This window comes from Scomber japonicus, chromosome 12 (genome assembly GCF_027409825.1).
Source record: "Scomber japonicus isolate fScoJap1 chromosome 12, fScoJap1.pri, whole genome shotgun sequence".
NCBI classification, from domain to species: domain Eukaryota; kingdom Metazoa; phylum Chordata; class Actinopteri; order Scombriformes; family Scombridae; genus Scomber; species Scomber japonicus.
Window position 1 is genome coordinate 12,821,060 of NC_070589.1, and position 212,096 is coordinate 13,033,155.

The following is a 212,096-nucleotide window of genomic DNA, read 5'->3' on the forward strand; positions in this document are numbered from 1 at the left end:
CAATTCACCCACAGAGGCGGAGGCGGTGGAGGTTTCCGGTGTGTGTCAGAGGGAACCTGTCACTGTTGCCACTGTGTTTGTGAGAGGAGGCCATCAATCATGGAGCACAGCGAAGGGGCGCACCCATCCCAGATCATGTTTACCAATCTCTGCTTTACAAGGTTTGGGAAAATTGGGCATCTTAAGTGACTGGGGAGGGGCAGGGAGTGGGCATAACAAACCTTTGGACAAAAATGGAGGGAGGGAACCAACACCAGTAAACAGTTCAAATTTCCTCAAGAATGGCGGTCATCTGTTGAAGCTGCTTCATCCAAACCCATTCCAGGTTCTCCATCACATATAGTACTGATAGAGGCAACCTGTCAGCACTTCACAGCTCCTCTTATCTGAAGAGCACAGCCTGGCCTGAAGAGTTCTCCAAAGCCTTTAAAACCAGGACCTTTGGGAGCGGCCAACAATAAGCCTTCTTTAGTACGGTGAAAGTGACAGCATGGTCCTCTCTCCCCCTCCTCCCAGCTATTAAACCTCTTCCTGGATAAACAAGGGGAAGGCCCTTTATGAAGATGGAGAGGGTCACAAAGAGAGGAGCCATTGAGCCCCTGAGGGGCCCGTCTTTGTTTTTGTGTTTCAGAGGGTCTTCTCAAAGGATGCTCTGATAGGGGGGAGCTCTATTTTGTCTTTTAGTCCTCCTTACTGCCAGTCTTCCCTCAGCTGTGCCAAAACAGAGATGTAAACTTAATCGACTGCATCATTTGCACAAAGTGAGGAGTTCTAATGACTTCTGGAGTGACAGAGAGATGAGTATAATGACTTGCATTTCTATGCTGAAAGCCAGTTTATATATGTACATATATATATATATATATATACATATATTCATGAGTGCAGAAAAATGTTAATGTTAATCTGTTTTTCAAAGACACTTAGAAACATATTGGTTAGTGCTTTATCTTCCATTATCTGATCCCTTAAATTCCGTGAATATTAAAATAGAATAAATGGTCATGGTAAGTCTGGTAAGTCTGTTTAGCTCTGGAGGTGCCGCTGTTTGATGCTGTCAAAGGGAGGCCCTGTCTTCTGGTGATGGACTGCCTGGTCTGTTGATGGGTTGCCAGATATAGGGCAACATGCTGTTGGAGCTGCGTTGTCTCAGGAGTGTGAATGAGGGGCACCTGTGACCTCTGGTCACGCTTTGCTTGTGACCTGCTGTGTGAGCACCACGCTCAGGACACACGCTGGGACCGTCAGCTCATCAACTGTCCACTAAATAGACGATATGACTGCACTCACAGATGAGACACTGTGCAAACACACACTTAATGTACAAAAATAAGAGCAAGGGTTCAAATCATTTTTAATCTGATTCACTGTCTGCTTTGTAAAAAAGTGGGATAATGGGAGCAGTTCTCTTCAAGTATCAGTTTTTGCAGGGAAGACACTTCAAGAAGTTTCTCTAAACTGTGATTACAGTAATCATTGAGTAATACCAGTGTCTAACTCAGTCAAGCCGTAATTTAGCGCTTTCAGTTGGTTCACAATCATGCCTTATCTATTTCAACATGATTTCCCATCTGGCAGGATGGGAAACCCACCTGCACGTGTCAACAGACCTGCTCTGCCCTCCTGACTGGGCTGGCAGCACGCCTTTTGGGCCCAACATGACCTCTCAGGTTCCTTACCTCATTGAGGAGGTGTTTATTTCTAGTGAGAAAACATTTCCCTGTCGCTGAGGGAGAGATGAGGGGGTCTATGCTTAAATAGCTGCTGTGCAAGAGTTATTGGAACAAGTCTGCCATGAATCAAAGTGTAATATTTTAAAGGTAGGACAGGTTCAACTTCTAAATAAATGGACACCAATATCCAATATCTGATGGATGAAACTTATGAGGCAGTAACATGACAAAAGTGTAGTAAACATCATAGAAACATTTTATTAATCTAAAAAACAGTGCTTTTCAAGAGCTTTTAAAGGAATTTGTTACCCACATGAGCCTAACAAATTGTGCCATATCAAAAACAGAGAAAATCACAGCAAGCATCAGGTCCATAGACAGCTCCCAAAGTCCATATAACAAAAACACAAATGTGTGTAAACATCGGTCTCTCAAAAACATTTACAAAATGTACAAAAATATATATATCACTGTGTGATAGTCCTTTTTTTCACCTAAAATCAGTTAAGCTGAGTTCCTACCACGGTCTCCACACAGAATCTGAGGTGGCTGGGGGTGCAACAGGTGACATGTGATGGCTGTTTTGTGCACTCATAGGTGCAAGAGCTGCACTGGGAACAAGAAAGGCATACTGTCCATCTGGCGTTGGCACGACCTGGAAGCCACCATACAGCTTCATCGCTTCTGGGACGGCTTGCAACGGTGAGCCACTTTTGCAAGGCATCTGTGGGGCTGACGCAGCTGGAATCTGTGTCCCAGTTTGTCCGAGTCCCAGTGGGCCTGGATGAGGTGTGTAGAAGTTCACAGCATTGATCTGGGTCACGCATGCCGCCAGGTGGCTGAGGAGTCGAGTCCTCACCTCTGTGTTCACACCTTCACATGTAGACAGGAAACGGGTGACCTCTCCAACGCACTCACTATAGCCGGCTCGGTATTTACTCAGGACGGATGGGTCTATGTTCACAGCAGCTGTAGGAAATACAAATACATAAATCATAAATAAACTGATCAGATAGATAGATAGATACATAGATAGATAGATGGTATACATCCTGAAAAAGAATATTACAAGAAATGGATATGAAGAATATATGAAATATTATGAAATATTTATTAATACTGCTGTTTTAAAAATGTATTTTGCCAGATAAGTCTTGTGAAATTTCAGTGAAAACGTTAGCTGTGGGTAGTACTAGGCAATAAAACAATAAATCTTGTAAGACCGTGGGAACATATTTACCATCTAAAGTTAAATATCAACATGATGAATCCAGAAATAGTGTTCACATACCGGTCATCTGGAGTCGTTGCAGGTTCCTGAGGTGCTTCACAGTCATCTCAAGGATGTCCGCCTTCTCAAGTTTAGAGTGTCTGGAGCTCTAAACATGACACAAGTGGCGATTCGTTTTAGATTTTTTCGGTATTTCCCCTCGACATATAACATACATAATCTAACTGGACTAGTATTAAAAAGTGACTAGGTATCAGTGCATCTTACGTCTGTCTTGAGAGCATCCAGGATGAGGGTCTTCAGCTGGCCCAGACTCTCATTGATCCGCGCACGTCTCCGCTTTTCCATGATTGGTTTAGAAGACTTAAAATGAAAAAAAAAAAAGTTTTACTCTATGTTCAACATAATAAATAAAGAATAAAGAGTTGCTAAACAATATAAGAAAAAAATAAAGGCTCAAATACCTTTCTGCTCTCTGTCTGAGTCCGGGGTTTTTCGGGTGTGGAGTCGCTACTTGCCGGGGTGGCAGCCACAGCAGATGGAGATGTTCTTTCTAAAGTTCCGGCTGGCATCTTCAGATTTACAATTTCCAAGAGTGAAAAAGTAAAAAAAAAAAAAAAAAAAAAAATACTAATAAATAGCAGGAATGCTGCAGAACATTAAACAAAGAGTCCAGTCTTCTCCTGGCAGAACCACAGGAGTAGTTTGCTGATGACAAATGTCTGAAGTGACTTCTGTCTTCGCGCCAAGGTGATATCCAGTCCGCTCCTGTTTGCAGCTCCGCGTGCAGGTTTTATTTATAGAGCCCGAGACTGCACGCGAGCGGCTCGTGTGTGAGTTCCCTAGGTTCCATCACTCTGCCCAATGGGCGCGCTGGACACGGCGCACGGGAGGCGGTGGGCTCGTGCTACAAGGCGCTCCCATTGGCTACCTGTCAGGATGCAGAGAGTCTGTTTCACAAAGAGGAGTGAGGACAGAGTGGAAGTATGAGCAGAGCTGGTTCTCCTCAGGTGTCTGTTCAGTATCACAGCAAATTATTGATTGATCACTGCAGTCAAGGGAGAGCATGGATTAGGTTGTCGGAATATTTAATCGTGTCAAATGTAGCTAATAAACGGAATATTTTGTTCTAATTTGATTTCTTTATTTTGGAAAGGTTCGTTATTTTGTCTACATTTTTATTTACACCTCTATCAGTAGCTGCCAGACCTGTAATTAAAAGCAGATAAAACCATTAATCATGGTGGTTAAACCATGTCCAGAATTAACTGTTTATGTCGGTTACTGTCTTAGCATCACAAATAAAATACATTAGAGAACTCTTTTTGTTTGTTTGTTTTATTATTTCAGATTGAATTGTTTGGATATTTTTGGCTCTTGGTCAGAAGATTTAAGTAATCACTTTGGGCCCTAATACCTTGTGATGCAGGCATGTGTCATTATTTTATTGGGGTATTTTAATAAGGTTTGAATACTTGTTGATCCTTTTAACATTGTCATTGCAATAATGTGCAATAATGAATAGCTTATAATTACTATTTTATCCCAAGTTGTAGTCAGTAGTGCAAACATTACATTCATTCATTTTACAGCATTTGAAGCAGATGCTTCACAGATTAGTCTACATGGGTGTAAAGGAGGCAAGACAGACCACACATTGTATTTCTCAAAAACGAAGCATCACAAAAAAGAGGGATTTTTTTGTTTGTTTGTTTTTGTTTTTTTGTTGTTTAAAAAAAACTTTTTTTCTTTTTTCAAAAACAGATGTAGATGTCAACGTCTTTTATTGGTTTTCACTTCCACAAAAGCTGACATGATTTTGAGTTCCACAGTGATAAAGTTAGGGTCTGTCTAAAAGTTAAAACTGATGGGTTTGGAGGTTAATTAACACTCACATATTTTTTTTATTTCTACACCCACAAAGTTCAGTTCAATTCAAAACTGTGCTCCATTGTCTGCAACATGTTGATTTTTTTCTCCACATCATGTTGAAATACAATATTATTCAAGTTGTTTAGATACATTTTTTCAGTGTTTATCGGTTAGCACAGAGTGCCTCTCTTATAGTGTGTCTCTCCCTTTTCTGCACAAACAAACGCACACACACACTTTTTCAAGGGGTCGATGAGTGCTTCAGAGTTTCGGCGCAGACCTCATCTTCTGACACACTCCAGGCCTGATGTCCAGTGAAGAAGAAAATCTCTGACACATTCAGTTGTCCACTCACTGCTATGAACTCTGACATCTGCTGTCTGTTATCAGAGAACTGAGAACAGCAAACAAAGCTGAAGAGTTACTTCAAACCCTGTGAAGATCGACTATAATAACATGGGATTAGTGTCATCTACAAAATGTTTCAGGTGACTGCTATCAATTTGTTTTTTTGTCATTTATCTACCAATGACTAAACTGAGTCATTGTCTTTTGTAAAAATACATGTATTTTCATAATAAGAATTTAAGATAATTGAGCAATTAACTCTAAACAAAGACACATTTACAGAGTAAATTCTGCAGACAAGAGTTCAGCATATGGATCCTGAATATATTTTATCTAATAATTAGTTTTGTCTTCAGGAAGTTATGGCAGCATTTTATTTGTCTTCTTTTTTTTTTAAAAAGAGACATATTGTATATAAGTTGCTTTTTATTGTTATATCACTCCAAATATTATCCAAAATGTACATAAGATTGAAATACAGAATCAGCCACATGTGAGTCGAAGGTGCTACAGAACAACATAATATTGTTTAATGATGGAAAGTGTAGAAAACCCTGTATAAATATAGTACAGCGTAACAAAAGCACAGAAGTAATTTATTTAATTTTTCATGCAGATTTATCTTTTCTTACTGCTTGTGTTTGCTTGACTACAATCACAGTTGCACAGAATATTTATAATGGTTGGTGTGGTTGTTTTGTCGGGGATTCATCAGGATTCAACACTAAAACAATATTTTAATGACAATAAATTTCTTAAGATAGAATGAAACAGAATAAATCCTCTGAGTCTATTCATTTTCTCTAACGCTGGATCTTTTTGGCCCTGATTTAATACATAACAAAGCTTATGTCAAATATCTTCATGAGTTTGTTTTGTTCATTTAATTTAAATAGTATTTTCTCTTCAGGCTCTCTAATGTAAAAACAATCTTATTTAGCTGTAAGGCTAGTTTAATTGTTTCTCATATAAAGTATGAAATGCACTTAAGCTCTAAAGCAATTCTGATTATGATTATTAATAGTCATAGCAGTAGTGTGACAATTAAATGCCATACAAGAAAATATTAAAATGTTCTCAAAAATACAAGAAACCTCTTCTTATCCCATAATAATCATGCTTAACATTATTGAATTGAACCATTAAAATCCCAGCATTAGAGCATATTATGCAGCGTGTAACACAGCTTCATTGATATATGTAAACCAGACCTCTCTGTCTGGTTTATCTTCAGACTCCTCTGTCCTCCCCGATAGACTTCAAACACTCTCTGTAAAGCTCCTAAACCCTCAGAGGTGAAATGACCCCAAAAGTCAGGTCAGTGTTTGTATCCTCTCTGTTTAATCAAGACAACTTGAAGCACCACTGGCTTCTTGACCCAAGTCTATATTAAGTTAAGTCAAATTAAATCAAGTCAAAATGAGTTTGACCAGTTATGTAACTAATTGTAGCATCAGTCAGAGTGACAAGTGAGATATTTTTCTCAGTGTGATCTTAGAGGGGTTTCATGTTGTGATATGATGACTCAGTGTGTTATTTTCATTGGTAATAACCAATCAAGACATTCCTATACATGTCTAGAGTCAGGACAAGACAAAAAAGAGGCTTTTTAAGTTGTATCAAGTCAAGATTTTAGCCTGTAAGAAGGGCTAGATTTTTGTTTGTTCAGATTAAGCACATATTAAAATGTGCCTCTTAATTGCTCTAAAATGAAAAACCCTTGCTGTAACCCACTAATGCACTTAACTCACATACAGACAACACCTCAGACTGTGCGACCGCTCGCCTGGGATCACATTAAGCGCTCAGTTAATCTTTTCACTGGATGATTTAACAAGATGCTTCTTTAAGATAACCTGAGGTCCCTCTCACAGCAGATGAGGGGGCCATGCAACAATAAATTACATCCTATCAGTTCTGTTTTCAGGGATCCTGCTGCTCCCCTACAAACAACCCTTTATTGTGCGGGCGGTGATCTAGACATGAGGTTTACAGCACAATCCTGATCTGTATCAGTGTGGGAACCCTGGGATGGGAGGCACCAGCTGAGGAAGGGTTAGAACGCTATCAAGGTCCAACATGTGACTGTTAACGACAAGTTGAGGGGAAATGAGGACAGGAGGACATAAATTGTTGTGGATGAAAAGGACTTCTGCTCATGTCATGGAGATACATGACAGATTGCAAGGCAGAATTGACAAAAAAAACTGTAAGGAAGTCAGGATCAGTCTCTTTGCAGTGAGAACAGCCATTTGCCAGTCGCCACTCTTTTCCATCTACACCTGGTCTGAAAGCTGCAGCCCTTGCTTTCTCCTCCAGTCACCACCAATGCGGGCAGTGAAATGGCCATCCTCATCATCAAATACTGCGAAGGTTCCCTTTCAACTGCTGGTATGAAAACATCTCAGGCCAGGAAGGGTGGGCACAGACAGAGGGGATCACTTAAACATCTCATCCAGCGCTCTGCTCACTCTCCATTCCCCCCCCCCCCCCCCCCCCCACACACCCCTTCTCCCTTTGAATTCCCCCCTTAAAGAGGGAAGGGGGGCCCTCCCATAGCAACTCCCAGCCCCTGTCTCTGCCCGCCTTTTGTCCCCCTCCCCAACAGCAGTTTCTGCTCCAGAAGCCTTAGACAAGGCCTCCATTAATTGCAGGCCTGTGTGGAATACACGTGGGACAATGGGCCCAACAGAGTGTCCGGCCCCCAGACAAGGCTGGAAACAAGTGGTACAGGAATCCAGCAGAATAGAATCGTCCTGGCTGATGTCACTGAATACATTTACCTACCTCAGAGCGCATTCACTCCACGCTTTGTTTTATTTGGACAAAAAAAAGAAGGGGTAGGGGGAGGTAGCAGTATCAATGGAGAAGAGGAGCTGGAGGGGGGGCTCAAGGATGGGAAATAACTGGTTGTCATGGTGACACGCTGAATCAAAAATATGGTCGAATTTAGTGGAGGCAGAGATGTAAAAAGGGTAGAGGGCATTAGATTAAACCCCGCGTGAGATAAGAGAAGGCTGAAAACAGAGGTTTAGTTTTTTTGGTTTATTCAGCCCTGTTTATACGGCAATAAAGAGTGGATAAAGAAGCGGGAGATTAGGAGACTCATCTAGGCTCATGTTTGTCAACAACAACCTGAGCAGTTTCAAGTCAGCTTATTCCAAGTCAGTACACCAGCCTCGGAGGGGATGCTTAGCTATGGCAAGTGAGGCTGCGGAGGAAAAGGGGGACCATAGCAACTGGTATTTCTCCGTTCCTAGCAGCATAACAACCTGCCATCTGTCACCTAACGTGGGCTCTTTCTTAAAAAGCCAGCATTTAGATCTTCAACTTGGAGGCAAAGGCAATGAGACTGAAGTCTTATTGAACTCTGGGTCTCCGTCTTTGAAAAGGGAGCCCAGTCATCGCCTTATCCCTCATCAAATTGAAAAACGCTTTTAAAGATTCTAAGAGAGGCCTCACATTTAATTTTTAAAACCCAGACATGAAAGTGTTCTTAAAGCACATTCAGCAGTGGAAACTCTTTAAAGGACTAGTTAGCATGTAGATTATATGCATTTCAGTGCATTGTCAAAGTATCTAAGTGTATTTACATGTTAATATGTTCAGGGATACTATCGTCTTGAAAAGGTGTTGGGGGAGGTTGGTTAACTGTGTATTTTCTCTCTTTGCACCATGGGAATGTGATTTTCTTTGTGCCATCAAGGTTCAAACACATTCCTGTAAAGCCATGGATATTATGAGCATTGATTCCCTGCAGCAAAACAACCTATGAACCTGTTGATCCTGGCTTTAAATGCAGGCTGCTGTCCACAAATATACTGTATAAAGTTAAGGTTTGAAGTTAGATCTGTTTCTGTCTGATGAATAAAGATCATAGAATTGGTTCTTTTATATCAATGTCAAGCCTAAAGAGTCCTGCTGATGCAGCTCCATGTGGTGCTTATCCTTATTCAAGCTTAGTCCATATCCACAAGTGTGTTTACGTTGGGATTTATGAATGTGAAGATGGCCCATTCTTGCCACTCAAGATGACTCACAAGACCAGCGTTTTGGCCACTTACGCAGTGAAAGCAGCCTGGGGGATGCCCTTTCAGCACTCGAGGACCTCTGGCTGAGTCCCCTTCACATGGGAGATCAGCCTCACTTGGGAAAATGTCCCTGCTCTTTACGGGGAGCTGTCCAGAGGGATGGCGTGCTCCTTGTCCCAGGGCCTCCCTTCTTCACCTGCCGGCTTAGTGCTCATCACTTATGCACATAATCCCTGGTAAGTGCATGTGATCCACCAGCCCGGGCCCGAGCCCCTGGCCCCGAGCCTCCCCTGCTCACATGCTTGCTGGGTGGCTCTTGGGTGGCCATGGCAACTCTCATCTTCTCATGACAGTTAGACTTCAGTCATGGCTCTAAGTCCCTCTTCAGTCTCTGTGCGTCTTTTTCTGTCCCCTGCTTTCTGTCTCCTAAAGCCCTCCTCTGTTTGTGTATTGCTCTATCTATGGCTCTCTGTGTCTCTTTTCTCCCAGTGTGGCTGTTCCCATGCTTTAGCCCAGCTGAGCCTGAGAAAGCGGCTATAACTCAGCAACAGCGTGGCACCTTCAGGAGCCGCAAAAGTACATCAGTGCTATTCTTATAGCAAATTTAAAGACTGGATTCACCCTCACTGTAGATAGCAGACCAAATGAAGGCCTGGCCTCATTTTATTGTGAGTCTGATCTGTAAACTGAGATTGTAAGATACACTTGTGAACTTCTTTTCAGTGTGGGCTCTGCAGGCCTCTGAGAGCAGATCATCTTACCCCAATGCAACCCCGCAGCCTCAACCATTAGTTTGTTTAAAGTGCTGGATATCGCACGGGCCCTTGGGGAGAGCGAGAGAGGCAGCCCAGCAATGTTGTGTGGCCCCACACTAACAAGTGTCACAGTGATCCGAGCTGGTCCTCCCCCTGTGTGAACGCCATGTGAGAGGCGGCTCCATCCATGCCCCTGCCACCTCCGCACAAGGCCCTCCATTGACTTCTAACCTGTTGAGGGACCATGGGAGACAAAGAGCCGTGGGGCGGGGCCCGTCCCTCCGACAAGCCTGTGAACAAACGTTAACACGGCTGCAACTGTCCACCCCCTGAATCACTGAATTTATTGACCAACCACAGAGCCCATTCAGGCCTGGAGGCGCTGATAAAGGAAAGGGACAGGGATGCCATGAAGGCCCAGGGAAGGAACCCATGCTTAGAGGACAGGAGGGAGGAGAAGGTCTTTGTGACCGTCTGGTGGGTCACAGACCTTTTACCAGACGTGGGTGCCTTTGTGTCATCTGTAAAACGAAGCGAACCGTAAGTGAGCATCAGGTTGGCCTTGTGTCCTGACTATTAATCAAGACGAGGGCCATATGAACATCCAGCAACCTTTAGAGAAGCTGCAGCAGATTGGCGTCTGCCTGCAAACTACAGATATGTTAAAGCATGTGTGTTTATCTATAGTTAAAGTGTAAATGTTACCTTAAAAAACTACCTGAAATAACAACTCTGCTGCAGAACAGTGTGCTACAATGGCCACCACTCACAACATATTCTGAGTGGGGCTGATTGCTCTGTGGGAACCATTGTCAGTAAAGAAACAGTAAACAAAGACTGTGTGCATAGTCCCAAATCTTGAAAGTACACAATTCAGACAAAAAACGTATGGGCAAAAGAGAAAGGAGATGAAGTCCAAAATGTTTGAAATAGCACACGTCTGAGCACAAGCTTGAGAAAATCTTTTTCACCGAGTAGCTAGCTGTGAGGAAGAAAGGCTGTGTGTTTTAGCTTCTTTATGTCTTCCCACCAGTCTCCATCTGTTGCTCTACCGATACAAAAGGAATACAGCAGAGTGTACACAAAAACCCATATTGCTTTGTGGAGAGGCAACACTATCCACGAAACTACATCGCAAACACGGATGGAAAGCAAGACATCCTGGCTCTGTACACATCAGTGTTTACCGAAAAGATGATCCGTGCAAGTTGGAGACACACATGAATTCATGATGCCTCCTCATCCTCATCATGAATATTCCCAAAAAGGCTCTTCCCTGATCTGTGGGAGATTCTTTTCTTTTTGGTACAACTGAGGACCCCCTATCCCTCATTCACAGTCCCCCCTAAATCCACCCATTCACTGCCTATAGGCCCTGATCTCCACATGAAATGATACCCCTCTTTCTCCTCCACTCTCGCGCCTTTAAGCGCCCATATGCCAGGCAGCGAGGAGGCTGGGAAAGCCCATAATTGATCAGTAAGTCTTGGCTGAAAAAGTGTGACCAAGGTCAGCCCCCCACGAAGCACGCAAGAGTGGCTTGATATACAGATTTATTAGGAAATGTAATGGGAGTTGTGCAGAGCAAACAACAGAGATATTGGTTGACACTCACTGAAACATTTTTATCGCTTTGAAGAAATAACAAAATAAAAAGAAACACTGTTTTACAACTTTCAAGAACACATTCCCTTTAAAAACAGCTGCTCTTTTTTTTATTGTAATAAAGGGGAAATTTTGGTGACTAATTTACATATTTTCACATTTATTTCATTTTGAAACTAGAAAAATATACATAAAACAGCTGTAAACAAAGTTACATAAAATATTATATATAAAAATCATACATTAAAATCAACTATTATAAAATTATCACAGCAGCAAGTGTCTCAGTAATTTCGATTATTGTAAATGCTTCAATCGATTAATTCAAACATGATCAGTTATGTACAGTACCTTAGTGATTTTAACTGATGCAATTAGTCTTTCTGGTTAATTCCTTGCAATAAATTGAATAAAAGAACATTTTTCAATCCATCTGAGAGAAACTGAAATTATAATTGGAGCCTCTTATTCGTTAACCTCTGTGTTGGTCTCTCACACACACACAGGCACACACACACACACACAGGCACACACACACACACACACACACACACACACACACACACACAGTCACACACACACACACAGGGGGGACTGATGATACTTTTTTTTTTTTTTTTTAAAGGGCCACAGAAATGTCTGTGTCTCTCTTCCACAGGAAGAATCAGATAGCAAATCATTTTCTGTCTTAAAAATACAACAGTACCAGTCAGTCACATTCATAAACTTGCAAACAGACTCTCTTTGAATTCACCATCCATTGTTGTTCTTTAAACTTTTACATTTTAGCAGCAGCTAATGTTAGTGAAAGACTGTGCTTTTACTTTCATCCAGTGCTTTTAGACCCCAACAGAGCAAAACAGCAGATACATATATTGACTGAATACTGTAGCTGTATAATGTATCTGACCTTTTGTTCAGTCGTTCAGTCAGCACCTCAGTGGGTCAATCATTTAAAATATTAAGTCATATATTAAAAATTATTCCAATTTAACTATGCCAATTCCATCAACAGTGTGGTTACTAAGACATCCAGTCATCTTATCAGAGGCCTCTCGCTCAAGTATCAGCAGGTTGTTGTGGCAGTACAGGTGAAATCCAGGCGTAGAGTATTTGTCCATTTTGATGAAGTGAATGAAATGTAAGAGAACTTCATGTCTGAGCAGGTCACAGTGTTAGTTAGTTGTTCTAGTTCGAGGCCTCGCCATCCGTCATCTCTGTGAGCACACATGTTTGTTGGGGGTTTAAGGTTTAGTCTGTGCAGTTTGGTTGATGGTTATGCTGGTGTCAAAGTGGGGCAGAAATGGGGGACTGAGTAGCGCTGGCATAGGTGACAGTGGAGGGTCTGGGGGGCCAGTCAGTATCGTCCTGCAGCTCCAGGGCCAGAAGCTTGTAGAGGACCCTTGGGGGCTTGTTTTTCCTACAGAACAACCGGGACAGGCAGGCCGAGGCCCAGCGGTCATTGGCCATCTGAGAAAGTACACGTTCAGTGTGAATGTAGGACACAGAAAAAGTTAGTTAATGACATTATATCAGACGTTTTCACACTATCTGCTAAACACGTGGGTCTTCAGGAGCAGATTGTCTGTAATTATGTGACTAAAACATCTGTTGAAGAGGACAAATTTAAAATCCTAATTATGTGGTTATTTGAAAGTGATTGTTTAAAATTAAACCGATTATTGCATAAATATTCGTCCAATTTTTGCAACATTGATTTTACATTTTTAAGCATTACAAGTGTCTTAAGACAAATGTGCAGTAACTTGCAGGTTTGCAAGACTGTTTATGGCTTCATGAGATCAGCCAGAATTGGTTTAACACACTTTCAACTCTAACAATCTAACAAATGTAGTCAAATGAAAGATGACCTGTTGAGTAAAGTTTAAGATTAAGTAGCTTATAGTAACACATATTAGTCATTTATAATGTATACATTTACAGCATGTAAACCGTCATCAGAGGAAAATACTAAGCAAGGAAGCAAGAGAATGAAAAAGCATCTCTATCTAGACAGTGGCATCAGACAAAAATAAAAAAAGTGAGTGAAGTGAAAAGCTTGCCAACCTGAAGTGTGTCAGCCGGGGGGGACTTGGTGAGCTGATTTACCCCCCGATTGTCTCTGAAAACTAGCTTCCACAAGATGATGTCAAGGATCAAAATCTACGAGAGATTTCAGTGGTAACTTGAGAATCAGCTGATCATGACTACGGAGTTACAGCCACAGAAATGCACCAAAAACACAGAAATAATCATTTGAAAAAAGATTTTTTTGATTTCATTCATTAGGAGGTGATTCATTGCAAGTCGGTAGAAACAATCAATGCATGCAAATCAAAGCTTTATAAAATGAAAAAGATCAGAAAAATCTGTTAAAATTTGCTAAAAGAGAGCAGAGAGCTTGTAGGGTGTGATGTCTCTAAAGCGTACCTCCAACATGAAAGACACGGCCGCATTCATTATGATAATGATGACCAGTGTAATGCGCCAGTCATGAGGAACACACACAATCTGAGGGGAGGCAGAGCAACAGGATGCACACTGAATAAACCACACACACGGTTTCCATCGTTTCATGCAACATCTCGACTGCTTCTCTCGAACAGCATCTTTTCTTCATTTTTTCTGATGTTACTTTTGTTCACGTCTAAAGTTAGCATGTTAAGCACTGCAATACTTCAGAACAACAACAACCTGTGCAAAAACATCCAAAAAAAACTAGTTTTACCTCCAGGAAGCTGTCAATGGCAGGAATAGGGTTCAGCACGATGAGGAAGAGGAAAATATACAGAGCGATGGCCGACAGCATGAACGGCCCTTATGACACAAAAACACTGAAAGTTAGTGGAAACAGAACAAAGCGGTTGTTTTCAACTTGCAAACACATCACACACATACACAGGTATGGTAAGAGTAAAGTATGGTAAGTGTTGCCTCAATAAATAAATGTAAAAAAAAAAAAAATGTATATGTTCACTTTTCTAAGATCTGACTAAAAAATATGTCTTCTAAATTTGAATATGTAAAATGTTTTTTTTGTTTTTTTTAACACAGCAGTTCAAAATGTGCTGATCTCTTTCCACACACATCACGTCAATCACTCAGTGCTTTAGCATTACAAAATAAGTCCTACAGTTTTTGTAGCTTGGTTGTCTGAAGGGTTTTCCCTTTGAGAAGACGATGGCCACGGCTAAGTACTGGAAGGAGGAGACGTAGAAGAGGGTGGTGTTTTCGTAGTTCTTGATGTTTTTGTGGTCGTGAGGTGACGTTACATTGGGCCTGTGAGGGGGGACGGAGCTGGAAACATTACAGGCACTGTGGGAGAAGAGAGGAAAGTAGATAAAGAGAGGAAATAGACATTTCTATTTTAATACATGAGCAATGCAGAGAAAATAAGTCAAAGGTAAATGAAAAGTATAAAATGTGAGTATTAATTGTCACATTTTCCAGACTTTTTTCTGATTTGAGTTTTTCTACTGTATGTTCTATAAAAAGTGTATGAATAACATTTGACTGGCTGGCTGGTTGATCCCCATTTCAAAGTTATGTTGTGTCAAGAAGAAGAAAATCAAATTAAAATCAAATTAAAATTAAAATGTAGAGATTTTGTTCAAAATTGTTGGATTCATCTAACCAGCCAGCATATTGTACAGCCAATCAGCACACAGTTGCCATGTGCACCTGGCTGATCCATTATTTTACTAAAATATTCTCAGTTTTAAAAATAGCACAGAGAAGTCTGCAAAAGCCAGAACTGAGGAACAGGGAAAGAAAAAAGACTGTATATGACTACAGCATTTACAACTTGTATTGACACATTAGTGATAATATAATATCAGTGTTTTAATGATTTAGCAGGTGTTCATTTCTTCTCTTCATCTCATTTTTTTTGTGTGGTAATAGTAGATGTTACTCACTCTGAGAGGGGCGTCCATATCTCATACCAGCTCTGCTGTCGTACTAAGAGGAAAGCCAGGACCTGGAAGACCATGCAGGTGAGAATCTGGGTCAAAACCGAGCAGAGCAGCGGACCAGAGATCAGACTGGACGGGGGACGTTGGTTCACCAGCTCCTTCCACGCCGGGTTCAGACTCACTAAAAGACACAAACACACACAAACCAGGCAGTGAGTTGATCTCCAAACAAGCTACAATATGTCAGTTCTGGCTTTAACTTCAAGCACAGATTAAAAGCTTTGCAGTGCTTGTCTCCATGATACTCACTTGTAAAGGCAATGATAAGAATGATGACAATGTCAATAAAGAGGAACTGGAAGTCTCCCAAGTTGCTGAGAATCTACAGAAGAGATTAATGAGAAATTCAACATGTATTCACGACAGTCACACAACACCAGGCGACTCAATTTTGATCTAAAATAGACAGATAACTCATTCATTTCTGCACTATGTATATGTCATATAATTATTTCTAACTGATAGCCTTCACTCACACTTTTCCCAGGAAAAAAAACAATGGTCATCTGACATGTCACTTTGTGGTGGCTGCCTTTGTTTCACTGAATGGAAAACTCCTAAATCTTTTTAAAAATCTACTTGCTTCTCACGTCTACGCTGCTCATTAACCCTCCATACGTCATGTGGGAACCATATCAGCAACGACAATAACAGGATGAGCTCATTTTGCTTTGGCTGCTGACTGTCATCACACATAAAAGATGTAAACATCTAATTCTAACACTTCAAATCCCATTTTATACATATCCGTAGCCACTCCAATAATATTAAGTGTACAAGCAAGAAAGAGCAGTGTGTTTACTGAGTAGAGCAGGGTGACACTGAGGTACTGGATGATGCTGTAGAGAGCCATGAACTTGAACACGCAGAATGATGTAATGAGGGCAGCTCGACCCTCCCTGTGGAAGGTAAAAAACAATCAGGAACAAACCAGAGCGTGCTGCAATTTAACTTCTGTGATCACAATGTAAATATGGAATATGGAAACAATATTTCACTCTTTGAAACTCCGAAAAATCAGTTTGTTCACTCAGCTGGTACCAAATTTGAAAAGGATGAACTGAGAACGCATATTTAATTCCAGAAAAATTTGTCAAAATTTGTTTTCAGTCAAAATTTCGAGTGAGTTAGGGTTAGGGTTAGGGTTAGGGTTAGTGCATCAAACTGTGAATCCTGCACTGTGTATCTTTACACCTCTACTGGTTACAAATGGAACTACTGTGGCGAATCAGGCAAATAATCATTAAAAACAAGTTGAGTATTTATGGATTAATACACATGTCTTGATTTTCCTCTCTGGAGCACACTTTTGAAAACTATTCCAAAAGTCCCACAACCACCACGGATCTCATGTTAGATAGAGTTTAAGTATCACACTGAGCGGCTACCTGATGAGATTTGGGACACAGGAGATGTTTGAGGTGGAGGAGGTGAAGGGAGAAGCGACAGAGGCCTCCAGCTCAGACAGAGAGATCCCACTGTGAGCTCTCTTTAGAGCCTGAGAGAGAGAGAGAGAGAGAGAGAGAGAGAGAGAGAGAGAGAGAGAGAGAGAGAGAGAGAGAGAGAGAGAGAGAGAGAGAGAGAGAGAGAGAGGTTCATTACTATAAAGCTTTAACAGTATTATTACTCATAACAGATTTATTCTAGGATTTCAGTACATTTTCCACCCAAACAGACATAATTGCCACACACAGACACACAGGTATCTATTTGTGGTATGACTTGTTTCCACTTGACACAGAATGGGCTGATCTCTCTCGCTAAAATCTAGCACATATCACATTAATCTCCTTTGTCAATACTTACTCCACAGTCATTAGCACCATCACCACACATCCCAACAATGTAACTGGAAGGTAAACAAATTGGGTGAATTAAACAAATGTTGCAGATGTTATGAAATCATTGTGAAATGAATCAAAGCTCATCAAGTAAACTAAAACTTAAGTCAACAACTAGATGGAATGCTCACTCTATGCTCTGCAGGACTTCCACCAGCTGTGTCTTCTGGTCGGGAGCCATGCGAGCAAACACGGTGCCTCGAAGTGCGAGCTGCAGTGCCCCCATGTGGAGAGATAAAGGATTACAGGAACATCCAGCCAACATGAAGCCATACAGAAATCATCTTAAGCTTCACCTGTTTATCTTTTTACCTTCTGGACTAGTTGAGGGAAGTGCTCGGTGATAACGGTAAAGGCTCGGCCAGTCACAGCAAAGTGATAGCCTTGGTCTGGCTGAGGCAGCTGATCGTCATACACCCCTTCCTCCAGACTGATCTCCACAGTCTGAACATGACAGGACAGACATACAAGTAAAAACAATAAACAGATTTTACTACAAACGCTAAACTTTAAAGTTTCAGACACCTTCCTGTGAACTGTTTCTTTTAACACTGCAGTTTTTCTTCCTTCAGACATTTGAAAACATTTCAAACTGAACTTGAGTGTCAGAAACAACTGTGAAACGCATGAACACGCAGGGGTTCTGTGCAACAAAATGCAGAGCAATTTAGAAGGAGTGATAACACTCTAAAACAGCAACAGGCAGGAAACAGACCCAAATACAAGGTCTGATAAGACAGATGATGACATCATATGAGTATCTGCAGATGTTCAGAGAGCAGAACTGAAAGAAATTGAACCACTGCTTTCACCACAGTGTACCAGATACACAGTGTCTGTACTTAGGGGGGTCAATTATGGGAAAGAGCATAGACTACATTTCCAAAGCCAACAAAGTCTCTATCCCTGATTGATGGTGGGTTACAAAAGGTCGGTCCAATGAAGACACAACCTGTGATTTCCTGTCTTACCTGAATGTCCTTGACGTCCTGCTCAGGGTTTTCAGTGTAATGCCACGTGATGTGAGCAGGGCTGAAATCCTTTGGCGGCACAGCATCTGCTATAATGACTTTTTCATGTGGACGGACCATCCCGCAGTCTCGAGCCACTGATATCGCCGTCAGCATGTTGTCACCTAACAAAAACATAAATAAATCAAGACAGAGTGAAGAGGAAGGAAGAAAGCACTGCGTCTACACAATAAAACATGATTTTAGTCATTACTAGTAAGTGAGTGAATTCACTAAACTGGGTTACCTGTAACCATTAAAGTGCGAATGTTAGCTTGTCGCAAGTCACTTAAAACCCCAGCAGTCTCTTCTTTTATTTTGTTCTGCATGATGATCAAGCCGAGGAACTCCACGTTGGTCTCTATCAGGTCCCTGAAAGACACAGATCACAACCTACATCTCAGCGGTTCACCACCATTTGCTCATCACAAATACTCAAATATGTTTCAAGTCACTTGAGTTCAGAGGGTGAAAGACAACAACAAGCACAATTTCTGCCTATAAGATAGATAGATAGATAGATATATACTTTATTGTCCCTGAAGGGAAATTTGTCTTGGGCTCTAAGTGCTGAGACCACTGCCGCCATAGACATCATAAATGTGTAATGCTCATTGGAGTTGAAGAGTTGTAATTCACTTTTTTTGACATCCTGCCTTCCTGCTAATCTGCCTGGTCCTCTTTAGTAAATGATTTCCTACATTTATCAGACAAACATCCAGAGACCGACATGAATTTGTTGATTTTAATCCAGTGATCATGTGGGCTAGCAAAAGTAGTTGAGTGATCACAGTCACCCCTCTTAACCCAAATTGGACCCAGTGTTTCAACTACACTAGCTTCAGATCTCTGTATTTTTTATTCTATCTATTTCAAAAAGCAGATCATTCACTGAAGCATGCGGAATGCTAGAAGATAATTGTTATATTTGAGGATGATGATGGAGAAGAATAGAGATGGTCAGAAGGACTTATTTTGCCTCTATAGGAAGCATATGACATGACAAGGTGTTGTATTGTACAATGAAGTCAGGGGTGGCAGAGAAGTATGTAAGAGTGTTGCAGCATATGTATGAGGGCAGAGTGACCGTGAGGTGCTGTTGGAGTGATGGATGGGTTCAAGGTGAACGTGGGACTACATAAAGCATTGGTGACAGGTTGACAGATGAGATGAGGCAGGAGTCTCTGTGGACTATGATGTTCGTGGCTGACACTGTGATCTGTAGTGAGAGTAGGGAGCAGGTTGAGGAGAGCCTGGAGAGGTGGAGGTATGCACTGGAGAGAAGAGGGATGAAAGTCAGTAGGATGGAAAGATGGAAAATGTGTGTGAATGGGAGTGAGGGCAGAGGAATGATGAGGATGTAAGGAATAGAAGTTGTGAAGGTGGTTGACTTTAAAATGCTTATTAGATATATATTAGAGTGACAGCTCAGTTTAGACGGTTTGGCGGCAAAGTGAGAGAGGCTAGATTGAGATGGTTTGGATGTGTGGGGGAGGAGAGATTCTGGTTATGTTGGGAGAAGGATGCTGAAGATGGAGCTGCTGGGTAAGAGGGAAAGAGGAAAGCAAAAAAGGAGGTGTATGGATATGGTGAGGTAAGACATGCAGGTGGTTATATGACGGAGGAAGTTGCAGAAGACAGGAGGCCCTGCTGTGGCGACCCCTAATGGGAGCAGCTGAAAGAGGAGGTTTTTTTTTTTTGGGGGGGAGATCCTTCTAAACCCGAACTTTTGGCCTTTTCAGGATATCTCAGGTCTCTTTTGAGTGTGCTGCACTATATAAAGTATACTGTAGCTGTATTGCATTATGACATAGAAAATACTGTCGGTGGAAAAATGTAGGCTATGAGTTTAATGTCTCTTTTTTTGATGGATTTCACCCTGTTGTATGTTGTTGTTACAAAACAGCGAGTCTAGCAACTAGCTTACAGGTTCATTCTGAGGGCCTGACACCAAAACATGATATTTGCTCATGATTTACAAAGCTGGAACATTTTCTACTCTCTCACTGTGTTGTAGCAGAACTGCAAATATTTGAACTTTATGTCATATGATCTATGTTTGTCCTGTTATCAGCAGAACTAAGTCCTCCAGACTTTAAAATGGGAAACACAAGTTACATGAGCAATTACATTCTTTTAAAGATTCACCACATTCCAGTACAAGATGTTTTTATTCTCACGCATACTGACATGACGTGTAATAGTGCAACAGTACAACAGTTTTATCTGTGGAGGGAGGCGTACCTGCTAAGGCTCTGGACTTTGTGCCAAGAGAGTTTGGACTCCAGTTGTCGATGTGCCAGGGCAATAACCCTGAATCCCTGCCTGGTGTAGGTCTCCAGGGTTTCTGTAAAACTCTGCGGGACTGACGGGAATCAAACACAACAGAGGTCAGCTGTTAGGTTAGCCGGTCTGGCCTTTATTAGCTGAATGCATCCTTTATTTTATAGGCGAGGAGGAGAGGCAGGAAATATCCTTCCCAACCTTTTACATGCAGGTAAAGAGAGTCAGACCTGTGTGCTGTTTGCAGAGGCTGGCCACAATCTCTGGTGCTCCTTTCAGGTAGGCATCCATGTGTTTTTCCCCCAGCTTCCTGACCACTACACTCATTCTCTGCAGTGCTGAGGAGAACGGGAACTGGCGCACGATCCCAATCTCACAGGACTGGGGAGCAAAAGTCAATTCAACTTTCAAATCAGTTTTTCTTTCACATTTTGACCTGAAGAATTATGTTTTTTCAGAAGAGAAATGCAAAAGAAAAAAAGAGACAACTTACAGATAACTCAGACAGCTCCTGCACAAAGAAGAAGGATTAAAAAAATTAAGATGTAATTCATTTTTGAAAATATACAAATCCACAAGCACAATCAAATACACTGATCAGTAAATAGTGACATGGAGAGCCTCTGTACCAGATTCTGAGTTAGAGGATTGTTCTGATTGGCTTCAGGGTTGACTTGCTTCGGAGGTCGCACTACAGTTGGCATTATGGGATTGTGGAGTGCAGTCTCTTCTTCTGTGGGCTCCTCCAGGATCTGAATAAAAATCAAAAAGATATATTGTAACATCTTAAAAATATATTGAGTTTATTTGCTTTAGTACACTGTGTCTGGTGCAACAGAAACTGAGCTTCAGTCCCAGAGGCATTTTCTGCCTTTTAAGAGTCTCCACGATACCACACTTTGACCATATTAGCCAAGGGGAGCTTGCTCTGCCAAGGCGACAAAGCATGGTGCTGCATAATTCATGTACAGACTGGTATCCATGCTGGCTTAAGGTGCCTGTGTCTAATCATGTTGGGTGTAGACAGTGATCACAGTTCCTTACCCAGCCGGTGGCGCTGAACATCTTGAGGTCTAAAGGATCTCCGGAGAGTTCGCCCTCTATCTTGGTCAGTGAGTGGCAGGCGGCCATGCATGCCACAAATGCAGTGTTCACCAGACTCTCTTTAGCTGCCTCATCCTCCGGAGGACAAAAACTATAATGAAAAGGGAGGAATGAACTCAACAAGTGGACTGTCTGAGTATGAGAGGAGCAAATTGCCAACAATAACTATGATGCTGCTTTAAATATATGGTTGGATAAGTGCCTATGTGGTTACTAATGAAATCATGTGGAAATGCCACAAAGATATCATTTTCCAGACAAACAAGAATCCATTTTCCAAAGAGAGACAAGAATCAAAACATCCACTGAGAATATATGATGACAGCACCTCCAGACAACATGACAGTTCTTTTATATTCCTTTACAGAAACGAACCCCTTGGAAATTTAAACCTTGGTGAATATTAATATATTTTTCTCTCCAGTTCTTGCAGTTTTTTTTGTGTAGTTGTTATGGCTCATCACTGCGACACATCACTTTTATTAAAAGACTATTAGATGTCCTGAAAAAAATAAAAGGTCCATGTGGCTAAAAATTTGCTTTTCATAAAAATGATCTGAAATACAGATGTTTAGGGAGTGCCTACCTGCCATTTTCTGCTCTCTGAATACCCCATAGATCCAAACCATCCTCTGTGAGAGTACCAGTCTGAAGGAAAAATACAGACCATTAACAATGCACATGAAGATATATCAACTCTGGTCATATTAATTACACCACAGAGCAGGAAAGTAACTCTAATAGCCCAAAACTATTAAAAGGAGGGAAATTCTCCTATTTTTAACCCATAAAGCTAAAAGGATTTAATGAACTTGTTAGACATATTTTATTAATCTCTACCAGGAAACAGAGAGGGTAAATAAAATAAATCAACTGTGTCAGCAATGTAAAGACAAGTTAAGACACATTCAGGCTGTAAAGACTTTGGACAGGTGTTTGGATTCAGATCCCACACAACCAATCATCTGAACACCTAAACTTTGATTTAGGGCTGAGACTAATGATTCATTTAATTACAAATTAATCTTCAGATTACATTCTCGGTTAACCATTGGCTCTACAAAATGTCATAAAATAATGAAAGAATGCCTATCACACGTTTCCAGCAGTGTTGGCTGGACTACGTTATATTTAACAGGGTGGGTAGAAATTTCTCTTGCACATTGTGATCATTTTGGCTACTTTTTGTACCATTTGGAAACTTAGTCTACATTACAATAAATCAGCCCCTCCTGTGATTCGCATAAACTGACACTGACAGTGCACTGAGTTCATGAGGTTGATGCTGCGTTCATGTCATATCAGAGTAATTACAAGCATTGGACTGTGAAAGCTCAGATTGCCTGAAAACCAAACATGTCAGTTCAGAATCTTTTTTTCTTTTTTCCAATTATTATAAAACACGTGTGTCAGCTGCTCATATGAGTTTACTGCGACATTATCTAAATTTCAGGATTTATCAATTTTGAGTTTGCTTTGTTTTAACATGTTAGCATGTTAGCATTTGCTAATTAGCACTTAACACAAAGTCCAGTTGAGGCTGATGGGAATAGTTTTAAAGGCATAGTATTGGCGCTGAGCACAAGTAGATCAGTAAACATCATCTGCTGTGGAACATGAATGTCTATCCATCCAATAGTTGTTGACATATTTCAGTCCGGACCAAAATAATCGACCAACCAACCAACCAACCAACCAACCAACCAACTGACATTGTGGCTAAAGCATTACTTAAATTATTAACTGATAGAAATGGTTACAACTTAATTTTTGATGTTTTTATGTCAGCTAAACATTTCAGCTTTATTTTGATTACTCTTATTGCTGTAACAAAATCCAACTTAACTCCTTGCTCACTAAACATGATATAATGAAAAGAACATTTAATGCTTTGGGCAGCTTCCTCTGATATTTCAGTCATGCATAACTTGAACTGTGTCATTGCTGGAACTATAGATTAGGATATTGTCCAAGTAAACCAGTACTATAGCTTCTACATATTTTGAACACATGGGGAGAGATCCACAGAACTGCTTTATTTAATGGTTTTGACTGTGGTAAAAACCATGAAATTAAGTCAAACAAGAGCTTGTTCTAGATCTGGAAGTGGGTTTGGATGCTTCATAACTAATTTTCACGCAGTCTGAGTCAGGATTTTATTTAGTCCAAGTCAAGCATAGTTCTGTCAAATGATGCTTGAAGAATACACACCCTGAAATTCCACTTTATAAATTGTATTTCTTAAATTCCTAAGTAGCAAAAACACATTTTATGAACTCACAGCTGTGGATTACAATACCTTGTCAAAGCAAACCATGTTAAGTTGACCACACATGTTGATCCTCTGAGGACTGATGCAAAAGATGCCGACTCGCTTCAGACGCCGCTGCGCATACACAATACCAGCTGTCATGGCTGCGGGTAAGGCTGGGGGCACGGTGATGGTGATGATGTCCAGAGATTCAATGATGATGGTTTGAGCTGGAACCTGGACGGGATTGAGAAGAATAAATTAGACACTAAATATCTGAGAGAAACAGCCAAAAGAAATCCTTCTAAAACTAGATTTAAAAAATGGTTATCTTGCTTTGAGAAATGATACCTTGTTCATGATGCTGAGGACGATGGTGTAAATAAATCCAATCCCTGCCACCCCAACCAGACACAGCAGGAACAGATAAGCATCACGGTACAGTTTGAAGTCTGTGGGTTTGGGGTAGAGGATGGAGCGCACAAGCTGGCCTTTCTCTGTACTAAAGCCTGTGGGAACATGTAAATATTGAATGTTTCACTTTTAAGAAATCACATTTGATTATTTAGAATTTTGTAGGGGAGCTAAACCCTGTAGTGCCTTAAAAACCTATAAACCAATAAAGTGAATTAACTTTACTGAGTTTTAGAGTACATGACAAATGCACTCATGAAGTTATTTCCTGCCACCATTTCATTTTTGGGGCCAAAAGAATTTCAGTTTTATTCATATTTAGATGTAGGAAGTTTTTTGCCATCCAATAATCTAGGTCTGTAAATGCATTTATAAGGATGTCAATTGGGCTAAAGTTACTGGGAGAAAGAGAGATATAGAGTTGTGTGTTGTCTGCATAAGAATGATAGGATAGGTTATGATTCATAATAATATTACAAAATGGGATCATGTATGGATTAAAAAGTAGTGGGCCAAGGATTGACCCTTGTGGGACTCCAGAGGGAATTTGGAACTGTTGAGATTGAAAACTGTGAATGGACACAAAGAAACTCCTGGAGCTCATTTTGAAGTCATTTATATAGGACTGCAATTAATAGTTAGATTAATTGTAGTTCCAACTGCTGATTATTTTTTTACTTTAATAAGTTCATTGGTTGGTTATGTAAAATAATCAGAAAATAATGATAAATAACAAATTGAACATTGATTCTGCCCCAGCTCAAATCAAATGTAATGCCTTAACTCATACAATTCCAGACATTTTAAGGCATTTTTAGACCTTGAATATCAAAAAACTAAATTTAAGATATTTTAAGACTATTTAAGGATCTGCGGGGACCCTGGTCATGGAGCCTGTGAAACTTATGGAGTAGGTGAATATGTGGAGCCCAGTGGGTAACAAGTACTTTCAGTAACAACACAACCAGGTGTCATTCTCACTCCCTCACCTGTTCTGACCACAACAGCCTTCACTAGTTCACCAGCGTAGAATCGGGTCTGAATAACGTGTGTACCACAGAACAGGGTGTGTCTCTTGTGCTCCTCCATATTGTAGGTCATGGCTCCCTCCTCACCTGAACTGGGCAGACTGGTCTTAGTAACTGGCACGCTCTCCCCTGAACATAAAGGAAGAATAAACAGTTATCCAACGAGACTGGGTCAAAACCTAGTATATGGCTGGAGCCTGTATGAAACCCTGGAGGGCTTTGACTGAAGCAGTGACTTCTGAGGATGGGACGACATAGTATGATCATTCTGCATTTGGAACAGCTTCACCTATCTGACTTTACTGTGACAAATTAATCTCAACTCAACACTCCATTAACATGCTATAATAAAAATCCAAACTGTTCTTTCGATTGAAGACAGTTAAGCATGAAAATTCATTATTGATCTTGGCAGTAGAAAAAAAGTTGAACGCAAAGTTTTCTTAACATTTGTCTGTCAGAGAAATCAAACGGCTTGCTGTAAAGTTTAAGGTGGAAATACAACCTGTCAACATGCTCTCGTTGACAATGCAGGTTCCGCGGAGGAGCACGGCGTCGCAGGGCATGATCATCCCATTTCCTGGAATAACAATGACATCACCAGGCACAAGCTCGGTCGACATGGCCTGTTCAACATCTGTTTTCAAGACCAAGAAAGAGGACGCTGACAACAATATCATACAAACCATCTCTGCAGCAATCAATAATCCAATTCATCTCATACTGACTGAAATATAGAGGGACAGTTTAATAATATGACAGACGGTGGACTGCCTTCTGAAGCTCTAAGCAAAAACAATATACAAATGCAACCAGGTCAATAATCTCTATTTTTCTATAAATGAATTATTTATTGACTATTTTATATGACAATGATTATTTATTATGTTTATTTTTTAAGGGTTTTTGCTGTTGAACTGAGTTTGGTTGTATTGTTTTATCAGTGCAATGACAATAAAGTATCTATTCTATTCTAATACTACTACACATATGTCATAACTTAATAATATAAAATACAGTCTGCTGCATTATGATCAAAAGTGAAAACATGCCTTTATCTCCTCTGCACACTGAAACACGAACCACACTGTGTGTTGCCACCATGTCATGTAGCATCACATATTGCTGGAATGTAAAAACACAAAAAGTGAGAAAAATACATAGTTTTTTGCATCTCCTCTTGACTCTCCTCACTTCACTTTTTTTTTCTGAGATCACAAATGACTCACCTTTTTAATCGTATACAGTGAGGTAGCTATTGAAATGACAGACATGAAAACTATGGCTGTAGCATAATAGTAGTAGTCCTCCACACTCCACAAGATCACACTAAAGAGCTGGAAGATGTAGAAAGGATTCAACACCTGATGGAGGAAGAGAAAGAAACATAGTGTTAAATGCTTAAAAAGAGAGCAATGATGATATTATTGACATGCTAAGAGAAATGGTGTCAAAACTGATATCGCAAGAAGAGTTCGACACTCACCTCCTTTATGAGGAGCTTGAATAAAGATGGCACTCTTACTGCAATCTCATTCTCCCCAAAAAACAACCTCCTGTTGGAAATTAATTTGAAGCATTTTTTTTTTTTTTTTTTTTTACATTTTGGCCAAACAGGCATCACGAGACTCAACACCTTACTGCAGCTTGTATGACCTGCCCCCCCCCCCTCCCCCTCCTCTGTCATTAATTTGAAAAGCTTAGTTTCATAAATAAGTGAGTGAAATAAGGAAACAATAGCATGTGCACACCTGTAGTCCTCCAGTGTTTTAGAAAGTCCTGCGCTGTGGTCAGAGTGGATGGTAGCACAGCTCCCCTTCACATCCTCCAAGCCTCTAGAAAGGTCACACACATTTATTTCTACTCTGAGCAACAGACAGATGCAAACTGTACCACACATTCTGGTCACATTAACAGAAATGATACAAATGATCAATAGACTTTTGAATAACAGACAGTTAATAGCACAGCGTTTCCTTACTTATACAGTTCAAAGTTGTGAATCACATCATTCCAGTAGTATATAGTGCTGTGGTGGCTGAAGTAGTTGATCTATAGGAGAGGAGAGGAGAGGAGAGGAGAGGAGAGGAGAGGAGTAAATCAGGTGCTGACTGAATACAGCATGATTCAAAATAAGCCCATCACTGATCTAGACTTTAAACTTAAATTGCATGGCTTAACTCAGATCAGAAAATTCATCAGGACTTGAGATGAGGATAAAAACCAGATTGCCACTAACATACCTCAACAGGCTGTGTATATGCTAATTTCCCGTGCTCTTCATCTACAGCACTGACACTGTGGTCTCCATCTCCATTTGGTAACTGAGTCGTGGACTGCAGATCCAAAGTGTCAAAGGGTGCCTTCCCTGGAGCAGACATCATGTGTACTTTGGCCCGAAACCACTGCTTGAACTCATCCTGTGAGAACAACATAAAGATTTTTTTTTTTTTTTTTTCCCTTGGACTGAATTTATCATTTATTATGTAATATTACTGTGTGTGTGTGTGCCAAAGAATGTAACAAGTATCAGGATGATTTGTGTGCAGCAGTTTGGTTCACTTCTTAAGACTGAACTTGTAATTCTTAGAAGGAGGCAAAAGAGTCATGTATGTGTACACAAAGAAGGTGAGTCAAATCTTAAACATGTTGATTTGCTAGCAGCGTGGCTCTATGGGTGTCAGTGTGTTGGTCAATCCACCATTTAAGATTAAGATTGAAATATCTCAACAGGGATGGATTAAGATGAAATTTTGAACAGGCATTCATTGTCCCCAGATGATAAACCCTGCTGACTTTGATGATCCCCCTGACTTTTCCTCTAACGCCACCAGCAGGTTCACATTTTTTATTTTTAATCATTGGCCCCTCAGGATGAATTCTTACAATTGCGATGATTTCCTGATATGTCATCTGGCGTCACATGTCTCATTTGCAAACATGTAAATAAAATGTTCTTGTATTGAAACAGTGTATTTAACAAATATCAAACATGGAAAAACAAGTGTGAGAAGGAAAGCAAGGTCAGAGCTGTTTCTCTACCGTTGTCCTGAGCAGAAGTGTGTGTGCGTCTCTAAGCGATGTGTGTGTACAGGTGCCTTTGACGCCCCACTCGGGCAGCCAGTACAGCAGCAGCAGCAGGAGACCACAGGAGCAAACAGAGCCGATACCCACCAGGATCATCTTCCACATGCAGGGCCGGTACCCCCATACCTCCTGCATAGAAACACACACGTGAACAGACTGGAGGATGAGACAAACACACAGCTGACTGAAGAAAAAAAAAAACATAATGTAACTGTGTGATCAGCACCATTCCAGTAAGTCTAAACATGAATGCTACTTTTTAAATTTGATTATCTACTATTCCAAAAACAGAACAACTGAACAATTGCAATGCAGTTTTTAACAATGGAAACTGGGAGATTGGTGATTGACTAAAGAGAGAAAAAAAAAAAAGATGATGATGATGATGATGATAAATTCTCCAGCAGAAGGGTATCACTAAAATGAGAAGTGATATGTACCATCTCATCCTCCAGGCCCTGGTTGATGATCTTCACCTCTCTGGTCGTCATACTGTCTGACGTGCAATAACTATAAAGAAAAGAAAAAAAAAGACAGAACACATGATGCACTATGTTTCCAACAGGTGTTTTACTCATGGAAATGTTCTCATCACTGAAAAACAACTCTGTCTGGTCCGTGAAGGTGTCGCAACTTCAATCTCGGTCAAGGGATTGACAGGATTTAGTTTTATTGCTTCTGAAACCAAAACTGTCCAAACAATAAAAAAGGCAGTTTGTTATTCATTTACTTTTCTATCATGCAAGTCAATATTCATGAGAAGTGGAAGGTAGTAGGGAGGTAATTTCATAATATAAAAAGCACCTACTGAGTATCACAGTGACAATCCTTACCTTAAGGTGACCTACTTTGTAAATATTGAGCTGCCTATAAGGAAGAAAGATCTCTGTGGCATGTAAGAACGTGTCTGAAGTGGAGCACCTACCCGCCTCATGGAAGCCACATAAACAGAGAGAATTCAAAGCCTCAGATGACTACCTTTCACTTATGTTATTTCTCATCTTTCTCCATATTGTTGACTCATGTACTTCCAAGAACATTCACTGAAGGGGAAAGTGAAATATAAAAAAATGCCAGTGTATCAGTCTATCATTTGATCACTGCTAATATTAATGCAGTCTAGATCAGTTTTTGTCAGGACAGGTTCAAAACGCCCCATATTTCAAATAAAGCTCCACAAATACAAGTGAATCAGCCTCTTTCACTTGATTGCAGTTGTATTAAAAAAGCTGGTTATTTGATCTTAAGTCATATTCACTCCCTAAAACCACTACTTTCACTCCTGAACATATTAAAAAACATCTGATCTGCAAAATCTCAACCTGAGCCTCTAACACACACATAACTAACACACACATAATGAACACACACATAACCCCAGTTCAACTTAGTGACAACTCTACAACTTTATTGACGACTTTGATTGTTGCACAACATCTAACAATAAATGTGACCATTGTGTTTTGGTGTTAAGCAATGACCCAGTGCAGTGTCGACTGTAATGTGTAAGAACCTTTGCACCATGCACACAAGATCATGTCCAATAACAGTCACACCCACACTAATGTTTGACTGACAGTCTGATCTCACCTCTCAATAAGTACCACCGTGTATGAGACAATGCTGCAGAATCTGGAAAGTAAAGCACTCTACATTTTAAGAAGTGTTTAACCACCTCTGAGTCTCATGTTCTGTTTTACAATTGAATCAGTTAAAAGAGAAAAAACACAACTTTAACAGCACCAAAGTGAAAACAAATGGATCTGAATTCACCCCAATTTACAATGACACACCTAAAATATAATGATTTTATAGTCTGATGAGACCAACTTTGACACTTTTGTCCATTATACTATGTTTAGTTTAGGTTTAACACCTCTAGCCACACCATCCATTGAACCCAGGTGGATGCAGCATGGAGCTGAAGGGATGCTTGTTTGAAGCCGGACTTGATAAAGGCTGGTGATGTTAGAGAGTAACATGAATACAAGATACAGAGGAAAGAGGAAAATGTGCTGCGGTCTGCAGGAAAATTATAACTTGGGATAAGATTTATTTTTCCAACAAAGATCTCAAACATAAAGCCAAAGCTACAAAGGAATGACTACCACACATCAATGTTTAAATCTTGGAGTGTCCAAAATGTGAGTCCAGACTGGACTTCAGAAATGTTATTTAAGCAGAGTGGCCACGCAGCTTAACAGAAGTTTACACAGACGTTTTGAAGAAGAAAAGTAAATTTACAGAAAATTGCAAAGCAGACACAGATCCTATATCCACACACGCTCCAGGCTATTCAAGCTGGGAAATGTGCTTCTAACTAAATATTGAATTAAAAGATGTGAATACTATAATTTTATGCTTGTGTATTAATTTAAACTTTAATATCATTATTAGCAATGATATTATCCAAGTCATTTCTGTCAGTATTACTTTCATAATAATTCAAAATTGAAAAATAATAAAACTAAACCTTGAAGGTGGTATACACTTACTTAAAACACTGAATCATACATTCAGTTACAAACAGTGGTGGAAGATGTACTCTGATCCTCTCCTAAAGTAAAAGTAGTAATCCATTCCAGTACAAGTCCTGCCTGAAAGCTCCTACTTAAGTAAAAGCACACATTATATAATCAGCCTAATGCAATTATAGATGACATCAATAGATTATTAATATTGAAGCATCAGTGTCTAAGTAGCGTGTTACTGTTGTAGCTGCTGGAGGAGCTACTTCTTCATATACAGTTAGTAGGTTTAGTCCTGTGGTTCCCAACCTAGGGATCAGGCCCCTCCAAAGGGTCACCACATATATCTGAGAGGTGGTGACATGATTAATGGGAGAGGAAAGAAGAAAAAACTAAGTTCGGATACACAAATCTGTTTTAGTTTTTTAACTTTTCTCTCATATTGGATCATTTGAACATTTACTGAAATGAAACCACGTGAGAAGTTTGGAGGGAAAAAAAACTATTTGGTGGAGCTGTTAACAACTGATAGACATCTGAAATATACTGCTTTTTGTAAGATGTCAAAAGTCAAAACGGTTGGAAACCTGGAAACCACTGGTTCCATCTTTAATAATGTATTTTAAAAACGTGTTATATTATCAGTTGTGTCAAATCCTCATCTGAGAAGTAACTAAAGCTGTCAAATAAATGTAATGGAGTAGAAAATACATGTGAGGAACAGGTACGTCGAAATTGTACAGTAGTAGTACAGTACAGTGCTAGAGTTAATGTACTGTGTTACTTTCCACCACTGGTTATACACATTTCCTTACTTTTAAGAACCCCTCAAACTTGCGCTAAGTACACGTGAGTAAAGTCGAAAAACTGTTGTAACTTTTACCAACATGATATCATCGACTCACAAGTTCCTGTAGAAGTGAGGTGGAGGGTCTTTACTTAACCTGCCCGTCAAACCACCACCACCACCACCACCACCAACACCGTGTAAACTTTCACAAACTTAGCTTACCGATTTCACTTCTCCTCTTCTTGATCAACACGTCAGTCGTTTCATCGTTGTCTGAGTAAATGGTAGAAAGTGTTGAGCGGTCACAGCCTGCTTGCTGCCCTCTGCAGCCTGCTGAACAGCGACGATCTAACAGCATGTGTCTGCAGAAACGCGCCGACACAACACAGATCCACGCTGCGCTGCTGCTGCTGCTGCTGCAGGACCGTCCCAAACCGGTCCATTCAGAAGGAAGTGGGGGAAAACAGGATGTGAGGTCACTGGAGGACACTAGGCTGACTCTGGGCTGAATTTCTACAACTTGGAACAAATCGGGGGGAACTGAAGCGACATGTGCAGGCAGCGGCGAGGACTGAAGAGGAGGGGGAGGAGGAGGGGGGAGAAGGAAGAGGAGGAGGAGGAGGCCCTTCAGTGTTGCTCTGTCCAGATGTTGCAGAAAATGTCACGTTTAATCTGAAACTCTGGTGGTGTTATTTCAGGTCAGTTACAGAGAAGAAATAGTTTTGCTTGGAATAAACTTTTGGATCTTTAATGACTGATAATAAAACACAACAAGACATCCGGTTTGATTTTAAAACATTTTATCTTTACATCAAAGATGTATTGTGTGATTCAATCTCAACCAACCTTTCATTATTACAAAAATGCATGAAGCCAAGTATTATTTTCATACACTTATGAAATGAATGGGTTAAAGTACAAAAGAAATACAAGCTAGAATTACAGGATGGACAACTCATAGAAATAATCAACACATTTTCACAACCTGTACATTCAAACTCTTAAAAACTGAAGAGCTCTACATGTTTTCAGGTTAAAAAAAAAAAAAATCTCCATATATGACAGCTTTTCAAGTTAGAGACAAGTTAGCCTTTATTTTTCACTTCTTTAACACCATCCTTAGACTTGCCAGCTCCTTTTCCTGAAAGAAAAGAAAGTTGTATTAATGACTCAAAAATCAGCATCAAACATAAGCAGTTAAAAGCAATGGGAAGAAAGTAAAGTCTACCATCTAGCCATCTGATGACAATATTTAAGACATTACCCCATAAAGCTCTGATTTAAAAATGGAGGTCATTTTAAAATAGATGTTAAAGATTTGCTGACATGTGAAAACATTTTGCCTGGAACATAAATGTGCATCTGAAAAGGTCAAATTGCAATGCATCTCCTCCTCCATTGTAAAGATTTTTCATTTAAGAAGTTTAACTGCTGGACACAACTCTAAAGTCTGAATTTGCTCTGAACTAGTTATGATGTCACTAATCCTGCTTGAAGGACCAGAGGAACAAACTGAAAGCACAATATTTACATATAATCACCTTATAACCAGTGTTACTTTAAATTTGTATTCTGATAGTTACTAGTTACCTGTTAAAAAAATGTAGTCAGTAACGTAATCCAAGTACCACAATATTGAAGTAATGTAACTTGATAACTTTCCATTACTTTAGGATTATTGCAATACCAAATATATAATAAGGGGACATTCTGCACAAAATTGGCCACTTTCCATAAAATTCAAAACATCTAATTGACAAAGACCAGCGCAAATTCCCACGCGCAGTTCGGGTGGAGTGGAGGTATTAATGTGTTCAGAGAGTTGGTGTTAACTAAGGGTGAAATCTTCAGTCAGACTCTGGGCTACTTAAAATAATTTCAGCTACTTAAAAATAAAAATGTCCTGACAGCTGTGATGGAGCTCAGGGTTCATCTATAAATTCTGCTTTATTATAAACAATCCCACCTTTAAACCTGAGTCTGTGTGTAACAGCTGATCTAATGTTCAACAGAACATTAATAGCCATTAGATCCTGATGATCTGGTGTTAATCAAGTTACCACTGCTGTGCCACATGCGTAAATGCACACAGCCCTTTTCTCAGTTTGGAGACTCACTTATTGTTTTGGCTGCTGTGTGATGCTGCAGCCAGCTGTGACATACATCTGTGTGTTGCTCTCAGCTGCAGATTAGCACAGATTAGGTAGAAATCATACGGAGCAGATAGTGGGTGCAAATACTGCGCAATTCACGGTGCTGTAACATTCTTTGACTCATTCAAGTATTGAAAGTGTTGGGTGACTAGTGAACTACTGTCAGGTCAACATGTTACACACACACACTCATATCAGACTAAGTACGCAGTAACGTGTGCTACTACAAGCTGTCATCAAGCTGTTATAAACTTAAGCTCTCTTTTAACTACGAGTCTTTGGGAGTGACACAGTGTGTAACAAACATCCCTGCCAACTTTTAAGTTTAATGTGTGTGTGAAGTGTGTGAAGTGTGTGTACGTGCACCCGCTGCATGCATAATGCAGTAACATCCTCTATTCAGACCATCATGGATCACAGAGATCATTTCCTTCTCGCTTTTGCTCTGCTCACGTTTGGGACTTTTACAGTGCATGGTAGTATAAAGTTCTTTATTGTAAAATGTGTTTTAAAATTGTAATCCTATTAAATAATCCCCATTTTTACAAAACGTACCTGTAATCAGATTAGGTCTTTCTTTCCTGTAACTGTAGTAGAATACAGTTACCTTGTTATTGTATCCGTTACATGTATTCTGTTACTCCCTAAGCCTGCTTATAACACTCATGGCTAAACATGTGTAGACCATAAAGAGTGGAAACAGGGAAGGTTACATAATCTACTTCAATGTAAAATATTGTTCATTATTTTTGTTACAGCTTGTTTAATCTGTACAAAGTACAATATTGCTTTAATATGATTGGTGCTGCTTTGAATTTACTCTGAAATCAAACTGTCATCTTTGTCAACGTGTTCTGAATTTAAAAACACTACAATGAGCCTTTAATATGCCAACAGTCTGTTACCTCCTTTTTTGCCTTTTTTGCCTTTTCCACCTTTGCCTCCACCTGCAGGCTGCTCTGCAGGCTGTCCACCAGGACGCCCTGCTGAGCCTTCGCTGGCTACTGGGTGGCCTGGTTCACGTTCCTTGTGTCTGGCGTAAGCCACCTTTACTTTGCTTCCGTCTATCTCACAGTCCTCCATGGCTTCTTTGGTGGCTTTACAGTTGTCTTCACTCTCAAACTCCACAAAACCAAATCTGAGGGAAATTAGACTTTTAGAATAAGCGAAAAACAATGATTAACATTTCTATAACAAATGATGACAATTAAAAGAAAACGTTATGCACCCTTTTGAAACTCCTGTCTCTTTATCTACAGCGACTCTTGCGCTGAGAGCTCCATCAAAGGCACTTTTAAGAGTCTCTGCCGTTGTCTCCTTAGCGATGCCCATCACAATCAGTGTCTTTAACAGGACTGAGGAAGAAAAAAACACTAATGTATTATCCCCATTTTCATTGCTCTTCATTACTCAAACAGACTTTAGGAATGCTTCATATTGATCATTTGCTATCAGTTAACATATTAGCCTAATCAAGCTGCCTGCAAAACAACAGGTGACACCTTCATGGATAATACAACACGATCAATCCCATATACCTTTTGTTGCCTGCTTCTTTTCTTTGGCCTCACAGAACTGTATTTTGACCGCCCTTTTTTTGATCTTAACGCTTTGGGATGACTGCAGGGCTTTTTCAGCGTCGTCCACGGTTGTAAACTCAACAAAGGCGAATCTGCAGGGAGTTAAAACGTGACATGTTTCATCAAAATATTGAAATATTTCTGTAAAAAGACAGAGTAGGCCAGTGTACGTACCCTCTGGATTTGCCCTCCTTTTGAGGTATAGTGATAGTGACAGCTGCCTGAAAGACTTTCTTGAGGCCTTTTTCATTCACGGTAGGGGACAGGTTGCTCACAAATAGTGTGTTGTTTGGAGGAGCTGCAGCTGTGAGAAAAAAAAACAAGAAAATCTTTCAAATGTTCAACTTTCCAAGCTCAGATTCAATTTAGGCAGATTGAATTGGCTGATTGGTTGATCCAGCATCAGGCTACAGCTCTACGTCAGCTACAGACAGTAAACCAAGGCACCTTTTGTGTTGTTGTCTTCATCAGCAGCTTTGTCGACTTTAGACGTATCTGCTTTTCCTACATGCTCCACAATCAAAACCCGGTCTTGGATCTTGGCCCCTTGTTTGCGCTCTCTCACTTGATTAGCAATGGTTTTATTTTGAAACTCCAAAAAGGCAATACTGTCAAAGAATAAAGACATCTTATTAAGCTATTTTCATATAATCTTCACATCACTAAATATAACCAATGCATGTTTTACTGCACATATGGCAACATAATTGAGTTTCACTGCAGATTTAAAAAACCCCTCACCCTTTGGTTGGTCCCTCGGTCCCACCAGGAAACCTGACAGCGATCGCTGTTGGGAAAACTTTAAGGATGTCTTTCTCTGTTGCAGTGTACGGGACGTTCTTCAGAAACACACATTTAGCATTTTTGATCGCTGCAAACAAGACAAGTCTTCAAGTCAGATGAAAATGTCTTTAAAAATCTCTCCCTGACGTCATCGCATAATAAATTCTATTAAAGCAGGCGATGATGAAAAGGCGTATTTGTATCTAAAACTCAATGATGAAAGCCCTCTTGTAGTTTTAATACAGGAACACAATTACCGTACCCGTTTCTAAAATAGCAGGAAACAAAGGATTTATTCTATTAATAAAAAAAAAAATGTTTTAACCTTTTTTACTTTTTTTCTCCTTTTCCTTTTTCACCTTCACCACGTCCTCGCTTTTAACCTTTGCTTTGGCGATCCTCATCGGCTTATCAAGAATCATCTCTCCATCCAATGTCAAGGCTTTAGTCAAGTCCATCTCTGAGGCCAAATCCACAAAGGCATGTTTTCTACAACAGCAAAACTTTGATTTAGTATCCTAAGTAGCAACAGTTTTAAATCTACCATCTACTACTACAGGTTGCCTGCAAGACATGAATGAATGAAAAAATGAATGAAAAAAAGTTATGTTAAAAAAACAACAGCACTGACTTACTTGGAGCGGGCTAATTTGATGTCTTGAAACAGGAGACTTTGTTTGTTGAAGTAATTTGCTAATGAAATTTTGATTTCTTCCATCTTTTTGGAGTGGTTCAGATTGCCAACAAAAAGACAAAAACCTACAATGAAAATAAAACAAATGTGTCAGGATACCTTTCTAGAAGAAATAAAAACAAACACTTTAACAGAAGAATTCGGTCTTATTTTGAATTTGTACCGTCATTGATGAGTTTAGTTTTCTTTGAGGGGGACGTCTCTGCTGTGGATTCTGCTTTCCGTTTCCCTTTTACTGCTGTAGACACACAGAGACAGCAACATGACTGAAGTGAAGTGATTAATATAATATAATACTACAATCATCATTATGATCATCAATCAATCTTTCTCCATCACAAGATAGATGTGAAGAACTTCTATCATCCATTATCCATTTCTGTCAAGTCTGTTTTGCTAGATGTTACTAAATTCTACACACTGCACCTTTAATAGTTTCCAGAGGTTGAATTAATTTAAATAAATGTAAAGGCTTTGAGTTTCGGGTGTGTTGCTGCAGTTCCACAGTCAGATGAATTCAACACATTTTAGGTATACTGTGTGCCATGTAGGTCTGTACTGATTTTGCACACAAATTCAGCCGTTTATGTCCATGAGAAGGCAAATTTATAAAGAAAGAAAGAGAGAACAAAAGACAGAAAGAAAAAAAATACTAGTAAAAAACAACTGACTTTTAGACGCATCTTTGTTCATCTGAGATTCTGGAGAAGAAGCTTCATTACTGACACAGCTCAGTTTTTCACTCAGAAATTGTGTTGTGTTCATATTTGCAGTACATAGTTTATCTTCCACGTCCAACAGTTTAAATAATATTACATGATTTAAAAGCAGAGTAAATATGTGACTGTTGGAGACTATTGTAACCCTAAATGCAACTTTTTTTGTTGGCCTCTGCTGAAGTCTACAAAGAGTGATTGTTTCATGTTGAATAGATAGGATTTTTGAGTGATATCACCATAAAACTGAACAATGAGTGGCTCTTTTTGGTTCCCACACCAAATATAATATTACATCTGAAACTTGAATGACAAAGAACATGTCATGTCATTAGAAACCCATTAAGAGTCATGATTTAAAGACAGTGTTGTCATTCTGCCTAAACAGATATTTCGGTGTAAGGCTGACATCATCAAGTGTTCACATTTGAAGGCTAAAGAGGGAAAGTTGAGGGAAATATAAATGAGGTTTAGAATTACACATAGTAGGGGTTTTTTTAACTTTATAATACCAGAAAAACCTCATTTCTGTATTATCAAGTTTCTCAAAGTAAGAATTCACTCCTAAGTTGCCAAAAATTCCCACATTGACGCATTTTCGGTCGGATATGGGGCTTTTTTCCTATTTTTATTCAAAAGCGTGGTCTTTCAATTTGAAAGCATGATTTATTGATTTCACGTTCAGATTTTGTCATTCTTTCCCTCAAACCCTGCTGCCGCACTAAAATAGCTCCTTGCACACAGATTTGCTCTGCTTCTGCTCAGACTGTATGCTTGCACTCAGATATATTGCTGCTTGCACAGATTTATTGCTCTAGCTTCAGCTGTTCTCCTCATTCAGGCTGCTTCTGCTCTCAGATTTGTTGTGCAATAACCCTGAATAACCTTATCAAAATCTCCTAACCAGTCAAATGACAGATGTAGTATTGACCAATGTAATGATCCCTGCCTCCTTGCAGGTACATTCGCTTTACCTCCTAGAGCATCCCATATAGGTGGCTACTCTTTAACCAGGTTCATTCACTCCTGCCCTCCAGGGTTTTTCCTTTCTTTACGACTTTTGGAATAAAAGAATAGTTCATGTATATACCAGCTTCTGTCACTTTTTAATTGAATTGGTTAAATCATACTTAGTTGGAAAAGTACCAACAGCAATAATAACCAGCTAACACAGTAAGACTTCAATGAGATACTACATTTTTAAAACACAATTGATGAGGCTGTGTATTGTGAAGATATTTTGAAGTGTGCTTATGAACCGCCCGTATGGAACGTTCTAGGATGAAAGCGTGGCCCACAAGGAAGCAAGGATTTTGACAAAGTTGTTGCAAAAAAAATCTGAGAGCAGAGCAGAAATCTGAGAGCTGAAGCAGCAATTTATCTGTGTGCCAGCATGCAGTTTGAGCAGAAGCATCAAATCTAAGCACAAGCAGGGGCTACTTAAATGCAAGGCAGAGTTTGAAGGCAAGAATGACAAAATCTTAACGTGAAATCAATAAACCAAGCTCTAAAATTGAAAGACCATACTCTTGAATAAAGATAGGAAAAAAGCCCCATTGTCAGATTTTTAGGAAAATGAGTAAAAACATTTTATTGACATTCTTAACTTAGAAAAAAACTTTTATATATTATCTATTCTATATTCAATATCTTGAATCTCCAGACGAGTCTTAACCTGCTGGGAGTCACCAGGAGATGGCGTTACGACTAAAATATTCCATGAGAGGAGAGACCTTTTCACAACACTTTATGGCAATAAGCTTATTGAAGAACATTTTATTGTCAGAGGGAACATGCAACAGTAAGTATTCTGTCAGAACCGACAATATCTGCAATCATAAATCAAACTTTTGATTGCATTTATATTTGTGATAAAAAATAATATGAATGCTGAGGTTCTTCAGTGAGAGCAGACTGAAATTTATGGATACAATCATGTTATCCTAGCTGGATGTCAGCCGCATAATCAAGGATATCTCAAATGTATTACAACAGGAGGAATATTTTTATATGGTCTTTTATATCTTTATCTTTTTTTATAATAGTGTAGGCTGTAATGTTTTAGAGCTCTGTTAATATTCTTATGGTTCATTTCCCAAGACTTGGCAGAAATTACTAGTTTTGACTCATGTAGGGAACATAAGTTAAGACACACTGTAGTGCAATTATAAGTGGTTGGATGACGCTGATTGCAGTTGAGTCAAATTACTTTATAGCCTCTTTTTCCATCAAGTGACTTTTAACAGTCTGCACTCTCTGCTAAATGTGAAAATCCTTTGACAATCTCAGCATAAATAACCTTGGGCGGTACCTTGGTTATTTATCTATACAAATAAAACCGCTGCTATTTTACACCTCTTGGTTTAATATTACAACTGAGCGACATCCCACAGTCTAACAGTCAGTGTAGAACTCTGATGTTTTTGTCCTATGTTAAAATTTCAGCATGAAGTAAATCTGAGAGGCTTCATGAATACAGCCTACAGCTTCTAAATCTATGTAAATGGATGGACTGTACTGTAGCACCTTTATAGTCTTTACAACCACTCAAAGCTCATTCACCCAGTCATACACTGATGCAGGGGCCAACCTGCACATCAGGGGGGAATTTAACCATTCATTCATACACCGTTGGCACAGCAACGGGAGCAATTTGGGGTTAAGAGTCTTGCCCAACGACACATCGATATGTAGACTGGAGGAGCCAGGAATCGAACCGCCCATCTTCCAATTGGAGGATGACCGCTCTACCTCCTGAGCCACTGCCGCCCCTTATGTTACACTTAAAGGATATATTAACAATTTTTCAAGCATGTCTTAAATCATTGAATCTATTTAATCATTCTAACTATTAAAAGATCACATTCAAATGTGTTTTAAATGGAAGTGATGCTGTGTGTCCACAGTCATTTAGTGCACAAACGCATTTAAAAGTTCAGGCTTCAGCAGATACATTTACAGTCTTTTTAGCATCAAATTCCCTCTTTGTGTTTCCTCTGTTGAGCTGTGGTGACTTTGGCACTAAAAAGACTGTAACGTTGAAAGATATCTACCTGACTTGACTCGTGGACAACAGAAGCTTCATATTACTTTCAGATACATTTTTAAATACATTTTTGCACAGTAGGAGGGCTGTCGATTTTGGCCCCATCACTTACATTGTAAGGGCATTATAAAGGGATCTTCTAATGGTCAGTATGAACAGGGGGAATGATTATGTCAAAAAAAACTATTTCAATGTTAATGCAGGCCTCTGAGTGTTGAATTAAGACAGACTTGAGCAATGTCAACCTGTCCTTTAACTTTTCCCTTTAACCTCTGAATTAGAAGCAGCTGGAACCAAAACGGTAGTCAATTTCAGTTATTTTGTTTGCTAGATATGACTTACTGCTATATCTTGTATTTATTTAACATTGAGTCATATGTTTTGGTTTTATATGACTAACACAGTGGAAGAAAACATCCTGCATGGTATGCAATAATAACTTAATAATAACTTGTACACTTCCTTACCATCAGTCATCTGCTCACTGGTATTTGTTCTCCTTTCATCACCCTGTTGTTCCTCATTCTTCTCCTCCCATGCCACAGTTACTGTAGTTGTGCTTCCTTTCACCTCGATGACCATGTCCTTCTGGGAATCTAAAGAGGCAGCTTTATAAGTGACACAGTTCAGACTTTCACTCAGTTATAACATGTGATGATGGTGATTTGCAGTACCTTCGTTATCTCCTGCTTCCTCCATCTCCACATCTTTGCTCTCTGTCCCAACTATTTCTTTGGCGGAAGAAACAGTAAAGGTATTGTCATGTTCTGCCTGAACTGTCATGTTGATTGTGCATTTCTATTTATTTAAAAGACAATGACTTACTAGTGGTGGTGGTGTCCTCTTCTTCTCCAACCTCACTGATGACAACTTTGCTTTGTCTTTTTCTACGCTTTGTAGCCTGAAACACATATTCAAAACATTATGACTCTGTACAACAGCATGCTATTAGGAATAAAGTTGTAACTACCACTTGTTCAGTTTAATTTAAATTAGCTAATCATTTGGTGGAAAAGCTTTAACAGTGTGAAGGTTAGCATTTGTCAGTGTTGAATGACTTCAACTAGGTAGTAGTTGAAGTCATCAGTTATCAAACTCTTCTGTCCTGCTTAAGTTAAATGCAAAATGACGACTAAATAATCATTACACAACACGCTGTACAGTCGTAATGAAGCACTTTAAACGGTGCTTGTAGGTATTAGAGGTAACTAACTGATAGCTAACAAGAGTAACACAACAATAGTTTTAAACAATCTAATCGGTGCACGTTGAAACCTGCTCTATGTTAATGTAATGTAACACAAGTCTTACGTCTGTCTTTGACATATTTACGATTACAGAAGCACAAAACCACAGGCTTGGTGTCTAGCTACGGCTGGTAACACGTGTGATCAGCTAAAAACATCCACATGCTATTTTTTTTGCCACGCAATGCGCATGTGTCAACTCTACTACGGGTGCCGACATGAAAAAAAAACATTCAGCTACGTTAATGCGATTCAACAACATCTACTTTCGGATTGTCCGTCCTTCACTGTTTGGAGCACATATAGGGTAAATGATTGGATTGTACTATTAAATATTTAGACCGCGAAAATGTATGTGTTATTTTATTATTATTATTTCTTAGCTTAAATGTTGCATTGTGATAACTAACGTGTGCCTTCTAATAGCCTGTTAGCTTAACTTTTGAGTTGGTGAACGCTTAGTTAATGTTACTTCATCTGTAACCAATATTTCAGTCTCCACCAAGACTCAAGTGCAGAGGAACTGACTGAACACATTAGTCTGTAATTCAGGGTCAAATGTCTGAACCTCGTTGTATTTTTCCACAGTGTGTAGTTTGGACTTAATAATAATTATTCGTGTATCATTTTGGATTCAAAACAGGTTGGACTGGAATTGGTTTTCGACGAAAATAAAGTCCGAAGGTCGAGCAAAAGCTCCAGCCGGTACACACATTAGGCAATATACGCTCACACAAACCATTCAGGCTGTAAACAAGACCAATATGAGAAGACCTACATGGTCTAGAGTACCAACCCACATACCTGGACAAACGTGTCTGCAATGGGGAGTCAGAGGAACGGATTCAGAAAGGAGACCTTCATCCTGTCAGTGGACGTCGGTACAACATCTATCAAGTGTCACGTTTATGACAAGGAGGCAAAAATCAGAGGATCATGCATCACCAAGGTATTTGTCTGTTTCTGTCTGCCGTTCTCATTTGGTATTATTCACACATTCCCACTTACAACAGTCCCTTTTGGGAAAAACCTTAAACTCTCCAGGCCTTTAAAACTTATTCTGTGAAGGAAAAATCATTCTTTTGTTGAACTGTCCACCACTCTGCATACACCATGTGCCAAAGAAAAGTGTTATTGCTTTACATCAAGGGGTCACAAGCAATAACATATTATTAATCACTGCTCTGCTGTCTGATTGGATGCCAGATTTAAATCTGTGTAATATCAATATAGAGTCAGGTATATTATTCTGACAACACCAAAATTCCTCTTGCATAATGTTACTATCATTTTTTTTACTACTATTGTTTTGATTGATTGTGTTCTTATTGGTGCTCTTTCTATATTTGCTATCCACTTGCTGCTGTAATATGGTAAATGTCCCCATCTTGGGACCAATAAAAGATAATCTTATCTTATTTTATCTTATCTTGATCTCATTGAAATCATATTTACTGATATTCCCATTGGATTATTATTAATGATTTAGCAATTATTGCAATTGATTTTGTTTCAACTACAGTCTTCATGTATGTGTTTGTGTTTGTGTTGATGCTTGGTTTAGGTTGTTCCCCTGTATCCAGAGGTAGGACAGGTGGAGATGGACCCAGATGCATTATGGAAAGGGTTTATTACCGTGGTCAAGGGAGCTGTTCAAGGTACACGCCAGCTATGTCACAACAAGTGGATATGATTAACTTTACACGTTGTAGTAGGCACGCCCTGTGTCAAATGCTCATCTAATGGAATACAATGTGTCAATGTAATTTTATTTTTTTTATCTCCACTGTGCTCCTTGTTTCAGTGAGAGCAAAGTCACTCATCAAACACTTATCATACACTGAGATGTCAGTTTGGACACTCCGTATTCAGTTTTTACACAGACTTTGTTTCAGAGGTGGTGATTGAGCGCTTTGCTCATTTTAGGGCATCGGATGCTGTGTTATTATTATTATTATTATAATGTACTGACGGGTGAACAGTTTTGATGTTTTGTCCTTAATACACTAGAAACACCTTTTGTGTATCCTGTCATAAAAACTATTAATTGCATGAACATTTGGGCAGGACTGTTGATTATATCCCCACTAGAAGCACAACACAGGACATTCATTTATATCGGGTAGTCTCCTCTTGTTTCTAAACATTTTAATGTGTGTGTGCTTTTTCTGCTTTACTTGTGATATAGATACAGGAGTACAAATGCAACAAATAGAGGCTCTTGGTATATCTACTCAGCGAGGCACCTTCACAACATGGGACAAGTAATGAAATGACCTTTACTTAGCTTTACTTACTACTAAATGATCTTTTATTTTCTTTCTTTCCTTTCTGGTCTGGTTCCATCCTTGCTTCATTTAGCTTCCTCTCTTTCCCTTTGACAGGAAAACTGGGGAGCCTTTCCATAACTTCATCAGCTGGCAGGACCAAAGAGCTGCTGACCTGGTGAAGTCCTGGAACACGTCATGCACCATGAAAGTGAGTTAATAATGGAACTTATAAAGTACGTTAAATCATCCCTGAACAGGACTCACTTCAAACATTAAGTGTTCGTTTGTTTGTTTGTTTGTTTGTTTGTTTGTTTTGGCGACAACCGTAGGCAATCCATGGTGTGATGAAGGTGCTTTACTTCCTGACCAGGCAGAAACGGTCCCTTGCAGCGAGCCTTATTGTCTTCTCCACCCAACATGTAACCTTTCGCCTCGTCTGGGCTCTTACACACTACAAGCAGGTGTGTGTGTGTGTGTGTGTGTGTGTGTGTGTGTGCGCGCGCAAAGGCTTGACGTTTAAACTAGTGACCTAGAACAGCAGTGATGCACTTTGACCTACCTGGTAAACACAACTGTTACTGAACTACTGTTTGATGCCAAAACAGCATTTTTAAAGGGAAAAAATAAAACAAAGTGAAACAATGAAAACAGAAATAGTGAGCACTGAAAAGCAAAAAAGTAAAAGTAAAGTTGTCTAATTAACCTTTTACTAGGGCTGCAACTCATTATTAATTATTTTCATTCTCAATCACTTCTCTGCCTTATAAAATGTCAGAAAATCAATGCTCGTCACAATGTTCTAAAGCTCGTATTCAAACCAAAACAGAGAAATACAGAATCACACATGTCAATAGATTACATTTTTTCTTGTCCAGGTGTGTGTGTTTAAGCATTAAATATAATCTAAAACAGGATAAAAAAAGCACATTCTTATATCAGACTGAGGCTGTGTTATCACCTGCCCCATAACCAGCGCAGCCCTCACTCTTTCACCTCGGCATCATCGTATTTGTTTTTCCTCTCAGGTTTGTAAAGCAGTAGCTGAAGGCAATTGCTGCTTTGGAACAATAGACACTTGGCTCCTGTTCAAACTCACAAAAGGTGTGTTTTCTTTTTTCCGTATGTTAAGCTCATGTGATTACCAGCTTCCTAGTATGTGCACAGTCCCTTTTGAAAGCAGTCCAGTCATATATAATATGTCCATTGGATTGCATTTCAAACAGTCAAACAAAATGTTCTTTGTGTCTCCAATCCCATTGCACAACAGATGAAATTGACATTCCTCAGGAATGTTTTAGCTAATTCCTGTGAGAGGGGATTTGAAAAAAAGACGAGGAACTCCGACAAGTTTTGTAGCCCTCCGCAAAAGGGATTTTGAAACATCTGTTTGTTATCTAATCTTTTACAGGACAGGTCTTTGCCACAGACTACTCCAATGCCAGTGCAACAGGGATTTTTGACTCTTATCAGGTCTGGTGTGTCATGTTTATTCTGTGTCTATTAGTTTTATTCTGTGGGTGTTTTTCATTTCATGTCTCTGTGTTATTACTTTGTTCACAGATGTGTTGGAGTGGGTTTCTCTGCTCTCTTGTGTCTCTGCCTCTCTCTATTTTCCCCAAAGTAGAAAATACAGGGTGAGTCATCCTTTTCCTTCAAAGTTACACTTTCAACATTGCCCAGCCTAGCCACAGTCTTTTCATCTGCAATAGGGCTGTCACAATATTAAATTATCGTGGCCAGAATAATTCATAATAACGATATTATCGTGATTTCTACAGAAAATTTAAAAAAAAAAAAGCTAAATTCATCTCTAGCTTTATTTATTTTATGTTTTGCTTTTCTGGCAAATGAATTACACTCAAATTTGACTGTAAAAAAAAAAGCACAAATACACTTCATGGATGTTTAAAAGGCAACTTATCAACAAAATGCTAACACAGTGTGTGTGTGGGGGTGTTTGTGTGGGTGGGGCGTTGGGGGAGGACAGAAGGCATGGAAATGATTTCAAGTGGCACTGGAATATTCACACAGAATTATCAGGTGTATCATTAACCTGATATCAACATTTCAATTTTTAAATATCACGGTTATCCTCAATACCTGTATACTGTGACACTCCTAGTCTACAATAAGTGGATTTCTCTCAGTATTCAACAGTTTTTTGATAACACTACAGGCATTATTAGTGGGGTAATTTACCAGATACACTGGTGGTCCCGTTAGCGCCTGTACTAAGCCATTCGGCTGATGGCTCTAACTCCATTATTTTGCAACCAAATGAAAAAAAAAGGCTGAGGCGCTGATTAGATAGACCTCATGACGCTAGGTCGAAAATTACACCGAACCACCGCTTCAAACCTATAATGTGAAGAAAAAAATCTTCTGTTGAATTGTTCATAACTCTACATTAACCCTGTCTCATAGAAAGTAGTTATTGCTTCTGCTGTCTGATCGGACAGTTCAGATTTAATGTCATATAAAGAAAATGTCCAATCATGACTATTATTAATCATCTTTGTAAGTATTAGAAATTGGTTTTGATTAAACCTTTCAATCCTGTCAACACCTCTACACTATTTTAATATCACTGCACCTCAGCATGGATCTTGGTGTGATTCACTATCCTGGGCTGCAGTTGGCCTGTAGAGGACTAATGGAGAGTGTGAGATGATTGTCATTGTCTCTGATGTCTCTTGTTTCTCCTTCATGATCCACCAGTCATGAGTTTGGTTCCACAGACTCGTCTATCTTTGGAGTATCCATTCCCATCATGTCAGTGGTGAGTTGTCAAGGCTTCACTCGCTCTGTTATTTGTGTGATCATGAAAGAAAGGTTTATTTGACCCTCTGACTCTGTTCATGGCAGCGTGTCAAAGCTATTATGTTGTAAAAAGGAACGTTATTTATTTAATCAGCAGCAGGAAACAACTGGTTGCTGCTTAATGTTCGGTTCCAGTTTATTTGGAAATGATAAAATAAATTACTCCCCACATGTGAAATTGTACCTATCAATTATCAATTACCAGTTGTTCCAGTTGAGGTAACAGTTAAACACAGACATGACAGGATTTGATGTTTTTAGAACATATTAATAACTCCCTCTGTCCTCCTGTTGTAGATGGCGGACCAGCAGGCAGCCATGTTTGGAGAGTGCTGCTTTGATGTAGGTGATGTCAAGATCACCATGGGAACAGGTACCTTCATGAACATCAACACCGGCAACAAACCACACACTTCTGTAGCAGGTAAGGTAACGTAAAAGCACATTAAGATGATTATTATCCTAACTTCTGCATACTGGCCAATTACATGCCTGTGTTTCCTCACTGCAGGTTTGTATCCTGTGGTGGGCTGGAAGATCGGCTCAGAGGTGGTGTATCTGGCTGAGGGCAATGCAGCAGATACTGGCACCGCTATCAAATGGGCGCAGAAGCTGGGTGAGTGACGAGGTGTTTACAGCAGCTCTGGTGGTGACTTCCTTCCATTGTTTGTATTTTGCAGGAAGCCTTGTGTCTAGCAGTTGTTTCTGTGGTTAGTTAAAACAACATTAAATCAATCCTGGTTGGTTATGTAATGGGAATTCTTATTATTCATCTTCTCTGATAAAATGAGTAACTAGGTCATATGATTAGGGGTGTGTGTGTGTGTGTGTCATAATCTACGTGACCATGACACCATTTATGTTACATGAACTGTGTGTGTCATAACCTGCTGATTGAGTGAAAATCTACTGATTAGCCATTTTCCAGTGTTGAGGGTTATTTAAAGGTGCAGTATGTAGAATTTAGTGGCATCTAGCAGAAGAGATGTGGTTGAAGTGGAATATAATATTCAAGTATGTTCTAATTGGTGTATAATCGTATAATCAACTGAAAATAAGAATTGTTGTGTTTTGGTTACCTTAGAATGAGTTCTTCATAGGGAGTGGGTCCTCTTCCATTGAGCCCACCATGTTGCACTGGCATGTTTCTACAGTAGCCCAGAATGGACAAACCGAACACTGACTCTAGAGAGGGCCTTTCACATTTTTCATGAGTTTCACGGCCACTATATGTTTTCCTTCACACTTGGAAGGAGAAGGGGAAGAAGGGGGAAGGTATTCAGATGATTGCACAGTCTGCAACCTCACCACTAGATGCCACTAAATCCTATACACACTGGTCCTTTTTAAAGCTGCATTAATCAGTATTTCTAATCTTAAAAAGTGTTTGTTTTTAAAAAATGTGTAATGAAAGGGATCACTCGTAGCGACAAAACCTACATAGGCCTATCACTCACATTTGCAGCCCCCCTCAGCTCCTCTGAGGTTTTTAGCCTCTTTTAGCTGATTGTTTTGGTTTTCTAGCTGCAGCAGGCACCTGTTCTCAGCAAAAAGCTCTGACAAACCCATTGTACGCCACCTGCATAAGTGGACCAAACATCACACAGTTAGTGACCAGCTGGTGAATATAGTGGAACATCTACCAGCCAGATATTTTTCAGACATTAGTGAAATCAAAAATAGGATTAGAAAGAGAGTGAATGTTGGCCACAGGTCAGGAAAACACCGCCAAATGAATGCTAATGTTGCTCAGTGTTCGCAGCTGCTGGAAATGTAAATGATTGTTTTTTAACATGTTCAGAATAATGACTTTATAAGCTAACTATATATCAGTGTCAGTGCTTTCAGCTTGTTGAGCTGCCCTTCAGGTGGCCAAAAATCAATGAATGCATTGAAAACCTTTTGTTATACTGAAGTGTGTGTGTGTGTGTGTGTGTGTGTGTGTGTGTGTGTGTGTGTGTGTGTGTGTGTGTGTGTGTGTGTGTGTGTGTGTGTGTGTGTGTGTGTGTCTGCAGAGCTCTTCTCTGATGTGCAGGACACCAGTGATATGGCTTACAGTGTCAGTGACTCAGACGGAGTGTGTTTCGTCCCTTCTTTCAGTGGCCTGCAGGTACATGTGAACATAATGCATGTGAGCATATCTGTGTCGAATGAAACCTGCTCTTTTTTTTATGTACAGTTTGCATTTGGCACAGTGCACCCCAGTGTATTTACTGAAAGCTAAACAAAAGTACTGAATTTATCACGTTGGTGGATATTGATTGATTGCATCCATTGATCTTTAGCTTTTTTATGCTTTTATTTCCATTTTTGTCCTTCTGTAACATGGGTGATGTGGTCTCTATCTTTTCTCTGCTTCCATTGTGAACTGGCCTTTGTAAGTGTGTGTCTTAAATGTTTGTTTGTTTGTTTTTTATTTTTATACAAAGATATTATTATTCAATATATTTTTTGTTCTTAGAGCTAGTTTAGTAATGAAGAACCGTGTAACTACAGCTCTGTTTTTCATTTTCAGTCAGTTGACATATTGTTCTCTGTATATCCTAAGGCTCCTCTAAACGACCCTAAAGCTTGTGCTTCCTTTATGGGCCTCAAACCCTCCACCTCCAAATGCCATCTGGTCCGTGCAATTCTGGAGTCCATCGCTTTCAGGTGAATCATTTTATTATTTTATTATTATTGTATTTATTATGAAGTTTCATTAAACTTCTTGTATGCTTCCTCGTTCATGCTAAATGACATTCTCTCCTTGTGCTTCTTATTCTTTGCAGAAACAAGCAGCTATATGAGACGATGCTAAGAGAAACTCACATTCCTATCACCAAGATCAGGTACAGTTAGTTTCATGTGCTGTGCTGGTCAAGCAGTTGCTGATTATAATAGTGTGGGTTTGTTCTGCAGGCAAAAATAATCAGTGTGTAAGCATTTAACTCACATCAAATTGGCAGAGGCCTCTCTTTGATATTCCAGCTTACAGGCCAATATCTGAATGCAGGATTGGATTTTAGCCAGCAAACAGAGTGTAACAGACTGGACTTGTGTGCACAGTGCTGCCTCTACTAATGCAGTTCGGCTTTTATTGGCTATAAATTATGGGTGTATGTTTCTCTGATACTGTTACAGTAAAGTAAGTTCCAGTATAATAGAGTGCTCCCTCTGATTTTCTTTCTCAGGGTGGATGGTGGGGTATCCTCGAATGACTTCATCATGCAGCTGACTGCAGACCTGTTTGGGAGGAAGGTAGCCAGACCCCAGCACAATGAAATGTCATGTCTGGGGGCTGGTTTTGTCGCTGGACTTGGAGTGGGTAAGCTGAGACACACACTCATACAAACATGTCAACCTAAAGAACATTTACTGTTTGCATTTTTTTAAATGACTATTATTTTAGATCATGATAATGGATAAAAGACAGGAATCAAGGGAGAAAGAAATGCAGCAAAATTGGATGGCCGGATGCAAATCAGGAGTGTTGGTTTCATGATCAATGTCTTAACCCATAAGCCATGTCTGAGCTCCTGCTGTATGCATTTTAGATCCTGATCCATATCTGACATATGAGAAGCATTGATAGCGCAGCTTCCAAATATTGGTGGTTGGACTGGAAAATGAATTTATACCGACTACACTTACAGAATATCAATGAGGCAGGTAGGATGGTCCTCAGAGTGACAGTTCTTTGAGGTTTGCTGCAGCAAACAGCCAAGTGTGTAAAACTGAGAGAGGCTGCTCAGCACAAACTCTGTAATGTGCAGATGAGATGAGGATCTGTCAAGCAGTCAGAAAAACATTTCAGTGTCACTTTTTACTTTTCATATCACTTCATTTTTCTCTAAAATCATTGCTGCACTCAGTCATGGCACTGAGTTTCATATTAAAGGTTGATGAAAAAAGCTAAATGAAATGCTGCTGCTTGTTATTGTTCCATTTAATTATTCACATAATGTAATTAGATTGTTGTACATTAGCCAATCCTTAATCAAATCAAACACAGGAGATGGAATTGTGCATGTATTCTAACAGGCCAGAAGCATGTGTTGCTGATAACTGAATAATAATGTGAATCACTGGTTAGAGAGGCATTAGTTATTAATGAAACAGGAGCTAGTAATGTTGGGTGATAAGTAGAGCTACACGTTTTTGAAAAAATATCTAATTGTGACTGATATTGCAATCGCAATATGAGTCACGATATTAGATTGAATGATCATTTATACACCATTATTCTCATTCTCATTGAAAAACATTGATTCTGGTACAATTTTCTGGGGATCAGTTCATCTGATGTTTTCTTATGTATTTGTGTGCCCGGACATCTCTACAGCACAACAATACATTATTTAAAATGTTATTTTGATGTATGTCACCTTTTTAAAACATATTGCAGATCATTTAAAACCTTTTAAAAAAAAAAAAGGTTTACAAAATGCTTTACAAACAATTTAGTTACGCATCAAAAATAATTTCACTGCAAACAGGAAATAAACAAAGATAAAAGACAATGCATAAATGATGTAAATGTAATGAACAATAATAAAAGCATAGGTCTGAAAGAACTCATTCATTGAAAACCAACCTATAAAAATTAGTTTTTAAGAGAGTTTCAAAAGAGGACACTGAGGTAGCTTGTCCAATTTCCAATGGAAGTGCATCCCACAATTGTGGAGCCCTTACAGCAAAAGCTCTACAACCCTCTGTCTCAAGCCTTGGTCTGGGGGCCGAGAGCAATAGCTGGTCAGCAGATTTGGAAGTGGGAGCAAGGTCTTAAGGGGTGAGTAGGTCAGTGATGTAAGACTGTGATTTAAAAACAAGCAGTATAAGCAGTAAGTTTTAATCAATCAATTCTGAACACCACAAGTAACCAGTGCAATGAGGCAAGAATAAATTATTATTATAATATAAATATTTACGGGTTCTAGAAAGGACTCTAGCAGTAGGCCATATTGCAATTTCGATAAAATATCGATTCATTGTTCAGCCCTAGTGATAAGTCTAAAACGTGCTCCAACTGTGTCAGCCTTTCAACCATCGATTAGCAGTGGATTTGTGGGCGTGAGTGGAAGGCTGTCCCTCAAATCATTGACCTTCCAGATCATCATACCACAGCAGTGAAAGACTAGAATAGACTAGAGCATACTGACACCTGACAGCTGCAGCCACTCAACTTTCATTGTTGGTCCCTGACTCAGAAATGTATGGGGAAAATATGAGGCAATGTACACAGATGACTTAAACAACATAAAGTGTCTTAGCTCCTTGGGGTATTTTCTTTATTTGTTCCTTAAATTCCCTAAACTCCCTTAAAGTTTCCTAATATTCTGCATTTATAGGACATCCTGTATGATACACAGGTCATTAAAAAATGGTTTAAGGTAATTGTGTTAATATTCCTCTTCTTCCTTTTGTTTTCTGCCGTCACTGCAGGCTTCTGGAAAACCAGAGAAGAGCTGAAGAAGCTGCAGACCACTGACGACTTGTTCAACCCTCAAGTAGGACACACGGAAGGTTTTGGTAACCCAAGTCGGGAGTACACCCCCATCCTCCAGAGCTGGGAGAGAGCTCTGAGACGCTCCATGAATTGGTACAACAAGCCCTGACACCAGACGCAAGCACCGAAGACGAGGACATAACTTTTGAGTACATGTGAAAGCAGGTGGTCCATTTATTAAAACACAATGACGGTTTTTCAGACATGGTGACCATCAGTTGTGTTTCTGATTTTATTGTTTTTAAATTTTTGTGAATCAAAACTCAATCCTGGTCCAGTTGCTAAAAAAAATGAGATGCAAAGCTTTTGGTGACGGTAACTCGGTATGCTGCGTAACCTTTACCAGTAGCCAATGAAGGGTTTCAAGGGGAAGTGACAGCCATTTTGTTCCTACTGATAAATGAAGCACAGCTGAAGGTCATACACACTGACATCATGATACTGCACTGATAACTATGGTTGAAAGTTAGGTTTGGGAAAAGGTCCAGCGAGGGTCGGATCCAGGCCATCAGCTTCCTTCACTACGTTCCCAGGCCTTGAGGCGTGAGTGGTGATCACAAACAGAAGTTACTACCTTTTAGTTGATTCTTGCTCAGTGTTGCAGCCTCATCAGAGGTGCATTTCATTGATTTACATACCTCAAGTCATATGTGCCTCCTCATATCACTGTATTTTATCCAGATGGAAAAATATTTGTACATTTTTCCCACATGGGGGCGCTAATGACTGGCTTTAAAGCTTTCATTTATGAACTCGCCATGGAAACCGCATGTCACATGTTTATAAGGAGCCACAGATTCAAATCATTTATATTAGATAGATCCTCTGTAGGGGGAACATAGACAGGACATGACCCTTCTGTTCATGATGCCTTGAGATTCACCGAGCCACATTTAGGAAACAGAATTTCAGGATATTTTTATTTGCCAATGTCTTTTTTTTATGTGTCTGTTTCTGCTTGACTTAACGTAGTATTTTACATGTGTTTTAAATATTTGAATCCTCCAGAGACAAACCCAAGTCATACATATGTTGCCTTTTGGAAATGTAGAGCGGTTTCATTTTAGCAATCACGAATTCTAAGTTGGATGTGCCGGTTATTCTTATCACAAAAATCCTCAAACTTTTCTAAATTACAACTCTATGTGTAGTGCTAGTATATACTCATAAAATGACCATAGTTCATATTATGATCACCTCGGATTGAATCGATCTGAACAAACTGAACTGTATATCGCTGTAATATCCTGCAAATGAACATGGAAAAAAGCCACAAACAAAAGCAGGTTGGTTCGTCAATATTAAGACAGTTGACTGGAATTTGCTTTAAATGGATTGTCTGCTCTGATATGTGTTGGGTTTTATTGTTCAGCACATGATTGCTCCTCAGACTTCTATCAGGTATGATTAATGAATTTACGCACAAAAATGTTCTGTGCGTAAAAAAAAAAAAAACCTGAAAATTTAAAAAAAATCTAAATATTTAACTATCTAAATATCTAACAGAAGTTTTTATATTTGGCTAGAAATGTTGGAAAAGTTAGTGTACTGACCCTTGTAATTGAATTGTCATTACTTCTATTAAGTTTTGGGGTTTTGGGGGGTTTTTTTGGCCACGTCACTCTGTTGTCACCTCTTTTTCTTGATGCCCCAACTTTTAATATTTGCATATTAGAAGTATATAGAGAAACACATTCATTCTAATTTTCTTTCGCCAATTTTTTCTTAAATTGGATGGAAACTGGATTGACTTTATCATGCAGTGTGCACAGCCTCTCCACATTAAACACTATCGCCAGTGCCGAATCTGACCTATGAGGAGGAATAATGTATGCGGTCCTGTCTCATTATGATTCAGTAAATATAAACTAACCGCAACTACTTTTCTCAAGTACTGTATTTAAGTACAATTTTAAGGTATTTGTACTTTATTTGAATATTTCCATTTTGTGCTCCTCTACAATTATTTACCAGCTTTAGTTACTTTTAAGATGAAGATTTGGCACAATTGATAATATAACAAGCTTTTAAAATACATTATTAAAGATTAAACCAGATTTGAGATTAAAGCAGCTCCACCAAATAGTGATTTTTCCCTCTAAAGTGTTCCACATGGTTTTGTTTCAATATTTATATCCAATATTTCAGCAAAAATCAAAGATTAGAGAAAAGATTGGGAATCACTGAAGTAAAGTAACTAACTGTATACAGAGTAGTGTAAACTAGCTCCACCTCCAGCAGCTACAACAGTAACATGCTGCTCACACACTGATGCTTCAGTATCAATACTCTAATAACATATATCAGTCAGAGGGACCAAATCACTACTTTTACTGCAATACTGCATACTATATCAAGCTGATAATACTTCTGTTATTTTACTTAAGCAGAATTATTCGTGCAGGAAAAAAAAAAAAAAGGTTTTCTTGTGGTGTATCGAACTGAAACAGCTAATAAAGACATGAGAGCTGTGCTGTGTTCACGGTGCCCTCTGACAACAGTTATAATCACAGTAATGCCTGTAATAGAAATGGTATTACTACTAGAATATTTCACCAGGTATAGTGTACAACAATGTATTCTGGCACATCTCTACTTCTTACATAATGCTTAAATGTGACGACTAGCAAAATACAATCATCACTTATGATACACATTGATGGTGATATTGTTTAAATAATATGACTGGAACAGAAACTAATTGTACATGTTTTGTTCAGATGAAGGGATTCCCACTGGATCCTAGTATTTAAATGTTTTTCTTTTCTTTGAATGTATCACATGGTCAGTCTTGTCCATCCCTATGAATCTCATTCTTTATCCATTTGCTGAGTAATGTCCCCCCCTTTTCAATATTGTAATATTGTTCTTCATATATATGATGATGGTTTGTTGTAGAAAGTGACACTGTGCATAGTGCTGACATTAATGACATTCCTGGTCATCAAATGTGAAATTTTCTAACACTTGTACTTCATTCAGTTCTTGAATGGCTAATATTGACATCCCAAGCTGCTGGGAAATAACTGTACACCTGTGTAATCATTTTTTAGTAGATTACATAATAATTTCAAGAGCTGTTTATGGTGTAAAAGGTATTAAAAATATGAATTGCCAGCAGTTGCTTGTGGTGTTTAGTGTGTCTGGTGTGTACAGTATTGCAGGTGTCTTAATGTGTGAACAGATGCTGTCTAAGGGGGTTTTACCTCCACCAGGACTCCTGCCTGGGGAATAATCAGAAACACAGCCTGTTAGATGAGTGTTGGGATTGCTTCCCATTGATGAGACCAACCTCGCTGTGAGGGTTGCTATGGTATCTTGCTGATGGAATGACTGAGAACAAATGGGGTGTGTATTCCTGCTCATGGTGCTGGTATGGTGAAGGGGGTGCTAATTGAGTGCACAGAAAGGGGGTTTTCCTAAACAATGGGAGAATTGTGTGCTGGCTCACTCAGAGGAAGAAGAGATGTGAGTTTTGTGTATGTCGCAGATCATAGCTTTTCTGCATCGAGTCGCCCCCTCCCACCCCAAAATGCTTCCTCAAACGCAGGCAGTTTTTTTGCCAGTGGGCTTGGCTTGCAGTGGGATGCCTTCACAGAGAAAAATGTGCTAGAGTGAGTGAGACAGACAGGACTAGCCTATGAATCAGTGCTGCCGGCTCTCACACTAATCAGTAAAATGGTTCTGTGTGTGTGTGTATTTGTGTGTGTGAGTATTGTGCTCGGTGCCGCATTGTATGAGTTGTGGACCCTGCCTTGCAACAAATTCAATCTGACAGCACGAACTGGATGCACTGTGACCACCACTCCAGTACTTCCTCCCCCCATATGAGCTGAACCCTGCATCAAGGGTCATTATATAACTCCCTCTTCTGTTCTCTCTCTCTCTCTCTCTCTCTCTCTCTCTCTCTCTCTCTCTCTCTCTCTCTCTCTCTCTCTCTCTCTCTCTCTCTCTCTCTCTCTCTCTCTGTGACACACTGGGATTGTTTGGTGGTGTGTCAGGGGGTTGGAAGTTAAGCTTTCCTCTGTTTTTTGTTGCTGTCAGTGCCTCAGTCTCTAACCCCCTGCTGCCGAAGGCGCCAAACTCCTCTGTCAGTTCAATATATGTCAGTCATTGGCATGCATCACATACAAGTATAAGCATTGTATGTGGATTTATAGCTGAATTGAATATAAGACTATGCTGGGAATAGATGACATCCTTGCCCCCACTCCACAGATACATGTTGTCTCTTAACTTTCAACACATCTGTTTACAATAATGTTCTCTGTGTACTTCCCCCACTATTGCTATTTGCCCCCACCCCCATCTCTCTCACGCACACAAGCACACACATTCTAGTTTCAATAGTGCTCAATTGCCATAGCAACACGGATTGGCAAATGCCCCAAATATCTATGCTCAAAACCAGTCAGTCACAAATAGCATCCGCGTTGGCTTCAAATATGCTGATCACTGCCATTTATGTATCTACTACTTGTGTATAGGTGTGCGAGTGCGCACTACATCAGAGCCTGATAAAGCAGTGCCTACATTCCTGTCGAAATACACCCCGGCCTATAGGATTGGTTATTGGTTAGGTGACTCAAGAAGACGACTTATGTGCAGAGGAGCTGTAGTGAGGCAAAAAAAAAAAAAAAAAAAAAAAAAACCTTATATAGACCCATAGCCTTCACTATAGAGTGCCGCAAGCATCCTTTACTGAAGGACTCCGCAGGCTGCAGACACTTCATATATGATACAGATATAAAGGTGGGTCAACCATTGTAATATAATTCGTAATAAGAAAAATAGTGTGTACTAAATTTATAATTTTTGCGCGTAACGGTGCGTCTCAGTGCGTCTCTCCGTCATTAGCCAATGTACATCCATCTGGTCGCACTGCATCAGCTGCCACGACGGGGCTTGTGTGTACGTCACTGATTTTTTTTTTCTTCCCTTTCCTCACCTTCCCCTTCTCGTTTTTTTTTGTTCCACCAGAGCATCTCTCCTTCTGCTCTCTCCCTCTTTCTACACCGCCCACTCCTTCCCAACCATTGATCCGACCACTCACCGCCGCCTCGCCGGCTTCTTCGCCTCATTACATCGCCTGCTGCGCTTTTCTGCATTTTTTTAAAAGGGAAGAAGAACACGCACATTTTGGATCAAAAAGAGAAAGAAAGAAAAAATCACCATGGCGAGCACCGAGGATAAACCGGCCAACAAGGAGAACACGTCCAGCTGGAAGGACTCCTTCTACAACCCGAGGACCGGGGAGGTGTTAGGTCGCACCGCCAGCAGCTGGGGTAAGGGTCCCCGTTATACAGCAGTCAATTCGTAGATGTGATTTGACATTCACGGGGCTTACGCTTAATCTGGTGCCCTCTGCTTTCCATTATCAAAGCGTTAATATATGCGTGCCTCCTGATGATACAGCCTGCAGTGTATTTCTGTTTATGGGGTGGATTAAAATGACAGCCATGTATATTTTGGATTAGTTTGAGGAACCATCATAGGCCTATATGAAGGTGTAAAGGAGAAGCCTGTACCAAGAGGGACTCACCAAGATGAATGATGCTTCAAAAAGGCGTGCATCAGCCTCTCTGCTGCATAGCAGAAATAACCAACCAAGTGATGATCAATGACAACAGCATATATATGTATATATATATATATATATATATATATATATATATATATATATATATATATATATATATATGTAGATATACATGTATTTTATTATTAATCTTCATTATCTGCATTTATAAGATTGTCAAGAAATTCCATTCACAGTGCAGACCCCAGCTGATAAAGCAGCCCATTACCTAATCACATCAGAGGAGGGTGTCACAGCATTCTTGGGCTGAATCTATAGCTGATCAGGCCATACATTTTATGTAATGATTTCCCACTTATTTCCAGAGTGAGGTAGTAACACACCACCCTCCCTCCAGCAGCCAGCTCCTATAGGCTAGCGCGGGCTGTCAGGGCTGCCTGGGCCCCTGTGCTGCTGTGCAGTGGGATGCTCCATTGCAGTTGCATGGCCGCCCACATTAGCATGCCTGTCAAGGTCAAATGGGATTCCCTCTCTCCTCTTTCTCTCTCTTTCACGCACTAGGCAGGTGCATTGTGGGATACTGTTGGGGAGGAATGAGAAAAGGAGGGGGGAGTGTACAGGGGGAAGCTGAGGGGTCCATCCTTATGTTTTTTTGTCAACTTAGAGGGCATCTGCACTGTGCAGGCTGGATGGTGGTGAACCATTTTGAGTCAGATGTTTCCATTACTGTGCCCCCTCCCCCCATTAGATAAATGAAGCAGCAGATGCTATGAGCACTGCAGCGTCATCCCTAAATCTTGTGTGATTTTAAAACTGAGGGTCTCACTCCCCAATGAAAAATAGCCTCAAGTTTATTAGCAGTATGCACCACTACCCCCCACCCTCCACCCAGATCCAAAATGGTTTCTCTCAAAGGAATAGTACACCCAAATAACAATTTTCTTCAGGCTGTAGATGAGATGAGGAGGGATGTAGGAAATCAGAGGGTGTTTGTCCAAGCTCGAGCGAGGTCAAAGCTCATACATTATATATGACTCCTCTCTGTCTCCTTCATTCATTATGTCTCCTTTCTTTTTTCTGTTTCAGCCCTCATCCTGCTGTTCTACTTTGTCTTCTACTGTTTCTTGGCTGGCATGTTTGCCCTGACCATGTGGGTGATGCTGCTCACTCTGGATGACAATGTGCCGAAGTACAGAGACCGTGTTCCCACTCCAGGTTAGTGTCTTTTCAACATCCAGTGCTTTGAAAGGCTTTCAGCTAACTGGCAGCATTAGTCATACTCCACCAATGAGATGCTGTCATTATAATGTGCTACCATTTAGTTGCTTTTTGTATCGATCTGTATGTAAGTCTTTTCCTGTGTGATGTCAGCAGTGGAGCTTGTTTGTTGGATCATGGATGTCTTCTGCCCCCCTGTAATGTGATACAAACCCTGATGATGACTGTGTATCACTTTTCTGTTGTTATGATTGTTTACACTGCTGCTTTTACTACTTCACTCTATGTTTGCTTTGTGTTGCAGGGCTGGTGATCCGTCCAAATTCATTGGACATCACGTTCAACAGATCTGACCCGCTCAAGTACTCGCATTATGTCAAACACCTGGAATCTTTCCTGCAAAGTAAGTGCACTTTGCCCTGATGCACTGATGAATTTGTATTAAAAGGGATTGAAAGCCAGACGTCATAAATTAAATTCCACTCCTCTCCAACCCGGATCTTTCACTCTTCCACTGAGTGAAGCCCTACACCTGTATATATTTCTGCTCATTATCCTTCTCTCTTTCTTTTCCTAGAATATAACGATACGGAGCAGGAGAAGAACGAGGACTGCGCTCCAGGAGACTATTTCATGCAGGACAGCAGCGAGGAACAGATGAAGAAAAGTTGTCGCTTCAAGAGGAGCCTCCTGAGTTTCTGCTCCGGCCTCTATGACGTCAACTTCGGATACGCTGAGGGAAAACCTTGTGTGCTCCTGAAATTGAACAGGGTAAAGCCTGCTCTCACTCTCTTGGGTTTCCTTGGTGCATTTCTCTAGAACCTCAAAATGAAGCTTTACAAATTCACAATTTCATCCTTTCATCCCTCTCTTTCTCTCTGTCTCTCAACCTTTTCTTCCTACCCAGCCAGCTTCTAATCTACCTACATTTGCTGACAGAAAATAAATGATTAATTTTCTAATTCTGGTTCCACACTTGCAGCCTCCTTTCTTCATCTGTTTTTCTTAATAGTCTCAACCTAGGGGTTGAGCATAGCTCAGTGGGTAGAGGCCACAGTCCTCGCTGCAGGCGACCCCAGTTCAAATCCTGCACCAAGCGGTCCTATCCTGCATGTCATTCCCCCCTCTCTGCCTCCTGTTTCCTGTCTCTCTCTACTAATCTATGCAAAAAATATATTTAAAAAAAAAAAATAGTCTCAACCTCTCATGTTTTCCTCATCTTCCAGATCATTGGCCTGAAGCCCCGTGGAGATCCCTATATCAACTGCACAGTAAAAGTAAAAAACACATTTCTAATCTATACATGTGCTACTTGTTTGTATGTGTATTTTTTTAATTTTTATTTCTCTCATAAAAAAGCACTGATGACCATAACAGTCTGAATTCTTTCTTTTTGTTGATCTTGCTTTCATTTCTTCCTTCCTTTTTTTTTGTTTGTTTTGTGTCTGATTTCTTTCTGCATGCTGTCACTGATGGCTTTAGGGTAAGACGATACATAAATAATCAGGATTAGGCCAGTAAGGGTGTTAACATATTTTATTATGTAATAAGTCATTATGCAGATGCCTCTAAACCCATCCTAGCACCATTTTCAAAGTTTTTTTTAATCTAATCGGCCACAAATGTCCTTATGCAGATTAAAGCAAAACACGTCATGTTTTCCACTTCATTAAAATTTCCTCGCTAACAACAGAGGGTCATTGCTTTTCCTTTTTTCACGTCCTGTCTCATGTGATCTGAAAAACATATGTTCTTTGTTGTAGTTCAACTAAATGAAATGTATTTTATATAATATCAAATTCGCATAGATGAAAAGATCTTGTTCTTTACAGAGAGAGAGCAGCCCAGTCCAGATGCAGTATTTCCCCAGTGAGGGGCGTTTTGATAAGATGTATTTCCCCTACTACGGCAAAAGAGTCCATGTAAGTATTTATCTCCAGTCGGATTGTATCTGCTAACACCCTCATGTTGATGTATTATTGACGTACACTGTCACCCCTCTGATGCAGGAGAATTACGTTCAACCCCTGGTGGCTGTGAAGCTGCTTCTCGAAAAGGAGGACTACGACAAGGAGCTCCCAGTGGAGTGCAGGGTAGAGGGCTCTGACCTTCGCAACAACGACGAAAGGGATAAGTTCCTGGGTCGCGTCACCTTCAGGATCAAGGTGGTCGAGTAAAAGAGTAAATGGGGGAAAAAAGCGGCTGGAACAAGATGCAGAGGCTGCCCACATTCCCTAAGGATTTATATTTAACATTTTTAAAAAAGGAAAGAAGTGTCAAATCTGTCACAAAGACAGCATTTGGGATGTGGCCAAACAGTTTAATGCAGATTAGTTTGGCTTCCAGTAGGACAGCCAGATAGATGTTGAATGTTGCTTTTGATGATCATTTTTGACCTTTCTTTCCTTCAACGTTCCTTGCTGACCTCCTCAAAGATCCCAAGAGACCGAGACACAGGCTCTGCTCCTGATCTGCAGCGGAGTGCACCAGCTAGGCAAGAAAAAGGAGGTCTGAACTTGTACACTGGTGTTACACAGTATTAGGTGACCCATTAGACTTTGTTACCTGCAGGGTTAGGGTGAGTTAGGGTGGAAGGAGTAGCTACTCAGATCCTTTACTTAAGTAAAAGTAGCCTATCAATGCCATAATGTAAAAACATTATAAGTAAAAAAAATTAAATCATACTAAGTAAAAGTATAGAAGTATTACCAGCTAAATTTACTTAAAGGAAAAGTACTACATTTGCTGAAAATTGGGCTGTGACTGATATCAAAATGCTGCTTATGCATTGACTCATCAATATTAATGATGTACTTTGTTCATTTTATTTAATATATCAGATACTTTTGCTTAAGTAAAGGATCTGAGTACTTCTCCATCACTGCAGGTCAGAGAATCTAATGGGTCTCCAAACACGGTGTAACACTGGTCTTAGGAACGTCCGACTTTGTGATTTGAATTTACAGCGTGTGCACCCAGCTTGACTGACCACGAAGCTGCGCCTGTTCTTATGATGCGCGTCCATTTGATGATTGTTGCCAAATAACACACTTAATATCCAAAGCGCACCCTAACTTCTCCCATCAAACATGCTATGGAAGATGAGGATAATGCCAACCAAGAGAAAGGGAGCATATATTTTAATGATAGAGAAATTAAAACTTGTGTAACAGTACCAACACAAGCAAACAAAAAGTGCCAGCAAGGCAATCAATCACTAGTGTAATCAATAAGGAATGCAATGGTAGCTGAAGAGGTCAGGAAAGATCTGTTATTTATTCTGTAAACAAGATGCACTGCCATCGTTGTTTTTATTTTCTGGTTGTATATTCATTATTTTTCACATTGTTATTACTATGGAAACTTATCTCCAGACTCTATCCTCCAGCCGACTTGTTTAGATACATTATGTCATCCTGACTGGGACCAAATAATCAAGGATGTTACAAGTTATCTTAAGTTACAGTGCAGGATATTAATAAGGAAGTGCAGCGCAAACTACAATCTCCACAGCGTTGTTAGCATCACCCAGTCACATTACACGACAGAAGATGACAAAACTGTCCAGGTGTGTGGAGCGAACTGCCATAAATCAGTGTTTACATATGCTCCATACCAGGCGTCAACACACACAGGGCTCAAGTCTAACTGGTGCACAAGTCATGACCTTAAGTTGGTCCTAACTATTATTTCTAAGTCGGACGTGTCATACCCAGGCTACGCTCAACTGGTGCACTCTGCTCCTGATCCATCCATCCATCCATCCATCCATCTATCCATCCATCCATCCATCCATTCACCTGTTGCACTGATAATTCTTCACTCAATTGATTTGTTTTGTTTTAGTATTGATGTGATTAGGTGATTTATAGCCATTGCAAGCAAGCTATTTGGAGCTGTTGTGTTATTGCTGAGACAACTTTTTAATGTTTTCTTTTTTTATTAGACCTTCCTGCTGTCAGGAAGAGAGTGTTGTTCTCATCTCTTCAAACAATATGAACGACTGTATTATTGCCGGTGCTGAGAGGATTTTTATCTTGCTGTATTGTACAATTGAGAAAGTAGAAATCATTTCCACCACATCTCCAGAGTATTCACATATCACAGAGAATTCATAGGAACGTATGTTGATAATCAAGTATAGCCACTGTATCCCTGTATATGAAATGCCAATTACAAAGTCCCTTTCTACATATAAATACATTGTGATCCTTACCATATTTAGGGAATTATAGATAGATTTTTGTGTTGTGGTCCGCGTCACCACAACCAAGTCTTGTGCTGTCTGTCCGTCTGTCTGCATGTCTGTCTGTCTGCCTGTCTGTCTTCCTGTTTACTCACCTCTCCACTGCAATAGCCAACAAAGTGGGTGAACCCTCCAGGACTAGGTTTAGTTGTCTTGCTCCACCTTGCGAGGTGCTGCGTATTGATGGTGGCTGAGGCGACACACACACACACACACAAACACACACACACACACACATAAGATACAGTGTTATATTGCTTGGAAGGCGGAGAGGCGCTGGAAAAGCATTGCAAAAATAAAAAGTTCACTGTAACTATGTACTGTATATCTTAACGTGAAACTGTATATCTATCTGGGTCTCAAAGATTGTTTGTTAGTTTTCTCTCTTCTTCAGCCTGTTGATCTGATTGTCTGCCAATCTATTACTCTTCAATGTATATATATACACTATTTACCATATTTACTTAATTCACACTGTATTTTTGTCACAAAACACAATGTCTGTGCACTGTAAAGAAATAATTTAAGCAAAGATTTACAGGAAATTATCTTATTCAAAGCTATGTTTACACAGTCTTAAAAGGAACCTGCATTTAAAAGAACAACTTGTAACATCTCTTCAGGGTGCCTTAAGACCTGATGAAATAAATTGTGGAATAAAAGTGATTTTGAAGAAAATAACTGTCTTTTTTTCTTTTTTAAATAATTATCTTTGGAGCACTTTAGTAGCTTAGTGGTAAAGGCACATGCCACATAATCCCTTGCCGGTTTGATTCGCTCCCAGTTTCCTATTGGCCTCTATATCACATACTGTCTATTAAAGGCAAAATAACCTAAATTCTTAATCTAATCTTTTATTTTCTTAATCATTTACTTAAATAGAAATACCAAAACATTTGGCATATAAGTACAAACACGTTTTTAATATAAAATCTGTTAAGTAACTGGTAACTCTATAGCTGTCAGATAAATATTGTGGAGTAAAAAGTACAATGTTTTCTTCTGAGTGGTATTATAGAAATACAGATGGGTGACAAACTAGAGGATAAACCAACATAAAGTGTCTTAGTAAGGTGTTGGGTCATCATGTGCTGCCAGAACAGCTTCAATGCTCCTTTTCATTGATCCTAATGTCTCTGAACTCTACTGGTGGGATAAACATCATTCTTCTAAAAGATATTCACTCATTTGGTGCTTTAATGATAGTGCTGAAGAGTGCTGTGTAAAATGTTGTCCCATAGGTGTTCAACTGGGATGAGATCTGGTGACTATGAAGGCCACAGCATATGATTCACATCATTTTCACACTCATCAAATCATTCAGTGACCCTTTGGATAGAGACTTTGTCATCCTGAAAAAGACCACTCTCATCAGGATATAAATGTTTCATCATAGGATAAAGGTGACCACTCAGATCAACTTTGTATTGATTTGCAGTGTCTCTAAGGGGACATAACAGAGCCACCAGATGCTCGCACTGTAGGGGTCAAGCATTCAGATCTGTACTGGTTTTTCCTTTCATTTGTCACCTACCTGTTTAAAAGTAGCATCCAATGGAAACACTCAACTGAAAAAGAAATGCTCAAAATTGAGTAAATGTATTTATTACTTTCCACTGCTGCTCTGTTATATTTTTTGCCTAGTTTGCTGTATCTGTTTCTAAAGAAAGTCACATGCACATCCAGACACCAGTTTTAATTTGAGCCCACTGAAGAATCTTTAAATATATAAATAAATGTGAAATTAAATTATGTAACACATGCAAATTTAAATTGAAAGCGTGTATGTGCTTTATAATGATGGCAGTAGAAATAAATCAGAAAAGTTGCCTGATATTACTGAGGTTGAGTTTTGGTACAGTAATCCTTCACCTTCAATCAGCCACAGACAGCACTATCAATCTCAGTCTCACCGTCACTGTAGCACTACTCTGCTGCCACCTGGGGGAGCCAGAAACACCATGGCTGCAGGCTGTGCAGCATGAAAGACTGAGGGTTAGAGAGGCATTTTACATTTATCATTTCTGCATCTTGTGCTACTCTTACCTTCATAATCAACTGAATGGATCCCAGTATACTTGATTGTAAGTCTTGTTGTATTTTTTTTTATGTTTTTTGAAATACTAGATAGCCTAATTAATGTTTGAATAGTTGCACTTGTACCCATACTGACTGTAAAAGTCAAAAAATATCAAGTCAATATTAAAAAGAGTCAGATCACACCTGCCTGCTATAATTTCACAGCACCTCTATCTATCTGTCCAGCTTTCAATATGCCTTGAAGCAGCAGCAGCAGTAGCAGCTCTGTCCTTCACTGTCAACAGCAGTCTGTACCAAAGTCCTGCTCTATGTGAGATAATCTCTTGGGGTTTAACCGGAGCAACAATCTACCTTAGTGCCTCCTGAACACTTACTGTCCTTGAGTTGGACTGCACTGGAAACAAGTGGCGTTGTGGTGTTGGAGGCAAAAGAAAATATCTAACGGATAATTTCATCAGTCCAGTTTTCCCTCTAGAATGAGATTATATATTATACTAATTTATTTATCACCCACAAAAATGAAACAACAAAATGTGCTGTAATACAATTTCTCAGACCCGTATTGTAGCGGCTGTCTTCTGCTCATGCTTGTCATTTGGCAGTTGCATTGAGTTGCTTCAGAACTGAGGAGATTTTAAGCTGATTTAAGCAAAGAAGGCACAAAGATAACACTGGTTATCGCCTTATCAGCTAAGAGTTGAACTTGCCAATTTGTGGTGGCCTGGAGCACGGCTTGGATGTGCTCAGTATCCTAAAATGGACTAATGCTGTTGATATTTTTAGGCTTTACTCCAGGGTCCTCAGTTCTTTCTCTCTGGTTATATATAGCCCAGAGAACATGCGTAACATGGCGCTATTTGGGATGTTCTCTGACGTTGGTTGACGATGGTAGGTGTGTTCTCAGTGTGCTTTAAAGGGTTTGGGGTTAGGGTTAGAGATCATAGAAAGACAACAGAAGTTTTAAAAGACATATATTTTACATTATTCAAATAATTACAGATTCAAGCAAATTCCTGCTTTACAGCTGACATTTTCTATATTAGCATGTGTAGCAATTCCTCTCATATATATATTTACAAGTAAATATAATATTACCTTTATTTATATTTTATATATTTATATCTTTAGCATTACCAGTGAAAACTCAACGTTGCTCAAGATCTGAACATTTCAAAACTTTAAGCAAATAATTACCCTGAGACAAGAATAACAAGATTTAGTTTTTTACTAACCCAAGTTTCTACTCAGCTTAATTTTTTTTCAGGATCTGGCTAGTTTGAGTTATTCGCTCTCATCTCAAACTAAAAGCCCTGAGTTATCAAGCCTGTTCTCCCAAGAAAATCGACCCTTGTGGATCGCTCTGGAGTGCAGGTACAAACGACCTATGTGGTCATTTAATTTGGAGGACTTGTTGGACCTATCGCAGTGTTTCGGGGCTGTGGCAGTGCAACCTGCACATTCCTGGTACAGGAATTTATTGCCCAACTCCTCTAAAATTTCTTCCTCCATACACAGCAAAATTCTGCACTCCTTCTCTCCCATCATCCCAGGGCAAACTGAGTCCAAATCACACTAAGTTGAGCCTCATAGCACCAACAAAAGAGGGACTCAGCAAAGAGGTCTTCAGTATTCTCCATTTTCCTTAAACTAAATCCTTAATTTTAAATTACTTACATCTCCCCCTCTGTGCATAGTTATATATATATTATATACATTACATACAATTGCTTTTTATAGTTTTTATAAAACTAAAATTCTGGGTGAAAGGAAAACCACCTGGATGTAAATAAATACAGTGACCAGCCTCAATAATGAAGTTTAGGATCACAGCACATAATATTAAACACTACAACTATCTCTGCCACATCTGGTTAAAAAGCACTTTTCATCATAGAAACAGTGTGACCTTATGATGGCATCAATATAGGGAATGAGAGGGTCAGGGTGCTATAAAATTCTGTAATCAATACACAAACCACTGGAAAATACTGGAACGGAACAGATTTAAGGTCTCCAAGACCTTGAATCTGAGTTCAAATTTCTACAGATGTGTTTCCGCACCAATTTAAGTTTAATGCTGAACTGCACCATTTCAGCAAGAAATTATACTGTAAAGAAAAAAAATATTTCTCAGCTCAGATTTAAACAGTTTCTTCATAAACTAATATTTCTGGCATGAAAGCCTTCGACTTACTCCTCTAACACTAGTATTCTTAGGAGGGTTGTATAAATGACTCAGAGCAATCATTCCTGATCAATATGGCTGCAAATCTACATGATTAGATATACATATAAGCAAGAGAAGCTGTGAAACAGAGAGATAATGTTCAAAAAACATCATTACATCATCCATGTTTTGTTGAACTTTGCCTCCAGAGCCGCAGATCTCTAAACCTTGAGCATCCTTACAAGAGAGATATGGTACATCTTTCTCAATCTGTCACCAACAAAGATGCTCACCTCTTTTGTAAAACATGATCCATCTTTTACAACAATGTTAGTGTGCATCTGACTGAGAAAACAAATTATTGAGTGTTATGACTGGTGAAATCAACATTTGGCTGCTCACAGCAATGTACACGTGCCAGACTTCTTTTCGTCATCAGGATCTCCTCCTCCCTCTTTCCTGTTGGGATCATTGAGCTCTTCAAACAGTCCAGTGTCCATCATCTCCTGTTGCCATGGAATGGACACAGCACCGGTGCTAAACTCCTTGAAGAATTTATCATCCTTGGCGTCAAACTCAATGCCCTTGATCTCGGAGAACTCTGCAATGTCGCCCGTGTCCCTGGCATAGACAACGTTGGGCTTGGGTACCCATGGAGGGTCCACCAACCCAGCCTCCAGACGGGGGAAATTGATGGTCTTGAACCACTCATGCTTCCTTGGATCCTCCATGTTGTTCCTAATATGGAGGAAAGAAAAATATTTCTCCATCAGAGCTTCAAAAGAGAGGTTTGGGGTTAGTGCTGCCAGACATCCTGCACCAGGTTACCTGTTTACCAATATAAAACACTGAATCACACTCTACGTTGCTGTTAGATTTCAGGGGCTAATTTCAAATATTAATAAAAACATTTTTAAAAAATTAGAAAAATAATTAAAATAAAATCTCAGAGCATGTTGCAGAACTTTCAAAGCATTACGAACAGAAAAGAAGAACCTCTTACTTCATGCCCAGGCGCTCTTCTATTTTCTTCTTGAGGAACTGCTGGACGATGTCCTTGGTGGCAGCATCAAAGAACTTGTGATCCCACTTGGGTTCCTCATTTTGAATGCGGCGCTGTACCTCCTCCTTCTCCACCTTCTCCTTCTTGCTCTCAGGGCCTTTGAAAGGCGTATATCCAGCTACCATCTCATAGATACTGCAGCCCAGGGCCCACCAGTCCACTGATGTCCTGTATGGAGTTTTGGTCAGGAGCTCTGGGGCCATGTATGCTCCAGTACCAGCCTGGCAGAGGGAAAGAGGGGAAGGGGGGATGATTGAGAGGAGCAAAACAGGTGAATATGAGGCATCTTTAAATGTTACTCTCTAGGAAGCTTGACGTGTTTTTTGTCTTAAACATTGAGTTATCTCTTGTATTCAGGTGCTGTGGATGAAAATGATGCCTCTACTGTTTAAATTATAAGCTGATGTATTAGCACAGTGGCATGAACAGGGAAAACAGGGCTGCTCAAAAGAAGCACAGAACATAAAGATTGTGATGGACTGGTAGAGAGCAATGTTCAAACTTATAACCCTAATGATCTCCATTGACAAGTTATTAACAGGTCAGTTGCATGCATTACTCAAAGCCTTAATTTGGTCTTCATTCTCTTTAACTTTCACCTCTCTCTCTTGCTCCTCTGTCCCCTCCCTCGCCATATATCCCCTCCTCCCTCTCCCTGTATGACCTCCCCAGCAGCCTCAGACCAAGAGCTTAATCTTAATTCTAAGCCTACTACCTGTCAAGAGTCATGTGCTTCTACTGACAGAGTTCTCCGGAGTTCCTCTCTTATATAAAGGCTGGCCATTTCTGGAGGCTGTAGCCACCAGCAGAAACACTATATTTAATATGTAAAATCTGTAAACGAAAAGAAAGTTCACATGAGCTCAAAGAATTCCTATTAATCTTTTGCATTGGTAAAGGCATCAGACACTGCAAGTGCTTTACAACTTTTGTTGCAATATAAATCATAAAATAGTTGTACTTTTTTGTATGACAGGTTCTGATCAATAGATGCACCTGATGTTTTCACATGTTCTTTAAGAACTACTAAAGATGTGCATGGATAGACCAGTTTGACTGATGTTAGAAACCCACTGACCAAACAAATTCCTGCATTAATATGAACCTTTCACTGTGTTTTATTTGTAACTATGGTCCAGGCATCTGACATGTGTCTGTTGGTCATCAGTATAACTTGACAGAACCTGCACACTGTGGTTTATCAAGGAGCACAACTTTTCCACACGCGACCATTCAGAAAACAGAATTATCACCTACAGTGCCAGTCAAAGGTTTGAACACACTGTGACACTGATCTTAGTTAATGCAAAGAATCAATCTCTTAACATTTTTCATTGAAGGTAAAGTCACCTTGTTTGCAAACTAACATGTCTAAACATATTAAATGTTTTTACCTGGATCTGTCAATCTAATCAGGGACAGACTTGTGTAATGCCTGCTAAGAGGATTAGGAGACCAAAGCCAGCCTTGCCTGTAGGAGGTTAGCAGTCACTTTGGCTGACTGAGGAGCATCAGAGCACTGGATAATGAGCTTACTAAACTTTCATAGAGCCAAAAGCTTACTCTTTGCTTCTGCTAGTAAGTCTAAAGAAACCCTGTTGGAAAATTCTTCAGGTCATGAATAGGTTAGCATGGGTAGGACCATACTACAGGTTTTATTAGACTAAAATCGAATAAAACAATGTGTTCACTGGGAAATTCTCATATTATTATCAGTAATTTTATGTGTTTGTGCTTGTGGTTAGGGTTAGGGTTAGGGTTAGTATTCTGCAGAATACATATATTTGTCAGGACCTAACACATTTTTAGAGCTCAGTGCTTGATCTGACAGGCCATCATGACGTTCTCGTACACTGAACCTTTTCTTTTGCATATTGTCAAGTGAGCCTCAACAAGATGCAATAATCACACGAGTGCAACTAATCAGATGTAAGAACAAGCTGAACTTATTCATGAAATGGTATCTGAGTTACTCTTCCTTCAGGCAAGATGAAGAGTTATAGTCTTTGTACAGCATTGTGGGATCAAAGTGCACCACACCTAAGGCATTTCTGTTAAGGTAAAGAGTACAGAAATAACTAAATCTCTGCTACCAAGTTGCTGAGGGAAACCTTCTTATGCTTATTACGTATTACGTGCACTGGACCTCCAAGGTGTCTGAGAGAGCCCCAACACAAAATAGTGGCCTATAAATGGCTGGGCTGTAATCTGACTCCTAAAGGATTAAATGAGTTATATAATGGATTCAGAGACTCTCATTGCACAGATCTTTAAGCAATCCAGTAATCCCTGTCCGGATTTAAAAGTTACAACCCCACCTAGATTGACAGTCCAAGAATTTGAGTGCAGTTTTTAGCTACAGCCTTATTTTCAGATAAGTCAATATGGACGAGGTGGAGATGAGACACCACCCTGCAACCAGTGTTCATCTACATGGTTGTGGACTTGAAGTTATTCCAACTACGTAGGTAAAGACGTTACGTAAAGTATGTCACTCTTAAGATCAACTATATAATTCCAGACAAGAGGATTCCTTACCTGCTGTTTGGCGTATGAACATCGAAGGCTTTGTATGATAGATGCAATTGCCCTTTAGGGTTGACATCTAAATTATGATTCCTAGCATCATTGCTGAAATCATCCAGCTAATGTCCTCTCACGTTAATAGCACCATAATGGCTTTGAGTGGGCAATTTGTTATACTTTTTGGAAGTTTTTATCATGTTTCAAAAGTGAACAGATCAGCATAACAGACAATCAACCTGTGATTAGATCTACTCACCATCTGGGTGACAGTCTTCCCTGGAACAATCTCTATGGCCAGACCCAAATCTGAAAGTCGGCACTGGCCTTGGCTGTCCAGCAACACATTCTCTGGCTTCATGTCACGGTATACGATATCCATTTCATGCAGATGCAGAATGCCAGTGGTGATTTGTGCTGTGTAGTGGATAATGCGCTTCATCTCAATGCCCTGGTCTGCACCCTTGCCATCATAGCCAATGTTGTAAATGTGGTACTTGAGGTCTCCTCCATTCATCAGGGTCATAACAAGGCACAGGTGGGTCTTGGTGTCATAAGCGTAAGCCAAGTTGACCAGAAACAGGCTGTTAACTTTCTCCAAGATTTTTTTCTCCAGCAGGGCCATCTTCTCACCACCTTTCTTCTTCAGTCGCTTTTTACACAGCTTCTTGCAGGCATACATCTGGCCTGTGTTCTTCACCTGAACAGCGCATACCTGGAAATAGACAAATTATTTGTTCAAAAAAGAGGATCACCACAGTGTGGATTTTATTTATTTACCAATATTGCACCATGTATTTTTCAAGTAAATAACATTTACCACAGAAACATTGTCTACCATGTTTTGAATGGAAATATCATAGAGTAGACCAAGAGCACTGATATCATGCCAACAGTTATATAATAATTTGACTACTGAAATGATCACAAATAATCCTTCTTCTAAACTAGCAGAGGGAGATCAGTTTGCATTGTCTCAGTTTATAAGCATAAAAAAGTATCCGATTAAATGGGTTCAAGAAGTCAACCTAACTTTACTTTTGTCCACTGTATCGCTCACATCTTTATCTCAACTGTTACTATTGTTTAGTGGCCCTATAGACAGTGGGTCAGCTTTGTCCACTGCTAAATGACAGGAACACATTTATTAGAACATGACTGTCCAGTAACAAAGCTATTTTCTCAAGTATTGTATTATATTTAAAATTCACAGCAGGCTTCAGGCCTGCTCCTAGTAGTAACCCTAAAATTACATTATACTGTTTAAAACATGACTGTAATACCTTTTTTAATTTTTTTATTTCTACACTCCTTACATTTACCTCATTAAGTTGCTGTAGTTTTTGTTGTAAGCTCAAGCCTGTTGCTAAGCACTCTTTGAATCAGTAAAGGTGTTCCTCAAGGATCGATACTGGGTCCTGTGTTATTTACAATGGATATCAGTAGTGTTGTTTTTAAATTTTAAATTTAGATTACACTAATTCATATGCATCTGATCATATCAGACAAAGCCATGATAAGGCAAAAATGTGCATTTTCTTCACACATCTCATAATAAAGCATTTCACTGGCAAGAGATAAATATCTTGCCATGTTCTATCCCTGTAATTTGCAAATACTGGTAGAGAAATTTGGTAATGTTCAAATTCGTAAATGCCTAGAAATGTATTTATAGTTTGTCTTCTAAAACAGAACCTTAAAACTAAGTCATCTCACACAGTCATGTTGCATTCAGTTCTTGACTTGTTATTTTAAAATATATTCTACTGTCACACTCAGGTCTGTACTGAAAAAGATATTTTGACTTAAATGAGGGTTTCCATCAATCAATATTTAAAGCATCACTTTTTTCTTCTGTCAATGCAAGATCACTGCATTTAGTCTTTGTATTTGTCATTATCTGAAAGATGTGGCACAATTTTTGTGAACTTAAAGGTATGCCTGTATGCCTTTTAACTTCATGGTCACCTTGAGACAAGGTAAATCCTCACGATGATCTCCTGTCCTAGAATATCCCCTCTTATGCTTCAAACAAACTTTTGTAACACTTCACTATAATATATCACCATTACAATTCAAAAAAAATGCTGAATATATCTTACAATTGTGGAAATCATTTTACAAAATGGTGGTAATACACATTTCTGTAATTGATATCATCAACATATTCAGGAAGTTTGAGCAGATCTCTGCAACTCAAAGCGGAGTCAAAATGCACATTGTTTTACCATAACACATATCAAAACACTTTTACTATAACATAAGTAGATGCATTTGCATGCTTACCTCTCCGAAGCCTCCCTTTCCCAGAGTTCTGAACTCATAGAAGTACTTATCACTGATGGGCTGCTTCTCATACTCTTTCCACTGGAGAAATTTATCAAAGAATGGGCTGGCCTGGTAATCTGAGAAGGGTTTGGCTTTCAGAAATTCTCTCACACCTTCCTGGACTTTGCCTTTCATCACCTCATCAAAAGTGGCATCTGTCACAGCCTTGCATTTGTCAGAAGGCTCCCCAGTAAGAAAGGTCAGGAAGTTCTTGGAATCAGCTTTGCAATACTTGTTGATGATATTCGTGCGTGCCTTGTCTTTTGGTGCACCTTCAGCAAGATCCCAATCATAAAGCTCATCCAAGAAATCGGCAGCAAGCTTAAACTCACTATTATTTGCCAGGAAATCTCTGAAAAACTTTTTGCCAACAGGCTGCCTTTCACAAAGTGATGTAAAGTCCTTGTCAATGGACGCTCGTACTGAAGCACATTGCTCAGGCTTGGGAAGAGACAAGCTGCGACGGCGCTTTTTCATTTCCTTGTCATCACCACCCTGGGCTTTTAGGTAGGCCGTGTTGGCCACCAGGTTATCCAATCCCCCCATGTCACACATCTTGGCGGTTGTATGTGGTCTGTCCCCCCTAAGTGACTGGGTTCTTCAGTGGCTCCCCAGGGATACCCTCTCACAACTGGTGCAGCGTCTTTCAGAATGCGTGTCTCTGTGAAAGTGCAATTCGCTCCAGAGCCACGAACAAATGAGCTCCTTCACCCAGCCTACCTGCAAACCAAAGACACACTGACACACCCAGTAATTACTCATTTAGAATTAAATACCAGGGAGGGATTTGGACTTAAGGATCTTTGTGTGGTCTATTCAAGGATGCTGTGCACCGAAAGGGAATCGTAAGCGGGCTCTGTACTAAGAGGCTTTGTTGCCCTCTATATTTGTTCATGGTATTCAGTAGTCACTAACAGTGGTCCAATGGCTTCTGTTGACTATGCATTTAATGGCAAAAGACAGTAAAAGACTTAGATAAGAACAGAAAATCTCCCACAAAAAGCTGGAAAGATCTTCTTTTTTTTTTAAACTGTCAGAGTATGGGGAGGATACTCTGGTGAATGTTGTTAGAAACTGTAATGAGCAACAAAGTAATATTCAGTTAGGTATTTACTTAAATTGTAGCATATGGATAGAAACTTTGATTGTATTTGGAGCCTTGAACATGACTATGATGGCAGGTTATCTCCCACGTATCTTCACCATCTTCACTTTTCTTCTCTCCATCCCAACAGAGCAGCAGGTACTTCAGAGAGCTTACTCTTAATCTCTCTGCTTGTTTCTTATCTCTTATGCTCTCTAATTCTCATAATTCACCCACTTTTATCAATGACTTCTACTATTTGTCGGAACATTGACACATTGCTACTTAACATTACCATTATTTATTGTTAAAACAATACATTATGTACTATACGCACAATGTAGAGAACATTATCAGTGTCAGCTGTGAGTAATTGCTGATTTGGAAGCAGAACGCTTTAGTTTACTAATTAGTAAAGAGAGTTCATGATGTAAGCTAAAATAAGCAATGAGTGCACACTGTTTGCGTTGCTCTGGCCATTTAGCAACAATACAAAATGTAACAAAAAATGTGATGTATTTGATCTTAACAAAACAAAAACTCCACAAGTCACAAACGTTCCCTACTCATGCACATCTTCCAATGATGTTTGGTGTAAGTAGGTAAGAGCAAGAGTCAACAAAAAGACTCATAGGATTAGATCAGTGCGACTCCAGAGCTTCTTTCTCCTGCCTGAGTATTTAAAAAAAAAAGCCTGAGTATGACCTCGGTCATGTGACTGGGCTCAGGTTAAGACCTCTGATACACCTGATACCTAACAGTGATACTGCAAACACAAGCCAAAGCCAAAAGAGAAACACAACTGTTTTTCTGATTGAGTTAAAACATATATAAGCATAAGCATATCTAAATCTTTAGTATAGTGTAATTTTACAATATGCAGTATATATTTAAATGTATATACTTTATTCCAAGATGTACTGCTTACTGTCACAGCACTTTATTCAAACCAATCAGCTGGTTTGAATTTTGTCATGAATTGATAAATGTTTGCTATTGTTGGCAGTTGGCAGTAATACTACATAGCAGCTACAGTGATGTAGGATAATTCAGTACAGTACACCTTGGATAATATTAGTTAATCCTTTCTTCAAATGGTCTCAAGCCGTCAATGCCCTGGACAAGATCAAGGGCTTTGCTTGCCGTCAGAAAGCTCCAGACTCAGACCTTCTGAAGGCCAGAGAGACACCCACATGGTGCAATCAGTCAAGAAGTGGGTGAAATATTTTTGTTTCGTTAAATTTTTTACAACAATCAAAAAAATGTGTAAGGCACCAGCACTTAATCAGCTAGTTTTAGATGTTTGATCTTTGAGCAGCCTGTCACTTTAACCTTAGGAGGATTAGCCTGGTCTGAGGAGGGAGTAAAGGTTAAGATGAGGAGAGCGACCTCGTCATCATCTCCCACATAGTCCATTACATGGCCTTTACATGGTTAAACTCCATCCTCTTATGGTCTCTCTCAAGCTCTCCACAAAAAGAGGGAGTGGACAGAGCGCTCGAAGTAGAGCAGTGAGAACTGAAAAAAAGACTGAGAGAATACAAGATTTCTCAATCAGCATCAATAGAAGTATGTCACCATGTCACTTTAAATAAAGTAGGAGGAGGAGGGGACATAACCATACATGGAAACACAAGACAGCCATATGAAAAGATAAATAGTTGGAAGTGACCCTCATGACTGAACCATGCACAGCCAAAAACCTCAATGTAGGACATCTACATTTTGGTCTCACCTCATGTAAGGTGATTTATAGGGACTATTTTGAGCCTTAAGAACAATTAGATCTTAGGGATAGCCTCTCTTCCTCTCAGGAGAGGTGCAGTACACAGTGAGAGTCAGCAGTCATAGAAAAAAGAAATTCCGACTGTTTGCAAACATAACAGCAGAGTGCAGAGAAAAGCTTGATCTTCCGACTGAAACACCTGGAAGGGTGATTGACAGATGGTGGGTTGTTGTGGGACTCTGACAGCTACTTACTCTCCATACAAAAAGTAAGTGATTCACTACATAGATGTTTTATCACATCTGATGCTATAAACTGAAATGAGTTCACTACCAGATTATCATCAGGCGGTGAGTTGGATCAGGATCAGACAGCCAGTAAGGATAGACTTAACAAGGATTTCTACTATCATGAACTCACTTCTTTTCCTCTGTAAACATCCATCCACTTGGCAGGACAATGTCCCAGTTATTTTATATAGGGCAAGGAACTGCTGCCTGGAGCTGAGGATATTTTTCTGAGGCAGAAGCACTTTGAGTCAGAGCCAAAGAAATTCTGTACCATGAGTGGTGAAATGTCCCTCTGAGGAGACAGAGTGCAGGCCTGTAGCACAGGTGGCTGCTGCTCACTTCTGGATAATCCCTGCTCAAACTGTACCAAGCTCTTAGAGTTCTGTCTAAAACCATCTATGTTTCAGACACAGGTGCAGGTCCCCTGAGCTGATTCTGGGATGTTACTGGGTCAACTGTCAAATGGAAACAGTGCAGTTTATTTTGTCTTTGATCAAAGTTTTTCTAGCATTTAGATAAATATACTCCACTTTGATTTTATTTTCAGCTCAACAGAAATTAAAATCACATCAAGCAAAGAAAAAGAATTACTTCTACTTCACATATTTGCAGACACTTGGAGCACAGCCTGACAAACAGGGAGGCAGAAGGTAACGGCACCAATGATGTCACTATGCACTAAGCACTGGCAGCTTGTGCCCCCTAGGGGACTGTTTTGTCCTGTATGCCCAACAGTTGTATAATCCTATCAAAACTCACAGACATTATCTGTGTCTTCTAGGAATCCAGATCATTATATAACTGGAAATTACCAGCTGGATAACCATGTTAATAGAAGTTACAGTAATAGATGTTTAACGAAAAAATAAGCCAGTTACACCTCACATTCAATTCCATGTCTGATTTAAATATAAAGCTATACTTTAGAAAACTGGAAACACAGTGAGGAATTACAGTGATCAGTTGTCAGATTACATTCATATTTTACTAAATACTCAAACTGATTCACATTGGTAACTTCCTTTTCAACTGTGCAAGCAGACCTTTTACAAAATGGCCCTTCTATGTTACAATTGTACTGTTTCAATTTAAATGTTTAAAAACTTAAAAGTATAACTAAAAGTGAGATTCATTCACTCTAAAAGCAGCTAGATCAAGTAGCTTGGGTACCTGACAATGATGGCATCACCTCTCCTCTGCAGAGCCGTGGGCACTAACTGATGGGAGAACTGGTTGATTTCATGTCCTAACAGCGCCTGCTTGTTGAAAATACAACATTGACCTGTTTAGCAGACATGTTAATGGAAAGATGGATGAGTTAGAGTCAAACTTAATAATCGGGCATAAACAATCTTGACAAGTTGAAAAGGAACAGATCAGAATGAACTTCTAATTAATGTCTCACAGATCCTGAGAAACTCTGAATCAAGTAATCATTAATATGTAGGCTGCTAGATATCAATGAGCCACTATTCATGGATTCATTTCCTAGATAATTTGTTCTTTGTTTACTCTGAATCACTTGTCAAATAGCACAAAAACAATAACTTATAATTACTTCTTTGTTAAAGTATATATAGATCAATTACTGAAAGTCCACAACTTAAAGTGCAGCATCAAATTGGGTTATTACTAAGCATTCACAATCTCATAATTACCTTATTTACCATTACTTACAATCTTTGTGTTCTCTCAGGTAAAGCTGAGCCCCATCCTACCAGTGACAAGTAGCAATGGAGCTTTTGCTCAATTAGTTCATGAATGACCAAAAAATCCATAGACAGTAGAACTGTATATTATATTTAAATTCACAACTTACAAAATTAAAACTTGAATATTACAACAAACTACTATATCATGTAGTATTTCTTAAGGTCTTAATATATTCTAACTCAGAAAAGTCATGGCACAACTAATGAAAATCTACCAAAATATCCTGTAGAGCTGAACAACTGAAAAATATACAGAACAAACAATTTAAAAATATATTTAGATTTGACAAATAAAAGATAACATTCATCAGATAATGAAACCTCAACTCATTTTAGGATGAGGAATGCATGGCATATTAATGGCATATTGATACAACAACAACGGGCGACACAAGTCAAACAAAAGCTTAACTTTGTGTCTTTTCTGGCTCTGCACTGCAGTCTCCTCTAGCATTGCTAAATTCACTGCTCTGTGCTGGCATTGCCACCCCACCATGCTTCAGTTCCTCCAACAATCTTTCGGGCTCAGGCCTGCTGGAATCAGAGCCAATCTCTGGTTCAGGGTTACGGTCAGGATCAACATCACAGCAAGAGCTAGTGTCAACGCCAATTCCAGTGCCAGTGCCAGTGTCAGTGCCAAGGCTTAGATTGGGGATAATTCCAGGGTGAGATTCCTCCTCAGAACTGGACGTCTGCTCTGCCTCTGAACTTTCACCAGGAGATTCCTCTTCCTTTATGTCTGGGTCAGCGACCTGTCCTTCTTGTTGTCCCTCAGTCCTCAGCCTCCTGCGGCTGATCATCTTCTGCAGCTGTAGCTTGCTGGTGAAGAAGATTCTGCGCCAGCCCATCTCGAGTGCCAGAGAGGAAACCTCAGCTGAAACTGTGTTGCAGCCCCGCCGCAGTGCCTGCTCCCAAAATTCCTCTGACCCACATAGCTTAGGAGCAAAGGTTACAAGTATGTAAACACATATGTATATATATGTGTGTGACATTTTTGTTACAATGAACGGAAGAGCTGATTTTACTCTCTGGTGTAGTCTAGGTCCCATGATTTTAATGATATAGTAAGTCATTTTTACGCTTAATGCTTAACAATGTGTTTACATGAGAGATGAACAAAATACAAAATGTATAAAACTGAATGTTAGATAATACACTAAATATTTTATATCAGGACATTTATTTTTGGCAGCATCTTGTGTGCTTGTCTGTAGAACTCACCTGCCTGAACCTGCGTGAAGTTCGTCCAAGCTGACCTACATCCTCTAGCTCCAGATAATTTATTATCCGCAGAAGTAAGGAGTCGGACAGATGCTCCAGATAATCATAATGGCCTTGGCACAATTCCTTGGTGTACTGCAAGATTCCACGACCAAAAACCATACTGACCTCACCTGGAAAGAAGCCCATTATTTTTACTGTCATCCAGATTCAAGAATTAGTTTTTCTCTTAAAAACAACATACACAAGACATACTGTAATCTGAATATACAGTGATAAACACCTACCCAGTGTAAAGAGCATGCTTGCTGTACTTCACAGAAATCTGTCCCTTTTTTAAACATCACTTTAGATAGCAAACACACCTGTGAACTTCTCAGTACTTACTGGCATAGACCCACTGTGGAGGCAATCAGGATCAATAGGGTTTTTAAAGATACTCAACAGCCGTTGTGAATGGGGTGACTGGTCCCTGCTGTTATTACCCTAACTACATACAAATGTGTGGCCACACAAATACCAACATTTAGAGATAATAGTAATTCTCACTGTTTTGCCTTGCACACATGGAGCCATCTATAATAAGCAGATTGTTCTCAAGAGCTTGTTGATTCAACTTTCCAGTTATGAGTGGCTCCATGGTAACTACATGAGAGCCCACGCTTTCACTGCCACCAGGAGTTATTTATCATTATTATTAGTAATATGCTAGAACCTGTGTGGTGTGTTGTAGACGAATACAAAGTCCTCCTTACTCTGCAACCAGTTGTCATCCAAGAAGTCCTGGTGAGACTCTCTCAGCTCCCCTGGCTTTGAGTTCCTGTCTACAGTCCTCAGAGAGATCTTCCACCATCTCCAGATCACCTGGAAATGACCGCTGGAGATTTTAGTGGTGTTATATTTCATCAGAAAGGTATGAAAACACAGAGCTTTCTTCTTGAAAGCATTTCTTGTAGTTGTCTGGGGTTCCTTATGTTACAGAACAATGTATTATTATATTAATTTACAGATAAATAAGAAGAGATGGTTTAGTTAAAATGATATTTTCATATGTTCTCAGTTCTCTGTTTTTCTCTTGTACTTTTGTTTATGTCGGTTATTGATTTCATTATATTTAAAGCACTTGTCATTTGTTAAAGAGAAGAGACAGAAAGACATGGTTAAAGTATGAGATGCGTTAAAGTGATGCCGTTATCGTTAGATCATTTAAGCTAGCGACGCTAAGGGTAGTAGCAGCAGTCTGCTTACATTAAATAGCAAAAACAGCTGCTTTTAACCAGAAAATTGCAGTTCCTATCAACCTATACTTACGTCTGACTTGGTCACAGAAAAATGATAAAAGTTCTTGTTTGGTGGAGGACCCCCTCCAGAGATTTCAAACAACGGGTCTGTTAAAAGCGACGCCATGTTAAAGTTTGCCGGTTGTCATGGCAACAGCACTTTCTTGGCTGAAGGAGGTCTTGATGGGTAATAAGTTAAACATTATGATTTAAAAAAAAAAAACTGCATATAAAACAGTTGTAAACATACATCTACAGTGTAAACAATAAAATTGGCATATAACTCAGTTGCCAATTCATTAGTAATAAATAAAGCAGACTAATACAACTCTAACAAATTGTACCTTAATGAAAATTATAGCGCTTATTTTTGGTGTTCATTCAATTTTACGTTCATTTTAATCTCTATTATTTAGTCTAGCTGGACAAGATATTGAAAACAAAAACGAATCATTATTACCTTTATGAAGGTATACATCACAGTTGTATTAAACTTTAGTTTTAGTTGAGCAGTCATCTTTGTGTTGGAATAAATAAGTTATAACACTCAAAACTGTAGTTAAAAATCTTTTAATTTATTTATACATATATTTATATATGTACACATTCACTTACCTATTCTTGTAAAGAAACACATTGTCAAATTCATTGTTAGTCATTGGTGGCACAACTGGCACCCCTGTTCTCGAGTCACAGTCTAATCCAGTAATGAGATAAACCCTTGATTCATCTGTCCTTGTTCTCTGTGCCATTTTAAAGCAAACTGGATTGAGATCATTTCTCTTCACCCTGTTCTCCCACCCTTAAGCTTTTTAATAAGAAGGCAAACAAGAAGACAGATTTCAAGGGAGTTTGGTGAATACAATAACATTTCAAAGATATTTTGTTCAAATGTATGTTTGTATTTTTTGTCCAGACAGGGTCTGGTAAACCTGTCATTCCCTGTCAAGAGGATCATCACCTGCTACTTTGAGGTACACCCACAAACCTGACGCCTACATCTTTACCATATGTTTAAAATATAGTGAATATCTGAGGTTTGCTCCTGTGACATGTTCAACCTGCTGGAGGTTACTGAAAGTATTTCAAACAGTTTTACCAGTGTTTCATAGACTAGGTTGGGTTAGGGCACAAAAAAATACTCATCTTGATGCCTGCACTCCTTGTGACTTTCCTCCATTTGTGCTCTAGCAGCCTGTCCCCTTTACCTAAATCTAAAAACATCTGAAGTCTCTGCTGGCCTCATATTCAAGGAGCTTTCCTTGGTTTCAAACTAAAATCTACTATATTTTTTAACCAATTTTACAGGTATTGGAAATATTTAAAAGAATAATTAATAATTAATTTTACAGTGTCCTATCCAACTGCTTAGGATGTTACACTGATTTAAAAAGATGTGGGTTCATACAGGCAACTGTTGACTCTGAATCTGAGAGTTGTCAAACACATTGCCAATATAGTACCAATTTTACTAAAGTAACAAAAAGAAATCCCTTTTGAAAATGAAATACCTGCATCTCTGTGGGTGCTTCAAACCACAGATCATAGATTTGAATGGAACCCTGTTAATAATCTTAAATTGCATACCCTTACTTAAGTAGATAGTTTGCAGTGGTTGTTTTTTTCCCCACAAGGTGTGTGTATATACTCACCTTTGTTAACTCAGTCCGTGTTATACATAACATGTACTTAATTGTGATTACAAATGATGATATGCACAGAGCTTACAGTCATAAACAAAAAATAAAAAGCATATAATGTATTGTATATAGTCCAAATAGTACATTCCCCCCCCCATAACAGTCCCTTAGTCTTCAGTATAGTCCTTTGTACTCCTTCATAGTGTTGTAAACTTTTTTTTATGAAAAAAACAAAAACAAAAAACAAACAAAACAAAAAAACTTTTGTCTTTTTTCTTTAGAAATGTACTGTCACTAATAGCGTGACGGAACGGGTGCGTTGAGTATGTGCTGCATGCTGCCCTCTGGTGGCAAGGACTAGGAGCTGTGCTACAGGAAAGGGTTGGTGGAACCCCCTGAAGGGAATGACCCCGCTGGAGCTCCAGCCTGAAATAAAAGAGAGAGTCAGTTTAAAAATGTAAGACAGAAACAGTAAACATTGCTGCAGTGAGGAAATTATCCGTTCAAATTGAATGTTAAGCAAAATAATGTTGTTGTTTTTTTTACTTAAATAAATTCTGTGGTTTTCTTGAGTCAATAAAACCTCCTCCACAGCACATCCTATATTCATTTACTTTTTTGACCATCTTTAAAAAGTAGTAAAAGAAGACAGTGTGTGCTCACCATGAATGGGTTATTGGACATGCCAGGAGCAGCCATGTGCTGGCCAAACGGCGTCATGGAGGGCTTGTTCTGACCATACACTGGGAAGGCAGGGCCTGCAGGTGATAGAGACACATCACATTATAACAGTAATTGTTTCATTGCAACTGTTATATCACCAGCTCATAAAGAGTCATTTACAATGAGCTAGATTATGAGAATTTATCTTAAAATCCTATAGTACTAAGACTGTAAAGAGGAGGAACTAAAACAGAGCCAACACCTAGCATGTCAGATTGCATTCAGGTGTGAACAGAGCCTTATGAGTGATGCCAAATTTGTTGATTGTGTTTCTGGTCTACAGCAGAAGCCTAAAGCTGAGCACCCTAAATGCAATCATTTATCACTGTGCAGTAGCTGCCACTGACTTTTGATTTGCTGCAGCCAGAATTAAAGTGAACTCGCAATGCAGAGATCCATCATGTAGATAAATAATACATGCAATTCATGCCAGGAAAAAATCAAGTATATGATCGAAATCACTGACAGATGCTGCACAGGTAGAACAGGATAAGAGGAAAAAAGGGATGTGGGAGGCCACTAACCATTAGACTGAGGGTGGTAGGCCCCAGGTTGAGAGTAAGGGATGGGGGCCTGGCCAGGGAATTGCTGCTGGAAGTTTCCGCTGAAACTGGTCGGGAGGCAGTAGGAAGACGCATTCCCAAAGCCGGCAGGCATGCTCATAGAGCCAGTACCAAACGAGGCTATGAGACACACACAAAATGTGTGTATAATGAATGCGCACACACACACACACACACACACACCATATACATATAGTCACAGACACAAACACACGCACACACAAAAAAGGAGGAGTAAGTTCTAGATATGGAAGCAAATCACTAAGCTTACTCAACTGGGTTACATCAAAATAACACCAATGTCAAAGTAGGAAATGCGTGACAGACACTAAACTCAAAACACACACACACACACACCTGCAGCTGGAGCTCTACCATTGGTCTGGAAGGGGTTGGTGGCCATCTCGGGGGCAACAGCTGCAGCAACGAAGGGATTTGTGGATGGGACGGCTGGATGAAACACAGGAGTATATAAAAAAAATGAGACTTCAAGCTACATGTGAAAATGTATTTTCTTGCTGTATGCATCACTGTGGTAGTAATTATCATGGCCACCTCCAAAGTTAGGCGGCATGCTGGGTAAAACGGGTGGATTCTGGGCTGGCGATGAACCAAGCACTGGTCCAAATAAGTTCCTGTAGAGAAAAAGGATAAGCATAAAGAAAGTGTTTTTACATCCGTTAAAAACAAGCAGTATGCAGGACAACCATTAGTTGTCTTTAAAATATATTCAGTGGTACTGTGAACATTTCACTGCCTTTCTTTGAAACTAGCAGTTCAGGTGTGGAAGTTCTTGTAGACTTCCGAATGGAAAATGACAGGGCCTGAAGACTGTAGTTGAGATATGTATGCATATTCATAGTGTCTTAATAATATGATCAAGCTTTTCATTTTTACTGTTGAGGAACATTATTCAACAACACACTGCACAGTACAAACATTAGAACACTGAATAAATCAAACTCATGTAGTAGTCATAAAGTGTTTTTCCAGTCTTTTACAGGCGTGCAGAGGAAACACATGTCGGAAATGAGCTGTTCATTTCTGGTGAACATTTATTGGCAGTGTTATTACAATATTTCTGTCTGCCAGTCTCTCACCCTTGCACATTACTCCCTGTGGAGGCAGAGGAGCTGAGCTCATTGTCCAACTCAGCCAGAGCAGCGTAGCGATCCTCCGAGCTCCCTGTGTGGGTCTGAGCAGGGACGGCACTTGACATCGATGGGATTGGCACACCTCCACCTATCGACAGTTTTGATTTTTAAATAGACTCAAAGATGCATACACATACACTCTTAATGATAAAAAAAGACAAAAGAAAAATTAGAATGATTGAAGGGAGAAGCTCTGTATTTTCAACCATCTGCTCTACGTGAGGTTTAGAGCTAAATGTCCACTGAGAACCTCCCAATTATTTAGAACTCTGCTTTACGTTATCAAAACTTGGTCAGACGATGGACGCTACGATTATACTTTAAGTGTTTACTCTGTGACTGTCTCCAGCAGCAGCAGCAGAATTACAGCACAGAGTAGAGGAGTGAGACGTATGCCCTGCCTCCTGCTCTCTGTGCTGGTTTTTGGCAGACAATATTCTGTTCTCTGGCTGACTGTCTCTCTCTCTCTGGATGGCAGACATGTTGCTCCAGTTCTCATTTTAAGGGCAGTTATCCTGTTTGTTGTCCTCATATCTGTGAGCACCACAGCCCCGCTATACACGAAGGACAGCGTGGTGACAGCAGCCTGAAGCCCGCTCTCACTGACTCTTAAGTAAAAGGAAGATCCGAACTAAAAAACTAGCATTAACGATGAAAGTAAGCACTCTACAGACATTGAGCATCAACGTATATCTCATCTTGTAAAACGTAACCAGTAACATTGGTGTTGTTACGAGTTTAATAATCAGTGGGAAATTTTTCACGGAGGAAAGGGACTCCCAGTGGACACAGTGGGTAGGAAATGAGTGAGAAAAATACTGAGGTGAGGATGAGTGTATGTGGACAGGGTGGAAGGAAGGAAGACAGTGGTGGGGAGGGGTGGTACCTGATGAAAAGGACTTTGAGGGGGGTGACGTGCTCAGATGGGATGGAATTGCAGTGTTTCCAAATGCATCAAAGTTGGCAAAGTTGGTGTTTGTATTACCCTGAGGTGCTGCAGCCATAAACAAGGAATAATTAACACAGACAATGAATGTGGAAATAAAATCAATGGCAGGGTAATGTATGGGATGATGATAAACCAAAGAGAACACACTTCTATATATCTGCATTTGTCTGTAATGAATCAGCTTTTGGGACCTCCTGGAGGAAGCTATCTTACCTGACTGGCTTGGAAAATGTGCAAAGTTGGCAAAGTTGGTAGAGCTGGCAGTCTGAGAGGGTGGAGCAGCAAAGATGTCTCCTCCCAGGTCTGAGAGCAAGTCAAACTTCTTCTCCTGAGAAGAAGCGCTATGAGCATGGGAACGACCCAGTCCCGGAGACTGGACAGTAAAAGAGAGCAAATTCTTTCAGACATTATAGATTGATATCTGATGGGCTAAAAAAAAGGCCCAATGTGCATTTCTTTTACCTGGCGCAGTGGGGTCCTATTGAGCTGCAGGGTCTTGAGGGGTTGGACTTCTGGAGTGCTGCCAGTGCTGCTGGCTGAGGAGCCGGACACAGAGGCCTGGACGCTTGCTACTGCCCTTGCCTGGTCTGGAGGGACATACCTAGACAAAACGCCATCACAAACTTATAAAGAAGTAATGAAAAGTCCAAACAGATGGAACTTTTGTCATTCGATCCTATTAAAGGCACAATATCAACATAGTATACATATTAAACAAGGATGGTGTTTAGGTTAATCATTAATTTGATTGAGACAATTTCTATGACTGAAGTATTTTAACCTTCATTCAAAAATCAAAGTGTTTAAAAGATGTCCTTTTTTACCACCACCACTGCAGTGAAATGGGAATAAAAGAATGAGAATCCCAGACAGGGAAGAGCCTGCTATCAAATTGAAACACACAGTTAACTAAGTCCACAACTATAAAATGGTGTTTGGCAGAGGCAACACTTGAGATTGTAAACACTCTTTTCTTTTGCATCACAATGGATAGCAACAAGCCAAACAGTACCAGTTGACATTTGACAGTAACGTTTCTGCACGCTAGAGAATTGAACTATGTTTTCCAACTACATGATTTATTGAGTTATGCACCAAGTTAGATTTTAAATGTTAGTTAGATAATGCAAAACTTAAGCTCTTAAACTCTTAAGATCTCAAACTAAACCACCTTGAGCTTTGCAGCTCAAGATTTACACTTGCCACTTCTTATCCCAAAAAAAAAGAGAAAAGTTTACCATCTTTTCTTTTCGTATTTTTCCTGAAGGAACTCTTTTACTTTCTGCGGTTCTCGGAAATCTGGAACAACTGATGTCCTGTCATCATAGAGGCCCAACCAGATGTGTTTACAGACCTATGGGGGGAGGGAAGGGGGAGAGGCAGAGGAATGAGGAGAGTGGGAGGTAAGGAGGGGATTGGGGTGGGGGTGGTGGCAAAGCCGGGAGAGAGGTGAGAGAAAGTATAGGGGAGGGGGAGGGGATGACGAGAAATGGGGGGGGGGGGGGGGTTGAGTAGGGGAAGAGGAATGCCAATAAAGTTGACTAAGCAGGGCTCTGAAAAATGCCAAAATAGCACTTTTGAATCAAAGACAGATCGCCAAGATGAGTATAATATGGTTAACAATGTGAATAGTTGTGAAAGTGAACGTGATACCTCATTGCTGTGTTTCTGTAGGAACTCAATTTCCTGCTGTGTGAACGTGGTCATAGAGATGGACTTCACTCTGTGTGGGGGATTCAGCCCTCGCCTGTGGGTGGAGGAGGTATTTGTTAGCTGAAGAACAAGAGAAGCCGGATGCAACCTAATGCTATTCAAGTGACGTAAAATGACATGAAAAACAAACCATCAGAAACCGTATTTACTTTGAATTCCTTAAATCTAAAACTAAAGACAAAAGTTCATTCAGAAATATTTGAGCGTCAATGTGACCTGAACCAACTTAGTGATAGCTGAGATTTGAATCACTGTTATTGGGGACTTGTAGTAAACACCACAGTATAATTAATAGTGTCAATAAGCATTAAATCACATGGGATATAACTAGATTTTTGACACTGATACACAGGGTGTGGGGCGGGGGGCGGGGGGAGTGTTATAGTTACAACAAACCATTTCAAAAGCATCTGAACTAAATACAAATATAGAACACAAAAATAATGTGACCCATCTAAATCATACTCTGAGTGAAGTCATCCAAATAGCTAAAAAAACTCTATAATATCTGTTTATAATCTCTATAAACAGATATCTGCATATGAATGTTGAATCAAGATTCTGGTAACACAGGCGCTGTGGTTTCCCTTTTTTTCGTCCGAGCGATATGGACCAATCACATTCAAGCCGGCTTTTGTGACATGCAGGTAAACAGTGCATGAGGAGAGCAAAAGAGGTGGAACATTATTAGACGAATTGCAATCTTTGAAATCCATCAGCTATCGTCTGATGATGATTTCACTTGTTATATTTATCTGACTGAGACTGTCTCAATCTGCTAAACAGCCAGCACACAGAAGAGGAAGTCTTGGCCCAGATATCCATTATTTGGGTATCAGCTTGCTATGCCGGAACCCCCAAAAATATTGACTGTTGCCCCCCCAGAGACAGCTGATGGATCCCCAGATTGGTTAAACTGAGTATGTGACAAGTCATACTAGGTTTTAATTACTTCTAGGTTAAATACATCTGTAGCTGATAGTTGGTACATTTTCTGGCAAAAACTACATAATGAAGACAAATGAACATTTCCAATAAATATACAACATGGTTTCTGGAGAGTACCAATCAAAAGGAGGATGCAGGGTGGGGTGCTTACAATCTGTACAGCCCCTATCATCAGACCCTCGACACAGAGGAGGGAGAACTCTGCAAACTACTACTGAGAGAAAATTCAGGGTTACCATAGTCCACAAAGTCCTTATAATAAGTGGAGGACACCAAGAGACCTGGAGCAACTTTGAAGTCTAAGTCTAGCTTGCTCAGCTGCTGGATTCATGAGATCACGACTTAACAAGATCAGATGAGAATCCATCCAGTGTGGCTTCAAGTTATGCACTGATTGGCCCGAACCAATCAGCATCCAATGAAGATTTTTGCATTATCTCGTGATCTTGTGAATCCAACTGCCTCGCAAGATGAGATGTGATGGACAGATGGTTTATCCGATCACCAACCAAGTATTTTTTGAAAGTGCTCGCCCTTTTCCGAACTGTTTCCACGGACTACTTCACTACTTCAGGTTAGGAGTAGGGCTGGGTACCAAACTTCGATACTTTCATGGCACCAACTGAATTGCTTCAGTACGATCAAGTACCAAAAATATTTGTGTAATTTGGTACCAAATTTCGGTACCTAGCAGGAGTGGAGCTGTCCAGGACATCTTCTAGCTTCTCAATATAAACATCAAAGACCGAAGCAGCAATGTATTATAATATCGAAGATGATGATATTGCACTTGATATCAAAACAGCTGAGGTTTGGCAGCTGGTGAACGGCTCACAACTGCGTGTTGTGAGGCTCGGCTAACTTTAGCTGTGTTATGTTCAGTGCTATGGTATAATCTTGTCTTAACTGCAGGTTAGATGTTTTGGTACAACTTCCTGTTCCCGATGAAGCCCTTGTCTACGCTGCTGGCTTCACTTCCTACATTTTGAGCCGTTAACCTGACTAGCATTCACAGACAATATACTACACAAAACAACTGTCAAAGCAAAGTGATGAAACAACTTCTGTTAATGTTAGCCAGCTGTACAGAGACAGTTAATACACTTTCTCTTTAAAGCCAACCAATGTTAAAAAACTAACAAGTATTGCTGGGTGATAAGGGTTTAAATTAGCTTGCTCAACAGTATGAAAGTTATTATAGTTAATAGGTTTATAGCTTATATGCTTTTGGTGTGTAAAATTCCAATGAGCTGAAAAATAAACTAAAGATTTGTAAAGTAATGTAATTTTCTTTTTGTTAAAATGGATTTTATAAAATTGGTATTGAAAAATCTTCTATCTTTGTCGGCCCCGGTATCAAACATTTTGGACACCCAGTCCTAGTTAAGAGTCTACAGCTGAGTGAGGCGACACAGCGCAGTCAAAAACAGTTGCTTCCCCAGCTGCAGCTTTATGGCATTTTGGAAAAGGCAAAACCACGACTTAAAGAATAAATCATATGACATCTGGGCCTCTGCTTCCTAAGTGGGATGTGGGACACTATGCTATGATGAGAAAACTGGTGGTGGCAGCTCCGGGCGATGAGGATAGCTCTCTGATGCACGCAAGAGGGTTTGTGGAGGTGGAGAGCAAAAAAAATGTAGAGGAATCCTGGAGGAAAACCTGCTTCAGTACAAAAGGAAGGAGAACTGCTGCTCACTGCGACTTCACAGACACGGAGCAGTCTTCTAAAAAGAATGAGGAAGAAGTACGCTGTCCAGATCAACAGATGTACCTACAAGGACTTTCAAGGCTGTAATTACTGTCAAAGATGTCTTTACCAAATATAGATTTCAAGAAGGCAAACACTTATACAACAAATTATCTTACCTTATATTTGCATTTACTCAATTTAGATCATATGTTAGAGTTTTTTTCTAACCTTGATATTAAAGTGTGCTACATTTAGCTGATCAATGATGAAAATAGTCTAATCTACTATCTCTGAATGTTGTAAAACAAACACAACAGGAAAAGCGTTCATGAGGGTGAATACTTCTTACATGGATTGTATTTCAAAAACTTAAAAGTAGTTATGACCCAAATGTAACTTTTGAGCCAATTGATGTGCCAATGTGATTATACTGTATAATTTAATACTGGCCCAGATTCACAGAACTAGAGAGTATCACTTGAGTATCACTAAGAACATTATCTTATTAGTGCCGTCTGTCCAAAAATAGTGACAGGTTATATGCATATGAATACAACATACAATGTGTCTAGATCCTGCTCAATACACACACTATTTGTCCACACGTAGAAGGTAAATACTGTAAGGATGGGATCTTCCAAGTAAGACTGGCAGCCTGTGGCACCTCACTGGAGGCCTGTGGCACTCTGTTAGCAGTTGGTGGGGCCAAATTTCTTGTTTTTTTTTTACCACAGGTCAGCAGGTCTGTTTTAGGATGGTTGTTGAGCAACCATAGTCTACATATTTGTTTTTTTATTAATTCTATGTAAATACTTACATCAAGGAGATTATGATTTTACTCACTTTGTATTAAAAAATACACTCTTTTAATAATTACTTTATAGTAATTTATAACAATCTGCTACAATTATGAAAAACAAATCCTCCTTTTAACTATTGTAACAGTGAAAGTGGGTTATGTAAACATAATTGTGTAAACACAGGTTCAAAAATAATTGAGTAAACAAGTTTAGTGTATTCTTATTTAACTGCTATCCATCATCTTGTTTTCACATATGTAGTTGTTAGAGTAATGTTAGGTTGATATTCTGGCATCAATGGCCACTGTTCAGGCTGCTGGTAGTTCATGAGTGGACAAAACAGGGCGGAAGACCTATTAGTCAAGAGTGTATTTTTGTTCCTTTTTTATTTCAAAACAGGCGAAATCATGAGCCCCTTGGAGGAAGTAATTTCATAAAATGACTGAAAAGCAAAAGAGTGGAACATGATGGCTCAACAACTATCGTTAAACAGACTTATGGCTCATGACCTGTCATGGAAACAAATGATGAAAGTCGGCCCCGCCCTAGTTGACAGAGAGTCTTTAAACTTCCTACAGAGTGACACAGGATGCCACTGAGATGCCACAGGCCACCAGTGGCTCCAGGAAGATGCTGGCCTGTACAGGGGTCACATGTTGACAGCAAATCAAGGACAAAATGTTTGTCTGGCTCCATATGAGAAACTCCATGTGCGTAGGCAGTGAGGATATTGCATAAATCTAAGTCATTGCCTAAATCTTGGCAATGATTTCGTTTGAGTTTCTGAAGAATAAGAAGTGGTTTCATCAGACAGCAGCTAGAGGCGACACACTGCCCCACTTCATCTTTCAGCTATTTCAAGCTGTGTTCAGGGACCCACCCTGCTCCTGCTTATCTAAAGGTGTGTGTGTGTGTCAGTGTGTGTGTGTTTTACTACATTCCTTGTAGGAAGTCCAGTTAAAGTTCAGATAAAGGAGATCCCGGTGTTGTCTGTTCCCCCCTCACATAATGACCCCCTCCGGATAGACTTGTGTTTCCTATAGCAACACTTCAGCAGTTGTGGATAGGACTTGGGGTTATGGTTAAGCGCAGCACAGATAGCTTGCTGCGGTTAAGGTAACTTTGGGGTCATCAGGTTAAGCACCTCAGAGGATGACTGGTTACGGTTAGGGATGCTGTTGTGTGAGGTTAAGGTAAGAGGAAACACATATTAACGGGAGAACAGACTTGGAAGTAACACCGGGACGTGTGTGACGAGCTGTTTTTGAACAGGTCGGCCACATATTTGACTGTAAGGTATGTGAACGTAACGCTGCTAACCTTCACCACACAGACAATAAGCCACTGACACCGCCTCGCCTCTCACACTAAATATATATATATGACCGCATATTTCATCACACTGAAGCAAAGCTGTAAACAAACCAAACCCTAACCCAGCGGCCTCGGGCGGAACCGAGCGAGGTACAATAACGTTACCTGTCCGGACGGTAACGCTAGCTAACGAGCTAATGGACCCGCCAAAGTCAGTATTGGACCGTACAAATGGTCTGATGGACAATACGAGCAATACAGGTGATACCTTCACCCAAAAGGAAACTCACAAGATCCCGGAGCAGGTGGTGCAAACGAAGGATCCCACTGTCATGTTGACATATGTCGGGCCGCGCTGGTCGCAGTCGAAGCATTTCCTATTCGCGGGCAGGCTGGTCATTTCCCGGAGCATCTTCAGATGGGTCTCCTCCTGCTTTCGCTTCGCACTGGTCGCCATGGCCGAAAAGAACACAGCTGGCTGGTATAACTGGGTTGAGGGGTTGGGGGGGGAGTTTGGTCAATGACCCGGGATAGGACGGGTGTCTTCAGGGCAGACTTGCCGCGTACGACGGCGGTGTAGCCAGGCAGACACCTTGCTGAGAGGTCTGGCTGGTGAGAGACTGGGCGACTGACAAACTGCTTCTTCTGTGAGGAGGGGAGAAAAGGACACACCGACCGGCTTCAAGCGCACCGCCGCCATCTGTTGGTTTGGAGGGATTCCTCGTATTTTCATGCAAAGTTTTACATGTATTTTTAAAATATATCGCCATAAAGTGCAGTTACTTGAAAGGTTTTGCTGAGAAAAACTTCACTTATTTTATATACAGTATTTCCCCCAATCCATACCCAATCACACTTATAATATATAATAAAAACATCGGAAAAACAAATAATCATTATTTTTATTTTAAAAGGCCAACAGCTTCACATATAAAATACAAATAAAAAAAGACATACAGTCTTGTATATTTACAGTACTATTTTCAAAAATAAAACAACACATCTTTTTTTTCCACATGGATTTAGATATCTCAATATCTTTTAGACACGATGCCACTTTAAAGTGCATGTTTCAAAATTCAAGTCTTTGGTCCCTGCCTTGGCACTGCTAACACAACAGGTGCTCATTGAATATCTTGTGATGAGACATCCCCTGTCTCCCGGTTTGGCTTGCGGGAAGGCCTCCCTGACAGTGATCACACTGTTCTCATTCATAGTCGTCCACCGCCTGCTCTGCGTTTCTTGGTGGGTTTGCAGGAAACTGCGCTGAAGAATTGCTCTGTGATTTACATTGTGGGGGAGACTGCTGTTCAGACAAGATTAGATTAGTGTGTTGCCAGTAGGGTAGTGCTCCCATGCAGTGACAAGGACATAAAGTCAGGGTCTTGCACTGTGCCTATTTTGTCTTCTTTTTAATTCAATGGCAACTAGAAGACACTTAGAGTGCAATTTTCATGTGAATGCAAAACTATTATCCAACATGTAAAACTTTTGCCTCTGAAATTGTTGAAATTTGTTCAAACAGAAAAAATGACAAATGCTGGACTTTCTCATCAGCACAGGAATGAAGCATGATTTTTTTAAAGTAAAAGAAAACTGTATAAGATCACAGATTTGAGAGCTGTCTGTCTAAATGATTCATAATTTTTTCAAGACATTTGTACAGGCAGACATGGATGTAAAAAACTTCCATCCAACTTTGACTTCGGAGACAATGAGCAGCAGATATCGGTGGGCTTAGTTTGGCTTCGGTCTCTTTCTGTTGCTGTTTGAAGAGTCTGCCATTTCCACAGGCTAAAGAAAGCAAGAGAAAACAACTGTTCAGACAAACCAAACACTGCTAATGTATTTCAAGTGTTTTTTTATTATTCTTTGTCTTCTGCATGATACAAAAGACACAATTTCCCCTGCTTTAAGACTTCTAAACATGATTGATCCAAATATTTCAAGGTTGGGTTTGATTTCAAGTTACATCAATGATTATAGCTTTCCGTCAAATGAATCAGGTTCAAAATCAATTCAATACAATAGTTTGTAAAAAAAAAAAAAAAAAAGTCAAAATACTGTGTGTTCACCTGCTCCCTCTTTCTAGTAACTCTGAAGAAGTCTTCCATGCGAGTCTGCCTGCTATGTCCCGCTGCCTTCTCCTTTTCCCTCTCCTCTCGCTTAGATTCCCGCATCTGACGGAACTTGTCCATCCGTCGACGGACCCTCTCCTCCCTAAAGAAGGCCAACATAAAACATAAATATAGACAGAACTAGTTTTGAAAGGGGCAGAGAATTACTTGAAATAAAAGCTGAAAATTCAGCCATGAGTCCGTACTTGGCACGTCTGTTGTTGCAACGGAAGAATTGAACCAAGGCTTCTTCATCAGGCTCAGTCCAGATCAGTTTAGGAACTTCGATTTGTGGTTCATCCAAGAATAACTTCCGTGCTTCTTTGTACTTCCAGAAAAGTGGCACAGGATGGGTCTACAGGGCAGCAGATATTCGTATCAACTGAGGTTGTTTTTAAATGTGCTTTATAACAATCAACAAACTGAAAACAAAACAAAGACCACTTGTTGACAATATTGTACCTTTCTGTTGATATGCAAAACCACATTGTCAATAGTACGATGCTTCTGAATCAGTGTCAGAGCTCTCTTTGGACCCAAACCGGCTATCTTGTCACAATAGTCACAGCCCAGCAAAATACATAGGTCAACAAACTGGTGGAGTGGTGGCAGAAAAATGAAGAGAAGAAAAGATCATTCTGGTGTAATGAATGCCTTCAAATCCCCCAGCAGCATGCTTTACAAGACATTTAAAATAATGTTTTAGTCTCACCTCCTTGTGAGTGATTTGGAGTTTGTCCAACAGCTTGGATAAAGAATATTCAACAACTTCACTGTAATGAAGAATATCAACATTAGTGGCTACTTGTAAAGAAGGAAAAAACAACCTAAAAAGCTACATCATGCTTTGAAAAATTGGGGATTGTGGGTGATTTGTTATAAATGGGCTACAACATTAAAAAGCCAGTGTGAGCCTTTTTGCAAAACACATAAATTACAGTTATACCTTTGCTTCTTGGCATTCAGTTGGCGAATAAGAATACTGGCTCCAAATGGGAGTGTGTCCATGTCCTCTGATGCCACAGCGTCCACAGTCCCCTCTCGCACCAGCCAGGCGCACAAGGCCTCAGCGTCCGCTGGAGCCTGGAGCACAAGACGGAGCGAAAGAGAGAAAAATAAGTGAACATGTAGGAAATATTAACAATTATACAATATGGATCCTATGTGTAGGTCGTACCTGGATGACGGGTACACCCAGAAGCTTCAGGAGCTGGAGACAGTCTTTGGTTTGGGATGATGCTGCGTGCAGTACAAGAGAAGATATACACTATATGTCAAGAATATGTTTGAAAACTAATGAAATATGTGTACTTGGTTGTTATTGATGTTTTCTTTGTGTCTGACCTGTGCCTGAGCAGTTCGGAGCACCCCAACCTGCTGCTTCAGCTCGTTTCTTAAGCTGCAGGAAAAACAGGAGCTTCAATCAGGATCAGTCTGGTCCATCAAATTTACTTTCAGTAGTTTGGTTTTAGCTATTTTTATCAATCAGCACATGTAAGGAGATCAGCTCTAACAAAATGATGTGCAAATGAGAGAAGATTTCAGATTAGTCTCTCTCTAACCTATGACTGTTTGTTTAGTTTCAAGTTGAGTCAAAAGATACAGACTCTAGGTGTCACTTACAACAGCTGTCTTTTCCCCCGGAGGCTTCCCATCAAATACAAAGACCGGCTTTATGTCATGTTCTAGGAAGGTCAGCGTGCGAAAGAAGACACCTAACAAGGGGCTAGAGAGAAGAAACCCAGGTCATTTTAAATGAACAGGGCTGACATACAGATATACACGGAGACCAGAAATACAAACTCCTGTATACTGAGAAATTAGTGTGAATTTTGAATCACTGCTCACACTGAGGCAAATATGTTTTGACTCAACTCTGTAGTGGCTGTAGTTTGTGGTGGTGCTTCAATATTTTATAAGACACAAATTGCATCAACACAGGAACTAAAGCAGTAGTCACAACAAAAGCTCAACAAAAACCTTAAAAAAGGTTCACATTTCAGCAACCTTGCAGCTTTGCATTGTACAGGTGTTTGTACGGACACCTGATTCACTTGGATGGATCAATATATCAACATATCCAGTAAGGCTGATCTGAAAAAACAGGAAACCATATGATAGAAAACTCTCACTGTTTCTCCAGACAGAACAGCTCATCAAGAAGCTCACCTTAGTAAAGGTGTAGCTGCCCGGAACTGGTTCACAACAATCGAGGTGTCCAAAGCGATCACTTTTCCTGTGGAGTGAACACAGCCCAGCATCGTCAGCATCAAACAGTACAGTTCCATTTAGTCATAAATGGCTTGTCCATCATTTACCATGCAGCAGTTTAAAATACTCAGTGTGAATGACGGCTTCAACAGAGCTTTTTAAAAATAATCTTAATAAAATATTAGCAGTACTAATATGCTATCAATTATGTAGATACATCTTTTATTCTGGGCTTGACTTTGTGGCCCTTCATACAACTTGACTTTTTTTAAATTCACAAAATCAGCAGTAAACAGAGCTGACAGACAATGTGCAGTAAAATGGCTTTTTACAAGTTGACTGACATTTAAAAAAAAATCTTTAGCATTATATTTAGATCATTAAAAAGGTCATTCCACAGTACAAAAATACTTAATAACAAGTTAATGTCCTGCAGTCAAAATAGAGTACAGAAGTATAATAAGGAACTTTATCTAAAGTTTAAAAAATACTCATTATGCAAAGAGTTGTAAAGTAAATTGATTTACCATTATTATTAACAAGCACGAGATATATTAATAGATAATGAAGTCGTTTTAACTACTTTATTTCTGCACTTTAAGGACGGCATCTCAACTTCGTTGTGCTTTGTACAATAACAATAAATACTTTATTCTATTCTATTCTATAAAACTACAAGGTATGTACCAGGAAATGGAAATACTCCAGTGAAGTAGAAGTATCTCAAAGTTGTATAGATACAGAACAATAGTGTCACATTTGTACTGTCACTGATGCATTGTAGCGATTGGGAATATCGTCTTCTACTTTATGTTAAACATTGTCATCGTAGTGTATTAACTTAAAAGGACGTGTTGTGTATTGTCGCATTGACATCACTGTTAGCTAAGTAGCTAACAGCTGCATGCTAACGTTAATCATCAGGTTAGCAACAACCGCTTTGACACAAAGAGTTTATCTTGTAAATAAAACTAAAATATGCTAAACTGATTACCTGTGTAGTCACTGATGTCCTTGTGAGAAATAGCACCGGGAGCATCTAAACGGATCAAATCTGCCAGTTTGGTGATCCCCATTGTACTGCCTGCACTGTGGCATTCATGTGGTATCGGAATAATCGGAAAAATTAGTTTCCAGCTGGCAAAATCCAAGTGAAAGCCACTTCAAGCCGAAACAATGAACTAGACAGAAAGTAATTTAAACTTTGGGGGGGGGGGGGGGGGGGGTCACTCTAAAGTGTTAGTCTATATTTTGTTTTATGATTCACCATCTTGCTAAAAATCTGTTAATTATCCATCTGATCAAAAGAACCATAAACAACTTTCTTCATTTATTAGAAAGATGTTTTCATGATCTGGTATTTTCTGTTTCTGTTATTAACTGTTTTTATGGATGGGTAAAAATAATGAACTGAAAATGTCCGTGTCAGCAAGACATTACACATTTGTATTTTACATAATTGATCATTTCCATGTGAGACTGAAAATTCCTGAGCGTTAGGTTTGATATTGAGTTTACTTTTACTTTTATGTTTTTTGAGTTACATATCATATTCATTTTTCCTGAAACATTCAGCCTAAAAAACAATTTTCAATGTTTAAAAACACACTGACCATATTCTGGGTTATTAAATAATGCATTCACAATCAGAATATCAATAAATTCAGACATAAATAATGAATAAATAAACATTCTGTCAGCAGGAGTGGTTCATGTGTCTCTGAGCAGGAATGCAGGGTTTTATCCACGTGCTGGTGCCTGTCAGATAGGTAAGCTAATATATAATATAACAGTCTGCAGAGAGAAAACTGTGCACCTTTATTAGTCATGGCACAGTGCATGTGTGCAGACACAAACTCCATCAAAAGTTGTCAAAGCTGTTTAAACTGACTGATCAGCTGTCGCCGTCATCCCAAACAGATGACGCTTCAAGTCACTTTTCAGAGGAAAGGACGTCTCATTTCTCTAAAATCATATCTCCTCGCAAGGGAGTAGGTTTGATTTGGACATTGATGGGGACATAAAAGTGCTCTAAGACAGCACCTCCTCTATCTCCTCCTTCATCTCCTCAGTTAACATTTTGTCTTTTACCATATAATTAGCCATTTATGGAAAAAATGTGTCATTAAAAATGGCCTTGATATTTAATTAAAAAGAAAGTATCTCTCTGCAACAACAGAGAGCTATTGAGGCACTGAACTCCTTTTCCTGTTGCTTAGTAGTCAACACAACAGCAGGGGTCAGCATTGCACAGACATGAGTCTGACAGAAAGTAACATCATCATCAACCATCATTTATTACAGCAAAAATATTTACATATGACAAATGTATTAATGTATTACAAAGAAAGAAAAACTTTTAACTTAAAACTCCAGCTTTAGTGAGAGGTACAGTGCTTAACAGAGAGAAAAAAATAATCATTTTGTTGATATGTTATAAATAAATCTCCATGAAATACATCATTATTCCAAAAATAATGACATCAATATTTCATATATATAGCCACCTAACACATGATCATATACACAATAGCTCTAAGACATGTATCACACTGTATGATGAATAAAACCACACAGTCCATGCTGACGTCTCTTGTGGAAAAGGTGGGGGGGAAACTTGAGTGGTCAAAGTCTATGGAAAGCAAACTGCAAAGACAGCAAGGGAATACATCATTTGATAACATCTTTAGATGTTGTCACTTCAAGTTTCATCAAGCTCATAATGGGTGTCATTTATGAGTTTCATATCATGACTGTCAAAGAGGTAAAAAAATAATAATATGAAGGACTAAACTACATCACTTCAACTATAGGCTATTAAAGTACTGTACACAAATGTTTGGGGTAACGCAGGACTCAGAGGTTATTTATGGTAAATATTATGGCATCTCTAGATTAAGTCATCTTACTTTGACACTTTGAAGAATGGTAATTTATGACAAAACTGCTGAACCTCAACTTCAAACAGACGAGACAGGTCAGGTCTGTGGCTTGGTCCTGTAACTGGAGCTCCAGCTCTGTGTCAGGTCCCCAAAACATTTGCTGCTAAAGGAAATCCTTGTTTCCCCATCTAATCATATTTTTCCTCCTGTCACTAAAAAGACTCATTTACAAAGTTTGTTCTCTACTTTCAAAAAGATATACAATGGTAAGCATTACTGTAACATCTGTTTTCACTGTGCAGGGGATTCTTCAGGTTTAAAGGTGCACTCAGTAACAGCGTCTTGGCTAATCTTGCCTCACAAAGTAACTATAATATATCAGTGGGGGTTTGCAAACACAGCTGAAACAAAATCTTTCTAGCAGGAATGCCAAAATATTCCTCAAATATGAGGACTGGATGCTTTTCTTTGTCATGTGTGATAGCACAATGAGAACCTGTGGATTTCAGACTGCAAGTCAGATAAAAACATGGAATTTGACTACGTCACCTTGACAAAGGGCTGAAAAAGTTGGTTGCAATCTGCAACCTCACTGCTAGATGTCACTAAATCTTATACCCTGGTCCTTTAAGACAATCTGTTTGTTAGAGATCCCCGCAAAGATCACACCATAATCATTTTCATGTTTTTCAATTAAAATGAGAATAATAGTGTAAAATGTATAAGTCCCATTAATATTGCAAATCATATCACAACTGCAATATCAGCCAAAATAATCACAATTACATCTTTTTTTCAAAATGTTTCAAACAATCAATAATTTAATTGAAAAAATAATCATCTGATTTATTGATGATGAGATTTATTTATTGTTCGTTTTTGCAGCACTATTTGCAGTTGTGATTAATGCAGTGTTAATGTGTTCAGTGGCTCTTGATATTAATGCTAAACAAAATGTTTTTTGGGAATGCTTCACAACCCAGGGGATTTTAGTACAAAGCATTTCATTCAACAAACACAAAAAGAACATTTGTGCAATATTTGAAAGTGGAGGATATAAATCTCCCTCTGAGAAAGTTTAACAGTGGTTTAGAATTCAAAATGTATTTGTTGGACATCTAAGATGTCGTTATCATTAGCCACAGCTGGCGAGTGTTTGTTGCTGATGCATCAAACTTCAGCTCACTACAGTGTATCGGTTACACAGCTGGAGTGTCTTTGTGCTTTGTTTTGGTTGTCATTTGACAGTTAATACAGGAATTAAATACAATCAATGAATCTTTGAATGAGAGCCATTTAGCTTTACTTCCAGTTTGAGTGGTGTTGTATTGCACTACCAGAGTCAGTTAGTAGGTGTTGATAGTAGTTTTTCTGCCACAAGTCTAATCTCTGAAGAGTAAGCTTGAAAGTTTAAGCTTGAAATTTGTCAAATTTCAAGAATTTGCAATGAAAATATGGAGGGTTGGGGTGAAGGACACTACAAATTCCAGTTTTCTGTGGTTGCCTTTAGATGCTGGTAAAAAATTCATCATGTTTTTTTGTGATTGCACCTTTAACAAGAAATTGCTTTGGCATCCAGTGTTTTGGGAGACTCCGTCTTGTCCCACCTCAGCGACGGAACCAGATCCAGGTGTTAATGAGCCAGAATGCCACAGTAGCTGAATACAGGATCACCTCTCGCTTCGAGCGTTCCTTATTTTCTTCTTCTAGCAGCTGCAGGCGTCGGTTCAGCTTCACAATCTGAATGACGGCATGAACACAAAACTATTGTAAGGCCTGGGAAAGATGCCCTGCAGAATACAACAAGACTACCACCGTGTTTTTTACATTTTTACTATGCCATGCTAAGACCATGTGAGACAATGTCTGCAGAACTATAATCACCACTATCAATTACATAATAATGCATTATATAAAAGGAAAATCATTGTGTACTTTTTAATTGACCTATGTGATTATCTAAAAAAGTCTGTTGTCACTGATCAGAGGCTGTGTGCTTCTCTGCCTGCAGCCTGTTATGAGATATGTAAGTCTCAGTATATTTTCACTGAGCCCTCACAGAAAAACAGAAAACTGGGAAGTGAATTCAACAGGAACAAAGTAACTACAAACAGCACAGTCCCAATATGCACACCAGAGTAGTAGAGAAGCACAATTATCACATATCAATGACACATACTTGTATTAAATCATCTGGACTTGAGGTCTGTTTACCTGTCGTCGAAGTGAGGAGGCGTCCACTAAGCCAGACTCATCAGGGTTTATGTCCAGGGCCAGGTCCAGGTGTGCCCTGTTGAGATCAACATTTCATATTTTTTTAGTAATGATAACACCATTGACCAAGTGTGCTGTCTTATTTTTCTCCTGTTATTGGCAGGCCTACAGAAGAGCCCAAATGATATATTAGTCAGACAATATTATCAGCTGATATTAGCCTATCACAGATATAATAGTATTGAAGTTTATGTTGTCCGGTATGTGCCAATATATACATTTTTGGTTATAAAAGGAAGCATTTAATTAAAGTTTTTAGATATTTTTAGATATATACACACACATGTATTTTTTAAATATTCTGTGTTTTTTTTTTGTTATTTAAAATCATGAAATTCCAAGTTTATCGTTTCAGTGCACTGATGTCATTTTACACAATAAAAAGATTGTTAAACTGTAAATCATCATGCCTCCATTACATATCTTTGTCAGTGTTAAATAACCCTAGTCTACAGTTGCTAAATCAAACAAGATTTTTGAACCAGAGCAGAATGCTGATAATACAAACACATGTCCCATAAATGACCCGTTTACTCCCTCCTGGTATTCATCATTTGAAAGAACTAGCTACTTTACTCCTGTATGTTAGAAACTCCTTCACTCTATAAATATCCTCCTCTGTATTTTTAACTATTCTTCACCCTATATCTTATTTTTCTTATTAAAAGAATGTCTTAAGTCTCCTTATTTTACCACAAGGACCAGCTGTTTATTCTGAGAAACTCTGGAATCAAAGTGACTTTTGAGAAATTCAGGGACAACTCACCTTCGGTGGCTGTCGTCCAGGACTTCAAGCACCTGCTGGTACGCCCGGCGTGTTGTTGACTGGATATAAGTCAGGAACCCTGCAGCTGTGAACAGGTTGATGTTTGCATCCTCAGGGGAACAGAGAGGGGGACACAACCGGACTGGGGGAGCAGAAGGGGAAGGGGTTACACTGGCAAAGACAAGTGGGGAGAAATGAAAGAAAAAAGAAATTGTCAAAGATCAAGGAAATAAGACATAACAATGACAGAAAGAAAAGGCAGCAGCAGCGAAACATGTTTCTCGACTGTGGATGTGTCCTTACCTCAGATCAACTCTGCTGGTCTGACTGCCGTGGCGACCAGATATGTTCTCACTGACACTGCGTTCCCTTCGAGACCGTGAATGAAAATGGGCCTGTGGATAATACACAGATTTCAAACAATGTCAGACTTACATTACAGGTTACAATTTAAAACCTTCAGCTGTGGAGAGTTATTTCTCATGCAACTAGGCTTCGCCTCAGAATATAAAGGTGCAGTGTGAAGAATTTAGTGGCATCTAAAGGAACAAAGTTGGCCAAAACATAATAAAATATTCATAAGTATGTTTTAATTAGTATATATTAGGGCTCTGTGCGATATGACAATATATGTTGTGTGATTAGAGAAAAATGTTTATGGTTTCATATTGTGCTGTCATTGACTTCACTGTGATACAAAACACATCAATGGCAAAATATTTTGCTATTTAAAGTCTGTCTATCTTTTTTGTGGATTACATCAAAAAAATACTTTTAATGGCTTTTTACTTGCAAAGCTTTAATTCCACTTACAGTAACGTAACAAGTGTAGTTGTTGTCACCTCGAGTACTTCAACTGATATACAGTCTCTCCTCTGCTACGCTGTGTGGCTGATCCCCGCCCGCACACAGAGAGTAGAGAAGAGTAGTGGGACCATAAATGATGACAAAATGCAGTAGAAACCATGTTTATGTTACCTAATTTATGGGAACTGATTTCATTTCAGCCCAGTGTGAGAGTCTCTACCGAGCCATTTATGTTTGCGTTTCTCTCATTTGCTCTCTGTGTTTCAGCGAGGGCAGGGCTAAGCTCTCCATGTGTGGGCTGCAAACACAGCACAGCAGAGGAGAGGCAGTGAAAAACTGTGACAACAGTGAAAAACAAGACATTTTAAAGACATTACTCGACCCTAAATTAAGGAACCTTGCTTACAACTTGGCTGGGGTTGTTCTGTGAATTGGCAGCTGGGTCAGTTTCAAGAGAGTCCAGTGGTTGTTCGGTAAGGGTGAGGACACGCGGCGGGGCCTTCATGTCCAGGAGGTCCATGGGCGGAACGGACTGAATCAGATCCAAATCTCTGGGACGAGAGAATTGAGGGTCGTCATCATCCCCTGTGGAGGAAGTGAGTACGAGAGGGGCCAGAAGAATAATTTTAGCATTCCATGGGTGATGATAGCAGTCATGTGTCTGCAGGGTCTACTTGCTTAGTATTGTGTATTGTAGGATTTTTTAGCCATACACCTGTATACCAGTCTGTGCCTACCTGCTACAATGATCCTCTCGGGCACTTGCATCAGAGTTGTGTGAGTGTGAAGGGGTTGCTGGAATGGCAAAGACCCTGTCTGGTTGTCTGAAGCAAACTTGAGGGTCTCAGGGATCCGCATGCGCTGGCTGATGCCCTCTGTGTACTCCAACTCATAATGGATGCGGTTGATCTGAGCCACCTCTGCAGAGGGGGTGGCAAAGGTTGGCCCACTCATCCAGCCTGTGGACACATTAAAAGAGAGAAAATGCAAGGAAAAAAACCACACCTAAAAATACTCTGCAAATAAAAGGTCAGACTACAGTGCAGGCTGACACGTAGACGTTTGTGTTTAATGGCAATATCACAGAGGCATGTGTGTCAAATATTCAATAATCACATCAAAGCCCATATATGTGAGCACTGGATGTTTGCCATCTCCCTCATGACTGACAGTAGCCTGTGTGCAATGCCTCCCTGATTAAATGATAGTAATTTCAAGCAGTATCATTACGCCTAATTTTAAATGACACACATGTTAGGTGTGGGGATTTAGTTCATCCTAATTGGCTCAGTGGCGAGGAGTACTGCCCAAAACACGATCACTTTGACCGGTGTAAAAAGGGCATGTCACGCTGAGGAACCAAACAATCTCGACGGAGAGGTTGTTAGCCAAAGCTAATAAATAATGTACAAGATAACATTTAACGTAGGGTTGCATTGGATTACATAACACAGACTAGAGGAGTAGCTGTAGTTGACACATGGTTTCAATGTCACTGAATGAAAAGCAACATAAGACGCCATATCTAGCATGTACGTAGCTAATATCGAGCTAGTGTTACCAGTATGGCATGTCTGACCCGCGTTAGCTGATGTTATCACTACACGTTAGCTAAGTGGTGCGTTTACAGCCGCTGACTGGCTCCAATAACCGCAAGATATACGTGAAGCTTTTCGGGGCTTCAGCTCACAATTACTACTCACCGTTATGATTTCAGCACCGGAGTTTAAAGTGTCATGAGTCAAAAAACTGTTTCTACAGGAGTATTTACTTCATCAACCAGAGCAGGCAACGAGTGAAACTGAGGGACACACCGCCTGAAGCTAGTGTGTGTGTGTAGCTGCTGATAACATGCCTGGTATGTCCGCTGGGGCGGAGCTTATGAGCTGCACGGTCAGTCCCAGCGAGGCGCAGCAGAGGCGCTACCCGGTGTAGCAAACGAGCGCACACTCTGAAATGCTCTGTTTTCATACAATGTTTATGTAATTGGGCTGATTACAAAATAATACAAAGCTACAACTTGGATTTTTCTCTGCTATCAACCATAGCTATCAACACAGAAATAATCGGATCAATTCCAAATAAAATACCTAATATATGCAGGTCATTTAAATCATGTAAATATTTATTGAGGCCTTCCTTGCACAACACAACATATTTATGAAGACTATTGTGTTGTTGTTCTGGGTAAATACATTGAGAGTCACTAAACCCTTGTATGCTTAAACGTACTTGAGCAATGAAGATTATTCGCAATTCGTGTTTTTCTATCAGTTAAAGGAATCAAGTCAGGGCATGGAACAAATTAATGTACTGTTAATTCCTTTTTGATGTTTATACTGTCGTGTTTCCCTAAGAGTATGGGCTTGTATTCAAAAGGCTGAACCTACCGTACGGGTTAAATGTTTTGTCATGTTTGGCTTTCTTTGTAATTCCATTGCAGCAGCTGACAAAGATGCAACAGTGAGACTGACTGCAACTGCTGGTAGTTAATTTTGCTGAGCGTGCCTTTCTAACCACCAGATTTGGGCTTTGTTGAAGCAAACGGCAGCTTTATCTCTTGTGTGTGTATATATGCAGATGTGTAAAACAGAATAAGAGATTTAGAAGTACTAATTCATTGCAGTGGGTAGTTACTGAGATAGTAGTTTCCTATAAAATCATCCAAGACAGACTGGGTTAATTGAAAAGAACCTACTTAACTGTGACATACAGTGCCTATAAAAAATATTCTTATGTGTGTTCCCCTTTCATTGCTTTTATAAATTTAATCATGGTCAATATAATTTGGCTTTTTTTTTTCTTCTTTTCCCCCCAAAAATAACTCTTTAATGTCAAAGTGAAAACAGATTTCTACAAAGTAATGTCAATTAATTAGAAATATAAAATATGTAAAATAGGCGATTGCATAAATATTAACCTTCAAGTCAGTATCTAGTAGCACCTTTGGCCGCAATCACAGCACTGAGTCTGTGTGGACTCAATCAGGCTTGCACATCTGGACACTGCAATTTTACTCCATTCTTCTTTGCAAAACTGCTCAAACTATGTCACATTGCAAGAGGATCAGACATGAACAGCCCCTTTTCAAATCCAGCCACAAATTCTCTATTGGATTGAGGTCTGGGCTTTGTTTCAGTCACTCCAGAACATTCACCATTTCTGTACAGCTTTCACTGTATGCTTCGTGTAACTGTCTTGCTGGAAAATAAATCTTCTCCCACGCCGCAGTTCTCTTGTAGAATGAATCAGATTGTCCTCCAGGATTTCCCTATATTTTGCTGTATTCATTTTACCCTCTACGTTTACAAGCCTTAAAGCCTCATAATAAAGAACATTTTTAAAGCACATGTTTTTTTTTTTCATTTTACACTGAGTTTGTATATTATTTATCTATATTTTGGTCAAAAGCTTCAGTGGCAGTATTTAAAATGAAGAAATCTAAATGTTATAAAAACTCTACCAAGAAACCTAAACTACAGAGATTAGGAATACAAATCCCAGAAATCCGCCGTTTTCGAAAGCAATGCGCATGCGCCGTCTGTCTGGGCCATTATTTTGTCCTCCTGAAGCTTCAAATGAACAACAGGCTAAGCGTTCCTTGAAATGAATTAAATATTAATACGCGGAGGGAGCATTTCATTTCGTTGTTCGTCCCCGCCGACACACATGGAGTCTCTGGGTCAGTAGCTGGCTGTGTCGCAGGGCTGCTCGGTCCCCCGGTTGGACTTGGAGGCCGAAAACAGTGCGCGGAGTGACAGCCCCGTTAAAGCCAGCAGATTGGGTGTTTATCTTGCTGGCTAGCCACCTAGCTAGCTTCCTAGACAGCTAAGAGGGGAGGAAAAACCCCAAAAGGACCAATTTTACAACTTCGAGAAGAGATAGCTGCGGCTGTCCCTGACCAGTTACAGAGGGGATGGCACACCTTCGAGACATGCAAAACCAGGTACACAATTTCTCTTTTCACCAACTGTCACCTCCCTTCTTCTTGTCCAAGACAAGGCGAGCCCCCACCACTGTCTGTCAGGCTTTCATGAATAGGTGGGTGGGGGGTCTCAACCACCAACGCGAGTGCTAAAAACCTGCTATATACGCATGACATAACACGATATCATTAGTTTTTCATCTTCCAGCCATTGTCAGCATCAGGATAAAGATGCTTTCAAAGCACAGAGACAATAGAAGCTCTTCATGTCAAGAAACAATACAGCAATATTATTAATATTTAATCTGCAATATTTTAGGAGTGTAGCTGTCATGTAGTGTAGATACCAATATCATTTTGAATTTAATAGCTTCTTCATGGGGCTCCTTTTCAGTCAAACCACTACCCATCTCCTGCTGTGATAGAGTGTCACGCCTTTTAAATGACATACTGTCACAAAGTTCAATCAAGAGTCTAGTCAATTATATGGGCTGTGACTGGATGGATGGGTGAACCCCCAGATAAGAAGGATTAATCATCCATCATGTTTTTATATTTTGGGCAGTGCATGGTAACCTATATGTCTATATATAATTGTTTTATAGATGTTCTTCCCACTGTGAGGTTACCTTAAACCGTTATAGAAGAGAATGGCAGGGTGTGAAATTAACTTTTTGTCCCTCGGCCAAATAGCGATTATTTAAATTTTACCCGACACTCAATAGATTACCATTGTGTTTTTGCCTGGTGAGTGAAGCAAATCTACCAGCCACTTGCATATCTTACCAGCATTTGACTAGTGGTGAATATTGAATAGTGAAACTGTGTTGGCACATGCACGCACACTCAGTAATTTAATGTACTCTATCATTGGATTAGAATACCCGGTTGGACCCCGAGGAGTACTTTACAAAGCAAGAGCGGATCGGGAAGGGTTCCTTCGGAGAGGTCTACAAAGGCATCAACAACCGCACGAAGGAGGTGGTGGCGATCAAAATCATAGATCTGGAGGAGGCAGAGGATGAGATCGAAGACATTCAACAGGAGATCACGGTGCTGAGCCAGTGTGATAGTCCTTTTGTTACCAAGTATTATGGGTCATACCTGAAGGTGAGATGATAACAGGAATACTGAAGCGATACACACAACATGAGGATGCGTAGAGACACAAACACACACCCACACACAGAGAGCCAGTGTCATAAAGGCAAAGGAAGAGCAGGGTTTTTAAATCTTATGTCTTTCCTTTTTTTCTCTCTCTCTCAGGGAACCAAGCTGTGGATTATCATGGAGTATTTAGGTGGAGGATCTGCTCTAGATCTGGTAAGAAGGTTTCTATTTTAATGCAGCCCACAAAGTTTTATACAAATCTTACAGAGTGACATTTTTGCAACTTGGGAAGCAAAACCTAACTTCTTTTTTGCGCTCCCTCCTGACTATGACCTTTTGGTGATTTATTTTCCTCACCTTCATCATCTCCCTCCTCTATCATAGCTCCGTCCAGGGCCTCTTGAAGAGACTTACATTGCTACTATATTGAGGGAAATACTAAAGGGGCTGGAGTATCTGCATTCTGAAAGGAAGATTCACAGAGATATCAAAGGTAATGAGAACTCTCTTCATGTAGTGATGACTGTATAGAAAACATCACAAATGGATGAAACAGGCGCATTCGCTTTGCCAACAGTTCTTTGTCATTCAGCATCACATAGATATATAATTCTATAGCATGGTGCCCTGCTAGAAAGGCAGATAACACCAGGAGCTGATGTGCTTTTTACCTCTGTAAGAAAACATGCTTCCCTTTTTTGGAATATCAGTAATAAGAAGGCAAGAGAGGGTTGATTGCTTGTAAATTGGCTATCAATGTACACTGTACTGTTTCCGCCGAAAGCACTCTTACTCGTCTCCTGATGTAATGAAGCTGTTTGTCTTTGCTTCAGGGAAACCACTTCATTACTCATAACTGCAGAATGGTTTTTATTGATGTCTTGCTTTTAGCATGTCATGTTAAACTGAAAAAGACTGCCAGTAACTGATCCCAGAAGTAACCTCTAATGGATTACTTGTATAGCCTGCACTTGACTGCATTTTGACAGTCTTTCCTTTTTTTTGTCCGTTTCTCCCAGCTGCCAATGTGCTCTTGTCGGAGCAGGGCGACGTGAAGCTGGCAGATTTCGGGGTGGCGGGACAGCTGACAGATACTCAGATTAAGAGGAACACCTTTGTCGGGACGCCCTTCTGGATGGCTCCAGAAGTTATCAAACAGTCAGCATATGACTTCAAGGTGAGGCCAGGGTCTGTGGACTGGTCAGGAGACAACCTGTGTAACTGCTTTCAGTTCATGAGTGAACACAGTTTCCAGAGAACTGATGTCTGTATGTGAAGTTAACACGTTACACTTTTCTTCCTCTCCCTCAGGCTGATATTTGGTCTCTTGGAATCACAGCTATTGAGCTGGCCAAAGGAGAACCTCCCAACTCTGACTTGCACCCCATGAGGGTCCTCTTCCTCATCCCCAAAAACACTCCACCCACCCTGGAGGGCCCTTACAGCAAGCCCTTCAAAGAGTTTGTGGAGGCTTGTCTAAATAAAGACCCCCGTTTTGTGAGTAAAGTCCTTTCATACGGACCAAAGTGTAACCAAACTGGGATCAGACATGCCTGCTTGGCCTAATTAAGGTCAGAACATTGGAAGGTAATTCCAGATTGGCGCTGCATGGGTCATTTATCCTACCAGCTATTTTTTTGCGATTGGATTAGCATGCCCAGTCTTAAATAGATATTATAATTTGTGCTGTACCTTCTGAAATATTCAAACAGGATCTAAATTACATTCTTAATACATATATGTCGTTATTAGAAAGCAGTACTCTGATCCCAGCTGTGTTTTTTTTCTTCCACCTCCAGAAGCTGCTGATTATAATATTGTCACATGAATCATTTTTACTGCTTCTGTCTTTCTAATGTATCTGCCCAGAGGCCAACAGCCAAAGAACTCTTGAAGCACAAGTTCATCACACGTTACACCAAGAAGACGGCCTACCTGACAGAGCTGATCGACCGGTACCGCCGCTGGAAGTCAGAGGGACACGGAGAAGAATCCAGCTCTGACGACTCAGATATGTGAGTCTCAAAAGCACACATTTGTACACAAACTTTCCAAAGGATGTATTCACAACCACTTTATTCAAATGGCACCAATAAACACATATTTCATTATTTATGGACATTAACTAGTAGAACTGTTTTTCCATTAATTAGTATTAGATATAAAGGTTTTCATGTTTCCTACTTTGACATTTCCATCAGCTATACAAGCTTGTGACAAATTCCAGGATTGCTAAACATCAAGATGGAGCGTTTCATTTTTAGCTCTGTGTGCTCATAAGGCCCATTTAACAAGAACAGGAGAATACACTTGTGGAATAGTCCTCAATTGAAAACGTTCCTCTGGATCCACTAAAACTGGGTCAGTGATTCATTATATGTCAGGTCATATTTCTTGTGTTGTTTCTCGTTCTTTTAATGTTCTCTTCCTCCTCCTGTCTTTCCTTTCTTAAGGGATGCTGATAGTGATGTGGATACATGTCCCATGTGGACCTTTCCTACAGTCAGACCCAACTCTATGAACAAGTTACAGAAGGGCTACACACACACAGATTCAGAGGTAAGACATATACAGAGTGAACACGGGCACACACACACACACACACACACACACACACACACACACAGTTGAGTATTTTATTTTTTTCCTTATAACCTTTTTTTCTCTTGCAGTCAGGAGATTCAGTGAAAAGGCAACCCAAGTCACAATGCTTGTCGGCCTTGGTAACACCCATCTTCAGAGAGGTAGGCCTAACTGTCCGGGACTGGGATTATATAATCTGAAATAATGTTTTGTAAATTAGGTTAGGTCATGAATTCTGGACGAAGAAAAAATTAAACAAGCACAGAGTCTTAATAGAGAATATTTAATCCACCAAACTGTCTTTTTGAAATCTGTGTTAGTCCTTCACTGAATCACAAAAAGATACAATATTGTAGTCACTGAGTAAAAAAACAATAGAAGATGCAGTGATGGCTTTTCTTTGTGATCACAATGCAGGTCATAGCTTCAACAGTGCAATAATCTGCACATTTTCTCAGAGCATTCACATAAAGTAACACTAATTTTATCAATTTTATTGAGCAGCTCGCTCCTGTCAGTACTTGTCTGACCTGCAGTGCTTGTCATTAATGTAAGCCCTCATTTAGTCCAAGAGTAACTCTAATCTCTAGGATATTGGTTTAGGTTATGCAAGACTTGGCTAAACCAAGAGCTATTTCAATCCATGGCTTTGTAAAACAGTAACTATACCTGACCGAGTGCCTCACCTCTTACTTCATTGTTTTGCCTGCTTTCACAAGAGGATGCAAATGTGAAATGTGATTTTTATACAATGACTTTAGGTGTACTGTATGTTTTAATGTAGCTTATATGTATACGGATAACACAGGAAATAGTAGGAAAATTTTACTCTGCAACATTATAGTTGAGAAATGGCAAATTATTTGGTTGAAATTTGAAACGATCCATTGCACAGTATAAAAAAATGTTCTTTCTGACATATTGATTTTCTCCGCCATCAGTTGAAGGAGAAGCGGCGAGCGAGCGGCGGCGGTGTAGGAGCCATTGAGGAGTTGGAGAACGCCTTCAACCTCGCTGAAGAGTCCTGTCCGGGCATCTCTGACCGCCTTGTCACACACATGATGGAAAGAGTGTGCAGGTGATGTAACACCCGTCAGCTGCGATGTTCATGATGCAGCAGAAAACATTTATTTTAATGGAGGATTTAATCTATTTTATTCTAACATGCTGCTTCATGTCGTTCTCTCAGGTTTTCTTTAAATGGTAACACCACCCCGTCTTCGCGGTGAAACCCCAGCTGGATGTAACTTAACCCTGCCCCCCTTTTCTGTCTCTCAAACCCACCCAACGCCTCAGATAAGGACCACAGAAGACCACCAACACCCCCCCCCCAACCCATCCTTCCTACCTTTACACCCTTCCCCAGTCCTGTCCCCTAAGAGATCTTTTAATTAGTTATAATTAAATATTTTTACAGTTTTTCTTTAAGAGCGGAGAGTATTTAAGACAAAAAAAGCCATGACATTTAGAGCGTTGTGTATACCTGTTAGATTGAGAAGAAAAAACTATAATAAAGTCTATGGAAAATGTCTGTTTTTCTTGAGTGTCTTGTTTGGTGTTACTTAGATTCTCACAAGCAGGAATGCAGTGTTGCTGAAACTACTAATTATTTGGATAAGCAGTTAAGAGTTCTTTACAACCATGACTGAAGGAGGGCAGCAGGGTGCTGCAGTGGTTACCACTGTCGTCTCACAGTAAGTGGGTTCTGGCATCGAACCTACTGGCAAGCTGGGGTCCTTCCATGTGGAGTTTGCATGTTCTCCATATGCCTGTGTGGATTATGTTAATTACAGGGTAGGTTAATGGATGACTCAAAAATAGTCTAGGTGTGAATATGAATATAAATGGTTGTACTATGTTAGCTCTGTGAATGATTTGCAACGAGTCCAGTCCTCATACATTTCAATGTTCACATATAAAGGATAGGTTTACAGTTTTTCATCTATTTTAAAAGTGAGGTGTCCATGAAAACACTGAATTAAACTGGCCATTAAAAAGACTCCCCTCCCAAAATCTTTAGTGCAAAAATGTATCAGAAGCTGATGTAAGACTTCAGTAGTAGCAGTTAGACAAATCAAGTGGATATCTTCCAAAGTTTCACTTGATTTGACTATCCCTGGCCACTGAAGCTTCAGACAAACTACCATGTAATGAATTATAACACAGGAGAAGGAATGTGGACTTTTCACCCATCACTTACACCGAAAACACATTAAGAGAGGGTCTTTTAGCCAGTATGAACAGGAGGATGTGACATATGGACACCTGACCATTGCTTTAAGACAGATGTGAAATTTGATCCTTTAAGTTACACCTCAGCCTAGTGCTGCAGGTAGATCACATTATTATCCTGTAAAAAGTATTTAACATAAATCTAATTAATTATCTAGGTCATTCATTTGTGCAAGTTCAACATCTGTAATGGCTAATGATGTTAATTTCCTTTGTAGGTCTTACTATAGGTAGGTCTAACTATCATGTGTTTCTCCTGCTGTTAGATAAGTATAAGCTTGGGGTTTTGGGTAATTAACCTATCCATACACTGTGCTGTAATTAGAGATACACTATTGCAGTCAGGGCAGGTTCATGGTGGTTTTGTCTCTCAGAGGTAATTATCTCGCTGAAATGAAAAAAAAACATCAGCTGATGTGTCTGTTGAGCAACTTCAGCCTCGTGATAGACAATTTATTAACAGCAGGGTGTAATGAGACAATGTACTGTAGGACAGTGATGAAGCTTGAATAGACAGTTTAGTAAATAATTAGTGATATGCAAGCAGATTCATACTTACTGAAACTAAATAGAAAGAATCATACAAAATAAAAAGTATAAAAGGCTCAGACCACAGAAGAGGATACTTAAGTTGAATAAAACTTTTATTACAATATATGCATCAAGAACAATATTTGGTATTATTTTAATATTGGATTAAAAACAGCACAAAGAGGAATGTCAAGAACTCACATCTTGGCTGGTGAGGGAAAACATTGGCTACACCGACCTCGTCAGGTCACCTTTAACCTCTGTGGTCGTGGAAACCACAAAGCACTCAGCAGTTGGGACAGGTAAAATTATGCCTCTTACAAAATTCTCTCGTATCGAATGAGCATCAATGAAACAAAAAAAACATTAACAATGCTCTCTGGCACTTTACTTTACATTAAGGAGGAAACATGGAGTATCAAGTTGATTGAAAGCACCAAACTGAAGTGTGTCAGTCAAACACACCTCAATTGACTATCCTTCATTTGTCAGGTCTACAGGAAGACTGTAAGAGGCCATCGGTCACAGTTTATCTAATATTAAACTCAAAAGGAGCTTAAATATATTTGAATGCCATCGTACTTGGTGACATTGGTCTTAAAGATGCACTAATGGGTAAGATTTGAACAAAAATCCCAACACAACACTTAGGAAATTCACCTTAAATGTTTCTAGACAGGGTCTAGAGCTGCATGCATGAGTGGAATAACACGACTTAACACTGAGCAGGATCGACCCTATTTAAGGAGAGGTTTGTATGGTCACTTTTGAACCAGAGGGAAATCTGAAATACAGTTTTCTCTTGACAAAAAGAACAATGACACAATGGCGTAATAATGATGGCAGAAAGAAGATTTTCAGCTATTTCTGCTACAGCTGACTCTCCCACTGAAGCTCTTTCACAGAGCAAATGTTAGTATGTGTGTTGAGAGCAGCTCTGGGGCTAAAAGCAGTGAATCGAAGCAGCAATAATTTGGTTTTGTCAATAGCTAAAAAATGGAAAAGTAACAGTAACTCCCAATGGTTTTGTATTAAAAATATTTGCCACCGTTTAAAGAGATGGGTCACATTACTTAATTTGCGTAACTGGCATAAGTTTTAAATGAAACAAAATTTTTAAAAAAGTGTAAGAAATAGAACCGTGTGTGTGTGTGTATATATATATATATATGAACATAACACTGTTTGAATATATTTGACTGTATGTATAAAAAAAAAAAGAAAAGAAAAAAAAAAGACTCCAGATCCTGTGTGGGACTGAATGAAGATAGTGGCTAGCAGTATGAGTCAACAACCAGGTAGCTTCTACATCCTTTGCTGCTATTGTTCATCTCTTTCTCTCTCTGGTCAAACTCAAGCAGTGGCTCAAATACCTGCAGCAGAAAAGAAAAGACATCAGAGAACATCAGTATAAGCATAAGTCGTTTTTAGGTATTTAAGTTGCAAATACATGCAGTGAGTATGAATCAGGATGTGAGTTGAATGTATTCATGTGTCTTTTCTCTTACTGGCTTTTCACGCTTAGGGGCCATCTCCCTGCCCCTGCTGCATCTGGGCCTGCATCTTAGCAATCATCTCCTGCATTCGTCTTAGCTGTGGGATACAAAAAATATCATGTATAAGACACAGACAACTGCACTAAAACGATGGAGACTCATTTAGACAGCTCAGACTTTATAAAGATATTTGGACAGACAATTGGAGGTATTCATTCCGATTTATAGTCTAACAGTCACTCTATTTGTATCCAAATTGAATCATTTATCAGATTAATGCAGAAGAAGAAGAGAGACAATTCTTGTACAGGTTTGATTTGTCATAGTTTTAACACGGACTATGTAACTGTAAAACAGTGTGAAATACCTCAGCCTCCTTCTCCTGCAGGATCATATCCTTGTCCATTTCCTCCGGCTCCGGTCCCTTTCTGCATCGATAACACACGTTTAGTTAGCATGATGCTTTAAGCCATCAAATCAAACATTTTGGCAGAATGTGTGGCTGTTTAACCAAATGCATGATCAGAGAAGTTAAATCACTTTGTTTACTGATTTGTCAAACTTACTGTGAGTCTGCAGACAGAATGTGAAATGTGTATGTTTGTATATGCTGAGAGTGCATGTAGTAACATTTTAAGTAACATTAGGCAAGCAAAAGCCAAAGCCACATTGAGAAAGTGGAAAAAGGGGGTCAGTGGGTTAGTGGAGTTTTTTTTTTTCTTTTGCAGGAAGACAAAACAGTTGATGAGAAAAGTGGGCGTCTACAACAAATAACTACAAGCAAAGATTCAAGAGAGAAGCAGCAAGTGTGATAGTCAGGGGAACAGAGGTACCTCCCCCCAAATGGAAGAAGAAAAAAACAACAACAAAAAAAAAACAATACCTCCGACAGTCCACATCATTGGACAGATGGCGGGGACATGTGAAGGTAGTAAAACCAGTCCCTTTTTCCTGGGGTTGGATTTAGAGGAAAGTCTAAAAGAATCTTTTCAGTCTACATTGAGGGTTTAATGATGATATGACCACACTATGTTAAATGACATACACAGTAATCCTGTTTAACTACACATGCCATTTAGCTACTAACTAACCATGAAAAACCATGACCCACTACAGCATGAAATCCAGATCTACCTCACTACCACGGTCTAACTGGTGTAGTTTCCATGCAAAATGATGAGTTAAAGCTACATAACTGATGCTACTTCAACAATAGAAGGACAAAAAATGGTCCCATTCTAGTAATTATCAGGTTATGGAAATAAAGTCCTCGGCTTACATATGCAAACCCTAGCCTTTTATCTTAAAGCTGTAACAGTTCAATGTGTGTGTTTATCGTGTGTGAGAGCTTAACGACATGGCGTTTCAGTGTATTTCTAATATTCGCTATAAATTAAATAAAACGTGATTCTATTACAATCAGAACTTTTCTGTTTGAGGTGGGGGAGGTGCAGAAAGGCAAGCAGACAGACAGGTACGTACGCAGGAGACAGAGGTAGAACGTAACCATGGGAGGACAACCTGCCACCCCGCTTGAGGCGTTCCGAGCGGAAGTTCTCGTAGTGCAGGTCCTGAGTCACTTCCTGTAGATCCTGCATGTGGGTTCTGAGGAGGTTGAGGAAAAGTCGTCAGGCAATAGAACACTTTTGCTTGTAATGAAACACAAAAATGTCACAAATGTCAAAAGACTTACATCAGCATGGTCCGCAGCTTGAGGAAGTCGTTGTGTTCGGGGTTTTCCACTTCCACCACGCCCCAAGGGTACAGACGGCCCCTCACCTTCTTCCCTTTGGCCTCAATCTGCTGGTTGGATCCTACCACAGCGAATGGGATGCTAGCCTGAAGAGAAGGAACAGTTCATTTGTCTGTTATGTTTCGACCCCCTACATAAATGATTGTACTTTAATACTATTGTATTAAAAAGGATATATTGTTCACTTCTTTTATTTTTGACAAATTCCCATTTCTGTGGTAGGAATTCCAAAACATGTCATTCAGAGATTGAAGGCTTTGCAGGGTTTACCTTGAGGATCCTGGTCTGCTCTTTGAAGTCCTCATCCTCATCTGACTCAGCATCAGGAAGGTGGTAGATCTTAATACCGTGTTCATCAATCTCATCCAGAATCTTAACAATAAGACAGTTACAACACAGGTTAGTAAATTCCTATTATGTATTTATTTATTTATTAAGTATCTCTTTATTTCCTGTTTAGTCGGGACTTCAAATATACTCCTGTTCATTGAGATCCTTTTTGAATCTTAACCTTGGTTTTTCATATTTACCCATTAAGCACTGACTCAACACTTCATTTAAACACCACCTCCGGTATACTGACACACTGGGAGGCTAAAGCAGTGAGCACGAGCGCATGACAGCTGCTGTTTCTCTCAGGAACTGGAGCCTGAAACAATGGGTGACTCTGTTGTCCTCACCCTGCGCTTGAGCCTCTCCCTCTCTCTGAGGGTGAGCGTGTCCGCCTTGGCGATGACAGGAACCACGTTGACCTTGTTGTGGATGGCCTTCATAAACTGGACATCCAGGGGTTTCAGGCTAGGAAGGACAGGAAACAGACAGGCACAGATAAAGGATTCAAGTTTTTATGAAAAGAAGTGAGTTGAAAGAGGGCATCTCAGATTCACTGTGTTACTATTGACTGAACTGTGTGCACGACTCACCCGTGGCCAAGCGGGGAGATGAAATAAAAGCAGCAGTGAACTCTATTGTCGACGATGTGTCTACGATTTAGACCGCTCTCGTCGTGGAGGTAGCGCTCAAACTGGTCATCGATGTAGCTGATGATGGTGCTGAAACTGGATGAGAAAATGTGTAAATTACATTAAAACATACAGTATCTATCACAAAACACTGTACATCACTGATCCATGCTGACGGCACACCCACTAAATACTAAATTCAAGAGCCCAGATGAGAAATAAATTCTCCTTCATTCTCTTTTTGATGTAAATCATACCTACAAATATTTATTTTTAACTGTTCCGAGATCACAGGACTGACACTTGGTAATTCAAATCTAAAAATACCTCATGTCCTTCATCATCACACACTCTCAAAGGGATTTCATACCAATCCTGGCTGTTGATGGCGTCTCCGTATCCGGGTGTGTCCACCACAGTGAGACGCAGCTTCACTCCTCGCTCTTCGATTTCTACTGTCGATGCCTCGATCTGAACCGTCCTTTCTATCTTTTCTGTTAGAAGATGATAAGGACAAAAATCAGTCCCTGAATTTCACTATATGACTCTACGCAGCCTACGCAGGGTTTGTGTGCATGTTTTACCTGCTGCTCCAGGGATGACTCTCTCAGGGTAGAGGTCAGTGAGGAACAGGCTGTTGATCAGGGTGGATTTTCCAAGCCCAGATTCACCTTTTGGCAACGAGAGGAAGATGAAACAATCATCAGTCAACATCAAAACTAGAAAATGAATAAAATATTGATTTAATTTCATCAGTTTTTCATATACTGACGATAAATGTTAAACTACCACAAACATTAGACAAAGACAATAACACATCCACAGATTAAGAGTGTGATCATGTTTTTGATACAAATTAATAGCCTAGCGTTGCAGCAGTCTAAAAAGTGTCTAAATTCATGATATAGCACATCCATTGATCATTGTTGGAGTCCTACTATGCTACATTTTGTCTGTGAAAACTACAGCAGCCGTTTAGCTTAAACACCAGCAGTGAACACAATTTAAGATACTATACTATGTTAAGAAATGTAAGAAAACATTTCTTCAGTCTCATGGCCGTGTTACTAATGCAGAGACATAAACAACTGCTTGTGATCTTTACCAAGGAATGCTGCTACTGTGGTTCCCACCAGAGCCGTGGCAAAAGATTTACACAAGTCTTCAATACATCCTAAACTGGAGATTTGCCAGAGTGGCTTAAAATATGAAATCTATAGACTACAGGTTCAGGTGCATGTTGGAAAAGAGCACTAGAGAAGTGTTTTTGAGTAAAAAGACAGACAATGAGGAGAAATTGTCATTTTTGTTGTATTGTATTTCTAACTACGAGGGTGAATTGCTGCTGATCTACATCTACATGAGCAGGAAAACACTGATTTATTTAAGAACACGGGTCACACACAAGGTTAAATAAGCACTCAATGAGTATTCTTGCAGTAAAGGGACCAGCAGGCCTCAGCCGTTGTGTGAATCTATCCCTGCAGGCTCACAGGCTACATTCCTCTCTGGTTTATTTTAAAGCAAAAGGATGAGCAGTGTTCAGGGGGGCTTCTACCCTCCCCCCCTTCCCAACATGCAGGGAGATTCACATAGTCACAGCGCTCGCATCAAGAGTTTACACTGTCGCTGACTCCAGCTGAACAACTACACTGATGTGACATCTGCCATTTTCTACTGACTGGCCTCCGTGCACACTGCACCTACGCATTACTGAGGACAGGATCAAAGACAAACAGCAAAGGAGCTATGGAGGTTGTAAAACTATGACATAAAAAGCAGCAGCTTGTTCAGGCTAATGGCCAAGATCCCACCATAAATACATAAAACACATGAGCTAAAAACCCCAAAATGCATTCCTTAAATGTCCATATTGAATCTCCAGTGTGAACCTTGCTAACACTGAGATACACTATCACTTTCCAAACTAAATACAAAGTCACACAATGACAAAGAGAAATGGGAAAAGGTCTGGAAAAACAGCGATAACTCACTCACCTACCACCATGAGGGTGAACTCAAAACCTTTTTTTACTGACTTGCGATGAACCTGATTCGGCAGGTTGGCGAATCCGACATACCCTGGAGTCTCAGGGTTGGTGAACTGGCCCTGCTGTAGAAAACAAAGCACAAAGAAAGTCATTATCTCGAGAAAGCCTTGTGACATAAATTAAGATGAAAGGACATTGATTTTTGCTACAAAATCTATGTAAATCCACCTGAAGCTGCACAGGGTTTTGGCTCACTATACCAATAACACAACAGCTCATCATTACTGCTAGATTAGGAGCAATTAAGGAGACATGTGTCTTCAAAATATGGGGTGTTTGGCAGGGAAAACTGACTTCTCTATGATCTATTTGCAGAAGACTGTCCACCCTTCGTTCCAGTTTTTACGGCCCTTCGCTTAAGTCAAGGAGAAAACTGTAGAAACTATTCAGACCCGACAGCAGAAGGCCAAAAGGGCAAATTTAACAGTGACAATGCTTGGCAGGGGGAAAAAATCCAACAACACACATGTTCCTTTAGTTTAGTTTTTGTTTAGGCCACACAGGCATGTCATATTTATACACCCTTCCCTTCCCTTCCTGGCCCTTTTCAACGAAGGTCATGATTGATAAGCAGTGTGATCTCACTCTGCCTTTGGGTCTTTGAAGCCAAATCAGTGAGTCATGAGTACAGTCAGCAGCACACTGAGCATCAAAGCCAGAGTGACCCTGCATTCAGAGTGTAATACTCATGCTCTCAACAATAACAAAATGCAGTAAATGATGTGAGAAAAGCACAAAATGTTCTACTGAAACAAGGGAGTGTTTAAAAATAGAAAACAGGCTTATTATTTCTATTAATAACAGAACTGAGCATGTTATAACTCACAGAATAAGAGCACATGACATATACAAGCTTACTCTCTCGTCACTATTACTGCTAAGCTATTAATCTCAAAAGACTGAAGCAGATGGAGTATCTATTTTTTCCCCCACCAAAACTCACCTTCATTTTGTCGGCCTGAGACATGTTTGTTCCTTTTTAAACCTGAAATGAAAGACAGACTGTATCACACACTGAGATACTTGCGGAAGAAACTAGCACTGAAACTTCATTTGGGCCTTTTCTGTAATGGAGGCAATTCATACAACTCTGCATACTTATAGGCCCGGCTGTGAGAGAGACAGGAAGTCTGGTTCGTGCTCTCAGTGTGAGAATACTGTGTCTCACCACAAGAAGAGGGGAAAAAAAACCGACTATCTCCTCTTCCTGCTAGCTGCATTACAACTGCGTCCGACAACACTACACTATGATCTAGGATAAAGCTATGATTAAGCTATGCTTATTCTATTAATCCCAAAGTCTCAGCAGCTGCTATTATATTTGTTTACTACATGACAGATGGTTGTTACAATTCAGTTGTTTTTTTTAGTTTAACTGGACACTCAATCTGAACTGAAACAAGTTGTCAGAAACACACCCACATAGCTCAGAGAGTCAGGGTGACAAAGACTGATGGCCGATATAGACAAAAATGAGATCTGATCATATTTTTGACCAAATACCTTAATATCTTAACGCTACTGTAGGGATGACTGTTGGTGCTTTCAGAAAACATTTACACAATGAGATTTTTGATCAATCATCATTAATGTGAATTTAATGACTAAGTGGGTAAAGACATAATAGAACAGCTACAACAGTCTGGTAAAGTTTTTTTTTTAAAGAAGAATTTACTCTAATGCAGCCTTTCAAAACCAGGAATAGACAACACTTATACCATATACTGATATAAGACATCCAAAATCCAAGACTCTGTAGTACGGTATTACGGTATTGATATATTGCCCAACCCTACTGAATGTATGTCTCTACATGGTTTATTTTTCCAGCTAATTACAGAAATTGGAGGCTAATTTCATCCAGGCCTAACTCAACTAGATTAGCCGTAGATAGAATACGTTAACTAGAATGAATAGAAGTGATTTTCTTTCATTAACGGACAATGTTGTGGAAATTAGCTGATTAATTAGCCACGGCTACTCCTCGGTTAACGGTGAAACGGTAAAGTGGGTGTGAAACGGGCTGAAGCTCACATCACACATGAAAACCAAAAGCTTTACTTAACGAGCTGATGTGGAAAAACCGGCAAAACTATGAGAAAGTAGACACACTGAAAGCGATTCGCCGAGCTAGCAGTGCTGTTAGGAGCAGCCTTAGCATAGCTTTGACTGATAACTAGCAGGATGTTAACTTCAGTAGCTCATGTTAGCGCCGTTGGTTTTCCCTGCGATACCGAGACTCACACGGGAGATGAATAAGTGATGAGAGGGTGAAATGTGTGTTGTTACCTTACAGTCTTCCCGCAGATAGTTCAATGGAGAGGGGGGTGCACAAAGAGAGAAGCTGACGGTGAACAGCAGACTTGGCGGACACCTCAAATTCTTCAGATTCCGGTGCAGCGGCTTCCTTTAGCACACAGACCACAATGCACTGGGCGAGAGAGAAAGAGGGAGTAGCAGGGCCCCTCTGCTCACACTGAGGCAGCCTGATGATCATCACCTACACAGGTATACCGTATCACACATGGCTAGCTCCATAAAAAAACACAAACAAACTCATACTAATCCACGCCTCTAAATGGAGGAAAATGAAACTCCCTCTTTTCAGGTTTTAAAAGGGACCTCAATTAGACTAATGAAAAGAAAACATGCAGAGCCTCTCCTCAGAACTCATGAAGAACTGGAGAAGATATTTGATGACCTCTGGAGCAGTGGTGCGGCGGACCCCCAGGGGTCTTTGAGGGGGTTCCAGGTGGTCCCCAATAAAAAGAGGGAATAATTTATTTGCACTAGCCTATAATACATCCATCAGCCATCAGACAGCAGACTACAACACAGCTCCCAGTACCTCACACTTTCACAAAAAAAAAGACTGGTCCTGTCCCTACTATGTAAATCCCAGGAACATTGCACACATTGCACGCTTATATGCACACAGAGATTGTTTATATAGTCTTTTATTTTATTTTATTCATTTCATCACTTTCACCTTTACGCTGCTATTATTTTCTCTCCACTGTACTGTTGTGTCAATTTGAATTTTTCCCAAGGGGAATCAATAAAGACACATCCTATCTTATCACTCTCATCTTTTCTGTTTTAAATCATCTAAAAGCAAAAATCTTATCAGATGGGGTTTCCTGGGACAAAATCGTACCAAATGTGAGGGCCTGTGGTCTAGTTTTGTCAGTTTAGAGGTCACTGACATGAAAAGTTTGAGAGCCACTGTTCTAGAGTAAGTATGGAAGAGTGCAGACTTATTATTTTGCTTTAAAAAATGTATTTTTCTATGATTGTTTATGTTATTACATTATATAATATAATATGCCCATATAATTGTATAATTTATCATTTTTATCTAATGTGCCTCGTATGTTGAGGTGTTTTTTTTGTTGTTTTTCTATGTCTAAGTGTTGGTAAATTACTCATTTTCAATTAAAATACTAAAAATAACAAAACATTATAATTAAGACTGCGCCAGTGCATGAATGATATTATCAAAGCCAAAAATATCATAGCATTGTACAAGGGGCACAGTTAGTTAGATATTAAAGGTCTACAAAAAGAGTATTATTATGGATACCCCTATCAAGCCCAATGTAAACATTTATATCAGGATTGGTCCTAAATATTTTAGTGCCTTATAAGTGAGATTTTAGATTGAAGCCTCCAAAATGTGCAGCAATCGTACCAGCAGTCCTTCAGAACTTCAACAATGAACACTAAAGTTAAGTGCAACAGTGCCTCCAGTCCAGGGAGAGTCCTCCCAATCCTCCAGACAAAAAGGCAAGTAGGGGTCAAGGCATGTTTGCTGGCATTGCATGTGGTAGCACATGTGGTAGCTGGCTGCCTATATGGATTCTGATACTCCACCTGTCAAGGAAGCAGTAGGTTAGTCTAAAGGGGGGTCCACAATAATTGAAAATACTAAAACAACTGCATGACAAAATCACAGGACAGCACCCCGTTATATATACAAATACTGTGTGCCTTCAGCTATCAACCAAGGAAGATGTTTTACATGCCACAGTAGGAAAAGCACAGCTGCAGATCATAAATTAATAAATGAAATGCATTTAGTTGCTTTGGTGTCAGGGTTCTGGTACTGTGCATGCCAACACATTCTCACACTGTCTTGGCTTACTGAGACATTTGAATAAAACAGAACAACATAGCCTAACACACACTTACACCAACAACAAAACAACATTTTAATTTCTCAAACAAATAATAGCTGGAGTAGAGTATAACTAGAGTTTTGTTGAGGTGCTTTCATTCATTTAACATTTTACCCTGCATTAATTGGAGTGGGTCGATAGAGGGTACCAATGCTCCTCATGAAACTGACAAAAATAATACTCTTCAGTAAATGTACTGACTGATAATATACATAGACGGAGTGCGTAGGCTACAGAGTGCAAAATGCTGTTTTTCAAGTCGCTATGTAACCTTATTTTTGCACAGAAGCATCTTATTATGGAAATAAGACTAACGAGAAGAAACCTGACAGCCTGAAAGGTAAGTATCAAGGAAAGTTATTAACTTTTCCAATATATATAAACGTAATGTTTAACGTAACGTAAACATAACTAAGCGAACAAACATATTGTGTAGGGAATACTTAGCGAACTTAACTACTTAATTAAAGTAAAAGTTATTTGTCCTTTGGTCTGTCTTTTATTGTTCTTTTGTGTATGAGGAAATATTAACGCGAATAGATCGTGTTAGCTGCAGATGAACTAAACTAAACTCGTGCCTAAACCTATAACTATTAACACGCTGTAATCATCATTGTTTATATATAATCTCGGTGTAATTTGAATAACAACGGTTTAAAACTAATTAGACAGAAACAAGTACGTATATCGTGTGTAAAATATAAAATATACGTTTTTTCATGCTCTTCATGTGGCTCGTTGGTCTAGGGGTATGATTCTCGCTTTGGGTGCGAGAGGTCCCGGGTTCAAATCCCGGACGAGCCCAATTTTTGCGGTTTGAACATAGCACTTCCCCGAAATCCAAATATCATTTCAGCTTAGTCAGACATTCTTGTCATTTTGTTGCTCTCTTCTTATTGCAGAAATAGACAGAACTGACCAATCAACAGGGGCATGTGTATGGTCTGTAAAGCTTTGTTACACTGATCCCTTGTGGACTATGGCGGTATTACCATTAAGACGTTGTTGGAGTTACTGTTGTTGTAAATTGTTTATTAACTCTAAATTGGAGTATGATCTGCACAAGGTTCCCTTTAGCTAAACATATACCGTAATACAGAAAATTTGAGCATTGTGGTTGCTCTCTTTTTCCATACAGCAGAGATATAATTTTATGTATCACTTTAGCACAGTTAAGAGGGCTGAAGAGATAGAAAGAGCAGGTGTAGTCCGTCCATGCACAGCAGTACCTGTGTGGCTTCTTTCAGTTCCTATCCCTTTAGACTCCACATCACCACTTTAAGGAAAAACTCACCATCTGATTTCCAAGAGCTGAAAACATGCTTACAAATCAACACAGTAATAGTGCTGCGTCTCAATAAAAAGACCCTGGATCCAAATCTACCTGCCTGTACACAGTTTCACTCCAGTGGCACTGTTGGGGCATCAGAAGACTTAAAAATATGCACCCTTAATGCCTTTCTGTCTTCACTCAGTAAGGGCTTATCTCAGCTTGCTCCACTTCCTCCAGACTGGCTCAGGACGGCCACTGCTACACCTAACACAAGTCCAGGAGATATCTCGGCATATACCAGACTCTCTTCTTTTCTGTTGCAGCAAGCATATCATCGCCACAGGAGGGACACTATTTCCATTATTTCCATAAGCCTCTTTGCGGCGCCATGGTCTGTCATTTGTAGAGCATCTTCACATAAGTGTGTGAGTTTGTATATATTTTAAGTGCCTCTTTGTTGTACCCACCCTCTTAATATAGCAAAAGGGTTGCAGTTCTGCTGTGAATAAGAATGGACGTTCATGATAATTCCCACTTTTTAAAATATATGCTGTAATGTAATCCCATTCCTCACAGAGAGGGAGTGAGGGATAAATGTAAAGAACCATACCAGCATGATAGAGTGTTTTTGATGTTTGACTTATGGTATTTCTACATGTAGCGTGGAGTGTAAGACTATAAGTGGAGTGTTAAATATGGTTTTACATGAAGACAAATCTAAAAAGGAAATTTGCGAGCCCATGTCTTATACCTATATGTGAACTGAATGAATTTTCACTCCTGGCTGGGAGCACATTTAAAGGCCTCATGCAATCTAATATAAAGGCAATGAGAAGAGCCCATCCCCCTCTCATTTTTTATTTTATAACAATAACATAAACAGTCAAAGAATTAAAACATTTCAAGTTTCTCGGAGGAGAAATAAATGGTGACAATACAAATTGTAAATACTGTAGCTGCCTTTAGAAAAAATATTTATAAGTATGCTAAATCATCCAGAAACAATGCTATGGTCCTTTAATCGTGACGAGAGAAAAGAGTGAATTGACATAAAGGAGAAAAGAAGATGAGGAAGAAAAAAAAGGGAACTGTCATTGTTTTTAGTTAAACTAGGTTATAAGGTCTAAGTCTGTCTAGGAGGTGTCTGATATTACTTAATAAGTGATCGATAGAATATTTATTAATACTTTATAGATCAGTAGCAATCCATTATAATGCATACATAAAATTAGCCCAAGTTTAGATAGAATATGCCAGAATATGTCTGACACCAGAACATGATCCGCTGACCATACTGTGTACCAAATGTGGAAGACAGACATGAAAAACATACTAACAAGGATGGTGGCCATGGAAGTTGGAATCCGCTAAGAAGTATGTAACAACTACCCTGCCAAATCAACTAGCACTGAAAATGCATGGCGCTGGAGCATCAGGCCCATACCCGGCCATCGTCTGCAACAGGAGCCATGAGGGCTAGGCCGTGAAAAGTAGGAGGGCCACCTTGGTGGTAGTAGCAAAACAAGAACTTTGAAGGCTAAAGTGTAGAAGGATTCCATGTGAACAGCAGTGGAACATGGGTCAGTCGTCCTAAGAGATGGGTGAAAGGCGTTTGGAAGGGTGAGATCCCTGAATCTGGAGTGGCAGAGATAGATGTCGTAAGGTGTCCACTGCAGTAACACAAACAATCCCAGAGAAACCCTGTGGCCCTCTTGAACTCTCTCTTCAAAGTTCTTTTCAGCTTTCCCATAAGGTACTTGTTGACTATCATATTATTTAGCCTTAGATGGAGTTTACCACCCACTTTGGGCTGCATTCCCAAACAACCTGACTCCGAGAAGACTGGCCACACACCATCCATGGGCTGAGCCCCCATTAGAGGGACTCAGGCCCCCGGGCAAGCGGTCTTCTATATACCACATTTCCTGTGTCTGCCAGTCAGATGGGGATTCTGCGCTGGGCTCTTCCCTCTTCGCTCGCCGCTACTGAGGGAATCCTGGTTCATTTCTTTTCCTCTGCTGTAATATGCTTAAATTCAGCAGGTTGTCTTGTCTGATCTGAGGTCGTAGTCGAATGGAGGGGGACGGTTAATGGCTCCGCTCTGGGCGAAGGGAGCGGAAGCTCACTTGAAACTCCGAGTTGGAACTGGGTACCCCGATGTGGGAGCAGGAGGTTACCAGGAGCGGAGCCCACGCACCATGCCCAGAGGCCTACCCCACCTTAGAGACCCCAAGCTTAGGTGTCAACCCAGTCAGAATTACGCACCAGGAGTCCACTGGCAGCTTCACCCGACTCTTGCCTGAAGGTACGAATGGATTTTCACTAAATCACTGCAGAGCACATCAGTACTCCTCTGCTGAGTTTCTCTACTTCACAGTTATCGGCAGGGTTCGTACCCTGTGGCAACCCCTTTTAGCAAGATGATTAATCCAGAGGGCAAAACTATCTTCTACACACCTACTTACAAGAGTCTTATTCTCTTCTCAGCAGTCGTACTGTATGTAGGAAACACATCACACTAATATGTTGACTGAATGCAACCAGCACTGTTTAAATTAAAGCCTGTCTAAATGTTAGTCATGCATTCATAGATAACTATTTCAGTCTAAGTGTAAAATGCAGTGGAGTACAGAAAAACAGCTTCAAACCCCCATTTCAGTTCCCTCCTCACTCCATCACCACACCATCACCCCCCCTCTACCAGTCTGTCATTTAAAGTAATCAGTTGCCTGCTTAGCCGGCACCTTTCACTTTTCAAGCAGCACTTAATTTACTGCAGGACATTTTAAATCTCCTGCTTCTGTGGCACTGAGTCGCTGACAAATGCCTGGTTGCAAATGTATCTCATTGACTGCTGACTCGGTTGTATTACAAGCCGGCTGATAGGGGCTGCCACAGTAATGTGGCCCTCAGGTTTATCCTCAGATGTTGGAGGAAGTGTATTAATTTAGCCTAGATGGGGCCTTATGAAAGTGTCCTGGCAGGCAGAGACGAGCAGATCTCTTTCCCTCTCTCTCCCAACCTCTCAGGATTGAAGCTATCTGCTACAGAACCAAAGCATATTCCACCATCAATGTGTCACGGGGAAAGCTATTAAAACCGCTTTACTTCTCTTAAGTATCATGAAAATAAGCACAAGATTTAGTGAAATCCCCACCCCTCCCCCCAGGGAGCACTGGAAATCTTGGGGATTTTCCCCCCTGAAATGTTTCTTAATGGACTGCTCAGAAGTGTCAGAAACATGAATGTATTTTTTTGGATTTCAGTGTATTTATTTGAAGCTGAAATGACAGAATTTGAAGTCTGAGTGCATCTGAACTTTCCACATAATTAGATGGAAACTCATTCACCAGCTCTGGTTACCTGTAGCATCAGACCAGAGTAGACCAAAATTTGGATGCATTTTGATATTATTTTCCTCGTCCAACTTTTTAAAACCAAGGCAGACAGGTAAGAACAATGTGGCCAAAACACATAGAAAGCATTCTTAGAAGCAGTTTTGACATCCATCAGACGTGCCTCCTCCTTTTTTTTACACTCTGATCTATTTTGTTGTGTAAGACTGTAATGTTCATTGTAGAGAAAATCAAATCAAACTGTTTAAGAGAGGTTGATGTCAAAATAGGTCTTTGGCATTTCTGTATCAGAATGTTGTGAGCATGTTGTGAGCATAAAAATGCTAAAAGATGTGCGTTATTTGTGTGAGGATGGTGTTAGCAGAAGGTATTTGGTCTTAAAGCTAAAATAGGCTATGTAAGTTTGACAATCTAGCTCTAGCATCTGGCTGTGACACAAACTGCATGCATGCATTGTATTGATTTCTCTTCATCTTTTCTTCTCTCTTCTCTCCATACCAACGTCTTCCAGTAGCTAATGCTAGCTGGAACCGCGCATGAGAGGAATGGTATACTGCCCTTTAAATGGGGTCGTGTTTAATGTGCTCAAGAGAACATTCCATATCATATTTGTGGTATTCATGACTTCAAAGTGCAAATCTTTCTGAAAGCTTCATGTTCATTTTCAGAAAAGACAGAGGCCATGGAAGTTCAATTTTTGGTGGATGAAAACTTAATTATTATTTTCATTTTAGTCATATAGAGTTTTTCTTTCTTCTTCTGTCATTATGCTCTTGCATTTCCTGCATTACGTTCCTGCCTGCTAGTTAGCTAAATTATTAGCCCTAGTGGATTCTAGAAGCTGACAACAATACTAATATTAGCTAATGTGGCTAGCTTTTGGTGTCTATGTTGTCTATCAGCTGTGTTTTTACAACTTAACCACTAGAACGCCAAGCACGTGTACTGTACACAGCTTCCCATGTTGTAACCATAAGCTCATAAGTTCCATTTAAACTGCAGTGGTAGACCAGAAGTGTGTTTTATGTATTCATTGATAGCTGTGAGCTCCCGCCACCTGACTTTGGCCTACTCTCTGATTGATGAGAAGGGCAAGGCTCACTTAAAAACTTGAGAGGGGAATATCTCAGTACTACTGCCATGCTGCTCAATGAACCTGAGTCAAAGAAGTACCTGACAGCACTTCTTTCCCTTATGATTTGGAGCATATTTCAATAAATAAATACCAGAAAAAAACTTGAAACCAAAGAATCAGACAAATATGTGTGACCTGCTGGTGGCACTAGAGGGAAAATCAGGGGATCACCAAAGTCATAATATGTAATCCTCTGGGGATCATGAATGTCTCAGAGCAATCCATCTAATAGTCATTGACATATTTTAGTTTACAGTGAAATGGCGGACCATGAGACAGACAGAACAGATATTCCTGCTGCTTGTGTGGTAGGATCCTACAGCAGCATCTCCTTTTACACAGACGAGATATTATATTCAGATATATTCAACCCAGAGTGTAATCTACTTTAAGTGAATTTTAATATTGGACACTGCTGGGCAGCTCCATCTTAACCCAATAAAACAAACAACACAGCAGGCTCAGTGAACAATACAGTTGTCAAACACTTCAGCCACTTAGAGACAGACAAGCTATTTCATAAGATGAAGAGATACATACTTTGCCAATAATTATTTAGTTTATCAATGCAGTAAATCAGTAAGAACCATCAGCTTTTTTTCCTTCAGCATGGAGTTGACTTTATAGACTCTTTTCTTGTCAGACGTTGGCACGCTCCCGGCCTGAGCGCCCAGCCTGCCTCTCTGTGTCGTCTTTCATTTCCTTTTCACCCCCAGGTCTTTCTGTACCTGTCAGTTTCTTTCTACAGTGTGACTCCTTAATCCACCTGAGTGCATGGAGGACAGTTTTGACATAAGAAGAAAAGATAGACTCCTAAGGAGAGGACCAGTATCTTTAGAGCCCGGGGGATAACCGGATTACGACAGCCATTTTGTGCTGCTGGCAGTTTTTCTTATTACCCATTTTCCCCCTCCTCATCTCTCCAGAGTTTAAATGCTGCCCTTTCTTAGAAGTCACACCAAACACTGACTTGTACACAAAAACACATACTCTTTGTGTTTTCTCCCCCAGCTAAAACAGCTTTGAGCTAAAATAAATCTTGACAAATGATAGTAAGAAAGAAACCGATAATTTCTTCACACTGCCCTTCATATAATCCATCCCTCCTCTCTCAGACTGTTTTTCTCTTCACTGCTGAAAACTCTCTAAAACATGGTTCCTCTGTGGAAGTAATCATTGTCTCTGTGTGGTGGTGGGTGCCTCCTGTGCGCAAGGCCTGAACCTACAGCACAGCAGATAACAGCACAGCTATGAGGAGACGGATCAACTGTCTGACCCCTGCTGCCAGTCACTTTATCCCTCCAGCCCGTCTGCTCTGAGGAAACCCGGCGAAAACACTTTCTGAAAACATCTTATCACCGAAACCACCGTTGTGACGTGCGCCACTGGATCTTTTATGTCCATTTATTTTGCCTTTGAAGAGGCCTGCGGTGCCTTTGATTGTGGGAGGTAAATGAAATAAAGGCCTCCACCTCGCTGGTGCACTGATATCTACGTTTATCACGGCCACCAAAACCAAAACGCTGAGCTGCGACTGACCGCCACAGGTCTGTCCACAGAGAAACACATCATGCTTCTGTTATGCTTATAATCTTTTTTTGCAGAAGCCATTTTGGGTGCCTTCGAGGCAACCTGGAAGCTTCCACTTAGACACCCAGAAAGACGGTATTGAATTACTCCTTGTAAAATGAGCTTCCTGAGTATACTCCATACATTAATCCCCTGTTATTACCTATAATCACCTGAACTTGTCATGAGTAGCTGTTTATATATATTAGATATATACTTTATATGAAGTTAGCTGCAGCAAAGCCATGCAGGAATTTCTCCAACAATGTCATTTCAATAACAGACGAAGCAGCTAAAGCAACTATTTGATCAGATAAGGTATAGTAATTATGAAAACTGTAACAATCAATGGAGTCACCGAGGACCAGTGATTTATAGCAGTGATTGATATTGATTTTGTGGAGGGAGGTGAGCAACTTGCACACATAATCATACATAAGAAAGCTGCACAGCATGATGGGAAGAAAAAATTGAAATGAGTGATTGTGTCTGTTTTGAGGACAAGTTTTAAAAGTTAATACTTTGGGTGATTGGTAAGCAGTGGCATCAGGACAAGTGGCCTGTTTTGTTTAATTATGTTTAATACAGGCTCGTAGCTACAACTGAGGACACTGAGGTCATGTGCTTTGTGTTTTTTGGAGGGACTTTGGGGTTTTAGTAACTTTGGGTGAGATAAATTCTACAATTAAAAATGTATAGCACATTTTTAGGTTAATTTTCATGTTCTTCCATCAGGATATAGGCCTATTTCGCTTCCATTTTTCCTGGTGCCTTACAGCATATAGCCTTTAATGATTCTATCATTTTCTAATCATTTCTGTGGAAGTTTTAAAGTAAATATGTAACCTGGTGCTATGGTGACACAGTTGTTTTAGTTTAGTTAGTTGATTTGCATATAAAAGTGCCACATTTAAATAAAACCTGCAGACATAGTCGTAATTGATCAGCTAGCTATAAAAAGCTTTCTTTTTCTTGTGTTTCTGGTGTTTGGAGCGAACAACTCGTGACCTCAGTATTTCTGAAATCGTGGGTATGGCTTTAGTTTAATGAGATGCATTTAGATGATTAAAACACATAGTGTCCTCCTCTTAGATCTTCTCCTGTGGGCTTGTGAAGTTCATTATTGAGCAAATGATGCATAGGTCATTATAAGGTCATGTGCAGCTGCAGTTGCCAAAATGACATTTTACCTCCATAGCCCTTACATGCTTTTTAATTTCTAGTTGATGAGTAGATGAGGTTGCTTTCTTCACCGATTTCCTGCCTGCCTGCACTTGTCTCAGTGGAGATTTGGAGAGACTAAACTGTATGAAAAGGGAAAAAGGAGGGTGTCGCTCAGAAATGTTGTACAGTCACTTTTGTGAAGGGATTACAGTGTTTTCTCTCATTCTCATTGGCTTGGCCCGCCGTGACAGATGAGCGGTTGACATGCCCAGCATCATCCATAACAAGCTTCCAACTTGGTCCCGTGTGAATCCCATTCATGCGCCCAGGCTGCACTTTTCACTTCTACTTTAGGTAAATGCTTCAATCAATTTGGCATGCACGGTTTTCTAATATTTCCACAACAAAGACACACAGAAAATATCTCTTTGAGACTTCATCACCACTTTTCATTTTTACTCACGAGAGGAGCATGAGTTTTTTGGAAAGGCGTCTTACTTTAAATTAGGTGACCGGTGTTTGTTTTAATGAATGTCTTGCCAGTTTTTGAAATGGCAAAACCTTTAGATCACATCAAGAGACCCATGAACGCCTTTATGGTGTGGTCCAGAGGCCAGAGGCGGAAGATGGCCCAGGAAAACCCAAAGATGCACAACTCTGAAATCAGTAAGAGACTCGGCGCGGAGTGGAAGCTGCTCACCGACTCCGAGAAGCGTCCGTACATCGATGAAGCCAAGAGACTGCGAGCTCAGCACATGAAGGAGCACCCGGACTACAAGTACAGACCCCGGCGCAAACCCAAGGGTCTGCTGAAGAGAGACCGTTTCGTTTTCCCGCTGCCGTCTCTACTCGGGGACGCGGCGGAGCACTTGAAGGGATTTTCCATGGACTCTTTTCTCGTCCCCGGGGATAAAGCCAGAGCTCTCCTCGCCCCCGCCTCTTCATCCTCCTCCTCCTCGTCGTCCTTCTCATTGCTGGAGCCGATGGGTCACTTCAGCACCGGAGCTGTCCAGCGAATGGCGGAGATTCCGCACACTCTGTCCGCCGGAGCTCTGCCCTACAGCGCGCACACGTTTGGATACCAGACTGGAGGGATTGGGGCTCTGGCTTGCCCCGCACAGCACACGCATACCCACTCTTCACCCACCAGCCCCGGCTATGTGATGCCATGTAATTGCGGCGCCTGGTCTGCAGCCAGTTTACAGCCTCAGGTAGCTTATATTCTCTTCCCCGGAGGGATGACCAAGAGCGGCATAGACACGTACACTTCACCCAGCTCCAGTGTGTGACAGACTGGATTCAGCTAGACTCTGGAGGTTTTGGAGACGCGCGGTCCTGATGGGAAAAGTTTGCGCACAGGACCTCCCCATGTCTGAAGCAATGCTATAAATATGAACATGCATACAAATATCACCGTAAAATGCTACAGTTTATTTAATATCTTTCTATCATGTGGGGATATTATTACCAAAACATTTCAAAATGCCACAAATTACGGTTTAGCTGCAGTAGCAGAGCGCCAAATACGCACCAGAAGCCCTTATATTACTGGATGCATATTCCCTGTAAACACACTATAGAGTTAAGATGTGAGGTTGTTATTTGGTTATTTCTTTGACAAGAAACAAAACAATTTAAAGTTAAATGCACATGGCTCAGATATAACACAATATTAAGACGATTGATCACAAATCAACACACCAGCTGACAAACCTTGTATCATTATCTGTCAGTCCTTTAAACATAAAGCTCCTGTGGTCATGAGGGGGCAGAAGAAGCAGCAACAGCATCTGAGTTTTGACGCTCATTCTAATACAAAAAAAAGCATTAATTTTGCATTAATACACTCTTACATTTGGATAGTGACATCTGATGCCTGGATTTTTAAGTCGGTTATTGGTAAGAAATGTTTTCATGAATGACTGTGTGGTTATTGGAGTCTTTTTTTCTCTCTCTTTTTTTATATAATCGGATAAATCAGTTTTTAATGATCATAATTGTGTGAGTTGGTCATTTTATTGATACTGGAGATGATCTGGATCACTGCAATTTCCCAGGTTGAAGTATCATGAAATGTCACTCTATTGACTGATAATTTATTTCCATGTTTGTTTTGTTTATTTTTGTTGTTTTGTTTGTATATTTTTCTTTGTTAGATGTCATTTCATGTCAGCTGTCAGCTGTCATGATATCTTAATTGGTATTACAGTAATAAATGAATCTGGGGAAAGTTTGCTGTTAAAGCATGTATGTTTTCATATTCCATGATTCCTGAGTCTTTATTTAAACTATAGCTTCAAACTCCTGATAAGAAATACTAAAACCAATGCCAAACACATGTTAAATAATGCCCACAGCAACTGAAAAACACAACAAATATCATTTTCTTGGCCCGTCATATTTGGTGACTGGTGTATGAGTTTTGTTTTGCATGTTTGTGGGAGAGAATGAGAGCGAACCCAGCTCGTGATAAGAGAAGAATAGAAACTTCTCTCCTTCCCAGTTGTTGACAAAGTGATAAGGTGTAAAAAGTTGAATCATGGAAATCATATGAGGTAGTGTTTGTTTCACTGTTAGTAAGAGGAATGAGTCCTCACACTGAAACCACCTTAGTCTCGATGTAAGACAGCTCATAATCATGTTCTGTAGCCATGCAAAGTTATTATCTGATCAGGTTTGTTTTGTGTATCTTATGACCTCACCTCTGATCCTTGATCAGCATAAGGATCATGGCCAGGGAGTATTTTTGAGTCTTTTTTCCTTTATTAGATAATACACAGTATGCAACAAATGTTCTTGGCTGGATTTTAACCAGGGGTGTTGCGATTACATGACCAGCGTCTTAACCTTTGTCCACATCTCAGCCAGAGGGCTTTCACCTGACATCCTGGGTGGTCCAGGAGAAGCTTTTAGGATAAAGTACTAGATTTAAAGTCTGGACACTGCTGAGATTTTATCTTGCTGAGGTGTTCCTGAACAAGACATCAAATCCTTATCAGTTTCAGGTCCAGTGTAACTGAGCTTGACCTTTGACCTTCCTGTTGATGTGAAAAAGTTAGAATACTAGTAGTTTAACTCGTCATCTTGAAGGGAACATCTCAGATTCTGCTCAGGATCATATCAAAATCAAGAATCCCTAAGTGTCAAGTCTAATTCACTGTTAATTTGATCATGTGTTCCGCTTTTGGTATCACAATTCTACTCAGCCATTGGCAGTTTACCAAAATGCTGGTGATTCAATGTCCTATATTTACATTTAAACTCTTAACGGTCAGCTCTCATGTAGGTGCCAGGTGTGCCTATCACTACTGTGTCCACACCTCTCAACACAAGGTAGCCCAACCCATACTGCCATATCACTCACTGAGCGAAACCCAGCCGCCTCCACCCAACGCCACCCATCACTACAAAGTGCCACCTTACCTATTTTCATTCTCCGCCTGCTCATCACACACACCTTTACCTAAACCTCATTTATATATGCAGCTCAACTTTAGGTATTTTATTTAAATTGGACGGACACATACACACACACACACACACACACAGACACACACACACTGCCTCCCAGGTTTATTTCCTAACTTCTGAAGGAGACTACAATGGCGCCCTCAGTCCTACAGAATGGTGGATTCGTTTTGGGTTTGATTGGTGCAGCAGCCCTCATCGCTGCTACTGCCATGAACAAATGGGCCGTCAAAGACAGGCAGGGGGATGTGGTGACGTCTGTTTATACCTACAAGGGTCTGTGGCAGGACTGTGAGACCGCTTCGTCTGGATTCACTGAGTGTCGCCCACTCTATGGCCTCCTGGGCTTTTCAGGTAGGACGAGACTTTGTTATATCCTAATGTGCAGATATTCTCCAGTGATAACTTATTGTTTACATCTCAATTAGTTTAATTTTATTGTTGTCCTAGTAATTAAAAAGCATCAAAACTGTATCAACAATTAATCTACTTCAGTCATGGCCACAGTTTTTTCTATTGAGGAAGTGACCACGTATGTTTGAGCTCTCTCACTTATACTTTTGAGAGCGAGGGAGATGTTACATATTTATTGAACTTTCTCTGATAACAAAAATAGTGGTGCAGCAAATAGCAAAATATAGTTTTTTATCTGAAGTGTCCTTAAACATAATTCTCCAGTGCACACAAGATCCAAGAGGGTAGAACTAGCTCTTAGATAATGAGGCCGGAAGTTGATTTTGTGGTACAGAGGTCCATGAAAATGTGTATAAGCAACTTTAAAGTTCATCTCTCTATTCTTCTGTCATCTCTTTACTGCCACCTTGCTGTAAAATATCCAGCATAATGAATAGAACATGTTGCACAGCTAGTGCCTATTTGTTTAATCTCTTTAAAATGGCTTGAAACATTTATTCTAAATTACTGAGGAGATCTAAACGTAGCAGATATACCAGGCTGTGTATGAATTATGTAAAGATGTGCTGAAATATTTAAATTTGATGTAATCATAAAAACACAGGATCCTGGATTTTAATGTTTTCAGCAACAAACAACAAGCACTGTAAAGCTTTAATTAATATAATGTAGATAGTGTGGTAACTTCAGTGTTTAGGTCATTTTTGAATAGTAGAATAAGGAATCTGAAAAACAATGATAAAAAAAGAAAAATATTAAAACTGCTTAATTTGGTTTACACATAGTAAACTGAATGAATATATTGTTATATAAAAAAGAAGAGGACATTTGTGCAGGCGTTCTCTCACCAACAATGTAAGTGATAATTCACATTATTTCACAAAGGGAAACTGAGAACAAAGGGCTGCTCCTTGGTGGAATTATTTACAGTAAATGATCACAAATATAGTTTGGCACAACACCCAAATGTATTTGTGGGCTATTTTCTTTTCTTTTTTTAATAATTTTGAATTAAATCTAATTCTCAGTTTTCCTCACACAAGCTCTTGTTCCGGCTGTGGAGCCTATCATTATCAGTATTTGCATTTGCACCAGTGCATTGTGGTTCCCATAATGGACAGCCGCACTGAGACTCAGTCAACACCGTTATCAAAAAGAGAACAAACAACAAGCAAAGGGCAGGTTCCTACAGCACATGATACCATAGCAGGACAGACTTCACATAATGAGATCAAATACACAGTTCAGCATCAACGACTTCTTGTAAAAGTCCAAATAAACTTCCTACTGTGTTGTTATAGGTGCATCATTTAAGTCACTTGTGATGCAGATTATAATACAAATAAAGATCAGGATGCAAAATGAACTTTTTTTGTCCAAAGGCTGAATGGATAGTGAATGGCTGATTACAACACAACAGTTTTCTCTAAATAGAACTCAAAATTGGACTCTCTATAATATTCCTGCACTTACCCTGTGTATGTTTGCTGTCCATTAGGTGCCTTCCAGGCGGTGCGAGCCCTGATGATAGTGGGTGTGGTGCTGGGTGTGCTCGGGTCAGTGGTATCAATTTTCTCCCTTAAATGCCTCTCGATGAACAGCATGGAGGACACAACCAAGGCCAAGATGAGCCTCACCGCTGGCATCATGTTCATCATCGCTGGTAGGTCAAAGTTTTAGAAAAGTATCTGAACTTAAAATAAAGCAAGCAGTAAACTAAATAGTTCCTTTCTGTCTGTTTCAGGTGTGTGTGGCATTGCAGGAGCTTCCATCTACGCCAATCAGATTGTGTCCACTTTCAGGATGTCCACCTACAATAACTATCAAGGAGGAATGCAGGGGATGGGTGGAGGAATGGGAGGAATGGGAGGAATGGGAGGAGGGATGGGAGGAATGCCAACGTAAGATATGTTTTAATTATTATTTTGCCTTTATTTTCATTGTCTTTATATTAGTGGACACAAAGCCATGTTGTTCTGCTGACCTGTGTTGTGTTTACAGATACACATTTGGCCCTGCGCTGTTCATCGGCTGGATAGGGGGTGGCATCCTGCTTATTGGCGGCATCCTGAAATCTTTGGCTTTCAGGGAATTGGCGAAAGATGACAAACCAAGGTGAATCCACACATAGATTTACAACCATTTATCAACCACTCTGCAATCCCGGCACAATTATCTTCATGTCATGTGATGCTTCTTGCTTTTCAGCTACCCCGGAGTTGTTTACAAACCTCAGTCCCACACCAAAACCGACCAGGATGATCATCATTCAGAGGGCGGCAGGAAAGCACAGAATTATGTGTAACTTTAACCAGAGTTTGCCTTTTTACCTGCAGCATGCTTTGTAGGATGGTCTAGTGGCTTCATGTGTGCAGAGCTTCATAACAGGCATAAGGCAAAATATTTCGTTTTCACACACACAGCTCACTGGTTACTAGATATGTATGAATGCTCAAATTCTGTGTGTAATCCAAGCTTTTTTTAACTTGAGTTTTAAATCATTTTTTATGTATGTTTTGAGAATAAAACATCGATTTCTGAAATGTGTGTATTTACTGATAACATGAATGCCTGATGTGAAACTCAAGTTATGAATCAACTGAGTAAAGGCATTTCAAGATGTATTGATCTATTAAAGCACTCTTTTTCCAAGTGTAGTTTATCTGTAGCCAAATTACAATAATGTTCTTGTATATTTCAAGTGCCTGCTGTGTTTTTCATTAGAAAGAATCTGTAACCATGTAAAGTAAAAATTAAAGTTTTCTTATTCAGGCTGGTAGCTGTATGAAATAGTGCCAGGAGAAGCTACTTTTTTCTATTCAATACAAGTTCTGTAATGGAAAAGGCAAACAGATGTTTTGTGGTTCCTCTTCCCTTTCACAAAAAAGAAATGGCTTGCAGGGAAATACATAATCAAAACTGTTGTCCATATGTAACATATAATGCACTTAGGTCTGTAGTTGTGAAGTGGTGAACATAAATTCATGTTTTCCTTCATTTTAAAAAGGGAACATGCTAGCCCAACAAAGCATTTTACTCATAAATCCAAATTTTGGTGTGTTTAAATTCAGGAGATAACTCTTAGTGTTAGTTTCAACAATACATTTAAAATTTAAGTTTGACCCACACATTGATTGAACAGAGCTGAGCTGCAATGCATTTTCAGGTCACTAGATGTCAGCAAATTAACATCTTTGCTTTTAAATGCCAACATTGACACAAAGCAGCAATTTCTACTAGTATACGTAGAAGAATAAGAAGAGGTTTATTTCATTTTCACACTCTTGAAACTTCCATCAGACAAAAAGATACTCCATTGACAGAGGAACAATTTTATTTGTTTATTGTTGCATATTTAAACCTCCACCTCACTTGCTCAAAAACCAACAATCCAAAACAAAATCCAGTTTCTCTTCAAAGCAGAAGATGCAGAAAAACACAAATGTACATCAGAGCTCACATCCCAACACTGGTTTACTGTGAGGTCTTCACTAACTTGTGCCTCGGCAAAAACATCTGCATTTGGAGAGCAACTAGGACTCATTCATTCTTACGACAAATCCCTTCTGTCACAATGTTGAGCATTATAAAAAATAATCATACAAGAATATCGGACACAGACAGAGAGGGGAAAGAAAACTCCCACACACAAAAAACAAAAACAGGTCATGATGTGCCACATTTTTTTTTAGACCGGATGGAAACACTTTGATTCATGATTTATCTGTGATGTTGATCTTCAGGTGTGCTGTCTGGTTACGTCTCTCACATAAGTTATTTTGGAAAATCAGCACAAGAAATTCATGATTTTCTGATACAAAAACAATGACTTAACAACCATCTATCAAGGCAGAGTTGTGTACAAATTGATACATAAAAAGGGATAGTTCACTCAAATTCCAAAACAAACATTTTCTCCCTATCTCCTCGAGCCATGTAGGTAGTTTCTGTTTCAGATTAGATTAATAGAATTGTGTTTGTGGTCTTTAAAGCATTAGAAAGTTATATTTACAGCTACATGTGTTTCCAGAAACAGTGTCCCTATTTCACTGAGACTTTTTCGTCAGGAAGAAAGTATTTCCAATGAAAACCTCTTGATGGTGCACTAGTTGGTGAATTTACAGTACATTGTTTCTGAAAAGCCAAGTTGATGTTCAATATTTTAAATGTCACTTTTAAATGCTGTGAGGTCAACAAACAACAAAAATCCCATTCACCTGAAAGAGAAGGCAGAAATCCCAGAGTGATATCTCAAAGTCTCAGAATATAAAACAGAAACTATCTGTGTGAATGGATAAGACTAGAGGTTAGTGAGATAATGTTTCTTTGTTGTTTGGGTGAAATGACCCTTTAACTAAAGACTTAAAAAAAAAAAAAAAAAAAAGGACTACATCTATATCCGCTCTAATTTCTCACTTAGGAACTCCTCCACGCTGTCTGTGTTCCACTTGAGGATGCTGAGTTCCTCAGCCATGTTCCCGTTATCGTCCAAAAGCTTTAGTACAGGATCGGAGCCTCGCACGTACTGATGGTGTGGGAGGGAGTGAGAGTGAAAGAGAGAAAAAGAGAGGAGGGGTGTTAGGAATGCAGGTTTGCCCTCAATGCAAATTACAAATATTCATAGAAATGCTTCTGACTCATTGAATAAGCATAATCTTGTTTTAGCCCACAGGACTGTTTGTTTCTTGTTATAATCCCTAATGTGTCTAATTATGACATCACGCTGCAGCGTCATCACATACCTTGATCTGAAGACCCTTGAACATCTTTGGCTTGTCGCTCCTGACGAAAGCTGTGGAGATAAAACGGGGACGAGGCAAATGTTGGGTCATGAATCAGTCCATTAAGCCTTTCTATTTTAGCGTCTGTGATTAGTGACAACTGCAAAACCTCTTGAGAATGCAGCGTTAACAGCGGAGGAGACAGTTGAGAACACACGACAGCTACAGCTGAGGTAAACAAATGACAGCCATATGGCACAGGCGGGGTCTCCAGACATCCAGCCTCATACTGAGACGAGCTGCAGTAACTCCCGGCAACGTAACCTGACACTGAATTAACCAAATGTTACACTGAGCGGAGATGGGAGGTCTACTCTCAGCAACAGAAGATAAAACACTTCAAAAGCTTGTTTGAAAACCAGCCCTCAGGCGTTTTAGACCACCTACTGCACAAAGTGATTTCAAAAAAGGAAATATTTCAAACGCATCCCTTCTGATTAAGACACAGAATCCCCTAAAGCACACAATTACTTTCAGGGAAGAGGAAGGAAAATAATATTGGATATAAATATAAATATCAGAATATTAAAAGAGAACTCACCTTGGACTTGAGGGAACCTGCCCAATTTTCATCCACACACCTCAAGGATGGCCCCAGCGTAGAGCTGCGTGCAACAAACACATCATTTAGGTCCACGAGATTGGTTTTATCCCCCCACACACACATCAATGCCCATACACAGAGACAGAATGGGCTGCAGCCCTGCTGGTGGTGGGACGCCTGGCCTGGAAGAGTAATTTGATTCAGGCAGACTGATTCATAAATGTGTCCGGGCGACTCCTTGGGGGTCATTAAACTGTGAGCCTGTGCATATGGAGCAGGGCTGATGGATGGCAGTTTGTGCAGGGCTCACTTGTAATCAAACCTCCAGCACCAATATACAATAAGTTAGAGGAAATTGGAGTGTCACGGCAGTATTTCAACACCGGGCTTTGCTCGCCGTGTCAGGGAGGAGAGCGGAAAATAGCCTGCTCGGCTGGTTCACACAGCAAATTAAATTAGGCATGCAAAGCGAAAATCCTTCCTTCTTCCTTTGTTCCCCGGTGTTTCTGTAAACAATCCAGCATTGCAGAAATTTAATTTTCGTGCTTTTCATTTTATCACACATGGCAGATCAGAGACAAGTCACAACTCTGTGGAGAACAGGAGACTAAGAATCAAATGATAGACCTGTACCTGCACTCACTGGAGCATATCACGCATATCAGCATATCATATACATGTTCATGTGCAGAAAACCATTATTTATCCTTCATCTGTATCAGTCATGTCAATAGCAAAAGCATTTATTAAATATATTGCTTTCCCAACAGATCAAACCATGTATCATCTTCATCGAACTATAAAATACCCTATAAACCTTACAGGCAGAGAAACTACGTTCACTACAGCCTACAAAAAGATCACCATTAAACAGAAATAATGATGTACAGTCTATAAAACAAGTAACCAAACTTCGTTATACCAGCAGTCAACAAACAGAACTCCTAACAGAACAAAATCATCAGGTTTTGTTTTTTCCTCAACCAGGATCTGTGATCATCTCAAACTACAAAGATGTTTTTAAATATCCAAAAAAATCACTTTACATGACTTTCATTTCCTTAAATGGGGATCATAATGGATCATTCAATCCTAGCTCTTTTGCAAAGACCATAAAATGATTCTAGCGTGCCTCTTACCTCGAATAACATTTTAAGTGCGTGTCAAGATTACAGATAAGGCAGGTGATATTCTATTTTTTTCTTACCGTCACCAAATCCCATTTAAAGACTAAAACCAACAATGTGTTCATCTGTCAGCACTTTCTGACGCTACCAGCCTCCCTGTGGCACTCAGGCGCAATCCCTCCGGTTCCTCCAGGAGTAAATCTTTAAAACTAGGTCACCAATATACAGTTTCATTTTTAACAAGGCTAAATAATTTACTAATGCACCTGGGCACTATAGTTTATAGCAAATATCACTAAAAAAGGAGTAAACTGTGCATTTGTTGAGGACTATTTTGTGGTGGGAGAAGTTTTTTGTTTGATTTAATCAAAAACAAACTACATTGTCCATGTTTATCATAATAAACAGGAAATGTCACTCTGACATGCAACTCATTGAAATATTTTACTAGTTTCTGGCACAGAGGAGTAATATGTATCACACCACGCTGGCAATACTTGTTAGAAGGATCAATTTATTCATTTGTTCACAATAATAAAAACACACCAAACTCTTCCTTCGAGACTTAAAGCCCTGAAACAGAGCCTTCCTTCTCTTGTTACATCAACAACTGTACACTCACACTTTGCCTGATCTACAGAGGCCTACTGTGCAGTGGCACCCAAGGGAGCTGAGGTGCTGCTATGCGCGGGTGCTCCGCAGAAGAAGCCCACATTTGAAAATGAGTAACCGAAATGTCCTCCATGCTCAGTGAATTTTACTAATCGACCGGGCTGCGCAGTAAGCCATTACTCAGAGGGTTTAATGACACGGCACTGATGTCGATTGCAAGACTGAAAGAAATTCTTAAGGCAGATAATTGTTGCAGTCTGAGGAGAAAATGTGCTTAGTTACACAGTCGTCTCCAGTGGTAACCCTGAGAGTGCAGCTGGAGACGTGCAATTGCTCTTCCAAGTGACATTTTCGCTCAAAATCGTGAGAAGAAAGGAGGCCTAATCTTTTGCTAAGTGTCTGTCTTGAACAGAATTATCATCAAGAGGTGTAATGAGGTGTGTGCAACACTTTTCCAAAGGTGCTGTTGCTAGGATACCACACACGCTCTAGGGACCTTGCTTAATGAAAGAAAAATTACATTGTGTTGCCACCATCACTTGACTCTGTGTTTATCCGTCAGAACGCAGCGGGGGAGCCCTTTTGAGTCTCCTGTAATCACTGGTGCAACGAGCACACAGCAACACCTCCTCACCGGTTACACAGGGCTTCTTACTGCACTGACATTTCGACACCATGGGGAGAGTCAAAGCGAGGTTAAGGAGCCACGACTCGAAAACATCAGAGAGAAAGATTGAGAATGACAGCTAAAGTGACAGAGGTTGTGTGCGGCGGCTCAGATTTGATGCACAGCTCTCAACGGTGTCAACAGACCCGCTTAGAAATGGTTAGAAAACTAAGTTGTTTTTAGTAGCGCTTCAAATGTTGGGGAATGTGGTCCTGTCAATAAATGTGACACCCTCACGAGGAGGTCTTCTGAGTGCTACTACTACTACTACCCACCAAGGGGTTTGTCTTCAGTGAAGCTACAGTAAATGACGACAGATCAGCTCAAGCACCTAAAACTAATAAACTAAACCTGCTGCGCGTCATCAAATAAGTCTCCTTTGAAGTGTCAAGTCTCAGTCGTAAAATAGCAATAGATACCTTCCACTTCATCCTTTTACTGCACGCACTTTCGTTAATCTTGTTTATGGTTTCATTTCTTCTATTCTCGCTGAGACTCCTTTATTAAGGTCTTTGTAACACGCTCCATGCTGTGAATGAATCGAGACAGGCAATTACTTTCTGTTTCCCTGTTCCATCAGCTATGTTGTTCCCTTTACCTTGCGCGCTTCCATCTGGGCCTCCTGCTGGCAGCAGTGCCGGCAGTCGGGCTGGAGCTTGGTGAGGCTGAACTCCCCGAGCAGGTCGCAGGAGCTGCACAGCAGGTTGCTGGAGAAGCCCAGCTCCCTGCACGCCTCGGAAGACAGCTCGGCACCGTACGCCGACAGCTGGAGAGAGGAAAGAGGAGATAAAAGAGACACAGGTGAAAAAAACATACAGTGTTTTTATGAAGTGCTTACTGACTTCTCATAGGAATTAAAAAAACAAAAATCCTCACACAGGACATTAATTGAATTTGTCATGTGGTCATCTTGGTTATTGTCCAATGACTTGTCCATATGTGTTAGGCACTAGAAAAAGGTGCAGGACACTCAAATAAACAAATCAATCAATAAATTACAAATAGGCATTCAGCTTTTGCTCATTATCCAACAATAACTGAAGCACTATTCTTTGGTACAAGAGATTTTGTCCAGTAGATATGTGGGTGACCCATAGACTGAGTATAAAAATAAAGATATACGGCCTATGGCGTGAACGAGAAGAGCAGCGTGTACAACTTCAAGTTTGAAAAAGCCAGACTGACAACAGTGAATAGCAGAAGACTCTGCAGCTTTTGACCAGTTTGTGTTGTGAGTTTTTAGTTGAGACTCTGTAATCATGGTCTGTTTTCACTTTCAGGATTCACTGAAGCTGGAATTCCTCCAAATTGCATATCTTAATCAAAACTAAAAGGTCATTATTTGACTATGTGTCATACATTTTGGAAACTTTCTGCTTTTTCAACTTTCTCCTTGTTCATGTGTTTCCATTCAAACTTTGGCAGGTAAGATGATGTTTAGGGTCAATTAGTGTGTCTCTTCTTCTAACAAATGCTAATGAATAGGACTGCTGTCACATTAAACCAGACACGTCATTAAATCACATGACATCAACCATGTGATGTCATAGATTAGGGCCAGGTAATCTTTAAATGCCAGTGACAAAGGATTTAAAGTAAGATAAATAGAGTACTTTATTTATACAGCAGCTATTTGACAAACACAAAATACAAACAAAATGTGGAGGTAAATAGAAACAAATATAATTAAAAGCTAAATTATATACACAATAGAAGAACTCATTAAAAAAATAGAATAACTTAAAATAGATTAGAGACTACAGATTTAACCATAACTAGTAGCCTAAATAGTTCAATGTTAAGGATTATATTTACTCTACATGTATTGTATGAATTAAGGTGATTTAGACATTTTTTTTAGCCTTGTCCTTAAAGGCACATAACCTGGGACAATTTGATTGCAATGGATGTCGCTTCCGATTTGAGATCAAGGAAAATTTAAGGGAAACATAAAAATGATATTTAGCATTGGATTCTCTGTGTTTTCGCCACTTACAGTTATGTTACAGTAAACATAACAGCAGAAGTCCTATTGTTGTTGAAACCCACTTTCAGATTTATGAAGTCTTTACTTTGCTTGTGAAAGCAGAAAAAGTTCACTGCTTTCCCGCCCATTCAGGCCACATTAGACCAGACTGAGATCAAAAACCACTAGACATAGATTTGTCAAATCTGGATTAGAGTACCAAGGAGACTCCAGAGAGTCACTGAAACAGTTTCAGATTTGCAAAACCTTTATTCCATTTGTGAAAACTCTCATCCAGACCAGATTTGTCAGATCTGGACTAGATTATTATTGTAGAGATTTAACAAATCTAAGAATAGTGGTTTTGATCTGAACCTGGTCTGGATGGAAACAAAGGTGTCACAAATCTGTAAACGGGTTTGAACATTGTTCAGGCTTTGGCTCTGATGTCTAACAGTCTTTCAGTTTTACACTTTCATATTTGCCTTTTGATCTCTGACTGTGATATTTATATTCTCTCTTCAGATTTGAGCAGAAAACACCTTGGTGATTTCAGAGTGGTATTGGATGTGGATATAATGTATTAGTTTCATATCGAAATACAGTATCAGTCAAAAGTATGGACACACTTTCTCATTCAAAATAATGGGAAGGTGTTTCTAAACTTTTGACTGGTACTGTACGTTGCTGAAGTGCCAGTTGCTATAGCTGCGATGTCCGTTCAGCAGGGAGTACATGTAAATCTGAAACACCGGAAGTCCGGGCTTATTTTTCTCTTTCTCTCCCACAACACCCGTATTGACCATAGGTTTTGACACAGCAGTCGGTTTATGAACACTAAAATGCAGTTATTTAATAAATCAGACAGTGATGATGCTTCAGTTTCCCTCCTCTGTTCACAGGTTTGGAGGATAAGCCACGTCATGTGAAGCTCAGCAGGATACGGATCATAAAAGTCAACAAAGCGTCAGACGGTCGACAGCTGTGCTAGCTGCTGCTACTTTTAATACAACATCACTTAAAGAGACGGCATGTGCTCAGCTTCGGTGTTGATAAACTCACCGTTTGAAGGAGCGACAGGAGCCACATCAGATACACTTCTCCCGACATTTTGGATCCTGTGTGCTCCGCTACTCCGAGGACCCCTGTACTAACACGAAGGGCTGCCCCTCCGCGCCTGACCGTCTTTTTTGCTTTGTTTCTGTCTTCCGTTTGTCTTTTTTTTGTTACACATTTGTAGTTATTACTGTACATATAAACAATTCACAATAAAACAATATCTGAAAGAGATTAATAATATATTTAACAGTTTTGTTTATTTGTGTTTTTCTCCCTACTGTTTGTCTTTTGCTTCAAATTTTTACCTGAGTGACTAAACTTCTTCTGTGTTCATATGTTGTTTTTTTTATTGTTTGTGATTGTATTATGTTTCTACTCACTGCTGACATGAAAATGACATTGATTGTTTTTGTTTTATTGTTTAAATGTTCTTTCTCCTTTCACAAATCCATTGTAAAAATGTTTTCTTTTGTTGTTATACATTTTAAATGAAGCATTACATTTTAATCCACACTATTCTGTAAAGAGAGAAATCATATATTCAAGATTTGATCAAATGTGCGAGATAAACAATAAAAGTCTCATTTTTTTAAATTAAATCTTTCTCGAAATAAAACATGGCATTAAACAAGGTAGCCTCACATGTTCTTCTTCTTCTGTCGGTTCTGGTTTCAGAAAGAAGAAGAGCGGCCTCTTCAGACTGAGTCCTCTAAGTTTTGTTCATGCTCCTGTTCAGTCACATGACCATTTTGGCAAAATAAAATGGAAAATGTCTCAAATTCTAATATACAAAAATAACCATCTCCTAATAAATATCTGACATGGTCAATATCATCATGACTATTTAGTACATAACACATTTATTCATGTAAATATAAAAAAACAACAATAAAAACCCAGAAACATGCACTAACTTGGTTTAGAAACAAATTAAAATAATTTGTCTTCTTCTTCTAATATTATCTGATACACGCCAGCCAATACAAAAATGTGTCTATACATGTTTAATTATTTATTCATTTAATCTCTACCACCACATGGGTCATCTGTGTGATTTGTTAATAAAGTCTCAGTAAATAAATGATTTATGATACAATCAAAAAATAGATCTGGAGTGTACTCATGGATTTAAATGAAATGATATGTGTGGTTTGATATGACAGCAGTCCTAATCATTAGTGTTTGGTAGAATAAGAGATAGATACAATTGGTGTCCCACATTTGGCAGTGTCCTATTATATTTTATTTTATTTTATTCAATTCAAATCCAAGAAGCTTTATTGGCATGCCCACACTGAAGCACAGTATTGCCAAAGCGCACTGTAATATATAGTACAAGCAGGGGAAAGTAGAGTTTTTAAGATACAAACAATAAAACATTATATTAACATAATAGATTAAAAAAATATATTTATAATGCAAACATAGATTCATTGTGTTTGAAGGAGAAAGGGAAAAGGATAGCAAGCTGAAACATAAAAATAACACTAAAAATATAAAAATAGAAGCTACTTTTTTTTTTTTTGTAGGATTGCCTCTAATCAATATTCCTCCAGGATATTGTCCATGTATTGTGTTGTTCTCAATAAAGTTACAAAGAAAAAAAGACAGCTTGTTAAAGATGGTCCAATCACGGTCTCACAGACAGTGCCTGTGGACCAATAGGAGTTCTCAGCTGTGTGGTGGACTGCTAATGCATCCAATGAGCTGAGTGTCAGTAGCTGCTGCTGCTGCTGCTCAACACACAGCCGGGACAGGACCATAGGACAGGACCGTAGGACAGGACCGTAGGACAGCGCTACATGGGGGACGCAGGCGACAGAGACTGGTACCAGCGCTCCTAAACCCCGCAGGGACTAAAGCCGCACTGTGGAGAAACCGTTAGGGCTTGACGGCGCTCAGCTCGTGGGAATTGAGTCGATGAAATAACCGAGCCGAGCATGAACACAACGCATTTGAGGTAACCAGAGGATCTGAACAGTGGGAGATATATCTCTCTCTCACACACACGCACACACAGAGAGAGATAGAGAGAGAGAGGGGGCCATGCACAGACACTCAGCCGCTCTGTAATCACCGTCGTCGCTGTGTGTGTTTTCAGTGATTCCTCCTCTGAGCATGGACTGACCACATCCCTCTCTGGATGATTTGATGGGGCTGCTCAGAGTCATGATGCCGCCCAAGTTGCAGCTGCTGGCGCTGCTGGCTTTCGCACTGGCCATGTTCTTCCTGGAAAATCAGATCCAGAAGCTGGAGGAGTCCCGGGGAAAGCTTGGTAAGTTAAAAAAAAAAAAAAAAAAACAAGCATATCACTCTGGGTGACACTGCACGGCCGTGTGTGAGCTCTCTGTGTGATGGGTCAGTATAGATGTGTGCAGCTCCATTGTTGTGCATTTGCGTCTATAGGAGGTGGTGTGCTGAGACACCCCCCCCCCCACTTATCCACCACACATATGGTTCATCATGGCTCAGAGGGTCTGGGAGCTGTCCTACTGAACCCTGCATGACCGCCCTGAATAGAAAGTTGAACTGAGTGTTTGTACATTTAATAGATACATTCACAGATATAGGGTCGACCTCTCACCCTGATCCTTACAATGCAGTGTGAGATTGAAAAAGTCCTGGTGTTTTCAACCAGTTACCCCGTGACAGCGAAAGCAGCCAAGTGTGTATTTGTACACTTCAAATGCTGCAACTGCCGATTATTCTGATATGATTAATCTGACAGCTGTTTTCTGGATTAAGTGATTAGTATCCTAAAGGTTACGCCTACAGCCTGCTTTTTTATGTCTGACTAACAACCCAAAAGCAAATATATTTAGTCTATGATGATAGAAAACTGAGGAAAAGTAGAAAATATGAACACAGAAAAGCAATGTTTGGTTCTGTATGCTTACTCACAGATTTAACAGGATATCAACAGCTAACTTGGAAATGAAGGGCTTTGAATATTCCAGCCGGGTGAGACTGGTGTGGAAGTGTTTAACCAATTGACAGAAAAAAAACATCTTTTCGCTCCAAGTCATTTTTAGCAATATTCTGCATGCATGGGGACGCCACCCTGCTGCAAATCCTCCCCTGCCCCTTTTACCAGACTCTCCCCTGTGATTGAAACGTGGCCCGGCGCTGCGTTCAAATCTCATTGCTAGCTCCCATCAGGGGCTCAGTTCCAATAAAGATCTGGGACATTGCAGGATTATCTCTCTGGTGCCTCCACTGTGGGGATTTTTTAAGGAGCAGCAGAGCGGTGCAGACACCCCGAGGGGTGCAACCAGCATACCTCAGGGGTTCACACACACACACCACCTTTTGCATCATTTGATGAGAGTAGAGCAGCCTGGCAGAACCTGGAGAGAGGGCAGCCAGTGTACCTTTTTTTACACGGCAGACATTTTGACTGTTCTAGCAGGAAAGGCACAGGTGTAACTAATGGTATTAATAACAGCTGCATACCATTTAGCCAGTTCTAGTGTTGTAGTATTGTGCATGCTGGCTCACTTGAATGATGTACAGCGACAATAAATAGAGCAGAGCAATCATTAATCATTAGTTTCCTGCTATGATGAGTTTTTTATAGATAACAACATTTCAGCTAGTGCACACATAGATGTTTCAACTTCCTCTGACCTCTGCTCAGGTTGAAGTGAGGTGCAGTTATGCTGGGAATTGAGTGAGGTCACCTAACTTTGAACAAGGTGAAAGTCCTGCTCAAATAGGTGCAGCTGAAGTAACCGGTGAGGGGAGGGAGATGTCATCTGTACACATTCACACAGCTTTGAGAGGAGGCCTCATTTGCCAAAATAAGTGAAAACACCTGTGAGCCGGGGCTGTGTGAGGGCTTTAAAGTTCCTGTTTGAGTTGCAACTAACTGTTGTTGTTGTTGTTGTTGTTGTTGTAATTAGTTAATTATCTAGTCTGTAACGTGCCCAAAAGAAAAAAACAAATTCACAATTGCCCACAGTTCAAAGCTTCATATTCAGCAGTCCTAAACCCAAAGATAGGAAATGAGATAAATCACTATGATCAAAATGATTGCCAGTTAGTTTTTTGCTCTTTCCAGCTGTGTACATTTTGCTTGATAAATGTTCTTATTTCAGTCGACTATAATAAATGAATCAGTAGATGACATTTTAATACCAGTTGGGGACTGACATCATGCCACTTTTACTGGGACTAGAGCTAAAACCATTAGTTAATTAATTGAAAAGTTGACTGCTCTCAGGCTCTGGGTTTGAATTTGACTGTGATTGTTTTAGTCATATTTTATGGAAAAAATGTACTCGAGCTTCACAAACTTGATCAATGTCTGCCTTTCTCTGCTTTTGGTAAACTAAATATCTTTGTCTGTCTCAGGTTTGGACTGTCAGACCAACTCATTGTGTGAACTTGCACTTTGAAAAGCTGACCAAATGATGAAATGATTAATTGAGAACATAACCAGCAGATTATTTAAGAGTGAACATATTCACTACTTCTTCAACTCATTTTTTGTTGTTTTTTTTAAAGTATAATTTTTAGGCTTTTTGCCTTTATTGTACAGACCAGTAGAGAGAGACAGGAAACAGGAGGCAGAGAGGGGGAAATGACATGCAGGACAAGACCGCCCGGTGCAGGACCCAAACCGGGGTCACCTGCAGCGAAGATTGGCGGGTGCTCTACCCACTGAGCTATGTTCAACCCCTCATTTTTTGTTGTTGGTTTGTCATTGAAAATGGTCCAAGGTGAATATCTACAACCTCCCAATTCCTTTGACCAACAGCTCTAAGTCCTTGAAAATGACTGGCTGGAAATGTTTGACAAAGTGCTTTTAACTTGTGAAACAGTATTTCATTTTTATGTACCTGAATCTAAATCTGAAAATAGTCGACAATTATCTTTCTGTTGCCTGACGAACCAATACATTGACTAATTGCTGTGAGTTCCAGCCTGAAGTGGGACTTAAAAGAACCAAAGCTAAAAAGGAGAAAACCACACTGACTTTCTATAGGCAGCTTTGTGTTAGTAAAGATGAGGCTACAGTAGGAAGGTTTTGGGCCAGATTGTGAATTGAATGCTTAACAGTCAGCTTAATTGAATGAGGTATCCCAGCTGAGTTCTCACATGTTGGAACAATCAGGAGTCCTGAGGGTATGGATGGCTATATTGGCCTGTGACATGGTTTACTGCTGCTGTAAAGGGCTATACTTTACACCCTGTGAAAATCCAAACTCTCCTGGGCTGCACCCCCCACACACACACACACACACACACACACACACACACACACACACACACACACACACACTATACACACTCTCCTCCCGATGCTGAAACAGAACCTGAGAGCCCTTTCCCCTGACTGCCCACCACCACGAGAATCTGTTGACTGGGCAAAAAGCGCTGTGATGGATGACTGGACTGAGCAGACGTCTGTATACTGGAGCTCTGAATTATGTGCTGCATAGCCAAATAGTTGTGCGTGAGGTTTTCACAGGCACGACGCTGACAGACAGCCACGGGGCTGCTCGCATTACCAGGTACGCCTGCTGCAGGTCCATCTGTGCCACAATAAAAACCAGCTTAATGACCACAACTAGGACAGGTGGTGTCCGAACCCGAATCCACACTCCCTGAGAATAACTCCTCCGTGACAGATAGGAGGGGGGGAAAAAACGTTTGGAAGGATATTTCACCTTCATGTATCATATTTTTACATGTTCACAATTAACTTCACGTGGGTTAGAATGGCCGCCGTCCTCTCCTCACAACGTGGGACCCCTTTGCTTGGCACGCAGGTTGAATCATTTCCCCCCATTAGAAGCCTCCCGCAGGGCAAACAAGCTGTGATTTGCTTCCAAGCTAATCGTCATCCCAAGGTTTCACTGAGGAGTCTCCTGCATTACAATCATGCCGCCATGCAGCTGTGTGTCCTGCTGTGGGCCTAATCCATTACCCCCACAGAATTTCTCTCCGGCTGCTCATCAGCGCTGCTGCCGGCTGGGTCAACAGTAACGCAGGGTGACTGTGCAGGGATGGATGGATGGATGGATTGATAGATGGATAGATGGATGGATTGATGGATTGATTCAAGGCCACTTTCTCTGTCAGCGTTGCCATCAACTCCCTCTCAGTTCAGCCAATTTCAGGCGCTCACCTTGAGGAATTTCACGCTGCTTTATTCTAAAGTCTGAGACTGATGAATCCCTCATTAGGTTTCACTGACGTCAGACAAGAGACGAATGACTGAATTGGATTCAACAGTGATTAGATGTTTTTCAACCAGTTAAGAAAGTGTAACGTGCTTGTTTAAAGAAACCAAGAAGTCAACCCAGATGAATGTTCCTTTTTTTTTTGTTTTTTTGTTTAAGCTGCTCTTGAAGAGGCACCACCAGAAGCTTTTCTGGCTCCTTTGAAGAAAACGCTTGGAGGGGAAAAAAAAGATCATGTCACAGTAAAAGTATGTTTTATTGATGATTATGAAATTTCTATCATACACACAGATTACTTTGGCACTGGTCTCTTTTTGATATGCAGAGCTGACACTTGTGATAAAGTCAAATTGGAGACCGGAGAATAAGGAGTCATATCCCCAGTGAATAAGCTCAGTTGTGTGTGTGTGTGTGTGTGTGTGTGTGTGTGTGTGTGTGTGTGTGTGTGTGTGTGTGTGTGTGTGTGTGTGTGTGTGTGTGTGTGTGTGTGTGTGTGTGTGTGTGTGTGTGTGTGTGTGTGTGTGTGTGTGTGTGTGTGTGTGTGTGTGTGTGTGTGTGTGTGTGTGTGTGTGTGTGTGTGTGTGTGTGTGTGTGTGTGTGTGTGTGTGTGTGTGTGTGTGTGTGTGTGTGTGTGTGTGTGTGTGTGTGACACTTATCCCAATAACTCTCAATAGTAGTTCTGAAACATCACTTTTCTCCTGATTCCTGTCTTTCCTGGCTGAAATCATGTTCATTACACAGCTGAGTGCACCATTTTATTTGTGTAGCATCTGTCTGTGCTACCTGCTTTTCTAGATTCAAGTCATGTAACTTATTTCCTCTGGGGGAATAGTTATAGTCCAAATCACAAGTTCTCACACTCGTCTACTGTTTTTTGATGCTTTCAAAACCAGTCAGCAACACAGCTTGGGTGCATAGGTGGGAATTCATTCTTGAGGGCATCTGTGGCATATTTAGAGCCGCGTAAATAGAAACATCGCCTGTAAAACTGTCACCTTAAGGCTTTTGAAACCGGAGCAGATGACCTCTTCACCCCTCCGCCCTGCAGGCCATGTTGAGGGCTGCGAGTCACCCAGCAGGGACCCGATCCGCAAGACTTTTTCCCTTCAGCATCATCAGCTTTTTTATCCACTGGCCCGTTATTCAGCCTGATTAAAGGAATTCAATTTCCATCTGTTCGGCGGTGATATTTAGTTCCAGACACAAGCGTCTCTGTGATGAGCTCTGAGGGGGAGAAGAGAGATGCCGTTGAATGCAGAAGAAGGAAGCGATGCATGCGCTCATTGTCAGAGTGTTTGCAGAGCTGACGCAAGACTTTTAAGCGTCCATCCGTCGCTCTCTCGGGCTCGGGGGTTTGAATTCGACTTTGATTGTCATGCCAGGCACTCGCAAGCCTCAGACCCACCCTCACACTCTGCCCGCCGAGGGACCCCGGAGATCTGGTCAGGAATTTGCTCTTGAAAGGGCATCGGTCAGGCATCGCTACCCGCTGCATGCACTGGGCGACTTTCCACCTCCAGAGCTGCCCAGATGCTGCTCAGATCCGTCCTGCACATCATTCATGCCGTCGCCAAGGAGACCTTGAGCTGCAGTCGTGTTGAAAATTGAACTTCTATTGGCGATCTGAGTGTCTACCTGGTTTCCTTTTCTTTCTTTTTTTTTTCTTTTTCTTTTTTAAACTCCTACATATTTGTCAAGTGTGTGTCAACTGGTTTCTGTGACTCACTCATAGGGCTGCTTCCTTTTTTAAAGCTAATTGGTGACACACAGGCAAAACTCAACTAGACCAGGCCCTCTGTTCCTTTTCCAAAACTCCAGATGTCAACCTCATTCCCCTTTTTTTTTAAACAATGTATCCTCCAGCATTTCTTCTCCTTTGTCATGTTATTTTCTTCTCCTTTCTGTGGAACTCAGATTCCCTTTGAACTCTCCATGACACCCCACAACTCCGTTTTTAGCTTCCCTAAGGGGTATAAAGGGTGCATGAGTCATTTGCTTTCACTCTGCATGTTGGCATCTGCTACTGTAAGCAGCCGGTAGCGTCTATCGCCTAGACCGGCTCAGTCACTCACTGAAAACATGCCATTTGAGCGGCTAATGGAGGAGAGCCCACTGCGGAGATGGGGCGTAGGTGTCTGGGATGGATTTGCTGCGGGAGGTGGGTGCTAATGGTCATACTGGGCTTTTGCTGTATTGTTAGAAGCAAGCTTTGATTGGGGCCCAAGATTTATGATCCCTGGCATGCACTTTGTCTGACAGAGAATGTGTTCCTGCAAAGCGGCGCGCACGACAGCAACCGGAGCCGTGGCGCTGGCTCCGCTGCTGCAGCAGGATGACAGACGGGCTAATCGGGGTGTTATGGACGGTTTCACACCCTGCATGTAATTGGAGGCCCGTCAGAGAAGAACACCCTGGCTCCTTCGCCACCCATCACTCCCCGCAGCTGAGCTGGCATCTTCCAAATATCACCCCCCCCACACACACACACACACACACACATGCACACACATACTTCTTTACACAGATGTATGTTTTTCCATCTCGCTGCCCCCCCCCCCTCTTCATCTCTTCTTATGTCACTGTGGGGCAGAGGTGTCGGCTCGCTCAACTCGGAAGAAATGTGGGCACCGAAACCCTGCAGGCCTGTATTTTTTTGGGGGGGTGGGGTTCTTTTTAATTGAATGCACAGGGACAAGTGGACCTTGACTGATGGCTGATGAGATATTCTTCTTTAGTTGAAAAAGATAAATCACATGTAGGTCAGCAAACTGTCTGGCAGAGATTCTCCCCAGAATGTCGGTTGCCAACATTGATCCTGGATGCTGATGTGACTTTCTTTTTCTTTTCTTTTTTCGTCGGGGCGTGCTTTCAGAAAATAATCAGTTTTCTTTCCTCCCATGATCTCCACACTCCATTTTGATGATGATAAAAGCTACACGATGGGATTTGAGCTCATAACCTTGCCATACCTAGTGGGTTTTTTGACAGATGACGGAGCCCGCAGTGGTTAAACACGTGACAGCAGGTGTCAGGTACCCTCCCTTCTTCTTCTGCAGAGTTAACAGGGTTGCTTCTCTTCTTCCAAGACCAATCAGCTCCTCCTCTGACAGGGGGGGGGGGGGGGAGCGAGCAGCTAATAAACCTCTGCCATGATAATAACTTAAAATGACAGTACTCTCATCCCGCTCCTTCTGGATCAATAGTTGTAAACAACTTCTTTATTTGCGTGCCAAGCCTCCCTTTTATAATATTCAAATCCCTCTTGTGTTTTACTAACCCCATTGGATGCGCGCCTGAAAGGAGAATATCCATTGCCGGCGTCGGAAATAAGGTGCTATCAAAGGAAGGGGAAGCGGAGAGAAAGGGGGGAGAGGGAGGGGGTGTAAGAGGCAGAAAAAGAAATGAAAGAGATGATTTAATTTTCATTGCGACACAGAAATATTTAAAGCCCTGGCTGGTGCAAATCATAAGCCCCCTACAAAAAAAAAGAATGAAGAAAGCCGGCCTGCAGCATTTTCTTTTTTTTTTTTTTTTACAACCAATTTCATCAGAATACCCAGGGTTAGAGGAAGGAAGCAAGGTGGTCGAGCAACGTCGGCCCCTCTCTCCTTCCTCAGCCCGCCGGATCATCTTTAGCTCCTGTTAGTTGAAGAGTTGGCTTAAAGCTGAATTTATCTTGTTTTCCTGTAACACATCTAACACTTGGCATCCTCGGGGATGAACTGTTAATGTGGTGCTACTACACTGTTTCCACTCCTCTACAGTCAGACTTCACCTCTTTCTCCTCGCCTCCTCGCCTCATTGCCTTTTCTCTCTCTCTCTCTCTCTCTCTCCATTTGTCTCTGTGTCTTTATTTGAGGTTTACCGTCTCTTTCCGTCTCCTCTCTGTGTGCTGAATGGTGTGAGCAGCATTGCCAAATCGCCTGAAATACAACTTGAAGTTCATTAGATAGAATACAAATGAGTACATGGCAAACAGCTGTGTCTGTGTGTGTGTGTCTGTGTGTGTGTGTGTGTGTGTGTGTGTGTGTGTGTGTGTGTGTGTGTGTGTGTGTGTGTGTGTGTGTGTGTGTGTGTGTGTGTGTGTGTGTGTGTGTGTGTGTGTGTGTCTACGCCGCACCTTATTAATGTAGTATCTGGGTTGCTGAATATTTAGCTCCCACGTTCAGACTGTCCCCCGCTGAGTGAGGATCAGTAGATTTATGTGTCTGCATCTCTTTTCCTTTTTTCTGTCTTATTTGTGTGTGTGTGTGTGTGTGTGTGTGTGTTTCTTTTTCCTCATCCACTTTGCCTCTGCTGCTGCTCATCCAGGAACGCTACAAACCAGATTGATTTATCAAGCTGTTTTGTTTTTTTCTTCTCGTAGACAAGTGTCTGTATCCTACCTCTGACCAATATTAATGATGCACCAGTTCAACACATTTTATTAGCGTTGGCCCCCATAATAACATTATTAAATAGAAAGGAGATTGGCCAGACATGATCAATCCACAATATATCCTGTCTCTGTGTTTGAAAAAAAAAAAAAAAAAAAAAAAGTTTATTCGTGTAGTTTGAGAAACTCTGTGGAACAACATAATAAAACATTTCACAAGCCTCCAAATAATGTTGCTATACGAATGTCTCGGCTAATTAGGGTCGCAACAAAAATGTGTGCCCATATTGTGTCTTTCAGCCCTTAAAATGTCAGAAAATGGTCAAAAACATCCACCGCAATATCTCAGAGCCCGAGGTGATGCCTTGTAACTGCTTGTTTTGTCTTATCAAGTTTTCCGTGACTGAGCGCGTACATTTTGTGACACTGTTTTTTTTTGGGTCATCTCAGGACGAGCTTTCTCCAAACAAGCTCTACCAATCACAGGTTTAGGGCAAAGTCTATTTGACCTGAGAGGCAACATCTAGGGGGAAGCAAAACACACACAAACCTTTGCAGTTGCTGTAAATGCACAATAATACGTGCTGTACGTGTCACATATGAACTATATTATGAACTCAGAGCTTCTCTTATCTGGGTTATTGTGGTTTTGAAAAGTGATGCGGGTCATCCTTTTATAGTTATAAAGTGTATAGTATAGTATGTTGCATCGCGTGACCTTTTCCCCCCCGTCCCAAATGAGCCCAGTCAGTTCCACAAAGTTGGGTTTAAAGCGAGAGTGAAAAAAACCAGAACGGTATTATGGGGTAATCCTGGCTGTAAATGTAGTCGTAGTTCAGGTGTTGGAACGAGTATCTAGGGAGTGAAAGTGAGAGAACAGCAAATCCCATCACAGTGATCCTCCGATGGGCGAACACTACAACATCCTCGCTGGATGGATGGCCCGGAGATGCTAAATATAATAAGATGAAAGGAGAGAGGCAGAGAACCAGGAAGATGAAAGACACACAGATAAGCCTGCAGAGATAAAGTGATAACAAGTTGAACCGGTCTCATTGCAGAGATGTTCTGCGTTAACGGCACTCTCACTCTGTAGCACGTTTCTGTGTGGGACAGATCCTCTGCGGTGTTCACCTGTCCCTCCCACTCATCATTAACTCTATGAATAGCTGTCGTCTGCTCGGCTTAATAGAGTGTGGAGTTTTCCCTGGACTCCTATATATGCATTATTAATTATCCGTTACAGGGCCGAGAGTCTGAGAGAGAGAGAAAGGGAACATCAGATATCTGGGTTGTAGCTTGCAACCAGAGCTGTGCTATTATGCAACGTTGTTTGTTGTTACATTAGAATATGAGGAATGAATCCATATGGAGTCAATAATCTGTTAATTTTCAAGTTTCTTCAGGCTGTCACAGATTTGACTGCAGTGTTTATGAGGCTGCAGCCGAAGCATTCAGCAGTGACAGACATTCCTACTTTGCTTTCTTTACACTGCCCCCCCCCCACTAACGTTCATGTAATTGCTCGTCTCTTGACCAGACTTACCCAGATATTTTCGCTTTCCTTTTGAAGCGTAAATGCCTTTAGAAAACATTGGCTAATTCCCACTGCTTAGTCATTGACAATCTGTGCCAAGATGAGATCTGTTCCAATCAATCGCCCCCTCTCCACCCCTCCCTCCACAACCTGTCAGACCCCGCCTTTACTTAACAAGGCAGGGGAATGATGGGATCTGCCATCTGTGTAAATTGCTCCATAATCTCATCTGACCGGCTGTTTCAGATGAAGCAGACAGAACGTAGCCCTGTTTACCCAGACATTATTGGCTCACCTGTCAGACAAGCACCACTGGCTTCGATTGCACAAAAGACATATTAGGGAAGAAAGTGGCAGCTTGAACTACGATGATTATCATCTCCATCTATCCCGGATTGTTATCATTAGTGTAGAAACATGGCTCACATTTAGACAGGATTTATAAATGGGCCACATGTTGCTGGATCTTATTTAGCGTCCCCTCGAGTTCAGTCGAACAGCTTGTATTTCATCTATAGTTCGTGAACTCTGCTTAGCAACTTCATCCTCAGCTGGAGCATTCTCATTTTTGAGTCTCCTCTCCACAAAAAAGTGGACTGTGAAGTTTCTAGTGTTAACATCTCTCTCCTCAATGACTCTCACTGGAGTAATTATGGTCTCAAGACCCATACCCCAAACCACTTAACCACTTTAAACTGTCTGCACAGTGTTGTCTGTCAGCACCGACAAGGCGGGTTTTGTCTCCTCTACATATCAGAGGAATGCTTTGTCGGCACTCTCTGACAAAAACGCACTTGTTTTCAACATGCTACATTGTCAGCACCGCAAAAAAAGTCGCATCCTGGTTTTTGAGTGTGTGTGACCTTTATGTGGACAGTTTGCACTGAATTAAGCTCCTGTGGCCCAGCAAGCAGCATCTCTCAGGAGGATGGAGTACCTCTATTGTGTTCCCGGTTCCCAAATCATGACCTTAACAGCACATCCGCCCCCTCCTCTGTATTTTCCTCACCTTTCCTGTTGTCTGTGCGCCTTCTAGTAAAGCAGAACTACCGTGAAAGTCATAACAATGAAAAACTCTTTGGCGAGTATTTATTGAGCCCTCGCACAGCAGCAGTGCCAAGTCCAGGACAGGAAATATCACGTCACTGTGGAGCTTCTTTATTTATTAGGATCCGCACTGTAGCCAGACGTTTTATTCTCACTTCTTCACCTCGCTGGGTGCATCTGTTGATTTGAATTTTTAATAGTGGAGGCTCTCTGTTGCAGTTTGACTTTGATACATTGTGCAGCACCATTTCTAGCATTCCCAATCAGAGTTTCCTTACCATATGATAAATCTAGAGGACAGAACAAACACAAACTCCCATCATCTTCCTGTAAACAAGACATTTCTATATGTCGACGTGCAATCGCCTGTTCACACATCCAGCAGTAACTGAGTAATATTATAATTTGGTGACGTCTGTTTTGGACTCCACAGACTCCTGAAGGAAATATATTGCTCTTTTGTTGTTCATTAGCAAGTCAGTAACTTTGTCTGCCTGTTGTTTGGTGATGGTTAAGCCTCACAAGGCTGGAAACAATGCTAATGAGAGTGGTGGGATTGAACCAAAGCAGTGAAGTTTTGAGACATAAAAGCAAAATGAGCGAAAAATAAGCTGAAAGACACTAAAAAGAGTTGACCAATAATTACCTATGGGCTTGTCACTACAAGAGACACGTTTCATATTAGACTTGGTAATTAGACCCTTTGGTAATTTTAAAAATATTGATTAGTGCAGCTTTAATCAGATGACTAGAGGCATAGAAAATAAATGTGAGACATGATTGTATTCCGCTATAGTATTGTGTTGTTTCTGGGTCTCTGTGCATATAAAGAACATGCCATCAATTTTCTGCTGTTTGGGCTTCATTATGTGACAATTTGCATCCATAATGCACAAGAGGCAGGAGGTAAGAAGTTAATAGAAGCCCGACATGAAATCTTTGCCCCTGGGCTTTTTGTAAAGTTAATTCGGCCCTGCCTCAGCTGTTTTTAAAACCATGATCAGATTGTCTGGATACATTTTTGTCATTCTCCATCTTATTTTGCCCTGCCCCCCCCCCCCACTCCCTCCTCTCCTCTTCTTCTTCTTCTTCTTCTTCTTCTTTACCCTGACTCACCCACCTCTCCTCTCTCCCCCAGCTGTACTTGGAGAGACAGACCAGTGAATGAGACCTTTCACTGGGCATCAATGTCGCACTTGTGTGTCAAAGCCAATGGGAAAAATGCCTCAGCTTTAGCAATTATCCACCCCCGCCAACCCCTTCTTGTTTCAAAAAACCCACCTAAACAATTGAACGTGTCTTTAGTCTAAAACATGAATTACATGTAAATAGCATAAAAGCATTAGTGTCTAGTGAAAAGTTTAAAGGAAGTGTTCAGTGCTGTGTTTAGCGTCTCCTGCTGTCACACCGAGCTCGCCTAAAAGCTCCGAAGGCGTTTTTTTGAATGCGCCCAACACCTTCACAATCACATAATGAAAGCGCTCTCGTTTATCTGTCTCCTTTTTCAGGTCTCGGGCGCTGCCAGCGGCGTCGACAAGCCGCACAACAGATTCCTCTCACAGCGTGCTTCATAATGTTCCTTGTCATCGCTTAGATAACAATGGTAATGCAGCTTCTGCTTTGTTTAGTCGGGCCTGATTCTCCCCCATCAGACCTTATTCACGTTTCCTGCGATAATCCACTCTCTGCTAAACAGATCCCGAGACCGAATTAGAATAATTAGAAATTTGGAAGTGCACAGTTTATCCAAATGTTCGTGAGTGCTGCAGTGGTGACATAACTGTCCCCCTGGAAACCTGGCACAGCATAACAGCAGCATGCTTCCAAGCCTATATAGAGGAAGGAGGGAGAAACAGCAGAGGCAGCAGACTAACTCGATTTTTATACAGCAGCAACCTGGATCTCCTCTCTGTCATCCTTCATTGACTTTGCAATCCAGCGGCATCGAAGCAGAACCGTACAAGCCGAACACCTCAGCCTGCCGCTGATAGCCAATCTCTATTACCCACCTAGCCCAAGGCTTCGGTTCGAGGGGCTAACCCTCTCGGGAAACCAGACAGAGGGAGAGAGCTCCGACTTCAGGATCGGAGCGATGATGGATTTATGAGCTTCTTGGAGAAAGGATCATCTTCTCTCCCCCACTTTTATTATCCCATCAGATCTGACGTGATAGCAGTAATACACGACGGCCTGTCACATTTCGCAGATCTGGCGGCGAATATGAATGATGATTTCGAATGGTCGCGTCTAATCGGCCGCGAAATTACTTCAGTAAATATGTTCAACTAGCAGCGCTCTGTCTTCCTCCTGTCCCTCACTCTGAATGAAACTCAAGAGTAATAGGCTTGTAGTTGTCACAATGTTTAAGACCCGTGTTGGCTTCACGGTTCATAATTAGCTTTTAATGCACAGAGACGGCTTGAGGGGAGGAAACTGACGGAAATGTGGAATGAAAGGAGGCCTGCTGTGTGGCCATCGTAATTCAGGCTTTTGTTCTCTAATTAAATGACCTCAGAAGGGAGCGCTAAGCTTAAGTGTGTGTGTGTGTGTGTGTCTGTGTCTGTGCCTATGTGTGTCTGTGTCTGTGTCTGTGTGTGTGTGTGTGGCGCCCTCTGATATCGAGGTTTGTGCCAAGTATGTTCAGTCTTGCAATGAATAGGGCGTCTACTACAAAGCCTAAGAAGCCCTCTCCGTGCCCGCCTCGCCTCCTTGTTGGTTGTTGGAAATTTGGCACAAAACACCATGTCTTGAACAAGTGGTTTCTGGGCCCCTTAGCATAGTTCAGGACGTTGTAGTTAGGGACTCAATAGCCCCCGGTGTTTTCTCACTCTCCTCCACGTCCTTTTCACATAAAAAAAAAAAACTCTGGCAGCTTTCTTTGCAAGCTGGAGCCTTACAAACACTTCTAGTGTTAGTTGGTGTGTTAATGCCATATAAAATATGATGGATGTTCTCCTGTTTGGTTCTCATGATGCCAGCAGTAGTTCAAAATTAGGACGAGAACAATGCTTAAGTCTTTAGCAACAGAGTTTAAAGGGTCAATTCATCCAAAACCTCCACACATTTTCTCACATAGCCCCTAATGATATCACACTATCCAATACAATGGAGGTCAACAGGATTTCATTTCTGGTGCTCAGAGCTTTGAAACAATACATTTGAAATACTCAACAGCAGCATCTCTTTCCAGGAACACTATCCTCCTTATCTGGATAATCCGCAGAGCTCACTGTCAACAGTTTCCACAGGGACCATTTCTTTTTGGTACAAAGTAGTACCAAAATAAAATGAAAACTGTTGACCAGTGAGGTCTGTGGATTATCCAGAGTCCCAGTGTTTCTGGAAATAGATGTTGCTGTTGATTTTTTTTTAATGCTTAGAATGCCACACATTTCAGACAATATCCACTTCTAGACCCCCCTGAATATGTGGTTTTAGATATAACATACATAGCATGGTTAAATAAGCAACATTCAAAGAGAAACATGCATAAAATGTTCTGGGGGCAGCACAACAAGCTGTACATGATATTGACAAAGTGAAATTGATTTGGCTAACATGTTAGCTAACAGCAGGGGTGAGGATAGGGGGGCCCTCTGGGGCTGCAGCCCCAAATATTTTGAAGCTGGTTGACTGACTCTGAGTGAGTGTTTAACAATTGTGATTAAGAATGAAAGTTCTGAAGACATGTCAGCTGAAGCAGTGTTACAGAGCAAAATTTAATTAAACATTAATCTAATATTTTTTTGTTTTCCTTTTGATTGAATACCTTATTGTTATTTATTTCTATTTATCTGTTTCTCAGTTGCCTGTTTACACGTAAGCATTCAATTGCAGTCTTGTTTGTGTCCATCTGACATTCATAAAGCCAATATTTACTCTATTGTAGCTCCGTTTTAGTCTCCTGAGTAAAATATCTGGCCCTTTAGACAGTAATTGCTCCGTAGTGTTCACAAACTCACTGCTAACCTTGTCTCCCTGCTGGATGTGGAAAGGTTCAGCAAAACAGCTTGCAGCTAATGGTGCTAATGAGGGTGATGTAAGTGAATCAAAACAGTAAAGTTACAGGCTCGAAAATGCCAAAATAAAAAGCTAAAAGGCTCTAGAACACTCTACAGTCAGGTAATTAAGTCTCTGTGGTTTCATCAGTGAGTGACCTCTTTCACCTAACATGAAGTCATTTGACCCATCATTAATAAAATATTGCTCAGGGCAGATTTAGGCAGGGGAATTGTTCACTTTCAGAAACTCAGCTAATCTGCTACTGTATGGGAGCGGTTCAGTGAGGTGTGATTGACAGTGGTCGAGTAACAAAAGCCAAAAAAAACTTTCCTCAAACTTCGATTTAAAATGTTTCTAAATCCCAATTAGCACCCAAGAATATGTAATTACTTTTTCCAACTTAAAACAGTTACAAAAATACATAAACAGAAATCTTAGGTGTGAAATAAGCAGAACATTGACATAAAATGTTGTGTTCATGTACAGTCTTATAGCTCAGAGTAAGAAGCTGATTTTTTTTAAAAAAGAAAAAAGATTGTGAGCAAGACTTCAAAGCCCTAAAACACCTGCCGATATGTAACAGACTGAAGGGGCCTAATATTTATGGCTGGTGTTGTCACGGGTTGGACTCTGGCTCTTTTCTTCTTGAATGTCACAGCCTTTGTGTGTCTCTTGTCAATGTACATCATCGTAAAAAAAAAAATAATCCTAAAAGGACATTCGAGCTCAGGCGGTAAAGTTCCAACATAGCAACTGTTATTGCTGTCTGTGCTCGCTATTGCATGCTTCAGATGGACGCGTGAATGAATGTCTCCATTACGGTTGTTCTGCATAGTGGGAGCTGACAGCCTTCACCCATTACAACCACCTGGCACGTCTCCATTCCACCAGTTGCGATCGTGCGGAAGCGGCTCGGCTCCGTCCGTAATCAGATCCAGCTTTGATCAGTGGAACATTAACAGCTGCTCAGGAGGGTGTAAGAGATGGGGGGGGTGGGACGGTGAGAGGTTTTCTCTGTGTGTGTGTGTGTGTGTGTGTTGTTGTTGTTGCTGTGTCCACACGTGTGCGCTCACACAGATGAAGGAAAGGGAATCACAGATGACATCTTAATTGGCCTTCTGTGCCAGATGCCAGCCTCTACGAGCCAGTCAGGCTGTAACTGTGTCTCAGTAGCCAGGCAGGGCATTAAGGAACCCGCTGGCTCCACTGAGAGCTCCCACGGGTATTAGGTGCTACAGTGTTGTGCAGCGTCCCTTCCACACAAACACACACACTCACACACACACACACACACACACACACACACGCACCCTTCTTCTTCTCTCTCCATCCTTCCTGCAGAGTTTTCTGAGGCATTGTCAACACCAGTCAATCTGAAACGAATGCAGACGGAGAAAAGCCTGAGGGCGACAAAGGCTGGGGCTTCTTTGTGTTCAATCTATTCACACTGAGGCACCGAGGTCTGGCTTTTTCTGCAGCTTCATGCAGTGTTTAGATGGAGACCCCCCCCCCGCCCACCCCCTCACTCTCTCTACCTCCTCCCCTCTCATTTATAGTATATTGATGTCCTTTAAACGTCCAGTTAGCTATCAAATAACGGTCCCCTTACCGTCTAACAACCAACCTCTGACCCTCGCGGCGACCCTTTCTCGCTCTTCAACTTTCACCTTTTGCATCCTCGTCACGTGACACTTTTCTCAGCAGCAGAGATTTTTTTTTAATTGGCTAAAAAAAAATCATTTCAGACTATCCAAAGCAGACTGGAGCACACAAAGACAGACTCTGCCATATGACAGCATATTCATTTGTTCTGAAATGAGCGCATACAGACACTTCACTCTGCGGTGAAATAAGGGGAGTGAAGTGAAGGTAAGGGGGGGAGGACTGATATTAAAGTTGAATTTGATAACGAGCAAGAGACGTGGCACCGCAGCGTGAAATAGGCTGCTCACAAAATGATTAACTAATATTCCTGTTTGACATTATTCTTGATCCTCAGTGTGAAGCAGGAGTTTTAGCTATCTGCTCTCCAAAAGACACTGACTGAAATGAAATTGAATTTTTTTTTTTTTTTTTTTTTAAATGAACTTACAGTTTAGTCTCTCACACTGAGGGGTTCCCTCTGACAAGGAGGGGATCTTAACTTTTCTTAAGTGGATCAGGTTTAAATTTCACTTCAGTTTCATAGCAGGGATGTCAAATATAGAAAATCAGCTGAGCGTGGTTATGAGACATGTTGAACATTAACCAGTATATAAACACCAGAGGCATGTGGAAGTTGGAAATTGTAGTGTGACCATTGTGACACCCAATCTTCATCTTGTCTTTGTTGCTGCCTGTTTACCTTATACAGTATTTATAATAATGTCCTACTTTCTGCCACTTTTTTGTATCAAGTTTCATTTTGTCTTGCACTGGAACTGGTTGAAGTTTGTATAATCAGTAATTCACAGAAAGACACTTGTCCTTCGTCTCTCCAGAACGGGCCATCGCCAGACACGAGGTACGAGAGATCGAGCAGCGGCACACGCAGGACGGCCTGCGGGAACGGGACACGTCGTCGTCGGCGCTGTCCGAGAGCGAAGACGAAGTGGTCATCATCTACAACCGCGTGCCCAAGACGGCCAGCACCTCCTTCACCAACATCGCCTACGACCTGTGCGGGAAGAACCACTACCACGTCCTGCACATCAACACCACCAAGAACAACCCAGTCATGTCTATACAGGACCAGGTCCGAGGACTCCATTGTCATTTCTTTCATTTCTTCAAATTCCTTTGTTGTGTTCATGGTTTCACTGTGATTGACTGTCATAATAATCATCATTGTGCTTGGTTCAGGTTCGGTTTGTAAAGAACGTGACTGAATGGAGGGAAATGAAGCCAGCCTTCTACCACGGACATGTCTCCTTCCTGGACTTCACCAAGTAAAGAAATACACATTTAGCATGTTCATGACTGTAAAGATGAGTTCATTCACCTGATGAGGCTTTGTGCAGTTGACTCCACCTTGTGGTGATTTGATGCTCTTCAGTTGCATAATATTTAAACATTGAAATCAAATAGTTGAGCTCTTAAATCTGTTGACTGTTTGTAATCATGTCAAGTTCTTTAACCTAAGTCCTCTTTCTCAGGTTTGGGATAAAGAGAAAACCCATCTACATCAACGTGATCCGGGACCCCATTGAAAGGCTGGTGTCCTATTATTACTTTTTGCGTTTCGGGGACGACTACAGGCCCGGTTTGAGACGCAGGAAACAAGGAGACAAGAAGGTGAAAATCAACAAATACACTCAGTACAAGTTGTCATATTTCTGGACTAGATTCTTGTGTTTAACATCCTCATGTCATCTGTGACAAGTGTTTTCTTCAAATGGCCAGACCTGCCGAGTGAAGGACACTCTTGTCCAACATGCTCATGTATTGCGTAATTATGTTTCAGACATTTGATGAATGTGTATCAGCCGGCGGCTCAGACTGCGCCCCTGAGAAGCTCTGGCTCCAGATTCCCTTTTTCTGCGGTCATTACTCTGAATGCTGGTAAGTATTCAATAGTCTCTTTTGTACTCGTGATTTTAGTTGATTGATTTTTAGTAATGTTTCCCTTTTTCTAGCTGTGTGTTTTAAGGATAAGGCATATACTATGTTTTTCTTAGTTAACAAATCCCATAGAAACACTTCAACTCACAATGAAGTATTGTCCATGTTGCCAAAGTCTGATCTAGCTTATTTCTCTATGACATCATCCATAAAACTATTAAACACACATCAATGAGACACAATGTTGCACTGACATGTTCCTGCATTACAGTGAACATGAACATTTTATTTTGATTCAGTCCCACACACATCATCCTGGCACAGTATAAATCCACAGCTGGAATTTGTAATAAATGCACTATTTCTTATTTTTGAGTCATATTAGCTAAAAACTATAACTCCCAGCTGTTTTAGGAAATCCCTGAGCCTTTTTAAAAAAAATGAAACAATATATTTTGATTTTAAAGATCTGCATCTCCAGTAGTAGTGTTGAGAAACGGGATGATACAGAATATTCGCAGTCTCATTTCTTTCTCTCATTCTATCGTTCAGATAGTTCAAGACTGACACATTTTCTGTGTTGCGCCACATTAAGCCTCGTAGCATCTTTTCTATCATTTCAGCCGCCTCATCTTCTCAAGGTCTCTGATCGCTCTGTCAGCCTTGATCCGCTCTCTCTCTCTCTCTCTCTCTCTACACGATGATCTGAATCAATCTCTCTCTACCCCCACCCCACTCATCCCTCTCACTCTCCTCAATCTCTCCTTGACTCTGCACTCCATCTTTTCGCCATCTAGCCTCCTGAAGCAGGTGACTGACTGTGTAGTGGATTTAGTTCACCGGTGTCTATTTCCAGCACTTTTTAGATGACGTTGACATTACCTCTGCCATCTGCTGAGCAAACGCAGTGTAGTTAAGTAAAGGGATGCACCTTGGAAACATTAAATAAATACTAGAGACAAAAGGATGAAAGTGCTGCCAGCCATCTGATGCTCTGTTTAACAGGGTCCTGCCAAAAAGTTGCTTTATAGGTTTAAACAATCCTCTTCCTGTCATATTATTTAATTTCCTGAGCATGACAACCCTTGCCACTGGCTTTCGTTTTTTTGTTCAATTCCTTCCGGTCTCTCTCCTCCTTTTGTCTCCATCCTCCCTGGACTCACATCACAAACTTGTCTCCCCTCACATTATTATTCTTCCTGTCTCTCCATCTTTCAGCTCTCCTCTTGCTGCTCTCCTGTAGCTTTTAAACTTTCCGACTCGCTCTCTCCTCCTCCTCCTCCATTTCTGCTCTCTTTTTTTTCTCCAGTCATGAAGCATTTTACATCCGCCAGAGTCGTCCCCCGGTTTAGCAGAATAACAGAATAAGAAAAATATCCACATAAAACATACATGATCTCTGTGCAGGAACGTGGGCAGCCAGTGGGCTCTGGAGCAGGCTAAATACAACCTGGTGAACGAGTACATGTTGGTCGGAGTTACAGAAGAGCTGGAAGACTTTGTGATGATGCTGGAGGCCGCGCTGCCACGCTTCTTCAAAGGAGCCACTGAGCTGTACAAAACAGGTGCTTTGTCTGCTGAATAGTTAAAAAGCATTTACTGTTGCTTACCAATACTGTAATACACTGAAACACACTTTTAATGGCTCACTCATATTGCAAAGCTTAAGTGTGTGTGTGTGTGTGTGTGTGTGTGTGTGTGTGCTGTGGTTGCATATATCCAGTTTGAATTGCTCCTCTGGGAATTGAATTGTGATCAATAAGCACTCCAGCTTCTCTCTGATGCAGTTACAATGAGTGCAGCCAGAATGAATAATGAGGAAGCATTAAATGTGACAGTGATACGTACACACACATATGACTAAAGGATGATATTGCGCCTAATGTTCTGCAGCAGATAAATGTACTAGAGTTAAATACTGTATATTTAATGACTAGTATTTAATGATTTTGAAGACTGTGGGATTCAGAGTCTCAAACTTCAAACTAAAACCCAAACCCCAAAAAAACTGCAGGCAGTAAATTGCTCGATTCTGACATTTTTTTAATTGCACATATAAAGTAGCGTAAAATCTCGTCAATGACCTTTCAAAAGATTAATCAATAGTGAAATAACCATTAGTTGCACCCCTAGTTAAAAGTGCTAAATGATACCCAGTGTAAAATAAATCTGAATGATCACATTAAGGACGTGACAGGTGGTGTCATGATGGGTACGGGCAGCTGTATGAGACAACAAAGGTTGGGAAGCACGACGTTAAGAGAAGCACTTTCCATCAGTTTCACACAATGACAGATCAATTAACACATAACATTTTATACTGAATAAATTTGCCTCTAATTTCCTTGATATATTTGCTATTATCACTGAGGATCTGTTCCCAGGTGTCCTTATCTATTTCACATTCAAGATCCCTCATGGAGATTGTTAACATGGAGATGTGTTGCCTGTTGCCAGTTCAATTTAACAATCATGTAACAAAAATGTGAAGATATGTAAAATTGTGACATTGCCTGCATTAACATTAAACATTTAGCTATATATGTGTATATATAAATGCTGAATCTTTGAATTAATTTACTTGCATCCCTTTAATCCTCTTCTCTCCTCATCACAGGGAAGAAATCCCACCTGAGGAAGACCAGCGAGAAGAAGCCGCCCACTAAGGAGTCGACCGCTAAGCTGCAGCAGTCGACCATCTGGAAGATGGAGAACGAGTTCTATGAGTTTGCACTGGAGCAGTTCCAGTTTGTCAGAGCTCATGCTGTCCGAGAAAAGGATGGAGAACTCTACCTGCTGGCACAAAATTTCTTCTACGAGAAGATTTACCCCAAAAACTAGTGAGACACATGTCCACAGACGGGTTTGAAGTGTTTCAGTGAAGGTGACTTTGTACAGACTCATACGTCCATTCTGAGACGAGGAGGAGAAGCAGAGCGAGAGTAACAGACTACTGCAGACTGTGTGGCCGGTTTGTACTCGTGACTGAGAACATAACGTGGAGTTGCAGAGCGATCCGCCCTTGACGCAGCGATCAGGCTGGTGACAGTTCTGTTACTCACATCCGTGCCTGCCAGCTGGACGTAGCACTCGTGTTTCGTCCTCAGCAGCGTCAAACAGGTTGTGTTCCCAGCAGCTCCCGGGCCTCCATCCGCTTTCACTTTCATGTCAAAGGTCATCCATGCAGAGGGCCTCTGCCGGCACGTGGCCGGAGACGGACAGGGCTAACAGCCGATTGGCTCTGCCGTCACCTGACACAGATAAAACATTTTCATTGGCTATGTACTGTTTGGTTGTATTTAGTTGTATTTTAACTCTTTACTATCGTTGTCTTTCGTATGTAAAGACATTTTCATGGTGAAACGACATCCACACGCCTCACCACTACTACTAACTTAAAGAGAGTGTAAGAAACTGACTACTGTGCTGTATTATTGGACTTGAATGAGAACATTTAAGGTTTTTATGAAATGAAAATCCTGTGACTATGGACTATTTACTGGGACAAGTGCGTATGTTTTATACTGTACTTGGTGTGTTTTTGTTTGATGAATCTAGTAAATGATGTGCAGCTTTGCCCGGAGGCTTTTTCCTTTGTAGCGAAGGAGCCATTTACACATGATCTTATTATAGTGTGTAAGAACACAATGGCAAAGATGTTGCTGCTGTAAATACACAGAAACTACTTTTTTCAGTCCATTTCATTGCGGTTAATCTGTTTGTACTCTTCTACAGTAACGCCCATTTAAAGCAACACAATGTGCATTTTATCAGTTTGTACATTTCTTTTCAACTCTTTAAATTCACTGTTTAGTCTACAATTTCTGGTATAATTTATTTAATTGCAGATCAACATTGGCGTCCACTAATATGTCACTCTGCTGCTTAAATCAGTTCTTTGCAGCTGTCTGCGTAAAGGTCGGTGTTGAAATGGTTAAATTTCAATGTGTAGTTTTCACCACTTTTGTTTTGATTTTATGTCAATTCTAATGGACTTTCATTGGCCTGTTTGAAGTCTAATGTTCTTGATAAATTGCTAAGTGACACATCTGCAGTTGGAAAGGTTTAAAGAAAAGTTATACAAGTGTCAAAGGAAAAGAAAACACCTGGATGAGTTGCTCAGGATTTCTATACTGATTGCACCATCATATCACAACTCCTCAAGTAGAACAGATGAAGGATTTTTTTTTTTTTTTGCAGGATTTTTTTTTCTTTTTCTTTTTTTGTGTGCCTTCTCTGCACCCAGTTCTTCTTGTGTTGCAGCTTTGTTAGATGGAAAAGTAAAACAACATGTCTGTCACGGCTGTTTTCATCTTTTGATTGCCAAAAAATATACTGAACATTTTAAAAAAACGACGACTAGATCCACGTGTGTTTCTTAATCCATTACAAATGTTTGTGCTTCACGTTCAGGTACATCAGAGCGGGGGGGTTGGGAGAGGGAGGTGGGGGGAGTGGTGAGGACAGATAAAACTGCTACAGTTAAAATGAAAGCTGGATTATTTCAGGGCTGACATCCTGTAGAGGGAGATAAAGAGCTGCCAGGTCTGTCCCTGCTGCAGACTGCTGCTCTCTCTCTCTGTGTGTGTGTGTGTGTGTGTGTGTGTGTGTTCCATCATAGGCTACTTTTGGGTACACATTTCAGACTTAGGACTAGTTAATTGCAGACAGCTTGACCAAGTAGGGACAAAAATTGTGTCCCCAATTGGGAAAAAGCAGATTTTTGGGTCAGTGGTTAAGGTTAGGGTCAGTAAATTTGTGTAATGTCCCCAAAAGTGACCATTGTTTGAAGTGTGTGTTTTCCCATTGTCACATCCTTTCCATGTAATAGATTTAAATAATTTAAGGGAAATCAACTGAAGAATTTATCTTTTTTTCAGTATTTGATGGAGTGATGCAATGAGTGAAACATAATTTACTGTAACATTCTTCTCGAGTGTTTAAGAGCACATGCCACATACACAGCGGACCCCAGTTCGAGTCCTGGCTGGCCCTTTCTGCATGTCACACCCCCCACTCCCACCCTCTCCTGTCATTTCCTGTCTCTCTTCTGTCAAATATAGGTGTCTATACCAGAAAAAATCTTTTTAAAAAGTATATTAGTATATGTAATATATTTTTCTGCACTACTGATGCTTACTACGACGTGTGCATTCATCATTCGCTATCTTTGTAGTTATCTTTCTGCTAAAATCAATCAGAGAGCAGTCAAATAGCAACATGTGAAGTGAGAGGAGTCATCAGATGCCAGGGAAAGTTTATATGAGCCAGTGCTGCCACTCAGTGTTTACTCATCCATGCTCACATAATCCCAGGCCACTCATCAGTAACTGGAGTCATCTGCATTAATTTCAGATGGTTCTCCAGTGACAGCTTCCTGATTTTGGCCCTCTGACCCAGATAAACGCGGTGGGTGTCCCCCTACTCTGGAGCCTCAGTTACAGGCCGCCTAGTTTTACATTCAGTTTATCACAGAGTGTTAACTTACTGTGAGGCTTTTTATGAGGTTGTAACAAACGCAGGTGGCTGCTACACCAAACTACACATGAACACTCTAAATTGTACATACAAAAATGCTTATTTTGTTAATTTGTAGATTTGAAGTCTTTATGAGATTATTTACCCATTGCTTTATTTGTGATCATGTTTCACACAACATGATGCTTGTGATGGGGCTGATAATTAAAAGTAATCCCTGAGGGTTGGATGCCGCAGACCAGTGAACCACCAAAGTTGCCAGTCAGCACAACCGACATCCACATGCTCTGTATTTGAAACTTTCCTGTGGATTCTTGTTGTCAAGATTTAGTCTGTGTTAAATTCAAATAAACTGTCTGACTGACTTGGTTTGGTGGTAAATGAGATTTCCCATTGGGGATTAATAAATATGTCTAATCTAATCTAACGAAAAACAAAGCCCCAGTCAGTGTTATAACAAATTCTGTGCCCTGACTAAGAGTTTTGAATTTTGAGAGGTGTTATCAATTATTTTGACCCCATAGTGTTGGATAGTCACAGAGTGTTACAGGTGTTAATACAAAATGTGAGACCCTATAATCAGATATAAGATGCAGAGTCAAACATTTTGATAGCTGTGATATCACAAACTGGTGTACTGTCTGTAAAGCATTAATATTTCAACTCACGATATGTGGTCAAAGGCTGCTATTCCTAGTCAGCTCACAGAATTTTGTTATACCGGACTCAAACTCATGATCATACACTCTCACCGTGCTGCTTCTAAACCAATTAAACTGAACATGAAGCAGTAGGACTTATCTTACAGTTTTGCTGGAGCAGTAGCTGATGTCTGCCTCCCCAATAACACTAAATAACCATCTCATTAATAAGACATAACAATCATGACATTTATTATGGACAATAACAAACCCACAGATCACTACTGTGTTAATTCCCTTGTAAAATAAACAGAGATGCAACAACACCTGAGGGAGGGCAGAATATCACAAGCATGTATGTTTCTGAGATATTAATAGATACTGTATTAATTAACAGAAAGTGTATTACACTGTATCTCTGCCCATCACCCTTCCCCTCTTAAACACTGCATCCACTCTGTGTAGTGTATGTATATTGCTGGCAGACCATATTGATCCAAATACAAAAAACAAAACTGTCACATCCTGTCTACACATATCCTCAGTCAGCCTCTAGAGAGTGTCACCATGGAGACAGAAAGACAGACTACACCTTACTATTGATTTTAACAGCACCATGTAATTCATAAGTCTACCCAACAAGGCCTCTGCCATTTTTATTACATGGACAATGCTCAATTTATGAATGTGGAACCAGCGTTGTTGTGCACAACAATAAATATTTGAGACATTGCGCCATAAGCACAGAAACTGCCCAGTCACTGAGACATATGGCTTGTGATGACTGTGTCCCTGTGGGTTATGTAATGCAGCAGTAAGTCTTCTCACAGAGGTGTGACATGTCATGCACTGGCCCCAGTGGAGGAGAGTTAAGTGCTTGTCCTGTAGTTTCTTCATAGCAGCTCCTTCTGGTCGAGCTGGCTTGGCAACTCAAAAGTAAACTATGACTCTTATTTATACATTTGATTCTATTACGGTTTGAGGAGCAGCACTGTTGACAGTCCTGATCCAATTTCCACAGACCATTTTGAGATTTTACATTTGTTTCCTCTGCTTTTGATAGAAAATACTGATAAATTCCAATTTTAAAAGTCAAAAGTCTATTTTCTCAACATTACATTCTGAGCCAATGTACTTTGGGTATTTACATTTTCTGTAAATCATATTGTAGATTTCACTCCATTATTTGATAGTTGTAGTTACAGTAGTTACTTTGCAGATTAAGATTTTACATGCCAAACATATCATGAGTTTATGAAATCGGAAGCATTGCTAAATTGTAAACTAGCCAACAGACGGCTATATACAGTACAAAAGTTCAAATTAACTCCACATTGACCAGCATGATATTATAGGAGACTTCTAATGAGTTGACATATAAAGGTCAGTACTAGTGATGGAGTACTTTCAGCCTCAGAAACAGTTGTATAAGGTTTCATGTGACACTGAAAATAAACCCAATGATGTAGGACGCAGGGGTATTCAATTAAAATTCACTGAGGTCCAATTTGTGAAAATGTCCTCAGGTGAAGGTCTGGAACATCATAATGTCTGTAGGATTTTTCAGTACCTTGAAGTAGCATTGTAGTTACATCAGCATCTTTATCTAGTGGGTATTACAGACTGTCAATTAAATACAGTAGAATTCATTTATTAGGATTTACACTGAACTTGTGGGAACATATCATTTAAAAAATAATTAAAAATAAATACATACACATAAATACCTTTTCTTTTCATATATCAAATAAAGATGGCATTTTAAAATAAAGTGCATTATAGGAAGCTTTTGATTGTGCTTATTAAATAAAGTGCTTAGTTTTAGAAAAATAAAAAAGAATCCCTTTTTACTTTTAAACTTAAACCATAAACTTAATTTCACATCTAATAACTTTATAACAAAACACTTATTAACTCTTTTCTCCGTGTGTATCTCACTGACAGTTGAGTCTCTCCGCATGTCTGAATGCAGGGATTTGATTGGCTGATTGGCGTCACGTGAGCAGATTGGCCATGCATAGTGGTCTGTGAGTTTCTGAGGGCCGCTCCACTTTTACCGTAATAGCTGGAGAAGACAAAATTTAACAATCCTCAATATTTAATCATTTACAATATAGGCCTACAAATAAAATGTAATTGAAAACAAAAACCAAAAAGAATCCCTTACAGTAAATCATTGTATTCACTTTATTAATGACAATATAAACCTATAAGACAATAAAAGACCCAATGTGTGACTACCGTTGCTTTAAAACTTCACTAATGGTCTGAGGACTGAAATGTTATAAATAAAGTGTTTAAATGATCAACAATATCAGGGGATTATTTAGTTTTTAATCATGTCAATAAAACCTTTTGTGTGCAACAACTTTGTCATACTTTTTATCCTTAGGCTAATAAACTAAGGACAAAGACTTTGAAAGCCATTGGCATTTTCAAGGCAGTATAGACAAAAGACAGTTGCGTTATGGGAAATGTAGGATTATGCATGTTTGTGGTATAGCATACTAGTATGAACAAAAAGTATGAGCAAGTGCCCCAATGTTTTGGAAGTGCAATACTAAACTACCCAAGGACACCTTTACAATGTTGTTTATACATTCATGAAACAGTATGAATCAATATGGGGTCAGATTTAAAAAGTACCATGTTAAGTACCTGGATATCCATTAATATTATCATTTTTCTTTTAAAACTTGTGTTGAGGAACTGAGGTAAAGGCTTTATTTTATAGAGAGCAGTGCCTCTCTTTTAGCAGTAGGTTGTGGATTGTACATGGAACATTTTTTATCAGTGCTTGACTATGCTGATATAATTTACATGCATGCTTGTGCGTTTATGTTGTGTATCACAGCTCTCTAAGATTTATTACAGGGGACAGTTTTAGAGCCCATCACCCTACCATGTATGAGAAAGTAGAGTGGACATTACTTACCACTCAAAGAGAACAACATAGTCACTTTTGTAATTGATGAAGTCTTTCTAAATAAACTACCATTTTATTTATCATCACCTAAGATTTAGAAATATGGGATACCGCACCTGTTCACAGGCATGCATTACCTTGGAAATCCCATATATGAAGGCAGAACTGCGAAAAAGTGAATAACTGTAGCTATATGCTTTATAAGTGGAATCAACTTCAGGACTCCCTTAAATCAGTCAAGTTTTTATCCATAAAACATTTTGTTGTTTTGATTGTGTATTTGCAAGGCATTTTTGGAAATGACAGCTTTGCTCTTGAATGATCTCTCATTCTTCCAGTTTCTGTTGACATTTAAATCACAGTTTTTTCATGTGGAAAACCAAAACAAGTTCATGCAACCAGTTTTTGAGGCACGTTGGAGTTGGTTTCTTTATGCCTTTGAGAGTATACCTTTTTTTAATCTAATAGTTTACCAATGCTATCAGCAGAGCAGTGTGAAGGTAGAGTTTAAATAACAACTCTCTGAGCATCCAAAGAGAGCCATGTCCCCGTCATTGTCATAGGTTATGCTACTAAGGTAATCAGATTACTCCCCTATAAGTAACTTAATTACTTGTTGGATGTTAAATGGTGGTAAACTGTATCTGCTGTATTACAATACATAAAGGTAATCACATTACTTTTGGAAGAGTAATCAGATGCAGAAATTCATGTATGCTATGGGCTGAACCTGTTGTTGTTGTTGTTGTTGTTACCCTAAACACCTGTTATAAGTGAAAGTTACACAAAAGAAACCTGGAATTAGTAAATAAAACACACAATATCACCATATTTACATATGAATCCAATAAATGATATCAACACCTAATATCATTATGCAATCCCTGAGATGTTTCCTTGTTATAATTAGAAGACAATTTTTAGATATTGTACTCAAAAGTGTCAAATCATTTTAGAATTAGATTTTGAAATGTGGGACACTATTTTTTAGGCTTAGAAATACTTTGATATATACAAAGCAACCTTATCTGCCAAAACTTTCTGAAATATGCGTACCTATATTTGATCATTTGATTGTGTTGGTCCTTTCTGCATCAGAATGTCCTATATGTTCACATGTGTAATGTTAAACAATATAATTTACACAGTTCAAATATGGTTAGCTTTAGAATAACTGGACAGACAAAGTTGTCCCACATTACCCTAATCCACCCTATGTATTACATATTAGGCTAAATAAGGGGCTCAACTTTGGATAGTTATGTCATTATTATTGTCTTTCCCTCAGGGTTCATTAACTAGCTTAGGGTCATCTCTGTAGAAATCTGTGAACCATTATTATTATACATTATAGTAGACCACTCTACTATGAATGAATATTTCTTGTTGTAATTGACATTTTCCAGTGAAATGAGTCATTTAGCAGAGGGGGTTGAACACTTGCAGAGCATTGTATATCAAATTGTCATTAGAAGCTGAGCACCCCTAAAGGTCTGATCCTAGAATCGCAAGAGGCAGCAGGAGCAGCGGCAGGGCTCCTCTCTGGGCGGACTCCTCCACTGTAACCACCTCCTCTTTCTCTCCAACTGCTCTGGGACAGATTCATGCTTCAGCTTTTTTTTTTATTTTATTTATGAGCACCAGTCCACCCTCTGGACCCCTATAGGACGGCGCGGGAAGCGTAAAAGAAGCGTGAAGACGACATGGGAAGCCCCGTGTGTCCGAGATGACCGATGGTTTGTTCAAAATAAACCCGTCTTTTTGTCCGCAGAGAGGGAAACGTAAAACAAGGCTTGTTTTTGGAGTCCCACCTCCCCTCCTCACTCCCCGTAGGATTTGATTCAAAGGCGAAAACCAAGATGGCCGCCGATTCCGTGCAGGTAGGAAAAGTTGACAACTGTTGCGAAAAAGTGCGCAAACTTGCTCCAGAGGGCTTAATAAATAAGTGAGCAAACAGTTTGGTCTCATGGAGGTTTGGTCGCTGTGCGGCGATAATGTTGAATATAAGTAAATGGCCTAATCTAGATCCCAAAGGGTTGTCTGGGAATTATCCATGGATTGAGGCCTGGGAAACAATTATCCAAACTAACTTATCCTGAAGTTTCCAAAGTTTTAAAGCGGTGGGTTTGTGCGGGAGCCGCCGTGTTAATGAATGTAAGGGCCGCTGTTGTTAAAAGTTTCTGTTGTTTTAGTTCAATAGTTGAAGTCTAATAATGTTTGCTCTACGTTAACTTACAGGTCTGTAGCCCAGCGTTAAGTCAACCTGTGTAACGCTGCTTCCCTCCATGCAGTCATGTAGCTGCTAGCAGTGTATTTTTCAGTTTGAACATGTTTATCAGTAATGTGAATAAAGTGCTAAATGTTGCTATCGTTTATGAGGAGCAAGTGCTCACCGGTTTGCTGCAAGTTTTTTTTCCAAACAGACCAGTTGAACTTATATGTCAGCAGTAATGTAGCAGAGGTGAGAAATGAGGTGTACTTTAACCCATGTAAACATCAGTCATTTGAATAGTTATGCAAGTTTAATCGTCCAGTCCTCCCTTTTTATTTTCTATGAACAGCCATGACTCACTGATTTATATGGTTTCACTTGAGTGACGTCAGACCTAAAATAAATCTTTCTAACACCCCTCTAAAAAAAAACTATCAAAGTGTTGAAACTTTCTCCTGAACTTTCTCTAAACACGTTACAAGTGCAGTCAAGTAGTGTTTTAGCTTTACTCTCTAACAAACTAGTTTAAAAGATCACTCTCAGTTTGTTAGTCATCTGTACAGGGAGGAATGAGGAAAGTGATCACAGTTTATAACAAAGCTACCACCAGTGAGAAGTACTAGGTTAAATGTTTGCTATTTATGTTTCCCTGCAGACTGAAACTGAGCACTGAGCCAACAGGTGCTGATGTCAGTGATGCTGCCACTGAACAAGAGTTAAAAATATTATTAGTCATCTTATTCACTGACTCTAAAAATCAACAGTTTCCTCATATAACTATTACTACTACTACTACTACTACTTTGAACTGATTTTACCTAGATTGTCAGACTGTAATTGTGCGTTGACATCCATCTGTGTAGACTGGAGGAGAATTAAAAGTTCATCGGAGCTGTCAGTTTCAGCTGACGCACTCAAGTACTTGAAGTATGATAGATAACAAACAAGCCCATCCCTGTGTTGTGTTGTTTACATGTGATGGCAGCACATTTTGTATTATGTAACATAAGAAATGCCCCAAAAAAATGTCAAGAGGCAACATCTGGTAGTTGAGCCAATGAGTTGTTATATTTAGCGAAGTTATTTATTTATTTAGTAATAGCTGGATATATTTAGCTTTATATATTTCCCCATGTCTTCTAAACCCTAAAGACCCCCCTCTCCCCAATATTTAAATATATATAAAATGACTTTGCTTTGAATATTAATTTGGTTGTCTAATATGTTTTTTTAGTTACCTAATTTAAAATCTATACAATTTTCTCAGACTCCCTGATTGGGTCTATGAATATTCAAGTATATTTCAATTCAAAAGTTTAACTGCTAAATACAAGATGTCTCCTACTTCACTGTAAACTCAAGAGTATGTGCACTGGAGGCTTCAGGTTTTCACATCACACTTGTCTATGAGTCAATCTGTCTATGAGTTGCACACTGGACAATGACTGGCTCCAAATTAGTTGTGGTGTCACAAATCTTGCTTGTAAGCACCTGTCAAACTCAGATTTAAGGTTAGCACAGAAAAAACTTTCCCCTTTCAGCAGATGAATGTGAAAACAGCCTGCACAGTGAAGCTCAAACATCCAACTGAAGGAACACGTTTTTGACTGGACAGGGAATTTAATGAAGAGCCAGATCAGCTGAGCAGTGCAACAGGTGCCACAGAGCAGTTCACCACTTGTCCCAATCTGTGACATTACAGTGTCACGTCTCTCGACACAGAATAAACCTAATGTCCATCTGGCTCCGTCTTATCTGACATAGTGATGTGTCTCAGGCTCGTGTTAAGGCTCCGTTTGTAGGATCCACGTTTTATTAGCCTGTGTTGCTATTTCTGGTCTCAGCAGAGCACCAGGCTGCGGCCAACTCTCTGCAGCCAGCTGTGGGGTAAGACGGGCCCGGGTGTCAGGTTGTAGGCTGAGATAGGCCTCGCACAGAAATGGCAAGGGCTTGGCTTTTTAAGCGTGAGCATGGATAGTGGCCTCAACTTTTCCATTGTCCTATTGTCTGAATGGAGCTCTTGTTGTTGGACTTGAAGCTTTCAGGCTTAAAGAGCAACTTAACCTGCTTACACATGAAGTTCAGACCTAATGTTTGCTTTTACTTCACAGTTTCCTTTCATGTCCGAGGCACTAAAAGAGCTCTTTAACAAGATCAGCATGTGTAGGTAATAGTTGACTGACTTTTGTAAATATTATCAGCAGGTTTATTAATTTAGGGTGCTAGATGGCTGTCTGCAGGTCAGTAATTACTATAAATGTGGTTGTTTTTATTTCTGTGGTGATGAACAGTCCCTATCTTATCATTAGTATTATCTAAAATCAATCAGCAGCTTTTGTTTCTTTTAATATTAAACAAAAGCATGTGTAGCTTAAAGTTTTAAGATGCACTCTTCAGTTAATTTTTAGTTTATTTTAGGCCCTAGACATTTCAGAGAGGTGCTAGCAGAGCTGCACTGACATGATCCTCCATCTATCATAAACTGTATGCATTGTGGCGTGAGTGGAAACAGTTGCTTACAATTCCTGCTTCACTCGTCTTTAAACCAAATAAGTCTTGAGTTTCCGGTGTGGCGTCATTCCCCTGATTAGGTAACGCACTCAAGCAGCATGAAATGATAAGCACCGCACAGGTAAAAGAGCAACTGGAGGAAGTATTGCAACTCCAGAGAAACAAGAGGTGAAACCAATCTTACGACTGAGCACCGGCTCTCTTTCTGTGGATGCAGTTTCTTTGTTTGATCTCAAATTAAAACGCAGACCTTGCGGGCCTACTAGCTGATTTATTTCCACCTTATCTGATCGGCCTTTCGTGGATTTCCTTGCATTGTTGTGCTGTAAAATAGGCCCTTTTGGGTGTCCTCACGCTGTCCTCATACCACGTTGGGCAAACACAGCTACAGTGCAAACATGCTTTGCAGGGCAGTGAGCTTGAAGAGCTGCCCCCCCCCACCCCACCCCACACACACACCCCCAACTCCCCGTCCCCGACCACCATTCTTCCACAGGAGTTGTGACCTCCATTTTACCTATGAGTCATCAAGGAGCCTCCGGACCAGGATATGTGCAAACTATAGTTTCCTCTGAAGTGAGCACCTATAGAGGAGAGAGAGGAATTTCACAAGGGCCAGTCAAGCGTATGACTGAGCCCATGGAAATCCCTTATCTTACCAAACATTTTTCCCCCCGAACATAAATCTGCTTGTCAGAAATAGAGTAGATAATTTCAGGATGTCCCCCAGGTAACTGTTTAACTGTGGTGAGCCGCTCAGGTCCTGAAGCAGCTTGTCTCATGATCAGATCAATTGAGTTAGTACATGAGGGCCTAATAAAATACTCACATTGAATATGATTGCTTTTGCTGAGGGAAATTAGGTCTTTTGGTTCCTGAAGGTTTCATGAAAGTACATTTATTTTTTATGATATTAGCAGAGATAGTCCGGCTTTAAAAGACTGTGAGGAACGAGGATTTTCTGTGAAAGTGAAGCAGGAAAAGAAGACAGCACAGCCAGCTTTTACAGTGATAGCTCTCGTGTTTTTAAAAAGCTCTGTTTACACCGGTGGAGTAAAAAACTTTTAACTTAACTATCATCTGCTCTCAGACTTCGACAGCACTCTTAACTATACTTAAAACCTTCTTACAGTAGTCGGGTGTGTAGTTTCAGTGTTTTTCCTCCTCTCCTCCACCACACAAGTTGCTTTCCAGGGGGGGAAGGCCACAATGGACAGCCAGCGTTATGTTTTTAACTTGGGTTAATTTTAGACACAGTCCTCTCCCTGGAGCGAGATTAGGTCCCATTCTGGGCTGCTCTGACCTCACAGAGTGTGAAGCTAAGAGGGATTTGGCTGTCACTGCTCAGACGGTTTATCTTCCCCTGTTGATGTCAACAGTCTGTGTGAGAAAGAGAGCGCAAAACGCGAGAGAAAATCGGATACTCGGGGAGTGAATGAGTGTGGCCTTGGACGGAGCCTCTCCCAGCCATGGTGTAGCCTAACCTTTGTGGCGGAGCGTATCGTTTTTCCTTCGCTGGGGTGGATGTAATGACTGTTTAGCTGGTCAGCAGAACATGCGAGGACTGGGTTGTTCATCTGATTTAGAGATGGAGTTGGATGAAACTGAGGAAGCTACGGTAAGGAAGAAAGATTAGTTCAAAAGTAGAAGTTTTGTATTTACTTGATCCATCTTTTTACCACTCTCTCCTCAGGTTGTTGTAGTTTGAACAGTTGATCATTAAATAGCATGTAATCGCATTAAGTCTAAATGTGGATATCAGAGTGTTCGGTTTGACTAGTTTCTTTTGTATAAAAGTCATATTTGGTTGAAAGCAGGAAGAAAAGAGATCCCGTGGTAGTTAGTGTGGTGATGTGCTGTCTTTCACATCTCATTATGAACCTTGTTCCATGAATGGAATAAGTTAATTTACACACTTAAACTTGGCTCAGTGTCAGAGGCCTTCAGGCGGCAGCGGGGTCTATTTTACATTTTATATGTTTATTAGCTTGTGTTATCTGGAGTGACACACAAAATTTGATTTGAGTTTGTGTGAGTTGGGCTGGCATATGGTGATGACTACAGTGAGAAACCGCAATAAGATTTTTTTTTTAGCATTTTATGGTTATTATTACCTAATAAAAAAAGAATTATTTGAAGCCGCTAAACTACAGCCAGGTAATTAGCTTCAGCTAGGGCCACTTCAAATGCAAAGCAGGGAAACTGGGATTTTAACAGCCAGGGTGTGACAATAAATCAACAAGAGTTTCCTCTAGTTATTACAACATTAATTCATCTATTACATTCTTCCTGAACATTAAATATTGTCAGTTAAATTTGCACAGTGTGACACATGGTGGAAAAAAAGCTTCAATAATAGTATAACAATTAGGAATTATGTGTAGTTAGTTTGGTAGGTGTGGGCAGGAGTGTCTGTTAGTGTGGACGTATAAAAAGAATGGATGCAGCGTTGGAGGCGTGGCCCTGTTCGTTTGGTGCATGAAGCCAAAAGACCCACTACAGATAATTTGAGCGTGGATAAAATGATTCAATCGTGCGACTTTTCTAGACTTGTGGAAATGTGATCGGACTGAATGGATCAAATTGGGTGAGTTTACAAAAAATGTACCTGCTGATTCACAGACGTCTCTTTCACAACGTGAGTATGAGATAAAGTATTTTCGAGGCCAATAGCATTGCGTGTTGGACCTGAAGTTGTAATTAGACGGTTTGTCACTGTGTCAAATTGGCTTCAAGCCCAGCGCTGTTCCTCGGGGCACACTGTGTGATCGGTTACACCTCATGTTGGTGTGGACCAGGAAGGGGGCTTTTGAAATCATAACGCAACCCTACTTTACACTGACGATTTTTCCGAAACATTACAGATGTTCAGTCATGATGTGTACGTTTAATTTATTATATCAGTAGTACATAGATGAGAGCAGGCTGTACCTTTGGTTTGTAATTTGGCCTGTTGTGATGCCCAACTTGTGAGCTTTGATCAATGAATTGTATGGTGAAAGGAAATCAATTGATTATTCACAGTCGTCAGATAGTCGCAGGCGTATTCTGTGATCAAACAGAGGAACGTCACCACCTTATTCACAATGACCTCTAAAGCTCGGAGCCATTCAGGAAGTAATTTCTAATCCCTCTTTAGTTGAGGTGAAGGCTTTAAGGATGCAGGTCACTGGTGACTGACAGCAGCAGTGAAAACACGGTGCAGAGGATAGCTCAAGTTCAATACCCAGCACTACAACGGGCTGACCTCAGAATACCCAGGTTAGGCAGCCAGTGTTCAATCTCAGGTTTTGGTCTGAAGTTATTTTCAGTGCATTTCCATCATTATAGCTTTAAATGTTGCTAAAGATTGTTGTTGTTCGCTAGATACTCAGGATCAGGAAAAGTGAGTGACTGCTAGGATGTTAATGTTGCGTGCAGCTTCTCTTCTGTTACTGCTGCTTTACTGCTGTCAGGAGCACTTACTGCTAAATGGAGATGCATGTATTTTGTGAGGAAACGGCCTCAGCTGTTTCGAAGCATTTGCAAGTTGGATGCAGACAGTTTATATTAATAAGCCCTGATGGTTAAACACTACTCAAATATGCCAGCGTGTGCAGTCCATTTGTTGACTGAGTCACTGACCTGTGCATGTCCTCTCCTCCTCCCTCTTACTCCGCTTTCCCATTTTCCTCCTCCTCCTCCTCCTCCTCCTCCTCCTCCCTCACTGACCCTCGCTAAATTACATTTCACTCCTTCCTCTTATCTCTCTCTTTTTTCCTTCTTTCTCTCCTTTCCTCCCACAGGGGGATGCCAGGGGCCAGATGGTGGCAGAGCGATTGGGTCTGGGACACAACCTGGACCTGTCCGACACCATGGTCCAACAGAAGCTGGAAGAGATCAAGGAGCAGATCCGCCGCGAGATCCGCAAGGAGCTGAAGATCAAAGAAGGAGCAGAGAACCTGCGAAAGGTAATATCTCTGTGTTTTTTTTCACTTGATAAGCAGCAAGTTGTTACATATTGACATTTATTAAAGGGGTAGTCCAGCAATTTAGTATTGGGCTTCCATTAAGTTAGTTTGCTCATAACAGACACTATAGCATGGTTCAAAGCATATTTTATACAGTGCAGCAGCCAATAGCATCTTCTCAGATATCCATGTCCTTCAAACTCTGTGTCGCTACTGTGTCTTTTTGGTAATGAATTTATTGTCCTCAATCCCAACTTGAGATAACCGACATGAGATCATCAGGATTTTGTTTTTCTCCAGATAGTGAGGCTGAGTAATACTCCCCATGATCATCAGTAGAAATCCCCTTAATCTCCTAATTCTTGTATTTTTATGTCATTAGATAAACGCTTTCTCAAGCCTCTCCTCTCCTCTCCTCTCCTCAGGTCACCACAGACAAGAAGAGCCTGGCTTATGTCGACAACATGCTGAAAAAATCAAACAAGAAGGTTGAGGAGCTTCACCAGGAGCTGCAAGAGCTCAATGCCCACATCGTGGTCAAAGACCCAGAAGAGCTGCAAGGTAACAAGCAGCAGTGTAAAAAAAAAAAAGAGAGAGAGATTGATAACACTAACACTACACCATCCTTACATCAGCACATGCGTCATACACGTTTACACATTGTTACATTTCGGCAGTGGAACTGAACTTTTTGGTTGATTGATTGATAAGTGGAATGATTGGCAACTGAAGTACCAATAATGGAGAAACAAATACAAAACAGATGATCAGGTGTGAGAATTTACTGCTTTTTGTTGACTTGTGTGACAGTAGACTGAATATTTTGATGGTATCAGCCTGACTAGAGCAGTTTAAGTATGTGATGGTGTTAAGGATGCAGGTTAATGGTGACTGACAGCAGGAAGAACATTGTGACATGCATTTTCTAGAACACTAATTTATTTTTCATATAAGGTGGTATAATGTGTGAAAATGCAATATCTGTAGAGGAATGTGGTTTTTCAGTGGGTTATATCTTACTGACTCATGTTTCTCCCAGTATTTTACATATTTTTTCATAACGTAATCCTCAGACAAAGACCAGTTTCTCTGCTTCACTGACAATGGCAGTCCAGTCTTCTTGCTTGAAGGGTCATGTGATGGTTTTCTTGCTGACAGCCAAAAGTATTCATCCTCTGTACCCCACAAGGTTATACATTTATTATATATTACCATGTTCTCTTTAGCAGTTTAGCTTACATACTGGTGTACTGCAAATGCAAAGTATCACTGAGTAAATAACTTTTGCAATGTTGTGTTAGAGCAACACTTCTATCAACACACACACACACACACACACACACACACACACACACACACACACACACACACGTTCAATCTTTGGAGGTGACTCACTCTCCAGAGGCCGACATTGTTGCATTCCACATTCCACCGACAGTTACAATGAGCTGTCGATTGTTTCCCTCGGAGGCCGCTGAAAGCCTGCTCCTGTGCGTTTGTGGACAACAATGGAATTTGCAAAGAGTTAACAACACGACAGCGGTGCGCATCCAGCGCGGTTTTCGTTACAGCAGTGGCCTTATGGGGCAGTCGTCGCCTGGGCGAATTCAGGAAGAGAAGGAATGGTATTTGTCTGCCTGTCGCTATCACATCCCCCCAGTTCAGTTGACATTAGGAAGTAAATGAGGAGGGATGTGTGTGTTGGGGGAGGGAAGGGAGGCTGTCTTGGTAAATGGTTATCTTAAGTGGGAACAAATTTAGCTTGACTTGGTGACCCTCCATCTGATGAACGAGGGCTTTCTTTTTAAGTGACGCGACGCCAGCGGAATGTCGCTGGCCGTCGCCAAATGATGGAGAGGAGTGAAGCGAGTGCAACTCGGCTCCGCAGTCATGAGACAGCTTCTTGAAATACGTTCAGCTCTCCAATCCACGAGAGACGGCACTTGTTTCCTGAATTAGCAGGAAGGAGTTGCGCTGCCTGTGCGAGCAGCCAGAATGTGTTTTTGTTCCAGGAGATGCTTGAAGGGAGGCTCTGGTTATTCTCCGCCACTCAGCTGACGCTAGGAATGGACCGACACACTCTTTGGGCGCAGACCCAGGGTCACCAGCCAGGTCCCACTGTCACATATGATTTCATTCATAAAGAGACCTGCCCAAAGATCTACAGTTTACTCCCCCGAATACAAGTCCAGTCTGTTTTCCCTCCAGTCATTACATCACATCTCAAGTGACAACCATTCATGTCCGTTTTTAGGGCCAGTTCTCCCAATCATGATGTCATTGTTTAGAGAGTATTGTTAGCGTGTTTCTCGTTGCTTTCTCATCCGATACACACGGGGTCAATGTGAGGGAGGGTTCCCCTTGTCAGCTGTCCAGCAGTGACATCAGCCCCGCAGCTATTCGGTAGCTCAGTATCTTGTCCTCCAGCCCAGCGTGGGCTGAACCACGCTGAGGAAGGAGGGGTCCTTGAATTCTTGGCTCGATGATGACCTCGACCAAAGCCCCCCACCCCCCACACTCAGAGAGGAAAGCCCCGAGCGTAGGCTGGATGACATACACAGCACTTTTGCACGTGTGTCTTCTTCATTCTCAGCTATTAAGTCTCTCATCGCACATGACTTGTGAACGTGATCTTAAGATCATTAGCCTTGTAACGATTAGATGATTCATTGGTTTGTTGATTGACAGAAAATGAAGTGACAGCTATTTTGATAGTCATTTTCCAAAGAAAAAATGCTAAAATTCTCTTGCGTCAGCTTCTTAAATGTGAATATTTTCTGTTTTCTTTACCAAATGTATTGAACTGAAGATCTTTGGTTGTTGACTGTTTGTTGAGATGTTTATATTTTAACTGACTAATAGATTCATTGAGAAAATAATTGACAGATGAATCAGTGAATAAAATAATAAGTTGCAGCCCTACCAGACAAAACAGAGGGAGCGGTTTGATATGCAACAAAAATCTCCTTCTGAAATGGAGACAGGGTTGTTGTGGTTCTGTTATGGGTCCATCTCCGACTCAACATGGTCTTACTGTAGTCGCAGTTACACTGAAGACGATGCAGTGTGACTTTTCTGAACAGTAAAGACAGTTTTGCCCCAAGCCTCTGTTAAATTCCCACCCGTCTCCATAGGCTTTCTACACACATGTTTGGATGAAAGACTACGAGTGCCCAGTCACGTTCTTCCCGTCTATCCCCTGCCTCTCAGTGTGTTTGCCCGTGTGTATCTGTACACAAGAGGGTTGCCCCGGGAAGGCTGACAGAAACCTCAGCAGTGATGCTCTCTCAGTTTATTAAGGGTCATTAGATGAATCATTCAAACATTCAGTTCAAAGAATCACATGCTTCCTTTCCGCCCAGATCCCGCAGGTGTTCAAAGGATTCATTAGACACTGTTTTGGTGAAACATTTGGAGTGAATGAATCACAGACTCGCCTGCTGGTTATTGTTTGGCATGTGTGTTTGGCAGCGTTTCCTAAAATAACTGATTTTCTTCACTGTTGTTATTGTACATAGTGTCAGTTGGGCTCACTTGAACGGAGCCAAGACACCTTAAGCTAAATCTTTTTTCTTGTTTCCTTTTTTTTTTTTTTTTTCTTACAGATATTTATATCATATGGCTTTTTTTACAGGACTTTAGAAAACCAAAAGACAAGAATTGACCTAAAAGACTAAATAAAGATGTATAATGAGCTGATGTTTTGTAGGTGTAATCTCTTTCTAACTCAAATGTTTGGGTCCCTTTTCTAAGAGGAGTTCCACTATGACGGCACACACTCTGAAACTGAACTTGCAAGTCAAGTCAGGAGAAGTCAGGCAGGTTTTTTTGCCCACCTCACCTGTGTGTGTGTGTGTGTGTGTGTGTGTGTGTGTGGGTATGTGTGTGAGATCATTCTGGGGAGGGGTTTTCTTTGCACCTTTTCAAGTTCAGACATGAAAAAACCCCAAAAAAACTAAACGGTGAGCTCATCGCCCAGTACTGCAGTCCAGTTCAGCAGATAGAAGACACTTGTTTTCATTTTCACTTTTGTGTGTGTGTGTGTGACAGACCCAGAAGTCTACTTTAATTTGGGAAAAGAAGCACCAGTATATGATCTGTCCTCTTCTTTTCAGAATCTGAAGAAAACACAAAAAGAGCCCACACAGTCTGAATTTGTAATAGTTGTGGATATACGATTGTTAAACGTGTTTTTATCTGCATGTGTAGTAATGTCACTGTAGTATGAGTCGTTGTGTGCAAGTTCACACTTGTTTTATTGTTGTTGTTTCTCATCAAGTGCTCGGATTAGACATGGCTGCAGGGTTACCCTCTGCTGTTAGAGTTGCGACAGATTTCAGGAAAGCATCAATCAGTTGAGAGAAAATCAGTGACTGTCTTTCTATCACAGCTGTTTAACAAACCAAGTCATTCTTCATTTATATTTGGTGATTTCTGTCATCTGGCTTCCCATTTGCAAGCGTGATTCTTTTGTCTGCATAATGGAGAGAAAAAAAACACATTTGATTGCTGTCTGAAAGTACCATATATTGATCTGAAATTTCTGATCCAGATGTTAGTGCTGATTTGTGTAGTCCATCTCGTCTGGAGAGAGTGAATCAAATGGAGCCTTGTGTTAACAAACCACATCAGTGTATAAACAGCAGAACTTTTTGGATACATTATTTGACTACTGAAGTTGCTACCTGACGTGTTTTTGTAAACAAAGTTCTTGGTCATCACGCTGAGCTGCAGGACTGTTTAGCTAACTTCAAAATGGCAGGCAGCCAGAAATAGCACACGCATGCTGAGTTGCTGTTTACAGTCAGTGTATATTTGTGACTCCAGCAGCACACACAGCCTCAAATATCAGCAGTTGTTTCCAAAGAGCCATGAGGCACTAACTTTTTTTTTTTTTCATGACTTTCCCCAGAATGCCCTCTGACCCCAGACACCCCGAACAGCGAGACCAGAATGTGCACCAGCAGTAGCCGCCTGGCAGCCCTCAAAAGACAGAACGACATCGAGCTCAAGGTCAAACAGGGCGCCGAGAACATGATTCAGATGTACTCCAACGGGCCCTCCAAGGTAGGATTCAACATGAAGCGGGGAGGGGGTGTCACCTCGGTCAGACTGCCAAGTGTGTAAAATCATACACATCTGTTGTACACAGTTACACACAAAAACACAATTAGTTTCATACATCCTGGATCTTATGTTTGTAGTTTTGCCATCATTTGTATTCTGAATAATAACATTGTACTTATCTGGTAGATCTAGTAACGTGGTCATGTCATTAAAACATGTCAGACGATCATACAGGTTTAAACAAACCTTCATGTTAAAACTTACTTCTAGGAGGAAACGAGGGTGAACAGTTAAGTTATCTAACCCAAACACAAAATAGCCATCAATGTACCAACAGTTTCTTTGGGCACTGTTTACAAACCAACTTCCTGGTTCAACATTGACTTGTTGTATTTTACCATAGTTGTAGAAAAAAAACCCCGGCTACAGTTTGCCTGTGAAATGAGGGGATTATTAGCATGTTAACATTTTCAATTTTGCTTCTCGAAAGTTTGTTTGTTTTGAATAGCAACAAACAAACAAACAAAGTCATGTGCATTCGCAAATTTAATTTCATTGCTGGTTGAGATCATTTCGATCAAAAAGTGACACCCATCCAGTATTGCACAGTTTTTCACAAAAACAAAAAGTCAAAGAATTAGACAAAATCCTGGAGGGAAAAAGTTTTTTTGTTTGTTTTGTCTTTTCTGTCCTGTTAATCATCTTGTGAGCCCTCAGATGTATCTTATCTCATTTTAACCTATTGGACCGGGTTACAGCAATATTGTTTCCAGACCTTAGCTGTTACTTGGGCAAGTCCAGAGTTATCATATCGTATAGAAGTTATAGGAAAAACAGTAAAGTAAGAGTGTGTCTCACATGACCTTCAATGTGCTTTTCAAGCAAATTCTGAAACTTACTGCTGTATATTGTCCTAAACATCAGTCAGAACAAATAGCAAGACTACTGGATGGAGGTGTATGTTATATCACAGACGCAGAACCATCATTGTTAGAAAGGCACCGTGAGCGTAATCACGTGAAAGCTGGAGCGAGAAGGCTTGTTCCCAGTTTAAAAACCAGTTTCCACCCTGCACATGGTAGAATGATACATGGTGGGTTTGCTTTTACGGCTTCACTGTAGGGGAGGAGGAAACATGAGAAGGCGCTGACACATACAGTATGTCATACACACCGCTGTTTGTTCACAAAGCTCTTAAGGTCATTGTGGCTCCTCTAATACTCACTGTAAGAAAAACTATAATTTAGCTTGTGTGTGTGTGTGTGTGTGTGTGTGTGTGTGTGTGTGTGTGTGTGTGTGTGTGTGTGTGTGTGTGTGTGTGTGTGTGTGTGTGTGTGTGTGTGTGTGTGTGTGTGTGTGTGTGTGTGTGTCCAATAACAACAGCTGGAGCACTGAGAGCCTCTCATGCTCAGCTTGGCTCTCGTGTCAGCCAGCCATTGAAGACCCTTTTTAGTGGATGGTTTTAGTGTAGTATTGGATTTCAGTGGTGCCAACTGCTCTGCCAGTGATGTAACGCTGCCCTTCATTATACGTTTCTGTGTGTGTCGTTTTAATGGCGCTTGAATTGATTTGAATTTCTCACACCTTGAAAAGTAATAGTTCCACATTTTGAAGAACGTACTTATTGGCTTTCTTGCTGAGGGTCGGATGAAAAGATCAGGTCACTTTCATGTCCAGTAACTGTGAAGCTACTGTACAGCCAGCAGCTGTTTAGCTTAGCTTAGCTTAGCATGAATATAAGGATCAGGCGGAAACAGTTAGCCTGACTCTTCCCAAAGATAATCAACAAGAACCCTCTCATTAATAAATATCTTACACATTTCTAGTCTAATTTTTCTAATCCCAAAGTAGGCTTTAAGTTTTACTCTACAAAAGGGCTGCAGCTGTCAGTTACTTTCATGTCTGACATATTGGTCACTTAATACTTTGCTTCAATTAGTAAGTTACTCTAAATGTCAGAAAATATAAAAAATATTTCACACATTAATTCAAAGTGATATAAAATGAGAAAAGCAATTTGTCACATTTTACAAGCTGGAACAGTCACATTCTGGGGCTTTTCTGGCTTGAAAAATGACACAATCAGCAACTATTTTGATCAATCTATCATCAAAATAGTTGGTTGAGGATTCATTTTCTGTTACTCAACTAATCAAGACACCATAAAACAACTTGCAAAAATGTGAGGAGAAAATGCGTAATCAAATAAATCTAAAAATGTATTGTAATGTAAAACTGAAAGGTCAGTGGCTTGAGGCAGCAGCAGCACTGATGTAGGTGTTTGTACTGCAGTGTAGTAAAGGTGACTGAAACTGCCACACAAAGCCACCCCCAGCCCCTCTTTCTCCTCCTCCTCTCTCTCCCTGTCTGACCAGGGGGAGGTCACAGTGTTTTATAAGCAACCTCAGACAGACAGACAGACAGACAGGGGCACCTTCCAGTTGGAAATAGTCCTGTCGTGATGTCAGAAAGGAAATGCCTGTTGGACAGAGGTCTTTCCTGCGCGCGCCACTATCAACAACAACCAGGATTTAAACTTCAGAGGAATTCTGGGTGGAGTTTGCTCGAGCGGGTCAGCAATTACAACACACAATGAGATTCCACTTTTTGGTGAACAAGATTTTCCATGTGGTCACTCGATGTTTGGCTCCAAGTAAGGGCATGCCCTGGCGTCCTGGCCTGTTTTTGAGTTGCGTGCTCACAACAACATAACACAATGAGTGACGAAGGATGGCGTGTGCTGTCGACCATCTGTGAAGTCCTTCCACCAAGACTTATTTGACTCAGAAAAACAAAACATTATTAAAAAACCGTCGACTCAGTTTTTCATATTACAAGTGTGTGGATGTAATTATGAGGTTCGCCCTACAGACACTTAATATTTGATTTCACTCACAGGATCGTAAGTTGCTAGCGACAGCCCAGCAGATGCTTCAGGACAGCAAGACAAAGATCGAGTTCATCAGGATGCAGATCCTTAAGGCCAGCCAAGCCAGCGAGCTGAGCTTTGAGAGCAACGAAGTGATGGGTGAGCTTTCACTTACATTGAGTGAGCCATGCAGAATCAGTTTAGTAGAGAAGTGCTGCTGACAAACAAAAACACAGATACGGAATCACCACAAAATCCACATAAAGTCTTATAAGCAGTTTTGTCTCTAAATAAAGAGTCATGTCCTCCTTTGTCCTCCAGACAAACCCATCATCAGCCCGCTGGACCTGCGGGTGGAAGAGCTGTGTCACCACGCCAGGATAGAGTCCGCTGTGGCTGAGGGAGCCAAGAACGTCATGAAACTCCTAGGCACAGGAAAAGTCACAGAAAAAAGAGCACATTCAGAGGTTTGTGTCAGCATACATATAAATCACACCCACAAATCACATTTATTTAGGAAGAAGATTCTGGCAAACTTTAAAATGAAACTGATCCGCACACTGTTGCTGTGCTCTACTAAAGTAAAACTGACTATGTAATTGATGCCATCTCTCTGTGACTCATCTCTCCTTCTTCTCTCTCCAGGCGCAGGCTCGTTTTAATGAGTCCAGCCAAAAACTCGACCTCCTGCGATATTCCTTGGAGCAACGTCTCAATGAGTTGCCTAAAAACCACCCGCGCAGCAGCAGTATTGTGGAGGAGCTGTCCCTCCTGTCCACGCCGGTCCTCAGCCCAAGATCGAGCATCATTTCCACACAGAACCAGTACAGCACTGTGACCAAGCCCGCTGCACTCACAGGTGACCATAGACCATCTCTATTATCTATTTTATTTTTAGTTAACTTATTCAAACTGCATTTCATTACAAATTGTGCACTCATACCTGATTCAAATCTCAATAAAATATCTTAATATTATTTGGGAGCTCATAATCTAAAATGTAACAAATTAAATACTTCCAACCACATTCCCTCCATGATTTAAAATTTAAGTTGATATGTTGTTACATGCACATTGCTTTCTCGATGCTCAGTTGTTAGTAGATGTTATTCATTGTTACCATGAAAGTGCCATAAAATAGACTGCACGTATGTTGGCAAATGATTCAGTCTTTATATTAGAATAGTCTGAATTAGGCTAGCTGGTTTCAAAACGATGTTTAAATACTTATGTAATTTATGAAATGCAATAACTCAACGAGACAGATTATGTGATTGTTGTTTTGTCCTTCCTCATCACCAGGCACATTAGACGTTAGGCTCATGGGCTGTCAGGACCTTCTGGAAAATGTCCCGGGCCGTTCCAAAGCTGCATCTATCCCACTGCCCGGCTGGAGCCCGAGCGAGACGCGCTCATCCTTCATCAGCAGAGCAAACCGAAACCGCGGCGTGAGTTCACGTAACGTGACGAAGAGCGAGGAACTCTCCAGTAAGTAAATCTCACCCTTGACGTTATCTGAAAAGAGCAAATATTGATAAAGTGACAGGACAATAATTACCAGACTGCTTTTAAGTGTCACCGACGTTACCATTAAATACCTCATCTGTATAACGCTGAGTAACAGTCGCAATTAGAATATTTTTCCACTGTGTGTTTCCTCAGATGAGATCGGTGCAGTTTTGAAACTGGACAACACGGTAGTCGGCCAGACGAGCTGGAGGCCAGTCAGCAACCAGGCTTGGGACCAGAAGTTTACATTGGAGCTGGATCGGGTAACACACACGCTCACACACATTTCTGACCTTGGCCTACATAGATGCTGTTGACTCAATGGTGTGTTTGGTTAACACGGTCGGTGTGTTTCACCTCTGTTTGTTGCGGTCTGTGTGTCCTGTAGTCTCGTGAACTGGAGATCTCGGTGTATTGGCGTGACTGGCGTTCGCTCTGCGCGGTCAAGTTCCTGCGGTTGGAGGACTTCCTAGACAACCAGCGTCACGGGATGTGTCTGTACCTGGAGCCACAGGGGATGCTGTTTGCTGAGGTGTGCACATACTGAGACTATTATCAGCCTTCACCGGTGACAAATGACACATTGAAACACTCATGGTGGCCTGTAGAAATCTATTCTGATCACACACTACTCTCAGCAGCATAATGTTTATTTTACAATGTTTGGAAGGTTGCCACCGTACATACTGCGTGTGCACATGTACACACTGAAGTAGATCTCTCATAGTTGAACTTACTGTTTCTCTTTATCAGGTAACGTTTTTCAATCCTGTCATTGAGAGACGGCCAAAGTTGCAAAGACAAAAGAAGATTTTCTCAAAGCAGCAAGGTGAGTTAGTAGTGTTACAGATTTGATTACCAAATCAGTTTCTATGGGCTAACGGAAAGGAGATATTACTTTGTATTAAACCACATGCTCCTCTCTTATTTCTTCTCTTCTTTCTCTACCCTTCCTCTTCTCTCTCAGGTAAGACCTTCCTGCGAGCCCCTCAGATGAACATCAACATCGCCACATGGGGCCGCCTGGTGAGAAGAGCCATACCGACCGTCAGCACTAACTCCTTCAGCCCGCAGGCAGTTGAGACTGGGCCCAGCAGCCTGCCTGGTTCACCCACACCCTGCAGGTGCTGAAACATGCTCATACTGCACTTACATGGATATTTAACAGTAATTAACATGCACTGAAGTGATGACAAAGTGAGAAAAAATCATTTGTAACACGGAATAAAATCAAAAGTGAGACACATTGTTTATTTGTGGGCATCTGTGCTCTGCAAACCTGCATCAGTAGAAAATGATTTGTGTTAATAGATAAAATACGGAAAGAAATCTCTGCACACCTGAGTAGTGGCAAGGAATATGCAACCAAAAATTAAAGTGTAGTGTAGTTTTAGTTACAACGTTTCGGTCCCTCAGACTTTCATGAGGTCCTATGCTATCATATGCTCTGTAAACCTGCAGTAGAAGACATTGTTGTGGTGTTTTGCTGGATCTCTGATATCATCACTAAGCTGTACTCTTGTCCGTACACAGCGACCCACTGGTGACCAAGCTAGACTTTGACAAAGAGCCCACCCCAGGACCCAAGCACTACCCAGCACCCGACGACATCCGGGAGCCACTTGTGCAGCATAAGATGCCCGACAAGGAGGAAGTACAGGTATAGTATTACAGGATTCACAAGCTATCGCCGATAAGGCAGCAATGAACTGATGTAATCACAGCTGGTTGATGGCACAGCAAGTAGCTCAGTGGTTTGAGTCTGGTTCATGTCACGCTCTGTTTAAAACAAAAAAACATTCCTTTACAAGTTCAAAGTTTTTTTTAATGCATTATAACAGCATGCAGCCAGACAAGAAGGACTATGTAGAAATCATTTGACAGGAATAATAGATGAAAAATTCAAGAGGGTAAATTGTAGCATTTAATGGTCAGATGGGATATAACTAACATTTTAACTGCTGTCTTCCAATAAAATGCTTTGCTAGCCATGCTGTAAAAACTAAACTAAAAACAAAAACTTCAAATAATACCTTAAAAATACTATCATACACTTAGAGTTTTTATGCACGTCCCCTTGGACTCAAGGATGAACTGATTAGATTTTGATGGTCAAAGGCCCAAAGGTCACCATGACCTCACAAAACACATTTTTGGCCATATCTCAAAAAGTAGTTCATTATGACATCACTTTACACAGATGTCAAACAGGTTAAAATGATGAAGTGATTACAATATATATCTAAAGTGTCAAAGGTCAGTTTCCCTGTGACATTGTAATGTTCTGCAAATCACTTCTCTGTTAAATATTGAACACCATATCTGAGCAACAGAAGGGCAGATTGTGACCATATTTCACGTTTTGTTTGATACTGAATTGGTGACACTAATCTTGGGTGTCCACCTTCAAACTATGGTGACTGTCTAGATCTTCTGTGTTGCAAAATCCAAATCTGAAACATCTTCTACTGTCATGGCTACAACTTTGTGTCTTGTGAACACAAACATGCCAAACGTGAACACATACAAGGAAAATACACTTAATACCTTTTATTAAATTCCTTCAAAGTCTTCACTACTAATATGAGTTTGGACAGACATGGATATAAAGCTGCCACTTGACCTGTTGGTGGAGGCATACAACTGCGAGGCAATACTTGTAGTTTCACATGAATTCACCTTCCTCCTGCTCTGCGTTCTCTCTCTGCAGGATGCTCTCGCCTCATTCGACTTCCTGAACAAGAGAAACAGCATAGCGGTGAAGGGGGACCTGGACGGAGTAGTGGAGCAGGAGATCCAGCATCCAGACCTGGAGCTCACTGCCATTCAAAAAGACGCAGATATAAGGTAAGAGTTAAGAGTTATTGTCATATGTTAAGGTCTGTTCTCAAGCTCTGACATGCAGATATTCACATGGGTGTAAACAGCGCCCCCTGGCTTTGACTCATCATGTTTGTAGTTTTAACTGTCATGTTGCAGAAATGACTATGTAGTCTCCTGCAGCTGGATTCTTTATTCAAACAGCTCTACGCTTATAGACACTGTATTTATAACAGATGCTAAATCAAAAACTTTGTCATTTCCAGGGAAGAAGAGCAGTTCCACTTTAGTCTCAAAGACTTCAAATGTGTGGCGGTCCTCGGACGTGGACACTTTGGAAAGGTGCGTTTCATTCGATCGTCCAACACGATAAAGCAGGTGCAAAACTTAAACTCAGTTTTGCTGAAGCGTGTCTTTTTTCTGCCCCTCTTCTTGCAGGTGTTGTTAGCTGAGTATAAAAGCACTGGAGAGATGTTCGCTATCAAAGCTCTGAAGAAAGGAGACATTGTGGCTCGTGATGAGGTGGACAGGTAAAAGTTGAAAATGGATGCTCAGCTAGTTAATTGGAAAAGAAAGATGTCTTTTTGTCTTGGTTAATTGTTCATGTGTCATTATCATAGATTATGAGAACAAATTATGACTCCCACTTTCTCCTCTCTTTCCAGTCTGATGTGTGAGAAGAGGATTTTCGAAACAGTCAACAGCGTCCGCCACCCGTTCCTGGTCAACCTTTTTGCATGTTTCCAGACGCAGGAGCATGTTTGTTTTGTCATGGAATACGCAGCGGGAGGGGACCTGATGATGCACATCCATGCTGATGTTTTCTCTGAGCCCAGGGCCGTGTGAGTGATCACAGCTTTACATTATTTTTAGTTTACATATTGTCATTTAGTAAAGCTCACTCTTATTCTCTCTTGGCTCTCTGATTTTCTTCACATTTGTCAGTAAAGTTTGATTTTTGGGTCTTTGCAGGTTTTATGCAGCCTGTGTCGTTCTGGGGTTACAGTTCTTACATGACCATAAGATTGTGTACAGGTAAGCAGTTTGACAAACATTCTATCACATCTGTTCAGGACATTTTTCAAAGTTTTCAATCTTTTTTTTTTTTTGGTCATTTGCAGGGATTTGAAGCTCGATAACCTGCTCCTGGATACAGAGGGATATGTGAAGATTGCTGATTTTGGGCTTTGCAAAGAAGGTAAAATGAGGAAACATTTACTGATGATTTTATGTTATGAAATGTGCAGCAAGATTTTTCTTCATCCTGCGTGTTGTTTTCAGGAATGGGTTTCAGGGACCGCACCAGTACTTTCTGTGGCACGCCAGAGTTTTTAGCTCCGGAGGTTTTGACTGAAACGTCGTACACTCGTGCCGTGGACTGGTGGGGGCTCGGTGTCCTCATCTTCGAGATGCTGGTTGGGGAGGTGAGCACACGTTTCATCAAGATGTTAAACATTCGATATCAGCAACAGTACATTATTGCATATTATCGTACCATTTGATTCATGCCAACGTCTGTTTCAGTCCCCCTTCCCCGGTGACGATGAGGAGGAGGTGTTTGACAGCATTGTCAACGATGAAGTCCGCTACCCACGGTTCCTCTCGACTGAGGCCATCTCCATCATGAGGAGGGTGCGTTTATTGACTGAAAGCCAACAGATGTTTTCATTTGACTGTGAATTCTGCCTAATATATCTTCAGCGCGCTCAGACTCAGTGGATTTACTGTATTTTATCTTCCTCTTCATGTGCTCAGCTGTTGAGGAGAAGCCCCGAACGACGTTTAGGAGCAGGAGAAAGGGACGCAGAGGAGGTTAAGAAACATCTATTCTTCAGGGTGAGTTAAAGAAAAGAGAATTTACTCTGATCGTTTTTGGGGTTTTTTGTAATTAAGAACTTGAGACTAATCCCACACTCTTTATTTGGCCGTGGGCAGAGCATGGATTGGAACGGACTGCTGGCGAAGAAGGTGAAGCCACCGTTCGTGCCGACCATCCAGGGCGCCAACGACGTCAGCAACTTCGACGATGAATTTACCTCAGAGGCGCCCATCTTAACGCCACCGAGGGAACCCCGAATGCTGAACTTGGACGAGCAGAGCATGTTCTCTGACTTTGATTACATTGCTGACTGGTGTTAGCTCACCTGACCTCCCCTCTACAAACAAATGCACACACACATGCACACAAAGACACACACACACACACACTGTGAACCAACAAGAACAGCAATGACTGTAACTCACATCTGTTTAAAACTATCCTCTTCCCTGCCCAAAATGTTGGTGGAGCAGCGAACGTGGCTCCCCAGGCCTTCGGGCAGAACTCTGTGCCATTGAGAAACAAGTCCAGAAGCCTCCTGAGGAACCCCAATCGTCTTTTTTTCTTTTTTTTAAATCAACATGAAGAACTTTTTTTTAAACAAAAAGAAAAACAAATGAAACTCTGTTGTTGGAGAAACTGAGTGAAGGAGGAGGGATGCACACGTCGTCGTGTTCGTTGTCTGACCACTGAGAATGTTTTTCATATGAACTCCGAGAAGACGGCAACATCACAATCAGTTTATATAGTGTCACTGTCTTCCTCTTTTTCTTTCGAATCTGTACAGATTATATTCAGTCGTATATTTTATTGTCGTGTTTTTTTCTTCTCTCTTTATTTCTTCTCAAAGCCCTCGCCATAGCTTTAGGACTTTTATCTCACTGTTAACTTTGACATTTCTGCCACAATCATGTCTGAAACTGGTGTTCCGTGAATTTGAAGTGCTTAAAGCATCGTCACCGAACGCTCTAAAACAAACATCTTGACTACTACTGCTGCTCCTCGAAATCCAAGTTAGTCTTCACACTACATCTCCTTTCATCTGAGGGTCCCAGTCTCTGTCTATAACCCAGTTGAACACTTTACTTACCTGAAGCTTCTGGATACAAGACACATGATATTAGTATAAAATGGCTCCTACTTAAATTCAGATTAATTTTCATAGACCATCACTTAAATCGATTTTTTAATTAAAGATGCGTTTAGACCAGATTAAACAATGCAAAAAACCCTTAATTGTTTTCTTTTAGATGTGCCCTGGTTCTGCAGCTTCAGCTCAATTCAAGCTTTTGAGCAATGAAATCAAACTTTGTGCTTCTGACATGAAGATGAGTTCAGTTGAATTTCAAATCCTGTTGTCCTGTTTTTTTTTTTCTTCTTTTTATTCACCTGACAGCATTGTCGTCGTTACCTCAGTCAAGAGTGGAAACACTAAAAAGTGACTCGCACAGTTACAGCTACCAAAACCAAACTCATCCTGTCCCTCTAGAAGCTGCAGACAAAAAAAGAAAACTTGATTTAAAAAAAATAAATAAATGTAATCTGGTGGATGGTCTGACAGTGAATCCAGTGATGATTTTTTTTAAAAATCCACAAGTGCTGAGTTATTTGGGAACAGTAAACATTAAACTCAGTCACTTCAGGTCTTCCCTTCTACCAGCCCATGACTTTCTGTCAATTTGCATGTTTTCTAGAAATTGACTCAAATGTTTGCAGAGCTGTTGATATGAATCACTACAGGGGAGGGCAGGGTATATTATATATACATACTGTATGTACACAAGCTGAAAGCACTAATTTTATCAATAGTTTTTAATTATCTACGTTTCTTAATGATGAAAATAGATTGTACAAAGTTTTTTTTTTTTTTTTTTTTTTATTCCTTGCTTGTGCATGTTGTTGCCAGAACAGACAAGAACTTTACGGATGGTACACCAATTCTCAAGTCACAACTGTCGCTCTTCATCCCGGTGTAAAAATCAGAAAAGGAATTTTTGCAGTTGTTTGTTACCTATCATGAATGCACAAATTAAACATTTGTAATAGTGGCATTGTTTTTATTTGTACACATCCTTCATGAGTTAGGTTTTTTTTTAATTAATTGCTTGAACTCATGTCATTGAAACTACAGCTGAAGTTGAACTGGAGTTTTTTTCCCCATTTTGAAGAATTTGAGTAAAACAGGTTTTATGTAAACAAACGTTTAATGTTATTCAAACCATGAGCTGCTTACCATGCTTTACTGAAAATCTTTTGTTGGTTTTAAATTAATCCATAACAATTCAAACAAACTAACAAAATAGAACCTGGTCATTTTTCTACAAAAACAAAGTTTTATGTATACAGTATGAAACCAGCCTAAAATTGCAAGCATCAATTACATTTTCCCACTTGGACATAATATACATGATACAGTATATACACAATTGAAATACTGTAAAGTACAGTCTGCAAGCTGTTTATTCAATCACTGGAATGTGTGTCCGTTTTATTCCTGTGAGTTTGCCTTGACCGAGGCTTGAAGTCTTAGGAGGGACAAGAAAAAAATCTTCCAAATCCAACACAAATATGATTATAAAAAAAAAAAAAAAAAAAGAGAATACAATCCTGTAAGTACAGCAGAAAAATATCACTGTGTAGGGAGCGTCTTCACAGTTGGGGCAGTTTGTCGACAGGTGTGTCGAATTTGAAGTCTGGAGGGAAGAGTTCAGCGGCGCGGGGGTAGATAAGGCGGTATGACTGCCGGATCGTAACGTCTGCAACACCGGCTATATCTCCGATTTCTGTTGGGGAGAGAGACAAAGTTGACCTGCTGGAAATCTGCACCTACAGAATGAAACCTTTTAAAAAGCAGCTGGAGGAATTATCTGTAGTTAAATAAAATATATTATCATTTTTGAGCCATTCAGGGAAACGATCAAAAAAAAAGCTTTAAATGTGGAGTTACAAGGCTGCTTTCTGTCTCGCTCAAGGACACTTCAGCAGGATGTGACATAGACGAGGTGTTTTGGGACATGATTCAGACTCTCACTTTTACTAGTTTCAGACTGAAGCACACGTGTCAACTAAGCACATTTAACTGGAGTACTTCACACTTGACAACTTCCACTTTTGTGAGACTTTTTATTTGACTGAGTTTCAGTGGGGAAACTTTGACCTCTGCTTTGTCTGGTGGCTTTAGTCACTTGTTAGTTTGCAGATGCAAATTATGCTCACAAAACAATAAATCTCTCAAATATAAATCATCACTGTTTAAAAGAGAAGTAGTTTGTGGGTATTTATACTATCTATAAAACTGACAAATAAGAGACTCAATGATTTAACAGCCTTTATACTGCATATGTACTCAAATGAACTTCATGCTATATGCTGCCTGTGTATCATTAATGGCACAATCTGTGAAAAAATGTGGGTCCTGGGGTCTGTGGATCCCAGATCTGGTTGTGTACAGATAAATGTGTGAAAGGTGAAGTGCAGGAAAACACGTCACTACTCATTAACTGGGAGCACATCATGATGCTGCCGGTGTTTGTGATCTCTGTCAGGTCTAATTAACCTGGGCTCTATTTGTCTGGAGGTCTGACTCTCCACTGGTCTCCCTTCAATTCAGCTAAAACTGAATGAATGCATGTCAGGTTGGGGTCTTGTTTTAGATTGAGTTTTTTAGCCCCATGAAGACCTCTACAATGTGTAAATAATCATTCTGTGGTCCAAAATCCTGAATTTGGTGGTCTGGTCTGAACTGGACACAACATTAGACCACCAACAGTATAAATCCAGTGGTCTCACTCACCTTTCTGGGTCTTCTTCTCTGCAGAGGCCTGGGAGGCCATGTAGATGGCTGCTGCGGCCACAGAGATGGGGCTCCTGCCGGGCACCAAGTCGAGCTCCACAGCCTTCCTGGCGATATAGGTGGCGGCCATCTGCACTTGTTTTGGCAAGCCGAGGTTTGAGCAGAAGCGGGACATGAAGTCTCCAGTGGTGATGAGGTCCACGCTGGTCTCCAGCGCCTTGAGGATCAGTTTGAAGCACCTGCCAATCTCCTTCTTGGAGATCCGGGAGACGGCGCAGATTTCTGCAGAGGAAACCAAACAGATCAGGCTAAGAGACGTGTTTCCATGGGTTGAAGTGAAAGAAAATTGAGTTTCGGTAGCAATAAAATCTACGCTTCACTTTAGTTTTCCCTTTTTTTAAAAATCTGGTCTCTACGGTTACTTTCATAATAAAGTTAAGGAGAAAGTGCAGAGATGTATAAAGTGGATGTGTTCATTTTGTTAATGTTGGCAAATTACACATGACAGACTAAACCCCACTGAGAAACACTTCAGGTGTGCATAGTGTTTCCAGGGAAAGAATAGATTTCAACATTTGATTGAACATCTGTATCATATTTTCATGTGCTGTGTGTAGATGAAGACTGACCTTTGAATGTTCTCGGTACACCTTCTTGTCTGCAGGCGATGTAGAGACAGGCTGAAGCGATGGCATCATTAGCTCGTCCTTTCAGACTCTTCTGCTCATAAACCTGCTTGAATAAGTTGTTTGTTCTGTCCTGTAGAGCAAAAAAAAAAAAAACATACATCAACATGAAGTTAGCGTCCCTTTAGTAGAAATGTGAACAGGAGTTTAACCTGCTCGTATAATGTGTTTAAGTGTTAGTTTACAAAAAAGTTCAATTTTAATAAATTTTTTTTAATGTGCTGGACTTGTATTAACTAAATTTCTTCTTTTCACATCCTGTTCTTAGTTAATTCTATATTTAAATATATATTAAATAATTCACCTACATGGTGTCAATCAGAGAGGAAACGTCTCAAGTTAATGGGAGGGGGAAAAACGGATAACATCAGTAATAAACCACCTGACAGCACAGCATTACATCATTTCTCTCCATCTGTGCACACATACGTAGTTTTCCTTTCCCTCTGAGGAGTCAGCTGGCTTTAAACATCAGAAAATCCAGTTTAACATCGACCCATTAAGACTGACCACAGATGGATCACACACACACACACCCACCCACGCAGACTGTGTGTGCATGCCTGCTAAAGTGTTTGTGTGTGATGCGATATGGCTTTTAAAGTGTTTTTTTTTTCTTTTTTTACTAATGGGCTGCAACTGTTTCAAAATAATCCTAAAAGCACATCACAGTTTCATGTTTCTGTTTTTTTAACTTACTACGATGTTCCTTGGCAGGTTGATGCGATCCGCCATGGTGCTGATTTCTTTGAAGGCATTAAGCATGGCCCGGTCAGAGCTGCTCATGGTCCGCCGGTTCTGATACTTGGAGTTACCGAACTCATCGAAACTAGCTGCGCCTGTTCCCTGTGGGGACGAATAGAGGATGTCAGTAAAATTCCTGTCTAATGTACATCTGAAAGCTGATGAAATAGTCCCAAACATCTTTAGAAATTGAATTGGCTCAAGTGTCTTTTCACATCCTTTTAATTATTTGTTGGTTTCAGGAACTAAAATATCAACACCTTGAACATTTTTGACCAGGATAAAAACAACGAGGCTCATTTCTAACAACAAGCACACAGCTGGGTCACCTTGCTGATCATGGTAGTCAGGTCTCCTCCATTCAGCAGTGGGTTCTGGGCATCTCCCACTCTGGATGGATCTTTGAGGGCTTTCTCGTTGGAGAACGTTCTCCACTCGGAGCCGACATCGATTACACGGTCACCTGAGGACAAACAAACATAAAATAAATCAAAACCTGGCAGAAAAAGCAAAAAACTTCTTTAACATTCATCATAAGAAGCTTTAACTGGTGTATTTGCTGTGCAGGAATAACATTGAAAGTGTGGAATATAAAATGCACCACATTCATAGCTTTAAAAAACACTAAATATATAATGTAATGCTAAAAAACTGAGAAGAGGCATACAGTGGTTGAGAAATGTGTCAGATTGTGTTAAAAGTTCAATGAATCACCTCCACCTTTAATAAGTCTGCACACATAAGAAAACAGGAGTCATTTTGTTGTTGTGTCGGTTTCATCCCTCTGGAATAATTAACCCGAGGACGAGGTGCCACATCCAGAACAATTCCCCTCTGCAAACATTTCCATGAGCCTGGAGTAGTGTAAATATTGTCCCTGTCTTCCTTCAGTGTGTTCACAGACCTCTTTGTGTTTTATCAGACAAACAGAAACTTGTGAAGCATCTGTGAACTAAGGCCATAAATACTGTCTTTTCAGTATTGTGGCTCTGAATCTGTTTTTTTTTTTTGTAACTCATCATCTCTTCCCTGTCTTCTTTCATCAATATCATCTCTCACAGTATGCACTAGTGAGGCGGGGCAACCGTAACAAAACCCGATCAGTCATTAAACGGAATCAAATCAGAGATGTACAAAGGAAAATATGTGTTTCAAAGGCGGAGTGTGTTGCCTGAGCCGCAGCCGTTATTTTCTCCCAGTTATCACTACTGACTGTTCTTGGAACCGCGTAGCAGGGTCGAGGATTAGATTTCTTCATATTTTAATCCTGTTATGGTTTTTTTTTCTCTCCTCACCGTCCGCCAGTCTCACTAATATCTAAGAGGTAGAGTGACGTTCATCTCCTCAGAGTCCGGCCAAAGCTATGGGGGCAGGAACAGAGGGCACTTTAGCTTGCATCAGAGAGCGGCTGGCGTCACCCGTCTCCCATCTGAGCAGGTCTGTGCTCAGGGGGCTCGTTAGAGGAGAGCTCTGTGTTCTCCTGGCAGCTCTGAGTTACAGTCTAACGTCACATGCTCAAAGGATTTTTCTGCTGCATACGCTTTACATCTGTGCCTTTTGTGCGTGATTCGCCTCGACGATATACGCTGATCGACAGACACTGAAAAGTGAAACTGCACAAAGAATTGAAATTTGTGTGAAATTTGTGGCAGAAATGTACATTTCCTTTCATTTCCTTAAAAGCTTTGCTGTTAATCTCTCTTCCTTTCTTTGCCCAATTACCTCCTCTACTGCACGGCCCTCTCTCTCTCTTTACCATCTTACTGCTCATCGTGTTCTTCTGGGCTCACGTTGAATGTAGGCAGGTGTGGTTCATATTATGCTTATTGTTCTTGCCTCTGCCCTCAGAAGCAAATTAAAGGCTCGGATCACTTAAATTACAAAGAACATTTTGTGCTGCAAGTACAACCACAGAGAGCAATTGTCCACAGGGAGGTCTGTAATCTTTATCATAATAGTAATAATGGACAGTGTATCTGGGAAATGACACTGCTGTGTTTTTTTTAGTTTAGTTTTCTTTGTGTTGATTGGCACAAAAAATCAGTTTGCCTCTGCTGAGCTGTGGGGTGGTGAAAGACGTGTTGCATGAGTAATTTCAACACATTGACATAGACTGTTTGTGAGGCTGAGTGGGAAAAAGAAGGTTTTGGTGATCTGGGTGAAAGGACCCTACAGCAGCAAACTGCAGTTTGAGTGACGTTACAGAGAAATTTATGTATTATATTTATTTATTGCAGCCATCCTATTTCAGATTTGACACTCTGGAAACCGCTGCCTTGTTTGGCTTGTCGACTCAGATAATGTTCTCATGTGAAATTATCGGTAAATACAATGCCTGAAAACCAAACAGGTTCAGGAAGAAGTGTGCTGAGAAACTCTTGTGTGTATGTACGAGTGAAATTATCTGGTTATCTCAAGAGTTCAGCTGAGTGAGGTCGAGACAAAGACACAAATACAGGAAACCGAAATGGAAAGGAAGGATGTGATCTTTCACTGAAAAGCAAAAGTGCGTGTCTCTCTAATGTAGTATACTCACCTACTACAAGGCCACATTCAGGGCAGATCATGTCCCCTGCTCTGTAGTCCTCCACCAGTATGGCATCTGGGTGGTTGGGACACTGAACTCTGGGAAGGGCTAGAGCATCTCCGCTACAAGAGGAGCAAAACAACAGTGACATGATCAAAGAGCTTGAATACAAGATAAAGATCAGAAAGAGAGGAAAGTGAAGGCAAACACTGGGTGGAGTTGGGAGTGTCCACATTGAGGTCAAATTACAAGACACATCCCGACAAAATTTCATCTACAATTGGAGAAAAAGATTTAAATACGTTCAAACTGCTGATCGGGCAGCTTGTGATTCTCTTGTGAAAACTAGTTAGGAAATTACAAATGAAAAAACGACTGAGACGACAATAATAAAGCTCATTTACATCACTACTTCCCTAGAGAGGTATGTTTGAACGAGCAACAGTGAGTCCAGATGTTACACTTTTAGCTTCCTTTCCCCCGTTTGACGCTGAGAAGAAAAACTGCAGTGAATATTCTTCCGCTGCACATTTTACAGAGTGAATTTAAGTGGCTTTAGGTTATAATGGATTTAAGTGATGGGATCAGCAGGATGAGGGGATGGCTGAAGCAATTGTTATCAGTGCTAAATACAGCACAAAGACATCTCAATAATCTGTAGGCAAAGAATAATAAATGTGTCCAAAAAATAGGAGGAAAAAATCAGTATATAAATTGCAAGTCAACCCCAAAACCTTAAGATTCAATCTACAAATAAGCAGCAAATCCTCCTGAAGAAGGAGGAGTATATTTGAGAGTGTAGCTTGAAAAGTGACTGACATGAACTTATTGATTAATCAACTAATTGCCTCGGTTAATTACTTCATAAAATAACAAAAACAAAGCTAAATTTAATCCCAGACTAAACTGGGTTTTGATGTAGGTGAAAACGGAAACCGAGTATCTCATCGCTTGGAGGCAAACAAAACACATATAGCAACAATATTTTTTCCATTTCCACTTTCCACTCTGACTCTCAGCTTTGCATTTACATATTGATAAGACAAAGATGTCAGCAGGCAGACAGCCGTAACAAAAGACAGGAGGGAGGAGAAGAAAACATCATATTTAGCTAGTGTGCCCTGCTCATTGTACTGATTTTAACAAGGCGCATCTGCTGACTGATGTTGCGTAAAAGTCTAAATGTAGACGAGCTGCAGAGAAAAACACGTATGTATCAAGTTTAGAGAGCCGAGCCAGTGCTGCTGTCCGGCCGCTAACGTCAACATATTAGCGGTACTTTCAGCTTCATACTACACCAAGCTTAATTGTGTTACAACAAACAAGCGGCGACAAAAACAAGGCTACGATGCGAGGCGACGTTTCCGTGATAATGAATCGAAGCTGAGTGAACATAACTCGGACACAGAGAGTCACTTCTGGCAACATCTAACCAGCTAGCGGGCTAACTAGCACAAAACACATCGCAGCTACGCGGAGAAAAGCCTGGTATTTTATACTGTAGGAGCAGCTCAAACGTCTCATATCGTGTCTAATTAGACTATTTGTTTCTACTGAATAACATTGTGAGAATCACACATGAAGGAGGCTGCGCTATTTGCCGATGTTTGGGTTGCTACGCACCGGCTTGTCGACGCCATGTCTCTCTTCACTCCGCCCGGATGTCAAAGAAACAAACGATTGCAGTACCTCTATATATAGACTCTACCGATCACGTGCCCCTCACAGTACGGGAAGCCAGAGAGCCCAAATTAGTCAAACTCGACAAAGACACTGGCGTTGCCCTCATGCAAAACAACTGGAGTATCATATCTACCCTCGCTTTTTATCACTTCTGACAACAATCCATCTATTTCATTAATTTGTTTACTATTTTGATTTATTTTTATATACTTAAGCAAAAACATAATACTACAGGGCTGACTGTCCACATCAAACAATACATTTCTTCTATATCTGAATGAAAGATATTTATTTAACTTGGCCCTATTTATTTGTTCTATTGATTACAAACTTCAGACCAGTGGTTTTCAAAATGAGGAATCGTTAAGGAGGTTCCAGGGTTTCCCTATAGCAAAAAGGGGAATCATTTATTTCCACTTTAATTACACCTGTAAGTAACACAATGACAGAATGTATGACTATTTTTGGTCTATATTTTGGTCTTATCAGATGTGTGGGAAAATCTTATCAAGGGAGCCTAATTTGTGTAAGTCCCCCTAAACTGGCCCCCCTGGTGTGATTGTGATTGTGGACTCAAGTTGCAAGCTCAAGTTATTTGTTTCAAAATAGCTGTTTTAAAAAAAGACACACACACACACACACACACACACACACACACACACACACACACACACACAGGTCTAAGCAAGGTCTAAGCAAAGTAAAAACACAGCCAACTTGTTAAATGGCACAATGATAATTCAATAATAACAAAAAATGTACTTTAAAGGTCTTTAATAATAAAACAACTAGAAGGTTCCTGAAGAGAACCTTAGCTGTAATTTGGGGCAATAAGTGTTTCTAACTGGATTTGTACATTGTATTCAATCTCCACTGTTACACTGTTACAATAATACAATTGTATTATTATTAATTTTTGCACATCCCATTTATTTTGTGCATTTGTCACACTTAATTTCTTTGTCGTTAGCGTAGTCCATATTTCCTTTATACAGTCAATCTTTCATTTAGAGTTTTATCTCTCATTTCACTACTATTACTATATTCCTGAAAACAGATTTTCCATTTAATTTTAGTGCTACTTTTATTTTATACAGCTAATAAACTGACTCTGATTCTGAAAAGAAATGCTTAATTTAAACTATATTGTCATGTATTTAATCATATTATTGATTATTACAGGAAATTTTACTGCATGTACTGTTTTTTCATGTTTAACTGGCAGTGATTAAGAGACACTAGAATTAAATAATATGAAGTGATCCAACTGAACACTTTCTGTCTTTTCTTGTAATTAGAATTTAATCACAGGAAAGCGTGGCCCTGTAAAACAAAGTCTTAACCACAATTATGCAAGGGAGATACCTCTATAGCCCAATTGTGGTTCAGTTGGTGGTTAAATACTAGGTGCAAACCTTACATTGCACCGAAATGTGACATTCACCATCCTATGTTGCCCTACATAGTAAAACAAACCCACTACTGGCTTACCAATACAAAATACAGCTTTATACTCACAGTTTTTTATGACAAAGTTATATAAACAAGTAATTTCTCATCTCACACCCCAATAAGCCTACTGCCTGTTGGTCTGTGCCAGCCTGTCTCTGACTGTACCACTCTGTGACTGCACTGCTCCTCTCCACTGTACTGTACTCTGTGAGGAAACCACACAGAGCCACAAAGAGTCATTTGATTTGGCCATAAAAATGGTAAGAGAATAACAAACCTATCTGTCTACAAAGGAAACATCTATGAAGCATGTATCACTAAAGATAAACTTCACTCTAATAAATGTATTTATTTTACACATTTAGTGCACTTCTTTGGAAACTGAAGTTAACTATGGCTGCTTAAAATGCATTATCAAAACCCTGACAGTAGTAGTCAAGGATGATGATATGCATCAAGACGACAGCAGGTGGAGCTAAATAAAAAGAGTGTCTGGTTTGGAAAATGCTCAAACTACTCTGGTGTAACAGTGATCCTCATTGTTACAATATGATTATTACAGAGAAAGTTTTCATGGACAGATCATTCAAAACTGACCTCAGTGGTCAAACATGTTATATTTTTTAGGTCATATTTGTTTGAATAGTAAAATAACACTTAGCCTACCACAGATTATAGTCACATTTAGCAGAGTACGCATTGCCTGGAATGAACAATTTCATTCTGGTAGTGTTGGCAGCTTTTACTGGTTTGGATATGTGAATGTTTCTGCCTTGTTGCAAAACAGCTCTTACATTGCAATCTCATCAGTGCAGCAAATGATAAGAAGCACCCATGTGCACGTGTGTCCTGCTGCTGCTGATTAGGAAGCATTGCTGAGAAAATGTGAACACCGTGAGATTTGTAAATATTTTCTATACTGTTGCAGCTGATTTTTGTCTGAAAAAGGCATCACCACATTCCTGAGAAGGATTCACAAATCTTTAATGCTTACAGTCTAATACTATTAACTTGGGAGAACCACTGTTGGGCTGACAGTGCCAGAGAAAACTACACTGGCATACAAGTCACAGCATGACAGATATTGAACACCAGGCAGACTGCGAGCAACAGAGACCAGCATGCTGGTGTCAGAAGAGAGGAAAAAATGGCACGTGATCTCACTCTATTTCTTTGTTTCCTTTTCAAACACACACACACACACACACACA

General features: G+C 40.3%; 18 protein-coding genes and 1 non-coding gene across 21 annotated transcripts; 8 read left to right on the forward strand and 11 right to left on the reverse strand.

Moving 5' to 3' along the window:
• Positions 1-2,190: 2,190 nt before the first annotated feature.
• LOC128368807 (transcription factor HES-1-like) lies at positions 2,191-3,479 on the reverse strand. Its single transcript, XM_053329691.1, has 4 exons — positions 3,369-3,479; positions 3,172-3,267; positions 2,965-3,052; positions 2,191-2,642 (listed from the first exon to the last, which is right to left on the reverse strand). The coding sequence occupies exons 1-4, from the start codon at positions 3,474-3,476 to the stop codon at positions 2,191-2,193; spliced, it is 744 nt and encodes a 247-aa protein (XP_053185666.1). The 5' UTR covers positions 3,477-3,479.
• A 7,971-nt stretch (positions 3,480-11,450) lies between these two features.
• LOC128368724 (polyamine-transporting ATPase 13A3-like) lies at positions 11,451-32,245 on the reverse strand. The gene is made up of 33 exons (XM_053329585.1): positions 31,988-32,245; positions 28,948-29,017; positions 28,463-28,636; positions 27,664-27,840; positions 27,402-27,472; positions 27,172-27,255; positions 26,907-26,976; positions 26,650-26,784; positions 26,473-26,545; positions 25,926-26,057; positions 25,382-25,549; positions 24,330-24,487; positions 24,027-24,215; positions 22,314-22,375; positions 21,668-21,818; positions 21,253-21,375; positions 21,117-21,134; positions 20,854-21,004; positions 20,585-20,705; positions 18,588-18,712; positions 18,302-18,465; positions 17,643-17,774; positions 17,462-17,541; positions 17,296-17,338; positions 16,878-16,987; positions 16,292-16,388; positions 15,739-15,811; positions 15,433-15,610; positions 14,649-14,830; positions 14,244-14,332; positions 13,946-14,026; positions 13,583-13,678; positions 11,451-12,985 (listed from the first exon to the last, which is right to left on the reverse strand). Exons 2-33 carry the CDS (start codon positions 28,996-28,998, stop codon positions 12,803-12,805), a joined length of 3,741 nt encoding a protein of 1,246 aa, XP_053185560.1. The 5' UTR covers positions 28,999-29,017; positions 31,988-32,245; the 3' UTR covers positions 11,451-12,802.
• A 361-nt stretch (positions 32,246-32,606) lies between these two features.
• Positions 32,607-42,156, reverse strand: LOC128368750 (nucleolin-like). The gene is made up of 14 exons (XM_053329616.1): positions 42,049-42,156; positions 41,563-41,638; positions 41,412-41,468; positions 41,205-41,333; positions 37,139-37,213; positions 36,917-37,040; positions 36,607-36,770; positions 36,240-36,369; positions 35,946-36,106; positions 35,673-35,802; positions 35,457-35,590; positions 35,147-35,273; positions 34,824-35,056; positions 32,607-32,906 (listed from the first exon to the last, which is right to left on the reverse strand). Exons 1-14 carry the CDS (start codon positions 42,061-42,063, stop codon positions 32,851-32,853), a joined length of 1,611 nt encoding a protein of 536 aa, XP_053185591.1. The 5' UTR covers positions 42,064-42,156; the 3' UTR covers positions 32,607-32,850.
• Positions 42,157-42,230: 74 nt separating this feature from the next.
• gk5 (glycerol kinase 5) lies at positions 42,231-55,679 on the forward strand. The gene is made up of 17 exons (XM_053329614.1): positions 42,231-42,291; positions 42,628-42,933; positions 43,549-43,642; positions 44,173-44,248; positions 44,369-44,462; positions 44,584-44,715; positions 45,280-45,355; positions 45,663-45,724; positions 45,815-45,888; positions 46,973-47,033; positions 47,372-47,498; positions 47,586-47,690; positions 49,090-49,184; positions 49,623-49,726; positions 49,846-49,905; positions 50,248-50,381; positions 52,499-55,679. The coding sequence occupies exons 2-17, from the start codon at positions 42,808-42,810 to the stop codon at positions 52,669-52,671; spliced, it is 1,593 nt and encodes a 530-aa protein (XP_053185589.1). The 5' UTR covers positions 42,231-42,291; positions 42,628-42,807; the 3' UTR covers positions 52,672-55,679.
• Positions 55,680-57,632: 1,953 nt separating this feature from the next.
• On the forward strand, positions 57,633-62,093 carry atp1b3a (ATPase Na+/K+ transporting subunit beta 3a). Its single transcript, XM_053329695.1, has 7 exons — positions 57,633-57,847; positions 59,188-59,316; positions 59,624-59,722; positions 59,897-60,090; positions 60,546-60,596; positions 61,152-61,241; positions 61,329-62,093. Exons 1-7 carry the CDS (start codon positions 57,736-57,738, stop codon positions 61,494-61,496), a joined length of 843 nt encoding a protein of 280 aa, XP_053185670.1. The 5' UTR covers positions 57,633-57,735; the 3' UTR covers positions 61,497-62,093.
• Positions 62,094-68,170: 6,077 nt separating this feature from the next.
• On the reverse strand, positions 68,171-74,241 carry grk7a (G protein-coupled receptor kinase 7a). Its single transcript, XM_053329615.1, has 4 exons — positions 73,645-74,241; positions 71,618-72,073; positions 68,776-69,056; positions 68,171-68,510 (listed from the first exon to the last, which is right to left on the reverse strand). Exons 1-4 carry the CDS (start codon positions 74,239-74,241, stop codon positions 68,171-68,173), a joined length of 1,674 nt encoding a protein of 557 aa, XP_053185590.1.
• A 5,028-nt stretch (positions 74,242-79,269) lies between these two features.
• fbxo36b (F-box protein 36b) lies at positions 79,270-81,126 on the reverse strand. The gene is given in 5 exon segments (XM_053329682.1): positions 79,270-79,307; positions 79,310-79,433; positions 79,720-79,892; positions 80,475-80,583; positions 81,031-81,126. Coding segments are annotated over 5 exon segments (540 nt in total).
• A 427-nt stretch (positions 81,127-81,553) lies between these two features.
• On the reverse strand, positions 81,554-93,087 carry agfg1b (ArfGAP with FG repeats 1b). Its single transcript, XM_053329629.1, has 12 exons — positions 92,787-93,087; positions 87,682-87,775; positions 87,267-87,382; positions 86,491-86,629; positions 86,242-86,401; positions 85,966-86,073; positions 85,026-85,167; positions 84,481-84,560; positions 84,283-84,375; positions 83,887-84,045; positions 83,303-83,397; positions 81,554-83,065 (listed from the first exon to the last, which is right to left on the reverse strand). Exons 1-12 carry the CDS (start codon positions 92,951-92,953, stop codon positions 83,009-83,011), a joined length of 1,410 nt encoding a protein of 469 aa, XP_053185604.1. The 5' UTR covers positions 92,954-93,087; the 3' UTR covers positions 81,554-83,008.
• Positions 93,088-94,008: 921 nt separating this feature from the next.
• zgc:110269 (probable flap endonuclease 1 homolog) lies at positions 94,009-97,900 on the reverse strand. The gene is made up of 11 exons (XM_053329694.1): positions 97,819-97,900; positions 96,783-96,849; positions 96,237-96,339; positions 95,958-96,012; positions 95,791-95,852; positions 95,560-95,696; positions 95,326-95,386; positions 95,076-95,207; positions 94,820-94,968; positions 94,572-94,716; positions 94,009-94,290 (listed from the first exon to the last, which is right to left on the reverse strand). Exons 1-11 carry the CDS (start codon positions 97,898-97,900, stop codon positions 94,234-94,236), a joined length of 1,050 nt encoding a protein of 349 aa, XP_053185669.1. The 3' UTR covers positions 94,009-94,233.
• Positions 97,901-100,351: 2,451 nt separating this feature from the next.
• On the reverse strand, positions 100,352-105,358 carry LOC128368781 (mitochondrial fission factor homolog A-like). The gene is made up of 7 exons (XM_053329662.1): positions 105,257-105,358; positions 104,291-104,512; positions 103,960-104,138; positions 103,050-103,141; positions 102,747-102,917; positions 101,921-101,996; positions 100,352-101,446 (listed from the first exon to the last, which is right to left on the reverse strand). Exons 2-7 carry the CDS (start codon positions 104,505-104,507, stop codon positions 101,315-101,317), a joined length of 867 nt encoding a protein of 288 aa, XP_053185637.1. The 5' UTR covers positions 104,508-104,512; positions 105,257-105,358; the 3' UTR covers positions 100,352-101,314.
• Positions 105,359-107,093: 1,735 nt separating this feature from the next.
• Positions 107,094-112,702, forward strand: stk25b (serine/threonine kinase 25b). Its single transcript, XM_053329639.1, has 11 exons — positions 107,094-107,499; positions 108,358-108,588; positions 108,745-108,801; positions 108,973-109,081; positions 109,608-109,765; positions 109,900-110,085; positions 110,458-110,603; positions 111,042-111,147; positions 111,261-111,332; positions 112,113-112,249; positions 112,361-112,702. The coding sequence occupies exons 1-11, from the start codon at positions 107,470-107,472 to the stop codon at positions 112,398-112,400; spliced, it is 1,272 nt and encodes a 423-aa protein (XP_053185614.1). The 5' UTR covers positions 107,094-107,469; the 3' UTR covers positions 112,401-112,702.
• Positions 112,703-115,054: 2,352 nt separating this feature from the next.
• septin2 (septin 2) lies at positions 115,055-122,621 on the reverse strand. 2 transcript variants are annotated; one of them, XM_053329655.1, is made up of 13 exons: positions 122,486-122,621; positions 121,140-121,181; positions 120,144-120,255; positions 118,730-118,816; positions 118,516-118,639; positions 118,107-118,241; positions 117,864-117,981; positions 117,454-117,555; positions 117,124-117,269; positions 116,952-117,035; positions 115,798-115,858; positions 115,443-115,527; positions 115,055-115,307 (listed from the first exon to the last, which is right to left on the reverse strand). In XM_053329655.1, the coding sequence occupies exons 2-12, from the start codon at positions 121,161-121,163 to the stop codon at positions 115,456-115,458; spliced, it is 1,065 nt and encodes a 354-aa protein (XP_053185630.1). In that variant the 5' UTR covers positions 121,164-121,181; positions 122,486-122,621; the 3' UTR covers positions 115,055-115,307; positions 115,443-115,455. The 2 variants fall into 2 exon arrangements, with proteins under 2 accessions (XP_053185630.1, XP_053185629.1); XM_053329654.1 differs by having other exon boundaries at positions 120,144-120,258.
• A 2,485-nt stretch (positions 122,622-125,106) lies between these two features.
• Positions 125,107-125,178, forward strand: trnap-ugg (transfer RNA proline (anticodon UGG)). The gene has a single exon. It is a non-coding gene; the product is annotated as a tRNA-Pro (tRNA).
• An 8,220-nt stretch (positions 125,179-133,398) lies between these two features.
• On the forward strand, positions 133,399-134,160 carry LOC128368787 (transcription factor Sox-14). The gene has a single exon (XM_053329669.1). The coding sequence runs from the start codon at positions 133,399-133,401 to the stop codon at positions 134,158-134,160; it is 762 nt and encodes a 253-aa protein (XP_053185644.1).
• Positions 134,161-136,473: 2,313 nt separating this feature from the next.
• cldn18 (claudin 18) lies at positions 136,474-139,142 on the forward strand. The gene is made up of 5 exons (XM_053329672.1): positions 136,474-136,693; positions 138,252-138,416; positions 138,498-138,654; positions 138,755-138,868; positions 138,962-139,142. The coding sequence occupies exons 1-5, from the start codon at positions 136,474-136,476 to the stop codon at positions 139,056-139,058; spliced, it is 753 nt and encodes a 250-aa protein (XP_053185647.1). The 3' UTR covers positions 139,059-139,142.
• Positions 139,143-140,079: 937 nt separating this feature from the next.
• selenof (selenoprotein F) lies at positions 140,080-147,590 on the reverse strand. Its single transcript, XM_053329684.1, has 5 exons — positions 147,513-147,590; positions 145,083-145,250; positions 142,076-142,139; positions 141,496-141,545; positions 140,080-141,278 (listed from the first exon to the last, which is right to left on the reverse strand). Exons 1-5 carry the CDS (start codon positions 147,558-147,560, stop codon positions 141,147-141,149), a joined length of 462 nt encoding a protein of 153 aa, XP_053185659.1. The 5' UTR covers positions 147,561-147,590; the 3' UTR covers positions 140,080-141,146.
• Positions 147,591-149,269: 1,679 nt separating this feature from the next.
• hs2st1a (heparan sulfate 2-O-sulfotransferase 1a) lies at positions 149,270-172,554 on the forward strand. The gene is made up of 8 exons (XM_053329653.1): positions 149,270-149,469; positions 149,611-149,784; positions 167,139-167,392; positions 167,500-167,585; positions 167,793-167,931; positions 168,101-168,198; positions 169,606-169,763; positions 170,816-172,554. The coding sequence occupies exons 2-8, from the start codon at positions 149,661-149,663 to the stop codon at positions 171,037-171,039; spliced, it is 1,083 nt and encodes a 360-aa protein (XP_053185628.1). The 5' UTR covers positions 149,270-149,469; positions 149,611-149,660; the 3' UTR covers positions 171,040-172,554.
• Positions 172,555-178,776: 6,222 nt separating this feature from the next.
• Positions 178,777-201,180, forward strand: pkn2a (protein kinase N2a). 2 transcript variants are annotated; one of them, XM_053329593.1, is made up of 23 exons: positions 178,777-179,123; positions 185,752-185,916; positions 186,342-186,477; positions 190,829-190,983; positions 193,882-194,011; positions 194,174-194,319; positions 194,498-194,711; positions 195,155-195,340; positions 195,515-195,624; positions 195,750-195,893; positions 196,115-196,190; positions 196,329-196,485; positions 196,895-197,021; positions 198,072-198,208; positions 198,448-198,523; positions 198,620-198,711; positions 198,847-199,023; positions 199,154-199,216; positions 199,303-199,379; positions 199,463-199,605; positions 199,706-199,813; positions 199,937-200,017; positions 200,117-201,180. In XM_053329593.1, exons 1-23 carry the CDS (start codon positions 179,103-179,105, stop codon positions 200,318-200,320), a joined length of 2,925 nt encoding a protein of 974 aa, XP_053185568.1. In that variant the 5' UTR covers positions 178,777-179,102; the 3' UTR covers positions 200,321-201,180. The 2 variants fall into 2 exon arrangements, with proteins under 2 accessions (XP_053185568.1, XP_053185567.1); XM_053329592.1 differs by lacking the exon at positions 178,777-179,123 and adding an exon at positions 183,277-183,584.
• A 22-nt stretch (positions 201,181-201,202) lies between these two features.
• Positions 201,203-209,405, reverse strand: gtf2b (general transcription factor IIB). Its single transcript, XM_053329660.1, has 7 exons — positions 209,374-209,405; positions 207,760-207,872; positions 205,553-205,686; positions 205,179-205,325; positions 204,423-204,552; positions 203,794-204,075; positions 201,203-202,783 (listed from the first exon to the last, which is right to left on the reverse strand). The coding sequence occupies exons 1-7, from the start codon at positions 209,388-209,390 to the stop codon at positions 202,650-202,652; spliced, it is 957 nt and encodes a 318-aa protein (XP_053185635.1). The 5' UTR covers positions 209,391-209,405; the 3' UTR covers positions 201,203-202,649.
• Between the last annotated feature and the right edge of the window lie 2,691 nt (positions 209,406-212,096).

What these genes read in the sequence shown, in the direction of transcription:
- grk7a (XM_053329615.1), bottom strand. Translation starts at nt 74,241, where the DNA reads ATGTGTGACATGGGGGGATTGGATAACCTGGTGGCCAACACGGCCTAC. An exon ending in GAAAGGGAGGCTTCGGAGAG is followed by an intron (nt 72,074 to 73,644) that starts GTAAGCATGCAA and finishes GTCTATTTCCAG; the next exon opens with GTATGCGCTGTTCAGGTGAA. An exon ending in GAAGAGCGCCTGGGCATGAA is followed by an intron (nt 68,511 to 68,775) that starts GTAAGAGGTTCT and finishes CCTCCATATTAG; the next exon opens with GAACAACATGGAGGATCCAA.
- stk25b (XM_053329639.1), top strand. Translation starts at nt 107,470, where the DNA reads ATGGCACACCTTCGAGACATGCAAAACCAG. An exon ending in AGTCAGCATATGACTTCAAG is followed by an intron (nt 109,766 to 109,899) that starts GTGAGGCCAGGG and finishes CCTCTCCCTCAG; the next exon opens with GCTGATATTTGGTCTCTTGG. An exon ending in AGCTCTGACGACTCAGATAT is followed by an intron (nt 110,604 to 111,041) that starts GTGAGTCTCAAA and finishes TCCTTTCTTAAG; the next exon opens with GGATGCTGATAGTGATGTGG.
- hs2st1a (XM_053329653.1), top strand. Translation starts at nt 149,661, where the DNA reads ATGGGGCTGCTCAGAGTCATGATGCCGCCCAAGTTGCAGCTGCTGGCG. An exon ending in GGAGTCCCGGGGAAAGCTTG is followed by an intron (nt 149,785 to 167,138) that starts GTAAGTTAAAAA and finishes TCGTCTCTCCAG; the next exon opens with AACGGGCCATCGCCAGACAC. An exon ending in TCATGTCTATACAGGACCAG is followed by an intron (nt 167,393 to 167,499) that starts GTCCGAGGACTC and finishes TGCTTGGTTCAG; the next exon opens with GTTCGGTTTGTAAAGAACGT.
- LOC128368724 (XM_053329585.1), bottom strand. Translation starts at nt 28,998, where the DNA reads ATGACGACCAGAGAGGTGAAGATCATCAACCAGGGCCTGGAGGATGAG. An exon ending in AGGGCCTGGAGGATGAGATG is followed by an intron (nt 28,637 to 28,947) that starts GTACATATCACT and finishes GTTTCTATGCAG; the next exon opens with GAGGTATGGGGGTACCGGCC. An exon ending in TCGCACTTTAATGGTTACAG is followed by an intron (nt 18,466 to 18,587) that starts GTAACCCAGTTT and finishes TGTTTTTGTTAG; the next exon opens with GTGACAACATGCTGACGGCG.
- LOC128368781 (XM_053329662.1), bottom strand. Translation starts at nt 104,507, where the DNA reads ATGAGTGGGCCAACCTTTGCCACCCCCTCTGCAGAGGTGGCTCAGATC. An exon ending in ACCAGCAGAGTTGATCTGAG is followed by an intron (nt 102,918 to 103,049) that starts GTAAGGACACAT and finishes TGTCTTTGCCAG; the next exon opens with TGTAACCCCTTCCCCTTCTG. An exon ending in CCTCCTCACTTCGACGACAG is followed by an intron (nt 101,447 to 101,920) that starts GTAAACAGACCT and finishes GCCGTCATTCAG; the next exon opens with ATTGTGAAGCTGAACCGACG.
- LOC128368787 (XM_053329669.1), top strand. Translation starts at nt 133,399, where the DNA reads ATGAATGTCTTGCCAGTTTTTGAAATGGCAAAACCTTTAGATCACATC.
- gk5 (XM_053329614.1), top strand. Translation starts at nt 42,808, where the DNA reads ATGGGGAGTCAGAGGAACGGATTCAGAAAGGAGACCTTCATCCTGTCA. An exon ending in ACCTTCACAACATGGGACAA is followed by an intron (nt 44,249 to 44,368) that starts GTAATGAAATGA and finishes TCCCTTTGACAG; the next exon opens with GAAAACTGGGGAGCCTTTCC. An exon ending in CTTCTTTCAGTGGCCTGCAG is followed by an intron (nt 49,185 to 49,622) that starts GTACATGTGAAC and finishes GTATATCCTAAG; the next exon opens with GCTCCTCTAAACGACCCTAA.
- atp1b3a (XM_053329695.1), top strand. Translation starts at nt 57,736, where the DNA reads ATGGCGAGCACCGAGGATAAACCGGCCAACAAGGAGAACACGTCCAGC. An exon ending in AGACCGTGTTCCCACTCCAG is followed by an intron (nt 59,317 to 59,623) that starts GTTAGTGTCTTT and finishes TTTGTGTTGCAG; the next exon opens with GGCTGGTGATCCGTCCAAAT. An exon ending in TGCTCCTGAAATTGAACAGG is followed by an intron (nt 60,091 to 60,545) that starts GTAAAGCCTGCT and finishes CTCATCTTCCAG; the next exon opens with ATCATTGGCCTGAAGCCCCG.
- LOC128368750 (XM_053329616.1), bottom strand. An exon ending in AACTAAACTCATCAATGACG is followed by an intron (nt 37,041 to 37,138) that starts GTACAAATTCAA and finishes TTTTCATTGTAG; the next exon opens with GTTTTTGTCTTTTTGTTGGC. An exon ending in TGAAGACAACAACACAAAAG is followed by an intron (nt 35,803 to 35,945) that starts GTGCCTTGGTTT and finishes TTTTTCTCACAG; the next exon opens with CTGCAGCTCCTCCAAACAAC.
- pkn2a (XM_053329592.1), top strand. Translation starts at nt 183,522, where the DNA reads ATGCGAGGACTGGGTTGTTCATCTGATTTAGAGATGGAGTTGGATGAA. An exon ending in GAAGAGCGAGGAACTCTCCA is followed by an intron (nt 195,341 to 195,514) that starts GTAAGTAAATCT and finishes GTGTTTCCTCAG; the next exon opens with ATGAGATCGGTGCAGTTTTG. An exon ending in GACCATAAGATTGTGTACAG is followed by an intron (nt 199,217 to 199,302) that starts GTAAGCAGTTTG and finishes GGTCATTTGCAG; the next exon opens with GGATTTGAAGCTCGATAACC.
- LOC128368807 (XM_053329691.1), bottom strand. Translation starts at nt 3,476, where the DNA reads ATGCCAGCCGGAACTTTAGAAAGAACATCTCCATCTGCTGTGGCTGCC. An exon ending in CTCAGACAGAGAGCAGAAAG is followed by an intron (nt 3,268 to 3,368) that starts GTATTTGAGCCT and finishes TTTCATTTTAAG; the next exon opens with TCTTCTAAACCAATCATGGA. An exon ending in TGGATGCTCTCAAGACAGAC is followed by an intron (nt 3,053 to 3,171) that starts GTAAGATGCACT and finishes TGTCATGTTTAG; the next exon opens with AGCTCCAGACACTCTAAACT.
- cldn18 (XM_053329672.1), top strand. Translation starts at nt 136,474, where the DNA reads ATGGCGCCCTCAGTCCTACAGAATGGTGGATTCGTTTTGGGTTTGATT. An exon ending in TGGCCTCCTGGGCTTTTCAG is followed by an intron (nt 136,694 to 138,251) that starts GTAGGACGAGAC and finishes GCTGTCCATTAG; the next exon opens with GTGCCTTCCAGGCGGTGCGA. An exon ending in GGGATGGGAGGAATGCCAAC is followed by an intron (nt 138,655 to 138,754) that starts GTAAGATATGTT and finishes TTGTGTTTACAG; the next exon opens with ATACACATTTGGCCCTGCGC.
- agfg1b (XM_053329629.1), bottom strand. Translation starts at nt 92,953, where the DNA reads ATGGCGACCAGTGCGAAGCGAAAGCAGGAGGAGACCCATCTGAAGATG. An exon ending in ATAGGACCCCACTGCGCCAG is followed by an intron (nt 86,402 to 86,490) that starts GTAAAAGAAATG and finishes TTTACTGTCCAG; the next exon opens with TCTCCGGGACTGGGTCGTTC. An exon ending in ACAGGGAGTAATGTGCAAGG is followed by an intron (nt 84,561 to 85,025) that starts GTGAGAGACTGG and finishes TTTTCTCTACAG; the next exon opens with GAACTTATTTGGACCAGTGC.
- septin2 (XM_053329654.1), bottom strand. Translation starts at nt 121,163, where the DNA reads ATGTCTCAGGCCGACAAAATGAAG. An exon ending in GTTCACCCTCATGGTGGTAG is followed by an intron (nt 118,817 to 120,143) that starts GTGAGTGAGTTA and finishes CGTTGCCAAAAG; the next exon opens with GTGAATCTGGGCTTGGAAAA. An exon ending in ATCTCCCCGCTTGGCCACGG is followed by an intron (nt 117,982 to 118,106) that starts GTGAGTCGTGCA and finishes TGTCCTTCCTAG; the next exon opens with CCTGAAACCCCTGGATGTCC.
- gtf2b (XM_053329660.1), bottom strand. An exon ending in TGAATGTGGCCTTGTAGTAG is followed by an intron (nt 205,687 to 207,759) that starts GTGAGTATACTA and finishes GTTTGTCCTCAG; the next exon opens with GTGACCGTGTAATCGATGTC. An exon ending in ACCTGCCAAGGAACATCGTA is followed by an intron (nt 204,553 to 205,178) that starts GTAAGTTAAAAA and finishes TTTGCTCTACAG; the next exon opens with GACAGAACAAACAACTTATT.
- zgc:110269 (XM_053329694.1), bottom strand. Translation starts at nt 97,900, where the DNA reads ATGGGGATCACCAAACTGGCAGATTTGATCCGTTTAGATGCTCCCGGT. An exon ending in TGGGTGTACCCGTCATCCAG is followed by an intron (nt 95,697 to 95,790) that starts GTACGACCTACA and finishes CTTGTGCTCCAG; the next exon opens with GCTCCAGCGGACGCTGAGGC. An exon ending in CTGAATGCCAAGAAGCAAAG is followed by an intron (nt 95,387 to 95,559) that starts GTATAACTGTAA and finishes TCTTCATTACAG; the next exon opens with TGAAGTTGTTGAATATTCTT.